A 244,861-nucleotide genomic window follows, 5' to 3' on the forward strand; every position below is an offset into this window, starting at 1 on the left:
TTCTGTCAATGGAAATAGTTTTAAGGGTGTTTATACATGCTAACACGACAAATTACAATAAAAATGATTGTCTGGATTGTTGATATAAACATTCAAACTCTCCCTCTTTGATCAAATCTGTCAAATCCTTACTCTTTTATTTTGCCAGAATATTGATGAAATGCTGTGGTAGGCCTGAACTTGTGTTCACAAAGTTGGATGTTATGCAAATGTGAATAAAGTAATCCAAGCACATATTGTGTTCCCAAATGCATTTTAACTGCCCTTGAATTGAAATAAAACTGAAATCATGATAAAGTTTATTAAACCAAAGGTTGTAGTTTAAATAAATTAGCATGCAGTCTGTTCATTTCAGAGTTATTAAAAAACATTTACATTCGATTTAATCAATTATTAACTTTTAATATACTCACAAACCCCCTTTTGGGAAACCCTTCTTTAACCCTTTTTTTTTTTTTTTTTTTTTTTACTTTTGTAAACTTTATGAGTGAAACTTATGAAGTTGAATTTGTTTCTGACTGGAAATGATTTTTTTTTTTTTTTTTTTTTTTTTTTTTTTTTTTTTTTTTTTTTTATTGCTATTGTGCTAGCTTGCATTAACTATGCCAGTATATTCAGTAACCATGCCAATGTACTCTGACCATCTGTAAAGGTTGTGCCCTATTCCAGGAAGTGGAAAGGATGTCAGACAGTGTTTCCTCTGTAGAGAAAAGTTTACTATTTTACTATAGTATTATTTTGCTTTGAGTAACAAGATGCTGTAATGAGATCAGCACAGTATTACTGTATATGGCTGTCCAAAAAATGTATTATGCTTTTCTTTTTTCTCTTTTTTTCTCCATAGTAACGTTCCTGCAATAATATAAGTAAAACTGAAAAGGTTAATATTTATATATCTGTTTTTCTTTAGTAATTTTTGTTCACCACTATTAATTTATGCCATTATTGTTCACTACTGGATATTTGTTTGCTTGTTCGATTCCTGTTAACTACTGAATATTTATTTATTACTTTTTTACATTTTATTCTAGTTATTCTTGTTCATTACGAACATTTATTTATTTAGTTTTAGTTTTAGTTTTGAGCGATTGTTGTTAACTACCTATATGCATCTGTCTTTACTTCTTGTCTATCGTTAGTCCTTTAAAAACAACTGCTAAAAATATAACCCACGGACAGATTGTGTATGATATTGGCTGTTTGCCTGGTGAGGCCTTGTACAATAAGGCCTTAATAGATTTTTCGAGAAAACAGAGGCTCATCTGCCTGTGAGCTTTGACACCGATAGGACATGTGCCAGCACTGAAGAGTTCAGCGCAGTACCTCACTCTCACCAGTAGAGGAGCTCTTGACTCTTGTGGAACTCTGGTCCACATGGCACACTTGTGCAGCAGGATGTGTGGAACTCTATGAGGCATTGCATGCAGCACTTTAATCATCTGCTTGCTAAATATCTCACAAATGGGTAAAACTGGTAAAAGGGGTTTCCTTCCTGCCTCCCTATCATTTCACATGCTCTTGCCAGATCAGCAGGTCTGCAGAGTAAAGCCTGACAAAGCAGGCCTTCACAGACAAGTTTGGTTAACACTACCATGTAGAGGTTATATAACGTGCCATTTAACATTTATCTCTCTAGATTGAGCTGTGCAATGAATCTGTATGTGACAGGTGCTGGTGCGTGCAGTGGCGTATGTCAATCATCAGTTAGCGCTGAAGTTCTGAAGTGTCTGCTTTAAGCACTTTCACATGTGCTAAACAAGGTTGTCAGTCGACCTCTGAAGGTTCATTGTGTCAAATATCATGAAGCCTTGGAATGTGGATTTATTAAAATGTGAATGTTAATTCTCTGTGAATCTATATTTGCATCCTCAAAAAAAATGCTGTATGGCTTTGTATCTCCATGAAACACAGCGTGAGTCATTTTGAAAACTGGTCGGTGGTCACTGTTTTCTGTGCAATTGCAATTAACGGGGACACTAAAGGTTCAGTGTCAGTGTTCAGATCATAGAGATAATTACCTTTCCCATAAAATATATGGGTAGATAAATATTCGAAATAACTTGGAAACATTGATTTTGTTTTTGACTTCATGAGATGTTTTTTGGCTAGATGATCAAACGATTGTTCCCTCAAGTTCTGTTGTTTTTGTATGTCTTTCCAGATACATACATTTAAATTGTTAATTAAAAAAGTAGAAGTATTTGTCTTAAAGGCAGTTTGTGCACTATAGTTCTGCGTGAAGAATAGACACACATTTAAGTCATTGTTCACTGATAATCTTCAGCCTGAGGTAGGCTGGATCATTGATTCAGTCATTTCAACTTGAGAAATTGATCAGTCTTATTCACAAAGATTTATGAGCAACACCAACCGATTCACTCAAAAGAATCAGAAATATCTAATGCTAGAACAGATATTTAGTGAATAACAATATAAAGGTCAGTCTGTTGTCCGCACAAAGCTAGAATTTAGAAATTATAAAACTATTGAATATAATGCATGGGTCATATGTAGACACTTTTTTGTCCCTTTAATTATTATTTTGCTGCTTTTTGTAGCTTTAAAGCCTTGGTCTAAATTCATCGTAATTACCTGTAAAAGAGCGACCAGAACTTTCCTTCCGTTACATGGAAGAAAGTCAGTCATACTGGTTTGGAGCTACTTGAGGGTGAGTAAATAACAATATAATTTTCATTTCTAGTTGAATTCAGAGAAATCAGCATTATGAGAATACCAAAATACTAACTGATACACATTCTTGTTTATTTACCTGACATGGCACAATTCCAACAGATTAAAACCCTTTGTTTTATTTCAGAGTCCAATATAGAAACCCTTGTTTTATTTGGGAACACCCCGATATATCTCTAGATATCGCTAGTGTTTTTTTATACATGTACACATACACACCTATATCAAAATATGCATAGCAACTACACACCAGCTGTCTTTCTAAACTCAGATATGACTACAGAAAAATAAAGACAGGAACCACCATCTCTCAAATCAGACAAGAAATCTCATTATGACTCATCATATTAGATGGCACTTGGGCAGTTATAGCATTGTCAGCATTGTGTCTGGTGAACTCTCACCTCAGAATCTCCATAAAAGGACACTGATGAGTTGTGTACAAGCGTGTTTTGAGTTTTCAGATTTGGCTACCGATCTTGTTTGTGTGCCTTGGCATTTTTCAGTTCGCACATAATGGGGCCTCACCTGCAGTGGCGTGACTTGAATGGAATGACTCAACAGTCCTCTTATTTTTTTTTTTTTAACAGTCAGAGCGAGATAGGAGCATGAGTCTTGGCACTCACAGCCGCCCCAGTCCAGGATCCCATTAGAGATCCAGGCATGATGCCAGAGAGCAAATTTCAAAACCCTGATTGCTGTACCCCGCCGTTTGTTACACCAATCGATCAAAACAAGTAAATACTCCTTTCTACGACATCAGGATGGGGCAAAATTGTTTGCAAGCACTTTTGTGATGGTGTCATGGAAAATGTCCTGGTCACTGTCCCAAACACACTCCCACATTTTACCAGAAGTGAATTCTGGACGTCATCCTCTATGTATCATGCCCATTAGATTAGGTTGATTCTGAGGTTGCAACGTCAGACTTCGCTGTGAGCTTGATAATGAGACGCTTTAGGCACTCATTAGCTGATTTGCTTGACAGTGTAATACCAGACAGCAGCTGTCTTGAGTTCTCCATTCCCAGACACTGTGCCCAGTCCCGTCTAAACATCGTGACCAGACAGCGACCCCCCAAAACCACCCGCTCCTTGCTTGTTTAAAGGGACAGTTAAATCTAATTTATTGAACACATTTTCTTTCTTCTGCCGAACACAAAAGCATAAGTTAGGCAAGATATTCACACTGTTCATTCCCTTATAAAAGTTAAGACTTGTTGAAAAAACTCAGTCCATTCTGAATTGATTTAAGCCAGTTTTTACTTATGGTGTGTTTAAGTGGTCTCTTGGCTCAACTTGCCCACTCTGAGGGGTAAGTTGAGCCACATGGAATTACACTGTGCCATTGATTATGCTGAAGGAAAACTGAACATGTTCATTTTAAAAAATTCAGAACAAAGTCAAGTTCAAAACTAAGAACAAATGAATGTCTCGAATGAAATATCAAGTAGAATTACTGTAAAATTATACTTTATAATCAAATGAAGGGATAAGCCACTTGCTCAAATTACCCCACTTCATCACTTTGAACGATCTCTCCATCAAAGGGTTAACTCTTCAGTTATGTGTGGTCATATCACCAACTGTTTAATGTTGTCTAAAAGAGGGCTGGCTCAACATCCTTAAAATATCTCCTTTTCTGTGGAAGTCATACAGAATGACATGAGGGTGAGTACACCTGACCAAAAAAAAAAAAATGATATAAAGGATAAATCTTTGCACAGGAATCACATTATGACTCATATCACTTTTTGATATAGATAGAAACAGATGCAGAGTGATATCTTTTGAAGCTAGTTCAGAGGCAGGGTGATTGTGCTGGAGCAGTGGTCCGGATGGAGAGGGTGGGACAGCACAGACTTTCAGGATGCTGTGATCAGCTCACAGGAAATAGAGATAAAGAAGCTAAAGGCTTTCACTGTTAGTTTGACTGAGTTAGAGTTTTAAAGTTATTTCTTAACTGGAATGACACTATTTATTAAATATTTTCAAGTCACTACTTTAGGTCTGAGAAGAGACTTCTCTTTCACTACTTTTATTTGTTCACAATAGTGTGTGTAATGCTCAGTATCAGTAAAATGAAATCCAAGGCATTGTCGCTGTGCTTTGAGACTGTGTATTGTGAAAAAGAAGATTGACTTGGCTTTACTTAACATGAAACACAGCTTTAAACATCCAGCTATTTTAGAAACCAACAATAACAACTTCAGTTCACATCATTTTGAAATTAGCAATGACATTTCCTTTTTAAATTTTCACAGCACAGGCATATGCCAATGACTGTACTTCGAACTTGCATCTGGCGGGAAGAGTAGCCAAAGAAACCAGAAGCGCTTCTTTTCTTTATGCCAAGTTTTTGGCCTCCTTTATGCCAAAAGTCTGTACTTCACTACTTGCCAAGCAAATTTCCCTGTCCTTCCATTTATATCCCAAATAACAATAACAGTGTATTTTATATTTAATAACAAAGTTCTTCATAAACACATATTCTTAATATTACAGGGAGTCACAGGATTTTTCCATATAAGCCTTCAGAGAAACTAAGCTTAAAGAAATCCAGAATACTCTAACTCAGAATAACTGTCACTTTAAGATGAATGGGATGGAGCATATTTAGAATAATTCATTTCATGCACTCATTTATGGGTGTTTTTTTTTTATTCCCTGATTTATTGGTTTGAGTTGTTGTCACAGTGTACATTCTGCTCAGTATTTCCTTGCTAAATATAGAGGTCTTTCTTAAAAGCAGCAAATAGTATACAGCTTCAACACAAGTCAAGTCTATGGCATTGCCAGGTCTTAATGCCATAACTAGGACAGTTAAATGGAAAAACACATCACATTAAATAGGTTATGAAGTGCCACCAGAGCTTAGATGAGGGGAAAGGAAAGTATGTTTTTCAACTAAATGTGCACTGATGCATTATATTTACACAAAAGTTTTACTAGAGTGACGTTGTCTTCATCCAAATGGATTGACATTCAACAGCCCGAGAGGCGTTTAAGTTAAAGTGTTATCAGCCTGTGAGCTTAGAGGTGGTTTCTGCTGGTTAAATGTGTGTCTGGAGGAGCAGGATGCCATTGGGTTAATGTTCCATCTCTTCACTGGCTTGAGTCATCGTTTCTTGAAAATATTTGTGTACTTCCTGTAAACCTGAGATTTGTTGTTGTTGTTGTTTGCACTTTTACTGATCCACTACCCTCATTCCCAGTAAAATATTCAAAAACAAATGCGAACCGAGATGAAAATACTCTTACGTGGTCGAGGTCCCCTGTGTGTTTTCATTTACTGCTCTATGTTTAGTTTAAGCTGTATTGCGGATCTGAAAGGCCTAATTTGAAGGAGGTAAAAGTGTTCATTCATGTAGGACTGGGTGTGTCCGGCTGGATGGCTGTTCCACTGGAGATGTAGGTCATGGAACGCCATAGGACTAGCAGTGTGTTTACACAGGAAAAGCCAGACGTCTGAAAATAGGTTACTGCTCAGATCAGGACATACATGCTCCTGAAAGGTTAATATGTCTGCAAGATGTGAGTTCTCTGACCTCTAGCTACTGAGTTTCTAAATAAAACCACACTGCCCCTGCAATCCACTGCTTTTCATTGAGGTCCTTAATTGGCTTACTGTGTACCAGTAATCTCCTGTTATCCTCTTTACTGAAGAGTAGTGTTCAGTGTCCAAACACAGGTCACAGTCAGGGTCAGCAGCTTCTGGAGAGAGCTACTCAGACAGCCTTGGCTAGATTTTGAACTTCTGACTCTGAGTGTTAGACAGTCTATTGTTCCAGAGCAGGCTATTGCACATATTGCAAATGTTTTCCTGACAGATTTATTTAGCTTACTATGATGCCTTACCTAATTTAATATGCAGAGTGCCCAGTCAGGTTTCTTGGAATGCCGAGTGTGACGTCAGTGACAACATTAATCATTAAAATTGTTTGTGTGACCGAAAACCCAAAAGACTTTTGCATTGAATCTGTAAACTCATTGGAAATCATGTTTTTGTACTTGCCGGTTAAGGGATTGACTAGTGCTTTCAATGAATGTGTAAACTCAGGTAACAAAATAATGCTCATTCATAAGCAGAAGGCTGCTCACAACTTTAGTTCCAGAAGTTTTGGTTTCAGTGCAGTTTTTCCCACCTCTTTCTAGAAAAGCATTTGTTAGGGGAAAACTTTACGTATTGCCTAATCATAGGCTGTGCTATTCTTACATTCTGCTGGATCTCATGGAAATTTCTACAGAGGTTAAGTGTTTTCTGTTTGTTTTGAGGTTCTTAAACAATCTTGTGGGATGATGGCCAAGCTTCAGCGGAAAGCAAAAAAAAAAAAAAAAAATGTGACGTGGCCCTTTCCACATTTAACGAGGGGTTCCCTGTCTACAAAAACAGGCTGTGCTGAGTTCTTCGCCCTGTATGTTTTTCTCTTTGGGAAACAAAGACCTTGGAAGCAGAGCTCTGACTCATCTCGACTTGATTTGCAGATTTTGGTTTCCTTTGAGAGTACTAGAGGGAACAGGGGAGAACCAGACACAACTGGTTTTCAGCTGTTTTGTTACTGTGAAAGGGGACTTGGAAGGAGTACAGTATATGATCTATACCAGCACAATAATCCCATATGATTATTAAACCATGTATTCACCATGTATTATGAATATTAAGTGGTATTTAGAAATACTTTCAAATACCATGCTAAGATTATTATTATTTATTTTATTATTATTGATGCCTTTATATCATGTATATAAATGTGTCGAGAATTGTATATTTAATTTGCAAATAAGTTATTTTTATCATTGTTGTTGTTTTTGTGTGTTTTATGTCTTTTCTTACCTTTTCTAATTACACTAATAATATTATTAATAATATATATATATTTTTTATAAATAAGGGGTGTATATAAAAATACTATATTATTAATAGTATTATCATTGTATTTAAATAATATATTGTTATAATAATAATAATAAAAAATAAAAATAATAGCAATATTATAAATTATGGATTTTCAAAAAAAAACTGATATTATTATTATTTTAAAAAAATATAAATATTATTATTATTATGGTTGTTGTTGTTGTTGTTGTTGTTGTTAAATGTCGGAAAAAGTTAAAATATATTTAAAAAGATAATTAGTTCCTACTGAAAAACACGCAGTCTTCCTTGTTGACAAACAGGTTTGTTTACATAGCCTCTTATCTAAATGTAAGGTTCATTAACTGTGAGGGCTAAGTTAAGAAATGTAGAAAAGTGACTCATGGGTAGAAGTGTAAAATAGATTGACCAAATTTAGTAATCATACGCCTCACTTGTTTATTTAGCCGGAATCTCTGGGAGCCCTTCCCAAGAAGGCCATTAAATGGGGCAGTGTGAGCGGCTGGTGTGAAAAAATGAATGAATTTGCTGTACAAGCATCCCACTGAAACACATCAGGCAATAACGACTAAAATATCTCACGCAGAAGTATGACATAATGTTTTACTTTTAGTTTGCCGTGGTAAGGTGGGTGTGGGGAGTGGTGGTATGACATCTTGGGCAGCCAATCATCTTTGCCGATCTTTGTGACTTGTGTTACCATAGCAGCCAATGACTGCAATAGTAACGGCTGATGCAAAAAGTGTCTTTCTGTGGTTTTGACAGAGGAAACTGAGCTGAGGGTGGAGTGGCCTATTTGAAACACATTACCATGCATGTGCTTTTGATATAGGGAAAATACAGATTTTGAGCACCATCTTTAATTTTATATTCAGTGTTAATGACTTTAACTTTAATACAACTACTAAAATAAAATGTGTTTTTCTAAAATCCAATGAAATACTTAATAATAGTGCCGTCTCACACTGTTTTGTGTTGTGTGCTTGTGAAATGTACATGCAGCATTGAAAAGCACATGGTGAAAACGTGTCAAATTTGCATGCCCGTCCTCTCGAAAGACAGCAACTGCGTCATCAGGGCCAGCCACTTCCTGCTTCACTTCCCCCATCTGTGTTTACAGCTACTTTGTATTACCATGGAAACTGTCCCCCTGCCTACAGAGATTACAAAGAAAAATCTGACATAATTGCACCATTTAGGAAACTCTTATTCACGTTAGTCTTCCCTGTCGAGCTGTACTGAATGCAGATCTGAATTCCTGCCGCTTTCAATGAAACCAGACCATGAAACGTTCCACAGACTTTGCACTCACTTTAAATGACAGATTTCGGTTGTCCGTTTTAAGATAATAAAAGCATCTTTATTGATGTCTAACGCTCTTCCTGGGCTAAGTGAGAATTTTCCACCCATGGTCAATATCCTTTTCAGATCTAAGACCATTGGACGCCCATAAAGGCTTGATGTCTCATCTGGGGGTGTGTTGTGTTGGCGAGGATGGGAGCTGTTGGCACATGACCGGCTAATTGTAGACAGCTTATCCCATACAATCTAATGTGAGCTATGAAACGCAGTGACGCAACACATCTTCATTCGTGTGGATGTTTATAGCCAGTGTCATTAGTGTTGTCCACCCACATCTTATGCTGTATATGGAAAGAAACTATTGCATGACAAACTCTGAGTTTAGAAATCGTAGTCCTGTTTACCCATCGCATCCTCAGGACTTTGATATACTGACATTAGAAACATCTGTTTGGTTAATTACAGCCTCAAACCAATGCTTGCTTTGTGTTTGGTGGGAATCTTACCAGACATGATAAAATATGCAGGCTAATGTTGCAATAAGGGATAGTAGATTAAAATAATTATAATAAAAAAAATAAAAAACAATTGTTATCAATTAGGCCTACTCACATTCATGATCAAACTCTATGACTGTTCAAACCTGTGTGGCTTTCTTTTTTAATATAGCATAAAAAGACTTGTTTAAAACAATGTCCAAGCTGTTTTCTTTGTTTTTAAACGGCATCCAAAACTGAAAGAGACATTGTGAAGACTTTTTCTTTCAGAAAACTACCCATTTTTCCTGTAAATGGTTTATATTTCCTCAATTTCACATGATGTGTGGAATTCACAGTACTGATTATTGCAATCATATTTTACGTGGTTAAAAAAAACCCAGTCATGTTACTTTTCCAAGCTGTTTGACCACATGTGGCTTACACAGGAAGTGGTAAATCATGAGCATTAATTATTCCAGGAATTCTGCCGGGCGATGTTGTCACATGACCTCACATGGGATCATTTGAGAATGGCATCCTCTTTACCTGAAGAGTATCTGTGTTCTCTGAGTGTAAGAAATGCTGGCATGTGTTCTTCAGGACTGCTTGATTAATTATTAATCTCTGCTCTCACACAGGAAGTCCACCAACCGTAGCTGGCATGTTTATTTTCTTTGTCATGTCCCTTGGTTGACAAATGGATGACTTTGCCCTTTCAAGGACGTGAGAATGTATCCTCGCTCTTTATTTGCAGTTTGCAGGCTTGTTAATGTTACATAGCTGCTGTGATAATGTGTAAAGTCCATTTCCGTATTTCAAAGGAATGAGATGAAACGTGCCAGATGTCTTTGCCCCCAATTTCCGATATTTTAAACTTTGCCTTTGGCAGTGTTAATGGATAAAAATAATAATAAAATATAATTAAAAACTTTTCAAGGCATTTTTAAGATTTAATGCACCAAATCTGAGTCACCTGTATTTATTTTAGCATAGATTATGCATTGATTATGAGGTTGTGAGCTGTGAGCTCAATGAGAATCAGTTGTTGATCAAAACAACCGAATACCCACAATTCTTTGGTCTTAACTTCATCTCATTTGCCCTGCTTTTTAAGGGAGTTTCAACTCACTAAACATGGTTTCCACCTTCAGAGTTTTGTCAAATTAAGTACTGAATTCCTCCAGAGCCAGTCAGCCTAAAAACATGAAGTACTGTACACAAGGAGACAATATTGTTTCACCACACCGCTGGTTGCCAGGGTGTAAACTACACCGCTGTGTGTATAAAGCACAGGTCACTGTTGTCTTCGGTTGCCTGGTAACACATCGCCATCTCATTTGCTAGTGTTGTGACTCAAAGTACATCACAATAGACACTATGCTTTGAGGAAATGATGCAAATCAACATGATGAAATCTGTTGAATGCACAAACAAGTTCATTCTCATGCTGATACAAGTTTGTATTTCTGTTTTATATTGTACTAATTGTTTTAAAAATAGCACTTCTGTCTATATTTGCGTTAAGAATGACGAACTGTATGCAGTGACTGGTTTAAATTGACTGTTATAAGACCTTTAACACAGCACTTGCACGGATGGCTGAACATGCCAAACTCCATTTGATCTAAACAACCCGCACATGTCTTTGAGTATCTGTGTGCGGCAGCATTTGCTACTGTGTGACTCGGAAACACAAGCCTCCTTTGACACAGATTACAATTAGCATTAAATACAACTTCCAGCTTGAAGTGCAAGGCCAAATGTTACAGGATTTTCTGGGGTGGCTCTCTGGCCCTGATACAATCAATCACATTACCCCAGTAAATAAATGTTATTTAATTAAAAGGGATGTTTTTTAGGAATAGCTAGCAAGGAAAAGTCAATATTTCCTGCAGATATCTTTAAAATAGGTATTCAGAGATATTGGTTCAGTCTGTGAGCTCTTGGCCAACAATAACAACAAATTTTGTTTAGTCAATCAGAATACTTTGAGGCTTTCACACTCTGGCTTTATTTAGACTTTGCAGACCTTCCTTCTAAAAAGAGAGATTTTAATACTATATACTTAATAATATTTATAACAAAATATAGAATATTCTTAAATGTCAGCTTAATGTAATGTTTTTGATTCAGCTAAACTTTAAAGTGCTTTTTTGACCTACTTAAGTAAAATATAAGTATATCTTTATATGTAATTGTCATAGTTGTATTGATTTGTTATTGTCTGAGATATTTTTCAGATGTACTGACAAGCATTTCTGGTAACTAAAATGACATAAACTATTATACTTTAATGGCTTCAAAAAAAAATTATCAGTATATTTAATGAATTTATTAGTAATTATACATTTGTAATTTATTTGCTTGTATGTTAGTCAAGTACATCAAAATGAGTGCACTTCTATTAACCACAAAATAACAAAATATCAAAACATGATTTCAAATGTACTACAAGTAAAACTTTTAATTTGACGTTATTGCAAAGTGCACTTTTAAGTCTTATTTCATTACTATTATGCTATCTGCAGGTATAACATAAAATTACTACAAGTGCGTATTCAATACACTTAAGCACACTTTCTTTTTCAAAAGAGATGGCTTTATTTCACTTATAAATTACAAATAATGGACATGTTTCAAACATTCCTATCTGCCTTCTTTAAAACCACACATGCTTGACCTACAGATATCATAGTATGTAGACAAAGACAGAATATGACTTTGTTTGTCAAAAAAGTGAATAAGCATTCCAGTGTAGTCAAATCCCTCTTCAAGAGAATTGCTGTGTCGAGGAACTTTCTTTCATTCCAGCAGGAGATCTCCACTGTTTTTACTGAAGAAACAGCATCAAAGTGATCAAATGAGTCACCCAAGACAATATAACCAAAACTCCCAGAATCAAGACATCGGCAGAGAAGATCTGAGGTTAATAAATTTGATTCTTGGAAGCATTGTATCATCTACCATGCATCTGTAAGTGACATCCAGGTGTACTGTACCTGTGTCTGTGAGTTTTATATAGTAAGTGTTCCACTCCCTGTCAGTTTGTATGTATTCTTTTGTTTGCATTGCACCAGATTGCAGATCACTGACATCACTCCTGTCTCGTCTGCCGCTTTGTTGTATAAAGCCTTGCAAAACAGTATTTTTTTCAAGTCATTACCCTTGACTTGCTGTTCTAAGCTGTCAAAATGAGGCAGAAACCTAAACCCTGAGACTAAAGACCTAAGGCGCATATGCAACAAGAAACCCCATACGTCTGTTCACGCTCTGTAACCAGACAAAATAGACAGGCTTTTCAAGATAGCACTGTCTCACTATAAGCTCATGGACTTGGTGGTGTCTAAGGCCTGTTTCACACCACATGTGAGTGCTGTCTTTATATTGTTGCCCATTTTAACAGGTTACAGCGTTCACAATATGCATGAGCGGAGAAATGCTGATCAGCTGGAGTGACAGCGTTCAATGCTGAGCCAGTTTTGCTGCATGAAGAGAGCTGCACTCGGCAGGAAAAGCATTATATTGTGCGATTTGGGCTTTAATGAAACAACTTAAAGTACTGGAGTGAATTACTCAGCCATTAAAGAAAGTTCCAAGCAGAGACAGGAAGAAAAATCACTTTCTATCAGATTCCTTTACGTGCTGCTTGGGCTCTCTCATACAACCGATGCAAGGCGCAACGCAAGTGTTTCTGCTAGTTTCAGCCCAACGCATGTTTTATTTTTCCATCCTGCGCTGTGTTGTTTAAATAGCAAATGGATTTGCGCCCAGTTGTGGGCAGCAGCACACACATTTATTTTAAATATGAAACAATAAAATATTAAAATAAGATCATTATGGTGTAGGCTACATGAATATAAAAATTCCTACATGTAATAATGGATAGCCATAGCTGTATCAGAATCAGGCAACCTATTTGCTCGCGCACGAGCAGCTCCATTTCATCTCTCGAGATGTGTTCTGTCTTTGTGCTTGCGCGTGTGTGTGTGTGTGTGTGTGTGTGTGTGCTTTATTCATTCATTCATTCATTCATTCATAAATAAATTCATTTGCATTTTCTACAATGAATGTATTTATGAATTCTAATTTATTTGTTGTTTAACACAGGTGCACAGCTCTAAACCAAATACAACAATATTTTTCCTCGTTGAAATACAGTGATCCGTTCTGTTCTTAGCATTGACACAATAGCCCACAATTTTCTTTCAGTAAGGATGCACTGTTATTGTTTCCAGCAATAATAGGTGAACTTCTGAAGGAGAAAGATATCAAAATAACAGCTATATAGCAACTTGCTAAGCAAACGTGCCTGATTCTCTGGCGTCATAATGGTGGCTCTCTTCATGGCCTTGGATCACTCTGTTAGCACTGGCAGCAAATTAGTACTTTCAGTTCCTCTAGACTCCATAGGGAGTTATGTATTCATGCCCATGCTAAGAAGCTGGGAGGCTGTTCTTCCCAACAGGAATTAATATCATCTGTCACTAGATGTTCCTTACTCTTGAGTACAAGTAGCATGCCAAGTTCTGGCCTAGCTATTTAAAGGTCTTCTTTTAGTTTCTGACTCAGACTGGTAAAAACTACTAGGAAAAAATCTCAAGGATATGAGTGGTCTCACAGCCTGTTGTAGTCTTTATTTAGACAAACCTAAAAAGCCTGTATATAGATACATTTACTGTATGTTGAATTTTAATAGTTATGGTTATAGTACAAAAGATAATTATTATGCATTCTCCCTTTAACATAACATTTATTGTAAACTATATTTGTATAATAAATTGAATTAAAAAATCTGTGTGTGTGCAGTGTGGTTTTGTTAACTAAGAAATGGCAATGCAAATAATGAATCAGAACTTTCTACTTTTTTTCAACAAATGTATGTCAGTCTTTAGTATTATATAAACACTCAGTACACAAATGCAACCTTTTATAGTGAAGAGGTTTCTGGGACGGCCAGCGTGACTCACTGTACTGATGACTTTTAATTTCCCTCTCTCTATGTCTCACCCTCAGTTATGGACTGTCACACTATTGTTGCCATGGTGACACTGCCTGCATTCAAATAAACAGACGGTCGATCTGTTGAAGTTGGAGAATGATGAAAATAGAGTTGAAGAGTGGTGCTGGCGAAGCTATAAAGTGCTAGTTGAGGCTGCTTGTATTTCGCCTCCAGCCAGGCTGAATGAGCTTTTCCCAGCCTCACTCCCAGAGCGAAGTGGGTCAGGTCCTGGCCACAAAGGCCATTCCTGCTAAGCACAGATGTGTGTCACAGGAGGTATACTGTCCCTGGGATTTAAAACCGAATTATAGATTGCCCCAGCAAGTCATGAGAAAATGCATGGTCAGTCTTTGTGCATAAACTTTACCTTTTGTGCATTACTTTATAGAATGTTTTTAAAGGGGTCATATGATTCTGCTAAAAATAACATTATTTGGTGTATTTGGTGTAATGGAATGTGTTTATGTGGTTTAAGGTTAAAAAACAAATTATTTTCCACATAGTGTACATTATTGTTTCTCCTCTATGCCCAGCCTTCTGAAACGCATCGATTTTTACAAAACTCATCGGTCTGAAAAAGTGAGGTGTGCTCTGATTGGCCATCTATCCATTGCATTGTGATTGGCCGAATACATCAAGTTTGTGCTGGAAATGTTACGCCTCTTAACATATTGTGATGCCCTGCCCTGAAACATGATTTCTAATTTTGTCCTCTTTTGGAAGGCAAAACAAAGTAATTTCGCTTTCTCAACAAACAGCATCAAACACCACAATCTTGAGTGAGCGGAGGCTGGCTTGAGAACCTCACGGCCGACCGATTCTATTAAGGAGCATCCACTGGGCTTGTGACAACCACATGTGATGACCCCAGACTGGACTCCGATTTGTGGCAATCCACAGTGTGAAGTTGATATCTTTGCTCAGCAACCAGAATGGATCAGCTCCAGGCATGACAAAGCAGATATCATCCTCATTTGGAAGGCCAAACAAAGTAGTTTCGCTTTCACAGTGAAACACACAGCGGCTGTACGACATGGCGGTGGCGGCAACAACAAAACTGCAACGAGAATAAAAGCTATACCTTCTTTCTTTGCATGAACATCTGGGTGGCGTTATGCAAATCCTCCCACATAGCGACGTAGCGATGTGGGGTGTGTTAGAATGAGCTGTTTTATATGGAAGAGCCTTAACTTTTCTAAGAATATCTCTTTAGATTTGAGACTTTAGTCTTTGCAACTTTACAGATCTTTTTTTATGCACCAAGAGCTTGTAACACTCAGAAAAGAAAGGAAAAATTGAAATTGCACCACATGACCCCTTTAAAAGACTGTAAATCCAAGTACAGATGGAACACCTACAGATGTGGGTTATGCAATAAAATATATTATTCCTTAATCCAATAGTAACCTGTAGTAAAGCTTTGAGCGGAGTCCTAAGCAGCTGAAATAATACACAACGGGCACCAAGGCAGTAGGAGACACCTCCTTCTGTGACAGCTCCAGGCAACACGGTGCGAACACCAATATCCAGATGCAATGAGGCCATTTGAAATAAAGTAAAACCGGTTCAGTAACCTCTCCCATGAACCTTTAGGGAGAAACATGATTGCTGGTGAGTTCCCACTGCCCTATCAAACTGATAAGAAAAACAAATGAAAACATCCCCCGCTGTCATGTACACATCTGTGCTTTCCAATAGTGTGAGATTGCTTATTTTCTGATGTCTATTTTGGAAAACAAGGCATATTTACGCAAAACTGTAATTACAGATAAACACAACTATGTGATTCTTATAGGAATGGACATGACAACAACTGTTATTCAGTTTTTCTTGCATATTCACTGATCAAAAGTTATAAATGATTAAATCGTACTTGTCATACTTTAGGATCGATCTTCAATATTAGCTAACTTTTAACTTTGACTTTCGACTAGAATATGGTCGTGCAGAACAATGCATTAATATGTGCTTTATAACTAATAATAAACAGCCAATATGCTAGTAATATGCGTGCTAACAATTAATGGTGAGAATTGGTCCCTACATTAAAGTGTTACCAAAAATAAAGTAACAAAAATTACAAATATTTAAAATATAATAATAATAACAATATGTACTGGTGTATTATGTGTGTTTCCAGTAGTGTGGCTTAGCTGGCTGGTATTCCTCATCTTATCGCTGTCTAGGTCAACGGTCAAGGTGTCACTCTGCAGCCTCTGTGAAGATCCGCAGCTAAATAATTATCCAGCTCAGTAATTAGGCTGCTAATTCATTATCTTGAACTATAACTCTGCTAATGTGAGATATAGCTGCTATATCTGTCTGTTATCTGCATGTGTTAGTGTAACCCAGGTGCACCAGTGGATTTTTGATTGCAGTGTTTCCGTGCTTCAGGGCACGACGGGTGAGTCAGAATTAGGGCATTCTTGGTCTTTTGATATACTCCATACGAGCAGGCCAAGCTTATGTAATAAAGCCATAACATGTGACTGTGCAAGTACGTCTAAAGTGTCTATCAGGCTTGCTACGACTGCCAACACAAATATGAATGTATGACAAACAGAACTTGTGCTGGGCTCAGAGGTCAGAATCCAATCCAGTAGGTTTTGCCCTTTTGAAGTCATTCTGGTCACACACACATAACTGTGTTTCTCATTCTGCACGTACCGCAGACTTTCATACGGAAGCAGTGTTTGCCAATATAACAGAAAACTCTGTTGTAAGGAACTAGATAGGTGGATGGATGGACTGATGGATGGGTGAATGGATATATAGAGGAACAGACAGGTAGATGATGGTGGGAGGGACGGATTACTGGATGGATAGTTCACAATATTTAATATTATGATCATTTTATAATAATCTATTTATGATGGATAGATGATTTTTATTTTGTTTCACAGCATGTGAAATCATTCTCTGTTTATTTTCCAGTGGGAAAATGCTAGTATTGTCCCGCCGTTCCGCATGGAAGGCATCTGCATGAGGTATAATTTGCAAGAGAAATGCTCCAAACATTTAGAGCCATTGGAAAAGTCACACACAAAGCTTGACCTTGTTGAACGATAGACCACACAGACAAGCAGTGCGTGCCAGTTATTGTGTTCACCTCCCACTCACAGGCTCCGGCTTGATGACTTCCCCCAGTCTGAGATGTTGATGAACGGAGTGATAGTACATTTTATTCCCTTAATTCCACACCATTGCAATGAATCCTGCATTTACATATGGTGACTGTTTCAAAGTTTTTTGATTTTGTATTTTGTTAAGTTGAATGTCAGTTTAATCATTTTCCATAATGGAATGTGTCTAGTTCTGATGCAGATAATGGAAATTGTTTGTACTCTTTTAGCTCTCATTAAATATATATATTTTTAAGAGAGTGCAGGACAGTGTAGGAATCACAAGGACAGGTGGTCTCAGGGACCACAGTGTGAAGGGTTTGTCGATTCGAGCTGGTCGAGTGTCTGCAGTCCCAGACAGCGCCCTCTTCTCATGTCTGCTTCAGCTGTTATGTAACTCACCACCTAACCCCGTTCTCTCTTCCTGTTGCTGATTGGCCCAGAAAAACCTTGAATTTACATATACTTTCCAAACTGGGTGTTTGAGAGTGAGCTCTTGAATGTTTTACTGATTTACTTCTGCTGTTGTCTTTCACTTGCATTAAGCTTTAGAAAGCTTAACCACATTATTACAGTCTACTTGATTGCATTATAGGAGGATAAACTGGATCACAGGGGCCCAGAATGCAGCTTGTTTTTGCCTGAAATACAGGCGAATGATCCTGTGAGAAGGACCTTGTGTCAATAAATCGAAGACTGCTCAGGTTTCTGTTTGTGGGTATCATATTATGTATTCATGCTGGCTTATGCAAAAGGGTTTCCACATCAAAATTGTCCTGTTATGCAATGTACGGGGCTCAAGATGCATTTAATCAAATCGTGGGAAAGGTATTTTACCCGTATATAGACCACAGTAAGTCTAAACGTGGAGAGGTTAGAGTTTGCAGCCTCTTGAATTTAGTTTGACTGTAAGTGCACTTGGTTTCAATAAATCCTATAGACCACCAAAGATGGATGGTAAACATTTTTAATCTCGCAAGGATAATGAGCTTTGAAATCAAATTAGCAACATTTAGATGCGCTTCTGGATAACCACATTATAGGTTTGTAGTTATAAAATCACATACTAAAAGAAATCAAATATCACACTAGCGCCGTTCTGCCAACTGTGCAGCTAACCCATGTGCTGATGTTTTAAAGGTTCTGATATCATACACTGCTTTTTTTCCAAGAGGAAATAATAATAATAAAAAAAATGATTATAAAGAGACATGGCTGAAATTAATCCCTTTCAGTTCTGTAGCCTGTCCTGTATCTTTCTCTTATCTTAAGTCTGACGTAGTCGTTGGTCAGGACATGCTCTATATTCTCACAGAGGCCTTGGTTAATGTCATTTCAGGTCAAATCAGCTTACCAGACAGAATCGCAATTACTGTAATTGTAAATACACACACACACACACAACGTACCGACAATAATTAGGATGATGTCATAGTCAAATGCATGAAAAGCCTCAGAGCGGGAAGAAGTGGGTCAGTTTTTGAAGTATTCGCGCCAAGACTGAACCATCAATGAAACTGAAATCAAAATTAGTTATGTGATATGCAATTAATTAACCAAATGAACTGCATCCCTAAGGTTGTGGGTTCGAATCTCGGGCATCTCAGAACCCCCAACTGATCCCCGGTCATTTAATAAATATAATAATATTAAAATTATAATGTGAAAAATAATATTGTATTTTATATTATAATTCATTTTGAAATAAAATGCTGTATGTGATTAACAATAGATTATTTCAAAAAGATCCCATATAGACATTTACATGAAAAAAAAACACTAAATAGCAATGAAATTGTTGTATTTCTGTGACCGTTACAGAATTCTGTTCAACTGTTGCCATTTTGTCTTGCCGAGCGCCAAACACACTATAAGCAGCTTAATCTGTATTTTAATGTACTCCAGTCCAGATTTTAAGTAAGATTAACCTTAGTTTTTTTTATGGTAATTTTAGCTAGGTGCAGTTTGATGCATTTCCACAACTACTCCAATCTTTGGAAACAAACCTCTCTTGGACGGTAGATGAAAGCTGCTTGTTACAGGGATGTGACCGGGTGCTCCAGCTCTGCCAGCAGCTCCACTGTAACAAATGTGTTTTACAGGGTAGGTTGATTCGTCTGGCCTGTTTTCTTTGTGGGCTCTTTGCCCTGCAGTCATTTTACTCAAAGGAAACCTTGCAATGTCCTTTCTGTTTCATTTCCGAGACTTAGAAGGCTGTCACACTTTTGTTCTGCTTTGATTATGGTTATTCTTTGTGCCGGTTTGTGTACATTACAAATGTCTCACTTAAGCTTTGGTTGGATCGTAAACCACTAAACATACAGCATAACAATAATTTTCTGCATTCGACACTGAAATCGAAGCCCTGAGGTAAAAGTAACAGGGAGACAAAGTCAGCTAAATGTTCTGCACTGCTCTTTAACAAAGTCAATATACATTTCCTCTCTCTAAGGGACGAGGAACAAGATAAACAAAATCTGCCCCTTTTGACAAATACTCCACCGACTGCCAATGGAAACAGTCCTTGGGATGGTGTTTAAAGAGTGATGGATTGAGGGACTTTTGTCCATGAGTTTCTGGGAAATTATTGATGCTATAAAGCTGATTTGGTTTGCTTAGTTTAGAAGTTGCTTGAACTTGACCACTCATTTAAAACAGTGGGAGTTCTCCGCACATGACCCGTGTGATAGAGTTCCTTGGACACAAAGCGGATTTGGAAAAGGAGCGCGGGCGTCTCTCCAACTAGGACAGAATGTACTGCACCATTTCGCTCGCATGCATTTATGTGCATGCAGCTGTCATTTCGCACTGCTCATGAATCAATGCAGCGTTTGAGTTTGTCATTGGCTTTGGTGTCAGCTGTGTGCAGTAGCTGTTGATGGCCAGACTTAATGTTTTGCACCTTCTCTTGGACAAACTAGGCTTTCAGTGCTGGGGAGAGAGAGGGAGGGCTGATACTCTAATCCTGTGCTGCATGCGTGTGTTTACACCTCCTCTCTAATATCATGTGCTCTCATGTGCACTGAGTGGCTCTTATGCAAAGAACTTTGAATGCACAAAGGAATGCACAAAGCACCACGTATCCGGTTCAATTTGGTAGAGTTAAAAGAGATTAACTGTAACTTCAAAAATGTTTTGAAATGTTTTTAGTAGAACTTCAAAGGAACAAACAAACATCTAAATGTCTTACTCAGCATTTTTTCCTAAACAAAACTATATACAGTATGTCATGTGTATTTAAACACTAATTTATGTAGACTCACGTTACAAGAATCTAGAGTATCAATAGCATCATAAAATAGTTTTTTGTGTACATGGAACAGGTCTCAGTTACCCACAACAAGTGGGAAAATTTTAGCATATGTGAATGTATAAAAAGTACACACACACACACACACACACCAAAATAGTAATATAGGGTATACATAAATAAACAGACTATTAAGAAAATTATTATTAATTATTAAAATGACTAATTGGCTATTAGCAATTGGACATGATTAATATGTGTTACTTTGAATAATAATAATAATACATTTAAAACAATTATCAAGTATAATATAAAATAATATTTAAATCAAGTTATAAATATTTTATACATTCATACATAAACATATTATATAATAATAATAATTATTATTATTGTTGTTGTTGTTGTTGTTGTTGTTGTTGCTGTTATTATTATTATTATTATTATTATTATTATTATTATTATTATTATTGCTGACAATAAAAAATAAAAATATAGCCTACAAAATATATTTCTAAAGAAAAAAAAAAACAGTAGAACTTTAAAAAACATACCCCCACCGTCTCCTTAAATCTTGTGGGGATCCGGGGGATCTCATGAAAGCGGAGGATTGAAAACTTTGAAAAGCATTTTAATGTGTTTCCCACCTGCAGTTTAGCAAGAGCACTTGTGCATCACTTGAACACTTGTGCACAGCTCTTTCTGAGTTGTGAATGGGTATAGACCCTCTATCTAAATGTCCTGTCTTCTCAGCATTCCACCCCTTTCCTTCGAGCTGGTGATTTACGCTAGAACATTATGCTCACATTTACACTGTCTTCTATCTTTTTAATAAGAACCAATTGTAAAGCTTCCTCTGCACCTCTAGCATGGTGAAAGCTGAAATGTATCTTCTTCTTAAAGGAGAGTGTGAATCCTCAGTGGGCCCGAGCCTTGTTTGTTTTCTAATTTTATCTGAATGCATTACTTCAGCATTGGCTGCCAAAATGCTGGTTTAAATTAGGAGTGTGCAGCATTTTCAATGCGCCAGCACTGGAACCCCTCCAACTAGAGTAGACGTGAATGATGAGCAAAAAAACAAAACCAATGTGGTTAATAATTAGACATCACTGCTGCATCCGGTCATTTTTTATTTGTGGACAGAGAGATAAATCTTTGATTGTATAAATAAAACTACCCCATTAAATCCAAGAGATCAGAATGTCTTAGCAGGCGAGAGTGCCAAGCAGAGCATCCGCTTGGAAACACATTAGAGTTGTTTGGGTTACACAGTGTCAGAAGTTCCTATTTAATGATTTAGACTGTGGATGGCATGGCAAAACACAGTGTTAATGCATGTGGGGTGGAGGATTGTACTTGGATCAGAAGCCTGTGCACTAATTTGTTCAAACAAAATGTCTACTTACTTAAATATAAAAACAAGTGTTCAATATATGATGAAATATGGGCTTTGTTCATTTTTTTCTGCATTGGTGTGTCTGCATCTTTCTTGAAGTAAATGACCAATCATTTGTTTTGAAAATATTTATTTATTTATGTAATTTTTTTTGGAGGTTTTTGGTTGATGAAATTCACTTATCCAACCCCTTTACCATCATGTCATGGTTTTTCATAGTTTTTAATTTGGTATTTTTAATATAATACACATTACCAATTTTTTATTTTATTTATTATTTTATTTTATTTGGTTAAAAAAACAAAAATCCTATTGCTAAATGTCATTTACGTCAGGCATGGTACTAATATTTATATAGTTTGTTTATTTTCGGCTTATATGTCATCACTCATGTTGTTGCTCAAGTGTGGAAAGTCTGGGAAGGAGTGAGGTTTTAATTTTATTATGTGCAGGTGTACTGCCAGCGGCTTCCTGAATTCAGTTGAAGTCCGTGTTTCAGTAAAATAAAGTAGCCTGTTAAATCCATCAAACATTAAACAGCGAGCTAAAGTGTGACTTAAATGTTTGGACATTTCTACCTGTCAAACATGCAGGCAACAGATGAATACTTCAGAAATGGTGTTTATTTCCTTCAACCACTGAGTTCATTTTAACGCTATTTTAGTTTGCATTTATTGCCGTTTTAGTCTTTTAATAAGAGTTTCATCCAGGTTAGCCAGAACGTTAAGTGAACCTGAAAGCTTCGTTCACTTGCTGTGTCAAAGCAGAGAAGAGTTGGCTATTATATAGTGCTTTCTTTAATACCACATATCTGCCCTGTGGCATTTCACATAAAACTGCCTCTCACACACATCTCTCATGCTTGGATTGTTTTTAAGTGTCTTCCTTGCAGTTTGAGTCTCGCACAGCTTGCAGTTTAACTGTTTTCATCTGTGTTTATGAGATATGGATATATTTATCATGCATATGAGAAAGGCGTGTGTTGAACTGGTTGTAAACTAGGACCTATCTCACCATAGACAGTCAGTAAACAAGGGGATGAATGCATTATATAAAAAAGTAAATAAGCCAACGTGCATGTCCTTTTCTATGCAAAGCCCAGGCCCAAGAGTGTTGCATCCTAAATATGAAGTGTGCATGTGTTTGTGTAGGATTGTAGTCTTGTGTGACCAAGGGTTGCAGCACACTAATAATGTCTAGCATGCTTGTGTGAAGCACTGCCTTTCCCAAACCACAGCAGTGTTGTAAAACTCTCTAGGGAACACTGCTCCGCCTCATTCGGTTGAAAAATGCTGTATGTTGAGCATATGGGACAGGGGGGTAATAATTACTGTGTCAAATTATATGAAGAAACAAATGTTCAGGGAGCCATAACGGCTCGACTTCATCCTGCATTGCACTGTAAGCACCATGCAGTTAGTCTTGCTCTTAGTTGTTCTTACACCACGACTTCAATTTTATCACTTCCCATATTTCATCTTTAACAGTGCTTGAGGCATCAAAACAAAAGCAAAACCTAGTTGGATATGTATGTGTTTGCATTGAAACACTTGAAAATCAGCTTATTTCATGGCTTTTAAAGACCCAGATGTAATACTCATAACCTTGTTTTCATGGTAAATCATCTGCATTGTCACGTTCATCTGAGATTACCCCACTTTGCTATAGTGATTTTAATGATTCGAATTGCAGAAGTTTGTCTTTGCTTGACATAAGGAATGCTGTAAATTTTCCACCGCTGGTCTTTTAGAGGCGTTTCTTCCCCTGAAGGTGTAAACAGGAAGAGAAACTGATAGGCTAGTATTTGGCAGAGCTCAGACTAGATAACTAAAGACGTTCATTAATAAAATTCACAAACACATTACTACACGTAAACTCACTCTCAATTGACCCTTCGTCAGGAGTTTGATTGACAAGTGATCTGACCAATCATAACACAAAATCTGCCATGTTGTCTGACAAACAAAACAGACACAAGAGAAGATGTATGTTGGTGGACTTGAACTTGAGAAACAGTGTCTATTGATGTATTTTTGCATTTGAAATAAGATACCTTCTGATGTACACTCATGTTTATTCTGTGCTATAACTAGTAAAGATGATAAGTGAAGATGATCAGTTTATGTGCCGCTTGAACTGAGGCACAACAGTAATCTGTCACGACCTTTGTCATGACAGTGTTCTAAATTTGAAAGCTGATGTCAAGGTAGGCTTAATTGTGTTCATTACACTAATCCCATCTTAACTACAGTAGACATTGGGCGAAAAAGAATCTGGGTTATATAACTGTCTGGAACATCAACATCTGATTAGCATGTTCATATGTCTCAGATCCCAAATGTCTTAGATGGATAAACAAGGTTGCATCTTTTTGTCTTTTATTGAATATTATAGAGCTTCTAATCCTCTCTTACATAATTATTATATATTTTTTTTCACTTTCCACACTAAGGCAAACAGATCCAAGAAGATTTATTTAGTCCTCTAGAAATGAGCGCAGACCTTGCCCTCAGGACTAACACATTAAAGGACTTACCCTCGTGTTGTTGGAAACCATATGACTTTCTTTTGTGTAACACACAAGAAGATTTTCTGAAGAATTTTGGTCTCTTTTTTCAATATAATTAAAAAAACAATTTAGGACTGGGGCTTAAATGTCAAAGAGGCTCATCATGTGTGTTTTTACCAAAATTAGGTGAAGTATGAGGGATCAGAATCAGAATCAAAAGGGGCTTTATTGCCAAGTATGCTTACGGATACAAGGAATTTGTTTTAGTGACATAAGCTTCCAGTACACAGAGACAACAACACACAGAAAAAAAAAGAGAGATTTACAAATTGACAAATAAATAAGTGTATAAACAATTGTGCTATAAATGATAATGGAATAGGATTGAGTGAGATGCGGGAATGTTCTAGGATGGAGGGTTAACAAATAAATATAAGGATATTGCACGTTTATAAGCATAAGTAGGCAACATTTAACTGTTCATGAGGTAGATTGCCTGGGGGAAGAAACTGTTCTTGTGCCTTGCTGTTCTGGTGTTTGCGGCTCTGAGGCACCGGCCAGATGGCAGAAGTTCAAAGATGGGGTGACTTGGATGTGAGGGATCCAGAGTGATTTTCTGAGCCCTTTTCCTCACTCTGGATGTATACAGTTCTTGAAGGGTGGGCAGGGGAGCACCAATAATCCTTTCAGCAGTCCGAACAGTTCTCTGTAGTCTTCTGATGTCTGATTTTGTTGCTGAACCAAACCAGACAGTTATTGAAGTACAGAGGACAGACTCAATGACGGCTGAGTAGAACTGTTTTAGCAGCTCCTGTGGCAGGTTAAACTTCCTCAGCTGGCGAAGGAAATACAACCTTTGCTGGGCCTTTTTAACAATGGAGTCAATGTGATTGTCCCACTTCAGGTCCTGAGAGATGGTGGTTCCCAGGAATCTGAATGACTCCACTGCAGTCACAGTGCTGTTCAAGATGGTGAGTGGGGAAAGTGCAGGTGGGTTTCTCCTAAAGTCCACGATCATCTCCACTGTTTTGAGCGTGTTCAGCTCCAGGTTGTTAAGACTGCACCAGACAGCCAGCTGCTCAACCTCTTGTCTGTAAGCAGACTCATCACCGTCCTGGATGAGGCCGATGACTGTAGTGTCGTCTGCAAACTTTAGGAGCTTGACAGAGTGGTCTTTAGAGGTGCAGTCGTTGGTGTACAGGGAGAAGAGCAGAGGGGAGAGAACACATCCCTGAGGGGCACCAGTGTTGGTGGAGCAGCTGTTTGATGTGAATTTCCCCAGTCTCACTAACTGTTGCCTGTCTGTCAGAAAGCTGGTGATCCACTGACAGATAGAGCTAGGAACAGAGAGCTGGGTCAGTTTGGTCTGAAGGGCTGTTGGGATGATGGTGTTGAATGCCGAACTAAAGTCCACAAATAGGATCTTCACATAAGTCCCTGTTTTGTCCAGATGTTGCAGGATGAAGTGCAATCCCATGTTGATTGCATCATCCACGGACCTGTAAGGGTCCAGTGATGTCCTTCAGATAAGCCAGAACCAGTTTTTCAAACGACTTCATGACGACAGACGTTAGAGCCACAGGTCTGTAGTCGTTAAGTTCTGCTATCTTGGGTTTCTTTGGGATGGGGATGATGGTGGAGCGTTTGAAGCAGGAAGGCACTTCACACAACTCCAGGGATCTGTTGAAGATCTGTGAAAAGATGGGGGCCAGCTGGTCAGCACAGATTTTCAGACAGGCTGGTGTAACACCATCTGGGCCTGGTGCTTTTCTTCTTTTGTTCTTCTTGAAGACCTGGCGCACATCATCTTCACAGATTTGAAGAGCAGAAGGTGTGGAGGGTGGGATTGCAGGAGGTGTTAATGGTTGTGTAGGGAGATGGTCAGAATGGGTGATGGGGGTTTCAAATCTGCAATAAAACTCATTCAGGTCGTTAGCAAGTCGTTGATTAGCCTCAGTGCAAGGGGATGGTGTCTTGTAGTTTGTGATGGCTCTTAGACCTCTCCACACTGAAGTTGAGTCGTTGGAAGTAAACTGGTCTTCCAACTTTTTAGCGTAGGTCTTTTTAGCCGCTCTGATCTCTTTGTTCAGTGTGTTCCTGGCCTGATTGTACAAGACCCTGTCCCCATTTCTGTAGGCATCCTCTTTGGCCTGACGAAGATGTCTGAGTTTTACTGTAAACCATGGCTTATCATTGTTGAATGTTAAATAAGTCATGGTGGGAATGCATATATCCTCACACAATAACACAAAAACACGATAACACAATACCCTTGTTACTGTATTGGTGGTTTAAGCCTTAATTTTCCCTTATGTCACACCATTGTTTAGAAGCATTTTTGTCAACTTCTTTCCACGTCACGGGGCAAAAGTTCCTTAAATAGTATCTAGCCTGGAAGCTTATGAATCCTGCGTTTCCTGGGGCAGGAAAATAGGAATGTTTTTTGTGGTCAAAAATAACTTGTACTTTCTCAATGCCTGCTAAATTAACATTCCCTCACTCATGGTGGGAATATCATGAGAGATTGGTGCGTACAGCACTCATTAGCCTCCACACAACCACACAACCAGATCAAAATATTTAATATAGGACACAAATTATAACACGCAAGCATTGACCAGGTGAAGTCATGATCCTACTGTAAATGCAAGTGTTGATGGACTAAAGAGCAACAACAACGGCCCAGCTGTCTTTCTTTTCTACTTTAGAAGCAATTATACAGACAATGGCGAGGATAGTTCACCTGTGCAGAGATCAGGCTAACTGCGCTCCAAGGCCTCTGTTATTGGATTGAACCGGCGTCGTAAGGAAGAGATGAACATCCGGGTTGTGTTTGAAAACACCCACTTTTAACAATACCCACCCTTGAGGTAATATGCAGTGTTGTTTACTGCATTTAGTTTCCTGTAGAACTAAGCATTGCCAAACCAAGCAGATCCACGGCTTTGATTTTTCCATAGTCGTGACAGGCTCCAAACATAATTCAGAAAAATACACAATTTTACAATTATGCTGCACGCATCATTAATGCAGTGTAAATAAGTGAGGTAAGCCCAGTTTCCAGATTTTTTTCCAGCATCTTCAAAGCTGCTATTCTGTCGTTTTGGAATGTAATCAAGCAGCTGCGTGTCTCAGAAACTAATCTTCCAAACCTGAATGTCTTCCAAGAAAAATGAGCCTCAAGGAACTCAAGGAATTTTTTTTTTCTTTCTTTCTTTCAGTTCTTCAACATCTGAGATCTGCAGAATTAGATTTTAGATGATGATTCCTGAAAAACTGCTGTTAACATGCAAGATTATGAAATGTTGAATCTTAAGGAGAGATATACTTCAGTGGCAGATGGCCATAAATTGTCTTAATTACAATTTATAAGATTGTTTTTGGGCCATTACATCAATGCAAACCAAACCAAACAATAGCTCATAGAAGAGACATGCTGATTGCTGAATTCACTCCCAGGGAATCCCAGTGCTGATTGGCTGAGAGTCACACTCATCTCAAACAGGCACACTGGTGTTCAGTCATGCTGCTGCATGTGAGTGCAAGGAAAGCACCTTACAGTTCTCAGCATGCAAGTTAAGTAAGAGTTTCAAATTCCGTAATTGAAATGTTGACATTCGGCATGCAATAAAAGGTATCCCTTTGTTTTTTATTGACTAGGTTAAAGGTTAAATGCCGCCTTGTCAACCATGAGGTGTCCTGTAGACAAATGTGTTCAGTTCCAAAAACTGACACGACTATGGTATTTGCTTGAGTTATCACTTCATAATTATTTTGAAGTGTTTTGCAGCTATTTTTTTTTTCTTTAATCTTTGTTTTTATCTTTATTTTTATTTATTTTTTGGTAATGAAAAACTAAATTCTATGCATTCCATTTAATGTAATACAAAGGTTTCTTTTGAAGTAAGTTTTATTTGATGGTCCCAGCAGCACTTGGCTATATGAGTTTCTTAAAAGAGAGACATTTATGAAAAGAATAATTTCACATCCAACAATAATTATCGAGTCTGTTTTTCTGACCTTTGCATATCTACTTAAACTGCTCCACTCACGTGAAATTAAAACAGTTTGAACTTTTGCTAGAGGACCAAACGAGGTCAAAGAGTTCAGTTCAACTGGTTTTACAACACATCCCAGGTGAGACATCTGACCCGGAGTCGACCTATCCCTGTACTTGCACGCATTCACCGCATATAAACTTATACAACAACAACAATACTCCAGCAGCTGTACTGTTCACAAAACCATGCTACTCAGAATACCATATCCTTTCAGTCATTAAATGCAGAAAAACACATTGATCTGTCTGGGACACGTCATTATAGGTATATTGTTTCAATGCAGTTTTACCAAAAAAAAATCTGATGTTAATGTTTATAATATTTAAATATCTTCAGTCCTTATAGTTGTATTCAGCAGATTAAATCTGTCCAATAATAATAATAAAAAAATTGCAATGATATAAGCAACCAACTGTTAAGATTTGCTATACAGTATACATCAGTATACTAGAGTACAATGTGTCACGCTGCCAGTCTTTGTTTTCCTGGGTGTACCCTATGTGTCTCATGCTCTCGTTCCCCGAGACTTCCTCTACCTTCTTGTTCTTCCGAGTTCCCCGTTTCATCCGGTTCCCTCTTTTGGTTTTGTTTGTCTCTCATGACTGTTTATTTTGTATTTACCCTTCTGTTTAAATAAAACCCTTACCTGCACTTGGATCCAACCCTCTCTTTGTGTTTCACCTAAACCCTACCGTGACAGAAGGACTCCATCAATCTAGGATCCAGCGGTATGTCTGCTGCCATGTCTTCATCAGCCAGCAAGCAAAATGGTTTTGAGGGCTCTCGCCTAGTGGTGTTCCGGGGGACCAGGGGAGGTCGCTCCGGAGCAAGCGGTCGAGAGGAGGTCCGGCAGCGATCGCCACGGTGGCCTCCCATCGAACCGAGATTCGGATGGGGGCTGCCATTTCCCCAGGATGTCCCGAGAGGAGAGGGGAGATGCAGATCGGCTGAGCCAGCGCCGTGGTACCAGATGGCCGCCAGTCCTGTGCAGCGGCACCAAATGGCCGCCAGCTCAGCGCCACAGCACAAGATGGCCGCCAGCTCAGTCCCACAGCACAAGATGGCTGCCAGCTCAGTCCCACAGCACAAGATGGCCACCAGCCTAGCGCCACAGCCTAAGATGGCCGCCAGCCTAGCGCCACAGCCCAGGATGGCCGCCAGCCTAGCGCCACAGCCCAGGATGGCTGCCAGCCCAGCACCACAGCACAAGATGGCTGCCAGCCCAGCACCACAGCACAAGATGGCCGACTCAACGCCACCGACTCTCCATCGTAGAGGGCGGAGGAGGAGACAGGCAGCTACTGTTCCTCAGGACCCGGAGAACGTTCCCGAGCGGGCCGCTGCCATCCATGAGGCCATTCCCGATGCGGTGCCCGCTGCTGTTTCGGAGGCGGTGGCTGAGGCTGTTCCCGATGCGGTGCCCGCTGCGGTTCCGGAGGCCGAGGCGGTGCCCGCTGCTGTTCCGGAGGCCGAGGCGGTGGCCGAGGCCGTTCCCGATGCGGTTCCCGTTGCTGTTCCGGAGGCCGAGGCGGTGGCCGAGGCCGTTCCCGATGCGATGCCCGCTGCTGTTCCGGAGGCCGAGGCGGTGCCCGCAACTGTTCCGGAGGCCGAGGCGGTGGCCGAGGCCGTTCCCGATGCAGTTCCCGAGGCGGTGCCCGATGCAGTTCCCGAGGCGGTGCCCGATGCAGTTCCCGAGGCGGTGCCCGATGCAGTTCCCAAGGCGGTGCTCGATGCAGTTCCCGAGGCAGTTCCCGAGGCGGTGCCCGATGCAGTTCCCGAGGCGGTGCCCGATGCAGTTCCCGAGGCGGTGCCCGATGCAGTTCCCGAGGCGGTGCTCGATGCAGTTCCCGAGGCGGTGCCCGATGTTGTTCCCGATGCAGTTCCCGAGGCGGTGCTCGAGGCTGTTCGAGAGGCCGAGGCGGTGCCCGATGCAGTTCCCGAGGCGGTGCCCGATGCAGTTCCCGAGGCGGTGCTCGATGCAGTTCCCGAGGCGCTGCCCGATGTTGTTCCCGATGCAGTTCCCGAGGCGGTGCTCGGGGCTGTTCGAGAGGCCGAGGCGGTGCCCGATGCAGTTCCCGAGGCGGTGCCCGATGCAGTTCCCGAGGCGGTGCTCGATGCTGTTCCCGAGGAGGTGCCCGATGCTGTTCCCGAGGCGGTGCCCGATGCAGTTCCCGAGGCGGTGCCCGATGCAGTTTCCGAGGCGGTGCCCGATGCAGTTCCCGAGGCGGTGCCCGATGCAGTTCCCGAGGCGGTGCTCGATGCAGTTCCCGAGGCTGTTCCCGAGGAGGTGCCGATGCTGTTCCCGAGGCGGTGCCCGATGCAGTTCCCGAGGCGGTGCCCGATGCAGTTCCCGAGGCGGTGCTCGATGCAGTTCCCGAGGCTGTTCCCGAGGAGGTGCCCGATGCAGTTCCCGAGGCGGTGCCCGAGGCTGTTCCCGAGGAGGTGCCCGATGCTGTTCCCGAGGCGGTGCCCGATGCTGTTCCCGAGGCGGTGCCCGATGCAGTTCCCGAGGAGGTGCCCGATGCTGTTCCCGAGGCGGTGCCCGATGCTGTTCCCGAGGCGGTGCCCGATGCAGTTCCCGAGGCGGTGCCCGATGCAGTTCCCGAGGCGGTGCTCGATGCAGTTCCCGAGGCTGTTCCCGAGGAGGTGCCCGATGCAGTTCCCGAGGCGGTGCCCGATGCAGTTCCCGAGGCGGTGCCCGATGCAGTTCCCGAGGCGGTGCCCGATGCTGTTCCCGAGGCTGTTCCCGAGGAGGTGCTCGATGCTGTTCGAGAGGCCGAGGCGGTGCCCGATGCAGTTCCCGAGGCGGTGCCCGATGCTGTTCCCGAGGCGGTGCCCGATGCAGTTCCCGAGGCGGTGCCCGATGCAGTTCCCGAGGCGGTGCCCGATGTTGTTCCCGATGCAGTTCCCGAGGCGGTGCTCGATACAGTTCCCGAGGCGGTGACCACAAGGCCGTGGCGGTCTTCTGCTCCGCCCTGGGGGACTCTGGCGGTGACCACGAGGACGTGGTGGTCGTCCGCTCCGCCCTGGGGGACTCTGGCGGTGACCACGAGGACGTGGTGGTCGTCCGCTCCGCCCTGGGGGACTCTGGCGGTGACCATGAGGACGTGGTGGTCTTCTGCTCCGCCCTGGTGGACTCCGGCCTCGACCACAAAGACGTGGTGGTCTTCCGCTCCGCCCTGGAGGGCTTTGACTTTGACCACAAGGCCGTGGTGGTCTTCCGCTCCGCCCTGGAGGGCTCTGGCCTTGACCACACGGCTGTGGTGGTCATCTGCTCCGTCCTGGTGGACGCCTCAACATGTCCTTCATGGATTTATGTTTTGTGTTTTTTGAGTTCTGTTTCTGTCTGTTCCTTTTAGTTTAGTCTGGCCCTCCTTCCCTCCCCCTGTACCTCCTCCGGTCCTCCTCCCTCCTGGTCTCCCTGTTTTATGTTTACATTTCTGGTGTTTGTTCCCCTTGTGTTCCTTTTCCGGCCCTCCGTCCCTCCCCCTGAGCCTCCACCTGTCCGCCTCCCTCCTGGACTCCTTGTTTTGTGTTGCACCTTTCCATTTCTCCTGGTTGCTCCTGTCCCTGTTTTCTGTCCCTCCGTCCCTCCCCCTGGTCCGCCGCCGTTCCACCTCCCTCCTGCCTCTTTTTCTGTTGGGGTTTTCCTGGGTTTAGGTGGAGCATCTGGTAGCTGCTCCGTAGGGGAGGGGGTAATGTCACGCTGCCAGTCTTTGTTTTCCTGGGTGTACCCTATGTGTCTCATGCTCTCGTTCCCCGAGACTTCCTCTACCTTCTTGTTCTTCCGAGTTCCCCGTTTCATCCGGTTCCCTCTTTTGGTTTTGTTTGTCTCTCATGACTGTTTATTTTGTATTTACCCTTCTGTTTAAATAAAACCCTTACCTGCACTTGGATCCAACCCTCTCTTTGTGTTTCACCTAAACCCTACCGTGACACAATGTATATATGCAGAAAAAGTTGGATATAATACAATGTTCAACTTAGAGTTTAATAATAGTTTACATTTAGATGCGATATAAGCGATCACACAGCTGGCATTTGTATAATTGTATACATTTCTTTATGCTGTAATTATGTTGGTAATTTGAAATAAACAATATAAGCAATCAATATTGTTTACATTTCCATACACAAGTATATATTATACTTCATATAAAGTACCAGATGATATATAGTTACATTTTGTGAAAATAAAACAAGTAGAGGTTTGCGACTTTTTAGCAATCAAACAGTTAATTTGCTATAGAGTATATTCTTAGTAATGTACTAAGTATTGCATTGTAAATGCATAGTAAAATACTTAAAGTGGTTGTATAATTCATTATCAATTTTTTAATTAGAGTCCATTATGTTGTAATATTTAAAATTGTGAAACCAGTGAGATTTTGTTAGCTTGGCTATTTAATGATGTGTATGACAGAAATGGTTAAGAGATCCATATGCATGACAGGGTCAAAACAAATTCTAAGCAGAGCAGTTATTTAAAAGTTTTCATGGCATAATACTTTTGCATATTACATAATATCTTCAATCACGTTTAGAAAAGGAAGTCTCAGAAACCCAGTACTCATGGGCTCATCACAAAAAATCAGGTTACGTAATAAGGGCACCTCACTTTCCCCCATGACACGTCAGTGCTAGAAAACAAGCTGTGCTTGTCCCGTGGGAGGACTCTGAATTCGAAGCTTTCTTCTCAAATCCGCAGCCTCATGCTGGTGGCCTTTGTTCTTCCCCACTTGGTTAGAATAAGATGTTCCAGGCACATTCCATGCGAGGCTGGTACCACAGAGGAGCAAACCTCTCACACAGGCAGCGATTCACGGTGTTTTCCAAACCCCTAGGGAAAGATGGACACCATTGTTTTCCGGTCTCATGCATGTAGGAAGAATTCCAGCACTGTTAAATAAGAGCACCTTCACTTTGGCCTCCTACAAAGAGTCTCTTTTTGAGGAGAGCTTAATAAAAGCAACTTAGATAAAATTGCACGGCGGCATCTTTCTTTACAACTTATCGAGCTGAGGAACTAACAAACATAAGTTCTCTGTGTGCAAGCAAATCACCCATTAAGGGTAAGAGTCATTGGGCAACTTCACCTTTGTATATCTGACCGATTGCAGTTCAGGGTGGAACCACATCCAGATATCTTTGTGAGGCAACATCCTTTTATGGTTGCTTTCCGAATCCTCTTTCTATAGGTGGAGTGCAGTAAATGTATCACATTCACCCACCCATCTAAAAACAAAATTGTAGTGGGTTACCTAAAATAAACTGACTACTGGCCTTGTGAATATAAATGCTCTGTCATAGATAGCTGTGTGTGTTTATGGGAATAAACAGAACTTTGTTGTAAAATATTCTTGGACACAAATTAAATTAATTAGTCTCCAACTATTCACTGTTCACTGCTTTTGTAAAACAGTTAGACCAATATTCAGTATGTCATATGTCAATATTAAATCACGAGACACTTAATTATTTTGGGTCAGGCTGGATAGAGTAGATACTGAGATAAAACACCACAAATAATTTGAGAGAGATTCAATAGGTGAGATTGACACATACATACTGACTGCAGCCAGTGCATACAGTAACTTGAGTTTGGCAAAACATGCTCTTACATAACAAAGAATCTGAAAATGTGGTTTGTAGAATGCAAATTTGTCTGTGGTTATGACTTACATGCAACTCTAATTGAACATTGGATAATGTATTGTTTGGCTCTATGACCATATGCCAATACTGCGCTAGAAACCTTATACAATTATTCTTATGTTCCAGGGGAGGATATAAATGATTTTCAAATGTATTTTTATAGCCTTACATATATTATATAATTTATATATTCTTATAAAGACTTGTGTATTTATACATGTTAAGTAACACATATGTATTCACCAGTCGATGCATTCCATTAAAAGTAAAAAACACTTTCAGCTCATTATGACTTTGTCTATTTATTCTATCAACTTTCTTCTAAAGAAGTGAAAAATCCCGAAGTAAACATCTGTCTCATTGGATTCTGTCTCTACAGGATGCACCTGGCAGCGAGAGGGAGGCTGTTTGTGTAACGTGAGAATGAGGTAACAACGTTTACACGGCGGATCACACTCAATAAGTTTCCACAACAGGGTATTAGATCTGAGGTTTAGGAAATAATGTCACTCTGCTGAAAAATAGCACAAACAGCCTACTATGAGCCTATATTTACATGAGAGGACAAACTAGTACAGTTCTCGCTCACATGCAAAGCCGGCCACACTTCACCAGGCCTTGACATATAGAAAGCCGCCCACTACACTGAACTGAAACAGATGTTTGGGAGTTGCATAACAGCAGAGGTCTTGCAGCTTTTTTTGGAAGCAGAGCAAATGCCAAATCACCAGCAAATTCAGTCTGAAGATTGAACCTTTGAACAGTTTACACCAGGCAACAATACAATGAAAAACACTTTAGCTTTAAACTTCATTATTGTTTTTTATTTATATTACAGCTATAATAGATAGATAGCAAAAAAAAAACTCTATATATATATATATATATATAAATCTGGTGACTTAGTTATTTACCAAAAGACAGTTTTGTTGTCTGTAACTGAATGAAATTACATCAGATGAATGTTTATATTAACATAAATGTCACAAATATCTATTAGTTTATTTATGCCACATAACCAGCAAGTTCACCATGAACATTGTCTATGGTTGTTTTGCCCAGTCAAAAAAAGAATTATATATATATATATATATATATATATATATATATATATATATATATATATATATATATATATATATATACACACACAGTATATAGAATGTTTTTTTTTTTTGCCATTATAGTTGTAGTGTAGTCAATGTGTTGCTTAATTATTTGCCAAAATAAAGATGTTACCTGACGAAGTAACAGTATTTAAGTATGAATCTTCATATTCACAAATATTTTTCATTAATTTTCAATGTATGGCTAGTCTGATCTGTTTGTAATCATATTACTGCTTGTTGAAATGCAGTTTTAATTTGTCTGCCTTTTTGGGTTATGGATGTTCAGCTCAGTTTAGTGGATTTTAGTTTAATTGCATATATAGCTGGCTGTTAATAGCGGTAATAAAACGTTAATGAAACCTTACTGTAGATCAGAGTGCGTTTGGATTCTGATATTTCTAGAAGTCATTTCCTTTAAGCCTCCACCCATTCGCTATAGGACCCAGTAGACGCAACTCGCTGGATCTGCATGACCTTTGAATCTACTTCATTTCAGTTTACCTTATCGGAACTACTGCAGAAATACTGAAATCTGGGTCTTACCCCAGGGACCTCTCAAGAGGCTCGAGTTACACTGAGCATGCCCTTCCTAAGAAGAGAAAGATGAGGATTTCACACGACAGCATGGTTTAGTTTTTTTTTTTCTCTATGCTTTGCCTCGTAAGCCATTATGAATTTACTTTTACCTCTTTTCCACATCTATAGTTTTTAAATAGCCATTTTTACAGTGGAAAGCTGAAACTATGTATAGTTTTTAATCACGTGATGATGCAGACACTGCGGTCAGTGACATTTACTGTATCTTTATATATATGTAATTACTGGAAAGAATTTGATTATTCCTATAAAGAGATTTCATTGCATGTAATAAAATGTGAGCAGTGAGAGATGCCTCTGTGCATCTGAATAGTAAATGTCAATCATAAACTACCATGTATGCAAAGGGGACAATATTGGCCTCAATAATTGCATTATGAAGCGCTTCGCTTCATGGACTTTACTCCTGGTATCAAACCAATTATCTCAATTCTGTATTAAAGCCAGTGAAGATTGTGCCAATGTTATGTCGACATATAAAGTTGGAATTTTTATGGATAATAATAATCTGAAGGCAACTTATCTAAAAATGTGATATGCATGGGGTTGCATTAACCATTTTTTCTATTCTAAAATGTCTTTTTCCTACATTAAGAAAAAAAAAAGGCCCAAGCGTAGTATTTAGTGTAAACAAGGTTTATTGCAGTGTGCATTTTGCATCCATAAATTGTTCAAAAATACCATGGACACAATAAAGCAACAATACCCATGTTTCAATAAGACTGCGGTCAAAAAAAAAAAACTTCTCCCTGTGAAAAGTTCCACATGGTCCTGTTGGCTTGTAAGTATCAGGCCAGTCTTTGGTAGTTAGAAAACAGTTAATCTGAAAACATGTGGCCCTTTTCAGACACCGTTGTGCCTGTTAGTTGGTTGGCATAGAAGGTCAACAGAACAAATGTTCGACATGTCAGCAGAACATCCACAGTAACAATATCCACCCCTCATCTCCGTCCATTTCAGGACATTGCTTTACATCAGTTGTTAATTTACAGAACTTTGCAAAATGTATACAGATTTTCATTCCCACAATAAAACAAAAAACACTTTTACACGTAGCCCATTTAAACAAGTTGATTTCGGTTCCATTTCAAAAACACAAACAAGCAATAATTCCCATAAGCAGCAGGCCCCATCTGCAAAGATACAAGCGATGCTATACATATCAAATGGCTGGAGTCACTGCTGTGGACCAGTGCTCCGTACGGGTCCGTCTAGAACATCCTTAACTACAGGAGCCACAAAATGCCCACAGTACTAGGCATCCGTGAACACGAGTCCCGTATAGCTTGCATCAGGTGGGGCTGTGGGGGCATCTTATAGGGACGTACATTTCCTTGGCTTGACTTGGATAGGCCGAAGATGCACTCTCGGCCAGCTCCATGAGGCAAATCTCTCTCTTTGTGAGAGGGACCAAGGGAAAGCAAGGCTGGTCCCCCTTCCTAGCAAGGGGAACGTCAGTCCCGTTGTACAGTAACCTCGGTCGGATGTCTACATCACTCTCTCTTTCACACGTTAGTCCGAAGAGATTGTCAGATATTACTGAACTAGGCCACTCGTAAGTCGCTTTCATTTCAGGTCAGGTTTTCAACTGTACAGCCAGCTTCATCTTGAAGTTGCATATCTGGAGGTCAATTTCTGGTGAGAGCTGTGGCTCTGCCCGCCCCATGGCAGAGCCACTTATACAGCAGATCCCGTGCTGTTGTACAGGTGCTCGCCGTCCTCAGGTGACCCCATCTCCTGAGGGTCCAGGGGGAGGCTGGAGTCTGAGGGCAGGCGTGACTGAAACTTCACCAGCTGCTCTGGGCTCGCCAGGTTCTTCAGCAGGCTGTTCTCACGCTCCAACTGGTTGTTCTTTTCTGCAAGTTCCTTGATCTGCTCTTTCAAGATCTCAACTTCCTCCCTGACTGCATACATTAAGTGATTCTTCACAAGATCCTATGAGAAAAGAACAAGGAATTGAGTTTTAATGATGGCACCAAAACACCTGACTATTAAGTACAATGCAACTGACCTATTTGCAATGTAATTCATGAATGGAGTAGAATGAGGCTCAGAACATAAATTCAAAATTTTCCCAGCTAATCAAGCATGTATTTTACTCCCTGGATAGCCCAATGATATAAACTACATGTTATTTATTAGGTGTCCTGATCTCACCATCAGGGTCGGTTTTGAAATATTGACCAGCTAACTGTACATTATATTGTACTTTTGGTTTTGTATGCTTTTTAAATGGGAATCAAGTAAATTATTCAAAGAGCTCTGGATAAACATTTATATCTATTGCAATAAAGAAATCTTAATACATTCATTAAAAAAAAAAAAAAAAAAGTAAGATTATTTCTACAAGATATGGTAGTTATGGATCTGCACTTGAAAAAAATGTTCTCAAAATTCTCAAAAATGAAATGCATGTTTTTCTTTATTTTAGTTAAATTTAGCAATACACTTATCTATAACCGCTTTCTTTAAACGTGTTTTAAGATTAACAAATCTTTACATCTAAAGACAGAACTCTTAAATACATTAATAAATTATCATTTAAAGATTATTTGTACCAAACGTGGTAGTTATTGATCTGGTTGTGTCACCTACAAAGTGATATATAATATATATTTTAGTAAATACAACATTAAGAACTTTAAACAAAAAGGTGCATGTGTTGTTGTATGGTGACCTTTGATTTGACTGCAATGAAGGTAGATGCAGCAGCTCTAGAGCATGCCACAGCTCTGCTTATACAACCTACACAGAAACTCGATACTTTCCGCTGGACTTCTACAGTCTGTACTTCTACAGTCGTGAGCTCATTCTAGTAACGTTAGGCAAAGACTTAAAAAATATACCCTAGTAGTGATCTGATCGTGGTGTTAAAAGAACTTACCATTGCCTGTTCGATCTTGTTGTCAATTGCCACAACGCTTGCGCCAGAGGCACTGCAAAAGACAAAGAAACAAAGTATTAGAAGGCTGTCCATGCGCCGCAGTAGTAAACAAGCTCTTTTAGTCGAAGCGCAGTGAACGAAGCGAAGGGAGATTCATGTCCGAGATGCAACCCCTAGACTGTCAAAAAATGTATATATATATATTATATCCCATAAAATCAGCATACCTGTTGTCTAGTTTGACCGATACTACATCATCCCCTCCTAGGAAGGATGAGAAGAAGGAGATGGAGAAATTGTGCAGCTGATAGACAGCGAGCTCCATTGGCGATTTGAACATCTCCGTGCTCATGTTGAGGACAAGACCCGTCTGAATAATACTTCTCGCCACGTTTGCGACTTGTTTGAACACGACGGTATGATCCTGGCTGATTTTGCTTTCGTTGCTCTTGCGATAGGCACAGAGAAGCCGGGCGCTACGAGTGAACTAGGAGCGGTTTCAGAGAAACACTGTCGGCTAGTGATGCTATTTCTGCCGCAGCGGGGCTTTTATAGTCGAGGCGCGTGACGGCGTGTGACGCATGCATATATTATTCAAATGAGGCTTGTGGCATAGACTTTCTATCTGCCCTCTCACTGAACTTGCTCAAAGAACACACAGCATGCATCAGCAGCAAGCCGCAGGATAACCCTCAAAACACATCAACACGAGCAACACACGCTATTACCAAGTGGCCGATACCTGTTGCAGCATTATGTTTTGATAATTGATTCGCTTTGTTGAGTTATGACAAGCCTCGCGAAATAGTTACTCCACGAGAATGCATTTGTCTTGACTGGGTGAGGAACAACATGTTCCTGTAAACCTCAGTAATTAGTTACATGGTGGAAATCAGTATCTGAAAAGTTTATTAGAGTAAATTTTGGTATTTCGGTCTATGCCTGCAGGTCTTCGGAAGTGTACAGTTTTGCACTTGACAGCTCTGACACAAGACGGGTTGGGAATAGGATGAAGTTTCTCACAGTACTTTCCAAAGTGTCTAACTTCAGCCTTTAGTGCCTCTAGTGGGCAAACTGTGTATAACAGACACAAACAACCACTGATCAACCACTGTCTGAAGGTTGAGGTCACTAAGATTAGTTCAGCCTAAAAACTGAACTAATGGACAATGGTACATAGTTTATTGACATACTGAGTGAGCAAAATTTTATATTTCAATTAACATGAAAGCTCATACCAAAAGCATTGCAACAGCAATTTTGTCCTCAACATAATTTAACTCACCTTTAACAATGTTCCATATATATATATATATATTCTACTAGCATATGACATTGATTAAATTCATAATTATTATGAAGAATTATAAAATGAAATCTGGAGTCTCAACTTTGTTTTCTATCCCTTTTTCTTTCTCTTGTTAATATTATTGCACATTATTGGTAAATATAAGGATGGGATGTGCAAGCAACATTGCAATGTTGAAAATGAAAATGCATTTATTAATTTACAAAATTACATCTTAAGCACATTATCAACTCTTTACTACAGTTTTCGCTCTATCGTCTATCTTTTCTGAGTGAAGCAAAAATGTGTCTAGATCCCAGTGAAGACCTTTGAAGGTTGACGGCTCAAAGCTGATCCTCCTAATGAGTTTTAAAGCACAAATTAGAGACCGTGCTGTCACTTTCCATTTCATGCAGAGTTAGCAATGCTGCCTTCTCTTTTGACAGATTCTGAACTCCCCGTGAGCAGAAGTCAGGATAATTGGCAAGCACTTGTACAGTTTGTACTGTATGAAATGATAATCATGTCTCATATGAAGGGGGAAAGACCATGAAGTGCCCTCTCAATTTAAAGAGTTATGCATCATACTGAAGGTCTGAGGTGTCAACAGAACCTTCCTGTTCTGCATATGAACAGGGGATCATTCAAATTCATTTAGAGAATATGTTGTAAATTCTCCTCAACAGGTCTTCCAAGCAAATAGAAGAAACCAGCGGAGTTGTGTGCAAGAACGATCATTATTGGACACTTCCTTAACTTTTGGACACTTTAAAAATAAATACGTACAAAAGACATACACAACACTTCTAAAAATACACAAATCACCAATATCCATGGCCAGTATCACATCATACCTTAGTCCATCAATATCAATAACAAAACAAAACAGAGAGAAATATAACAAAGAAAAAGGAAAATACAAAAGAAAGAAAACCCAAAACACTTAAGTTCAAACAAAAATCGCAAAATACACTGAATTATACCAAATAACCCAAACACAAAATAAACAACTCACTGTGTTCAGTGAACAAACAAAACAAATGCCATTTAATAAACAAACAAAATAATTAATGCAATCCCAACACATACACAACGACACTCTTGTGCGCTTGAGGGAAGCCCGTGGATCTCTCTGTAGCCCGGCACCAGGATACCCACTGACGAATCGCCACACAACAGCTAAACAGCAATGGACATATTTCTGCAGCACAACTGACTGGTGTTAATAGGGAACAATCCATAAATTCTGCCTGGATCACAACCAAGATCTGTTGATATAACCCCCTGAGGCACATGCACAAAATTAGGAAAATTAGGAAATTTCAGCCTTGTCCCGATCCACGCTGATTAATATGAGCTTGATGCTTAACACATGTAAGAGGAAAACTACAACCTGTCATCCATGACAGAGAGGAAAACGGGAGTAAAGAGATGTCCTCACGTTTTTAAAGGGGCATGAGCTCAACCTTCACCAAGCTCCATCCACCCACACAAAATCAACAACCCACCCAAAAGGGATCACCCCATTACATGCAGATTTAGTGTAAGGTAATAGTAGTCATTTCAGTGGCTTGATGTGTCAAAACCAGGGCAATCAGCCTCTCGAGCAAAGAGCAAACTGCTTACAATGGAACAAGGATGTAATGTACTCCAAACTTGTCTGGGATTGGATAAATAAAGCATTAATAATGGAATAATGCATTGTTGTGATGCAGCGAGATGAGCAAACAGACGCTTCATTCAGCTGCCACTCCAAAAAAAAAAAAAAACCTTGCACATCACAGTAAACACAGATGTGCCATGGTACAGTATGTCTCCATCTGTCACTATGGCCAGGGTGGTGATGTCCCAGCCTCGCTCCGGTAAACAAATCCTTTACACTGCTACTTAGCAGTTTAAAACAAGGTTTGAAACTTTAAGGCCGGACTTGTAGTGTATATATTATGTTCAATACAGAAAAACAAATTATTTACACTTATCCCTTATGCAACAAAACTTAATTTACTAACCAGACAACAAAAGTTTTCAAAACACACCTAACCATACTTGGTTAGCCTTTGCATACGTAGGGACACACCAATAATTACGACAAAGGAATGTGTGGAATGACATATTTTCAGTCTGTCAAGTTTGAATTCTTTGAATAGCTGCTGCTTATAAAGTCAAAAAATGTCATCTAGTTTTCTTGGGAGGACAGCTAGTGAGAGAGAGCCTCACTAAACTCATGAATCAATTGTGTAAATAACACCATCTACAGTGTAAACTTTTGACTTTTTCTCATGAGAAATGAAAAAACAAGATGTGCATAACCCATCTGTAATTACTTTCTAACATGATCCACAGCAGATAATGAACGCACGCTGTCACACACTTCACTGAAACGTAACAATTTTTGCATCTTGTAGAAAAAGACGTGCAGTATTAGCCGTTTAAATGGTTGGACGAGATGAACTTTCCTTGCTAACGTTCACACCTTTTACAACTAATCTGCCAGCTCTCAGTAGTAATGATACACTCACACGATCCAAAAGTCTTACACTTACCGCCTGTCCATCTTCTTAAATAGACTCGGTGAGTAGAGAGGTGGCAAACTCATGGTTGTTGCTCTATGAGAAAGTCACTTAACTGCAGATACAACCCGAGATGCAACTTTGCGACTCCAGCAGTGTGGATAAAGTAAAAATGTCCCATTCTCTCCGCTGGATGGGAGGGAGGTGGAAATACAATGATATTGTGTCTTTCCCCCACTCTGTTCTCTGTCTGACAGATCTCAAGAGAAAAATAACCCGAATTTCTGTTTTGCACTTGGCAAGATTGATTAGTGAATCTCATTGCAACATGATTGAGAGCAGAATAATCAGAGGATGCTAAATTATTAAAGTCAACTAAATAATAACGTTATACAAATGAAGTCTCACTGTTCCGATCTGGAATTTCCAGGAATATCTCAGATGACGTTAAATTTCCATCTAGAATTTTCCATATCTATTTACGGTGTGTGTTTTTATAGTTTAAAGGGACACTGAGTAGGAATTACTCCCATCTAGTGGTGAAATTGTATTTTGCATTCAAACTAATTTTGCTCTCCAGCGCCTCGCTTTTTCAAATGCGCGTTGCATCTACGGTAGGCGATATGTACCAAAAAGCTTTGACAGGATGTATTCTAATAGCACATCGTCGAGTTTTCCTTCAGGTGAACAGGTGTGTTATTTCAAACAAACTGCAACATGACAACTAACAAACGAATGTTACAGTATGAATTACTGACTGTGGAAAACATGAAATATTGTAATTAGTAGTTATGTTTAATTTATTCGTTATATTTTCTGAATTATATGCATTGTTAGATATAAAAAAAATATTATAGTATAGACTGTAACACTGACTTACCTGTCGAGAAGAAAACTGGCCACTTCAGCGTCTCTTTTGAAATCTTTATCAAGCATTAGCTCTTTCCACCTAGAAAAAGCTTCCCCGACATTAACTCTTGTTTTCTGTAATCTACGGTCACGTTTCCTTTTACGTTCTATTTTTGACTGTTTTGGCGACGATGTTTTCTTCTCCTGTGGCGCGGCATATGTATGGTCCATAATAAGAATGCAATCCAGACTTTTAAACTTGCCGGTGCAGTTTCAAGCGCCTCTCACTGCTCTGCACCTGCGTTTCTGGCTCTGACCGAAAACGCGCTGTGGAAACGCGTTGGCTTAGTACTTTTTGTCCCTCTCTGCTATTATAGTTTTGCAAGATGGCGGAACTACATGGAAGCCTCCGTCGACCTACCCGTCCCATGTATATAAAGATAATAAATTCTTCATTTACAAGGATTAGTTTAAACATTGGCATAGGTATTTGTACACCATTGAGGGCATATTTATGAATAAAAATATTGATTTTAGATAATAAAATACCTAAAAAGTTACTTATTGTCCCTTTAAGTTCCCTTTTGTTGGAAGAGAAAAGGCATGTCTCAGCTTTTATGTATGTAGCGTGCTCGTTTCTCAGCAGACAGCTTTGTTTTGTGTGTCTGAAAGGACTCATGCATGACTGCAGAAAAGCAGTTATGCTGTACGTTCAGTGTATGGCTGGGTGTTTGTTTGCCTGTATAAGACATGTTGGTACAGGAGATGTGGATTATATATGTTATGTAAAATGAGATTAGGCATCCATTACTTTAATTCCTTTTATTCATTAAATTGCCTGAGTCAAGAGCACATGAATAATTTTTACAGACATAATTCAGGTCAGCCTGTGGCTAAATAAGACGTTTGATTGTTGGCATCTATAAGCTAAATAATGTTCATGTTTCAGAAGTAAGCCCTTCCATTTTTTTAATGCTTGTTTTTTTCTCTCCTTAGGATGGCTTCCCATGTATTGCACTTTCACAGGAACCCTTGACTTGATTTACTTGAGTGTTAATACTGCCAGGTCCTGCCCTAAACAGCCAATAGGTTGGGAATTTAGGTCAGATAAATAAAGAACTTTTGTAGGACTTTAAGTGCTCAGAAGTTTGGGATTGTAAAATTTATTCTAATTCATTATTTTTTTTAATTATTATCTCTTTTTTTAAAGAAGGCTACTTTTGTTCACTAAGGCTGCATTTAATAAAAAAAAAATACTGTACAAAAACGTAAAATAACTAAAATATCTGTTTTCCTAATAATATTTGAATATTCTAAGTAATAATATACAGTCTTCAGTGTCACATGATTCTTCAGAAATCATTAAGGTTTGCTGCTCAAGAAACATTTCTTATTATTATCTCTTTTACTGCTTAAAATATTTGTGGAAATCATGATACTTTTTCCCCAAGATTCTTGGATGAATAAAAGTTAAAAAGACTTTTTTTTTTTATATAGAAACCGTTTGTAGAATTATACTTGTTTTAACTGACACTTTTAATTAATTTAATGCATCTTTGCTGAATAAAAGCACATATTTATTTAAAAATAATTATAATAATCTTAAATAATATGCTCATCAATGCACGCTCCCATTGACATTGTATGAAATTAGGTGTGAAACATGTTCAGGCACTCAGTCTCGTGTATTGGCTGACTGAGAAATTCTGAATGGTCAGAATGTCAATGGCACTATTATCATAGTGCATTGAGGAGCTGCTTATGTAAGACTACATTTGAAAAGTTATAAAACCCCCTCTACTCATATAGCAAGTATTATCATGTTTGTACCTTTACGGCCCAGGTGGGTCACATATCCAACCTTCTTTGTTGCTTTGTTATCTGTCTAGACAAGACTCAGTCTGGACACAGTGCCTATGGGTTATATTAACATCTCTGTGGTTACTCTGTTGGCTTCATGGAAATTCTGCACAGTCTCCACTAGAGACCCAGTTTGTTCATGACAGAAAGCCAGAGTCTGTTGTACATTGAGTCAGCCACTTGAGGCTGTTGCGGACATTCACAGTCTCTTTTCCAGCTAGATATTTACACCAGCTTCAGTTCTGTGTCATCTCAGCAAATGCACTAATCTGTCTTTACCCAATAACATCTCCTGTTATCTGGTCTTATACAAGTTTTTTTTTTTTTTTTTTTTATGTATTTATTTTCCAATTCACGAACAACAATTCTGGGATCATCCAGGATTGCTAAAATAAAATAAAATAGAGTTAAAAATGTGGGCTTTGTGATTTAGTATTTATTTATTTATTTCCTGTGGCGCAAAGCTGAATTTTCAGCATCATTACTCCAGTTTTCAGTGTCACATGATGCTCCAGAAATCATTCTAATATGCTGATTTATATATTTATTTGTTAATAGGATCAATTAAATATTATGTAACGTATCTTTTTTAGATACAAATATGTTTTGACTCTCTTCAATGCACATTGCAGTCTTATTAATGCGCATGCAAAATGTTCTGAAAATGATTTCTGTTCACTGTCTCTATTTTCAGTTACATAACCAGTTGCATCAGTCTGACTAATGCATATTAAAGTCTGAAATGCCAGAGTAACACATGAAGTAGGGTAGAGAAAGTTTCAGTTATGTCAGGCTTTCTCTAAATGGGAGTGTCAATGAGTTTAACACTTTAAGTGGTGTTAAAGGTAAAGTCACTAAATGGAATTCCTAAAATCCTGAACACTCCCCCATCTTTCGATGATCAGTCAAACAGATAGTCCTGCCCTAAAGTCATGCAATTGAATGAGCCAGTGATTTTGTGTCAGCCTGGGGTGTGTTTCCCCTACAACAAGGTAACTTGCTGTTTAGCTAGCATAGTATGATGCATCACTGGAGGAACAAACTGTTTCCAAAAAATGCTTCTTGGCGTAAATCTACGAATATTATTGTCTTGGCAATAAACTAGGTAGAAGAGAAAATTTAACACTGACTGACATAACATTAAAGAAGATTGTGTCCTTTTCAGAAAATGTGCTCCAAGATGTGAACTTAAATCAAAATAATGGGTTCCAGTGGGACAACCTACGCTCCAACAAAAAATGACCATTCTGCACAGTTATTACTAGTAATTAGTCTGCCATAGATATCCATAGAGATACAGCACTGGTGATGTAACTGTCATCATTATAATTATTAATATAAGCATAACCTCAGAAGATTGGTCATAAGGTTATGATGAATAAAACTTTTATTTATGCATTAACAAATTGGTATAGTGAGATGTATAAATATGACCAGTCTCCTGCTATAAAAGTGATTATCCTAATTTCTCACAAAATATGAGGGGTGAAAGTGAATGGTTCGGTCCTCGGCTCTGTATGGTGTGTACAGTACCAATGATCCGTGTGTTCAAGCAGCCACTGCTGTGCAGACATGAAAAGAGATCAATCCAGATGTGGCTGTACTGTTGCACACACCCTTAAATAATAATTTATTGTTTTTTGCAGAGAGGCATCAGAGCTCTTACTCGTGCATGTCTGCTCACGGGTCATATTATTCGATACCTCTCGCTGGCCCGGCTTGGCTAGGAAGAGCACCAGTAAGTTTGTGATCGGAAGGACTCTAAAATCTACTAGTGTGTGAGGCAAGCAATTACTTGTATTTTCAGCAATACAAGCAAAGCCCGAGTGTTCTGGCCTCAGAAGATAAGTGGACATGCCAGGAGGAAGGTGGAGCATAAGGTGCGTGTGTGTGTGTGTGTGTGTGTTTGTGTGTGTGTGTGTGTGTGTGTGTGTGTGTGTGTGTGTGTGTGTGTGTGTGTGTGTGTGTGTGCATAACAGTAAATAAGTGCACAATCACCTGTGTTCAGGAGCAGGTGGCGGTTATGGCTCAGGGTGAACAGGGTTGCCATATTTCTGGGAAATTCATTTCTAAGCTAGGATCCATTCATGATGAAGACAGAGGAATGAGTTTGGGGCTGTGAGTTTGAGGCAGCCCAGGTGTAGTAAATCTTCCCTGCCATGCTTTATTCAGACAGCCCCTACATGTCTGTTTGTATTCTTTGTGACCAATTAGGCTTGAAAACAAAAGTAAATCCATTTAAAACATAATTACATTAATCTGTGCAATAAAAGGGCATCACCCAAAGCATCTGTATTCATCCTGAGAACAATCATTCTTTATTTACTTTTTTGCACTGTATAATCTGCACTGAACTAATTTGTCCTCTAAATCATATGACGTTGTCATCAGACAGTTTCCAAAGACAACACAGACAAAATGCCTTTGACACAGTTAAACCGTAAACCTTAAGGCAAACAAAGATGTCTAAATAACTAAGGAGCAGGAGCAAAGGTCAAGAAATAGTGCTATCTCGCATGCATGTTGTCATCACAGCACACAATAATGTCCTCTCCCTCTCAGTCTACATCAGTCCGGGTGAGATTCATGTGTTGGCTGCAGTCTGAATAAAGCTGACAGCCTGGCAGGGAAGATTTACTACACCTGGGCTGCCTCAAACTCACAGCCCCAAACTCATTCCTCTGTCTTCATCATGAATGGATCCTAGCTTAGAAAGGAATTTCCCAGAAATATGGCAACCCTGTTCACCCTGAGCTATAACCGCCGCCTGCTCCTCAGCACAGGTGATTGTGCACATATTTACTGTTATGCATGTGCATTCAAGAAATTACCTCTGCAGAATGAAAATGCGTTATCTTGAGGCATGGTGCATTCTTAATCTCGTTAAAATCTTTAAAAGGGATGAACTGAAAGATGATACATGTGAAGGTAGCAGAGGCAGTGACGCAAACGCTTTGATCAAAGTCAACCAACCGGACAGAAATGCGTAGGTCAACTGAACGGTGCAGAGATGTTTTTTTATCTGATGTGCAGGCTTTTTTACACGTAGGCAGCATTTGAGCCAATTAGCTGTCAGCATATCTCCAGAACAATCTAGAAGCATAGTCAGACCTGAGAAAGTTGTCCAAAAATGGTGATATGCTGGCATGCAGCTACTTTTTCAGAAGCACGCAATGCTCAGAGCAGTCAGGGGGAGGTGGACACCATACACAACATGATACCAGGCTTTTCTGAACTCATATGAGGTCGCCTATTGGCCTCAGATGATCTTAGTTTATCTAACGTGCATCGTTGGGAATGAATTATGCAAATCAGGTAATGTCGCACGCCCACCCACCAATTAGTGCTGAATGTATTTTGCACGGTCGAATTTCTGATCTTACATGTAGCAGACCAACACAATCTGCTGACTGTACAGCACTGATGGAGGCAACCGAATTGGCTCTTTAAAATGCAGATAGTGTGCTTGACTAAACTGAATTGTGGAGTTATTGACTAACACTCTGATTTTTGCGATGAAATACTGTGGGCAAACGTGGCGCAACTGTTAATTTCCTCCGTAATGTGCCAATAGTGTGTGTTGAAAGACCATTTCTGCGTGCAACAGTTTGACTCTACCCAGCGAACTCCAAATACTGAGATTGAAACCGATCAATGCCGTCAAGAATGTTTTTCGAGACATTGTTTGCAGTTCTTAGTCACTGTAAAAACAAGGCATTTATTAGAAAGCCTGTTTCAGTTGAATGCAAATACAAAAGGCACAAGCAAGTTCAGTGTATTTGCACGCAAAGAGTTTTACTTTCTCTCTCTCTCTTAGCCACTATACTGATTATTTGATTTGATATAATATTATTAGATATTATTAAAAAGGCGACTGGATAGCAGTGATTAGATCTAATATATTGCAGAACGCTAAAGATCAGAATCAGTGAAGGACATCCTGTTCATACAGTATGTCACTACACTATCGAAGCTTTCCAAGTTTACAGAAGCTGATATCTCTGTATGGCCCTTACTCGTATTTAAAATACTACTTTCTTTTGTTATTTTCAGATATGCAGGCACACAGACATGGTTTTACATAACAGTGAACTGAGTCAACTGCCACACCCAGAGTAATGCAGAAGTGCAGAAGGCCGTTTTAAAACAGCAGCTGCGTCTAAATTTGTTCTGTTCTGAGTTCTTTTTAAAGGTATTACCACATAATGTATTTTAAAATTCGACTTATTTCCTCAGTGCATACTCAACAAATAATAAGATGTGTGCCATGTTTCTAGTGTTATTGTGAATGATTCATCCAGGCAAAGTATCCTTAATAAAAAGAGTCCTTGTAATCATTAACTACAATGGAATAACTACAGTTCTTTTGACAACACTACAGAGCCTCTCGAGGGACATGGTGATGGGAAAAAAAAGATAATTAAAGGGGGGGTGAAATGCTTGTTTTCACTCAATATCCTGTTAATCTTGAGTACATATAGAGTAGTACTGCATCCTTCATAACTCCAAAAAGTCTTTAGTTTTATTATATTTATAAGAGAAAGATAGTCTGTACCGATTTTTCCCGGAAAAACACGACCGGCTGGAGGCGTGACGTGTGGGCGGAGCTAAAGAATCACGAGCGCCAGTAGGCTTTTGCGTAGAGAGCGTTTGGAAGCTGTGACACCGTGAGGAAAAAAACATCATCCAAAATAAACCATGGCTAACAGTCAGATTCAGCGTATATTTATGACCCAGAATCAGATCCAGAGGCTGAAATTTAACAAGAGCAGCATCAGCAACGACGTCTCTATGTGGTATGTACTGAAACTGTATATATTTGCTTAGCGATTTTGGAAAATGAATAAGTTCCACTTTATGTCGTCTTTTTTTTTTTTTTTCTTTTTTTCGTTGGGACTGCATTATCCTTAAGAAATAAACGATGTGCAAATCCGCCGTCAAACTGGGCCTTGTTTGTAAAACAAGCATCTTCGAAATGCAGGGAACAAACACAAACACTTGCACAGCTCTGTTGATGCTCTGTAAAAAAAAACTCCGTCCACTGGTCCCTTAATGCTGGGTTTTTTTTTTCTTTGGTAATCTGTGCAGGGTTGTCTTGCCCTGGCAACCAAAAACACACTTCTTTTGTGACATTACGCTCTCGCTCTGATCAGTGAATGTCTGTGCTCAGCCTCTCAGTGCTCTGCTATACGGGAGCGCGCGCTCTTCCGGCAGAAGTGCCCTTAGGACCCATATAAGGAAATTCCGCTCCATCTAACGTCACACAGACCCATACTCGAAAAAACCTTTCCGAAACTTCAAACGTACAACTTAATTTTTGAAACTTTGTCCATGTTTAGCATGGGAATCCAACTCTTTAACAGTGTAAAAAACTCAGTATGCATGAAATAGCATTTCACCCCCCCCCCCTTAAATGTTTTATGTTCACTCACAAAACTTGCGTACCCCTGAGAAACTTTGCATTTGCTTACAAAACTTTTAAGTTCGCTTCGCTTCTTTATTCTTTTGCGTTCCCCAAAGAAGACTACTCACAAAAGCATTTAAATACAGTTGTTTCTCCTAACATCATATTATATCCATCACCATTTTCTCAAGGGACTTAATGCAAAGTTTCTGAGGGAGTGCATACAGTATGTTTTGCAAGTGAAAGCAAATGCATTGAAACATAATTCTTCCTTCTGTTTCATTTTCCCAATATTAAGGGCTCCATACTTACTCCATGTGGGCTATTAGATAATTTAGCCATTTCCAAAGGAGAAAAAAAAAGTCCCATCCCTTTTTTCTCACTGAATATTCTGTTTCACTTGGAAATCTGAGAAATGTATGTCGCTCCAGTGAAAGTCTACGCAACTACAACTTTGAGGCTTCAAAAAGTTCACAAAAAAATTTTGAAAATGGAATCCATATGAATTGAGTGGTTTAGTCCACATTTTCTGAAGACACTCGATCACTTTATATGAAGATCAGATTCAATTTAGGCTTTTATTAACATATTTACATTGATCAGAGAAACATAAACAGAAGCTCAACTGTACACACCAGAATGAACTGCATTGGTTCTCACACATCAAGCTAGCATGCTTGAGCTTCGGTTTGCCATAACTGATGTGTGCATTGATTAATGTTTATATGGACTTTGTTAATTATCTAAAGCATCTGAGTCTCTTCAGAAAATGTGGACTAAACCACTCAATTCAAATGGGTTAGTTTTATGATCTCTTTAGGAACTATGTGAGTCGTCATTGGTGGTTGCATAGACTGTCAAATGAGGGACAGAGATCTCTCAGGTTTTATTAAAAATATCTTCATTTGTGTTCCAAAGATGAACAAAAGTCTTACATGTTTGGAATATCATGAGGATGAGTAAATAATGACAGAATTTGCATTTTTTTGGTGAACTATACCTTAAAATTTTCATGGAATGATTTGGTAATCGTCTTGCAAAAGTGCACAATGACAGCCCAACCATGGGACAAAAACACATCTGGAGAGTTCAAGGACTGGAATTACAGCTGTAAAATTACAAGAGCAGAACCTCAGCTCAAACAACAGACTGCAATATAGCTGTCATTTCAGAATTGTGCTCCAACACCTTCAGTTGCTCTAAAAGCATTTCTTTATGTTCGGAGTTGCACATCTTTTCCAGATCGTGAAGGTCAAGCACTTCAGCAATTGTCTACATACTAAGCTCATCCCGTCTGCGCTTTTGCTTATGCCCCTCCCTGTTCCGTGCTTTGCATGTCTGTAAATGTTTGCCTGTGTCAGATGTTATTTCTGGCATGAGCGAATGTTTGATGTGACACTGCAGGGTTATAACAAGGTGAATCACTTCTACCTGGATACCTTCACCCTGTTTGTTGTTTATGAACCACTTTGCCGTTCTCCATTGCTAAACAGAATTCTCTTCACTGTCCTCACGGCACTCTAGACAGCATGCATCTGGCTGTGGGGGAGCCTCTAAGGCCAGGCTCTCTTCAAACGGCCCTGTGACCTAAACATGGTCACCAGCAGGTTCTCAGAAACTCTGCCTAAATAAACAGAGCACAGGAAGAGACTTTTCATGGACCTCAAATGAGGACAACAAGGAAGTTGGTGTACATGGGCCCTATTATTAGACACTTCGTGATAGACTCTGGCATGGAAGTTGTGGTTTTTGCAGTGAAAGACCCTAGCTACTCTTTCTGCTCTCATGAAAACAAAGTGGATAGTGTCCAACAAAATCAAGCAACTAAATTTGTTATCCTATACGTTCAGAGGCAACTTGAAATCGAAACTGAACCTGTTCACTTTTTATAATAGACACTCTGTTGTGAAAGATTCACTGGTGCATGTCCTTCTGTCAATCAAACAGTGCATATATTTTATCAAAATCTTCTAAAAGTTAGTAGCACTTGCATTCACCAAAATTTTGTTTTGTTTTATTCCTGTATTCTGAAGGATTCAGAATTATTTTGCCTATAACATCTTATTTCTAAAAATGTTTTTTTTTTTTTATATAACAAAAAAAATTCTAATTTATGAAGTACTGGGAACACAAGCATTTAATTGGATGTTAAATAAGATAATACTTAATTTCAATATTTAAACATAATATTATAAAAACATTGAAATACAAAACAACAGTCTTAATGTACTGTGATAAATTAACCAGCGAAGCATTTTTTTTTTTTTTTTTTGTATTAGTGATGGCACTATTTCTGATGTGTAATAGTAATTTTGAAAGAACTTATCAAATAAAAGTTGTTATTCTACAGTTGCCCCACACTAAATATCTTGTTTTGGTGGAGAATATCACATTCAGGAAGTAAAATTAGATAAAAATGGGAAAATTGTTCTTTATTTTGCTTTAGTTGTTGTTACTACTATTCTTTGAGAGCTGATAAAAGTGTATGAAATGAGAGTTTGAAGTATGGGTGACACAAATATAGTTCTCTTATCTGATTTGTGCAGTTATATCATTTGTTATATCATTTACATGTAAGATTACATGGACATGTGATGTAATCTTACATGTAGTCCTGTGTCTCTTTAAGGTCTGGATGACTGTGAGTGTGTGAGAGAAAGGAAGAAGCAGAGAGCGAGGGAGACGGTGAGTGCACATAGAAATAGGGAAATAAATAAAAATGAGGAAGAGAAAGAGGGCGGGCTTTCACAGCTGTTGTTCTGCTGTGTTTCCTCTGATAGTGGACTTGGCTGTACTCCCAGTTCTTTAGGTAAAAGATTCAAAACACAATTACTTTCAATGCTTTTTTTTTTATGAAAGACAAGGTGGAAGTATGCAAAGCAACCCATTCTGGATTTCCACCAATAAATATTATCATTTTTCTTTCAAATTTATATGCATAATTGAATTATTTTACTTATATATATATATATATTAGAGGATAAAGCATGCTGACTATTATTGTGGTTATACTTTAGATATACAAGAATTAATTCCACCTTCATCCTTATTAAGCTGTCTCCCATCACATGAGTGTAAATGCTGACAGTGCTGACATGAGCTTCTTATATCTATATCAGCTTATGGCACACACTTTAATTCTTTAATCTGTTCTTCACCACTGACCCTTTGCGAGCTGCACTTGGCCAGGATGTGAAAGGGAAGGAACTTATTCTAGAATACTAATTGAGGGGAACAAAAGCCCCCGATGGGCCTTCACCCGTGATTCTCCAGGTGACCATGGCAACACTTAAAACCTGAAAGATAACGTTGTCTAGAATGTCAATGTGCTAAGAATGTCTCTTGTAGACATTTGCCCATGGACTCTTAATATATATATATATATATCCTTTTGTGCCTATTGCCCACATGCTTACATAATGGATTCCTCTTCAGAGCAGATGTGCAAAGCACTGTTGAAGTTACTATCCATTTTTTTAACATGACAAGGCATTTTTCTCATACAAGTCCAGTCTTTTACCCTCAGGTACAGTCTGCTCTAGTAATGCAACTGTTAGTTAGCACGTAATAGAAAGGTGTGTCTCATCCACAGTACAAATTTCCATGAAAGCATATGCACGATAAAGCTTATTTAATACTTGTTTAAGCAACAAAGAGAAAAATGAACAGCTATGAATATGTCTGCCTTAAAAACCATCTCTCTCTCTTTTTTCTTTTTATCTTTGCGAGCATTACAATTAATTCCATGTGTCCGGGCTGTAGTGGACTGGCATATCACTTTGAAATAAATATTTGTTTTAGAGGAAAATATAAATGCCCTATAAGTCCAAACATCATCCAGAACATTGGACTGATGATAAGTACATTAACCTCTGATAATCCAATATAAAACATCTATCTCTAACTACTAAATGACAACTAATTATTATTTTGAATGTAACCTAAAGCAATGCAACTCTTTTGCTATATCACCAATGATAACGATAGGAAATGTTAAGAAATCAGAATATTAGAATGATTTCTAATATGTAATGACAGATTCAGCCTTACCAGGAATAAAATTCAATTTAAATTGTATTCAAATAGAGTATTAGTGTACAATTAAGTGAGAATCTAAACCATTGTTGCAGAGACTGTTAGAAATTATATACAATACTATAACAGTTTATAATAAGTATATATATATATATATATATATATATATATAAAGGACACCTCAAATCAGTTTCTGGATGCAATTCAGTTACAAGATGCCAAAATTAGCCCATAAGAGCATAATCCTTCAAATGACCTTGGTGTTGAGAAGACTATACTTGCTGAGATCCAGGAAATCAAAAACAGGAACCTCTCAAAGCATACATATATTTATATATGGTACAGCTATATGGAGTAACATACATTAGCTCAGTGTGGAGCTTACATAACCCCATGCTCTCTGGTTTTCTAAAAATATGAGCATCGAATATGGTTGTCACGTAAGTCATAAGGCACTCAAGTTCACTGCACCTTTCACAAGAGTATTTTTCTATGTATCCAGAATTGTTTGTCAGTTTAAAAAGCATAGGCCATATGAATATAAATTGAAACCACTGTTATCATAAATGCTACTTCTTAAGCTTAAATCATGCTTTGAAAAAACACAAATAATTAAATCAAATTGCAGTTTCTTGAAAAAAAAAAAGGCCAAAGTCTTGAAAAGCTGACTGCCTCTTGAGTTATGGGTAGTACTTTGATTCCTACTGTTGCCATATTGAGGTTTTATGATTTCCCCATTCATTTTTGTACAAGAGGCACATCTCCTCACCCTGTTCTGTCTCTGGATAAGTATGTTCTAGTCTATGAACACTAAAACATTCTTTGCGGTTATTGGACATAAGAGCTGCCCTTTTTCTTCACCAAATGACACATCATGAAATGCTGGCCCTGGGAGATTTCAAATTTGAACCACAGCTCTTTAGTTTAAATCCAACAAGAACCCAATTTCCCCTCTGGACAAGGCTAAGAGCAGCATGTTTCACATTCCAGATCCCAGTCTCTTTGATTTCTTGGCAGAGCTTTGCCTGTCCCAGAGTTCAATGTTCTGTTTACTCATTTGTCTATTTGCATTTGCTTGCATGACCAACCCATCATGATGATCCATTTCATGACATATCAGCAGAAAGAATGCTACCGCAAATGTAATAAATGAGACCGTAATTAGCACAACACAAGACGCAAAAGTGCAAAAATAAGCTACATGCTAACACTAGCCATGCATGTTTAACATTGCAGATGCTGTAAACAATGGCTTACAAAGTATGTCTTGTACATTTGATAAAGGTTATTAAGGAATTGGGCTGCCCAGCTTTAAAATGACTAAAAATTTATATTAACTTAAATTAAATTAAATTTAAAATGGGTGATAAATTTGAAACAAATTATTCAGACCAGTTTTGTGAAATGACCAATTCAGAAAACATTTGTTACTTTTGTAATAAACACTTATTAATAGAGGATAAACAATGTTTTCAATGAATAAAGTCTTACATTTCGGTCTATTCCTCTCACAAAACTATCAAAAAGTCTTATATAGAGCAAAACTCATATTAAGCAATTTTCCTATTCTTTTATGCAAACTTTCTACAGACCAGACTGTAAAAAAAATTACAAATAAAAAAGCTAAAGAGTAATTAATATCACCTATCCTTGTTGTTGCTGGATTGCGCAACCACTTCCAGTTTACAAGATACCCAAGACTGAACTTGAACTATCATTTATCACAGTGTCTGTTGGAGTCAATAAGAATTAAAGACAGTGCGGTCTACTGGCATGGGCATGTTACGGAGGATATTTAGCAAAAGAGGTTTACAAAGACTTTCCAGGAGGCCCGAACTTTTCCGATAAAAGCAGAGTGGGGTTTCTTAAGAACTACTTTAGGTTATTAAAGCAAACAAGTCGATTCAACTGAATGAATCCAGAGTGATGAATCCGTGTTGTTGTCGGCAACAAACCTTAAACCCACATAAATAAACATTGTAAGTAATATCTGCTTAGCATAAGCGATGTCTAACAATTAGTCAACATCCCTTCGGATAAGCATTCTGCGTTTATGGTAAGACACAGTGCCTTTCCTTCATCAAGCTTGACATTTGTAATGAATTGCGTGCTTATGGAAAGAAATGCTTTGGGGTTGTTGAAACAACCACTCCATGTATGTTTTAAGTTAATGTAGGTGGCATCCGTACCATTGAATACAACAAGGTAAATTCAGTTCTATTCATTTTTGAACACTGTATATGATATGCATTTGACAAGCTTTGTATATTGACTCAAAGTTCCCAACATTAAACTTTGGCAACTTTATGCACCACAAAACAATCTCAGCTTTCACTGCTTAAAATATAGTCTAAGTTCTGGTGCATTTGACTAGGGTTTTGAAAAACCAAGTTCCTTCAAACCTAAGTCATCCAAACCTAAGAAACCAAATCACGGAAAGTTGTTTTCTGTGAAAGGGCTGTTTTGGACTGGAAATTGTTCACTACGTAGCAATGTGCACACATATTTTACTGCAACCTGCTGTACACATGCTCAACACACCAGTGCAGAGACCACTTGGCTGGTTTGTAACATGTGACTGGTGACTACTGGACAAAGTCCATAAGTAGAGCTATGATCTCCTGGATGCTACACAACAACCCTGTGCAGAAGCTTTACGCAGCACTGCAGCCAAGCAGGATGAGCTGTAATTGCAGGCTGATTCATTCACTCTATAGGTGTTTCGGAGGACACCATGTTCCAGACCAGTCAAGACAAAACCATGATGACCCATGGCATGTCACGGTTAATCTTGCAGACTAACATAATGGAAAAACATAGAGGTTTCCATAGAGGCCTGCTCTGCCACAGCAGAACAGTACAGTGTTCTTCATTCAGTCATTGAATGATTGAAACAATCAGGATACATTAAATTACGCTGACAAAAAGTGCCAGTTAAAGTATAGACCCTTAAGGTTGCAAATTACTAATCCTTATCATTTATGTACATTCATTTGTAGTTCTATACAGAAACATAAGCAAGAAAGATGTCTTTTGACCCAACAATGGGTGAGTAATTCACGCTATTATTTTAGGTTCCTTCATAAATCCCCATTTTGCAAAAGATAATGTTGATGAATAGATATATAGTTCAGCTCACTATGTGTAGAAAAAAATAGACTTAGCACTGAAACTCAACTTGCACCTTTTGCTACATTCCTGATATGCAGAACTCTGCTAGGGCGGACATTGTGAATGCTATAATCTGTTAATATGGGTGATAAAATAATTACACGGAGCTTTGCATGCGGTGTGAGAAAGGCCTAAGTCATGCACAGATTCAGCTCGGCCCATATGGGCTGACGGGCACTGATATAACAAGGGCAAACGCTGCAGAGGGCAGACTACTGTTGACAGGTTCTGTCATTATCTCAATGGACGTCATTGGCAGGGTGTGAGAAGATAAGACAATAAAGGCCAAGCACATTTCACAGGGCTCACCTCTGTATCATCATATAAACAACTCCTGCTGGTGCTTTCCATGTCATTCCATTCTCATAAACAATGAAGGCAAAACTAAATTTACTGGGAAATATCAATAAATTTCTCTTTAATAAATGTCTCTAATTTTCATAAACGCACAGTTTAATATAATATAATATAATATATAACAACTGTCAGTTTGTGTATATAATTTTATTCAACAGTTCAGTAAATAAGAAGTTAATATTGTGTTATATTTTAAACACAAAATTGTCTGTTTTCGCTGTTTGGCTGGCATAAATATTACCTATTAAAGTCGAAGCAGAACTGTTATGCTTCTCCGAGCAACACACAGAATGCATCTCGCACAAGCCTAATTTCTGAATTAATCCGCGTTTTGAACAAATCCTTTGTATCAATGATTCAATGGCCCAATCATTAAAAGAGACAGTTACATAATTCCTGAATGGATCAGCTGCTTGAACAAATCAAATGAATGAATGCCTCAATTACAAGATATTTACCGACACCTACTGGTTTCTTATTTAGTCTAAATAAAAATTATTGAGTCTCATTTCATAAAAAAAGGTCATATTCACATTTTAATAAAAATCTATATTAATAAAAAATAATAATTTAGAAAATATTTGGTGTATCTTTAAAATAAAGGCAAAAGGACTAGGGATTGTTTGTTCTTTCTACTACATTACACAAGATTTGAAAGCACTGGAAGTGGTGAAAGTTATTTCACTTCAAGACAGTTACCAGCAGAGACTTTTGAGGTCATGAAAACAAATGCCTTGGATGAAATCAAACTCCGGCTGCAGATCTTTTGAGAGTTTGTGCGATCATCTATGTTCAGCCTATGCATGTCATTTTTTCATATTCAGTACAAACCTGTACAATAGAATAACTGTCATTTCACTTTTAACTGCAGCGAAGGTGTTGTGTAGAGTATAATCAATTAAAATGGCCTTGGGGGAAATAAGGATACAGTCCCTAATGTCTGCAATTAAAATGCTATTATGTCTGCCTTGGCAGCCACTTCAACATGATCAGACCTCACATTTGCCCTGAGGTAAACACAGCTGAAGCCATCCAAAGAGTGTTTTGTCAAATCAACAAACCATGACCCCGTGAGGCTGTTTCACAAGCTACCATGGCAGTTTTATTTCACAAGCAAATGATCTGACCTCTCTTCTAATACTTTGGACATACATTTTTGTTGAAGGCCTGCCAGAGTCAACAACATTTACCCCACAGCAGACGCCCTGAACACTGTTTAAAGGGACAGTTAACCCAAAACATGACAGTTATGTCATCATTTACTTACTCTTGTGTTATCCAAAACCTGGTACACAAAAGATGGTGCACTGCCATTCAAGGTTTGTGTTGGTAAAAGTCTCACATATGCTCATTATATATACTTTTTTTTTATTTTTATTTTATTTTTTGAGACATAGTAGAAATAAAAAAATTAAGCTGTGATCATGAAAAAACAAATATTATTATGCTAAAAGCTTTTTGAAATCTTGATAAAAAAAAAGTTTTGTGGAAACTGCAGTTTATTATTAACTGACAAATCCATCTTAGCTCTTCTTCGTGCTTATGAGAGAAATAAAAGTGTATGATTCATGCATGAGTTGATTATTTTGAGTGAGTTCCTAATTAGTTCACAGGAGACGAAGACCAAAAAATAATAAAGTAGCAAATTTTCTTATGAGACTTGCAATACAGCATATGAGTCAAATGAGCTACTTTTATGATACTTTTGCATCCTTTTTGAAGCTTGAAAGCCTTCATTGTTATTGCATTAAAAAGAGCAACAAGTATATTCTTCAAACTGTTTCCTTTTGTGTTTGACAGAAGTAATAAAGTCATTTTGGCTGTGTATATAAAATATTCATTGCTTATTTTCACCTGTTCTTTACAAATCCCACCAATTACTGATAAAGTAGCATTTTAGACAATATTTTAAGACTCCCTTTTCATTGGTGAATGAACCCCACCTGTTTCCATTTTAAAAAATGACAGCACATGATTGTCAGTGACATTAATTGGTCTCTTTTAGATTATATGACAGCACAATGTCTCTTTATTAGCCTATCTTAGCATTTAGTCCATCGTCCCAGATCATGAACTCTAAGGCACTCCAGTGTCCTCAATAAATATGTTTGTGTTATGGCTATAGCACGGCCGCTCTGGATCAGTGAATGCCAGTGCTGGGTGGGCTTGTAGACAGTGCCTGTCACTACCCTGAACCCTGATTCTGGGAACAGGAGCACCTTATACCAGACAACTAAGCCTGGACTGGCCCCTAGCCTCTGGCTCACTGTCAACTCTCCACCGGCCCAGTCTCAACAATGCTGCTATTCAGTTAGCCAATTAAATGGATATTATACACCTCTGTGCATGTTTATCTGACTATGACAAGTAAATTACTGAACAAGCCTCTGCCATGAAGACAGTTGACCTGTTAAGCCACTGAGAAACTTGATCCACCTGTTGCATTTTATTACAACACCTCATCTACTGTCTGCAAGTCATTTATTACAAACAGCTTGTGTTAAGGGTAGTGCTCGCTACATTGAGAAGCACATGTGGACTCATAATCCAAATAATCATGCAAATGACTTGTACTCACAGCACAAGCTCAGTGAAGGTTTCATTTTCAGACCAGCTGCATGACTGAATGCATTGAGTGTGTTACATCAAAAGGCCACACTCACTCAAGTAATTAGCGGAGACATTATCAATTCATTAGGCTTTATGTCTATGATTGACAAAATTGATAGCACATGATCTAAGGCAGACAGAATGTCTGTACTGCTATTCACTGACTAAAGCAGCTTTAATGATTCTTTTGAAATATAGCAAAGGCCGTAAGCAATATCACACAAGATGCAGTGCTGTTTGGGGGTTATAAATCACAACCATGTGGATATTCAGACAAAAGGCACAAAAAAAAAAAAAAAAAAAAATAATAATAATATATATATATATATATATATATATATATATATATATATATATATATATATATATATATATATATATATATGCACATTGAAAAATCCAGAAAGTTTATTAATAAAACAGTTCAGTTATTTTCGATTAGTCAGGTGTTTACCAGGCATAGGTTAAAAAGTTGGTCCTTTTTTTTCTTTTTCTTTTTTTGAGTGAGCCCAATTAGTGATTTGGATATGTACACCGACTCTTTTTCTTTTTCCCCTTTTGCTTTCATACAGTTAATCACACAACATTAATATTGAGTAATAACCATTACATTAGAACAATTCAATTAGAAAGGAAATTACAATAATTTATAGCTCACAAGGGTAACAATTAATTTTTGCATTTTTTTTTTTTAAATGAGACATGCTCATTGATGTATGCAGCTTGACAATATAATTTCCAAAATCAATTACAGCCAGTATATGTAGTGATGTTCATATATGAATCGGTGTTTTTGAACAAATTCGTTAAGTAAATTATTCAGTCATAAAGAGAATACATTTTGTTTCTGAATGAATGAATAAGTTAAGTGAATGGTGAATCATTCCTCAATAAATTAAAAATTGCTGAATTTGGAATACTATGTACTTTGGTTTTCTATTTACTTGCTAATAATTTTCTTTCTATGCCAAGAATTCAGCAAATGTATTCGGATGGATCAGTTTATTGAATGGGTCAGTGACTCTTGTCACTTGTACTGTTTGGACATTGTTGTCATAAAATCATAAAAACTGGGTCTGTTCCCCTGAATAGCAAGGTCAAAATATTAAAAAATAAATAAAATAAAAAAATATCGGACCCACTTTATATTAAGTGGCCTTAACTACTATGTACTTACATTTTAATTAATAATTTAGTACAATATACTTATTATGTACATACATGTTTTTACATTGTACTTATGTTTTAAAAAAAACCTACATGTAATTACATCTGTATTTAATTTCTGTAATAACATTTATAATTACACTGTTGACCCATACTTTACACCTTAACCCACCCTTAAACTTACCCATACCTCCAACCCTCTCCCTAACCTTTCCCCATCCCACCTCAATAGCAGCAAAAGTGTTTTACAATACAATATGAACACAATAAGTACATTGTACTTATTTTTTTATGTAAGTATATAGTAGTAAAGGCCACCTAATATAAAGTGGGACCAACATGGAATCTGATTGCGTTTAAACCAGAAACTGCAAAATAAATGAACAAAAACTAAAAGTTATGTCACAGCATTGCAGTCTGTGATTAATTTGTCACATTGTCGCTGATTGTTCCAAATCTGATCCAATCAGCATTTACAGTTTTGTTGTTCTTTTGAAACAGAAGTCTTACTGAAGTGCTCTGGCTTCTGTTGACACAGCTGGGAGTGCTAATCGTGTCTTCAGATTGTGGTTTAATGCATGTATAACTGATCTTCTTTGTAGTGATGATCGTGTCAAATAAATACGCCTGTGAGGCCACCGAGAGCCAGGGATGGATGGGAATAAGGCTCAGAAGTTCCAGGCCTGGGGTTTCTCAAAGCCTTGATTTCTTCACGCAAATAGTGAAGAAATCGCCTGACATTCTCAAAACAACATTGAAAGGAAGACCATTCAGCCAAAACCACCAGACCCTCATGACCCCTGGACTTTTATGTAACAGTCTGCTTCGTGTTCCTTTCCGGAAAATGTCCTGCAGGGTTTAGGAGGATCCCTTGGAAAATAGTTTCATCTTCTGATACGTTTTTGTCCTCTTCTGTAGACTTGGCGGTGTACAGAGGTTCATTGTTAGGATTTTTTGGCATATCAGTACTACTTAGGTATATTGATAGGGACTGCTCTAGTCTCTGCTTCAACAAGTCTTCAACGTTTTGAGAAAGAATAAAAAGCTATAGCTCTCATGTGGCGAACATTAGCTCTCTTTCCTCATGTGATATGCTGGATGCCTTTTATTAGTTGTGGCTCCCTATTTCATTCTGGCTGGACACAAAGTGTGCAGACAAACATGTGACTTTGTATGCGATAGATGAGTGAGCAGCTATCCATCCTTCCATCCATCCTTCCATCCATCTATCTATCTCTGTAGCACATATTCAGAATTCTTGTTAAAAAATTTTTAAAGAAGAAGCCAAAAGTTCTGGCTTGGATGGAGGTTTGAGAACGAGCAGTTCTGACTTGTGTTTGTTCATCTGTTTGGTCAGAGATACTGGGGTCAGTCTGGGCAAGGCTGAGGGTTCAGATGTTATCTCACATTAGCATAGACCTTGAAGAATCACACAGTGTTGTCTTTTCATGATGTTTTGCAAGATTTTGCACACCCTGCATTTGGACTTGGTTTTGGGTTGTGATGTAGAATGTTGCTCTCAAGAGTCTTGCCCAATAATGTGTCAGTTTCTTTGTGCAGAACAAAACTCGTTCGTTTTCTTCTTTGTTCATATGTTTTTCTCGGTCTTATATTTCTTGCATCAATATGAGCATAACATAACATAATTTTTTTTTTTTTTAATTGCACTATATTTAGAACTTAAATATGAGTTTGTTGGTGTTAAATGTTGATTTAAGCAGTTAGAACATATATATATTTTAAACTAATGCAATATATATATATATATATATATATATATATATATATATATATATATATATATAGTGCACTTAAATGTGTTATGCAATCACCAATTTCCATTCTGCGGGCACCAGAAACACACCTTTTTATTTAAATCCCCACGGATAATTTCCAGAAATGCTGGCTCTGACACTATAGTGTATCATGAGCTGTTCAGCTTGGCATGTCTGGATCCATGTCTCTGCGTGTCTGGAGACGTGGATTACATTTTTGCATATTAAGTATATAGACAGGCATTTTAGCAATATATCCGAGGGTTTAGTGGACAGGACGTATTGTTGGCAGGACCTCTGTTAGTCTGTGTTCTACGTAATATTAAACAGCCACACCTTTCTTATCGTTGTTCCATCAATAACACCATGTTCCTTTCTTAAGACATAAGGAACTTTTGTGTGAAACACAAACAAGTCAGTATTAAGTCTGCAAGGAGTGTGAAGTGTGAAATATTATACAGTGTAAGGAGGAGAGAAAGGAGTCCTCAGACACTACAGTGCCTATTTTAGAAAAAATGCTGGGATCACTGGGAAAGTATCCCTTGGCATAGAACGACCGTCCAACATGAAAAAAAAGAGCATTTCCTGTCATGGAATACAAGAATGAGTTGGTGTACAGACTAACAATGGCTATTTGATGATATTAGAACAGAGGGCTGTTGAACTCTGTGTGTTTAGTAACTGGGACTGTGAAGAGTCTTTTGGCCAGAGGTCCAATGCAGACTGCTCCTGTTTATATCCCCACACCAGGCTCATAAAGAAAAGCTAATTATGTAGACTGTAACCTTTCACTGCCACGTAAAAAACTGAGGACACCCCGATAAAGAAAACGAAACATTAACTGGCACACTGGACTCAAAACATCCTAGTAAGGTTAAGAGGTTTATTGTCCTGTCGTAAAACAGATGTGAGATTATATCCTAAGCAACAACTTTATTGCATTTTAAAAATCAGAACAACCATAAATAAGGTTCCATTTAAATTGCATATCATATTAAAGAGCCACACAGATGGGAAATCAAAAATGACCTCTATTACAGTGTATGATGTAGCTGTCCATCAGTGTAAACAATGTGCAAAGTAATTAAACCAAAAAGTACACGATTTATAAAGTTATTGGCTTCTAAAGTAAGGAGTCGACTCTGAATCACTGAAACGAGTCGTTATAGATTTCAAATCTTTTTCCCATCTCTATGTACGTCACTAGGAACACTTTGCGTAATAATCTCCGCCTACCGTCTTGGGAGAAACAAAACTCTGACCTGCCCCACCCCCACACACAGACGCTCTGTTTGGTGTGATAGCATCATGTCAAGGAGACAGTGTGTTTTTAATTGTAAAGGCAAGTTTGTTTTATTTTCACTGCCAAAGAATGAAAATCAGAAGAACCAATGGCTAAAATTCATTTTTACCACAATACCAGAGCAGTACAACAAATCCCTTTTTCTTGTGTTCACAAAATTTCACTGATGACTGTTTTTCTAATCTCGGTGAGTACAAGGCAGGATTTTCAAAGCGTTTGGCCATTAAAAAAGGGGTTCATTACAAACTTTATTTAGACCAACAAGCATCTCCGAATTACAACGCGAAGTATGATTATGAAGTTATGTGTCTGTTTTCTCCCGAGCGTCTTATCAGTATGTGTGCTGTCTGCAGCCTGTCTGCGCTGATCTTCATTTACAAACACGCACTTGAATACGCACACACAGAAGAAAAAGCAGCGAGACTGTACAAGTTTTTTTTATTTTACTGTTTGCTTCGCGGTGAGAGGAATAAGACAAAATTCACCCCAAAAAGATGCTAACGCATTGTTTACCATGAAGTTGTGTGCGGAACAACCAATCAAACCTATGTCAGTTGACCAATCAGAACACAGTATGCTACCGAAAGGTGGGGTTTAAGGAAACTGAATCTTTTGAACAGCTTCTCGCGAACCGTTTGGGGATCTCTGAGAATTGAGGTAATTTTAAAATGATATTTTGACAAAATGACAATGTTTTTTAACCTTGGATGGATTTAAACCTATTGTACAGGACTTATAAACAGTGATAGGAAGCTTAGAATTTTCATCTTACTGGCTCTTTAATATTTATTGCATCATATTTAGGACTCAACAAGGACATTTAAATATGCTTGTTTTAGATATTTATCTGGGCTGTTGGATTATTTATTTATTTCATGCATTTTTCTATCTATTCTTTTTAATTAATTTCATAATTATGCATTAACAAATAATTTCATGATCTGCATATCATGTCATTAAAGTATTATTTCACATTAAAGTGTGAAAAAAATTAAATTTACAGCTCTACTTTTCATATGTGTATTTGTTCTCTTAAATTCAATATCATGAGACAGATTTTTACAACAAGTGTTGCTATGGCAACTTTTTCCTTTTTCATATGAAACGTCTTATTACTATATCATGCCATGCTTCTTTTATTAGTCATTCAGATCTTTTCATTTACAATAGTTTCAAATATGAATTGTATATACCCAAGTAAAAAATGATTTGCTGACTCTTTTTACTCCATTTATCTACTGCTGTCAAAACTTAAGATAGCAATTTGAGCAGATATGCGGTGTCTTGCTGTCAAAGAAAAAAAAATATCAGCTACTAAGACAGTATGACAGGCTACCTATAAACATTTAACCCTTATCTCTGCTACGCTGACAGGGAATATTTCTAAAGTGAAATCCAAAGGTGTTGTTTTACAGTAACAACACATGGAATACGTTCTCATCATCTGGCTGCAAATGTCCATTAAATATAGTTCTGACTTTTTGTTTTAATACCTGGCTTTAGCTGTCTATTTCTCCACTAGGCCTTATCTCTAACTCTTCTGCAGACTAAACGTTTCAAACACTATCAGATTAGCAAACTATCCTGGTGTACTGTATGTTTCTTTAGTTTGGAGAGCATGGTTTTGTGGAAAATAATACACTTTGAGCTTGATCTCTATTAGCTAGTTTTGCCAAATACCTGCTGTGGATGGTTTGCATTCCATTTTTGACACTTTACATTTGCCATAAGATGGCAAAAAGCATGAGAAAAATGCTTTTGGTTTTGGTGATTGTTTAAAACAGTAAATGATAGAACAACAGGAAGGGATAAAGGAAAATAATAATGTTTTTTTAATTTTTTTTGTGAAGAGGCAGTTGGAAAAGAAGAAAAGATGATTGCTCATGGAAGAGATGAGTTTTCGGTTGTTTCTTGAGCATTGTTAGGGATTTGGCAATCCGGAGTTTAATATGTCAAACATCACATTGGCTTGTTCCAAAATTCAATATTATGCACACACACACTGTCAAACATGACACTGCAGCAAGTGTTAAAGGTTTATGGGATTTAAATGCATCCAGGGCTGTTTTGGAAACTCCTGTGACTATACAATTTTATAAACATGCATATTATCCGGAGTGGAATTTGTTTTGCTGCATACTTCAGCTATGAGGTGAAAGACTATGCCAGGATGGTATGTAAATTCCCCATAGTTTGTAAATGAATGGGTGTTTTGCAAATCGTACTGGCTGGGGCAAAACAAATCCGCATGCATTTTATGTGAAAAAAAAAAGAAAAAAAAAAGAGCTTGAATATTTGCACACAATCATTGCATGAACCTGGTGAGCAATGAATGGGGCGTATTTAAGAAGTGAGAACTGCTTTAAATGGGACTGACTCAAGATCCTCTTAAAGGCATGTTCTTCATACCAATCTACACATTCCTGGAACCCTACTGAGACTGCAAGCCACCCTGTTCTTAAATAACACAGTTGAGCGTGGTCCTTAATCATGTTTTTATCAAGAATTGGTAATAACTAGTATTGGCTGATGTTTATATTGAGATTGTGTAACATTAATTGGTGTTGGCTTAGTGGTTGGCAATTAATAAATGATGAATTACAACCCAAACCCATTAAAAGAGCTTGCTTCAAGTGAAATGGTAGTGTTAACACTTAAAAAAAGATACTTAAAGTCATTCATGAGCAGTCATCTAGGAGATGGTCAGAATTACATAAGTGGAACCACAGCATGTTGTTGTCATCAAACTCGAACATCCCAACGTTGACAATCACAGCTCTGGCAGAGATGTTTGTGGTTTTAGATGATTGTGCAGAAGCAGGTGTGTGACATACAAGAGAAGTTTCACATACCTGTGGAAGAACAGCAGTATGGACAGCATGGTTTGGTCAATGTTGCTGTTGCAGATGCCCTCGTTGAGCAGGTAACAGGGGTCCCGGACCACCGACTCCAGCGAGTCCTGTCTCATGATGTTGTTGATCTTGTCTGTGTTTAGGTTCTGAAAGTGAAGCTGGTCTCGGAGCTGTCTGAAGTGGTTGACGGATGTAGGGCTCCCCAGGCTGGTGTGACCCTCTCGGCCCGGCTCAGGCTCGCAGCCATTGGCCAGATCCAGACAGCAGCTGCAGCAGTCCAGGCCGATGGGCGAACGGCACTCCTCGTTTGACATCAGGTCAAGTTCCCCCTCATGGGAGTCAGACAACAGCCGTGACAGGTTCTCCTCCACCTGCTCCCAGGTGATCTTCAAGCACGCCTCCTTCCTACTCTCGTCCACCTTCTGCGAGCAAGTGTGACAGATGCCACGGGAAAAGAAGCAGTTGTGTTCTTCCTCAGTGTGAGAGTGTGTGTGAGCACACACGCAACGCAGGTTTTTATATGCCTGATGCAGCGGGAATGCGTTTGAAAGAAAAACCAGAAGCTGCTTGTTTTTTTTTTTCTTCTCGCTGTCTCCTGCCCCGGACTTTTTCCTGCCCCTGTGCGTGCATACAGTGCAGACAGCGAGAGAGGAGGTGGAGGGATGGAGAAGAGGGCTGGAGAGGAGGGAGGAGGAATCTCTCTGATTGGTGAAGAATGCTGAGCAGTTCACAAAAAGACCCCGCCTACTTTCCCCTCAACATCACAATCAGGGCGGAGCAAAGTTAGGAAGAGAGTAAAAGCATGCTCTTTAACGTGCACTTCAGAGCTGCCAGGGGCGGAACCCTGAGAGAAACATTTAGTACTTCCCCTGTTTATATCACTAAATCAAACACAAATGTCGTTTTTCCTTACTGGTTTGGTCTCACTTTCCACTTTCCTAGTGTGCAGTGTTCTGTGTCCAGTGATTCATTGCTAAAATGTTTTGTCGTGTTTGCCTTTTACCAATTATTATCATTATGGTAACACTTAAGAATAGGTAACACATATTAGTTGCTTATTAGCATGCATATTACTAGATTATTAGCCATGTATTAGCGCTAATTAAAAACATATTAATGCCTTATTCTGCTTGACCTTATTCTACATCCCTAATCTTAACCAATACCTAAACTACTACCTTACTACCTATTACTAACTATTAATAAGCAGCAAATGAAGAATTGAGAAAAATGTCATAGTTAATAGTTAACAAGTGTTACCTATTGTAAAGTGTTACCTATTATTTGATCGAGGTTAAAGGTCAGTGATCCCATTTATTTTGTCTATTAAATTCCTGTTGCAGGGAGAGGTTTTGACAGTTTGTTTACTGTAAGTGAATCAGATTTAGAACTTTGCGTAAATAGGATGCCTATCATATTGCTTAACATGATAAAGTAAAAATGTTGACATAACATTAACTCCACAAAGCATGCTCTAAAAATCATTCAGTGGTCAATAAATTCTCTGAACACCTTCCAATGTTCCACTGAGCAGGTCTGAAATGCGTTAAATGTGATTTCGTCACATCTTTAGCTGGACTTCTATTGAAATTCATTCAAAGGCCATTTACAAAGCAAATATTATTACTGTTAGGGCCAGTGAAAGGCCTGAGCCAGCTCTGAAATTTGATAATACAACATAGGATGATGTTTAAGTATTACATTTTATGTGTAGTGCAGAGTTCCTCAATTCAGTGCATTGTGCTCATTTAACAACGTGTTCAATTAATTTCTGGATCAGCTCTTGAAATGTAATTTACGGTGTAATAAGACTTATCAAAAGCCTGTTAATAGGAGTTCAAGAAATTACATTTAGCAGAGAATAGGCAAATTATGAGACACTTTGGGGCTTTTAAGGATTTTGCCAGCATGGGGTCATTTAGGTTTATTATTTGGCCCTCTGTTGGCAGAAACTGTGAAGTGCACAAATATCTGACTGTGGGAAATGAAATGATTGCATTATATGCTGAATAAGCTCTCTGAGTTCAAATGTTTTTAACACAGTCTGAGAATATAAAACATGAAGTGTGTCATACGAGAAATTGCTTTAATACAAACATGAAGAGTTTCTTATAAGCTTGATGAATTCAATCTGTCATGGATAGTTATAGATAACTAAATGTATGTTAGATAATTTAGCAAGAAATGGTTTTCACATAGAATACATATGGTGTTAAATTTTAATATGCATGTAAATATGATGGAAAATGTGTGTTTGTGCGTACACACACACACACACACTTTATGTATACAAATGTTCTACCATATATGATTATTTTATAGTTAAATGTTCCTGCAATTTATTTTGTGCTAATTTATATTGTTCTATGTTGTGCTTCCAATATGTGCTGTAATATAATACAGCAAGCAAAGGTTTGCCTTATATGCACACAGAATACTATGGTGGAACATTTTCACAGTGGGTGGTGTGTTGGGCCCAGGCAAAGCTCCAGGGCTTTGTTCCCATTTCCAAGAGTCCCCCTCCTTCCCTGCTGTACTGTTACAGTGAACCCGGGGTGAATAATGTGACACTGACAGGTTGCATATGCAGCAGGTTTGTGACTGAGGCTGGAGAAAGCGTAATATAAATGCTCACTTTGAATGTTACTTATTGTGCACACTAAAGCTTTGCACTGATTCTTTGATCTATACATGCTAAGGCAACAGAGACTGTTTTCCAGGCTAACATGCTGGGTTCTGATCGAAAAACATGCCTTTGCTTGTTATTATGGATTTATTGTCAATATCACTGCCTAGATAAAAATGTAATCAAATTAAACTGTGGTACTGTCTTGTCACAGCTTGTAGAGATGTAAACATGTTTGGGTAAAACCGTTTGCTTCATAGCAATCTAGCACTGATCAATCCAAACACAAGATTCAGGTCAGCAGTCAGCCACGCGTTATCACTTACATTTCTTCCATTATCACATTCACTCTTCTCACCCTATTCAAAATGAACAAATTATGTGTTTTTCATCAGGGGAATGGCACATGATAGCTGATAAATACTAAAGTGACTGATATCTTTTTGATCATTATCTGATCAAGGTGTTTTTTTTTTTTTTTTTAACAAAGTCAGTATCAAAACATATGGTGCATGTTCTGAATGCCAACTGGTCAATACTGTGTTCATGTGTGTGTGTGTGTGTGTGCGTGCGTGTGTGTGTGTAAATATACTTAAAACAAGATACATTTCCTTGAAAAGCAGTTGCTTGACATTTATTAGATAATATATGTTTGCTTTATGATAAAGCATATTGGAATAAAGGATTTTTGCTGTTTGTTTGTTTTGTTTTTATTTTTAGGTAGGTTCATGATTAATAATTGAATATATAATGAATACTGTTCAAAATATAGCACTGCCACTCACATAATATTGCTTAAATCTCCATAGCAGTCCTTTAATACATTAATAATTAATGAATTAACAATCAAAACTACTTCACTCTTTATCTGCAGGCGTAAAGCCAGAAGCTTTGCTGTACAAACTGAAGTTTTGCTGCCACCTTTTGGGGTGATAGTTTATTTAGGGATAATTTGCCGTTTTAAATAATAGTTTTGTGTGTTTATGAGTTGGGACATGGACAGAAAGAGATGGGACAGAGATGGCAAGGCTGCCAGGTACAAAATGTACTCATCACAAGCAACCAAAGTCCCTAAAATGTTTGATTTTAGATCTCCCTGTTCATAGTTCAGAGCTCTTACAACAGAGCCAAATGCTTAGCACAGCATTCCTTGGCCAAATAATAAATCACTGTAATTATATAATTTTATAATAATATAATATAATATAATATAATATAATATAATATAATATAATAAACTGATATAGAATATATCAGTTTGTATTATTATACATTAAGTAAAACTTGTTTGTAGAGGTGTTAAAAAATAATAAAATAAAGCGTATAAATATATATATAATTTACGCAGCATAATTTCATAGGTATACAAAAATAAGACTGTATTTTGACCATAAAGCTAGGTAATTGTTTTGTTTAATAGCAGCTTTGAATCTTCTGATTTCTGAGAAAAAGTCAAACATATTTGCTTTGTTTTATTCTGATGACAGATGTGCTTGGTGGAAGCACAACAGGAGTTTAACTCTGGTAATGGCTCCTCTAATTAGTGTTACAATCTGTGAGGCTGAGTGTAACACTATCTACTCAGATAAATGAGTCCATGCTGGTAGAGCCGCGTGTGATGGATAGCCCTGCTGCAGTATCTTGATTCTGGGTCAAGGTTTGCTGAAGTTTTTTTGTTTTGTTTTTTTCAGTCAAGATTTGCCACAAGTGGTTCACAATGCATTTTAGATTAGAAAATAAATAAATAAATAAATAAAAATTGGTCCTGCTGTAAGCCAGCTTCAGATGAGATGCAATCAATCACAAGGGGCATTTCATCTATGTGTGTTGCCAAATAAAGACTCTGTTTAATGAATAAATAAATTAATAAATGTTATGTAATTCCTGCTACAGAAAAAAATAATGCAGTACATTTAAGATGCAATTTACATCACAATTCTGACTTTTTCCTCATCTTTTTCTTTTGCAGTTCTAAGCTATTGAAATCAAAATTCTGAGAAGAAAAATCAATATTGTGAGATATAAACTACAAAAACAAAAAAGGCAAATTATGCGGGGAAAAAGTCGGAATTGTTGGAATTTACCAGATGATAATAATAATAATAATAATAATAATAATAAAGTAAGTGCGACTTTTTCTCACACAAAAAAAATATTTGGATAAAACTAAAAATGTAAATGAGAAGAAAAATCGTATCTCTACTTGTAAGATAAACTCAAAATTGTGCAGAAAATTATCCAAATTGTAAGATAAAAAGTAAACTTAAAGTTATAAAGTACTTTAAGTAACTTGCAATACAATTTTTCTTCTTGCAAGTTTATATCTCAATTACGTTTACATCTTGGAATTCAGACTTTTTTTTTCACGTTCTCTCTTTCTCAGAGTTGTACATTTATATCTTGCAGGAATGACATGCTTTTTTAAATAGTACATATAAAAATGGAGAAAGAAGACTTCACTGCGAGGAATGAAACAGAAGTGATATCAAGCCTGATTTTTATATCTCTTTTGCGGTATACTTATTTTAAGTGCCAAAAGTAATAATTTCCACGATTATAACTGAACACTAAGATTTCCGTTTATGAACAAATGACAGAAAAGCGAACAATTGACTGAGATTTTCATGCAGTTGTGTTCAGTTTGAAGAGGGTTTGCAGTGAATCATCTATCACATTGCTCCTGTTTGGCTGTGCTTCTGTCAAACGCTAGATGTCGCTCTCTCCCTTGATATTAATTCAAGAGGACGTGAGCCTGGCCAAATTCAGCATGTCATCCACAAATGTTTCCCAGCTGACAGAAGAATTGAAATTCAAGGTTAGTTTTCGGTGTCCTATATTTCAATGCATATTTTTTAAAGGCTAAATAGATATGAGCCTGCTCAGGAAAATAAAAAATACCTTCTAACAAAGAAACACCACAGTATTCCCATGCACTGATGGATCCGCCTCAGGCTAGAAGCAAGTGATTAATTCTCCATCAAATCTTGGTAGCAAATGTGGATTGAGTCCTTAGAGACACAAAGCATCTGTTAAATTTGCAGAATTATATAGTCCATCCATACAGACATATCACCAGTCATTTCTATTATTCCATTGTAAAAATGTTTGAATCTTCGTTATGATACCTCATCACCTAGACATCTAATCTGTTTCATCTTTAAATATGTCATTTTAAATAACTATTAAATGCTAGATGAACACATAGCTGTTTTGTAATGTATTGTAATTCAGAATGTATGTTAATACATACACTTTTTTTTTTAAATAAATCTTACCTCAGAATATGTTTTATTAAAATATAAAACAGTGATTTTCAAATGATTTGCTTTTTCATTGACACTCTGCCAACATATCTGTGCTTACTGGAACATTTGTGCTTCAAACTGTTCGATATTAAAAGGCTTTATAATATCTCAGTCATTACTCTTTCAATCCTGATAATACATCATATTCATGGGGCTTTATCCCATCTTTCATATCAAGTTCTTTGAAATAACTTAATTATGTGATATCACTTTTATATTGCTCAGGTTATTTTACTCTGAATTTCACTTTTACGTGTCATTAACGATTTGTTATATGAAGTGTCAGTCATAAGCAACATAACTCAAGCTAACATTATTCTCAATCTAGTGTGCAGATCTTCCTCTTTTCCAGTCAACAACTGATGGACAGAACCAAGTGCCCTCCTTACATTTTTTAATTTTTCAAAAAATCTGTTTCACTTGGAAACTTGGGTGTACATCACAGTATGGAAGAAAAGATCTGTCGCTACTTTCATTACATTGCGACTTAAAAAGATAGATAGGAAATAACCTCAGAGCCCAAACTGTACAACAAATATTAAATTTGCTGAAGTTTTCTTGAGATATGGTCAGAACATAAGATGAAATTCTGACTTCTGTTAATGTAAATCAGTGAGACCTTTAACAGCATAGCAGACTATTTAAATAAAATGCGTATAAATATTAGTCATCACACTATAGCTGCCAATAATATGTATTTTGTAAGATGATTTACCTAACTTAGTTTTTTATTCTGAGGTGCAAAATATATAATGCAATGAAATACATGATGTTTTGTTAAAAGCCTAAAGTAACATATTTGATATTGAACTTTTTTAATTTTTAATTCAGTATGGGTAATCAAGTAAACCTGGGTTGCAACGATCCTGTAACTGTACATCATGAAAAATTACTTGCAATATAAAATGTATTGTTATGTTTACTTTATAAAAGTCAGTAAAGATTTCCTAGCAGAAGGTCATGTGAACCAAAACCTGAAGGGGGAATATTTTTACAATTATACTAAAAGGCCTTTTACTTGCTAAAAATGTGAATTATCAATCAGACGACAGAAAGCACAGTAGAGTGTGTACAACTGGGGGTTAATCAGGAAGGTTTTACCCAATTGATAATTTAGAGACCTTAGAAATGTGTGTAGCAGTGCTTTAAGTGGCCCAGAAGAGGTGCTGGTACTCTATTATTGCCATAAAAAATATATATTTTGCTGTTTTTTAATTTTATTTATTTATTTATTTTTATTCCCCTCATCCCCTCAGGTAACAACAACTATATAGAAGGGCTTTTATATACAGCAGTCAACAGGCAACCTTAATAATAAATCCTTTTATTAGTTTGTGGATTTGCTTGAGCTAGAAAGAACTACTGAACATAAATAAAATGTGCAAAAGGATTTTGAAAAAAAATTCTTAGAAAGAGCTACTGTACTGCATTCAAACTTCCAAACTGACTCAAATGATTCGCGAACCAGCTCCGAACTCCCGAAGTGACTCAAATGAATCACGCTCCGAGCTCCCGAACTGATTCAAATAATTCGCGATCCCCAAACTGACTCAAATGATTCGCGAACCCGCTTTGATCTCCCGAACTGACTCAAATGATTCACGAACCCGCTACGAATTCCCGAACTGATTCAAATGATTCGCGATCCCACTCTGAACTCCCGAACTGATTCAAATGATTCGCGACCCCACTCTGAACTCCCGAACTGATTCAAATGATTCGCGATTCACAAACTGACTCAAATGATTCGCAAACCCGCTTTGAACTCCCGAACTGACTCAAATGATTCGCGAACCATCTTTGAACTCCCGAACTGACTCAAATTATTCGCGATCCCACTCTGAACTCCCGAACTGATTCAAATGATTCGCGATCCCACTCTGAACTCCCGAACCGATTCAAATGATTCGCGATCCACAAACTGACTCAAGTGATTCGCGAACCCGCTTTGAACTCCCGAACTGACTCAAATGATTCGCGATCCCACTCTGAACTCCCGAACTGATTCAAATTATTCGCGATCCCACTCTGAACTCCCGAACTGATTCAAATGATTCGCGATCCACAAACTGACTCAAATGATTCGCGAACCCGCTTTGAACTCCCGAACTGACTCAAATGATTCGCAAACCCGCTACGAACTCCCGAATTGATTCAAATGATTCGCGAACCCTATACGAACTCTCGAATTGATTCAAATGATCCGCGAAGCCGTTCCAAACTCCCAAATTGGTTCAAATGATTCACGCTCCATACTCCAAACTAGGAAGAATTAGGAAGCATGCATTGTGAAGGGCTCTCTGAAAAGCGGCAGTGAAGGCAAAGGATTAAAACCTCTATTAAAACAGATGAAAGTCCAAATGAACGTACCGGTACGCTAAAAGCACATTCTGGGCGCACGGAGAGGTGGTGGTACGCCCAAGAGCTATATTTGGAAGTGGCGGTACTGAGTACCGGTGCGTACCGGCCCACTTAAAGCACTGGTGTGTAGGCTATCAAATATGATGCACAGTTAACATTCATGCAAACTCAGTATCAGATTCCATCATCCAGATTTCTAATGGCTTTCATAGACCATATGCTCTAATTAGAGCATAGTATATGAATTCGCTCGTGCCCGCAGCTTGTTTTCAGGCCCGGTGAACACAGCTTGAGGATTGTCCAGGCTTTAGCACCTGAAGCTCAGAGTTCGAGTCAGACCTTAAAAGCAAGACAGAGGAGTGATTTTAGCGCAGTCAGCGGATATCCTCCAGGGAAAACCTGTAGTGTCCTCTCAAAGTCAAGCTGCTGTCAAGTGTCTGACCGAGGTCAAAGTTCCTGTCAGATCTGAGCATCACTGTGATCTGAGCCGTCAGACTCTATTTATTCTTGGACAGGTTTAAGGCCCTTTATTGATGGTTCTCAATGATACCCTGGAAAATAAAGCCCAAGCTACATAAGTCTGTCATCACACAACACGCACAGTTAAAAGGACAGTTCACTAAAATGGGAATATATACAAAAACAAGATACAAAAAAAAAAATGTGTGTGTGTGTGTGGCCATAGGCACTCAACAATTTCTCTCCTCTGCTACTTGTAAACCAGATCTAAGCTGGTGTGTTGAGGTCCCTTTGTTTTGTGCTCAGCTCAAGGTTCATGATGAATTCTTCTGGCAGCAGCACACTTTGAAGTGTTCACTTTTTCTTCTGCTCAGAATAGAAGTCATCTTCAATCATCTCCCCATGGGCCTCATTATAAATCCAGCTATCATTACTCTGGTGGTGGGAGGCAGCGTAACATGCTGCTCTTGTTACTGTATGGTACACGTGGTCAAATTAGAGCTGCGGTTTGATTTGTCCAAACCTCTACATCTCCATCTGTTCCAAGACTCCCTGCATCACAGAAAGGTTTTTGTGTTTCCCTTTCACTGCAAAAAAATAGGCTTAGCATTCCTGTGTAGGAAATCAGTAAAGTGCTGTTAGCAACTTTAAAATCCAATGTTTTCTCGAAGGAAATTCAGAGATAGTGAAGAATGTGTCTAAACACATGATGGTTGGGAACTGGATATTTACATTTCTGCTCTTCATTACGTTCTCATTGTTTAAATGATGTCTTATATTATATGGCAAAAAGTGGTTATGCAAACAGAGAGAGACTGAATTCTCAAGACTGCTTTGTTTATACTGGAAGACCTTATTATATGATTGAATTTTAATTGCATTTTGAGGTTACATTATTTGAAACAGGATGAATGGAAGAATGCAACCTCTTTTATTGTTGAGCCTTTGTCTGTGGATGTCAAGGGAAGAATGACTGCTGTCTAAAGACTCTTTCTCAAAGTAGAAGCGCAGTGCAGGGTTGCACAGTTTGAAAATAAAACCTACATTAAATTGCAATATGTGGAAATCATTCACGTTATATATGCATTGCAAATAATTTTTCTAATATAATATTACTTGTTCAGGGAGATTATAGCTCAATCCGAATTTGAATAAAGTCTGTGGACAAAATGGCATCTCTAGTGCAGCTAATAAATAGATAAATAAAACGGGGAGAGAAATTATAATTTAAAATCAAAAATTTATATTAAAAAAAAAACTATTTTGCAATCTGATTATATTATGTAGCACAAAATGGTTTTTTTCATGTGTACAAATGATCAAAATGTTGCAATCAGATCATAAATGGTGACATAAAACATTGAAACAAAGTTCTCATTATTGCATTTGATGTTTTTAATATCTGAACAGTGTTTTATATTTTAAAATCTGCTTGTTAATAAAAAAAATTGTACTGTTTTTTTTTTTTAAACCTATGAAGAACTGTTGTCCTATTTTTGTTCCTCATTTCCCCCTCATTTGGTTCCAGGCCATCTTCTCCGGCCCAGAGCACTATATGTTTACTTTCTTTTTCCTAAATTACTGGTTTCATTTTCCACAAAAACTGATGCTATTTTCAACCAAAGTATAGTATTAAAACAAAAAATAGTACAGAGACATAAACATGTGCTACTATAGAGCAATAGTATTAGCTTTGCTGTCAGTTTGTCACTGTAATGTGTAGTCAGTACATTGGTACATTCACTAAATTTATCAATAATGTTTAGAGGTTTTTCTACAGAAATCATTTGAGTTTCCTTTTTAAGCTGCATATTAACTAGAGAGCATCCAGGGGTCTGGACTGTTAGGGAGTATCAATTCTCTTGTCTCGCTGAAAAGGATAAAGTCTTAGCTGTTTTTGGGCTGAGCTACTGATTTTTGATTTTTGTATTCAGAGCCGGTTGCTAATAATAGCAAAACTAACACTACCAGCACAATGAATGTGCTGTTTATTTACCACTTTTCTTTATAGCTTTTACTTTACTATGTGTGAGAGTTTGTTTGGAAATGTGGGTATTCATAATTTTCATGGCTCTCATGAGTGTTGATAGATAAAAAGAGCAGAGCTGTAGGGGTCAGTATAAGTTGTTTAGTATTGGCAAAAAAAAAAATGTATATGATATGATGATGTGATGTGATATATGATATGATGTGTTGCGGAAAACAAACAAAAAGAAAATAGCAAAGCAATAGAGGTCAGAAGTATAATTTTATTTTAGTATTAACAGTTTATACATACAGTATATCTGCTGTGGCCCACGCGAACAGTGCAGACTTTCCAATAGGGACAAATCCATGTAACATGCAAAGAGTAGCCTAAGGTGAAGCCAAGTAAACATGAATCAAACTTAATTTGCTTTTATCAATGCTTTTAATCATAATTTTATTTAACCTACATACTTCTTTGTTTTGCCTCTGTTTCTTTTTTGCACTATAAAGTTATGCAAAGAAATGTGTGCTAGAGAAACACAGAGCCCTTCACTGAGGCCAGAGGGATGTGCGTCTCCTCCGAGAGCTCACTGGAGCTGAGTCTGTGTGGTGTGTTGGCACCGATCTGACCGGAGGTCAGTTCAAGACAATCTTCTTAGCTCCCTGCTAGGGTCTGCTCCTTTATTAGCATTGGTGACATTCTAGACACGAGACGAGAGTTTGAAGAGGGTCACAGCTACTGCTGCATGTGCTCTTCTGTCACATTATGAGAGGACGCTCGAATTAGGTCAGTGGTGAAACTGCTGATGGTGCTGCTAACTCAAGACAAATATAGTTATGACTACAATCCTCTGGAATGTGTGAATGAGCATATACAGGGCAAAGGTGTCCCAAAAACCATGTCAAAGGCTGTGTGAACTTACTGTGACCTAATGTTGTTACACTCCCAGTGTTGTAAATAAAGTTCATTCTGCATACCATGTCTGAGTAGATGCTTGTCGTTTGGAGGAAGATTATTTGCATAGAAATTTGCGGATTGTTAAAAGCATAATATGACATATCATACAAAATATGACAGTTTTGTGAAGTATTGCTCGCATTTAGTGCTTCTTAAAATATTAAAATGGACAAGTGTACTACACAAGATGTGTGAATGCAAGCTATTATACAAAAAAGTCCAAAAAGCTGTTTTTATATAAATCCATATCGCCAAATATTGCAAAAACACTGAAAACAATAGCCTTGTTTGAAAATATATTTGTTGGAAGGTTTCTTTCTTTCTTTATTTCTTTATTTATTTTTTTATTTTTTTTATTTTTTATTATTATTATTATTTTTATAGCCTACATACACACTGCCATAGTACAGATATTTTGTGCATTCCTAATAATCTGTTTAATGCTAAAAACAAATTGTCTTCATAGTGCCCCTCAAACTCTCCCAGTGTCTGCACTGTTAAGCTTCTCATGAGGCAAAAAACAACCAAACTTAAGCCCATAAATGGATGGATGAAAGAAGCAAGGCCAAATATACATAATTGTGCACTGTTTCCTGTGTAAATGCAAGCATTATATAGTCTGTGCAATATAATTTTGCAGTATAAATGTGGCTTTTGTTCAGTGTTATGACTCGGGAAAGCCAATTTTCAGCTTTCCTTTCATCTCTAGACTGCAAACGATTTGTAGAGGCTTTCATATCAAGCTCAAATAATATCTAAGACCTCCAAAAGTTAATCAAGACTCCACTACAAAGAGACTGTCAATTTCATACATCAGAAAGATAGCATCATATAATTGCTCCCTGTTTTAAACCAAAAAAGTCGTCTGACATTCCGTTGCTTCCTATTCACAGATGTGTCATAATCTATGAGAAATACTGTTCATGTATTGCCCTACCATCATCCTCTGTGTGCCACATTGTTCGTCTGTCACTGCCACACTCAAGCTACAGCTCAGAATCAGTTCTAGACTTGATACTAGATAGATTTAACAACACTGGTTTGTCAAAACACCACAGTTACTGCCAGTGATTATTCATGAGCTAATGAAGTATGGTTTCCACTTATACTGTAGACATCTGCTCTGCTCATAACTGCTGGCAGGACAATTCTTCCCTTCATTTATTCAGTGACTGAGCTTCAATTTATTTATGAAAGATGAGATTGGTTTTAAAGTTTCTAGACCGTTTGTGCCTGTAAGGCATTTTGGATGTAATGCCAGTTTGAGTTCTACAGGTAACTGCTGGACACGATGAGCTTCATACCAGAACATATGGTGCTGGGACACTAAAATATGTTACGATGACCACCAGAGATTAAATAAATGACCATCATTGATCATTAAACGCAACCAGCAAATCGAGGAAACAAATTAGTAAATCATGTGCACAATTTATAAATCGACAGAATGAAATAGTAAATCATGCACATGATTTAGTATACATTTTTTTTTCATGCATGTCGTGTTCGATGCTCCATAGTTTTATTTACCGATTAAAAAAAAAAAAATAATGTATAATGTCTTAATCCAACTAAACTACAGTATATTACGAAATTCTCTTATGTGCTACGTATTATCAGTGGCTAATTCATTTTCTTTTTTTTAACTTCCAAAATCCATAATTTAGGTAACATTTTTCACAGCATTTTACAGTCAACTTACATATAATGTTAAATCAGTTTTTCACCATATGGTAAGTTACAGTAACTTAGAGTTTATTGTTATAGAAGTTTTGCATTATTTTACTGCACAAATTCCATGAACCTTTACTCTGTTTTACTGGCCCCCATCAAAAGAGCCCAACTCTAGACAATAGAAATAGTGCTCAATTCTCTAAACCATTTTTCTGTCAGGTCAGATGCAGTTAGAGCAATTTCCAGCCACTCAAAAGGTGACCTTGAAAGCCAGCAGCCAATCAGTGAAATGACCAGTCACCATCTGTCTGCCTTAACTATGCCCAAATCTGCTACCTTCCTGACAGTAGCCCCCTTTTCTGATTCTGTCACTGTATTTGCAGGACTGCATGCCATTAGAACACAACCCAGTTGGATTTCTAAAATGTGACACTAGACCTGGCCAGATAATCAGTGACCTTTCCAGCGATTTTTATTCTGCCTCTTGGCCAAGACCGACAGCAGCTGCTTAGTTATGCTGTCAAGTCAGTCTGAATGTTGTCCATGCACACTGTCCTCTTACGTATATGAACTAAACCAATGCCTTTGGTGTCAAATTGTCTAGTACTGTACAATTAATCAAAATAGTTTCGACCTTAATTGGTTATGAAAATACAATCATTGAGAAAATACAATTATTACACCCATTCCGCCCCCTTTCCAGTGGTGCACCTTTGTTCCTCCATAAAAACCCAATTTCATGTGCAAATCAGTAAAATCATGTAAAGTGACTTTTGAGAAATGGAACATGTTTGATTTATTAAAGTTGTTTAGATTTATTCATATTTTTAAAAGTGTGAATATACTGTGGACTGCTTAATATTAATCAAACAAGGACCATTTTAGCTTTAATAAGAAACAAAGAAAGTTCAGTTCTTTCTGTGACAACTATGCTGTTTTATCATTAAATTGGATTAATCAGTTTCTGTAGTATTATATATTTTTTCTATTGGTTTTGTCCTTTTTTTAAATTGTTTTTTTATTGATTGACCAAAATAACTGTGATTGTGATTTTTGCCACAATCAATATCCCTAATATTGTCATCATACAGGAATAAAAATGCATATATCCCATCCAGCACTTTACATGGTTCATATTTCAAAAGACAGATTTCCCAGCGTGAGAAGCAATTCAGCAGCAGGCTCATAACTGCATGAATCTCACAAACTTGGCAACCAATAAATGCACCCATCTGAATCGCAGAGGCTGACAGTGTCATGGATATGGCTAATGATAGCTGGAGGGGGGCCGTTCCCAATACTAGCAAATGCATGGCTGAGAGAAGAACCCAAATGTGGTTCAAAACAACCAGCTTTTGTAGCTGTATGTGAGAAAGGTTAGGGATAGCGAGCTAAGCATTTGTACTTTGAACCTCAGACTCTGAAGGTCAAGATAAGAAGGATGCATTTCCTTGGAAGTTGCAATACAGCAGTTCTTGAACTTCCGTTTCCTGCTTTCTAAGTTCAAAGAGAATGAAGCTACCTTGGGTTAGGTAATAGTATTTAGAAAGACTGATAATGTTTTATTTGCCTAAATTAATCTTTCTATTAATTTGCCTCATCTGGGATTTTTCTGCAAAAAATGACCCATACGCTTCTATCCTGCTCTATGGAAGCTATACAGATCTGCTATCTTTAGCTATACAAAATGTGCTGTTCTCACTATTTAATTAGCAAAATTCAAAAAGCAGTAATCAACTTGTGCTCTCTGGAGGTTGTACTGAAACTGACTCTTTGATGATGAGTTGAGAGAAGCGTGACAGAAAGCGCTTCAATATCATTCATTGCTTTACAATCAAAGAAACAAAAGCCCAGGTGAAAACAGTTTGTCTGCCTTTTTCCAAAGGCCAGCCAAAAGTAGAAGTTGGACTCTGCAAAGGTGAACTGTAGAGAAACAATGAGACAATTAAAATCCCTTTTTGAGTAGCCAGAGTTACATTTGCATGCATCATGTCCTCTAATGTGACCACAGTTTCTAATTGTTTAAGTGGTCTTAAGTTTGCATAGTGCTCTAAAAAAGTTGTTGGGCCATTAATAAGGCACAGGGTTATCTGTTACAGAACTTAATTAGGCAGCATGGCCCAACTGTACCGTCTCTCATCAATTATTTCTCAGAACCTGCCTGAGTCCCCCATTATCCCATGAACCCTGAAAAAAAAGCCTTGACTATTTGAAATCCAAGCTTTTGTTCAGCTTGGATCAGACTGTGGTATATTTGCTTAGGAGCATTGAGGAAGAAAGCTTTATAGGATTGCTTTAGTAAACCAGCAAGGCGTACGGCCTGGAGTGCCAACTCACCAGAGTATTTCATCAACCCCAGTCTTATCTGAGATTACTATTATCCGCTTTTGGGGGATTTTTTTCTTTCTTTCAATGAAACATTATATTTGACATTTACTTGTCCTAAATTCACTTTGCTGGTCAATTTGTGATGACGAGGAGCAAAGAAATGGGAAGTTAGATCAATACCATCATCCACTTCCAGACTGAGGTTTGCAATCAATCTCTAAAGGTGTTTACAATGCATGACACATGATAAATGTGTTATTTACTTTGGCATCAGCTCAAGGGAGCATAGTCCGATAACTGGATCATTAGTTTTTCTCCACAGCTCCCTAAGACTCCTGAAAGTCCCCTAAAAAGTTTCTGTCCTTGTCTACAAGGGAAATGATTGTGAAGCTTGATATTAGTCATGATTTTACTGTCAATAGATCAATGATAATGAGTTCCCTGAGAAAACTCCACTCTATTGGCTCATCTGGAATAAAAGCTTTTATTGTAAAAGTCCAACTGGCAGTTATATGTGTTTACACAACATTATAACGCTAGGTACAGTAGTAAGCAGTTCACCCACAGCAGTCATTTGCAGATGCAGTTGCCATGAAACAACTGGACTTTCTGGTGTTTCGAGGGCCTGTGGCTCACCTGTTCAAAATTCAACATAAGCAATCAGAACAGGATGCTACATCCAATATTCAAGCTTTGTCTTGAGTTTTCTTCACTACGACTGCAAAGCTCTTGTTTACAGGTACTGCATAGAACAACTCTTGAAACTCATTGCAGGCTGAATCTCATGATGTGGAAGCACATATAAAGGTTTAAGATTTAATCGTGTGTCTTAAAGGAGTTCACCACCAAAGCTTAGACACAAAATGAAATGAAAGGGAAAAGTACTGTAAATGGACTCTCATTTAAAGGAGATTTAAAAGTCATGACAGCACCACAAAGATCCATCCGCTCCCCACAGCTGCTCTCCGTGAGGGCCCGAGCAAGTGAATGAACTGAGATTTTTCTACTCAGAAGTAGGCTCCCTTAAGGGATCTCATTTTGATTGTTGTCCAATCCCTTCTTAGTCACAATGTCATTTTATTGCAGGGTGTTTTTACAAAACGTGTGCAAATTCTAAGAACAGTTTGATAAAAAATTATGATGTGAGCACTAAGACATCTGAAGGAATACACTCATGCTTAGCAGAAATTGGTAACATTTTGTGAAGAGCTTTACAAAGCAATAACCTCTATGGGATAGTCAAATGGTGGTAATTGCAGTTCCATGTCTTGCTCTTGCTCTGTCATCATTAAAATGTATCAGGAGCAAATCTCAGGCTCCACAAATACTTCATCCACTTTTGAGTAGAAGTTTGGTCACTCCTGTATAGTTTATTTCACTTTAGTTGTTTGTTTGACTTCAGACAAGAATGGTTCACATTACAAACTAACATGTGCATATTTTTCTTCTCTGCTTTGTTATGTAATGGTGAATAGTCACTGAACTCTGGCAGAAACCTGTGTTCCAGTTAAAGATTTTCCACACGGAAATCCATGTGTGGAGGAGGCCCAATGTGATGAAGTGCCAGAAAAGGACTTGAGTTGTCTTCCTCAGCCCTCAAAGCTCAAAATCTGATCTTGTGCTGATATTATTATTATTATTATTATTATTATTATAAATAACAATAAAAACAGTAAAATCAGCACAAGGGTGCATATTATTATTATAAGTAGTAGTAGTAGTAGAAATAATAATAATAATAATACATTACATTTATAAAGCTGTTTTTTTTAGTCACTCAAAGTGCCTCTTCTGCCTCACCTCCTCTTTTTAAAAGACATCCTGGGATTTTTAATGACCACAGAGAGACAGGACCTCGGTTTAACTTCTCATCCGAAGGACGGTTCTTGTTATCAGTATAGTGTCCCCATATAGTTCTAGTAGTAGTAGTACATAATAGATCAAAGTTGTAAATAAAGATAATTGGAGTATGTTTAACAAGAAAAAAAAAAAAAAACTATTACAGTCATTCAAAAATTTCACATTTAATTCAGTGTTGTTGTTATTGTTTGTTTGTTTGTTTATGTAAAAAATAAAAAATAAAATAAAATGTGCATATTCAATAAAACCAGCAACACACACACACACACAAACTCTTTAAAATGTACCACGAAAACCACAGCTTCCAACAAACTAAGGTTATTGGTTATTGGTACTGTGATAAATTATAGTTACCCGGTTTTTAACTGCAGTAGGCTATATTTAATGACAGTTTTGTGCCATCCTAAAATGAACAAAAATGATAAAGCAGCCTACTGTTGCCATGGTTACTACCCCAGGCGAACGATTTTATTTATCAGGTGGAAATACAAGCTTTGACTTAACTTGTAATTTAACTTATGGTTACTGAACTATTTGAAAGGAATGTGTGCACTGTTGTTTAAGAGTTCACCTGATCTATTTTAAGACAACCAGCCCGTAAGCCTGAAGTATTGGGTCATAATTCTCCCGCCGAATGTATTTTTAGTCGATATAGCTCTGTTTGCATGACCAGGTCGATATATATATGAGGTCGGCTCAGACTGATTTGTCTGTCAATGCTTGTTAACTTGTTTCCATTGTCCAATACATTCTGCGCACAGGACATTAAGAAGGACGCAACGGAATCGACAGCTCCGGGCTCAAGGACGCGTCCTGCCGGTGTAACCGATACCAGCCTCCGGTGAGGGAGGGATGAGAGCTAATTCCCGTGGGATGGTCACGTGTCCGTGGGGAGTAGTTGTGTGTGGAGCCTGTGGAATAGGAGGCGTAGCGTCAAGCGCGTCTTTCAGACTTGATTGTTACAGTAAGAAAGCTATCAACACAGAGCCGACTGTATTCGCGCTGTTTACTGCTTTGCTCGGAGCGAATGAAAATGCACGCGAGGACTGAAGATCTGGAGATCGATTTCCATAAACTTCTGCGCGCATCTCAATCGCAACAAACACACACAGCGGACTGCGCGTGACATCAACGCTACTGTTTACTATTGAAACGAGATCCGCGAAATACACAGACTGTCACTGCAAATCAAGGCAAGTACACGGATTGATATATTTTTATAAGTTATAGAAACAACTAAAACCTATACAGATCGTTAGTAGTAGTTATGATTCCACCAAAACATGAAGATAAACAATTATTTATTCAAACGTTTTCTCTTAATATAACATTATATGTACATAATAGAAAGCTGTTTTGGTTTTTGTTGCTATAGCCTAGTCTCTCTCTCTCTCTCTCTCTCTCTCTCTCTCTCTCTCTCTCTCTCTCTCTCTCTCTATATATATATATATATATATATATATATATATATATTAGTCTTTACATCCTTATCGTGTGTTTTCTATTGCAAATTGAAAATACAGCAAGTACGGCAGGTACATGTGACCTCTCCAGTGATGAAAGCTTCTGGAAAACGAGCAAGAACATTATTTTATTTCTTCTATGCAGCTGAGGATATGATGGGTGGCTGAAGCTTTAATGCTCTGAATGCCAAAAAGAACTAAATAATAATAAAGTGGCCCATATGACTTCCAAGTCTTCAAACGAGGAACTTTAAATTCGTTATTCATCTATAATTTTCCATCAGTGAGTCTTTAAGCACTTCCACCAGATTAGTGTGCTGAACCCAAGAACAGTTGTAATGAAAAAAAAAAAATTGTAATTCACTTTACCCTGCATTACTAATCTAGTCCACTGAATGAGTGAATACAAACTATTTATCAAATTTTAACACTGCATGCACCGGATGCTACACTAATACACTGAATGTTAGCTTGCAAAAGAGTGGCCAGTCCTGTTATCATTTTTCTTTTGCATTTGACAGTAAATGTAAATGATGACAGGATTTCAATTTTTGGGTCAACTGTTGCTTCATATCATGTACAGCTCCAGTGCATTGCATGTTTGTCAGTATATTAAACAAAATTGATACCTCTGTTCCCATGAAAAAAAAATGAAAGAATCTGTATGGTGGTGTGACTGCCCTTAGCGACGAGGAAGCTTATCTCCTCCATGTTGAAAACGTCTGTTTTTCATTCAGCGTGGTTCATGTGGGGTATTTTGTTGGTAGCCAGTTGATTTTCCTATTGCATCTGAATACACAGACTAATTTAGGGTTACAATGGTTTGTTGTGCACTGTGAGTTATTTTGGTGGCATTTCTTCTTAAAAGTACTATCATCCCCATAGTAACACTGAGCTTATTGTATATCCGCAGGGGACCGACACCTGTGTCACCGGCTGCGCTGTCAGCACTGATATGACATTCGTGTGGTTAGATGCATTTCAGGAATAATGGTTTACAGTGCAGCTTTTCAGTTGCACCACTTGGAACCAGTCTTTAAATCTTGTTTAGAAAGAACAGGACTAGTTTGTGATGATTATAATTAGAACTGTTCATAGGATCATTTGTTTTTAAGGAAGTGGGAGGTACAGTATCTTGTTGGCATTCTGTCTAGCCTTAAGATGCGGTTAAAAAGTGCCCAGATCTGCAGTGAAAAGGACTCCTTCAGTGTTGTTTCAGCCTTTCTTTTGTTTATGCCGAGTAGCCCCAACTTCCTGCCAATATTGTAGGGCATTCTTAAACTAGCAATGAACATCCAATTTAGACCACCCTAGTGTTACGTGACACATGACAAAATCCGTTACCATGAATAACAGCTTCACTATCCAAAAGCCTGCTTGTATTTATGGAAAATCAACTCTGATGCCATCTTCTAATAGCCTTCTTTCCTTCTCTACTACTGTAGCTCCAAAGGGAAGAAAAGTTTCTTGATATTAAAAAGCACAGAAGGTAATTTTCCATGGCTGACCTGCTGTGCCAAATGTATTTCTTGAGGCTATGTGCTATTCTTATCTCGGGCAAGGCAGCCTGAGAAAGGTTGCTGAAGAGCTTGAGGATATATCTACTGAAAATATTGAGATATGATTCCATGATGCTAGGAACCTGGTGGAGATTAGGAAGGGGGTCTGTTAATGTTGTTAGCTTCTCGTCAGGGGTTTAATAGTCCTGCATTCATACCGGCACTTATGTAAATGTAGCCTTAAGGTTGATTAAACATTTTTTTTAAGTATTTCTGTAGTTTACTGTGTCAGTGAAGCTTAATCGCTTGGAGATTTGACAGTAAGGCCTGCTGTGATGATGGTGGCAGTAACAGCTTTGCACATTTTCCATCTATCTTTTGCTGTGTCCTTATTTTTCGCTGCATGACTTTTTTAGTCAGTCCAGCATTTGATCTCACATTGATTTACTGTTCATATTGTGGTTTTCTGTTGTGCTTAATGTGCTGATTTAAACTCTCCTTCTGTTTTCACCCTGCATATTGAGCTCTCACTGAATGATGACACAATGGAGCTGACTGAATGGCATGCCACGTTATAATGCACACAGCTTTTTCTAGGAGAGCCTTCAAATAATGCAGCCCTGTTGAAATGGGTATGACTAATTATGTTTTGAGCCAGAGTCAAGATGAGGTGACGTTGTGCTTCTGAGAGCAGTTCATCACAAATACCCAGTGTTGGCCAAGCTCCATACTGAGTTTAGGAGATGAAGCCTCTAATGGCAAATAAACTTATTCTGATTGTGACTTCCATTGCACTTTTTAGTGGATTCAGGAGTATCTGTTATCAAATGCCATTTAATAGATTTGTAGGGTCTTATGGTTCTATTTTAGGAAAAAATGAATTAAAGCTACTGTAAAAATGTAATTTAGAACCTGATAGGATTTTATAGCTTGGTTCCTGTGGCTCAGTGATAGAGCATTGCATTAACAATTCAAAAGGTTGTGGGTTCAATTCCCAGGGAACACACATAATGGTAAAAAATGTAATAAAATATAAATGTATAGCCTGAATGCCCTGTAAATCGCTAATTCTGCTAAATGCATAAATGTTAATGTCCCACTTGAACAACTTTTTAAATTCAAGGGGGAAAAAATAAACATTTTATTTCCTAGATTCTTAGAAAAGAGCTTTATGGAACCTAAAACAAAACAAAAATATCCAAAGAGTTTATATCAAAAGAATGTGAATCCCCAAACCAGCATATAACCAACTTGTGGTTGAGCTGCTGAATGCTGTAGGTGTTGCAAAGAACACGTGACCCTGGACCACAAAACCAGTCTTAAGTGTAATTTTTTTTTTTAAATTGAGATTTATACATCATCTGAAAGCTTAATAAATAAGCTTTCCATTGATGTATGGTTTATGGTTTACCAGACAATATTTGTCTGAGATACAACTATTTGAAAGTCTGGAATCTGAGGGTGCAAAAAAATCACCCTTAAAGTTTTCCAAATGAATGCTTAGCAATCCATATTACTAATCAAAATCAATTAAGTTTTGATATATTTACAGTAGGAAATTTTAATATTTTAAGAAAAGTGTCATATTGTCATTAGCTAAGAAGAGAAGTGTCATTTTGATGGCATTTATCAATACTTGTACCTCATAAAAGTGTCATCCTGTTTGGCTTCATACAATTTCCCTTTCCATTTGAGACACAGGACATCATACATTTCAATTGTTCAGTTTTCATTATGGTGGCAGTTTATCTCATTTTAAAGGATGTAGCACAGTGACAGCTGTTATTCAAGACACTTACAAGATTGTCTTTTTTCTCCTGCTGAAATAATTAACGCCGCTCTAAGCTCATTAGCTACAATGCACATTAGAGTCACTGAGATGGATGTTGAGACATTCACCAAACCAGAAAGAGTCTCATGTCTTTCAGCCTCAAAACCTAATGTCTGCTCAGCACACTCGAAAAACATGTTCATGAATCCCTGATGGTTGCTGTGGGAAAAAAATGACACGACAAGGTCATGAGACGACCTCAACAAATTCCTTCAAGGACTAGTCATAGCTTTTTCTGTCGTAAAATTTTTAAGTCAGTCACTGGCTATCCTTAGTTCATTTAAACAACTACTTAACCAGAGGCTTTCAGAAGGTTTTAATTTGTTTGTCTTTTAGGCTACTGTATGTCGGACGCACCTTTCCCTCCATTTAAAACAAACAGACAGTGTTTAACTTCATAGAATGTTTGGCATCAGTTTGAACAAGACAGATAGTCTTTCTTAAGTGTTTTACTCAAGGTCAAAGATATCACCTTCGGCTGATGGCGTAGCAAAGATATAGAATCTTGTAATCATCTTTGAGAATTTAAACACAACACTGTTCTAGTTTTGTTTGTTGGAAGCTGTATAATGCCAATCAGTGAGGTGGGGATGTCTAGACTCAAAGGGGTGCCATGTGTTTGTGTAATGACCAAAATAGTGGACCTAAAGAGACAGCAGACAAACCTTAAGAATCCCTTGGCCAGCCAACACCATTTAATGCAGAGTTCTCTTGTGTCCATTAGATGCCATTGAGGCCAGACTTCCATTGTTGTATTTTGTCACAAGATTTCTTTCTAAACAAGCGCCTACAGAATCTCTGTGTTTATCTGAAATACAGTAGTGTGAGTGTAAGGAAATGACTATTTGGCTATTTTTTACATTCACGGGATTCAATAAAAGTCAATAAAAAAATTGCGATGATGAAACTAACTTTGAATGATAATGTATATATTCTTTTATATAATGTAATTTCATTAAAGTTCTAAATTTACAGGTTTGGTGGAAAATTACGCATACAGCGCAGAACTTATGGTTTTTTTTTTCTTTCTCAATGTTTTTACACGTAATTTTTAACAAACCTATGTTGACTAGCTATAGAAAGATACTCTAAATTAGCAGCAACAAATAACTTTGAACCTTGCATTGATCTCAATGTGAAAAAGTTGACCAATTTACCTGAATTTACATAGTTTTTCTTGCTTATATCCTGCTATTAAAGATAATTTTGTATGCTGCTTGAAGCTAATATATAGCTTTATAACTAGTGTGTATTTTTAAGCTATGTCAGTTGATGTGTCATATTTTTTGCTAGACTTCTACCTGTTGTTTAAATGCATTAAGTTTATGTGAGCAAAACCAATAGGTTTCTGATATACTGAGTTCTAACAAGCAAGGGCCTCTTTCTGCTCATGCATATTAGATCATTCCGTTCTATTAAAGTACTGTAGCGATTTACATTTTTCTTATTTTGGTTCAGACTGCTGCTTGCACAAATATTAATTACATGGATGGAGGGTAGAGCAATTTATCATAAATACATTTCAGGAGATGTCAGGTCACCATTTTCATTACAGATTTGCATTCGGAAGAAAACATCCATAAGTTATATTTGCTACAGTCAGATCAGAGCAGTGTTACAAATTGAAAGCCTTGTTCAGAGAGAGAAAGAGAGAGAGAGAGAGAGAAAGATTAATTACTTTGATGCATCATCACAAATCTCTTCCTGTTTTTTTGGACCCTCTCTTCTAACTTTTCCACCCTAAAAATGAACAGGAAATGGACTATGTGTCCAGATTTCAGTTTGTGGGAAATGTTGAGGAGCATGCAAATGCATGTAATTCAATGCCAATGCAGCAATTAAAACCTACAAAGTTACTAGTTCCCTGACTTCCATGTCATCTAAATTCACGAATTTCTTCTTCCCACTGCATTACTAGATTGTAATTAAGTGATTTTCAAGCAGTCACACAGCAACATGAACTAGCGACAGTGAAAGACACCATTAAGAGTGACTTGTGTAGTGTCAGATTTTCCTGAGTGTCTCTGTGTGAACCCTGCAGTTTTGTCTTGTCTGTTTTAATTGCTGTCCTGCTCGGGCTGAAGGCCACAGCGTGTGGATCGTTGCACTCTTGCGCTCGCCATGTGTAGGCGTCTCTCGCTCTGCCTTAAGGAGCAAATAAAGCCTCACATTGTTGCCACCCAGTCAGCCTGCTGGATTCCAGAGCTTGGGAGAGGAAATCTATCCACAACACTAACAAAAGCAAACTTGCATACCTCTGAATGAATCAGCCAGGCATGCTAGGAAAGTTTGTACCCATCTTGCCCATCTTAAATGAAACATGATAACCCTTGATAATCTTGGATCCATCTACAACATTCCATTCTTATGTATGGGAAATGGTATTTCCAAACATGGTGGCTGCTGTCCAGTGCTTTCAGCTCCCACTGAGACTGTAATATAAAGACATTTGTGTATCTATAACTGAAGAAGTTTTGTTCATTAGCTTTGGAGAGTCTTAATTCATTTTAGTGAATTAATTTGTCCGGCTGGTTTATTTAAAGGGATAGTTCAGCTCAAAATTAAAATTGTGTCATTAATTACTGACCCTCAAGTTGTACCAAACCTGAAAGATCTTTGTTCATCTTCAAAACACAAATTAAGATCATTTGGATGAAATCTGAGTTTTCTGATCCTCCATAGACAGCAATGGAAGAACCACGTTCAAGGTTCAGAAACACAGTAAGAACATTGTTCAAATAGCCCATGTGACATCAGTGGTTCAACCGTAATTTTATGAAAATACATGAAATTCCTCTGCTTGTAAACAAGGCACAACCTGGTGTTTTCTTTATTGTTTTGAGTTTTATTGCAATAATTATAATTATATTTAAAATATGCTTTGACATGAATATTTTTTAATCAGTACATTTTAGTACTGATTTTAGTTTATACTGCTGTTTATTATACAGTAATACTTTTAAAATAACAATTTCTTGACAATTAAAAGTATCACTGGCATAATGCTGACTATGGATCCACATGAGAAAGTGGAACCACATGAGAAGGAACTGTCAGGTGATTAAATTCCTTGCACAAATGAGGACAATGAGGAATACCAAATTATGGTTTTAAGTGTGAAAATATAGCAAATGAATCAGAGAAATTGAAAAACAATGGATTATAATGATTATGAAATCATCCCCCCTTTATACATTTAGCTTTCATTTTGAAAAGAGCAGGAGAAATACCAAACAAGTGTCCCAGAGCCGGCAAAAGCTATGAAAAGAGTGAGTGTTGCATTTCACACAGTAAGATGCTGTGTGTATAAGTGAAAGCATGGTTGTTTTCCAGACCGGAGCTACCTACTGTAGCCAAAGCATAATAAACTCATTAAAGCGTTTCCAAGGCCCATATTTACAAAATATAGATTTCTAGGAATCCATACTCTAGTTTCATGAGGCCAAGTCAATCATTTTGTACCTAAAAGGTTATGGCGTTGTTAAGGGAGGAGAACAGTGAGAAATGCACTGAATTTATTCAAAGGTGTACTCACTTCTGCAATGCTTCATTTAAACAAAATTGGCTAATTTACCTATTTTATGGAAATAAATGACATAATTCTGTTTTAATTAGGTTTATGTTATAATGCATTTAAATTTTGCCATCTCTCCATGAATTGTATTAGTGATCATTGAGGAAAAAAAAAATATAAAATATATAAATATATGAAATATATATTTGTTCAGAAGGGATGTATATTCACTTATGCTGAGTGCTGTATGTGATAAACATTTTAATAATGCATCTCTTCAAATATAAAACTGTGATCACAATATAGTGGTTTGTTATTTAAGTTGTCTTCCCACAGATTCACTGGCAGGACATGTTTGAAAAGCCCACAACCTGCAATTAACAGGCAGAGAGGCAGAGCACACAGAGACCCTCTCTTCTAATTGGCAAGCATATTGTTCTTGAGCAGCCTGAGATCACGAAGACTTTGCTTAGGTAGAAAAGAACATCAAGGATGGCAGTGTCACTTCCTCCTGCTATAATGAATTCAGAAAGCAGTAATGACAGCTTTAGTTTCTCTTTCTGGGTCATCAGCCACAGCTGGTGGGCACAGCCTCTGTCATCTGACACAACATTGCTTTAGTTTTTCATCCATTATAACCTTGCACTTGATTTTAGCACTAGTGTCTGATCTGCATGCACATTGCCCTTTTGTCATTTTTGTAGTGGTTTTTATCTGGTCTTTGTGAGGCTATATTGCCTTGTGTGGAATTTGAAATGACATTTTAATGCATTTTCTGTGCACGACACCTTTTTCTTTCTTTCCTTTTCCCTCCTCCTAAAGAGGCTTTTGTGTTGTTAAAGTGCACTTCTTGAACTATAAATAATCTTCTGGTTGTTTTGGAGTGATAAAATAAGACATTTGTGATGTCTTGTGAACCCAGTTTAAATATTACTCTGGTTTGTATGTGTACAAGTGCAGTAGTGTCACAGTAGACTGTGTAAATAGATTTAACGCTTTTAAATTGACTAACCTCAAATATAAAAACAGTCATGCCCGGTGGCAAGCAAAACTATAGTAGCTTTAATGTAACAACTAATGACTTTATTAAATGCATTTTGACATCAATCAACAAATGCATCATCATGGATCAATAGTTCATGTTTATTAGATTATGATTGCATTAAGAATGATTCAAAATATTAACCATCTGCATTATTTCAGGCAATCTATCACCTCACAGTTTGTTAAAAATACACGCCGGACATGTATACACAACACATGGGAGCCTCAAGGAACACACTGAGTGTTTGCCAGAGGGCCTGGGGGGAGTCTGAACAAGAAGCTGAAGTGTGTACGACTGCTTGAGGTAAAGGGATAGCCTAGTGACAGGTGGCTGTCCCTCAGTTGAACCACACAGTTCAGTAGCAGTGCTGAGAAACCCCCCTCCACCTCATCTCCCTCTGATCTTCAGAGCTCAGTTTCCACCTCCACCCTGTGGCCAAGCCTGAACCTACGCCAGAGTTAATCTCACGGGATGGGGCTATTGAATTCTACCGCGATACAGAATAGCACCTGAGGCACCTACTGTGAGAGCAGCATTGCTGAGAAAATGAAGCGATAATGGCCCAAGTGCCAGTTTGTCCTCCAAACTGTTTTTATTTGGTGGTAAATGGTCTTCCACTGCAATTTTATGCTCATTAAATAGCATCAGTTTTATCAAGTATATTCAGAGCAGTGGAGATATGATTTTCAGAGTGAAAAAAAAAAGGATTTCTGGATAAGTGTTGTTTGCAGGCGATATTAACTTTCTAATTTGTAGAATAAAGGCTTTAGGGTAGCTTTATTTTACTTGTACAGACCGGGTCAGGTGATTAGGTGGTTTTAGTGTGAATATTTTGAAAATCGTCCCCATTTAGGGAATGCTGTTAGACAGATGGAGAGTAACAATTCACAATGAATTGTAGGGTGGAGAAATGTCTCACTTCATGAGCTCCCTTATTAGAAGGCATTTTCTCACAGCTGGAATGCATAAAGACTATTTAGATGTTTATGATCTCCTAGTGTCATGCAGAGGTTTCATCTTCATCAGAGTGAAGATTTAGTGTTTATTTTCTTATGTAAATATTACTACAAAACTAGATTTACGCTCACTCGTAACTGAAACAGGCTGTTAATGCAAGCATGAATGGTGCCATATAGCAAAGCCATAGCAACAGTATGAATACAAATATTGGACAATTGACCATAAAAATGTTAATGACCAATCGTCTTCTCAGAAAAGCTTTTGCACTTTTTGCTTTACAAGAAAAATACAGTAAAACAGTGGGTTATAATTAAGACAGACAGACAGACAGACAGACAGACAGATAGATAGATAGACAGATAGACAGATAGATAGATGAAGTTCAGTTATCTAATTACACACTTGCTCCAAAGGAACTGTGCATGTAATGACAATAATGCAAGTAATTCTGGGTCTGTAAATGTCTATTAAATGAAAATTAACTGCTCTAGAATTAAACAAGTATGCACAAGTATGCCCACATGCATTATGAGCCACTCAGATGCACTAGATGGCAGTGTGGATGCACACTCCAGCACCCACACTTACATCACTGTACTGAGAAAGCTTACACAAACCAGCATAAAAAAGCTATATGTCACTGATTTTGTATTAAAGAGATCGCTGTCCTGGCTGTAGACCAACAGTTTATCAAAAGAGCCTAATGAAATAAACCACAGCTGCATCAAGAAAGATGTTTTTGGTCATGACGTAACTCCTTCATAGAATAATTAGTCCCAGTCCTCCAATTTGATTGGCCAAACTGTTCCAATAGCATTGATATATGCAGTCCAACTGCACAATGTTTATGCTCACAAAACTCAGCTAATCAATCCATATAATGTGTGATTTATTCACTCACAGAACTTGTCTAAGTTAAGAACATGATGTGTCTCTGGCAGCTCTTGGCAGCTTCATCATTTGAGTTCTCCTGAGATACTTTTGATCCTTTTAAGCAGATTTTGCCTGAGACAAACTGCCTCAGAAACAGGGTTTTTACACGTTCCAGCTCATCTTTATTGAAGGGATTATTGTTCTCAGGACAGATGCATTTACCCTCTCCTCTCTGAGTGATCCAATTAATAAGATCAAGAGGAACCGCTCCTGTGAGGCGTATTTGACTCGACCGCTGCTTTATATCTTGGTAGTGACTCAGATATCACCAACTGTTTCTTTTTGGATTGTTTTATGTTTTTTGACAGCTTTTATAGAACTGAAATTCGACAGTTAGACATCAAATTTTGTAATTTATTATCACGTAATTGTCTCCAAGAATTGTGTTTTAAAGCTCAACAATGGATTTATCATGCTTTGCATGGCACTGCCTTGCATCTCTTTAACCTGTTACCATTTTTTTTAAGTCTAATCCAGATAGCTACTCTCTAAATTACATTTAAGCCATTGGTAATTCATTTTCAGTTCAGTATTCATATATTGTGTAATGCATGGGTCAGTGTCTTCTCGGGTACTAGGTACTTCTCGGACCTGAATACAGACTGTTAGCTTTATTTAGGCTGAAATTTCAGCATGGTTTTACTTAGTTATTTTCTCTGGTACTGCTTATACTTAATTATGGATGAAATTCTAATATTATGCTATTGTTAAAAGGAAATCCTGCATAGAATTGTATATGTGGATGATGAATAGATAAAGGTATCATGTAATTATGAAATTATGGCTCTTGATTTGTGAGTAACACGTCTCAACATTATGGTGCAGATTTGTAATTAGAATATTTTTAACAAAAGGGGGTTATACGTTGCAAAACAGCCTGGTTTTGTGCAATGCTATGGATTACATAAAAGACACTTCAGCCATTATGAGTAGCCACAGAACATTGCATTTTTTTCTTCTGTTATTTGGTTCACTGCAACCGGTGAGATCCAGATTTCAACAGAATTACATTTTCCAAAGCAATTGCATGCAAATTGAATTTACTGCTCTCCATTTTCACTGACCTTTCTCTCCTCGTGGAGCCATAAAGGTGGTGTATATGGGAAAAAGAGGTGTTTTTAGTTTTATTTAGTGTGTGGTGGGAGCTAGGCCTGGACGAAATGAGGGAGAGATGGCTACAGTCTCACACTGGGAGCCATTCATTCTGCTCAAACTTTTCTTTGCTTGTTCACAAGCTCCAACAAAGATGTTCTCTATGACTCAGAGTCTTCTAACGGGGTGGGAAAACACCCAGTATTTTGCAGTATGCTCTGACTTCATACTGCACAAAGAAGATATTATTTTGTGCTCTTTTGAGGGCCCCCAAAAGCGGAGCGGAGCTAACTGATAGATGTTCACCCGCTAGCTTTTGTCTTCTGTTTGGTGACAGAACATGAGCCGTATGCCATCGGGAGTCTCGCATCTCCGTTTACAGCTGTATTGTGTCTTTCACCTGAAAGACAGACCACAGACACTGAAGCAGACGGGTATCCATCTGATGCCACAGAGCGTTTATATTTGAGCAGGTGGTCTGCGTTTAATCATAGGGAGAACCACAAAACACCCATCATCCGCCACAGAGCCAAGGTCTTCAAAGAATTACATAATACAATTCTATTTATGGCGTATTGTGTGGGAACATGATGATACTGCTTTGAAAGGCATTGTTAATATACAGTATGGTTTCCAAAACTGTAGCATAACTCTTATGTAGTTTTGGGATGAGACAAGGAAAAAAGTAACTTTTTCAAACAGTGGGACTCAATCTTATCATGTGGTGAACACCCACTATGAAAACAAAAAAGAAAACTTTCTGATGCCACTGAAGCAATCCACATTTCCTGCTGGCACATCTGTAAATCCAGTTGATATGCATATACTGTTGTCATTTTGAATCTTTCTGTTTTTTGTTTTTTTTGTGTTTGTTGCTTTGGGCTTGTTTGTAACTGTAATATGGCAGAGATAAATGTTGGTTATAAAGATGAAGTGTATAATTTTGAGCCGCTAGTGTTACTGAATGAAAATAATGACTGTTTTGAAACAGGTCTCTGGTTTCTGGAACACTCCCCCTTTCTCCAATTGGTCAGACTGACAGATGGCCACGCCTCCAAACTTGTGCCATAGAGTGCATCAGTTGCCACCCTTTTTCAGCAATTTTTCCAAAAGGGGTTTTTCGTTCTTAAAGATATGCAAGCCATGAACCAAACCAACCAGCTGTGAGGTGAATCATAACATTACAATCTTTTGATTTTGAAGCAAAAAATAATTTACAAATCTGACAAAAAAGACACGAGTACAAGCCGGTTTTAGTAAAATAGAGAGCAACAATTCCATGATGACAGTTCTCTGATTGGTGGCTATTCTCTGCAGAATCATGGATAATGTAGTTTTTCACTAGCAAATTCTGCTGTTAAACATGATTATTAACAAATGATCGCTTGTTGATTGAGCACCACATTAAGTTATTCTTAAATATTAATGTGTTGATATAATACAATATGGTAAAAATGCTGAGAGTATAAAATTCTATGTAGAAGTGACTGTGGCGTACCGTAAGTAGGTTATCGCTAGATTAGCAGGATGATCATTTAGCTTGTTACCTGACAACACAAACAATACTTTACATAATTTTTTTAATAATATATTTTATCCTTATAACAGTACGATTATTTAGCTGTTTTCTCAATGAAACTTAACCTGTCACAAAATGTGAAGTCTCATTATGATTTTGTTACTCATATTTTTGTTTTGTTTTGAAAAAAAATGGTTACACTTTATTTTAAGGTGTCCTTGTTACAGTCTAATTATACATATAAGTACTGAGTAATACTAATTAACTACATGTACTTACTATATATTTAGGGTTAGGATTTGGGTTTGATTTAGGGTTACTTGCAGGTAATTATACATAATTAATTGTTATTATAATAGCAAGTACATGCAACGTGTAAAAAGACACCTTAAAAAAGCGTTACAGAAAAAGAGAAACTAGTTTGTGTGTGTGTGTGTGTGTGTGTGTGTGTATTCAGGGAGTGTTATGATTAATATAAATTATATTCAGTGTCTCTGATTTAATGCTGCGGCTCACCTGGGATGTTAAAGGCAATAATTGTGTCTTTATCTGCTGTCAGAGGATAGACTCAATGAAGAGGTCTATACTAACATTTTATTTGTATTAATGAATTACTTAATAGACATATCAAAGGCATCCGTGGCCCCCCCAGAGCTCAGTCTGATCATGAAATATTCACGTCCTGAATAATTTAGCTCTTGCTGTCAATGTTTGTGTTAACAGAGACCTCCACCAGACAGAGCATAACTGGCAGAGTAGAGTTCTTGTACTGTATGTGTGGAGCTACACAAGATTCATGAATAAAAACTATTGTTCATCGATTTTGGAATGGTTGCATCTGTATTGCAAAAAAATATTATATATATAATTTAAGCATTTCAAAAAGAACAGGGCAATTTAGTGTTTTTAATCTTTTCAACAAATAATAAACACATGCATACTGTACAGCTTCACAGCATTTCTGTTTTACCATCATTCTCATCAAATAAATACATCCTTGGTGAGCATAAGATACTCCTTCAACAACATTTGCAAATCTTACATCCAAATTATTTACAGTAATATATAATGATATGATAAAACATATTATATATATATATATATATATATATATATATATATATATATATATATATATATATATATATAATATGTTGTATATAAATAATTTAACCATGCACTGATGACCTATACAACAACTGAGATGATAGGAATTTATGCTAAGTTGACTTTGAAGAAAAGCTGCGTAATGCACAGTGAGTTGCTAGTTCAGATCAGGATGCTTGTTCATCTACTCCAAGTGCCCTGAGGCTTTCTGAACGGAAAAGTGTCTCCTCCTGGGTTTTGTAGCACCTCCGACTGAGGTGCATGTAATTAAAAGTGCACTGGACCCAGCCAGGAACTCTCTGAACCTTATTAAGGTGTAATACTCTGAGGTTTTAATGCTGTCATAGCCCAGCATCACAAAGTTCAATTAGCTTGCCCTTCACACACAATTACCCAGATGTAGTGACCACCTTGACAGGACACGTCAACCTTAATAGGAAGCTGGGTGCCTTAGAAGTTTTATGAGAATGTCCTAAAAGTCTAAAGACTTGCCCATGTCCTTATGGCCCAAAGTTTGTTTTTAAAGTTAGGTTAATAAAAAAAAATGTTTGCAACTTTCTAACAGCCTCCTTCATCAAGGTAAAGATAGAAACATCTGCAGGTAACTACTATCAGTTCTGAACAAATGATCAGTGAGGTCACAGCTGCAAAAGTTCCCACAAAAAGAGAAATACAGTGTGTGTTGTGTGGAGACCGGCAGATAATGCGTGGTGAGATCATTCCTGAGTTCTGATTGACTCTCACTCTCCTGCCATTTTCACAGTTTCTTTTTTCAGGGTAAAACACCTAAGTTGTATATGCAAGAAAAAAATATTTGTGTGAAAATAACTTTCATTTCTCAGTTTTATTTAAACAGATCAGTTGCAGCCTTGGATTGGCGAGAACAAAAAAAAATTTGTGTACTATATATAATAAAGTCAATTTGCATTAAACAGTCAACCAGATAAACTAGTTTGTTTACATTTCAATTAAAGTGATTTTCTATGATCTTATCACATATTTGCTGCATTTGATTAAGCACTTTGTATTGATCATTATTGATAATCGATTCCCCCATAAGACATGCATCACTTCTAGCAGTGGTCCTGAACAGACTTTTGAAATATTGGTATTGTTGCAATGCATTGACAAGTAATGTTCAAGTTTATTTGTATAGCGCTTTTTACAATACGAATCGTTACAAAGCAAGTATCTTATGCTCACCAAGGCTGTATAATGTCACCTTGATAATTAAGGGTGTAAAAAAATATTGATACACTTGCGTATAGTGATAGTTTGGCGATACAGAATTACAGTGTAAATTATTTAATAGGTAAATTATTTGTTTACATCCAAGATTTGTGACTGTGGCTTCGTCTTGGGTTTAATCCAGGTGTGACACACACATCCTGAAAGTGAAGCCAAAACGTTTCCATCGCCCCCTGGTGGCTGACTGAAGTATCATGTAAACCAGGGATACTCGAATCTGGCTCGCGAGATCCACTTCTCTGCAGAGTTTAGCTCTAACCCTCATCAAACACACCTGAGCATGCTAATCAAATTTTTGTCATGTTAGATAATTCTTATCGGGCTTTTGTTCAAGTGTTTGTTTTGCCTAATGAGTTTTTATTTAGTTATTTGTTTGTTGTTTTGTTTTTTTGAATGAATAAAAATAAGGTTTGATGTCATGATTGACAGCTGTTATCGACAGCTTCTCTAAATGAAGTAGTAACAGTTTGGGAGCTTTGGGGAAAAATTTAAGCTATAACTTTAATTTAAAATTTTCCATAATTGTGATTGTTTATTTCACACCGACAAAATTGGTAGTTCTGCAGTAAAATGTATTTTTCTGCAGTAAACTTTATTTATTTATTTATTTTTTTTGTGTTGTCCATCTCTTCTAGTCAATGATTTAAATCCAGACTACTAGATAGCAGTGTTTTTTTTTTTCTGAACTAAAACTGTGACAGGAAGTAGCTCAAGGGCATACGGCTAACTTTAGAATTGGCAAACCTAGCTCATAGTTACCACTAATAATATAATTGCCAGATTCTTGCCAAAGCGCAGCCTTACAAAATATTGTGATTAAGTTAAGATTGACTTTCCCAAACTCTTAAAATAGTTCAATTGACTTTTTTCTTAACTTTTTAAAACCGTTTAGAGTTCTTTGCAATAGTCTGAATGCTTTATTATGAAGGTAATTTTTTTTCAGACGATTCTGAAATAAATAAATAGCTTGACTTTCTGAAGCACTTTTCACTGAAATGGTAATTGCAAATGAAATGGAGCACTTGACTAAAGTCATAAACATGAAAATGAGCCTTCTGCCTAAAGTAGGGCCTGGATAATATTGAAGGCAGCATTTCATTTCATTTATTTGATGCAGGGATATGGTGACACTTCATTTCTTTCCTTTGCATCTGAGAAATACAGCTTGGCCTGCAGGAAGTCTGATGAGAGTTAAATCAAAGAGGGCAGTTTAATCGCATACAGGGGGTATTTACAGTACCTGTCTTGTGCCTTCATGTCCCCTACACGCAAACCAATGTCAGCAACATTCATAATTCATTAACTTACAACTGCCATTTATCTCTGTGCAACTTCCATTTGGCTGCCTCCTGGGCTAATGCTGAGCATTGTGTAGCAGCAGCCACAGTTTAGCTTTGTTATTCATCCCCCCTCAGAAATATCTTAGATTGACTGATGTAATATCATGTAAATACCTCCATTTCAGTGCATTAGCTAACAGATTAATCAAACTCAACTGAGTGTGTTGGAGTCTGTATGTTGATTTCACTATATAAACACCACCATTTGGGGTCAGTAATTTATTACATGTTTTCAACATTGGCATTAATAAGAAATGCTTTTGAGCAGAAAATCGGCATATTAGACTGATTTCTGAAGGATCATGTGACACTGAAGACTGGAGTTACGATGCTGAAAATTCAGCTTAGGATGACAGGAATAAATAAATTTTTAAAACATATGACAATATTGTTTTACTGTATTTTAGATCAAATAAATGGAGCCTTGTTGGGATATAAATGTTTTTTAAAAACATAAAAAATTCTTACTGACCCCAAACTTTTTAAACTTGTCATGTACTTCAGATAGACGCATATTTTGTTAAATTTGCCATGACTGAAGAATTTAAAAAACATTTCTTTATTATTTAATCACTGAGGATTTGCTGCATAAAGCCAACAACTACCACAAGTACTGTATGTGAGTTTAATGCTTCATGAATTGGACAACTGTTGTAAAAATTTGAAATCCTGAGTTTAATGTTTATTTTAGAACAAAATGTTTCTTCAAGTAATAGTATCCACACTTATTTTATTCATAAATAAAAAAAAGCCATATGAAAATCCTCAGAGAGAGCTCATGACTTAAAATGCTAAGTTTCCTCTGGGTTTTAGGACTACAACCTGAACAGCTCTATAACCTCCATTCCCCTTTGACTTTATTACATGTATACTGTACCACTGGAATATGGCAGGTACAGTATATGGGTATAACTTCATAGCTGCTGACAGATTCACTCTGATCATCACGCTTCACTTCCTCATCAGAAGAGAACCGTTGTGTCATGGGTTCCCTTAAGTGCTGACCGTTCACTTTACCACACCTGCCTGTATTTATAGCCTTCTGTTTCCATTCAAATGTATGGTCATCAGAGGATGGCCATACTAGATTAATCACATGACAGAGTTTTCCCTTGATATTTCTCTTTTGTCTGAGATGGAGAGAGTGTAGTATCAGGTCAGACCCATCCGTCATAGTCATAATCACATGAATCATAAATGCTAATGAAGACAAATGTCAGCGTGTGAACGAAGGTTCATTAACGTGATTAAGCGGGAGCGTACACAGACAAACGTGTGTGTTGTGTTTATTTGAACCAGCCGTTTGTCTTCAAGCCTTCGCTTTCATTCATGGCTGTTTACAGATATGTCTTTGTTGGTGTTTCCCATGATTTCATCATCAAAAAGGCAACACTTTCTTTGGTCTTTTTTTATCTGGCAACAAGAGGCAAAGATATTTTCTCAAGTCATTTGATACCTGGATTATGGAAACCATCATGCTTTGAAGTGGCTGTTGTGTGAATATGCCATTGAAAGCTAATGGGATATTCATGACTAGAAGTGGAAATTGTTTTGTGGTCGTGATATTAAAGCTTTTCTTGTGCTGATTTATCGTTTTGCCAAAAAAAAAAAAATTATGTTGTCGTATTTTTTGAATGCGGATAATACTTTTTTTTTTTTTTTTTTTTTTACAGCCACGACCTTGCACTATAAGGTTTACCAGCTCTGTTTATAATGGTGCATTTGAATACCCCATGAAAACTTGTATTCACCTTGAGAATCAAAGAATACCTGTTTGACGGCACGCAGGTGTGGGAAGTACCGCACAATAAATCGAAAATAAACCACACATGATTTGGCAGTTGGATGCGAATCCAGTAACCAGCCTCATCCAGGACGGTGATGTGTCTGTGTATAGAAGCAAGGTTGAGATGCTGGTTGTCTGGTGCAGTCATAACAGCTTGGAGCTGAACACACTCAAAAGAGTGGAATTGATCATGGACTTCAGGAGAAAAGGCCCAACAGCGAGTGTTCTTCATTCGCCAGCTGTGGAAGTTCAACCTGCCACAGGAGCTGCTCACACAGTCCTACTCAGCCGCCAGTGAGTCTGTCCTATGCACTTCAATAACTGTCAGGTTTGGCTCAGCTACAAAATCAGATATCAGAAAACTACAGAGGACTGCCCGAAGGATTATTGGTGCCCCCTACCCACCCTTCAAAAACTGCATGTATCTAGAGTGAGAGAAGGGGCTCCGAAAATCACTTTAAATCCCTCACATCCAAGCCATCTCCTTTTTGAAATTTTACGGTCTGGCTGGCACTACAGATCACCGAACACCAGGACTAGCAGGCACAAGAAAAGTTCCTTCCCCCAGGCAGTCATGAAATGTTCTCCCCTATTGTTCAATAAAAATAATACCAATACTAAAAAAATAATAATACTGTCCCACCCCCAATCTTCGGTATGTTTCTCTGCACAAAGTGTTGTGAACCCCTTTAATATTGCAAAGCCAAAACAAGTCCGGGCCCGGACAATATTGGCAGCCTTGTTCTTTCTTGTTGTGTGGAACAGCTAGGCCCTATTTTTTCTTATATTTTTAATCAATCTATGTGCGAACAGAAGGTCCCTGACTTATGGAAACAGTCAATTATAGCTCCTGTTGCAAAGAATAGCCGCCCTAAGACTTTAAATGATTACAGACCTATAGCCCTAAAGTCACTTGTAGTGAAATGTTTTGAAAAGCTGATCAAAAGAGAACTGTCATCTGTGACGAATTGACTCACTACAGTTTGCATATAGACTAAACAGAGGGGTCCAGGATGCAATTGTAACAGTACTCAACCTCATTCTTAATCGCCTTGAGGGCAATGGAAATATGTTAGCCAGACTACTGTTTGTGGATTTGATTTCTCGTTAGCCTTTAACACCATTCAGCCCCACCTGCTGGTTGAGAAGCTCTTACATTAGTTCAAACTGGAGGCCAACCTTGTGGGCTGGATATTAGATTTCCTCACAAATAGATCCCAACGAGTGAGAGTAAATGGCCATCTCTCTGACTTGGTCCTTACATCAACTATATGTACTTTTCTATATTCTGTACACTAACGACTGTCGCTCTGTGATTGAAGACCGATACTTTGTGAAGTTTGCGGATGATACAGTTATTGTCAGCTTATTGAACAATGAGGAAACTTCACACGGTTCGGTCATTGATCACTTTGCTACATGGTGTCGGGATGCCTTTCTTGAACTGAATGTCTCTAAGACCAAGGATATGCGTATTGATTTCAGGCGCAATGTCAATAACACTGAAAAAACTAGTATAAATTGTCAGGAAATAGAGGTTGTTACAGAGTATAAGTACATAGGATCCATTATTGATGATAAGTTGTGTTTTGACTCAAATACCTTTTTGCTTTGCAAGAAAGGCCAGCAGAGCCTGTATTGCTTGAGGAAGCTGGCAAAGTTTAATGTGGATAAGACCCTGTTGACCCTTTTTTATTGTTTTTTTTGTTGAGTCAGTTGTTACCTTCTCCTTAAGGGCTAGGGTTAGGGTTAGGGTTAGCTGGTATGGGTCCATCACTGTAAAACAAAAAAACTGTTGTCATCTCTGTGTCCTGTGAAGTTTGATTTGATTAACCATTCTTTTAGCACTCGAAGAATAACATGGTTACAGTTCTTATTTAAATGTAACACTGTCTTCACTGTACATGATGGTTGTCCATGTCGCAACAAATTGACCACAGCAAATCATTTGTACTTTGTGTCAGCACAACATAAATAAAATGATTCATTAGTTTGCTTCTCTTTTTTTTTACTGCTACAATGCTCAGCCATTTTAAAAGTAGGCCTTCAGTATCTGTTGCAAAGAGAATCCGAATCATTAATTCTCCATGGGGAAGGGATTTGAAACATCAGTAGACAGCGCTTTCTGCCTGTATGAAGTCATTATGGTGCTCAGACCGAATACCTGCTCCATCTGTCTTCCGTGTGATCTCGAAAGCAGGGAGAGATTGAGCAGATACAAATAGAGATAACTCGATTTCTCCTCTAATCTAGAACAGCGGGCGGACATCAGAATGTCCAAATGCGCCTGTTGTTTTCCTCAGGCATTGATCTTCCCCCTAAGAATTTTTTTTCCGGATGGAGCTTTAGAAAGGGAGGCGTGCTCGTAAACACAGAGCTGAATTCAAGCGATTCCCACCAGCTTTCCATCTGTAGATTGTTTGGTGATGTGCTGTTGGTTATGCGGGCCACGCTTCGAGAGCAGTCTCTGGTAATAAAAGTCCTATTGAAAGGCTGTGAAACCAGGGCGAAGCTGACCTCTCACCCAAAGTGATAAATGAAGGCTGGAGCACTCAGCATGCTGGCTGGACGATCCGTGTCCGCACAGCCTCAGACGCCACAGACGAGGCCATCTCTTGTCCTGTTGTTCTTCATTATATAAGCTCTACATCCTGAGCTCTGCTCTGCATCAATAAACAGCACACTGGACTTTATTAATCTTGCAACCGGATTCATTATCAGATGCCATTTAAGAGTCTAGACAGGGTGAATAAACATAAAAGATAAATGTTTTCTATTCACTATTGGCTCAGAAATGAAAATGCCTCCCATCATTTCCAGAAACAATATTATTTTACTTGTTTTTCTGATTTGTGTACGTATTACAAACCAATGCAAAACAAATGGAAAATAATTAAGGTTTAATGATACATCAATTAAATAATTTGTTCTCTCTACAGAAACTGTTTTTATAATTTCCTTTGAAATACTCATTATGAATCATCTGTAGCCGCAGTATATTATTTCTATCATACATTTCTCCCTATGGACATTTTGGACAATTGCAGCTTTCTCTAATGGTCAGCTAATATTCACTGCTTTTCTCATTACACAACACAAAACTCATGTAGAATCACCTGTGTGGACATAAAATACTCAGTGTAAGGGTGTTGTTGGCTTGATTCTTTTCTTGCTCTGACAAAAAGGTGTCCGGCTCTCTTTTTTTCTCTTCTGATAAAAGCTTAATTTGTTATCCTACACACACTGGCAGCTATTTGCAAATGGACATAATGCACAAAGCTGACCTCATTGCTGTTAGTTACAGCTGATTTAGACATTTTGTATTTTGTCTGTTAATAAGCCTGTGTAGATTGTAGATTTCACTGTGTTATGCAGTCTATATTAAAATGGTTTATTCTGCCAGGCCTTTATAGATTGTGTTTGAATACCTTGCTAGTGATTCAGTTTCCCAACAGAAAATATTTGATTAGGTAGCCAGTGTTGTCTGAAGCACCGCATAATCTGTTTTTTTATTTTTTATTTATTTTATTTTTTTTTTAGCTGTTTATATATGCACTTTTTAGTGCTTTGCAGACTCCAGCCACAGTAAATGTAATTTCCTTTAAAACAAATTTGCAATATATAAATATAAAAGAGTTATACAGTGCCTTTTTAGTATTATTAAGATTCTGGAGTATTTAATTTTCAATTAGATTTTATTTTTACCTTTTCAGTTTTAATTTTAATTCAAGTTTAGCTTTAGTAATTTTGTTTTATGCTTTCCTCAGACAGGACCACAGTCCACGATCTTTTCATGGTTCTTTTGCAACCCAAGCTATGTGGAAATATTAACTGACTGTGCCTACAATTTTGCAAAACTGCAAAAATCCAGGTGAAATTAACACTAGAGGAAGTAAACCAGCAACAAATGTTATTCCTTTTAACTAGGGCTTGCAATCAAATAAAAATGTTTATTCAAATTAATTAAACAATCTACAGTAGGTACGATACACAAAGTGCAAAGTAATTTATGTAATTGGTTGATAAATTACCTACAAAAGATAGCATTGAAAAATGCGGATTCATTCATTCAGTTGTGTGTTAAATTCATTCCAAATGCGACGATTAACCTTTTAGTGGCACTCACCGGACATTTCATTTCTGAACTGTCATGGTACATACTGTACCTAACAGCGAAACTAACAACAGTTGAATATACACTAATTCAAGTTCTTCAGTCATGAGCACTTATAAAAACTTACTTCTGAAAAGTGTGCAAGTACATTTTTTTGAAAGTTTAAAATGATCACTGAATTCACTTATTAGCATTTTAAATCCATTTTAGTTTTAACTGTTTTATTTATTCATACAAAATAGTTTAGATTTAAATTTAAAGGTTATCAACCATAACGTGACAACAATTGTCAGCCGGAATTTTAACGTTTGTGAGTCTGTTTTGCTTTAATATTAATGAGATGGAATTTTATACACTGTACCATGGTACGATGAGTATTATTTTCTTCCTTTTTCTCAGGCCCATCTGATTTGCCCAAGGCTGATGGGGATTTCTTCAGCTTTGGCAGCAACCATGCTGGAGCGTCCTCTAGCGCAGGTGTGAGACGATTGACGTGTATGGTCTGATTCGCTCTCTGAGACTCAGCGTGGCTCCCACTCTAATTAAACTCACTCGCTCTCTTCCTCTTTCATCCTGTCTTTTCCTCGAGCTCCAGCCCCTGCCCAGAGCTGCGTGTCCCGGCTCTGCTGATCAGTGCTAAGTAGGCTGGTACCCACAGGTGCAGGCTTGCTCTCTGTGTTATTTTTACCTGCTCTTTCATCCACAGTGGGAGCAGCAAACAGAGATGGCCGTGCAGATTTGGACAACACGTAAACGGGCCTCTTGCCTGTATAAGAATCTTACATCGTGCTTCTTATCTGCACAGGTCTGGTCAGGTCTCAGCGCACATTACTGCTGAATGTGTCTCTTTAGCTCTGTACCTTGAAAGGAAGTCAGACCTCCCAGATCTCTACCCCAGTGAGAGATAACACTGCTGGGCTCTCCAAGTGGGGCTTTCCCTCTGGCTCCTGACAGCCGCTTAGATCACTATTCGCAAGTATATGAGTGTGTTTGCGACAGGAGCTGCTTCATGTCTTTACAACACAACTGTTATGCTTCTCATTGTGCTTTAAGAGCCCCACGGATTATTGAAGTGTACATTCATGTATTACAAGATGTATAAATAGTCGATCGTTTCGTCGACTATTCAGGGTCACCCCAATATATATTTTTATTTTTTTAATTACTTTAAAAACAATTTTGTGTCATTATGGTTGTAGACAGACGTGGAGTTGCACTTTTAATTTAACAGAGCTGAGTGGTTGTTAAACATACTGATCATTCCGATTTGAATATAACCGCATACGTTTCTTTGTAATTTCCATGTAAAAAAGTTTGACCTATTGACCTATTGATTTTCAGACCACCTGCAAGCTTGATACACTTATGTTCAAAAGTTTGAGTTTGCTAATATTTATTAATGTTTTTGAAAGAAATCGCTTATGCTCACCAAGGATAGATTTATCTGATTTTTTCAGCATCATTACTCCATTCACATGAGTCTTAAGATATCAGTCTAATAAGCTGATTTGTTCCTCAAGACACATTTCTTTATTTTTTTACATTTTTTATCAGTGTTAAATCAGAATTCATAAATTAATAGAAAGTTATGAAGAACAGCATTTATTTGAAATAGAACAAAATTGTAATACAGATGTATTGTATGGTAACTTTTGATCAATTTAATGCATCCTTTCTGGATAAAATTGTTAATTACTTTGAACAGTAGTGTAGGTGAGCAGTAGCAGATGAACATTAGGGCGCAAAGGGTCACATTCAAACCTGTGCTTTCTGCTTGTACATTGTATCTGATGCAGATGCTTTAAAGGGGGGGTGAAATGCTATTTCATGCATACAGAGTTTTTTACACTGTTAAAGAGTTGGATTCCCGTGCTAAACATGGACAAAGTTTCATAAATTAAGTTGTACGTTTGAAAGAGTATTTTTGTTCCAAAAATACTCCTTCCGGTTTGTCACAAGTTTCGGAAAGTTTTTTTTCGAGTATGGCTTTGTGTGACGTTAGATGGAGCGGAATCTCCTTATATGGGTCCTAAGGGCACTTCTCCCGGAAGAGCACGCGCTCCTGTATAGCAGCGCACTGAGAGCACAACAGACTTCACTGATCAGAGCGATTCACTGATCAGAGCGAGAGCATCGCGAAATGTCACAAAATAAGTGTTTTTGGTTGCCAGGGCAAGACAACCCTGCACAGATTACCAAAAAAAAAAAAAAACAGCATTAAGGGACCAGTGGATGGAGTTTATTTTTACAGAGCATCAACGGAGTTGTGCAAGTGTTTGTGTTTGTTCCCTGCATTTCGAAGATGCTTGTTTTACAAACAAGGCCCAGTTTGACGCCGGATTTGCACATCGTTTATTTCTTAAGGATAATGCAGTCCCAACGAAAAAGGGTCACCATCGTGTGTTGGAACCGCAGGCGGTGAGTAAAACTGCTTCAAATATCTCTGTGTCGTTAACTTAGCTATCGGCGCGTAAGCGATGTTGTCATCAAACTGCACTTTCCTAATGTACAGCTTAAAAAAAAAAAAAAAAAAAAAAAAAGACGACATAAAGTAGAACTTAGTCATTTTCCAAAACCGCTAAGCAAATATATACAGTTTCAACACATACCACATAGAGACGTCGTTGCTGATGCTGCTCTTGTTAAATTTCAGCCTCTGGATCTGATTCTGGATCATAAATATACGCTGAATCTGACTGTTAGCCATCGTTTGTTTTGGATGTTATTTTCCTCACGGTAATGTCACAGCTTCCAAACGCTCTCAACGCAAAAGCCTACTGGCGCTCGTGATTCTTTAGCTCCGCCCACACGTCACTCCTCCAGCCACTCGTGTTTTTCCAGGAAAAATCGGTACACACTATCTTTCTCTTATAAATATAATAAAACTATAGACTTTTTGGAGTTATGAAGGATGCAGTACTACTCTATAGGTACTCAAGATTAACAGGATATTGAGTGAAAACGAGCATTTCACCCCCCCTTTAACTGCCCCAGCTGTCTGTTTTACACAGCTGTTTATTCCAGGATGTCACAATAAATGCATCAGGCTAAAACCAATATTAGCATTCAAAAGAGAGATCATTTAGGAAGTCCCTGTGCAGTCCCATTTAATCCCAATGAGCAGAGGAGACTCCATGTTTGCTACATTTGATAACCTACCATTGATCTCAGGCGTTCCTCTAAAAAAAATAAGAGTTGAGGATAATGGCTTTACATGAACCATCCTCTGTATTCCAATCCTGCAGTAAGCTTTGCTTGATGTCAGAAAGTAATGATTCTCGATCTGTTGCAAATTGCAGTTAAAAAGCAGTGATTTAAAAGTGCATTAAGGATTTATAGACTGACTCAACTGATAAACGCTATCTCCAATGGTTCCTTCTGCTCTCCCCTTACAGACATTTGTCATCTGGCTGTGCAGGTACCTTCCTCTCCTGCCTAATGATCCCTTTGCAGGAGCGTTTTTATCCGAACCTCTAGAGCTGTCAGGGATTCGGGGAAAGCACTCCTCCCGGTCCCATGTTCTGAGAGTACTCCGAGTAACCAAAAGCACCAGCTAATGCATTTTTCTACAGCACAATTGTGAGTGGCTGGGTGCTGTCAGGAAGTTCTTTGTGATGAATTGTGAATGTGAGCCTAGAATGTGTGCTCGTTTGTAGCTGTTGAGAGATTACCGCATGTCTTGTCCTCTCAGCATTTAGCTGATCATTGTAGTGAAGCTGCTTTTTTCATCCAGGCTCATCAGACACTGCGGTTTGCATTCAGGTTTCTCAGTTGGGAATAAAGCAAACCAACACTTCACAATGCCCTCAGTCTTATAGTGCAGTGATAAAAGTGTGGGAATATGCATGCACAAATAATATCAAATCAGAATGCTAACATTTACAATCTACTTCACTTTCCTGAGCCACACAATCTGTAAGATCCTCTGTTGGTTTACATAAGCGTTTACATCATACATTTGCAGGTTAGAATTCAACAAGAATTTATGATATGCTTTGAAAATGAATATGCTTGCATTGTAGCTCTCCAGAATTTGAATTCTGAAATTGAAATTCTAGCCAATACTATAAGCAAATTTCAATTTCAAAGTTACATAAAACATGCTTGTAAGATGGTGTGAGAGAACCAGCCTTCAAAGGGCTCCATGTGTAACTCTCAGGCCTCTTTGAAAAGCTGTCCCTAAAAGGGTGAGAGGAGCCCCGTCTCCTCCAAAGCAATTTTGCAGAAGTGGAACACTGTGTTAAATTTCATCAAAGTGCAATGTATGGCCCGGGGTATGCTCTTTCTGATCCAACGTTTGATAGCTTTGACACCCGCTCATGGAAAAGAGGGAAAAATAAACCCAACACAAATGATTTTGGTAACTTTCTGACCCAGTGACCATTGGGCCAAACTATCACTTTGTCACACTTTGTCACAGCGCCAGTGCTGAGTTTGGACTTCTGACATTTGTACCAACACAAGATGTCAAAAGAGTCACTCCAACCTTCATTAAACTTTTATACTTTGCTCCCAAAATGTCAAAGTGATGGATTGCTGCAGCCCATCCTAAGGGCTCGATTGCAATCAGCCTGATAGTAGCAGCCGTTAACACTGGAGCTTCAGAAATGAATGAATTGACACACTTATCCATAGTATTTGCTGTCTAATTGGCTCATTGTAAAACCTTACATATTTTCAGATGTCAGCAGCCATGTTTCTGAGTGTAAATTTTGAGCAGCGGCAGAATCGGTGGTCAAGAGTTGTATGTTTTTCAGAGCATGTAGTGCATATCAAATGGATATTCATCTGTCAATAGCATTATTTATTTTTATTATTTTTGGGGGGATGGGGTGGGGGGGTTGTTGTGTAGCAGCATTTAATGGTAACAACATTCCCAGTTTGGTCTGTTTTCTTCAATCAGCCAAAGCAATACTGTTGTATCTGTTCTTCCTCTTCTCTTCCTGCACAGAATGTCTGAAGCTTGGCAGTTTTAATTAGCTGAATAATAATACCATGAGGCAATGCAAATGCTTGTATGCCTTGACTGTGAGAGCGTGTTCTTTTTTCCAACACAAAATAAATAGAGAGACATCATTGCTTAAATGAATTGGAATGGAATTGGTTTTTTGCAGCACAAATACGGGCTTTCTGTGTCTAATGGCACTCCTCCAGACTATGAATATCATATCTGTTCAAACGAACAGGGCCAAGATATCTCCTACCTCACAGCTTGCAAACAGAGTATGCCTCGCAGACGTGAAGTAACATGAATTTCAGTGATGTTCATTTTTGTATACAATGAACATGTTTATCTGTTTGGGTTTTCCAGAAATAGGGGAGAGATAAGGAAGCACAACAACTCTCTAACCGAGCATCAGTTTTTGTGTTTACATGCACACCTAATAGAGTTTTAGTTTGTTGTTGTAGGACTTTGAGTTTGAACATACGAGTTTATGTATAATTTCAAGTGGGGTCAATGAGGTCCAGTATTGTTTTGGACACCACTGACTTTCATTGTATGGATAGAAACAGGTTTGTGTTACACAATGAAAAGAAAATGCTGAAACGTCATGATTAATACTAAAACAAATATAAAAGTACATTTTAATAAATCTGTGGTGTTTATGGTAAAAAATAAAAATAAAAAAAACAATTAAATAAACACCAGCTGTGGTTGCCTAGACCTTTTATCATAGCATTTTTCATTTAGTTTTAGTTAAAGTGTTAGTTTTAATTTTAATTTAGGTTTTAAGACCAAGCAAAGCATCCACAGTCAAACCAAAAACCCATTAACTAACCAGTAATCATATAAGGGCTTCCTTGTTTTTAGGTATTAAGTTGGGACTATTGGGCATTACATTGAGCTACTTAATATTCATGAGCCAGGTTGATAAGGTTTATAATGTGTCCCTCCACATTTTTCAGGTCATTCCTTCGCCCTTGGCTGTAAGAGAACGATTTAACAAGTTAGGATTTGTGCCAGGTTCTGTTGACTTTGGAAACAGACAGATGTAATGAGTCTTGATTCTTTCTTGTTAAAGCTCAAGAAAGATTCTCTTTGTGTACTCTGACTTTTACTTAATCATCTCTTGACTCATCCCCAGAGAACATGCCCACTGGCCACTGTTGCTTTACCTAGTTACAGAGGAGCTAAAGCAGTGAATTGCTCATTAGCATGAGCACCACTGGCTGTAATTAAATTTAGCCCTAGAACAATGCTCATTCTTCCATGCTGTATTATTTTATCATTGAGTAATCATTATGTAAGCTTAATAAAGTATCTTTTGTCTGGAGTTATGAGAGGAGATGGTCTTTGAGGCTAGGAATGGCTGGTTTCAGTCTGGGTTTCTGTTAACGGTCTGGAGGCACAGAATATCCAAAAAATTACTTTCTGCTTCTTTTGTCGTTTTGTCGTTGATTTGGATAAAAGCATCTGCTAATGACTAAATGTAACTGTAATTCAAATGGTTTTCTTTGCCCTCATACTATCGATAAAAAAATAAAAAAATTTAATTAATGTCGAATGTTACTTAAAAAAAATAAACTGTAATCATGGTATGGGACCATATACTTTTATTTTATTTGTATTATATTTTATTGATTTTAATGTAATTGGATGGAAAATATCTGAAAATTCTTCAATTATTCTTATTTAATAATGAATTTAAATCAGTACCAGTGTTTATTAATTTTTTTTATTACTTTTTTACTTTGATATAATAATTGAAATCAGAACCAATGACATGCCATTTTATTTACTTTTTTAATATATATTTTTTTATGTTGTATGGAAAACATCTGAAAATTCTCCAATTGTTCGAATTTAAGAATTAATTTAAATTAAAGGGGGGTGAAATGCTCGTTTTCACTCAATATCCTGTTAATCTTGAGTACCTATAGAGTAGTACTGCATCCTTCATAACTCCAAAAAGTATTTAGTTTTATTATATTCATAAGAGAAAGATAGTCTGTACCGATTTTTCCCAGAAAAACACGAGCGCCTGGAGGCGTGACGTGTGGGCGGAGCTAAAGAATCACGAGCGCCAGTTGCGTTGAGAGCGTTTGGAAGCTGTGACAGCTGTGAAGGCTGAAACTGAACGAGAGCAGCAGCAGCAAGGACTCGCTCCGAGCGTGGTTTGAACCCGGGTCTCCGATGGGAGGCGGACGCACTAACAAGGAGGCAGAGATATTTTAAGCAGTGTTACTCACCGCCTGTGGTTCCAACACACAATCGTGACCCTTTTTCATTGGGATTGCATCATCCTTAAGAAATAAACGATACGCAAATCCGTCGTCAAACTGGGCTTTGTTTGTAAAACAAGCATTTTAGAAATGCAGGGAACAAACACAAACACTTGCACAACTCCGTTGATGCTCTGTAAAAATAAACTCCATCCACTGCTCCCTTAATGCAGTTTTTTCTTTGGTAATCTGTGCAGGGTTGTCTTGCCCTGGCAACCAAAAACACACTCCTTTTGTGACATTTCGCGACGCTCTCGCTCTGATCAGTGAATCGCTCTGATCAGTGATTGTCTGTGCACAGCCTCTCTCTGCTCTGCTATACAGGAGCGCGCGCTCTTCCGGCAGAAGTGCCTCAGGACCCATATAAGGAAATTCCGCTCCATCTAACATCACACAGAGCCATACTCGAAAAAAACTTTCCGAAACTTGTGACAAACCGGAAGGAGTATTTTTGGAACAGAAATACTCCTTCAAACGTACAACTTAATTTTTGAAACTTTGTTCATGTTTAGCATGGGAATCCAACTCTTTAACAGTGTAAAAAACTCAGTATGCATGAAATAGCATTTCACCCCCCCTTTAAATATAATGAATATAATTTTAGATTAATATTTTTTTTCATGCAAATGAATGGAAATTATCTAAATATTCTTCAGTTCCTTCTTTTATGCTCCATGGAACAAGTACCTGCATGCTTGGAAACAACATGAGGGTTCAGTAAATAATGAATCATTTAAATTTTGGTTTGAATTATCCCTTTAATTGTTAAGTGTGAAGACAATTTAGGTGAGGCTGAATCACCGTATGACCAGCAGATGTAAAAGTGTTTTGGAGCTCAATCTGAAGCACTTGTATTTCACATAAGTGAGGTATCCGACCCAAACACCACTCATCCAGAAGAGTCTGAGCCAGACTTATGAATATCAAATGAGGCGGATTAATGCTGAAGTTAAATGGTGTGCAGTAGTGTCTGTTAATGTCATCGCCTGAAAGTGCAGCCTCATGAGTAATGATGTCACTGTACACCAGCAGTGGCTTTTTTGATTGACTCGAGTGTTTAGAGGACTTGTTCTTTCCATCGCTTCTGCTTTCACAGCACAAGGCCAGCACTCTTCCTCCGTCTGTTTATTCTGCTGTTTTATTCCAAGTACATGTGCTGCTTTCATGCTCCACTCACTCCGTTTTAGTTTCTTGTTTTCCCCCGGTGAAACAAATGCCTCCAGTTGTCTGCTGCATTTTTAGAATTGATAAAAAACCAAGTCATTGCGGTTTCCAATCTCATCAGCTTAGGAATGGGCGGGTTTTGCCGCTGGCCGGTGTGTCTATATGAAATGACATACACTGTTATGATATACACAAATCTGCGGGAGTTTCCAGTGCACTGAATTCATATATGTCCAAAATCAGTACTATAAAAAGCAGTAGGAGCCCAGGGTCCTGTCACACATTGCAGCTTATTCTGGCCATGAACCGCATGCTTAGACAGGAAGAAACCGCCTGACTGACATTTATAGCAAGCAGCCACTATGGAAACCTGTTTCTGCCACTGAATAAACAATGTCTAAAAGAAAATAAATATTAGGAATTGCGGAATATAAAATAGGAAGAATTGGAAGAAATCAGAACTGTGAGATATAAACTTGCAATTGCAAGAAATAACATTTAGGGCCCTATTTTAACGATCTGAAACGCAAGTGTCAAAGCGCGAAGCGCAAGTAAGTTTGTGGGCGGGTCTCGGCGCTGTTGCTATTTTCACGGCGGGATAAATGGCTCTTGCGCCCGGCGCAAATCTAAAATGGGTTGGCCTGAAGTAGCTTCATTATTCATAGGTGTGGTTTGGGCGTAACGTGAAATAAACCAATCAGAGCGTCATCCAACATTCCCTTTAAAAGCAGGTGCGCAAGTTCCATTATGGATTGCTATTATTATGGCGTATTTACCAGGCGCACGCCAGGAGCGGTTCACAGCCGAGGAGACTGATTTTCTTGTAAGAGCAGTGAAAGACAGAGAAGTTGTGTTGTATGGGGATGGGAGAAACCCACTCAAAATAGCGTTGGTTAAACAGGCGTGGGAGGAAATAACCACAATTGTTTCATCGATTTTTTTTTCCTGGTTCTTGACGGACAAACCAATTTGTCAGATGTCCTTATATACATATATATATATATATATATATATATATATATATATATATATATATATATATACAAACAGGTCTGATCCTTAATTACTACAATTAGCCTGAATAATTTGTAAGCTAGATTTATGCACATCTAGATTTATGACTATTTTTTCACATCTTCGTGGCACACCACAATGATTTCCGTCATCTCATGTGTTAATATTTTTTTAGTGTAACAATTTATGATTTGCAAAAATAACTGTTGCATCTGTGTAGATTACATGAGCAAAGTGTATGCGTGTTGTGCACGCTATACATTATGGTCAAGCATGCGCCCTTAAAATAGCATAATGAACAACGCGCAACGCGCCACTGACTTTAGACTAGGTTTTTTCTGGTCAGTGGCGCAATTGTTTAATGGAACAGCAAAATAGCACCAGGGATTGTTTGCGCCGGAACACGCCTCCTTTTTTGCGCTGAACCGCCCAGGGAGCGCAAGTTCATTCACTAGTTTAGCGACGTGCTTCTGTGGAGGGAAAAGCGCGCTTTGCGCCGGTGTAAAATAGGAATGACACATGCGTCGGTGTACAAAGTCAATTGCGCTGGGTGCAAGATAGGGCCCTTAGACCTTAAATGAAGTAAATAAAGTTGCAAAATAAGGTAAAAATTGCTTCTTTAAAAAATACAGTATATCTTCTTTTTTTTTTATTGATTGATTGATTGATGTACAAAATAATTTATATAATGAAGTAGCTGTCAGTACATAAATAGTCAGCAAACCCATTAGCTTTGATCACATAACTAAAAGCAATTGCTCGGTATTGATTGAGGTGATTCAACAGGAGAAGAAAGGTGAATTTAAAAACTTTGTTTATTCTTTTTGTGATTTGCTGTCCTTTAATGGATGAATAGAAACATTTACAAGCTCTAGGAAAAACGTAACCTCTGCTAGTTTTGCTCGTTCATACCCTCATTAGTTGTTTGTTTTTCTCCTGCTGGATCATTTCATATCTTGGGACACATAATGGAGGATTGTTTACCCTCCTTTTGGCACACTTTGTTGCTGTGGAAACAAGAAAACAAATATTGCACTGACATACTTAACATTTCTTTCTTTTTATATGTTTGCTCTGACTTGGTCCTTCTCACCCATGCACAGGTCAACATGACACCAGAATGGAAACATTTAATTATATATGTTTAGATAAAAATACATAATTATATTAGACAGATATGCTTGCATTTGTCCCTTGAAACATGCATTTAAAAAGTTTTAAATGTGTATGTGATTACATGTAATTTTTAATGTATTAATAATAATCAATAAATATGGATTCTCGAATGTTTGGCCTTCTGGGCTTAACATATTTGATGTGGTATTATCTGTACAGTAATACTAAATTAAACATGTCTAAACTTTCATGTTGATGGACTACATTATGATATATATTGTCACTATTCACTATCCATGATTTAGTCTTTATACATATAATAAAAACTATAAGCACTATAAGACTAAGGGCATTTTTTTCTTCTTTTTTTTTTACAGATTTGAATGTAAATTATGGTATCTAAAAATAATTAGCTTTACACTCTCTCTCTCTCTCTCTCTCTCTCTCTCTCTCTCTCTCTCAGCCCAACTGTCTGCAACATTGAAACTAATAAGAAAGGTTACGTGAGCACCAAATCAGTATATTAGGATGAATTCTGAAGGATCAACTTTGTCATCACATTTTTACGTTATAAAATATATTAAATAGAAAACTGACATTTTGAACTGTAATAATATTTCACAATAAAAAATTTGCATAGTTAGTATAAGAGACCTTCAAATTGTGTGTGGGTGTATAATACAGTATGTAGTTTAACTAAGTAAGTAACTAAGTAAGTAAATGAGTTTGACCATTGTCATGTGCTTATCTGTGATCTGCTTTGAAACACGGGAGGAGGGTACGTAATGAGATTAGTCTGTACCATGTTTACTAGTTCTGATTTATATCAGGCCCTGCTGTCTTGACTCAATTACAAACGCAAGTAAGTTCAAATAGCCTCTTACCATTAACCAATAAAACCAGAATTAGCATTTAACTCATCCAGACTGCTTCGGGTTGATTCATGTCTGGGAGGGATGCTGATTATTAGTGCGTCAAGGACATCAGTAGGCCAAGGCATTACTTTGAAGCTGCTCTGGTTTACTCTGTTAATGATCTGTCATTTTAAATGGTCCACGAGTGAGAATTCCTCTCACATGCCTCACCAACAGCAAATCCCACTGAATCTTCACTGGCTGTTTCCATTCACAGCATGGTGAGACTGCATCATGCCTCCTAATGTCTTGTGTGGGGTCTGGCAGTTTATAATGAGAGCAGAGGTGCATGAGATTAGTTTATAGATTTGGCTTTAAGAAGATAAGATAGACTAACATGTTTAAGGAGAATTCAATCTTAAATGACCTGGGGTCTCATTTATAAAAATCTCCGTAGATTTCATCCAAAAATTTTACATATGCACAAAAGCTAGATTTAGATTTTTAAAAGCTAGACACCCAAAAGTTTTCATGCACATGCACACACCAGAACCTCTTTATAAATCTCTTTATAAATCTCAGTAAGGGGAAGATTGTGCGTACAGTACGTGCATCTCCACTCAACTCCTCCCCGAAATCACCATATATGGAGCTTACAACGCCTTGTTTTACTATGCATAACCTCATCTGCATATCATTTACATGCGAATTCCCATGCACGTGACACCTTGTTTAACACAGAGACAGAAAATTATTTGTTGTTACTGAAATTATTCAATTATATTGTTGGTAAAATTATGTAATTTCAGTGTTAATCTCTTTTAATGCCAGTGGAATATTTCATGTAATTGTGTATATCGACAAGAAAACAGAGTTTAAAGTTGTTGTTTACTTCATTAATTTTCTCACTCCATGAAAAAAGTTTGTACGCATGGTTTATAATGTCGGCAAGTTTATTTGTTATAAATCCCGATATGTGTGTAAAAAATTAATCGCGTATGCAATTTCTATGCCTATTTTGTGCGCACGCAACATTTATAAATGAGACCCCAGAGCAGTGCTATTCTAAACCATGGTGCAATTTTAATGCTTTAAATAGTTACTCTGGAAGCATTCATTACCATTTAACCTAGTCTTGATGAACAGGACGATTTTAAAATTAAAAGAGGTGCTTGTTCATTATTGATTTGTGATTCATACACCAATTCAGATTAAGCGAAACCCTTCTAAGGTACATTGCAAACAGACTGTCCTCGGTGTTTGATCTGAATGTTGGTTATGCAGTCTGAAACATAAGATGCTGGGGAGCTTCTGTCTGAAGTCAAATTAATTCTCTACAGATATTATATAGTATGTATGAGTGGGCAGTTATACATTTTAGTTGTTATATAACTTGTTACAAAAACAGCTGAAATATTTTGCATAGCATAATAGAAGAATTGACAAACTAATTTTTGTATGAAATATATATATAAGAAATTAAAATTTTTGTTCAGCAAGGACCCACTAAATTAAAACAGTAAAGACAATTACAATGATACAAATAAATACTGTTCTTTTGAACTTTCTATTCATCAAATAAGAACAAAAAAAAGTAATGGTTTCCACAAAAATATTAAGCAGCTCAACAGTTTTGAAAATTAAACACCACAGGAATAAATTACATAAAATATATTAAAATTGTAGTACTTGATTAAATTAAACTGTAATAATATTTCATAATTTTAAAATTTTTATTGTATTGTATTTGATCAAATAAATGCAGTCTTTGTGAACATAAGATTTCTTTTAGAATCATAAAAAAAAAACATACCAACCTATATTGTATGTACAATATAAGCAATTGTTGCATAGCTAAAATTATGTGTACGGTTATGGTTACAGTTATTGCTTTCGGAGGTGGATGCTGCTGTTTGGGAACCCAGTCGTTTAACAGTTCTGGGAGGCAATTATACAGAAATACTTTGATGATAGAATTTGCTAATTTTCTAATTTCCATTTCTGAATGACCATATAACAACATTCAGTTGCTATGGAACAAGATCGGTCCGCTGGTTAGTCAGGATTTGCACATGACTTTTTTGATGCACTTGGAGAAATTTATTAGCAAAATGCATTTCCGTCTCGCATTATTCGCATTATCCCTTTTTCGCACAAGTCAAAAACCACCAAGCGAGTGTAAAAACTTTTTTCCATCACTAGATTCTGATGCGATACTTCAAAATGTGCATAAAAGCAGGGTGATGGAAACCCAGCTAATGTTTTGCTTACCTAAAACAGCCAATTCAAAATGCTATTTTTTTTTTTGAAACATATAATCAAGACTTGACGTCATTCCTGATTGGTCGTTAGCATTCGGATGTGTTTAGTCCTGCAGAGGCAGCATTTTTCTGCTTTCGGATACAGCCAAGATGACCGCAACGCAATGCCGTTATACACACGTTATGAGACATACTGCCAACTTGCTTTTATAGGTTCTGAGATCACCTGGATCTGTGTGAGTTGGAAATGTAATACATGTTTAAGTGCAGCGGGCCAGTCATTACTTATTTTACAACTTGAAATACACTCTGCCTTCCCCAGGCCGTGAAATCAAGCAAGCTTTTCCATCCCCATAAAACAAATCACTGCAATCCTTCTGCAATCATCTGCTCTCTAACAGCCAGCGCTGAGATAGCCCTTAGCATGACTTGTTGCACCATTTAAAGCCGCCTGTGATCCTATTCCTCCTGACAGCTAACAACAGACACAGTTCAAGGCCACATGTGAAGCTAGTCGCTCATGCAGAGCGTTTCCCTGGGGTTTAAACAACAGTCTTTTTCTGGTCCTGCATTTGTCTTTGGCTGTAATTTAGTTTTTTCTTGAATGAATTAATGGTGTAGGTTGCCAGTCTTCAGATCATTAAATGCCTTCAGCAATCGCTAATGAACGTGGTACTAGTGACAGACACAAGCTGTATATACCTAATTAATTTATTTGATAATCATTAGCGGTGTTCCTGCTGCTTTATTGGCTTTTTTATTTTTTATTGCTATCTGTAAATTACTTTTAAAGCAAAGGCAATATTGCAATTACCCACTTTTAATTAAGGTCCTTTTCCCATTCGTATGGCCGATTCTTAAAATGTAATGCCTCCAGTCTCATTCTACTGAGAGAACTTAATATGAGATTATACAGCCTAATAAAGAGGGTCCGTGAGGGTGCTGTGATGTATTGCATATTGAACTGAACGTTGTTCTCGAAATGGTTTTCATATGAATATATCACCTAGGTAAAGTTAGTCTTATATTAGATAGAGATACTTTGAAGTATCATTAGGAATGGGCTGAATATTATAAACAAATCACTGAATACCATTGTTTTCCACCAGCAGATGCTAATCATAACCATGAGTTTATGAACTTCATCAATTTTATATACAACATGTGTGTTCATTTTCCATCATAAATGATTTCACACACACACACACATACTGTATATTGCATTTATATTTATTTGATTACAAATACAGTAATACTATAAAATAGGTTTACAATTAAACTACATTGTTTATAAAAGTTGTACTGTTTTATTTTATTATTTTTATTTGTTTTTGTTTTTTTCAAGTGTTATTTGATGAATGGAAAATTTAAAAGAACAGCATTTATTTGAAATAAAAATATTTTGTAACCTTATAAATTGATCAAAAGTGACAGCCTTGCTGAATAAAAGTTTTTCGTTCAACAATGAGCAGATTTGTGTGTAAATTGTTTTCAATATTATTTCACAATATTACAGTTTTACATAAATGTGAATATGACTTGCTAGATTTTAAATATCTTTACAAAAATGTGTACACCCAGTTGCATCTCATTCACTGATCATTTGTTTTGTTTCATAAGAATATTTAATAAATACAGTGCAAATGTTAAAGTTAGGGTGCGAGTCAGAAGAATGTGAATGAGGTTAAGAAGGCTGAAAAATTCCTCTAGGGACGGGGGGAGGGTAGAACTGACATTTGTGGCAGTTTAATTTGGTTAGTCAGTGTGAAAGCATCTGTGTATGATAGTGATGGAGTCTAGAGCTCCACATTTCTGTCAGAAGCAATGTCTCTTTGTTCGACTGAAAGTAACAATAAAAATAACAGTGATAATATAGCCCGTCTTTTCTAGTTCTGCAGCCTGGCCAAGACATAAAATATGGAAAATAGAAAGATACGTTCCAGCCAAATATAATATTTGTTTTATGCTTTTAATGCTTAACTATTTGTTTATCAAAAACTTTTTTCCAGACTCTGAATTTCCGAAAAAAATTATATTGTGGTGAAATATTATTACAATGTGAAGTAATATTTTTCCGTTTTAATATACATTAACATCTGATTTATTCCAGTGATGCAAAGCTGAATTTTTAGTCTTCGGTGTCACATGATCCTTCAGAAATCATTCGAACATGGATCATGTGACACTTTATACTGGAGTAATGGCTGATGCAAATTCAGCTTTGCATCCTAGAAATACATTCTATTTTAAAAGATATTAAAAATAGAAACCATTATTTTATATTGTTAAAACATTTTGCAAGATTACTGTTTTTTTCTGTATTTTTGATCAAATAAATCCCAAACTTTTAAAAGGTAGTGTGTGTGTGTTTGTATTACACTGTACACTGTAAAAAGTTTAACTATTATTTACTCAATTTTTTTGGTGAAACATTTTTACACTCAAAAAAATTGAGTAAATTTTAAAGCTGTGAAATCAATGAAATATACTGTTTAAATTGAGTAATTGTAAGTAAAAAAATTAAGTAAATCTGAATAACTGAATAACTTTATATGAGAAATTAAATTAATTAGATATAATCAAAATTATAAAACACCACAACTGTAATTCTATGTAAAATAAACAAAAAATATTGAGTAGATATAATTGAAATATTGGATGAAATTTAACCAAACAAATTTGCTATGTTTACTACATGTAAAAGTGAATTTAACTTAATATTGGACTATAAATGATCAAAATGTTGCATTCACTTTTTTTTTTACACTATTTACCCTTTACAATTTATATAATAAAACCAAATAAAGACAGAAACACATTTTTTATTAAACATTTATTTGTCAATTAAACATTAGACAAAGTCTAAAATCAACCTTTGAAACATTTTATCCATTTTAATATTCCAGTAGATTGCAAAAATTAAAAACTGTAAAGTAGCCATAAGGGAAATGATTAAACCTTATGAAACATTTCATCCATCTTAGTATTCAAGTAGATTACATGTAAAATATGATAGCCGTAAGAGAAATTACATCTTACTTTGTTCCTGGTGCATACCAGCCATTTGCAGTCACACTCATTACCACTCATTAAACCATAAAAAAGCAACACTTACATCAATATTAAAGGGATAGTTCACCCAAAAAGATGATGTTGTCATAATGTAATCGCCCTCAAGTTGTCCCAAACCTGTACGAGTTTCTATCTTCTGTTGAACACAAAAGATATTTTAATGAATGTTGGTTAACAGACAGTTGAAAGTTGCCACTGACTTCCATGGTAGGAAAAAAAAAAAAGTATACTATGCAAAGTCAATGGCAACCTTTAAATGTGTTAACCAACACTCTTTAGTACTTGGCTGAATGTCACGTCACTTCACTTAAAATATCTTTTGTGTTCAACAGAAGAAAGAAACTCGTACAGGTTTGGGACAAATTGAGGGAGAGTAAATTATGACAACATCATCTTTTTGGGTGAACTATCCCTTCAACAGAATTAATCCGATAACAGAAACACTTCCATCAGGAAATTCCATCCCATTCTGTGGGATGATCATGAACCACTACTATGCAAGAAGATAATTTTTTAACCTCTGAACATTAACAGAGAGTTTTGGAGGATCCAGCTCAAGAAACAGTTTTTGGAACAACTCAAGTGAGTACAGGTCCTTCTCAAAAAATGTGCATATTGTGATAAAAGTTCATTATTTTCCATAATGTACTGATAAAAATTTAACTTTCATATATTTTTGATTCATTGCACACCAACTGAAATATTTCAGGTCTTTTATTGTTTTAATACTGATTATTTTGGCATACAGCTCATGAAAACCCAAAATACCTATCTCAAAAAATGTGCATATCATGAAAAGGTTCTCTAAACAAGCTATTAACCTAATCATCTGAATCAACTAATTAACTCTAAACATCTGCAACAGATTCCTGAGGCTTTTAAAAACTCCCACCCTGGTTCATTACTCAAAATCGCAATCATGGGTAAGACTGCCGACCTGACTGCTGTCCACAAGGTCATCATTGACACCCTCACGCGAGAGGGTAAGACACAGAAAGAAATTTCTGAATGAATAGGCTGTTCCCAGAGTGCCGTATCAAGGCACCTCAGTGGGAAGTCTGTGGGAAGGAAAAAGTGTGGCAAAAAACGCTGCACAACGAGAAGAGGTGACCGGACCCTGAGGAAGATTGTGGAGAAGGACCGATTCCAGACCTTGGGGACCTGCGGAAGCAGTGGACTGAGTCTGGAGTAGAAACATCCAGAGCCACCGTGCACAGGCGTGTGCAGGAAATGGGCTACAGAGAAGCAGCACTGGACTGTTGCTCAGTGGTCCAAAGTACTTTTTTCAGATGAAAGCAAGTTTTGCATGTCATTCGGAAATCAAGGTGCCAGGGTCTGGAGGAAGACTGGGGAGAAGGAAATGCCAAAATGCCTGAAGTCCAGTGTCAAGGACCCACAGTCAGTGAAGGTCTGGGGTGCCATGTCAGCTGCTGGTGTTGGTCCACTGTGTTTTATCAAAGGCAGGGTCAATGCAGCTAGTTATCGGGAGATTTTGGAGCACTTCATGCTTCCATCTGCTGAAAAGCTTTATGGAGATGAAGATTTCGTTTTTCAGCATGACCTGGCACCTGCTCACAGTGCCAAAACCACTGGTAAATGGTTTACTGACCATGGTATTACTGTGCTCTCCTGACCTGAACCCCATAGAGAATCTGTGGGATATTGTGAAGAGAAAGTTGAGAGACGCAAGACCCAACACTCTGGATGAGCTGAAGGCCGCTATCGAAGCATCCTGGGCCTCCATAACACCTCAGCAGTGCCACAGGCTGATTGCCTCCATGCCACGCCGCATTGAAGCAGTCATTTCTGCAAACGGATTCCCAAAGTATTGAGTGGATAACTGAACATAATTATTTAAAGGTTGATTTTTTTTTTTTTTGTATTAAAAACACTTTTCTTTTATTGGTCGGATGAAATATGCTAATTTTTTGAGATAGGAATTTGGGGTTTTCATGAGCTGTATGCCAAAATCATCAGTATTAAAACAATAAAAGACCTGAAATATTTCAGTTGGTGTGCAATGAATCTAAAATATATGAAAGTTTAATTTTTATCATTACATTATGGAAAATAATTAACTTTATCACAATATGCTAATTTTTTGAGAAGGACCTGTATTTGTGGGTCTTGGGATATCTCAAATCCAATGCATACGTGACTCCTAAAAGATAGCAGCAGGCTCTGCTGAGATTCCCAAGATTGCGGAGGACAGTGATGCCCTCAATCACAACTCTGCATCGCTGACTGCCCCATCATTGTCCCGAAGGATGTAGATTTTTATGACCTCCTCTGCCAACTCTGCTTGTACGAAGACGGGTAGATCAGATGAACCCTACAGGCAAATTTTAAAGATAACTGGTTAGAGCTAACATTCAAACCTGAATGTTACAAGAAAGCGACAAATACACAAAACAAATAGCACCTGAAGAAGCAAACATTCTGTTGGACCATATGATAGGTTAAATCTCAAACAAAGTTTACTAGGGGGAGGAGTTGCAAAAATTAACAGCATTCTTCTTAACAAGAGGACAGATTAATTTTCTACATAGGGACATTTATTTTTAACAATAAACCTAAAAGAAAAATGAAAAGAGATGAACTGCGAGCTTCTATGCTGTAAATCAATGCTATAGGCTTTTATTGAGGTCTAAGTAAAAATATTTAATATATAATTTATTATATAATTTAATATTTAAGTAAAATGACTAATGGTTTTGAAACAAAATAGCTTGTTTAATTGCACTACTTGGAAAAAAATATGCATTGCATTAACCCTCACACTCAACCCTTAACCCTCTAAATAATTCTGTGGCTTAGTAAATATTACAGTAATATTTAACTTTATTAACTTAATAAAATCTCTGAATATCGTTTACTTGATTATAAAAAAGATGGCTTTCCTGTAGCTCAAACAGTAGAGCGTCGGCGCTAGCAAAAATTGATAAGATTGTAAATGTGTACCTTGAAATGCAATGTAAGTTGCTTTGGATAAAAGCGTCTGCCAAATGCATAAATGTAAACATATAATAATTGACTAAAAATACAACAATTAATTGTATCTAAAATGTTATATTTTATCTTTTTTTTCCACTAAAACAATTTAGTATTTGACAAACAAATTGTTTATTTATAATACACATAATAAATTTGTGAAATTTCTATCAAACTATTTAAGGATGCAAAATTAAACTGATCTGTTTCAGGGAACAAAAATATTACTTTAATTAAAACTAAAACAATGTACCCCTGCCCCAGCCTCCTCTGTGCTTCAATACCCACCAGGTCTGGATTTGTTGTGAAACAGCTGCGGTGACTGGAGTAATGGAATGAAAATTTGGCTTTAATGTATATGTATGTATGTATGTATATATATATATATATATATATATATATATATATATATATATATATATATATATATATATATATATATATATATATATATATATATATATATATATATATGTGTGTATGTATGTATGTATGTATGTATATATATATATATATATAAATAAATATTATATCAGTCTGGCGAGTAACCCTAAAAAAATTATTAGCCAAATGGCCATAGAGGGTAGGGGGGGACAAACATTTATTTTTTAATAAATGCAAGCTTAATGAGCTTAAGAAACTTATTTCAAAAACATTAAAAAGCTTACTGTTTTCAAACTTTTGACCGATATTGTATGTGATCTAGGTTTCAGTGCACTAGAATGATTTTACAACGGAGCAGGCCTTAAACTGGCTGACTCCCTATAGTGGGAGCTGATTAAAACGCACCAGTCTATGTTATGTCCACGCCATTTTAAATACTTTTGCATGACGTATTTGTAGTGGTGATTTAAGAGCTCATACTTGAGTTCATGTAGTAATTATGATGTTTTACAAAAACGTGACAGCTTTTTACAAGACAGAATGTTGTCATTTGAAAGTTCATAAATGATGTTTTCCCTTTTGACAAGCCACTGACCCCAAAGGGGAACCTGTACAAAATCTTTTCCATTGGGCATGTATAGTTATAGTTGCTGGACCACGGTACACGTATCGTTAGACTTTCAAATGGCGGTTGAAATAAACGGTGATCCAAATAGTAACGTCGTTAACCCATTTCAAAAAAAAAAAAAAACCCTAACATACATATCGCTGCCCCACTAACTAACTTAGAAAACTACACTGTTATGTACACGTACACACGTTCAATATTTAATCAACTTTTGAATAATGTATTGCAAATATACATCGTTATAAAATGACTAACGTTACTTACAGGAAATTCGAGTAATGCTGTTCACGTCGTTGCAGAGAAAAGTAGTCCTTCAGTGACAGGTGCCTCTTGCTTGAGCCGCGAAACTTGTTAAACTTCTTAAGATGACGCAAAATACAAACACAATTGTTAGGAAATCCTTAATAATTAACTTCTGAATTAAACATCACAAACATATTTAGTTTTAGCTGGCTAAATTACATAACGTACCAGGATATGCGAGGAGTGCGGGTCTTGCCGTTGCTGAGGAAACTCAGGAAAGCCGTCCTTCAGGGGACTTCGATTAAGCTACGAAACTTGTTGAAGATGACGTAAAACACAAAGACAATTGTTAGGAAATGCTTAATAATTATTAACTTTATAATAAAGTGTTACAAACGTAAGTAGGATTTGCTGACTAACGTTACTTACCAGGAGTTGTGAGGAGCTAGTCGACGTCGCTGCTGAGGAAAGCAGATTTTTTTTTTTTCCTGCGGAGCTGCACACGTGATCACTTTAGCCGCGAAATTTACTCAATTTATTTAAACCGTCATTTATTAAGCTGGAACTTTATTTAGGAAAATTGGTAGGAAATACTTAATAATTTTAGTTTCTAAAACAGATCAGTACAAGTAAATAATTATCAAATATTTCTATTAGAATTCACCAGAAATATCGAGTAATTAATATTTAATATAATTAGTTAGTTAAATACTTATTTATTTTCATTACATAAACTTAAATAATATATGTAAATTTTAGAGAAATTATTTGTTGGATTTTTAATTATTATTTTTAACCTGACCCACTCAAAATATCACTTAAATGATTTCAAAAGATTATATTAAGTAAATATAGCTCTTTATTTTTGTGAAATTTACTAAGCCACTGAATTATTTTTTACAGTGTAATGAATTGCTGTAAAAATTACAGCATTATTTTACAGCCGCGGACTGTTTTTTAATAATACAGCATATTGCTGTAAACTGCAATGCATTCTGGGGTCACGTGTAGGTCTGACTCAAATTTACAGAATTTTGCTGTAAATTTCAAATCTTCGGAGCCGCATCGTCAACGGTCGAGGAGATTAACGTTAAAGACAAGAGGAGTGATTCACAACTGTGGTAAGTGACTTCAGTTTTTTATATTTCTTGTTTGGTAGTTTATAGTATATGAATGCATCTACATTCGCGGATTATATTGGTAACCCCAGATTCAAGCATCATCCGTCCGCGGGGCGCGAGGCAGAATTGCGCGGGGTTTCAGTAGCGCGGTCGCGGTAGGATTTCACACATCCCCCGGCGCTATAGCAGCCATGGACAGAAAATCTCTGGAATCCTTCGTTATGAATGTCATGTTTCAGTGCTAATAGTTTATATTCACTGTAACTTAGTGTTTATCAGCACACTTCGTCGTGATTATTTTATGATGTAAAACAACTTTGCACATGCAGTCATCTGTTAACACGGGCGCCGAAATAAAACGCGTTTCTAAAGCCTCGCGGTCAGTCAGGGTCGCTCACGGAGGATGTGTGTGTCATATAAATTCTCAGTGGTGCTTTTCTAAGAGGTTAACGTAACCAGTGAGATGTAGATTTTTTTTGAGCATTTGCTAACTTCAGGTAACGTTAATGTGAAAACTTTAACAAATCTGTTTGATATAAAGTCTGCTTTGTATAGTTAGCCTAATTTATTACCTTAGGGCGACCAAATACGTTTTCCTTGAAATTATTAAATATGCTATTTATATATATGTGTCTATATTTATGTCGGCCGGCAAATCTTGTGTGTATTTTGGCACAGGGTGCACAAAGGCACCTTATCAGTGCGGTGACACTTGAACAAATGAACTGATCATGCGCGACACTGACCAATAAACAAACGAGTTGTTTGCGTCTATGACTTGAATCTTATCATCAGTTGTAGTGATGGGAAGTTCGGATCATTTTACCGAATCGGACTTTTGAGTCTCGTTCAGCAAAATGAACGAATCTTTTTTCGAGTCATTTCAAATGAACGAACAACCAGAAGGTTCAGGAAGAAAAAAACAAAGTGCTTGCAGTCTGTTTCACATTAGGAGGCATTTTGCTGCATAATCGATCTACCACAAACCATATGCAACTATGGAAGCTCAACTTCCATTAAATAGACTGAAAACGCTCAAGTAACGTTATAGGTCTCAAAACGCTTGCTCTGCGCCAGTGGATACACACCATAGACAGTAAAAGAAATATGTGCATGTCACAGACTGTCTGGGCATGCACTTCCGCGTTTCAGAGATCCGCCTTTTACTTTCCGTCAACATTACATTAATTAACGTTTAGAAAATTTATTTTTGACATTTGTGAATCAGTTCAGAATCGTCTGCTTATGCATTGCGATACATTTAAGAATCACATTTTTATCCCACCCCTACTAAATATAGTATGTAATGTAAATGTAAAAATCTGAAATACAAAAAAAAAAAAAAAAAATGGTATAAGTATTAATTACTATTGTGATATTGATTGTTTTAGGAGACACTTTGACAAGTGGGCACTGGATGCTGAGTATTGAAGGCGAGGTGGTGTGTGAGGGCATTCAGCCCAGTTTCCTGTCCGGCCTTGCCACTCTGTTTGCTGCTTATTACTAGTTTAATCTTGAGTATCAGGAGGAAGCAGTGTGTACCTTGGAGTTCATTCAAAGGTAATGGTTGAATTCTAACAACTTCAGAACCAGCATTTTATAGATAAGTTATATCAGAACATTCCTTTTAATAATGTTATGTTATCAGTGTTATTTCTGTTGATGCCTTTAAAACAATGTGTCTTAACTCGAGAAGAGAATATATTTGTCTCCCTATTTAACACCAGCAAGCTATTGAGTTAAATATGTTTTTTTTTTTATTATTAGTGGACATCTCCAACTTTCTTGGAGGTCCTAAAACCGCTCTTAATTACATATTGTCTGTTTCATGACCCTTTAGGTGCTTTGTGGGCATAAATCCAGAGAGAGGACCCAAAGCCAAGGGAAAAGTGCCATCGAAATAAAAACAGGACAAGTGATACAGAAGAAAATGTGTGGCAGTCAACCCACATGTTGCCACTCTTCTGTGCAAATTCCAATGGAATTTCTGAAATGTAAGGATACACACACACCAAGATTGCGTCTTCCTTTTATTGTTCTCTATCTGCCTTTGACTGTACCTCTCATCCCTCTGTCTCTCTCTGACTGTACCTCTCATCCCTCTGTCTCTCTCTGACTGTACCTCTCATCCCTGTATCTGTCTCTGACTGTATCTGTCCTCCCCCTATTTGTTTCTGAAAGTATTATTATGTTTTGTAATATATCTAATGTATTGTCCTCTTTACTCTTTTCAATATTTCTAGTCACACTTTGAATCCTGGGATGGAACTTCATCTGGAGCATAATTGTTATTTGGTTGATTTTTATCTGTTTGATGGAAAGTTTGTATGACTTCTGCAAGTGCGCGGCTCCTTCCGGTCAGTCATGCATCACTTTTTTTTGTATGACTTGTTTGGCAATATTGGTCTATTCCTTAATGATGATAGCTATCTGAAAATGTCTTTGTGGTTTTTAAAGGATTAGTTCACCCAAAAATGAAAATTAAGTCAATAATTACTTATGTCGTTTCACACCCGTAAGATCTTCGTTCATCCTCACAACACATAATAAGATGTGGCTCAGTGAAGCGTGCATTTCTAGCAAGATCATTTCTTTTTTTCAATGCCCAGAAAGCCTCTAAAACATTTAAAACAATTCATGTAACTACAGTTGTTCAACCTAAATATTATAAAGCGACGAGAATACTTTTTTTGCCAACCCCCCCCCCACCCCCATCTCCCAAAACAACGATTTTATTCAACTATATCTAGTGATGGGCGATCTCAAAACACTGCTTCATGAAGCTTAGAAGCTTTACGAATCTTTTGTTTCAAATCATTTGCTCAGAACGTGTATCAAACTGCAAAAGTCACACGAACCATTGAAATTTCAAAACACTTATGACGTAACGAAGCCTCATTTACTGAAATCATGTGACTTTGGCAGTTTGATATGCTCTGATTTGAACTGAAAGATTAATAAAGCTTTGAAGCTTCATGAAGCAGTGTCATCCATCACAAGATACTGTTGAATAGCCATTATTTAGTTTTTTGGCACACAAAAAGTATTTTCATTGCTTCATTACACTAAGGTTGAACCACTGTAGTCACATAAACTGTTTTAAATATGTTTTTAGTACCTTTCTGGGCATTGGAAAGGGAAATGATCTTGCTAGCAATGTAGGCATCACTGGGCCATCAGGTTTTATAAAAAATATCTTAATGTGTTTTGTGAAGATGAACAAAGGTTTTAAGGGTGTGGAATGACATGAGGGTGAGAAATGACAGAATTTTCACTTTTGGGTGAACTGTTTTAATATGACCATGTTGGTCATGTTTCGGTTATAACGCAGTTTGAATATTTCTTTGTGTCAAGGTCCATGATGGCCATTATGTTCCAAGTAATAAAAAAGAAATCATGCCAAAATTTCATATCCATTTAAAAAAAAATGAAATAATTTTAAAATAAATAAAAATTAGTTCAAAATAATATACTTTTTATGTCATTTTTTTATGTAAATTTGAAAGTGATATATAACATTTTGACCTGTTTTTTTTTAGATTTTAAAAATGTTATTTTTTTATATTTTTTTGGTGAATTAAGTTATGCATTATATAACACTTTATGCAGTTAAAGTTAAGTCAGCAATAGGGAAAATATATTGTATGCTATCATTTTACATACTTTAAATATAGCAAATACACATATGCTTTTTTTCAAAGAATTGCTTTGCACAGTAAACTACTTGAAAGTGTGCATTTGCTATTTAAATAATTGTTAAATGCCATATACAATGTATTAAAAATGCAGTATATAATATATTTTTTTGTAAAAATGCAGTATACAAAATATAAAAAAATTACTGTAAATTTTACAGTAAAATACTGGCAGCAGGGTTGCCAGCCAGTTACTGTAAATTTTACAGTAGTCTTACTGTAATTTAATTTACAGAATTTTACTGTAATTGAGAATACAGGAAAAATCTGTAAATTAAATTACAGTACGACTACTGTAAAATTTACAGTACCTGGCTGGCAACCCTGCTGCCAGTATTTTACTGTAAAATTTACAGTAATTTTTTAACAGTGTATGTATACAGTACAGACCAAAAGTTTGGACACACCTTCTCATTCAAAGAGTTTTCTTTATTTTCATGACTATGAAAATTGTAGAGTCACACTGAAGGCATCAAAACTATGAATTATCACATGTGGAATTATATATGGAATTATATACATAACAAAAAAGTGTGAAACAACTGAAAATATGTCGTATTGTAGGTTCTTCAAAGTAGTCACCTTTTGCTTTGATTACTGCTTTGCACACTCTTGGCATTCTCTTGATGAGCTTCAAGAGGTAGTCACCTGAAATGGTCTTCCAACAGTCTTGAAGGAGTTCCCCGAGAGATGCTTAGCACTTGTTGGCCCTTTTGCCTTCAGTCTGCGGTCCAGCTCACCCCTAAACCATCTGGATTGGGTTCAGGTCCGGTGACTGTTGAGGCCAGGTCATCTGGCGCAGCACCCCATCACTCTCCTTCTTGCTCAAATAGCCCTTGATGCCTTCAGTGTGACTCTACAATTTTCAGAGTCATGAAAATAAAGAAAACTCTTTGAATGAGAAGGTGTGTGCAAACTTTTGGTCTGTACTGTATATATAATATTCAAATATCAACAGCATTTCTCAGAATTCACATACTGCATCTTTAAAGGTCAGGGGAGGTGATTTCTGAGAGTAAGCTAGCTTTGAAAACATAAGATCCCTCCCTCCCTGAAATAACTCTGCAAAGCCATGCCTCCTCCAAAACACATGAACGTGCACAACCAGAGGCTAACAGTTCTGTCAGATTGCCTCATGTCTCATTCACCGGTGGGAAAACATTACAGTACAAAGCGCAAATAGTAACAAATATTACAACACTTGGTGTGCAATGTCATAACAGAACATGCTGAAGACGTATCATGTCTGCATGAACAGGGAGTGCGGAGATATGCAAATACATATATTGACAGGCAGGTAACACAGTCTATCAAAGGCCTGGGAAAAAGAGACATGATTGGACAAACATTTTATAGTCCTATCATCCTCCTCAGATAATATAAATACATATGAATATATTTAAACCACTTAACTTAGTGATTGCTGTCGGGATGAAAAATGTTTCTGAACCATATCCCATACACTGCCTTTAATTCAATGTGCTTCTAGCAGTTCTTCTACAACTACTAGCAATTTATGAATTAAAATGGTAAGTAAATATATACACACTGTATATCAGTTTTTTAAGCATTATTATTAATTACTGGTAAACTGAGACATTGCATTATAATTTTACACACTGAACCTGTCTGAGCTTTCAAATGGTTCCAGTGATGTTGATGTTGCTTCTATAATGACTTTTATTCAGACAAGAAACAGAAAACAGACCAACGGAAATTGTGGGTGATCATGGCTTTCCCAACTGGTGGTTCAAGCTATACAGTGCTAATCAGAGACATGGTGAAACTATTCTAAAACAGGAACTCTCACGCTTTGGGAAGAGTGGGAAAGTTCTGTCGGTGGTTTTGCACACATGTTGTGGTTCAGTCCAGACTCAAATGAAAGTCAATGGAAGTTTATAAACCAATCAGAACTGTGTTTTTTTCCAGTGGATCACTTAATGTTTTTACTTTTTGTTGTTTCCTCTTAGAGGCTTGCTTTTGATTGGCTTATTGTCACCCAACCGTGCATCCAATTTAAATATTGTGGAGCATCCATCCATTGAATGTGTTTGAAAGTTTCATTAACATCTAACGTGAAAGCCATCTACTGTGTTTCCGACACGTGAGGGTGTGTGGAGGCAGCCTGTCACGCAGCGTGTCGCCCACCTCAGACAGTCAACAGATTGAGTAAAAAAGGTGCAGCGAGCGATGCGTTTCCCCTGGATCCTCACTCTGATGTGTTGATGATGATCTGTTATGTAAGCTGCCTTTATGTCATTGTGCTTCCTGTCAGCTAGAGTTTTACCCTCATTCTTTCACCCGGTCTTCTCAAACTGTTGATCAGCAGCTTGTAATGTCTCACCCTCTGACATAAAATTAAAAATAGAACGGCAGGAATGTCTCAGAAGCATTCAAGGCATGCAGGCGGCAATAGACTGTTTGAGTGGAATGAATGAATGCATCATAAAATGAGTGCATCCTCTCAGAAATAACCACACTCCTGAAAATACAAATTGATTTATTCTGCACATTATAATCATTTTTCCCTCATCCAAACCACTGAGGGTTTGGACTTGAAAGCCTCTGGAGGAAGCTCTTGCAGAAAGTGTCTTTGTGTTTCGTCAGATGGCCGCAGACACTACTTTTTTTGTAGCTGTAATGTCTTCGGACGTATCATGTCCCCTCAAAAGTGGAATAAGGTTTACAAGCCGGACAGGTTTTCATCTTGTGATGGGTGTGTCATGTGGCAGCAAGCGTTCAGGAAACACAGAGTTGTCTTTCTTCATCTACATGGCCACTAGAATTGTATATCAGGTCTCACTGGGCCTCTCAGTTTACTAAACCACAGTCAGTTTGCATATCGACTGGGTCTGCTTTAGTAAAGCATTCATCTTAGGGGGCAAGAACAAACAGTATTATCTCATTCTGTGATGCCATCAGCTGTTTGTTTTCATGGAATATGCAGTATACATGCATCAGCTTACAGAAAAATTTAAGTTCATTAAGCTCAAAAAATGGCTCTGGCAGAAGAGAAAAGAAATTATATAAAGTTTGAATATTAAGTTTGAATAATACGAATTATTCGTTTTCGTTGGCCAGAAAAGTGTTTGATATTTCTATATGCCACCTTTTATATGTTTGATGCTTCATGTTTGTTTTTTTCATAATTAATTTGTTGTTTCACTGCTTACATTTTGTTGAAAAAACATTTTGTTTAATCCCATTATGACAACTTAACCCACACAATATAAATGTGTCCAATGACATTTTAGACATATTACTGTAGACTCAAAAGTACAGTACATGCTTAAATAGAAAGGATATAATTATATAATTTACAATTTGCTTATAATTACAGCAACATTATATATAATATAATATAATATAATATAATATAATATAATATAATATAATATATGTTTCTTCGACAAATAGCAATGCATGCTGACTATTTCAGTTTATATATATATATATACATATATATTTATATATAAACTGAAATAGTCAGCATATATATATATATATATATATATATATATATATATATATATATATAAACTGAAATAGTCAGCATGCATGGCTATTTGTTGAAGAAACATGCTTTTTGCTCTCAGAATGGTGTAATTATGGCATTTACCAGCAGGAGATATCTGTATACTATAGTCAGCCAAACTATAACCTCTTGGGCGCAGGTGAAAAGTTCCAGAAAACAGTTGAAGCCTAAAGTTGCCCGATTCTGCTCTCGGAGACCTGCCTTTCTGAAGAATTCAGTTCCAGTTATGTTCCAACACACCTGCCTCTAACTATCAAGTGTTCGAGAAGATCTTAATTAGCTGGTTCAGGTTTATTTGATTACAGTAGGAGCTGAACTTTGCACAAATGCAGATCTCCAGCAACAGGAGCGGGCAGCCCTGGCATAAAGCCTTCCAAACAGAAATCACTGTGAAATGGTTCACTATGCTTCATGGCATATTTATTTACCTACAGCTTTTTCCAAATAATATCATTAAATGAGTTCACTGCAGTATTGTAAAGTGTTGTTTGTTTAGTTGACCATTGGACCTGCTGCACCTAAAGCTCTCACTGACCAGGGTCAATCATACTTGGCAGTCAATAGCAGGTCCCCTTGATTTCTGAACTCTGTCCACACAGTGTAAATAGTTTTATCAGCAGTGCCGTGAGACTGTAACTGCACTGTATTCTTGTACTAACAACCCAGGAAGCAATTAGTAATTAGTGTTTTGATATATTTTTTTTTATGTTTTGATTGTTTGTGCACAACACTCCAGACATGAGTTGAGAGGCCATGATAGGACAGAATGCTAGTCTTATCTCAGTGGGATCCTCTCGACAGGGGGTCTGCTCATACTTCAACAGCTAATACCATGTGACATTTCTGCGTCTACTGCTAATAATCTCCAACTGCTGGCAGTGTATTTAATACATTCTTGTGATGCATGCAGTTCATTTGTTGGGATTTATACGCTTTTCGAAATGTAATCAGGTAGTCCGTCTTGTACAGGCGAGCTTAGCTAGTCAGATTTAAGAACCAGAACTAATTGTTGCTCATGTATTATTCAGGTCAGGGGCAACTTGTCAATTGTGAAATGTGAAATAAAGATACATCATTTATATAAAGTTATGTAAGTATTAGTTTTGCGGGTCAAATAATGTTTAATATTTCTGTATGCTATCTTTTGTGTCTTTTAATGATTCATTGTTTTGTTTAAAAAAATGCAATACTTAAATGTAGCTGTTTGTTGTAAACCTCTAACTGAGAAATGCAAATCTATCTTGATTGTATTTGCTCTCATACAGCTGCGCATTGGTAATTCTGCACGCCATTCATCTGTATGTGATTCTCCTATATAATAAGCTGTATTATATCATCTCCTCCTGATTTTATACACCGTTATATGCCAGGTGTAATAAATGGGTCACGGTTGCTCCTCGCAGGACCACAGACGATAACATCCATAATTCCTATTATGGTTGATATTGCTGGCCGTAGAGACGCAGGAGTGCCGTCTGGTGATTAATGACGCTGCCAATAACGAGAACCTGACTGAAAGGAGACCATAGCCGCCTATAGCCATCATTCGGGAGGCTCTTTGCGCGTGTGTAGCCGGTGGGAGGAGCCGCTTTCCTGCGATTGTCTGTCTGCGCGCACACCGCGCGCATTCCTCTAAAGTTGCGTTCTCGAGACACACTGCGTCGCGGAGGATTGCGCGCTGAGACACTCTTGCCTGTTTCTAACATCGGCGTTTCTTTTGTTTCCCCTTTTGGTTTCTCTCAAGATGACAGAAGAAAAGAATGTCCGGCATTTAAAGCTGGTATGTGAGTATGTGGTCGTATGTATCTGTGCTGTGTTTTATTTAAAGTGAGGAACAGTTCGGCTGTCAGATTCAAGGTAGTTTAACACATCCTGAAGTAAACTAATAGCGGAGAAGTTTGAACAATTCTGTAAACCGGGGCTGTGCTGCAAAACCTCCTGAAGTGCTTAACTATACAGTGTTTTGGGGCACCGTACAAGCGCGCTTCAAAAGCTGTCTAGGTAGTGAGCACGCTAGATATTGAGAAACAGTGCTGTAGAGTCGGTGTGCCTGTTCTCTTCTGCACCGCGTTTCGAAGCTGTTATTGGGTATGTCTGGATAGAGATAAATGGATGATTAGTGTTATATAGCTTGCTCTCATACACTGAACATTTGCGCATATTGCTTCCATAGAGACAAAACATAGTATGTATTTTGAATATCCCTGAAACACTGAGTGTTTCATTTAGTATGCACTTCAGTACAATGGCTTTTAAATAATCTCGTCTTTCACTTGCAGAATAAGATCATATGGAAAAGTTTCTATTTTTATTCATTTAACTCTTTTGGAACTGTTTTTGAGATCAGATATGTGGTTCTTAACTTGAGGTCCAGGACCCACTAGGGGGCCTCAGCAAAACTTCAAGGGGCCACAAAATGTAAAGTATTTAAAAAAAAATGATACATAAAAATTCATTCAGAGAAAGAATAGTTCAACATGCAATAGCTAGTTCAAAAATAGTTTGCGGATTTAAAAATAGAAAAATGTTGTATTGTTGATGTTGTTTGTTTATCTTTTCAAATATATTTAAACATTGTTTTCTTTAAAAATAGGAAAAACGATAGGTCCTACCTGAGTTTAAAGAACGTATAGGAACACACTAATCGAGATTAGCCGCTATGCGTACATTTTAGTCATTTTAGTCTGTACTTGCCATCAATTTTAATAATTTCCGTCAAAAAAGCTCACCTGCTATTAACAAGTTTGAGAACATGTTTTCACTCTAAAGGAATGTTGGTGGCAGTTGTAGTTGTTTTTTAGTAGCATTAGTCACGTTTTTGATCATAGGAAACTCTGTTACTTCTTTTTCGAATGGGACCATAAATCCATCAGCAGCGGTTTTGATCTCAGGACTCCACTTGAATTGTTTTCATACGTCAGCTGGGTTTGATTTGTAAGTGGTTGTTTACACGTCGTTATACAATATAAAGTCTATTGTAAGTGTGATTCTTTGTCATGTTTTTATCAAAGGCTGTCAGAATCCCTTAACAGAAAGCAGGTATTCGGGGGTTAGTTTGTTACACTGGCATGCAGAGCACCCTTTAGGCAGACCCCCAGCTGAAGGTTATTAAAATGTCATTTAACAGCTGTCAATTTTAAAAGATTATGTGGCAGATTGATCTGATTTGTTGAAAGAGCACTACTGTTGGCTAAACCATTCAACATTTATGACTAGAATATAAGGGATCTTTAGTGGCATGTACACTACAATGTTCTTTCATGCGGGCTTAGATTACTGCCTGCTAAAATAGGGATGGATGACTTTTATTCCACTGCGACTCTAAGCAAAACAAACTGAAAGCATGAGAGTTCACTTGTTATGAAGGCACCTCTTTTTACTCTCCTGTGGCTCATGATATGATGACACATTCTCTCATGCGAAATTACACACGAATAAGAGCGTAATTAGATGGTAACAGAAGGCTAAAATGGGCTTTTTTGCCCTTGCCATAGTTTTTTGTATTTAGGACATGAACATAAGTATGATGGCTTTTGTGTGGTCTAAGGGCAAACACAAAATGGCATTTTGTCATTTAATTCCATAATAGTAATTGCACTTGCGGGAGGACAGAAAAAAAAAATTTAATAAAAAAAAATGTAATGATTCATCGTGCCTACATATGAGAAAATGGCTTATATATATAAATATTTTTATTTTTTTTTTCATATTTGTACCATAACTCAAGAGTAACCCCACAAACACTTTTGCAGTCCTTGGTGTGTGACATGGTGATTTGCTGCCCAAGAAACATTTATTATTATTATGAATGTTGAAAAAGGAAACTGTCATATGTCTTTGAAATTAATTTAATATAGAAATATTTGTCATAATGCGTCTTTACTGTCAGTTTATATTGCCCAACCCTATTCATAACTATAATGATACATGATGCTTTACACTTTGATGCAAAGTGCTTACAATGCATTGCAATTCCTAAATCAGAATTGTGGCAAGTGAACCTCTCATCACTGGAAGCTGGTGTGGCTGTATTTAAGAGTTTACATTGTTGTCAGCATTCCATGAGGAACTTTGTTATAGCCACAGTAAACAGAAATCGTAACTTTTTCAGAACGTTTAGAGCCTGCACCCTTCCTGTCGGCAATAGTTATATATTTTTTGTCTACTGTACATAAACCTTTTTGTCCAGTACTGTAGATGTCTATACTTGTTCATCTCTCCCCGAGTTATTTATCCCTGTTGGTGAAATTATCTTTTTTTATTCAATGTGGTCAGCTATACAGAGTTTCCTGTGCCGCTATTCATCCACTGCTGAAATCATATTTCACCTGCTTTGCCTGCAGTCAGAATTGAATGAGAGGAGGTAAAAAATGTGTTGCAAAAAACCTAGACAAAAAAAGTCTTATTTTGAATTGTCTTCACAAAATGCATTTTGCAAACAAACACAGGTCAAGCAGTGTTGTTTGATAGTACATTAACTATATTAACTGTATTGGTGGGAATTATCAAGGCAGGGGAAGAATACACTACAGCTACATCATATGGCCTCAAATTCAGCTCACATAGAGCTCTTCTGAGAGCCTCTAGAGGGGCCAGCTGGGGATTTGGTCTGGATTGGACTGGCTCTGAGTGTGAAGGGTACATTTTGCACAGTCCCTAATAGACACCGCGCAGTTCATGTCTGCTTATGGAGGTGATGCTTCAATCTCAGTGCGTTGTGGTTTAAGGTCACTGTGTACAGTACTTAATGAAGATGTTGCATATTGATCACATGCTCCCAGTCACATGTTTTATTCAGGTCGTGAAGATCCTGTTCAAATCCTTGGTTATTTCTCAGTGCCATACTGTGTGTTCATGAGACACGCGGGTATCTGGATGGTCCTGATGTTGACCTGTGCTTTATTTGTGTGATTCATAGTCAGCTCAAGCACACCGCATTAAGATTATGTCATATTTTATGAATGAGTATCAACACAACAATCTGCTTTTTCATTTGCGCTGTAGACAGCTGGTTTTGGACAGGTTTTGGTCTCCGATATTTTAGAAGTAGGGCTAGGCAATATAGATGCCTTCTGCTGATATGATTTTGCTCTAAAATGGCTTGAAAATGGTTGTTGATATTAAGTAGCTTCAAAAAAATGTATGCAACATATATAAAAGTACTACTTCAGTTTAGATAAATCATGTTTTCTACATTGTTTTGTTCTAAATGGACATCTTTAAAATTATATTTAATGTGAAATTATGCTTAATTAGTTTTATTTATATGCACCACCAATGTCACCGTACACAACAGTACAAAAGTTCCGGGACATTTATTTATTTATTTAGCTTTTGAACAGATATAATCAGATTTAATTTAAAAGGACACATTGAATTGATCAAATGGGACAGTAATGCCATTTACAATGTTTCAAGATTTACATTTCAAGTTGGTTAAATGATTCCCTTTTGAACTTTCTATACATCAGAGAATCTTTGAAATAAAATTACCACCGTTTCCACAAAAAATATCATTGCCATCCGCATGTTAGAATGATTTATGAAGGCTTATGTGACCCTGAAGACTGGAATAATGGTCCCTAAAAAATCAGCTTTGTCATCACAAGAATAAATTATGTTTTCAAATGTATTCAAATAGAAAACAGACCCCAAACTTTAACACGGTAGTTAAAGTTTACTTTTTTCTTCTTTTAATGCACAGATTGTCATATTATATACACAGTAATCACAATCAAGAGAAACAATGCATCGCCCGCCTGAAAGCTGATTGTTGATTCTCATGCACAACAAATAGAAAAATAAGACACTGATTTACATAAGAGCAGCAGATATCCAATCAGTTTTGTTTGTTTGTTTGTTTGTTTGTTTGTTTTTTCAGGCCCTTTTTTTTTGGACTTCATCTAATTGTACAGGCTGTTCCACTGCAGCTTTGCCACTTCCTCCAGCAAACAGCAGCTCAGCTGGAAAAGGGCTCTGGTCTGTTCAGTGCCAGACAACTCTCTGTTGAGACCCAAACCACTAGCACATCCATTTCAAATCATGAGATTGTAAACCCTCTGGGAAGGTTTAAACCATCTGAAAAGCTGTTCTAATTAGTAGTGACAGACTGAATTTGTGGACTTTATTACAATTCCGTTGCTCATTCTAAGGAAAACCTCTGAAATGCATTTAAACATGGCCTTTGAGACATAATCTGTTGTCAGATAGGAGCAAAAATGATTAGATCTTCGGTTAACCAGATGTTGTTCTCTGCCAAGGTTTCTGCAGGTCTTCAGCTCTTTGCCCTTCCACAAAATAAGGCCGTGAAAAGGAGCAGAAAGTCTTAAATTCATACTTAAGGCATAAAAAAAAAATCTTATTCGAAAAAAAGTTGTATCTTCCCGAATATTTTTGTCTTGTTTTCCAGTACTAATACATATCTAACTAATTATCCTTAAATCAAGGTATATTTACTTGAGATGCAAAAAAACTTCTGAGAAGTTGAAGTCAGTCAACTGTCAGTCAGCATTCTTCAAAATATTTTCTTTTGTATTCAACAGAAGAAAGAACTGAATTTGTGAATGTAATATATATATTTTTTGGGGTGAACTATTCCTTTAAAAACAAATCCTTCATTAATCCTGCAGAAACCCTGTCTATGTTGTATGACACCCTCATATATAGTGTATACACTATACAGCGCATCAAAATGAGCCACAGCTGCTCCGTCTCTGTGTTGGTGGAGGCAGAGGTGAGCATATGGGAATAATCAGCTGTGCTGCCGGAGAGGTGGAGGCAGGCGAGAGGTCAGGAGTTTCCTGCTGCAGCTGAGAGACGCTCCCGCAGTGGCTGTTAAGAGCCAGCTGCCACACGTGTACATATGCGTGTGTCTGCCTGGATCCTGTGATCTCACCTGGCATGAGGGTCAGGCAGTGGCGTCATCCACCCTCACCCCAGAACCTCGTGCTCCAGGGCCGGTGAAGCAGGGTGGAGCATGGCTTAGCATTATGATTATAGACACACAAAGTGCATAGTTTATACTGTATAAATATAAGCATTGTCACAGATAACTTGCAGTATTACGTTGATCCTGTAAGAAGGATATACGAGTTGTTTCCTATGCAGATTATGAAACTACAGTGCAGCAAAGATATATTTTGCTGTCTGGACAAAATGGGATAAACAATTTGTAAACAGTGATGTATATCCACTACCATTAAGTTTGTTTATTTACTTATTTTACTTAATACCTTTTTTCCTGAATAATGCATTCAACTGATGAAATGATATGAGATTTGCACTGTTACTGTATTTTCCATGAAAATATTGAGCAACACAATATTTTTTTAATTGATAATATTAATAAGAAATCTTTCTTGAGCAGGAAATAATATTATAATGATTTCTAAATGATCATGTGACACTGAAAATTGGCTGCTGGAAATTCTGCTTTGCATCACAAGAATAAATTACATTGTAAATATATTAAAATAGAGAAGAGTTATTTTCAGTTTTTACAATATTATATAATATAGTGTATTTACTTTTTTTTATCAAATAAATGCAGTCTTGGTAAGCATAATAGACTTATTTTCTAAAAGCATTAAGATAATTTTACCATGTTTTGAATGGAAGAGTATTTGTTATCACTTTCCAAACTTAAAGTTAACATGAATTGGCATTGGCTGTGCATTAATGTCTATAATGTGATGTTTTATTCAGATTTTTCAAAATATTTAGAAGAAAACCGTGAACGTTATTCGATCATGAAGAATGATTATGAAAACAAACTTTTTAAGAATATCGTATGCTTTTAGGAAAGACCAGAAACATGTATTAAGTACATTTTGATTCCATGTTGACTTTGAATTAGTAACGACACCCAAATGCTGTACAGACTCTGACACACACTCCAGAGACCTTACTAGCATCAGCAAATCATATTTCAGCGTACACGTCATCTGCTCTTGACTCATTTATGAGCGTATAAAACCGTCCTCGTGCATAACTCCTCCTCACCTTTCGCATGCTTACTTTGACTCTCAGCAGAAGGAGCTCTGCACATTTAAGCTGAGCTCCGTGGATTTACAGCCCTTTGTTAGGAATACAGGCAGAGGTTTGGAGAGCAGGTAGGAGGAAGAGAAGGGATGAAGAGTTAACGTCTCGGTTACGTATGGTAACCCTCGTTCCCTGAAGGAGGGAACGGAGACGCCACGTCAGATGACCGACGAATATGGGATATCGCTTCGATAGACCAATCTACTTCGAGTGTAAACTAAACGAGCCAATGCACATTGGCATGCAATTATTGCATCCAGCTGCCGCTGATCACTGCGTGAGTATAAGAGGGCAGCAGGTGCAATGCATACCAGTTTTTCGCTGAGGAGCCGAGCCGGGAACCCGGCAGCTCAGCGGCGGTACAGCAACCATGGCGACGGGACGTGGCGTCTCCGTTCCCTCCTTCAGGGAACGAGGGTTACCATACGTAACCGAGACGTTCCCTTTCAGTCGGTCACTCTCGACGCCACGTCGGATGACCGACGAATATGGGATCCCTATCAAAGCGCCATGGGTGCTGCCCCTTCCAGTGCCCTGTGCGAGCCGCCTGCGCCCCTATTAGGTGTAGGCCGGGGCTCAGAACAAGTAGCTCCACTCACCATTGTCAAAGCACTACCTCACTGGGTGAGATTGGATAACACTGGGAAAACGTACCCGGTCCGCTTGGAGCCGGGACGCTGCGGAAGCCCCATCCTTCCCGAAGGAGGTCTCGGAGGCAAATACACATATAGCATCCGTTTAGGAGTATACGGAGAAATTTGAGGTGATTAAAACCCTCTTGGGAAGGCAGAAGTCTGCCGGGGAACACGGGCTCTAAGGCTATACCGTGGACTATACACATACGAGTACCGCTTAGGTCTCAATATGGAGCCCAGCCTTCCATGGTTTTCACGGATTCATCATGAAGGCCTGGCGCCGGACGTTCCGCCGCGTCCAGCTGCCTAGGGTGATGGAGGAACTCAACAGGGTCTACAGTTCGGACACTCTGGAGCAGTTTTAGCAAGCCGACACTAACCGGGGCCTCTCAGTGCCACTACCCGTTTGAGGTGAGAACACAGGAGGATACCGGCTCTACACGAAGGCTATAGAACCTAGCGAACGTGTTAGGGGTCGCCCAGCCCGCCGCTCTACAAATATCTGTCAGCGAGGCGCCACGAGCCAGCGCCCAGGAGGATGCAACACTTCTAGTTGAGTGAGCTCGAAGCCTGAACGGGCAGGGCACATCCTGAGCCTGATAAGCCAGGGTTATGGCATCCACAATCCAGTGGGCCATCCTCTGCTTAGAGACGGCATTCCCCTTCTGCCGGCCTCCGTAACAGACAAAGAGCTGGTCTGAGGTCCTGAAGCTTTGCGTCCGGTCCACGTAGCACCTTAATGCTCGAACAGGACAAAGCAAAGCCAGGGCTGGGTCTGCCTCCTCCAGGGGCAGCGCTTGCAGGTTCACCACTTGGTCTTTGAAGGGTGTAGTGGGAACCTTGGGCACGTAGCCAGGCCGGGGCCTCAGGGTTACCTGGGAGTCAGCCGGCCCAAACTCTAGGCACGAATCGTTGACCGAAAATGCATGCAGGTCCCCTACCCTCTTGATGGAGGCCAGTGCAAGCAGGAGCACAGTTTTCAATGAAAGAAACTTTAGCTCAACTGAATGCAAAGGCTCGAATGGGCCCTGCTGTAGTGATTTAAGCACTAGAGACAGGTCCCAAGAGGGTATACAGGGGGGCCGGGATGGATTTAACCTCCTGGCCCCTCTAAGGAACCTGATGATGAGGTCATGCTTACCCAAAGACTTCCCATTCACAGGGTCATGGTACGCAGCAATAGCAGCAACCTGGACTTTGAGGGTGGAGGGAGACAGCCTTCGCTCCAACCCTTGCTGCAAAAAGGATAGCACGGCCGCAATCGGGCATCTTCGGGGGTCTTCTCGGCGAGAAGAACACCACTCAACGAACAGGTTCCACTTCAAGGCATAGGCGTGTCTCGTAGACGGTGCTCTTGCCGAAGTGATGGTGTTAACTACCTCTTGGGGTAGGTCACCTAGAACCTCCGCGTCCCGTCCAGGGACCAAACATGGAGTTTCCAAAGGTCTGGACGCGGGTGCCAAATGGTGCCCCGTCTCTGAGTCAGTAAATCCCTCCTCAGAGGAACCAGCCAAGGAGGGGCTGTCGAGAGGAATTCTAGTTCGGGGAACCAGGTCCGAGTAGGCCAATATGGCGCTACTAGTAAGACTTGCTCCTCGTCCTCCTGGACTTTGCACAACGTCTGTGCGAGAAGGCTCACTGGGGGAAACGCATACTTGCGTAGGTCCCGCGGCCAGCTGTGTGCCAGTGCGTCCGTGCCGAGAGTTCCCTCGGTCAGGGAGTAGAAAGCCTGGCAGTGAGAGGTCTCTGGAGCAGCAAACAGGTCTACCTGAGCGGCTCTGAACCGCCTCCAAATCAGCTGGACCGTCAGGGGATGGAGTCGCCATTCTCCCGGGAGCATTGCTCAAGACAGCTCGTCGGCTGTACGACTGAGCAGGCCTGGAATGTGAACAGCACGAAGTGACCTCAGAACCTTCTGACTCCAAAGGAGGAGGTGGCGGGCGAGTTGCAAGATGCGACGAGAGCGCAGACCACCTTGGTGGTTGATGTACGCAACAGTCGCAGTGTTGTCCAATCGGACCAGCACAGGCTTGCCTCGTAAGAGACCTTTGAGACGGTTCAAGGCAAGGTGCGTTGCTAACAACTCTAGGCAATTGATGTGCCACTGCAGCTGCGGGCCCGTCCAAACCCCTGAGACTGCATGCCCGTTGTACGTGGCCCCCCCGGCGGTGGTGGAGGCATGCGTGTAAACCACAGCATGCCTGGAGATCTGCTCTAGGGGCACCCCTGCCCATAGGAATGCCAGATCTGACCACGGAGTGAGGGTTTGGCGACAGGCCGGTGTAACTTGGACCCGGTGAGTGCCGCGCTTCCACGCCCACCTCGGGACTCGGCCATAAAGCCAGTGCCGGAGCGGTCTCATATGTGATAGGCTGAGCGGTGTAAGTGCCGCTGTGGCCACCATATGCCCCAGTAGCCTCTGAAAGAGTTTCAGTGGGACCGCCGTCCTGCTCTTGGACGTATTCAAGCAGGCTAGCACCGACCGCGCACGTTCCTCTGTGAGGCGTGCTGTCTGTTCGACCGAATCCAACTCCATACCGAGAAAAGAGATCCTCTGCAATGGTGAGAGTTTGCTCTTTTCCCAGCTGACCTGAAGGCCCAACAGGCTCAGGTGCCGGAGCACCACATCCCTGTGCTCGCACAACTGATCTCGAGACTGTGCTAGTATCAGCCAATTGAGAATGCGAACACTCTGCTCTCTGAGTTTCTTTGGAACGAGAGCTGCCTCCGTGACTTCCGTGAAGACACAGGGAGACTGGGACAGCCGGAAGGGCAGGACCTTGTACTGATATGCCAGTCCTTCGAACGCAAGCCGCAGAAAAGGTCTGTGGCGCGGAAGTATGGACACATGAAAGTACACGTCCTTCAGGTCGATCGCTGCAAACCAATCTTGGGGACGGACGCACCTGAAAATGCGTTTCTGTGTCAACATTTTGAACTGTAGCCGATAGAGGGCCCGATTCAAAACTCGCAGATCCAAGACCGGTCGTAACCCACCGCCTTTCTTGGGTACAATGAGGTACGGGCTGTAAAGCCCCTTCCTCATATCGGCTGGAGGGACCGGCTGTATCGCGGCCTTCGCCAGTAGGACTGCGATCTCTTTCCGCAAGACAGGGGCATCGGACGCTTCCACTGTAGTGAAGCGGACACCGCAGAGCTTGGGGGGAAGCCGGGCGATCTGAATCGCATAGCCGAGGCTGATGGTTCGCAGAAGCCAGCGAGACGGGCTGGGTAGCGCTGACCAGGCGCCTAAGAACCGTACAAGCGGGACCAGCAGAACCACAGCCGTACCCGCAGTGGGGCAGCGAGGTGGAACACAGGGGCCCAACTCGGGCGGCTTGTGAGCAGGCCGGAGTGTGGTGCGAGTGTGGGGTGCAGGGCTCACCTGGTTCCACGGGTTGGCAGAGGGTGCGTGAGTAGGGCCTTTGTTGACGCTCTCGAACCACCCGCAGCTGCCATCTGGCGAAGGAGGAGGATGAGTGAGGTCCGGTGCTTGGCCGTCCGCAACTCTCCGTGCCCTCCTGGGACCCAGAGAGGGAGGAAACTACTCTCCTGTCGAGATTTCCAAATTCTCCGCCTGGCCCTCCTCCAGGGGAGGGAGAGGTGCCTACACCATCCCCCAGAAAGCAGCTACCTCTCTCTGGGTCACCCGTCCCAGGGCCTCTTGCTCTTCTGCTTACCGTCAGGTTTGACGGGGGCCAGGACGGGAGGGGCAGCCTGCCTGTGCCCAGCTCAACGGCACCACTTGGAGGCTGCTGCAGATGCGACGCGTGAGCAGGGGCGGATGCAGGGGGCTGCCCTCGGCGACGAGCAGGCTGGGGCACTGCAGCCGGCGGGTGGGTGGAGATAGCAGCAGCTGCCCGCCGGGGCAGGATGTGTCGGATCGCCTCAGTCTGCTTCTGGGCAGCCGAGAATTGCTGGGCCAAAATCTCGACTGCGTCGCCGAAGAGGCCGGTCTGGGACACAGGGGCATTGAGAAACCGGACCTTGTCGGTGTCCCTCATGTCTGCCAGACCCAGCCACAGATGGCGCTCCTGGACCACTAATGTGGACATCGCACGACCCAGCGAACTCGCGGTGACCTTCGTCGCTCGAAGCGCAAGGTCAGTGGCGGTTTGGAGCTCTTCCAGAAGCGCTGGATCGTGACCACCCTCGTGCAGGTCTTTCAGTGCCTTAGCCTTGTGCACCTGCAGTAACGCCATAGCGTGTAAGGCGGAAGCAGCTTCCCCGCAAGCCACATAGGCACTGCCGGTCAGACCAGACGAGTGCCTACAGGCCCGGGAAGGGTGCACCGGGTCTCCACGCCAGGAGGCGGCGGACTTAGGACACAATTGCATCGCTACCGCCCGCTCCACCGACGGGATTCCTGAATACCCCTTCGCTGCACCGCCCTCGAGGGTGGTGAGGGAGGAGGAGCCCACCGGCTGGTTTCTGGCAGTAAAAGGTGCCATCCACGACTTGGTAAGCTCGTCATGCACTTCCGGAAAGAAAGGCACTGGGGTGGGGCGCTGAGAACCAGCGCGCACCACCCCGAGAAACCAATCATCCAGCCGTGAGGGCTCGGGACGCGGTGGGGAATTCCACTCGAGCCCTACCCTCTCGGCGGCCCGGGAAAGCATAGCTGCCACTTCGGGATCCGAATCAGGCTTTGTCACCATCCCAGAGGACGGTAGCGCAACCGAACCGTGATCCGACAGCTCTCCCTCTGATGCTGAGATCGACATCTGGTCGGGGGGAGTCCCACTGGATACCGCTGGTACGCTCCTTGAAGAGGGCCCAGCGCGTTCCGTGGGTTGCTCCACTGGATCGGAGGTGCTAGAGGAGTGATGGTCCCCAGAGGGTTGGTTCCCTGCGGGGTTTGCCACCACTGTGATCCTCAAACCACTCGCGCTACTGCCGGAAGTGGTTCTCGTCTGTCGGCCGCCAGAACGAGCCCCAGATCGCGGCCGCGGCAACGGGACTCCGCCCCCCTGAAGGTAGCGGAGCCTGGTTTGCAGCTCCGAGATGGTCATATTCCCGCAGTGAGAACATGACTCATCCACGAAAGCCACCTCAGCGTGCTCGACGCCCAGACACGTGAGGCAGCGATCGTGACCATCACCCGTTGCCAGGTAACGACCGCACCCAGAAACGCACGGGTGAAACGGCATCCTTATAAGGACGATCCGTCGTCTTTATAAAGACGCACCCGTGAAGCTCTTTTAGAGAAATTTGCTCTTTTAGGAAATGCTCTTTTAGTGCTGAGGCGCACAGGGGAATTGGCCGCTTGCAACACGACAGGGGTAGTGCAACCTGAAGTGTGCAATCCACTCGACACAGGAACGACCGCCGCTGAAGCGCCGTCTCGCCAACACACGAAGCTTCCGAGAGCGTGCTGAACTCGTAGTTCACAGCAGACACAGTTGAGCAGAGCGATACTAACGCTCGGCTCCGAAGCGAAAAAACTGGTATGCATTGCACCTGCTGCCCTCTTATACTCACGCAGTGATCAGCGGCAGCTGGATGCAATAATTGCATGCCAATGTGCATTGGCTCGTTTAGTTTACACTCGAAGTAGATTGGTCTATCGAAGCGATATCCCATATTCGTCGGTCATCCGACGTGGCGTCGAGAGTGACCGACTGAAAGGGAACTCACTCACACTTACTCACTTCACCATCATGTGAACACAGAGAACGGGGACTCCTACGCTCTCCATCGGCTCAGTAACAGCCCAACTTAAGGCAGAGCAGGATTGTGGTGCATGACTGAAAAACGCTCTGCAATTTATGTGATGCATAATCCATGAATTATGAATACAAACAAGCTACATGTTTGTGTTCCTAGTCGTGGAATGCTATCTATAGCTTATTATGTAAAAGCATATTTTTTACAAGCTGACTGTTTGATGTCTGATGATCTGATGTATTTGATGTACTGTGTTTCGGGTGGAAAACGCTTCACAACTAACACAGAAAGTTTTGTGTAAGATAAGCCATATGTTATACACTTTCATAATAGCATTAAAAATTTTTAAATCAAGTAATGTTCATGCTTCTTATATCAAAAACAACATAGTTGCTGAATTAAACATTAAACATTTTTCCAGCTGTAGCCTTAATGTTGTTTTGATGTTGGTGTAGACATTCAGAGTTATACTAAATAGGTGTTGATACATACAAATTTTTATCTGACATATGCTAATGTACTTACACCTTTGAACCTTGAACTGATCAAAAGTTTGGGGTCAGTGTGATTTTATTTTATTATTTAAAAAGAAGATGAGACATGTATTCAACAAGGATACATTTAAATTGATCAAAAGTGTCAATAAAGACTGCAGCAAAAGATTTCTGTTTCAAATAAATGCTGTTCTTTGTAACTTTCTATACATCAAAGAGTCCTGATAAAATGTTATCATGGTTTCCATAAAAATATAAAACGGCACAAATGTTTCTGAGATTGGTAATAATTATAATAAATGTTTCTAGAGCAGCAAATCAGCATACTATTGATTCTTCATGGATCATGTGACAGTGTAGACTGAAAATTCAACTTTGCCATCACAGAAATAAATCCAATTTTCAAATATATTAAAATAGAAAATAACATTTAAAATTGTAATATTTCACAATATTACTGTTTTTACTGTAATTTTAATCATTCCTACTGACCCTTACCATTTGACCAGTAGTGTGCTCACAACTTAAAGCAAAGAACATTATGTTTTTAGATAATGCAACAAAAGCGGTGAACCATCTCTAGAGTGTAAGGCTAAAAGTAGCCTAATGTTAGTGAAATCTGTTAACTGCACATCATAAACACGTCTTTTTAGACTAGTACCAGGTATGGGTGTCATGTCTTAAAATATTTTAATATGACTTAATTTATATTTAACATGATCACAGTAAAAACATTGCAATTTAATAATTATTTCACTATTTTGTTTAAATAGCAAATAAATCATATACCAAAAGCGAGCAAATTTACATGATCACATTATCACTGACTATTAGCATGAGTTTAAGCACTCTTAATTAAACCACTCACATTATTTTCACTGAAGCTTCCTACACTGTGAAATTAATCTTGTACTTACATTGCATGTACATCTGCAGTTTGTTGTTTGTGATGAGTAAATTCACGAGAGAGCAGAATTCAGTTAACAAATGCATGCAATGAACTAAACTCAGTTTCACCGATGACTCAGCTGAGCACTTCTGATTGGCCATTACATTCATGAGTTCAACAGAATCATGTGTGATTGGTTATAATGCGCAACACTGTAAAACACATAAAAAAGAAATATAATGCAATATGCTCAGATCTAAATGTAGTGCCACAATCAACACTTCTCATTTAATTTTCATTTTATTCGCAACAGACGTAATAGATTTAGTTTAATTGTGCCGTAATAGATTTAGAATTTAATTTGGTGATATTTTTGCCTCATTCCCTCGATAATTTCAGTCCAGATGCAAGGGGTAGGCTATTTGATTCCGTGTGAGAGCAGTCCAAATGCATTCGTCCAGTACACCAATTCACAAATGATTGGCATCGCTGGTTCATTTGAAAGAAATATGGGACGCAAATAGGTTATATTTCCATTCTGCTGAAATATTTTCGCAGGGGAAATGTTTCTCAGCCTTAGTAAGTCAGAAACATGATATGCACAGTACAGCCGTACAGATGCAGGTGCCACTGGTGCCTTTAAGTGTTTGGTTACTCAGAGTTAGACACTTTGGAGCGTCATAAAACCAATATCCTTGCAAACTTGCCAATATCCTTACACTGGCATTTGGTCTCTTTTTCATTGTCAATGTTAAGTCCATAGTGAATCCGCAGTGTTAAATGTGAGGACTACAGGGGGTTGAACAGATGTAAAATTTAATGTTTTTGACCATTGTGCTACAATCGAAAAGCCAGGGTTTATGGCAAAAAACATAGACAGCATTGGGGGATGGGTGGGGGGCTGGCTTTAAGTAATGGCCTTCTCAACCCAAATGGAAATGCATAAACAAAACAGCAAGACGTTGACATTTCAACAAAAAGAATCAGCAAAACAAAGTCAGCCAAGGAAAACAATGCCTTCTCCCTGCCCCATCCCCAGAGGAAATACCAAACATTTCAGCCGCTTATAAACAGTGTTTCCTACAGCCAAATACAAGAGGGGTACTACATCTCTGGGGGGTCTTTGGAAACACGCCAACATCTCAGACACATCTGTCTTGCACTTCCTTTGCACTTTTTTCCTCGCTATCTGATCCCATTCTGCATGGGTTAGCAACCTTGTAACACCTCCCAAACAGCCGTTTATGTATTAATAAGCAGCAGCACTTGTGCAGAGAGTGTTTTTTAGATGGGTGCTTCAGTGGGGAGGGGCACACATTGTACAACGTGATCTCATGAAAATTTGTATTTTACGTAAACAAACATAACAAAACATACATTTATTTACATTTGCACTGACACTGAAACTTAAAATACTGACTAATTTACTTGTCTATTGACACCACCATAAATGTAAATTATTACCGTATTAACAACTTTACAGTTACAAATGAATACTTATGAATATAGAAATTTCGGATTTAAAATGTTACAGTGTACTATTTTAATCAGTTGCAATATAAATGGCATCATGTTTTCAATTGCATTATTAAATTAAGTTTACTCATTTAATTGACTAGGCTGCATTGTAACATATGGCTTCTAGAGGTGCTACTATATAAAATAAGATATATAACCTACATTTTGTTAGTTAATTGGTGTTTCTTTAACTTATGGCACTTATGTTCCAGAGACCGACTATAATTAAAAAAAATGATTTATTTTTTTCTTTTTCAGTCTTGAGCTCCTATTACAACTGTCTTGGAAGTTTTGTTTTCTATGCATTCATCATTTTGCTATTATTTTTGCTCTCTTGTGCTCACCAAAACTGCATGTATTTGATATAAAATGCAGTGGTAATATTGTGAAATATTATTACAATTCAAAAAAACGATTTTCTATTTGAATATATTTTAAAATGTAATGTATTCCTGTGATGCATTACTCCAGCCTTCAGTGCCACATGGTCATTCAGAAATCATACTAATATGCTGAATGAAACATTTCTTATTTATTATCCGAGTTGAAAACTGTTGTGCTGCTTAATAGTTTATTGGTAACACTTTATTTTAGTGGCCAATTCTCACTGTTACCTAGTTGCTTATTAGCATGTCTATCATTAACATATAGGTTGTTTATTAGTATTTATAAAGCAGATATTCTGCATGACCATATTCTACAATCCTAATACTACTCCAAACCTAAATTTAACAACTACCTTACTAACTATTAATGAGCAGCAAATTGGGAGTTTATTGAAGCAAAATCATAGTTAATGGTTTGTTAATTGCGAGAATTGGACCATAAAATATTTTTTTTCTTCAATGAATAACAATTAAAAAAAGATAGCATTTATTTGAAATAGAAATTTCTTGTAACATAAATTGTTATATTAATATAATATATTGCTGTTTTTTCTATTAAAATAAATAGAAAATAAATAATGACTTTTTTAAATTTACATTTTGAACATTTGAACATGGGTGGGTTTGAAAGGTTACATAAGCATTCAGCCGCAAATATTTATAGAAACTGAGTGAAAGGCCAACAGCTAATCGGTCCATTTGATTGGTCGTGTAATACTGAATCAAAAACTGCACTTTCCAGACATATTTTTATGTATACTGAAAATAATCGGACTAAAAATTTACTGAAATTGGTTCAGAAAGACCATATTATTTCTGTTACTACAAAAAAAAAAAAAATAATATATATATATATATATATATATATATATATATATATATATATATATATTATTATTATTATTATTATTATTATTATTATTATTAAAGAGCACATGGGGTATCTTATAAATAAAATACAATAGTTAAAGATGAAAAAACATAATACCAATATGGATAACCATTATTAGCTCCAGATATGGTAAAATGTGGAAGCAGCTGTTTTGAATATCATAAGTGTTTGGATAGGATCAGAGATAGCTATGATACTGTAGCAGATTCTGCTGTTCATTATTGTCAGATTGGAATGCAGATTAGTACATTTGAGACTCAACGCAGCAACCCATCAGATTGCTATTTATGAACGGCACAGACTGAATTTCACTCAGGCTATGGGAAATTAGCATATTTATGGGAATTTTAGCAGAAAGGTACGGCATTAGTTTGGTCGTCAGTTCCTCTCACATTTTGTGTCACACGTTCTGCGCCCTTGTGTCAGCAAACTAGAAATCAAAGAAGACTGAAAATGAATTTTTGCGAGTGCAAGTGTGTTTATGGTGCCGCATAACGAAAGGATTTGCCGCAGCTTTTGCATGTTTACACTCCCATTGATCAAATTCTTAATGCATGTCAGCGGGGACCTGCAGTGCTGAACCAGACCTACTAATGTTTGGAGATTCAATGCATCTTGTTCTCCAAAATGCATGAAATAGATGAAGTATTAAAGGATATGACAGAAAATTTCACAGGTTAGAAACATCAGAGAAATTCGGCGTTATCTTTAGTGTTTACAAATCGATTTCTTCCTCCCTGAAGGTACTGGAAGTGAAGACATGGGCCAGTAGTTCACGTCAGGAACACTAGGGCAATGAATGTAACCAACTCTCAACATCTCTTTTTTATGTAGCCTGTTTCTCTATGATCTGGGCTTAATGTTTCATGAGGTTTTGTGCTGCATTTTTATCCCATTTTTGTTCTTACCAGAGCAAATGCACATCAATAATGGACATGCTTTGGTGAAGCAGAGAGAGAAAGCGTGAAGGTATTCAGTTAGTGTTAGACACCTCTCCAAGTCTTTCTAGAGTATTACCACTGCTGTGATTGGTCTATTTGGCATCAGCTCCATCAACAGGTGGTGAATAATTAATTTTACAAACAGAAACGTCGTTGTGAAACTGAGGTGTTGACCTCAATTCTGGGCAGAAGATTGTTCAGGGAAATAAGCTAGTCATAAGCTTCCTATGAACAAAAAAAAGAAAGAAAAAGATGTCACATTTTTCATGTCACATTGAGGGTTGCTGTATTTTAATCTCACTAACAAGAATAAACTACTGTTGGACTATATATTTTAATAATAAAATAATTATATTATTTGAATTTACATTTATGGTGTAACAATAATATTGTAAAATAATATTACAATATAAAATTTATATTTTCAATATATTGTAAAAAAAAAAAAAAATTATTAATTTATTGCAAAGCTGAATTTTCGGCACAGTCTCAGAAATCATTCTAATATGCAGATTTGATGTTCAAAAATATTTCTTATTATTATCAGCGTTGGAAACAGTTGTGCTGCTTCAAATTGTTTAAAACATTTTTTGCACTTTACACTTTGTCTAATATTTGTGCTAGTAGCAGCGCCAAACAGAAATACAAAAATATATATATATATATATTATTATTATTTCCTAAAAAAAAATTCTAAACACTTGAAATTGCCAGTTCAGCTCTGAACCATTGTTCCAGAAACTGACCACTAAAACATTGTTTTCAAAAGCAGCACAGAACCACAGTGTTCTAGGAAGACTGCATACAAATGGCTGACTTTCCTCAGAAAAAAAAATCATTTTTTTATTCTATGTACGACTGCAGAATGTTGTGAAACACAGACACACTTCCAATGGTGTTTGCCCCTCCCTCTCTTATCGAGATCCCACCACTTCCATATCTGGGACAAAGGAAGCCTTTTTCCATTATTTCACAAGCCTGTTATTCTCCAGTGGTAGGGCACCAGATGTGCTCTGACCTGGATCTGCGATCTTCGATCATGAAGGTTGGCCATCCGTGTTTGTGCAGATGCCAGAGTGTTGAATATCCAGTCAGTGGTCAATGCTCTGATCCCCACAAAACTAAGCCACCACGGCACTGTTTACATTCTATGAATAGAACCACATGTTTGATTAAGCCAGCCCAGTGTCAAGAGCGGATGTGGAGAACATGAACAGAGGCCAATGAAGCAGAAGCTGAACTCTTGGTGTGGAAAACTGCCACTACTTTTTATATGACACATTTGATGTTCAATTCAATTTCAATTCAAGTTTATTTGTATAGCGCTTTTTACAAAACAAATCGTTACAAAGCAACTTTACAGAAAATTATGTTTCTACAATATTTAGTAGTAGCTAGTAGTTTGTGCACATTTGACAGGATTTTAGAAAAACTAAAAAATAATAATAATACAAGACGTAGTCAGCTAGACGATGAACTATCAATATTATTAATTAAGTTATTATATGATTAAGTCACACATTTAGGAATAATTGTTAGTTCTGTTTGTTGATTCAGGGTTAGCATCATCTGGGGTCCTCTGAGGGTCAGCATCATCTCTTCTCAGGTGTTCTGGATCCAGACTGGAGCTTGTGTAAATCCTAGTTACCACGGGATGTGAATCCCGTGGCAAAACATAGAAACAAAAAACAGACATCATTAGCATAGCTGCTGATCCAACAAAGTAAAATTAGTTTAACCCAAGCTAATGAATAAAAATGCACCTTTGATCAGATGCAACTACACTCACAATTAAAAAGATACATTATTCGAATGCTTGGCGAAAGAGATGTGTTTTTAATCTAGATTTAAACAAAGAGAGTGTGTCTGAACCCCGAACATTATCAGGAAGGCTATTCCAGAGTTTGGGAGCCAAATGTGAGAAGGCTCTACCTCCTTTAGTGGACTTTGCTATCCTAGGAACTACCAAAAGTCCAGCGTTTTGTGACCTTAGGGTGCGTGATGGGTTGTAACGTGGTAGAAGGCTAGTTAGGTACGCTGGAGCTAAACCATTTAGGGCCTTATAGGTAAGTAATGATAATTTGTAACTGATGCGGAACTTAATAGGTAGCCAGTGCAGAGACTGTAAAATTGGGGTAATATGATCATATTTTCTTGACCTCGTAAGGACTCTAGCTGCTGCATTTTGGACGACCTGTAGCTTGTTTATTGAAGAAGCAGGACAACCACCTAGAAGTGCATTACAATAGTCCAGTCTAGAGGTCATGAATGCATGAACTAGCTTTTCTGCATCAGAAACAGATAACATGTTTCGTAGCTTGGCAATGTTTCTAAGATGGAAGAATGCAATTTTTGTAACATTGGAAATATGATTTTCAAAAGACAAATTGCTGTCTAATATAACACCCAGATTTCTGACTGTAGAGGAAGTAACAGTACATCCGTCTAGTTGCAGATTGTAATCTACAAGATTCTGTGTAGTGTTTTTTGGTCCAATAATTAATATCTCCGTCTTATCCGAATTTAATTGGAGAAAATTCTTTGTCATCCAATCTTTTACATTTTTAACACACTCTGTTAGCTTAGATAATTGGGAAGTTTCATCTGGTCTCGTTGATATATATAGCTGAGTATCATCAGCATAACAGTGGAAGCTAATTCCGTATTTTCTAATAATATTACCAAGGGGCAACATGTATATTGAAAATAGAAGGGGACCTAGGACGGATCCTTGTGGCACTCCATATTTTACTGATGATAAATGAGATGACTCCCCATTTAAGTAAACAAAATGGTAGCGATCGGACAGGTAGGATCTAAACCATCTTAGAGCCTGCCCTTGAATACCTGTATAGTTTTGTAATCGATCTATGAGTATGTCATGATCTATGGTGTCGAACGCAGCACTAAGATCAAGTAAGACTAGAAATGAGATGCAGCCTTGGTCTGACGCAAGGAGCAGGTCATTTGTAATTTTAACAAGTGCAGTTTCTGTGCCATGGTGGGGCCTAAAACCTGACTGAAATTCTTCATACAGATCATTTTTATGCAGGAAGGTGCTCAATTGAGCAGACACAACTTTTTCTAAAATTTTAGACATAAATGGAAGATTTGAAATAGGCCTATAATTTGCCAGTACACTAGGATCTAGTTTTGGTTTCTTAATAAGAGGCTTGATAACCGCCAGCTTGAATGGTTTTGGGACGTGTCCTAAAGATAACGACGAGTTAATGATATTGAGAAGCGGTTCTTCGGCTACAGGTAACAGCTCTTTCAGTAATTTAGTGGGTACAGGATCTAATAAACATGTTGTTGGTTTAGATACAGTGATAAGTTTATTTAGCTCCTCCTGTCCTATGGTTGTAAAGCACTGCAGTATATGTTTGGGTGCGATGGATGAAACTGAAGTGTTAGATGCTGTAGAATCTACATTCGCTATTGTATTTCTAATGTTATCTATTTTATCAGTGAAGAAATTCATAAAGTCATTACTATTTAACGTTGGTGGAATATTTGAATCAGGTGGCGTCTGGTAATTTGTTAACTTAGCCACTGTGCTAAATAAAAACCTTGGATTGTTTTGGTTATTTTCAATGAGTTTGTGTATATGCTTTGCCCTAGCAGTTTTTAGAGCCTGTCTATAGCTGGACATACTGTTTTTCCATGCAATTCTAAAAACTTCTAAGTTAGTTTTTCTCCATTTGCGTTCAAGACTACGAGTTTCTTTCTTGAGAGAGTGAGTATTACTGTTATACCATGGTACAGTATGTTTTTCTCTAACTTTTTTCAATTTGATTGGGGCAACAGCTTCTAATGTATTAGAGAAAATAGTGCCCATGTTGTCAGTAATTTTGTCTAATTCATGTGTATTTTTGGGTACAAATAGCAGTTGAGATAGATCAGGCAGGTTATTTGCGAATCTGTCTTTGGTGGCTGGAACAATAGTTCTGCCCAGACGGTATCGCTGCGACATATAGTTAATATCAGTTATACGCAGCATGCACGATACGAGGAAATGGTCTGTAATATCATCACTTTGAGGTACAATATCTATAGCAGTAAGATCGATGCCATGCGATATAATTAAATCTAGTGTATGATTAAAACGATGAGTGGGCCCGGTGACATTTTGCTTGACTCCAAAGGAGTTTATTAGGTCAGTAAACGCAAGTCCTAATGTATCATTTGTATTATCAACGTGAATATTAAAATCTCCCATGATTAGCGCCTTATCAACTGTAACTAGAAGGTCTGAGAGGAAATCTGCAAATTCTTTTAGGAATTCTGTATACGGCCCTGGTGGTCTATACACAGTAGCCAGAGCAAGAGATACATTAGATTTCTTTTGCATGTCTGACAGACTAACATTTAGCAGAAGTATTTCAAAAGAGTTAAACCTGTATCCTGTTTTCTGGGTAACATTGAGAATATCACTATATATTGTTGCAACACCCCCGCCACGACCAGTCTGACGGGGCTCATGTTTATAACAGTAGTTTGGTGGAGTAGACTCATTTAGACCAAAATAATCATTTGGTTTTAGCCAGGTTTCAGTCAAGCAGAGTAAATCAAAACTATTATCTGTGATCATTTCATTTACAATAACTGCTTTTGGTGTGAGTGATCTAATATTTATGAGCCCAAACTTTAAAAATTGTTTTTGTTCATTTACTTTACATTTTTCTGGTTTAATTACGATAAGATTTTTTCTAGATCCTACATTATATTTATATTTATATTTTGACCTCACTATTCGTGGAACAGACACAGTCTTAATAGGTTTTACAGCACAAGTACTTTTATCATTTAAGCGGGTGGAACAAAACTCATCATAATGGTTATTTGAGAATTGACTTACTAGTCACATGGAGCGAAGTGTCCTGGAGATGTTGTCAGAGAGAAGCTCCGCTCCGACTCGACTGGGGTGTAATCCATCAGCGCGAAACAGCCTGTGTGCAACATGATCTGCGGAAAATACAACAAAGCACACCTCTGGGAAATGTTTGTTTTGATGGAAAGAGTTAGTGAGTGGGATTGTAGAGAATCAAATAACTTTGTTTTAGATTCCTCTTAACAATTCTGTTTACTTAAAGGGATAAATACCTAAAAAAGGAAACATGATTTACACTAGGGGCCCTATCTTGCACCCAGCGCAATTGACTTTGTACACGACGCATGTGTCATTCCTATTTTGCACCCGCGCAAAGCGCGCTTTTCCCTCCACAGAAGCACGTCGCTAAACTAGTGAATGAACTTGCGCTCCCTGGGCGGTTCAGCGCAAAAAAGGAGGCGTGTTCCGGCGCAAACAATCCCTGGTGCTATTTTGCTGTTCCATTAAACAATTGCGCCACTGACCAGAAAAAACCTAGTCTAAAGTCAGTGGCGCGTTGGGCGTTGTTCATTATGCTATTTTAAGGGCGCATGCTTGACCATAATGTATAGCGTGCACAACGCGCATACACTTTGCTCATGTAATCTACACAGATGCAACAGTTATTTTTGCAAATCATAAATTGTTACACTAAAAGAATATTAACACATGAGATGACGGAAATCATTGTGGTGCGCCACGAAGATGTGAAAAAATAGGCATAAATCTAGCTTACAAATTATTCAGGCTAATTGTAGTAATTAAGGATCAGACCTGTTTGCCCAATAGTGGCAAGACATATATGTATATAAGGACATCTGACAAATTGGTTTGTCCGTCAAGAACCAGGAAAAAAAATCGATGAAACAATTGTGGCTATTTCCTCCCACGCCTGTTTAACCGACGCTATTTTGGGTGGGTTTCTCCCATCCCCATACAACACAACTTCTCTGTCTTTCACTGCTCTTACAAGAACATCAGTCTCCTCGGCTGTGAACCGCTCCTGGCGTGCGCCTGGTAAATCCGCCATAATAATAGCAATCCATAATGGAACTTGCGCACCTGCTTTTAAAGGGAATGTTGGATGACGCTCTGATTGGTTTATTTCACGTTACGCCCAAACCACACCTATGAATAATGAAGCTACTTCACACCAACCCATTTTAAATTTGCGCCGGGCGCAAGAGCCATTTATCCCGCCGGGAAAATAGCAACAGCGCCGAGACCCGCCCACAAACTTACTTGCGCTTCGCGCTTTGACACTTGCGTTTCAGATCGTTAAAATAGGGCCCTAGGTGTTTATAATTTTCATATTTTAAATTGTAATGATCGCCTTGGTGAGAAAAAGAGACTTCTTTAAAACCTATTAAAACATCTTACTGACCCCAAACTTATAAACAGTAGTGTACATCCCTCTCAAAAGTGGAGAAAACACATGAAGTAAATGACCATCTATGATCTTGGTGATAAGACAGCTATTGTGTGTCTTTATAAAAACAGATCCATAGCAAGTCTGCCCTCTATTTCAAGCTTTGGCATTAAAAATAAAATAAAGTAGCACTCGTGGTTTGAGAGACTGACCACTTTCTTTTGGGATCTAAGCAGCCTTGTGTTGACTCCCTGTGTGGCTACATGGTTCGGTTGTGTTGAAACCAGGCTGAAATCTCACTGCGGTGCAGCTAAAAACAGGCATTTATAATGCTGTCCCACAGGACATGGAACAAAGCGCCTGTTTAAGCAATACTTCAACCTGTTAAAGGCATATTCACCCTTTGGGCCCTGCTCTAGCATTGCTGTGTACTTCAGAACGCTTATTTAATTAGTGGCATGTCTCAGTTCCACATGAAGTCGTCGGTGAAATAATCCTGTAATTTGTATTTAACATCCACAACCTTCTGTTCTCATTTGATATTTGAGGAATGCTCACTGCATACTAACTCCTGCAGCTTGTTTCTGTCTCACTCATGCCTTTTGTTAATGCTAATCACTGCCGAAAAACAGCATGTCATTTATTACGTGGACAGCTTTACTGTACAGAAGACACATGTTCGGTGCCTGCACTCGCACAATGGCTCACCTGTTCGTCTCAGAGAGTTAGCTGTGGGTGAGCAGATTATTACTCAGTGTGGGCTCTCCAGAACGTGTGTCATATTTATACAGCTGCAAGATTTAGCAGCTGAAGGTGGATAGGATGATTGTGAATGTTCGCAGCCTGCAGTGTTGAAGAGCCATGGATTCTGTGCCAGACACTTCAGTTGAAACACACCTGCATGCTTTTATTCACTCCAGCTCTCTCGTGGGATTGAGTTATTCAGAAATGCATCCCACAGCTACGTAGCAATCGAGTGATGGTAAAATTCTGCATTGACAGATCTTAAAGAGTTTGTGTCATGTCAGCTGATCAGAGTCTTTTTTATTTTTATTTGTAATTATTCATGATACACTGTGTACATTTATTCTTCTTTTGTTCTTTCTAGTAAAGTGCTGGGTGCTTGGCCGTGCAAAACATACTGCCTTGATACTAGGTCGTTTTGGATGGTTATTAGGTGTACTGTTGTTTAAATGGTTTGAGTAGTTTTTGCCATATTTCTCTGATGTGCTTGATGTTATTTTATTGTAATTTGGATGGTTGTTAAGTGAGTGCTATGGAAGCCAGTTTCCACCACATAATCAGTATCGTGAGATATAAACTCAGATTTGTGCACGTAAATGGGTAAATAACAAAAGAGGCAAACACAGGTCTGCTCTGAAACCAAATGGTAAAGATGGCTCTGACAACACCAAGACGCTGTACAGTGCAAGTACGAGCAACAGTATTAGCTTCAGCAAGCACCCATATTTCAATGCCAAGTTTTTTCACAAAGAACTTTATGTACTGGTGCGTTTCAGAAATAATAAATCAATGTACGATACACTGATCTGGAGAACTAAGGAAGTAAAATCTAAAACTTTGAAACTCCCGAGGACCGTAAATCAACTTCAGATCCAGAACAAGAATGGTTCTTTTTAAGAATCCTCCAGTGTAGAACATGCTACCCTCGGGAATCCTGGCTTTCTTAAACACCCCTCCTGCTCACATCGGTTGCCGCTCGGCTTGTCAGCAGGTCAGTCGCAACAAATTCAAAGGTGATAAACTGTGAAAGGCTTCCCTGGCACCTGTCCTAACAGCAGAGCTGTGGGAATCCCCAGTCCAGTCACTCATTTTTAATCGATATGTCTTCAGCCGTCCGTGAGGTGTGGGGCTGCGATAGTGCTCCAGTGGTGTTGTGTCCGGTCTAGACTTCCTCTCTGCCCATGACTCCAGCTGTCTGGCTACTCAAGCGGCAGAGGAGGCAGTAGGGAACCGGTTGACAGGAGATAAATGGCTCCATTAGAGTGTCTGGGCCGCAGGGTGGAGTCTGACCCACTGGCCCACCCAGTGCCATAGTAAGCCACTTACAAACATCAAACAACATACTTCTTCATTCCAGAAAGGCCTGCCAGGGAACACTAGCACAGCGAGTTATCTTGTGTCCTGACTGGAATGGCCTATATAATACCATCTGGATGTTGGGTTAGGGTTATGACAGGTTTATGAAGGATTACGGTATCCTACCAGTTTTACCTCATATTGAAATCCAGTATTTTTGGCAAATTTTGAGGAAACATTTACTCTGAATAATTTGTTTAATGCTATATTGTGGTATATTGGAGAAGCATCTTATTGACCACTGTGCTCTCTAGTTATCAGACACTTAAAAATCCATGTCAGTCAACCACTAGATGAAATGTTGCTGGAATGGAAAAGTGTTTGAATGGAACGAATGTGATATGTTGAATTTCCTACTCGTCTGAATTTCTGACCTAGATGGAGTTTGCATTGTATGAACGTATTTTTCCTATGGCCTACCTGACAAGGACAGCTTTTTTTTTGTTTGTTTTTTTAATAAATAAATTACAAAAGACTGACTGTATATATGCATGTATTTACACTGGGTATAGAAAAGAATATCCCCCACCACCACCTTTAAAATAATCACATTTTGATGCTTTGCAGCCTGAAATTAAGACAGACACAATTTTTGTTCTCTCCAGCTGTATTTATTCAGTGCAACTTATAGCATCCAAATGAAAAATATATCACCAACATGTCAGAGAATCACTAAGTTGGAAAAAGCATTTAGGTCTTACCATCTAACCTTGCAGATTAGTCCATCTAGAATTAGCAGGAAAGTTTCATTTTAAGTGACCCTATATATGTGGGAAGTAATCATTGTCTCATTATCGTTGTATGCATATAATTCAAGGAAGAGCTGTATTCTTAGAGCCTTTATAAAAGTGAACTGTCCCTATTGTTTAGTCAAGGCTAACTGTCATTGTTCCAGAAATGCCATACCTCTCAGTGACGCACGAGTGTTGGTTTTCCTTTTTTCCTTCTGTCCTAACAGGCACAGAAAAGTAGAGTCCCAGGAGACCAGATATAGGACTATTAAATGCCACCGCCATCTAGTATTTGTATTCTAGAGTTGGTTGTCTTAAGATTGTTTAAGAGAGATGTATTACATTTGGGTTTTATTAGCAAGTATATTAGCATCAAGGCGGCTAGGTTTGTGTTTTGGCGAACGCGTATGCACACTTGTGTCTGCTATTAAGCACTAAGTGACTATGTTAGAGTGCCTCTATTATGCCATTTCCAATATTGCCTTTCATGCAGTGTGTGATGTAGCTGTATGTGAATGTAAACAATCTGCAAAGTTGTAAAGCTGAAAGCACATGATTAAGTTATTGTCTCCCAAAATAAAGAATTGACTCTGTACAGCCTAGACGAGTCATTAGTAATTCAAATCCCACTTCATCATGGGGTAACACATTTGCCTAATGCGCGCCTATTTTCTATGTTGGTCGGCCGCAAACAACCTGACCCCGCTCACAAACACATCATTCTACAGACGACTGCCTTTCTAATCTCAAGGATTCACAAAATGCTTGCTGTTGAAAGATGAATCAGTATCCTGTTTATTTGGACCAGCTGCTTCACTGAATCACAACATATAAGTATGATAAATAATAGATGCTTGTATTTTCTATAGAGCGTTCAAAATACAGAACTATTGAAATAGACAAATCGTTATGACACCGCTGTACGCCGTAGACCAATCAAAACAGACAAGGCCATCCATGATAGATCAGATTAGAGCAGGCACATGGAAAGGAGGGGTTAGAGAGACTGAATCTTTGAACTGCTTCAAACGAATCATTTGAGAATCACTGGAAAATGAAGCGATATTAAATGCATATTTTGAGAAAATGAAAGAGGTTTTTGACATTTCATGCATTTAATCCTATGGTAAGAGACTCCCAAAACAATATTAGGAACCGTAAAAAATGGCATAATAGGGGCACTTTAAATCATTTCCATATGAGTCATCTCTTATGGAGACTGCTTTTTGTCTTTTTCTGATTCCGAGTCCACACCAAAGGGGACAATAATGCCTTAATCAAGCCAAGAACAGATCAAATAAACCAGATTCAGCTCTGAGAACGTGTGCATGCGTGTTGTGTATGAGAGGGGCTGTTCGTGAGCAAAATCAGACTCCGATCAGCCTCCATATGGAGCACTTCATCATAATCAGATTATATGTGGTGTCTTTCTTTGAAAGGAGTAAACTGTTTGCTTCTCCACTTCCCCAATATATCACATCCTTCTTCTGCCTGTTACACTTAAAGTAGACTTTTACGTGCTAAACCTTCTGGCTTACTCTCCTGAAGCTCTCTGTATGTTTTAAAAAACATCATACCATCGCTGACCTCATTGCGACCTTCACTAAGTCTCACCATTTCTGTTTGTGGTATTTAGACAATATAATATCAGCTGTAAATGCTCAGCATGCCTAAGCCATTTGAGAGAATGAGTTCGGGGACTTACTGTACTATATTCCTTTTGTTATTTAAGATTTCATATTAAAATCTTGACAATACCTGTTATTTATTGGCCAACCGATGGTAGTTCTCTGCAGATCTGTGCCAAGAGGGTTTCAGGTGAACAGATGCACAACAGCTTCTGTGTCTGCACTCTATTGCAATGAATCGTCATTATTCTTGTATTAGCTGTCATTAGCCGAAAATTCGATTACCAAAAGTCACATTTTGAAAGACCACTTAAAACCAATCTTCTCATGTTTTTTTGGCATAGACAAAACATGTTGAAGGTACATGTTATTTTGGGACTTTTTAAGCAAACTATTCTAAGTGAAAAATTCTGAGGATTTATATTGTTCTATGCACAACTTTTTGTGTGCAACATGCCTATATTACATTTCTTGAGAAGGCAATGCCCTATCAATTCCTACCAACAGTCCTACTTTCAAACTGATGTCTGTCATGGTCACTTATTTGACCACTCACCCTCTGTGTCTACTTTAGCAGAAATGTCAGATTGCCTGGCAAGCTTTTGCTCTTTTCTAATGTAAGTCCTATCTGTTTGGATAGTTGTGAATGGAGCTAGCTGTGCTTTAAAAGGAACCAATTCTAAGATGGTTAGTTGTAGAACAGTTCTGTTCACTCATTCTAATGTTTTTAGTTGTAATTGCCATGAAATTAGTCTTCTTTATTTGATTTCTTTTCATTTGACTGGGTTGGAGCATTTGCAGTTTTTAACAATTTATGAGCACAAATCATACCATTCACGTAAATCTCTCAATTAATTTCTGAGAGATTTACGTGAGTGGTATGTTATGTCCAAAATTTCACACTTCATTTTTTTTCAGTTATTTAAAAGGGATAGCTCAACCAAAAATTACAATTCTGTCATCATTTACTCACCCTCATGTCGTCCCAAACCTGTATGAGCTCCTTTCTTATGTTGAACATAAAAGAAGATATTCTGAAGATTGCTGGTAATCAAACAGTTGGTGGTTCCCATTGACTTCCATATTATTTATTTTCCTATTATGGAACTCAATGGAAAAAAACTAACTGTTCAATTACCAGAAATCTTCAAAATATCGTCTTTTATGTTCAACATAAGAAAGGAGCTCATACAGGTTTGGAATAACATGAGGGTGAGTATATGATGACAACATTTCCATTTTTGTGTGAAGTATTTCTTTAAGTGCATCATCTGTATCCATATTCATGCATATCATCCATATTTAAGGACTTTCCTTTTTGGACTTTTCCGTGTGAACGCACTACTCGCACCTTAGGAATATATATATAAAGGTAAAGAGAGGGCATGGTTAATGAACAGTCATGACAAGTAGTGAGTGTAACTATGGCAGCTAACAAGGGCAAGACACATAGGGACTAGACATGGGGAGTGAACACACACATACATCCAACACAAGGATGATGATATAATCACAATATCTATAGAAATGTTGAAAAATAATTGTTGTAATTTAAATTCAATTGTAACTTTATTTTGTGTTTTTAATTCATTGGCCAATAAATCTCACTCAACATACAGATGTAAGGAGGCACAGAGAGAGTTCATAACTTAACCAATGTGTACAAAAATTGCCTCGCTGTTGATCGCCACTTCTTCCAGAGTGGTGTGTCAAACAGCCCATATTATTTTTTTATTTTTACGGAATCCATAAACTCCCAATCTGGCAAACTTGATCCAGGAGAGGGTAGTATCACTTTCATCTGTCGTCTCCTTTGAATTGTGGACTGTGTTGTCTTTTTTGTCTTCTTTTTTTCTGTTTTATGAAGGATGGCAACCAGCATTGGTGCAGTGCAGCCACCTTCTATGCTGGAGGGTCAAACAAGTGGTGCTGGATTATATACAACATCATCAAAAATGTAGTATAAACTAAATCTCAGTATGTATATATATATATCATGGTTGTTTTATATACTAGAATATAGCACAAACTTTCAAGGATTATCCTAGAAAGACTACTACACCATCAAACAAGCTTTTATTATTATTATTTAATTTGTTCAGGATTGACTCCTTCCGGTTTCCACCTGGTCCACTGCTGCTGTAATCACATGCCTTTCTTGGCTTGCTGTCGTAAGTGCCTGTGGAGTTTAAGGTTTTAAGGTTTAGTACAAAATTTTAGGATGTCTGCAGACTTTGAGAGCTTTTGGCTCCTCACAGGAGCTGTCAGATCATTTTAAGCAGCAGTCAGGTGCTTCAGGTTCCTTGTCAGAAATGGCAGTTTCCAGTAAAGCAGAGTGTCTAGAAGATTCTGACACAGTCAATAGCCATTTAACAGGATGGAGCTGAAGCCTAATGTGGGAATGATAGGACAGAGATGCATCATGTCACTGTTAGATCAAAATGTGATAGACTGAGGCAGTGTGATCATAGCCTTTTACTTGCACTTGGAGTTCTGCATTGATCTGTATGTAACATCAGAGATGAAATCATTAAAAGCCACCGAGCGGTTTAGCACAATCAATATGAAGTCACATGGCTGCGCACAGACCCTAGAAGGAGAGATCTGATTAGACAAGAGTAAGAAATAAAAAATTGAAGCATAAATAAATAATAAACAAAGTCGGCAATAATAATATTAATTGCATCTTATTAATAATACTTGTTTTGTTATTATTATTATTATTATTATTATTATTATTAAAAAACAATTTATTTATTAATACTAGTTATTTTGTGTTATTTTATTTTTTATATATTTATTATAAATAATGAATACATTTTCAATAAAATAATAATGAATAATAATAAAATAGTGCTGAAAGTCTCACATGAACCTACTCCAGGAAATTGCTTTAAATCCCCCCACTTTAATCCTGCAATCATCAGATCTAAGATTGCTTACTGTTAGTTTTGTGCTGTACAGTTATAGATACCGTATTTAGCTTGTTCATATGTTGAGTGTATATTCCCTGCAGATTCTTGCATTGTCTTTCTTTCTTTATCTTTCTTTTTTTTTTAAGTTTGTCTGAACACATGCATGTCTATTTACATCAAAGCTGAAGGTCGTTCCAGTGTATACAGCTTCATTGATTACACTGGGAGTGATTGATGTTTGACTGCAATGCTCTGCTCACATCTGGTCTGGTGTACACATGGTGTCAGAAACATGCCTGACATGAGTATATTTTAGAATTATATATAATTATACAGGGCTTTTTTATGACTGACTAGTTATTCAGACAACCCAAATTCTAATCAGTGTTATAAATATTTAATTTTGCACATCCCTACTTCAAAGGTAGTAATAAAATGTAATTATATAGTGTGATTTCCTTGTTTATATGACTATTAACCAAACAGGCGATGTATCATCACACCATGTGAAGTACAGTTCATTAGCTGACAAGACAAACACATTTTAGCATGCAAGCTGGAGGCACAGGTGCCGTGTTCAGTGATGTGCAATGCTGATTTGGGCCCATTCATATTCATCAAAGCAGAAACATTGTAATCTGTTAAAGCCCCTCCATTAAAACAGAAGCAATATGGCACAAATTTATGATTTCAAATGAATGTGCAGGAGTGGTTTTACTTCAGGGGGTTTAGGTTTTGTAAGTGAAGTGATGCATCATATTGGGTCTTAGTTCATGGGCAGAGGAGATGTTGCTTGACGACATTGACAGCTCAACAGGTTTGTGTGTGTGTGTGTGTGTGTGTGTGTGTGTGTTCATCTAGCCCAGAGCATATGTGTATGAATGGAAGTGAATGGAACGTGAAGTCTTCTTTAATCCCCATCTGTCACTTTGACAATTCAACTTAAAGGCAATCCTTGATCATGTTTTGACATTTATGTTCTCCTTGTAAAACTATTAGCTTACACACTCTGCCACTATTGAGCCAAAGATAATGCTTTGAATGTATGTGCTGTCATTAACCAAATTGCTTACAACTCTAGTGATTTTCCGCTCAAAAATGTATATTTCCTCTTTTTTTTCCAGTTGTTATCAAGGTTATTTTAGTTTGATTTATTTGGTAGTTTAGTTTTTGTCATCACAAATTTAGCTTAGTTCAGTATTCAATTTCACTTTCTTGGCATAATTTTTATGCATGCAGTATTACCCAAGCATCAAAACACAGCCAAACAGTGATGAAAAAGAAAAAGATAATAATGATATAATATAATGTAACATAAAAATGTTCTGCTCAGTTTAGGATTTAGGTAAAAAAATTTTTTTTTTTTTTATGGCTATATTATAACGTGTGTGTTTTTTTTTTTTTTTTTACATTTCATGATAAAAGTTTATTTTCTCTAATTTCAGCTTTTTCTGTTTCAGTGTATTTATTTATTTCAGAATTTAAGGTTAGTATTTATTATGGCTATAATATAATATATGAAAATATATGAATTTAAATAAAAATAACTAATTAATAACAAAAAAATCTGTAGTTTTTTCTTCAGTTTATCAAGTTTCAATTTTAGTGTTTTTTATTTTTATTTTTATGACTAACATATCTTTAAAAAAATGAAATTCATGATAAAAGTTTATTTTCAGTTTAGTTTTTCAGTATAAATGTAGTTTTGAATTTATTTTTAAGCAGTGTGCTGATTTAAATGATTTCAAGTGATTTAAATACTTTGATAACTGAATTTTTATTAATTTTTTTGAGCGGAATTTCTCTTTCTGCTGCTTTTGCAATACTAAAGTTGCTTGCCGCTAACCCATAGCTATCCGCCGCACAGGTGACTGACCAGCTTCTGTGGGATTTGATGTCACCTTTAGATCGGTTCAATTGAAGATGGAAACACTGGAGTCCGAGCTGACGTGTCCGATCTGCCTGGAATTGTTTGAGGACCCCCTCCTGCTGCCCTGCGCCCACAGCCTGTGCTTCAACTGCGCCCACCGCATCCTGGTCTCGCACTGCTCCAGCACCAAGCCTCTCGAGTCCATCTCCGCCTTCCAGTGCCCCACCTGCCGCTACGTCATCACGCTGAATCAGCGCGGCCTTGAGGGTCTGAAGCGCAATGTGACGCTGCAGAACATCATCGACCGCTTCCAGAAGGCCTCCGTCAGCGGGCCCAACTCACCCAACGAGAGTCGCCGGCCGCGACCCTACAGCGCCACGCTCGGCGGGAGCACGAGGGGCAGCCCCGCCAGTAGCGCCATGTCCCTCGAGCGTGTCGGCTGCCAGTTCTGCGATCAGGAGCCCCCGCGGGAGGCGGTCAAGACGTGTGTGACGTGCGAGGTGTCGTACTGCGACCGCTGCCTGCGGGCCACGCACCCCAATAAGAAGCCCTTCACCAGCCATCGTCTGGTGGAGCCGGTGGCGGACGCTCATCTGCGTGGGCTGGCCTGCCTGGAGCATGAGAACGAGAAGGTGAACATGTATTGCGTGGTGGACGACCAGCTGATCTGCGCTCTCTGCAAGCTGGTGGGACGGCACCGTGAGCATCAGGTCACCTCACTTAGCGAACGCTTCGACAAGCTCAAGGTAAGTCCCAAACTTGGTTCTTAAGGCAAGACAGCACAGGTTAAAAACTAATAGAAATAACCATGCTTTCCCAGATGATTGATTACATGAAGAATTGCAATCTTTTTAGTGTTACAAGTTTTCTGTAATGTAATGTTTAAATATGCAATGCATTGTTTAATTAAAGGAATAGTTGACACACAAAAAAAAATAACATTTGCTCTATCCATAGTATTGCTTTCTCCAGTGAAAAAAGTCATCTCATCTAAATCAAGAGAGAAATACGCACAGATCAAGGAACATTTATGAGCGAAATCCGTCTGAAACTATTTTAGGCAAACATGGGGCTGGATTCTGATGTTAGAGGACAACAGGGGATGAAATTTTCACTGAAGGAAGTGTTATTTTGGGATTTTTGGCCAGAAATGTTTAAAGTTAAAACACTTTTGTTTATTATTTGCTTTTTAAAAACATGCAGCTTTTCACTTCATACGATGCTAATTTATGGATTGGAGTCACGTGGATTTCCTGTGCATTATTGTGATAAGCTGTTTGGACTCTTATTCCGTTTTCTTTCCATTAATCAGAAACAACAAATTATAAAAAGTCAAATTGTCCAAAATCTCAAAATTGACCAGTGCTTAAAAAAAGTGTTTTTGGCTGCAAGGTCTTGCCTTACACAGTGGTTTTCACTGTTATAAACACTTTTATTATAGAAACACCTCTGATTCCTCTAGGTGAGCAATAGAAAGGTTTTATTTGACCGATTTTGAGTGAAATAGTTCAAGGTTATCTCTTTGGTAAAAATCTTTGTTTTCATGCATCACGTATTGTAACCATCATTTATGCAAATGTGTTTTGTTTTCTTTCTCTGCAAGCTAATTTCATTTCATTAGCATCAACTTAACTCATTCTGTGCAATATGTGTTGGCTTTCATGGTGGAGCGCTTCATGCATAGTAGCAGCCAGAACTGCCCAGCTGTTCCTTTGAGCAGAACTCATTATCATATTAGATGAGTCTGCAGTCCCTAAAGCCGTTCTCTGTTCGGCACTGAAACGCAGTGCTGACCTACTACAAAGACCTTGATTGCTGAATAAGTGCTAAAATACAGAAGCTCACACAGAGCTCCCAACCTGTGAATACACTTGCGCACGTCAGTAGTCATTCGCAGCTCCAGAAGGCCAGAATTACATCCGTGCCTTGTTGTTATAATGGCATCATAACTTCAGAGCAAGTTTCCTCCAGATCAGCCTTTCATTACCTCAATTATCCCTGTGAAGGTGAAGAAAAGGGGAAGACCACAAGCGTTATGTGCTTGTTAAGTTTTCATGGGGTGGATTTGTAAATATGAGGCCTTTACACTGTCATAATCTCGCTCCCATGAATAGGCCACCATTGACTTATGCATCAGCTTTATAATAGCAAGCACATAGGGGGCACATGTGATCTCCTATTCCGTTTGACCTCTTTGTTCACACCAGCTTGCACAAAAGAAATTCCATCATTGATCATTGACGCTTGCCCCATCAGGTTTTGAAGAAAACGAATGCAGCTCTGCTGAAATTGCCTCGATTGTGCTTGACGACGTTCATTGTGTGTTTCTGAAAGTCGATACCTGAGAAAGTTGCTCCTCTTTTGTCACAAGGTCTTCTTGCAGGGAAACAGAAAAGAGGCTGGCAGTATGCAGAGGTTACAGCATCCAGATCGACATTTAATTTCCTCTAGGATCCCGACGGACTGTGAGGATTACCTCGGCTTTGAATTACTCACTGGAATGTTCTATCCATAATTACCTCTTGTGCCGTAGATGCTTATTGTACACATTCCTCACAGAACCTGTGACAGTCCTGACTCAACCCGTTCAGAAAAACACCTCAAATAAGATGCCAGGTCTAAAAGGCAATATAATGCACTTTTATTGCAAAACGTCTGGATTGGGGTTTGTATCTACGTTGCAGAGGGTTATTTGAATGTTCCCCTGCTGAAGCTTTGAACCTGTCTAACTTTGAACTCTCAATCCACAACCTGAAGAGAGAGAGAGAGAGAAAGCAAAGACACAATCAGGGCTCAGGGCTTCAACATTTTAATCTTCTTCCGGCTCAAGTAAAATGAGAAATCCTTGTTTGTTCGTAAGCGTCATGGTGGAAGATGATGATTCAAACTGTTCCTCATGTTTAGATGAGCTTTGCTGTTTCCTAGTCAACAATCACAGAATTGCATATTACAGTTATTTTAAAGCCAAACCACAGACTCTCCTGCAAAAAAGTTGTAGTAAGGTATAGGTTTGCACATGATCATGATTCATTTTTTTCTGGTAAATAATAATAATAATACATTTAATGTAATTTTAAATGAAGAGGGACACATGAAATGGGGGAAATGGCTATTAGATATTTAAATTAATTAAGTATTTAATCATGTAGGTCTTACAATGGGGTTTGTTATACCTGTAAGTAGTTGTCATTGGAAAGTAATAGAAATTATAGTTGTGTTTACAGTTATGCTTAGTTTTACCTAAAAAAAAAAACATAATGGAGATTAATGTTGCTTTCAACTAAGCAGAACCTTACTTTTCCAAACACTTAACCACATTAAGCTACATTAAGCTAACCACATTTTCATTCAAGTCTGTGACTTTTTTTTGTTCTTTAGAAAGATTATTATTCATTATTACTATTATAGCAAGGATGCATTACACAGAACAAATGTGAAAATTAAGACTTTTACAACCTATTTCAAATAATTGTTCAAAACAAAACCAAATCAGTATATTAGAATGATCTCTGAAGGATCATGTGACACTGAAGACTGGATTAAAAAAATATATATATGTTTTTACTACACAATTTTAAGGATGTTCAAAGCAGCCATGCATTATAATTTTTTTCCTTCTTGTTTTCTCGTTATCACATAAATGCAGCCCTGACAAGCATAGGTGACTTCTTTCAAAAAGATAAATAAATAAATATGACCTCTAACTTTTGAACAGTAGTGTATGAAAATCTTTTTGAAAATTGGGCTTTCAGTAGCCAGGTTTCCATCCAAAGTTGCAAATTTAACTTATGGGCAAAATTGGAATATTGCACAAAACATTTGCGAACAAGCACCGTTTCCATCCAACAAGTCAAAGAGAACAAAACCATATACTATACATTATTAAGAAAAGTAGGAGAAGCCACTGAATATAATAATTTTCCTATATGATAAATGACTTCAAAATGAGCAGGCAAAACTAAATTAATGCGGTTATTGCTTTTTTCGGAGGTGGATGCTAATGTTTGGGAACACAGTTGTTTAACAGTTATGGGAGGCAATTATACAGAAATACTTTGATGACAGACTTTGCTTTGGCATTTCTCAATGACCATATAACTAAATTTCAGATGCTGTGGAACAAGATCAGTCAGCTGGTTAGTCAGGATTTGCCATACCAAAGCTTTTTTGATGCACTTTGAGTAATTTATTTGCAAAATGCATTTCTATCTCCCATTATTCACATTAACCCTTTCTCCTTAACCTCCAATACTTTCAAATGCTTTTTGGAAACCCAGCTAGTGTTGACGCTCTCAGATGCTTTGTTACAGGCAGCTAATTGATTGAAGAGCAGGTCATGCCGTTCAACTTTGTGTGCTATACTTCAAGAAGCTAATGAGTTGCCATTCTTTTAAAACCTCATCAACACTTCTTCACGCACTCTTCACTTCTAAACAGCTGCAGAAAGGAGCCAAGAGAAATGTTATGTTTAGGCAGTCACTGTCCATTGCACTCAGCTTGCCTCTTCCATCTGCCTATTGATCACACCCCATGTTTGAACGTGACTTACATGAGTAATGTCGGACAGCGAGGCTTTCAAAGCATGACAGCACTCTCGCAAACGCTCAGGGATTAGGGTTTACAGGGACAAAACACAAAATATGAAAAAAGTGGCGATTAAAGGCTTAATTTCTATTTCGGAAAAGTTGCAAGTCACAGCAGGCAGCTTTGATTAAAGTTCCACCCCGTTTGGCGGTTGGGCCTCTTACTCTAAGCTCCTTAGGGAAGCCGTCTATCTTCTCACAGATATATGAGCCCAGCTCAGGAGACACCAACTCACCCAATTCTGCTGCATTCAATGAGCTGTCAATGGGATGCTGGGGTCGTTTTCAAAGTGCTCCTAAAAGACGTTTTTAAAGCCAAATGGACAATTCAGCTGAAAAGGTGCTTGATATGAACTGGGCTTTCCTTGCACCTCAGCCTCAGCCAGATTTCCCTACTGCTGCCACATTGGCCTGGTTTTGCCTGTCGTTCAGCCCAAGGTGTTCAGAGGAGATAGTGCATGAGGCAATATGTCATGCTTATAAATTTAAGCACTATGGAAATACTACTCATTTAGGGTGATGAAAGTTACAGATATTGTATGCTTACAACTGACTTTCACCCGTATTCAGAGGACAGTGACTGTGACCCTCAGTAACAAAAATATTTTATTGTAATAGTCAATGTTGGGGTACATAACTACTAAAAGCCAGTTACTTAATCAAAGCTGAGTTTTCATATTTTGCATATATAATATTTGTAACTGTTTACAAACTAATTTGAAATAACTACCCAAAAATGGTAGAGTGGAGTGATTAGCAGTAACATTTGATATAATAATAAAAAAATGATTTATTTAAAATAACCACAAAAAAAAAACTTTAAAAACAGTAGCATTTGATTTAAATAGTATATGATTTCAGCAAACATATTGCAATACATATTAGAAAACTATTCTGAAATATATATTATTGTATATATTTGCTACAAAAAATAATATATATATATATATATATATAATTTTTTGTAGCAAATATATACAATAATATATATTTCAGAATAGTATATATTCTGCCATATATATATATATATATATATATATATATATATATATATATATAAATTAAAAATAATATAGAATCTGAATATAAAAAGAATTGGTGAATACTTTAGCCCAGATAGCGTGACTGTAAAGCTGAATGTTCAATTTATAAAAAACAAATAGTAATGTAGCGTTTTTGTCGTACTGCACTTTTACATGTTTTAAAAAGAAGCTTGTTACTAGAAAAGCTATTCTGTTTTAAAAGCTGCTGAGCTACTGTCATGCTACTGAAAAATACAGTTAAATTAGACACTTTTCTCCTTTTAGTCAGTTACTCCCAGACTTAATGTATTATAATAAAGTGTGTTTTAATGGTTTTGCTGCTATTATTGCCTTTTGGAACATGTCTCTTTTCTTTTTCTCTCCCATCTGTATGGAGGTGTGCCAGACCGAGTGCAGCTGCGTGAGAACCGAGTGAAGCAAGAGAGATAGTTGTTTCTGTATGGAGGCATTCAGAGACATTCTTAGGGGCTTTTTTTCTCTTTCCTGTACAGGCGTACACATACCTGGCACATGGATGCATGCAAAAATTGCCACATGTGCGTAATGCATGGGGCATGCTGTGAAGAGATATAGTGACAAGTTATCAGATATGAATATAGAGGCTTGTTATTGAACTGCTTTGAACCCTGCTCTCCCCATACACAATTAATGCAGACTGGAGCTGAAAAGCTTTTAAAAGCAGTGAAGTGGAGTCATCAGCCTTACAATGTGAACCACATTCTCCTTCTCTCTCCACTTTGGTCTCCAGGTTCAGGAGTTTCTTGAATGCGGGAAGCTAATGTAGTGGTTCTCTGCTTTGTGCTGTGGTGTGAAGTGCAAAGCACCACATACAGTATATCATCTTCCATCAGTAATGCTCAGAGAGTGGGATTAAAAACTGTACTGGCTCTGGTTTTAGGAGATTATTCCATTCAGTCTTGTCCCTCTTTGAAATGGGATTTATGTATTAGTAATTCATGTAGTCTCTTGCACTCATGTTCTACCTTCATTTGGCCTACTGTGGTGCTGTACTCCAAAGTCCTGTGAAGTTATTTGCGCTAGATGTTTTGCTTTGGAATGTCATCTTTAAAGAATTAGTTCACCCCAAAATGAACTCATCCACATGTCTTTCTAAACCCATATGACTCACAGTCTTCTGTTCAACAAAAAGAGGGGTTTTAATGCATCTCCTGGTTCCTCTTATACATTAAATGACACTGAATTGTAACTGAGGCTACACTTAAAAAATGTAAGATTACAAAGAAAATACTGTTAAAATATCAATAACTCAATAACACTTGTTTATTTGTAATTTTTTGTAAAATATATTGGCAATTTCTGAATTAAACTTGGCTGTACACAAGTTTTTCTTCTTTTCAAACTTGAAAAAGGATGAAAAAGTATCATAAAATAAATTTAAATGATTAAAAAAATACTGATAATAATAACAAACATAATGATAAAACAAAAGTAAAACAAATCTTTCTTTTCATTCATTCACAAATCAGACTGTGATTCAGTCTCTCTCACAAGGCTGTCAGAATACTGCATTTATTTTTTGACATAATGCAATTGATTAATTTGTATTTATTTTCTCAAATGAATGAAAATTATCTAAATGAATCGATTTAATAAAATGAACTGAACAGAGTCAATATTTTGGGCCAGTACATTGGCTTTTTCCCTCAGATGGTTTGGCTGTAAAAAAAATTAAAAATGTCAGTGTAGCATGTTGTCTCACTACATGTTAAATTATTAGCTTGTTACTGGAAAAGCTATTGTTAAAAGTAGCTACTGAAAAATACAAAAACACATTCTACTTTCAGTGCTCGAGTTATATGGACCATGTTCATGATCTGTTTTTGAAAGACCTGAAACATGTTTTTGAGAAGCTTTAGAGCCATAATCCCCATTCATTTTAATTGTATATAGAAAGTCTGACCTGTTTATTATTCAGGACTTCTCCTTTAGTGTAAAAGAAAGTGATACGAATTAGAATTTGTTTTTTTAATTTTGCCATTTTTATTTTTTTTCTCCCTGATTCTGTACTGCAGACCTTACTGTGGTTTTCCTCACTTAGAGTTGGTTTTGTTCCGACTTTGATGTGGTGACATTTATCTGGATTCCTCCATCTTTGTCAGTCATCAGTTCTCAGGATCTAGTCCGGTTTCTAATACATTCTTTACTCTGTTCTGCTTGGATCTGTTGTAAACAAAAATGCTTTGTCTTTATCTTTTCCGGCCATGTTTTCAAAGATCCAAAATCATTTATTGCTCCACATCCACTTCCATCTGAGCTATTCTGATCCCAGCAGTTGAAAGCTGTGTTGACCTGGGTCATCCGTTATCTCTGCTAGGGATGCTTGGTGCTTTTCCGCCAAGAGTTGAAATGTCAGAAAACAGTCCAAGGTAGGGATTTCCTGCAGCCATTCTCCATCAGGACAGGCCGTGGACATTCCAGCTCATCCTGTGTGACTGAAGCATGTTGTCCAGCTGCCAGGAATGCTGCCTGTCCTAGAAAAGAAGAAGAGCAGGGAGTGTGAGAACATGAGCACATTTACAGTGTTTCTGAGACCTCTCTCCTCATTTCTCGGCCCCTGAGGAATCCCAAACCTCCTTCTTCTTCTGGCCTGGAACACTCATTGACTATGAAAAGATCCCTCTCTAGCTATTCTTCCCCTTCAGTTTATATCTACTTCTGCCAGTGAGTCAGGATGAGGACAGACAGCCTGGATCTTATCACAGAGCAATCAGGGTCACTGTGAACATCGGACAAAATGGAATGTACTTAATGACCCCACAAAATCCCTGCTTTATCGTTCTTTAACAGTATGTTGTGCATATTGAAGGGATAATCCTTTTTTAATATATATATATATATATACAAAATAATGATAAAAGACTACTGTTTTTATATTAGTAAAAATATAAAATAAAACAAAAAAGACATTTTGGGATCAGTAAAATTATTTACAAGTTTTTAAAACAAGTTTGAAATGCTAAGTGAATGAAAAGATGTGTAAAATATTAATACGATTACATTTTTTTCTATTTTAATATATTTTAGAGAGAGAAAGCGAGAGAGAGAGAGAGATTCAATCAACTGTGATACGTTTTTCAGGATTCTTGATGAATAGAAAACAGCTTTTCTAAGCTTTTATTTCAACAAAATGTATTTATTTAGTTAAAGGACAAAAATCAGCGTAGTGCAGGATGTGCCATCTGTTTTTATTTTAATTTTTTTAATTATTGTCCATTTTGGTCCACACTTCTGTTGTTTAAACATAGAGAAGGGACTATTCAATTTCAGATATGTGCTTAAATATCCCATTCTATTATGCAATGGACTGCTATAAATAAACTTAAATAAGACTTTCTATCTTCAGTGAGGAAATATTAAGTTAGCACTGTTTGTCTGTGGAGCATGCCTGGCTCTCAAGTCTTACTCATTTCATGCTTTTGAAAGAGTCTGGAAAATGAGAAATATCGTGGGTCCCAGACCGAATTCTCATTCTCAGGTTTTCTGAGATTTTTTTCTTTGCCTATTCAACCCACTCTAAAGAGCAGACACCTCATGCATGCTTTATTCCCAGTGCCATCCTTAATGGACTGTTAAAAATGTCACCTATCAGCTGTCCATGGTGCCAGTGTCAAAGAGCCCGGGGTCCAACAAATCTGCCATGCTGCCACACAGAGGAGAATCCCAGCAGTGAGCTTATTTCCCATCATACAGTCTGTTTATCTTGACTTGAGCATTAAGCCTCGTGCCATGCATGCTAATTATTCTAGAAGATTAGAGCCAGAGGAGGTAAAAATAGTTTGCGCTGTCTACGTAATTATGTATTCTGCATCAAAATGTGATCCAAAAATGCTTTCCCTATCAGTACGGAAAAGCAAGGTACACGGTGACATTTTCAGCACAAGTAAATCAGAATTGGGATTTTGTATTTACCCCCCGTCAGGCACTAACCACTGATTTATTAGTATAAAAGGTGAAACTATGAAAAAATAAAAAAATGAAATGTGAAACCTTATTGGAGATTATGATTTAAACAGTCCTGTAAATTTAGATCAAACATTGTGTGATAATAAAAATAAACAAATAGAAAAATAGAAAAAATGTGTTCATATCTATCTATCTATATACACATACATAAACAATTTTCTAAATTCTTAAGCAACTATTTGTGGAATATACAAAGATGAATATGTTGTTTTATGAAAATGTCTTTGGATCGTAATCCCAAATAAAAAATATCTTGAACCATACTAGAACATGATTAGTTTTGAGGACTTATCTCCACAAAGTAATTGTTTCTTTGGACAGATGTTATGTTTAATATCAGTTTGCACAAGATAAGAGATCTATGTAGAAATCACTAAAATGGGTTTGTGTACTGCATGAATACATATACGGTGTAATTTCTTATACATAAAATACTAAACATGAAGCATAACCCATATATTTGGTATTAAACGTTCAGTAAAATATGGGTCTTGCTTGTATTAAGTCCAAAAAATATTTTCTGAAAAACATTTCACAACACTCTTTGAACAACATACAGTCACTTGTAACTTTGTCTGGTCTCCCTGCTCCAATCACAAAATGGGACGCTTAGTTTGAAACTGTTGCACGGTGGGTAGTTTACATGCTTGTGTGTCGTGACACATTAAAGCTGCTGCGCTCAGGGGAGTGTGGATGTGAGTCTGGTCTGTGCTGTCTCATGCTCTGTCCTGTAAAATTAGATGTAAAAAGCTAAAATTAAACTGAAAACATTTCTGCTTTAAATAAGTCATAAATACAATGCATTAAAGTACTATTTAAAATGTATTTAAAGTTATTTATCATAAATAAAATGCAATTTGTTCATTTAGCATCTTTTTAAATTAAAGAGCACTCATATAAAAAAGCGTATAACAATTAATAATAATAATAATGTTAAAATGTATTTTTCAAAGGCCAGTGTCCACTTGAGACACTTGGAGTGCGTGATGTACAGCAGTAGTTTAATGAAATGTGGGCTGAACATGGGCTGCAGAGAGCAGATTTGACCAGTATATTCATTCTCACAACATTGCTTTGTGAAAATCAGACAAAATGGCATAAGTGAAAGTGACCATAATCAGACATAAATCAGACATAAATGGCTGCCCACTGCTCCGGGTGTGTGCTCACAGTGTGTGTGTGTGTGTTCACTGCTCTGTGTGTGTGCATTTCGGATGGGTTAAATGCAGAGCAAAAATTCTGAGTATGGGTCACCATACTTGGCTGAATGTCACTTCACTTCACTTCATTAGCATGCCTATTATTAACATATTAAAAATGTGTATGGCCCGCGTGGAGCAGTACTGGACTGAAGCGATATCTTGACACAAAGACATTGTGTTTGTATACATGCTAGTTTGTTTCAAGTAGCCGCCTTTCTGCTGCGGCAGAGCAGCACTGATAGCATTATCCACACGTTTTTGCTCTTGCTGCCTTTCTTGATTATAATGAGAGTAATCCAGTTTTTCTGCACTGCCTCATAGACAAGATGTAAGAAGTTCCATTAATATTTGTTTTGTACCATTTGTTGTTAAATGTACATACCCATACATTTAGCAGATTGAACAGCTCATTGTTTACTTTAAGCTACACTGTAAAAAAAAAAAATTAAGATTGCTGCGATTAGTTATTACAATTTAAAATTCAAGATTAGAAGTAATAAAGTGTTGTTTCAACCTAAACAAAAATATTGTTCATGCTTAACTTAAAATGATACGTTTATTTAATTTTAGTTAAGTTGTTGTCTCAAAAAAAAAAAAAAAAAACTAATTGCAGCATTTTTTTTCAGTGTAGTTTGCAGCTGATGTTGAGAAGCGTTTTTCTTTATTGATGCAATGCAAGTCTGATTATTTTTGAAACTGAAATGTATAGTTCACCCAAAAATTTAAATGTACTCGTTGTTACAAACCGAAATGATTTCTTTCAGCTGTTGAACACAAAAGAAGATATTCTGAAGAATGTTGGTAGCCAAAAAATTTATGGTAGTCATTGACTGCCACAGTATTTTTTTTTATTATTATTTTAGTAATTTAAAATATCCTATTTTATATTACATATGAAACTCATTCATGTTTGGAACAATTTGAGGGCGAGTAAATAATGGCAGACTTTTCAATTTTGAGTGAATCTCTTTAATCAAAATGAAAAGTAAAATGTTTGCCTTTGCTAAGAACTATAATGAATTAAGTTCAAATTGAAGTACTAAAACTGAAATAAAAATTAAAGCAAAATAAAAATGTAAAAAATGAAAATATAAAATAAAAGTTTAAAAATAAGAATACATACTAAATCTTATAATGGTATATAAAAATAGTAAAATAAATAGTTATAAATACTATAATAGTAAATAAATAATATTAAAACTACAGTGCTTTCAAGACCTGTTGAAATTGTGTACAGTACCCATAATCAACAAAATTTCAAGCTTCGACTGATGCAACATTTTGAAAGCAGAACAGAGCCATGGTTCATATGATTTTCACAAAGTCAACCTACAGATTGTTGGAACTGAGATTGTTACTCAGTAGTATTTATTATAGACAAACAGCTATTGGTTTGGATGTTCTGCAGAGGCTTTCATGACTCGGCATCTGTCGTCATTGCGTTTTTAAAACCCAGATCACACACTTCTGACAGAATATCTCATGAAGCGCTGCGTGGCATAGAGACTGAGTGTTTAGAGTCATCGAGGCATCCAGAGTGTTTCAAAGGCCCATCAAAGGGATTCTTCACTCTTATGTAGCCAATTAGACACTGAGAACTGTAGTTTGGAGCGGTGATGCAGTAGTTTCTGTGTCTGTTGCTGCTGTGAGACTGCAGTCGTCCCTGTTGTGCAACTCAAATGCCCATCTCGGTCTCCTGTGGTTTGAGAACTAGGTTGTGTCTTTGCTGTGAACCCTTAAAGAAAGCAGCACTTGCCACTCTTGGCATCAACACACTTTTTATCTGCCTTTGAAAACATGTTTACACTTCAGAGAAACTGTGTCTGTGTGAAGTTGTTCTGTATTCTACAGGCCACTGAGTACAGCTCACAACTGCAATGACCGGCAGTGTTTCAAGTCACCTTCCAGTTCAGCTAAAGATTATATTGTTGCTGAGGTCAGAGATTTAGTGTGTTAGAGGATAGCTGCTTCTTAAATCTTTTTGTCAAGATCGCTGTGATGAATCAAGAGATGTCCGTGCAATTTTTAGTGAAGCTCTTTATTCATCTGCTAGTGTGCCTTTAGAAATGATGTATTTATTCCTTGTGGGAGGCAGCAGCAAACAGACTGCCAGAAGCAGATGTAGATATATGGATGGTCATGCACAGAACTGTCTTGATTTACTGTGGTAATTTTGCTATGTTTATTTATATTAAGAAGAACACTAGACTGTAATTGGAAAGGTTGCAATTTTAAGACTCACATGCATGTGAAATGCTTGCAAGATGTTGTGCGATAAAGAACAGTTGTAATTTATTATATGTCATCAACATTAGTAGATATTCAGTGTCAAAGATCCTAATAAATGCCTGTTTTGGAAAGCAGATAAAAGTACTCATACAGTACATCACAATTTTGTGAAAGAATGAAAAATGTTATCTGATAGTGAGATTGAAATTGAATATATTGACGTTGTCCAAATAAAGTTCTTAGCAATGCATATTACTAATCAAAATGTGAGTTTTTAAATACTTATGGTAGGAAATGTACAAAATATCTTCAGGAAACATGATTTTTACTTAATATCCTAATGATTTTTGGCATAAAAGAAAAATCTATAATTTTGACCCATACAGCGTATTTTTGGCTATATAAGTTAATATTTATTTATAAAATATATGGTTTCTTCAATTGAGAAATAATCATTGTATTTCGAAATCTACTTTTTGTTTTTATGTATGTTTTTATTGTATAAATATATTTGAGGGACTGAAAGTATGTATTATAATGTATTTATACATTTCCAGTTTATTGAGTCAATTATCATTTAATGTCCTATTAGAAATAAGCATTGTAGTCACTAAATATTATTTTTGCTGTGTTATTATTAATGTTGTTATTATTATTATTTTTTTTTATAATTTGTATTATTATTTTAATATTATTATTTTATCACTTTATTTTAAATATTGTAATTGCTATATTTGCTTACTTATTTGTAAAGCTTATTGCCTAAATAATATAAAGTACATGAAGTTATAAATTAAAAAATTTTATGTATGCATTTAGCAGACACTTTTATCCAAAGCGACTTACAGTGCATTCAGGCTATCAATTTTTACCTATCATAATCATAAGATAAAACATAAACATAGTTATAAACATTATAAAAATAAATAAACACCAAAAATTAGCTGAAATGGACTTCAAAATATTTGAGCGGAGTCTTAATGCTATGCAAATTAATTTTAAAGAAGACGTAGAAGAAATGTTAGGGATTTCAGTACAGTTGGATCCAGTGTAAAAATGCTGCTACTCAGTTTGCCAACATTTGACACAATCTTGCTCTGGTCGTTGGCATCCTTGCTCTTTCTCAGCACTCATAGGACAGTGAGAGAGATGTAGAAGAACATGTAGGAGAAGGACAGAAGGTCTTTTGATGAAGGGCGACAGCGTGACTCACCATTCATCCACAATTGACTGTTTCAAATGGCAAGTCCCCTGCACACGCCTCCCCATGTGCTCTGCCTGAACAGAGGGAAATCATCTTTTCTTTCGCTTTGCGTTCGAGTTATTTATCCGGGTATTGCTAATCTATGGGTTTATGGATTTCCAGTTGAGAAGGACATGTTTGTTTTGAGAGTTCCCCTTGGCATATCCTGCTCTGCAGAACTTACAAACATGAAGGTCTCAAAGGGAGGTGGATTATGGGAAGTGTCTGAAAAAAAGACAAATTAATATCGACCAATTCATGTCCAAGAAGTGCTAAATGACTATCTCAAACTTGCCTGAACCAAACAAGTTCTAAGCTTCCCACAGCCATCATTCAGATAGGTGCCAAACAAATTTCAACACATTTTTATTTTTTTGTCCGAATATGGTGCAAAACTATTACAAGCCCAATTTACATAGAAAGGATGTGTGTTTTATTCTGCAGAGAATGACAGTGAATGGATATATTCAAGGCACAGCACTGTTTCAGCTCGTTTTTCAGCTGCTTTTCAGGCGTTTAGTGAATGCTTTGCTGTTTCAAGAGAGGGAATATACAGTATTGTTCAAAATAATAGCAGTACAATGTGACTAACCAGAATAATCAAGGTTTTTCGTATATTTTTTTATTGCTACGTGGCAAACAAGTTACCAGTAGGTTCAGTAGATTCTCAGAAAACAAATGAGACCCAGCATTCATGATATGCACGCTCTTAAGGCCTGGTTCACACGGGACGATTTTAAAATTGTCGGCCGATTTTCCAAACCTGAGAGACCCCACACACGGCGATAAAAAATCACGGGTCTAACAGTTTTGGTCGTTCAGTGTGTGGTGTGCAGCCACACGGCAATATCAACACATCACACACGAACCGATTTGACTCCCGAGCATTCCCAGGTCAGGCGGGAAATCTCGCAAAATCCCTCGAGATCAAACGTGATTTCAGAGTAAACAATCATGGCGGACGAAGAGGATGCAGTGGCCATAGTTTGTGCTTTGTTTTTAACGGAAAAAAAAACATAAGAAAAACAAGAAAAGGTGATGGACAAAGAGGTGGAAACAACGCGAGCATGGACTATACTTGCTACAACATGATATGGAAGTTGTTGTTGTTTTATCTCATAGAAATGTTGTTACGTACTACACAGATTAATTACCGTTGAAATTAATTAATTAATTATTTTTTTGGTGTGTTCAAAAAAATAGCAGTGTGGCATTCAATCACTGAGGTCATCAATTTTGTGAAGAAACAGGTGTGAATCAGGTGGCCCCTATTTAAGGATGAAGCCAACACTTGTTGAACATGCATTTGAAAGCTGAGGAAAATGGGTCGTTCAAGACATTGTTCAGAAGAACAGCGTACTTTGATTAAAAAGTTGATTAGAGAGGGGAAAACCTATAAAGAGGTGCAAAAAATGATAGGCTGTTCAGCTAAAATGATCTCCAATGCCTTAAAATGGAGAGCAAAACCAGGGAGACGTGGAAGAAAACGTAAGACAACCATCAAAATGGATAGAAGAATAACCAGAATGGCAAAGGCTCAGCCAATGATCACCTCCAGGATGATCAAAGACAGTCTGGAGTTACCTGTAAGTACTGTGACAGTTAGAAGACGTCTGTGTGAAGCTAATCTATTTTCAAGAATCCCCCGCAAAGTCCCTCTGTTAAAAAACAGGCATGTGCAGAAGAGGTTACAATTTGCCAAAGAACACATCAACTGGCCTAAAGAGAAATGGAGGAACATGTTGTGGACTGATGAGAGTAAAATTGTTCTTTTTGGGTCCAAGGGCCACAGGCAGTTTGTGAGACGACCCCCAAACTCTGAATTCAAGCCACAGTACACAGTGAAGACAGTGAAGCATGGAGGTGCAAGCATCATGATATGGGCATGTTTCTCCTACTATGGTGTTGGGCCTATTTATCGCATACCAGGGATCATGGATCAGTTTGCATATGTTAAAATACTTGAAGAGGTCATGTTGCCCTATGCTGAAGAGGACATGCACTTGAAATGGTTGTTTCAACAAGACAATGACCCAAAACACACTAGTAAACGGGCAAAGTCTTGGTTCCAAACCAACAAAATTAATGTTATGGAGTGGCCAGCCCAATCTCCAGACCTTAATCCAATTGAGAACTTGTGGGGTGATATCAAAAATGCTGTTTCTGAAGCAAAACCAAGAAATGTGAATGAATTGTGGAATGTTGTTAAAGAATCATGGAGTGGAATAACAGCTGAGAGGTGCCACAAGTTGGTTGACTCCATGCCACACAGATGTCAAGCAGTTTTAAAAAACTGTGGTCATACAACTAAATATTAGTTTAGTGATTCACAGGATTGCTAAATCCCAGAAAAAAAAAATGTTTGTACAAAATAGTTTTGAGTTTGTACAGTCAAAGGTAGACACTGCTATTTTTTTTGAACACACCCCTTTCAACTAATTGCCCAATTGCACAGCCTTAAGAGCGTGCATATCATGAATGCTGGGTCTTGTTTGTTTTCTGACAATCTACTGAACCTACTGGTAACTTGTTTGCCACGTAGCAATAAAAAATATACAAAAAACCTTGATTATTCTGGTTAGTCACATTGTACTGCTATTATTTTGAACAATACTGTATATGACAGATATGCCAGAAAACATCACTCTCCATGAGTTGAGGAGTACTCAAACCTTTTACCTTAGAAAAGAAAGAACTGTCCTGAATTGATGTGAGTTTCAATGAGAACTTAAATGAGAACAATTCATTTAGTTCATTCGAGGCCCCGTCAAATGATTTACAGCATCCACGATATCTCCAGGGTGTACGCCATCAGCTAAAACAACAAAACGCACAATAGCACCAGTTGTAGATTTGTTTTTGTTCTCCAAGCACAGGCATAATTTATGGGGTTGGATAAACAACAGTGCTGTCTTTCTCTCCACCTCTGCTCTGTACCCACCCTCTTTCACCTTGACTTCATAACACCACTTTTCAAAGTCTAATGAGAGTCTGGAGGCTGTGTACAGCATTCCTGGGTGGTGATATAAGTTGGGCACCTGTGCACGCTTGTGTACACTTTACCAATCTACAGCCAAATGTTTTGGGCTTCAGGAGGCATGTGATATTTTAAACTGAAGAATGAGACCAGTCTGAACCCCAAGGCCAATCAAAACACTCAATTCGACATTAGCAAGCACATTATTTCAGATCAGTTGAATCGCTGAAAGTGATTTCACCAAGGACAACATGTTCCTGGATCAACATCTTTGTTGATCCTGGAACAACATTCCTATCAACCAATCAGATTTGAGGGATAACTTTTCAGGAAATATCTGTTTTATGCTTACGATCAGGGTTAGGCGCTTCTACACCCTTGTGAATCAGATATCATTTCACACTGATTTTAGGAATAAATTATGGGTAGAGTTCAGTTTAAAGGTAGGGATTGGGTTTAGTCTATATTTTTGGACTACAAAAGATGTTGATCAGGGAACATGTCTTACTTGGCAAAGTGGATCACCATGTCATTCATATCCCGTGTAAATCTACAGCAGTTAATTGTGTTCAACAAGTGAAATGTAAAGCCATTTAGCAGACCGGCCACGTGAGTCAGTCTTCAGCGTTCCCTTGCTTGTCCAAATTGATAGCACTTAACTCATTGGAAGATGAGCCAAGGCTTGTTTCTGCAAATTAATTTTCTGAATAAACCATTTGTTACACTGCCTGTCAAACACAGATGTCAGGCTGAAAGTTGTCTTCGGCTTATGATTACAGGGAGCATGCAGGGTCGGGTTCGGGTAGGGTTCAAAGTCAAATGGAGGAGACCGTATCTTTCCAAAACAGTCTCAGAAGTTTTGCAGCTATAAATAATCCGCAAGCTCCGTTTTGCATCTGAAACCTCTAGAGCCTCTCAAGGGCTCAGGCTTTTTTGTGTAACAGCCTCTGCCATGCATTGTTTTCATGTAGTTTCATCAGCTTTGCATGTCTTTTTTTTCGCTGTGACCTCTACTGTGGTGACCCAGAGTTTGCTCCTGCCCCACATCGGCCATTAACTGTGACATCCATGCTCCTCTTTCAAGCAGATGCCAATATCGGCCTTCCAGGCACGCATTAAGAGGAGATAATGGATTTACTAAAAAAACCATAAGCTTCTCTTTCTGGCAGTTTTCTGGCAAGTGTAGCTATTTAAAAAAAAAACGTGACATTTTACGTAAATGGTCTTTACCTAAAAAAGCATACAAAGCTAAGTCTAGTGTAAACTGTGCGAAAATTCTAAACCGAATTTTAAACACTAGGTATCATACACTTACTGCTTTTTTTGTTTTGTTTTATGGTTACACAGAAAACCTGGGTATTGTGTACTAAGCAACTGAGGATCACACGCTACCAGACGTTTAAGTCTTTTCAAAACAGATGCATGGCAAATGAAAACATTATGTGTTCTAAAATGTGTTCTCAAAATAACAAACCTGTCTGATATCCTCTGACTGATGGATTTATAGTCTGTCCCCATCATACACATCCATCAGCTCAGGACTGCCCAAAATCTTTTTTACAAGGGAAGTTCAATATTTCCCACCTTTCCATAGATACTAGTAAACACAAAAAAGAAAACTGCCCTTTTTTGCGGAGCCTTGTTTGTCATGTTTAATGAATATTTTTTAATCCTGCTCAACCTTGATATTGTTTATAAATTAAATATAATTAATTAACCTCACTAATGTCTGGTTAGAAGCTGAAGTGTCCCTGTTCCTGCAGACTCTGACAAGCGGAGGTTCCTCTGTGTTCCTTTTAATGTCCTCCGTGGCTGTAATTAACTCAAACACATTCCTATTAAGTTGTTTTGCATGAAGCACATTTTCCCTCAAGGGATTTGTCTTTCCCATGAGATCGAGCAAATTCCTCTGACACTCGTCCTTTTACCTTCAAGCTGGTTAGTCAGTGGAGTTTCATGTCTTCCTGTCTGTGGCCTTCAGGCTGATGATCTGTTCCCGGTGAAATACGTAGACGGATAGATAATGTGAGGTTAGGGAAGTATGGAAGTTTATTTCAGACAGCCATGAAATAAAAATTAGAAAGGTAATTGCAACTTATCTCACAATTTTGAGTTTATATCTCACAATTCAGACTTTTTGCTGATAAAAGCTGAATTGCAAGATGTAAACTCAGAATTGCATGGAAAAAAGTGTGAATTAAACTCACAATTACTAGTTGAAAACCCTGCATTTGTGAGATATGAACTTGTATTTCTGAGAAAAACAAGTAATAATTGCAAAATGTGAACTTCAAATTACAATAAAAAAGTCAGAATTGTTAGATGCTACTCAGGATTACAAGAGAAAAAGCCGAAGTTGCAAGATGTTCACTCAGAATTATGAAAAAAAAAGTCAGAACTGCGAGATGTTAACTCAGGATTACAAGAAAAAATAATAATTGAAAGATGATAACTCGGAATTATGAAAAAGTCAGAATTGCGAGATGAAAGCCGTAAGATGTCGAGGTTAAACAAGGATGCTGAACGCAGTAGAGCTTTTATTATGCCACAGTCGTGCATACAGTATGTCGTGCATATGTGGGGAAAAAGCAGCGCTGTTTTATCATACTAGATACATTTGAAAGTTCTGTTATAATGCTACTCTGTGCGGTTGACACCAATCCATTGAAACACACAACATATTAAAAGGTCTTTGGCGTTTCCATATGTTTTCTACAAAACAAAACCAGAATTTGATGGGTTATGATGTCATTGGCAGGCGACACAATGATACTATCGACACCGGTCCATGTCACTAGTTAAAATTGCTTATTTATCTGTATTTAAACATTTGGGATAATGAAAGTACACAAGTCAGCAAAATATTTTACAATGTTAAGTGGTTTTTGGAAATGTAAAAAAAAAAAAAGTCAGAATTGCGAGATTTTAATTTAGGATTTCGAGAAAAAAAGTCTGAATTGTGTGATTTTTTTTTTTTTTAACTCAGAATTATGAAAACAGTCAGAATTGTGAGATATAAACTCAGGATTAGAAAGATCAGAAAAAAAAACACCTACCCCTTCTAACCTCAACAGTACATTTTCATGTGTATTAGAAGTATAGGCATGACTGAGTCAAAGCTTTAAACACAGCATTGTGGGATTTATTTATTTTTCTTTTTGATGGAGAGAAGGGGGTGCATTCCACTGTGTTAAAAGCTTAATGTCACTCCCCAGACAAGCTTCAAACAAGGGTAATGTAGACAGAATTAAATGACTGTCTAATTAATTAGAAGAACAGAGGCTGGTAAGAAACAGCAGTGGCTTCTCATTAGACCGAGTTTGCGAGTCTCTGGAGAGTGCTGGTTTGGAATATTATCTGGTGCAAGCGACATTTCCCAGCAGGCTCTGGTTGCTGACACATGCACGCACTCAACCGCCCGTTGTTAGCGTGGTTGCTGTGTTTCCGCATCGTGTTCCCTGAAAAAACACAAGTGGAGAGGATCACAGAATAATTAAACACACCCACTTTGAAGTCTGTTTTCTCGCCTCGGGATGAAATTCTTTTTCAGGATTTGTTGTTGTTGTAGCTCTGACCCAGAACTAATGGATGCGGCGCACGCCTGTTAAAGCGTGTAACGCCTACTTTGTGAGCATCAAACTCAACTCAACAAATATCTTGTACATCTCGCCTTCCCCCTGTATCTGGGCTAATCTCTTATCTGATAACAAGGTCTCGTCAAACTGTGAATCATTTGGACAAGAGCTTTCCAACCAAGTTTGATTCTTTTGCTACATCCAAGCTGTTATTTGATTTATTTTTGTGAAGCGTTTGCTAATATAAGTAGTATATGCAGATGTAATTCAACTGTAATAAATTCACCCGAAACACAGCCTAGATTGTTAGTCCTTCATATCATTCACTCTCACTCACTCTTTGCTTTATTCCTTTGTCATGCCACAGTGTCACTTTGTGTACTGCAGCACTCTGTTTGTTTCATATTAGATAGAGCAGAGTTTTTATGTGTGTTTCTCTCTCTCTCTCTCTCTCTCTCTCTCTCTCTCTCTCTCTTTCTCTCTCTCTCTGCTCTTCCTCTTGCATGGCTGTGTCTTTGTCTTTGAAGTCTAGTGTCTGCTTTAATGAGTGTGTACTTCAGACTTGTTCAGCCCAAACCGCACCAGGTCCGCTGTTCTGAGGCCACTCCACTCTCTCTCTCTCTCTCTCTCTCTCTCTCTCTCTCTCTCTCTCTCAGCATCCCTCCTTCCCTTTCTTTTCCTTTCCTTTCCTTTTTCCTCTTTGTTTGTTCTTTTGTCGGTTCCTTTGTTTGTCTGTTATTATTTTTTCCCTTTCTTCCTTATACCTTTCTTTTTCTTTCCCTTCCTTCTGTTTGTTTTTTTCCTTTTCTTTCTTTCTTTCTTCTTTCATTACCATTTTTTTCACCGTTCCTTCCTGCCGTCCATACTTTTCTTTTTATTTCTCAATTATTCCTTCCTTCTCTTTCTTTCTTTCATTTACTTCTATTTCCTTCCTTGTTCCTTCATTCCTTCCTTCCTTCATTCCTTCCTTATTTCTGACTTTTATTCCTTCCTTTCTTTCCTTCCTTCTGTCATTCATTGCCTTCCTTCCTTCCTTCCTCTCATTATCAGTCTCTCTCTCTCTCTCTCTCTCTCTCTCTCTCTCTCTCTCTCTCTCTCTCTCTCACTCAATTGGGCTCAAAGCTCGTTCACCCCCGGCAGCTTGTCTTCTGTCTCCTGGGAGGTGATACTTGGTTTTGATCTATAAATCATCCTTGACTGTTCAGTCTTTAATTAATGACCCCCATCTGTCCTTGCTGGGTGAGCTTGAATTTTAAAATGCTGACAACCCAAACAAGCGTGCCTGATGCAAGAAGCCCCCGAGTAAAGCAAGCTATCAGGGCACTGAGAGTAAGCAGTCTGTCATAGACACCCTCACCTGTTCGGAGGTGCTTCCAGCCCATTTACCCAGCAGAGCAGGAGGGATAAAGCATGCAAGAGGCTGAAAACCAGTCGCCGGACAGAGCAGGGGCAATAATACTTGCGTCCATCAGTGGGCCAGACCAGTAAGGCTGTGTGTATGTGTGTGTGTTCATAGGCTTTTCAAGTGAGCCCTGCCAGAGTTTCTGAAGCGGTAATGGAGGCATCAAAGACAAGCGTCGCGGTGAGTCACCGGCTCCCTTTTACAATCTACGTACTGGATGTGTGTAAGACAGCATTTCAGGCCATAGACGGGGGGTGCGGGACGTGCAGGTGGACAGGGTCAGGCTGCATCACATATGCATGAATAGCCAACAACACAAAACAAGAGAACATAAAGGCTCTGTTCTCGCTTTTGTATGCTGATGTTGTTGTTCCCATCGTTTCTGCATGCTTTTCGGTCCGCTCGGGCTTCTTTTTTGTTTCCTCTCATGTCATTAAAATCAGCTGTTCATCTCAGCACCATGTTCATATCTTTCTCTCCTGTCTCCCGCTGTGCGGGTCATCACTTCGTACAGCTGCTCATGTAGCATGATGGGACGGCTCTCTTTACGTTGTCGCTACGATTTCCCTCTTTATCTTTCAAACTTGTATTTTAGTGAAGCATGTCGACTCTTTTAACTAATTACGCATTTCTCTGGCTCTCCCAATTGTGATCCAGTGAAATGCAACACCCTCATATATATTTTGTATGTAGTGTTAAACTCCCTTGCTCAATAAAATAGGACAGTACATCATCCCTTTTACATGAGCTACAAAATGTAAGCGGTTTGTCTCACAGTGACCTAAACTAACAATTTCTGACCTTAAACCATTTATTAAACTTTAATTTAGTTTGTGCAAAGTGTACACTAGAGCTCATGAATTAGGACACCCTCCCCCCAGTGTGAAAGTCTCAGCCCAGCGCACACAGTTTCTCGTTAGTGACGATTAGTGGTTGTGATGTGGAACTAATTTGCTGTTAGTTGCTTGTTTTAAATCGAATCCGTCTTTGTGGGATCTCTGTGGACTCTGTATCATTTATCCATGCGCACCTACACTAACATTATCATCCGCAGTGTTTTTCTTTAATTCATGAAAAAAAAAACAGATCAGGATCAGTGGGAAAAATATTCTGCTGCCCTAAAATAAGTCAATAAGTTAAAATAAGTTTTAGTCCCTTGAAAGCAGATGTATTATGTGATAGTTTTAAATTCCAAATGTAGCCGTCTGTTTTTTTGGAGTGTATTTATATTGAAGGGGGAAGTTCAACCAAAAATAATTGTTCCAAACCTATATGCTGTTGTTTTTAATCAATTTAATGGCACAAAATTCATATATTATAATTGGGTTGTACACTTCCATTGATTTATTTGATCAAAATAAATATATAATTACAGTTGAAAACAGCTGTTTTGTATTTTAGTTTATTTTCGAATGTAATCGTGATGCCATTCATTACTTAAGACTTCATTGTTACATTATCCTTCATAAATCATTCTAATATGCTGATTTGGTGTCCCCCGAAAAATAAAATTTGATAAATAAAAGTATTGATTTCTTAAAAATATATATATATATAATATATTTATAATATCTTGATGGGATGAATGGAAAAAAGCTTGTCTATGTCAGGCAGAATAAGAGTGATTCATTCTGTCTAAATGCCATGTCTCTGCCATTCCAACAGCAGACCTTGGAGAATAACTTAACCAATCTGGTGAAGAGGAACAGTGAGCTAGAGAACCAGATGGCCAAACTCATCCAGATTTGTCAACAGGTGGAGGTAAGTCCGAGCAAATGTATCATTATATTCTTCATCATCAAACTTCCTCATAATATACTTTCAAATCCATGTTCAGATGTTTTCCTCAAACAAATTAGGTTGCATTCAATATCTGTTGCACTTTTGAGCTACAAATATTTGTTAGAGTTTCAAGGTTGTTCCAGGGATGCAATTACAAAGTATAAAGAATAATGTATATTTTATATTTCTCGTTTGCATATAATTGGTGCAGTTATTTTGATATGTGCATGAATGTTTTAAGACCTTTGTGCCTTCCTCAAGTGCCAATGAAGGTTTTTTTTTTTCTTCACAGTCTAGTGTGCCTGTATAGGAAGTTTTTGCATGGCTTGTATTGGCTTGAGTTCTACATTGACATGCATTTTCTGCTGAACCAAAGGCTAGAAAAGCCTCCACGGGTGTATCAATAAGAATTCAGATTGGTAAATGCTGTTCTTGTGAATAAAAGAGACTAGCACAGCTTGGTAGTGATGTGACATATTTATGCACACACGGTAAACAGTCCTTTTGAAAGTCCGTTAGTAGCCTTTTATCTTTAAATCAGAGCTTATTAAAGGCACGACAAACAAGTCTCCAGGGATATATTTAGGCCTTTGCATAATGTCACCTTGAACATCGGCTGAGCGAGTTGTGGTTACTCCAAATATGACTCAAGATCAGCACTAAGACATCAGGCACAAGGGAAATTCATATGCGAGCATCTTTTTTAATGACTCTGTCAGGATGGTTGTCCTTGCTGTTTGAGGGAAAAAAGCAGGTGACAAGGCATTGTTACTTCATTAGCTGAATCCGTCTTGTTGAACCCTGAGGGGATTACATGCGTAGCACGTCTTTAACCTCAGCTGAACTGCACATAGAAAACTTCTGCATACCACCAGCTGCTCTGAGCACTCTATGAATGTAGCTCACTCCTCAGCTGAGAGAGTCAGTGTGGTGAAGGCCATTCATTTTAAAGCATTTAAAAACAGCTTTCTGCAGTAAATCCCCAGCTACATATATTATATTGAGTTGAACACCCTCAAGGTGATTTAAAATGGTTAAACCAATCCAAAATAAATAAATACATTTTTAACTGCATTCCATTCCATTTTCTCCTTCATTATTAAAATCTAGATCAATTATTCAAATCGGAAATGTGTAAGAATGTTCACTGAACAGCTTGTCAGTTACCGAACGTCTCTTTACGGCCAGGCCCTCTATGTCATGTTTATTTGAAAGCCACAGTAAATTATTGAAGACCAGATGCATGAGGTGTGATAATGATAAGTAAGCCAGATTTCAGGGACACTGCATGTCGGAAAGTCTTTTATTTCCTGTCATTTTATTTTGAAACTATAATGATGTCATATCCTTTCCGAGCGCATCACATCCTCATTCCCGACTCCGCATTCTGTGGGATGGTGGCTCGCGTGTGCGTAACCTAATCGAAAGTAAGTTTCATCTTGCACTAAGATGCAAGTATTGCCATCTGACTTGTTTAGATGTTGTATACTTTAACCTGTTTTCATGTTAAGTATATTATATGTATGGTTTGATACTTTCGTGTGTATTTCTTTAGTTAATAGGTATCACGTGAACAAGCCTTGTTAGACTGGAGATTATTTCCTTTACATTATCTCAGCCTTAAGCTGTATTCTCGAGTGCTATATTTCAGTTCTTATGCCCTGTAGTCCCACTGCTAAATCGTGTTTAGCCTCTGTGTCGCTGTCAGACGCACCTAGAGTGAAATTCAGCGCTCCCTGGCCATGCGCCCCTCAGGTGCTGAGCGCATGGGGTGCAGTTGCGCCCCCTTCCACTAGAGGGAAGCGAAGACCACCAAATCCATTTAGTATTCCTACGTTGCCTCATTAACCTTTCGTATGCCTGTATATTAGTTGTTTATGACTCTTTTCAGGTTATTTGACCAAATTATTATATTTCAGAATTCTGATTCCATGTTTATTATTGCATTGGATATTACTGTATACCTTTGTACATGTTTTTTATACTTTTGTACATTGTGATTATTATTTTATTCTTTGTTTCCTTTATAGACCACACACACAGACACCCACACATATGCCTATTTGTACACCAATGATTGTACCCAAACTACAATATTAAAGTTTGCTGGAACAATTTCTCCGTGCCCTTCTCTCTGACCGGAGCCCTGTCAAAGGAAACTGCCAGACCAGTATTATCCCATTCAGAGTGTCCCACTCTATCACATGGTCCTTCGAGCCGGATCTGACAGCTTTCTGGAGACAATATGGAGCCAGGACAACCATCTGCAGATCCAGCAGTGCGTTCTCGACCCCAGCGGGAGATACAGTTACCAGCATCCCTTGCAAACTTTGAAGTTGGGTACACACCGAGAGTCACCGTACTCCCTTCCACTGAAGCTGAGGAACTCGGAGCAGCAGCCCCAGCTCAAGACATCCCAATCCCTGATCCACTTTCATTGCCATCTGTGAGAGCAGAGTCATGTCGATCCTGGGTATCTTCTCGTCGTAGCAGACCAAGATCTCGAGCCAGTGCTGCCTCATCAACTAAGAGGTCCATTGCAGACGGGCTATCCGAACTACAAAGTGCCATGTTGGAGGAACAGGTCAAGCGGATGGAATTAGCAGAAGTGCAGCGGCAGATCATGGAGCAGACGCTAGTGGATGAGCAGTGTACTCTTCTAGACAAAGAAGCCAGAGACGCCCTCTATGAGAAGGAGGAACTTCTCAGAGAACAAGAACGGCAGAGACGTCGACTGGAGGAGAAAGCAGAGATGGCATACAAGAGTAAAGAGGCTATCACCAGGCATCAGATGTTGCGACGGCGACAGAAAGAGAAAGAGATGGAATTGGCGCAAGCAGCTCTTATCACGTCTTTCCTGAAGGAAGAAGGAATTGAGAGTCCCCGTTCCTGCAGGCCCCTCAGTGAATGTGAGTACAATCTAAGGTCCTCATCAGAAGTACAGCCTCTCCTACTCCACTCACAAGATGGACATGGACTGCTCCATTCTACTCCATCTATGCATGTAATGCCACCAGTCTCCAGTATAGTCAGAAGTCCACCTGTCTCGACCAGTCTTACATCAGTCCTGCCCGCTCCACAAGTGAGTGCTTATACTACTACTAGTGTACTCTCTCAGCCACAGCCTACGTATCTTACTATGATTCCTCCTCCAGCAATCATCAACCCAGCTTCGCAGTCGGCTCCCAGATCAGCCGTGAGTGCCGTTACCTCATGTTCTCCGCCACTGTCAGTAGGACAGTATATGGCCCCACTTCGCCAGCCACACATGGTCTATAGTCAAGCCCAGGTCCAATATGTGCCTCCACCTGGTACACCTCTACAGCCAGTGCTATCAGCTGCTAACACGCTGTCCTATCCTTACAGCGCCATGCCACCTTCTCCACGACAGGGCACAGCGCCTTTAGATTACAGGACAACGCCGGGTACAGACCTCATGGAGCTCCTAGTTGCCACATCTTATGGCCTTCCTAGACCTACTCTACCTCACTTCACCTCAGGTAAAGAGTCAGACTTTGCCCTGCTTAAGATGGCTTTGGATAATCTGCTCAACACACATGCTCACCTCACAGAGCAGTTTAAATATCAAGTCCTCCTCGATCACTTGAAACTGCCAAGCGCCTACAAGCTAGCCCAAGCTTACATGTACCATCCAAAGCCATACACCTCGGCCCTCCAGGCTCTCCAAGATAAATATGGGCAACCGCGTCAGCTCGTGCAGAGTGAACTGGGTGCCATCTTAAACTCACCTCACGTAAGATCTGGAGATCCAGAGGCATTTGACAACTTTGCCCTTTCAGTACAAGGTCTAGTTGGCATGCTCCGCTCCCTCGAGGGTGAGAATGGCTATGAACTGCGATGTGGCTCCCACGTCGACAGGCTGCTAAGCAAACTGCCTACTAGCTATCGAGATGCGTTTGTGGAGTACAGCATAAACCGAGGCATCCTGAGGACCGGCACAGATCAGACCTACACGCTTGAAGACTTCTCAGTTTGGCTTCAGTTAAAGTCACAAGCAAAGCGCATTTCATCTCGAGCAGCTCTGATGTTCCAAGACCAGCCTAAGCCAGTTAAGGGCAAAAAGAAATCCCAGGGTCCTTCATCCAACGTGTTTTACAGCACTGAGAGTCAAGCTAAGGTAGCCCCTCCAGATCCTGCTCGCAGCACAAAGTCACCCAAAGGTAAACCCAGTGTGAAGCCTTACTGCCCGTACTGCGACGCCCGTGAACATTACCTCAGCTTATGTCCCAAATTCAAAATGCTCACTCCATCAGAGATTTCCGCCTGGATCAAAGACAGAGGCTGTTGGAGGTGTGGCAGGAACCATAAACCTGAGGCATGTACTCTCAAGAAGCCTTGTCAAGTGTGCAAACAGCAACACCTGACCGTGCTCCACGAAGTGTGTTCCCAAGAGGCTAAGAAAGTGTTAATGGTCAGTGCTGCTCCCGACACCATATACGTTGACCGTCCTAGTCGTCCGCAGAGAGTCATGTTGAAGCTAGTTAAGGTGCGCCTGTACAATGCCGAGCACACTCTGGAAGGTTTCGCTATTCTGGACGATGGATCGGAGAGAACCCTCATCCTTCCCTCAGCAGCCCAGCATCTCCATTTAGCTAAAGAGCCTGAAAGCTTGCCTTTACGTACTGTCCGCCATGAGGTGATCCGTCTACAAGGAGCCGCTGTCTCGTTCGACATCTCCCCAGCTCATTCTCCCAAACAAAGATACCACATCTTTCATGCCTTCACCGCTAGTGAGCTGAGTCTGTCTGAGCATAGCTATCCTGTCAAGTCACTCATGCGCAGATACTCCCACCTGCAAGGTCTTCCCCTGCCGAAGGTTGACAAGGTCCAGCCGCTTCTGTTGATAGGCTCTGACTTTCCACATCTGCTGCTTCCCAAACAACCGGTCCGAGCAGGTCCTCCTGGGAGTCCTGTAGCTGTGCGTACTGCTCTTGGTTGGACATTGCAAGGCCCCGCCAACCTTAACCTCATTGGTGAGCGCACTCACTGCTACTTCACCATGTCTACTAACTCAGAGCTGCAACGGCACGTCGAACGACTGTGGGAAGTTGACATAACCCCGTATGCCAAAGCCAAGACTGTGATCCGCTCCAAAGAAGATCAGCAGGCCCTAGAACTGCTGGAACAGCGCACAGTCAAGGCAGAGGTGGATGGAGTAACAAGGTATGCTACTCCACTACTGAGGCGCAAAGCAAGCCTCACGCTCTGGGCTCCAAAGCACACATTGCTCTCACAGCTACGGAGCACAGAACGCCGTCTAGCCAAAGACACTGCTCTAGCTAACACCTACTGTAAAGAAATACAGAAACTTGAACAGTTGGGCTACGCCAAACCTCTACCTCCTGACACAGTAGACAGCTCCACAGAGTCCTGGTATCTGCCGCACCACGTTGTCCACCACAACGGTAAGGCGAGGATTGTTTACAACTGTTCTTACCAGCACAACGGTCAAAGTCTCAACAGCCAACTGTTGCCCGGTCCGACCTTAGGTCCTACTCTCCTCGGTGTACTTCTTCGTTTTCGAGAACACAGTGTGGCTATCAGTGGTGACATCAAAGCGATGTTTCATCAAGTTCGCCTGCTACCAGAAGACAAGCCCCTTCTCCGTTTCCTCTGGAGAGGTATGAAGAGGGAGGATGAACCAACGGTGTATGAGTGGCAGGTTTTGCCATTCGGGACGACATGTAGTCCCTGCTGTGCCACATACGCCCTGCAGCGGCATGTGAAGGATAACAGCAGCGGTTATGAGGACATCCTACACCTTGTGGAGACTGCCTTCTACGTCGACAACTGTTTGACCAGTGTCACGAACGCTGATGAAGCCAAGACCATTATCAACCGGATGCGTAAACTGCTCTCAGCTGGAGGCTTTGACATCAGGCAGTGGGCCAGTAACATCCCCACCGTTGTTGAGCATCTTCCATTGGAAGCGAAAGCAGCAAGCACCGAGTTGTGGCTCTCTCAGTCTCGACAAGATCCCGAAGAGCCAGCCTTAGGCCTTCGCTGGAACTGCCTTACCGATCGCCTTGGGTACCGCCACAGACCAGTAGAATATTCACAGCCAACTCTGAGGAACGTCTACAAGGTGATGGCAACACAATATGATCCCCTCGGATACCTAATTCCATTCACCACACGAGCGAAGATCCTGATTCAAGACCTGTGGAGAGTGGGAGTTGGCTGGGATGAACTGATCAGACCAGAGGCTCTGCTGGATATCTGGACACAATGGGAGAGTGAACTAATCCATCTTCCTCAAGTGGAAATCCCCCGATGCTATGTCCCATCAGTAGCAGACACTGGGGCACCCAGACGAGAGGCACACATCTTCTGCGACGCCTCTGAAAGAGCCTACGGGGCCGTTGCTTACCTCCGCACCCAAGAGAATCAAGGTGAAGTCCACATTGCATTTGTGATGGCTCGGTCACGAGTGAGCCCTCGCAAACAACTATCCATGCCACGCCTCGAACTGTGTGCTGCTTTAGCCGGAGCCCAGCTGGCTAAAGTCATTATGACAGAACTGTCACTCCCTTCCCAGCAAGTCACTCTCTGGACTGACGCGATGACAGTTTTAACGTGGCTCAATTCCGACTCGTGTCGCTACAAGGTCTTTGTAGGAACTAGAGTCGCAGAAATTCAAGAGCTCACTGAAAACTCGACCTGGCGGTATGTCCGCACCACTGACAATCCAGCCGATGACCTTACTCGCGGCAAACCCCTGCTCGAACTCAGCCAGCCGAACCGGTGGAGCCAAGGTCCACCATTCCTCCTACAACATCCAGACTCCTGGCCAGTGCTTCCGTTAATAGAAGCCCAAGAAGCTGACGAGGAAGAACTTCGGAAAACATTGTTCTGTGGAGCCACCACTTGCTTTCCGACCACGACACTCCAGTCTGATATAGACAACTGGGACAGTCTTCTCAAGGCTACCCATGAGAGCCTTCATGGGGCGGCTGATGACCAGAGCAGCCCCACCATGACAGCAGCTGATGTCCAAACAGCAGAGCTACATGTCCTCAGACAAGCCCAGAGAGAGTCCTTCCCTGAAGAAGTGGAAGCTCTTACTGCTGGTAAGTCCATCTCGAGACTGAGTCGCCTGCTCATGCTTGCTCCAGAGTATGATGAAGCTGTGGGCCTGGTGAGAGTGGGAGGTAGACTACGCAGAGCAGAAGATCTTGACCCAGATGCGATGCATCCTATCATCCTCGATCCCAAATCTTATGTCACGAAGCTGCTCATTAAGAAATATGATAGTGAACTGCTACATCCAGGTCCCGAGCGGGTTTTCGCCGAGATGAGGAGAAGATATTGGATCCTCCGGGGAAGAGAGTCCATCAAGCATCATCAGCACGCCTGTGTTGAATGTCAGAAATGGCGCGCTACTCCAGTGGTCCCTCGGATGGCAGACTTACCCCCTGCCAGACTCCGCTTATACAAGCCACCTTTCTGGTCGACTGGAGTCGATTGTTTCGGTCCCTACAATGTCAAGGTGGGCCGGCGTACAGAAAAGCGGTGGGGTCTGATTTTCAAGTGCATGACGACGAGCTGTGTACATCTTGACCTACTGGAGAGTATAGACACTGATGCTTTCCTGATGTCCCTCCGCCGCTTCATCGCCCGCCGCGGAAAGCCATTTGAGATCCTGGCTGACAGAGGAACCAACTTCCGAGGTGGAGCTGCAGAGCTGCAAGCCAGTTTTGCTGCTTTAGAAGTTCCTCTTCAAGAACAGCTGGCCAGACAGCAAATCGAGTTCCGTTTCAACCCTCCTGGCTCTCCACACTTTGGGGGAACGTGGGAACGAGAGATCAAGTCGATTAAGTCAGCTCTCCAAGTCATCCTTCAGGACCACACCGTCGCTGAACCTGTGCTGCAAACTGTGCTGATTGAAGTGGAAGGAATACTCAATGCTAAACCGCTTGGGTACCTCTCCTCTGATGCTGCGGATCCGGATCCCGTCACACCAAATCTACTGTTGATGGGACGCCGCGATGCATCACTTCCACAAGCTGTCTATGCATCTAGTGACCTTCTCAGCAGAAGAAGATGGCGCCACAGCCAGATCCTGGCGGACCATTTCTGGTCCAACTTTATCCGTCGCCATCTCCCGGACCTACAGAAGCGGTCGAAGTGGCACAAGGACACTGACAATCTGGTTGCTGGCCAGGTGGTGATGGTGGTTGATTCGCAGCTACCCAGAGCTCAGTGGCCCATTGGGAGAGTGGTGAAGACCTGTTCCGGTTCGGATGGACGAGTCAGGGCAGCTGAAGTTAAGATCAAGGGACAGACCTACCTACGGCCAGTCGTGCGCCTTGTGCGGCTGTCAGCCTGGGAGGATGAAGATGACGCCAACTAAGTAGACTTTCTTTGGGATTCAAATTTATTGCTAAATTTGGGGGCGGCTATGTCGGAAAGTCTTTTATTTCCTGTCATTTTATTTTGAAACTATAATGATGTCATATCCTTTCCGAGCGCATCACATCCTCATTCCCGACTCCGCATTCTGTGGGATGGTGGCTCGCGTGTGCGTAACCTAATCGAAAGTAAGTTTCATCTTGCACTAAGATGCAAGTATTGCCATCTGACTTGTTTAGATGTTGTATACTTTAACCTGTTTTCATGTTAAGTATATTATATGTATGGTTTGATACTTTCGTGTGTATTTCTTTAGTTAATAGGTATCACGTGAACAAGCCTTGTTAGACTGGAGATTATTTCCTTTACATTATCTCAGCCTTAAGCTGTATTCTCGAGTGCTATATTTCAGTTCTTATGCCCTGTAGTCCCACTGCTAAATCGTGTTTAGCCTCTGTGTCGCTGTCAGACGCACCTAGAGTGAAATTCAGCGCTCCCTGGCCATGCGCCCCTCAGGTGCTGAGCGCATGGGGTGCAGTTGCGCCCCCTTCCACTAGAGGGAAGCGAAGACCACCAAATCCATTTAGTATTCCTACGTTGCCTCATTAACCTTTCGTATGCCTGTATATTAGTTGTTTATGACTCTTTTCAGGTTATTTGACCAAATTATTATATTTCAGAATTCTGATTCCATGTTTATTATTGCATTGGATATTACTGTATACCTTTGTACATGTTTTTTATACTTTTGTACATTGTGATTATTATTTTATTCTTTGTTTCCTTTATAGACCACACACACAGACACCCACACATATGCCTATTTGTACACCAATGATTGTACCCAAACTACAATATTAAAGTTTGCTGGAACAATTTCTCCGTGCCCTTCTCTCTGACCGGAGCCCTGTCAAAGGAAACTGCCAGACCAGTATTATCCCATTCAGAGTGTCCCACTCTATCACACTGCAAATTAATTGTCTTCGAGATTAAATGCTGAAGGTTTGACCCACTGTAAGCACAAAACTGTCAAGAACGAAAAATGTGCATCAGGTTTTATCCTCAAGCAGCCAGTTAGATGACAGTATTTTGATTTTCATACTTGTAATTATGATAAAGTGCATTTATGTGCTTGAAGTAAGGTGGGAGGGTCAGTAGAAGTTCAGACCTGTCATCCCTGTTAAAAGAGTGAATCAAACAAACAAACAAAATAATAGAATGGTTTAAGTAAATAAAACAAAAATACAGATTTCACATTTCTGATTTGGAGATTAGAACAAAAATTAGGAATTTAACCAAACAAAAAATGTTATTTATTAACCGTTGTTTCAGTCCAGTGTAATGACATTTTATTGTATTTGTATTTTATTTGTTCTGTTCTGTTCTGTTTTGTTTTGTTTTGTTTTTTCACCATCGACTTATATTAAATGAAAAATAAAAAACAATAATTAAACATTATTCAAAATATCTTCTTTTGTGTTTACTGGAGAAAGAAGTCAGGCAAGTGAGGAATTGTTAATGGCTCTCTTTAAACCCTCTGTATTGTTGGTCTTTTTGGTCTTGGTCTGGTATTGTGTCCATTGTATGTTCATTTATGTGGCCCAATTTAGACTCAAAAAGGGGAATAATCTAAATTTTCTTCTGTGGTACTTACTATTATGCCTCGGATGTTATCGCTAGAACATAAATGTGCTCTAAAGACCAGTTTACAGAGAACTTTGGGGTGCTTTCAGCCTGTCAATCATTTTTCAGGCCAGCACATATATGGGAGTAAGGCTGGATTAGTCTGGGATTTGATGTGGTTCATTCAAGTTAAGCAGCGGTTATTAGTTGTTAGTGTGTCTTTACCTCCATACTATATAGCAGGGTATGAGCCATTAACATGTTTGTCAACGATTGCATCATCTGGAATGCATCACTTTCTATTTTAAGGGTCCCATTTGCAAATATTTGATGTCTAAAAGCAGATTCACACCCTCTATTGTGAAATATCTGCTTGAATATCATGCTAACATTCGACAATGAATGAATGCAATGTATTGCAGATGCAAACTCTTCACAAATGGCATCTTCCAGATGAAAATACACATCAAAAAGATCCTTAGGCATTCGTGTAGCTTCAGAAGAACATCTGCAGCAATGTTTACAGGGGTCTTTGTAAGCGTTATGTGAAAAATAGTGTCCATAGCAAAGTTTTCACTAGATTCAATTAGACAAAAGTGTCACTACTAACAGTGGAGGAAATGTCCTGAGAGAACCCATGTATAAATAACTCACAAGTGCATGAACTTTGCACTTTCAGTTGGGAATTTCCATTTTTACCTTTGGTGATTTGAGGCCTGGAGTCCATCACTCCCTTCTTTGACATTCCAGGTTCGCTCTCTGGGCCACTGTGGGTTATTAGCCCTGCGTGCAAAGGGCTGCTTTGTTGTGTTGCTGTTCCACCGAGTGGACATGTGTGCCGCAATGTGGTGAGGGCTGCCATGCTGTGATGCATATGCCTCTCCCTCATCCATTTTTAACAGGGCCACTTGGACTCTTCAGCAATGAGGCAGGCCCCATAGGAGCGTCTTGTACAGCCGTGCTCTTAGAGCACTCAGACCTGCCCCATCTGTCAGCATACGGGCAAGATACACAGTAATCAGAGCTGCCACAAAAAACAGACTTCTGTTCAGTGGCATCTGTTCAACAGCACTTAGATTGTTTATGTACCCAAAGCGAACCGCTGGAGCTCATTAACAACCTTTTTATAGCTTCCAGTGTCTTTCCCGCCCTGTGGATTAGCAGATTAAAGATGTGGCAATATGAAGAGCTAAAGGTCAGGAACTGATGAGCCTTGTCAATAATGAGTCTCTCGCAGTCATTACATGCAGCGCACACTAGCATATGGGCTTAATCTGAAAAATAAATTGCTAAATTTTTGAGTCTGTTTCTATTAAATGTGCAATATATAAATAGATTTTTTATTTATTTATTTTTTTTTCAGAACTAGTTCTGGTAGAATTATACAAGGTAAAAACAGTCGTCTTAGTATTTAATCTTCTAACTATCACAATTCACTTTCATTGGTTCACTCAACACTGCATAGCACATTGCGTGGGGTGGAGTTTAGGCATTTGAGGCCAGCACGCCCTGTTAGTGTTCCTTCCTGGGACTTGTCTATCATTATTTTTTTCAAACTTACAATTTATATTATATAATATAATTCTTTAATATATTTTAAAATATATACTATAATAATACTAAGTTTATACAGTATTATATACTTGAATACAATATAATGCTATATATATATATATATATATATATATATATATATATATATATATATATATATATATATATATATATATATATATATATATATATTAGGGCCAGGACTTGATTAAAAAATTAATCTAATTAATTAGAGGCTTTGTAATTAATTAATCGAAATTAATCGCATTTTAATCGCATATTTAATCGCATATTTGAATTTTTTTCACATGGATTTATAGTATACCATTGAATAATGACTGAATACATAAGCTTAAGCAACAAAATATTGTTTATTTTTGTTCAACCAAGTCTAGCAGACCAGTGCAATTTTTGCCATGAAGTGTAGCAATAGCATATTTAGAAACAATTTAGAAATAGTACATTTCAGAAATTCAGGAAGCTTATAGGTGCTGGAAACTTCTGTAAAGTGTTTTTTTTTTTTTTTTTTTTTTTTTTTTTAAGTAAAACACAATACTGTCAATTACATTCAGAACATTGGAAACACTGACTATTAGAAAACATCTCTCTGTTGCTTCAGAGGCCATAACATACTAAGTCCAACTCTCAATAACCTTGGCCAAAACAATAATGAGTTCAACATAAACTGTTGCACCAACAAAATAATACATAGTTCAACATAAAGTGTAAAGTCCACGCTAGCTGCTATATGTTTTGCATTTAGGTGATACTTGAGGCTCGATGTGCTGCGGTGATATGCGAACGCTAGTTGGTGCTTCTGTATAATCGGTCCGCCGAAACTCATCCAGTGAGAAACGTTCCGCGGTGCAAAAATAAGTTATTAAAAATGCGGGAATTTTTTTTCTGTAATTAATTAATCTTAGTTAACGTGTTATTTTTTGTGTAATTAATTAATCTCAATTAACGCGTTAAAGTCCCGGCCCTTATATATATATATAAAATTTCAATTTAATGCCATTCAACATTACAGTATAACTGAGAGCTATCAATTTTTACATTTAGTAGACTTTAAAAGTTAACAGTTTAACTTCAAAAATCTTCACTTAAACCCATTACAATAAATGTAATATTTAATGTGACTATAGTTGAATATAGTATAATTGAATATCATTATTGATTTCCTCTTTTTTCTTTGATTACCAGACATCACCGGAGTTGGGTTATTAAGTTATTTTGGTTGTTTTAAGAGCTGCTGCTGCTGAAGATGATGCGGATCTGACACGCATAGTATTTTCTCACAAATCTTTAACTTTTCTGACCTTAACTTAAAGTCTGTACTAATGAGCTGACGAATTAAATCAGATATTAGATGACGGAGTTTGAGGACAGCTTTAATCGACTTTTTGGAAATTTCATGACTTAATTGATGATAAATAACTACGACATTTCATAGTTGTAGTTTCATTTGCACTTTAATATGAAATTATACTGCACGCACCACTGCATTTGTGCTTGCAATTTAAGAGCTCGCGCTATGAGAAGAGTATAACGGCTGACAAGACAGGAAAATTAATTTTTACTGACACATGACCTGACATCATCTCATCTGACCGCAGTTCACTGTGGTTCTTCTACTGAAGGTCCCTCCTCACCTGTAACTTTTCTGACTAGCACCTGGTGCTGAGGTGAAGTTGGAGTGCATGTCTGAAAAGTATCCCATTTGATGTGGTCGTAAAGACGGTCTGCATCTATTTTTGTAAATGCAATTCTGGGGGTGGTCAAACCTAGCTCTGCCCCTGCGTCAGTTGCATTAAATATATATATATATATATATATATATATATATATATATATATATATATATATATAATTTGATATAAAATTTTCTAAATTTTACTGGACAGTGGCCCTCCAGAAGCCAGATTGTTTACCTCTGATCTAGAATGTTCAATATCCATCTAAGGAGATAAATTTAAATTAATGCATTTAGCAGCGACTTACATTGCATTCAAGCTAACAATATTCTCCTAACATGTGTTCCCTGGGATTCAAACCCCAAACCTTGCGCTTGCTAATGAAATGCTGTACCACTTGAGCTACAGGAACATTATTGTAATATTTGTATACTGAAATTGTAACTGGTCTTCTTTCTTATATCTATTTTTCCTTTAGTATAGTATATTACTATCCGTTTTATCATATTAAGCTTTCTTTGTCCATATTTATGACTTTTTGAACCATCATAATACTTCAATACTATTTCTTTCTTTTTCTTATTTCAATCACTGGTTATTCCTTCGGGAAATGCAAGTCTAGTTTATTATATGCCCTGCGTCGCAAAGGCACTAAGTTTCATTGAAAATTGTCCCTATGGAGCAAGCTAGAAACTGCATAAACATTTCATTACTTTTATTTATTGTAAATGTAGTTTTGAATACCCTGACTTGCTCCTTTGAAACTATTTTGCAAACTTAGATTTTGGCACCTAAAAACTACAACATTTCAGTTACCAGCTTTAACTATAAAAAGTTTTTTATATAAAATCCATGTTTAACTCTTTTAAAGATTCAGCTGAGTGTTTGTAAGGGAGTGCAGACTAAATCACCTGTTCATGTTTTAAGTGTCCAATAAACATTAATCCAATCCAAACGGCCTATTGTGTGGACAAAACGTCTGTGCACAGCACCACATTTTAAAGGTGTCAGCATGAATCTGCCAAAGTGCCAAGTGAGTCAGCCTTCAGGGTCATTGCTGACTTAGGTTAGACCGGTAGGGTGTGGGCGCTACAGTAAAATAGGGTCACACATCACATTCATACCAACCCCAGAAGAGTTCTTTATAGTCCCTAGGAAAGCTATGGGAATGTATTTAATCCCTGGAAGGATGATGTGTTAAGAGGTGTAATTAGGAACAGATTAACAGCAGGGGTCATCCATCATTGCACTCGTCCACTGAGCCAAAGTGCTCTGAGATGGTGGTAGATAGTGAGAGAGAAGTTTGCTTTCCTAAAGACTTACCATTTATCAGTCCCTCCAGAAAAACGCGATTATGCGATCGCCTGATTCAATGCATAATCAGCCAAAAGCCGCACATTTATGCGGGGGTCGCATTTTTTCAAATACGCCGCACTTTGGACGCATAAATTGTCGATTTCAGGAAGCAAAATATGCGGGGGTAGCATGATTTCATACTCCCTGTATTTTAGTTGCAAAAAAAGTCACATATATCTTAGCAGAAAGTTGAAAAATGTTGCGTTTACTTCACACAAGTAAATCGCCATTATTTCCCAATGTGAACCTTATGAAGTGACGTAATTACGTGATGTGAACATCATCTGTGAAGCCCGCGGTGAAACCAGGGTGAAGCACGCAAATCATTCTCATCTGCCAACAAAAATAAGCGCAAAAGACCGCGCGAAGCAGTTACCCGGTGTGTTAAATGCCATGGGGGCAAATTATTTTGAGAGAGGGATGAGGATGAGGATGGCGAATGATAGGCCAGTATTAGAGGCTACGAAGTTAGTTTTCATTTTACAGTGGACTGTTGTAGTTTCATTCAGAAGTTGATGCACCTCTACAGTTGTAAGATTGCACTTTTTTGTCACAGAATAGTACCAAAACCTTACAGTTGTAAGTATATTAGTAGTATGTAAAATATTTTACGTTGCAGTAAGATGTTGCACTTTGCAATTCCTGTAAAACAGCATTTTTTTTAAATATTTCATTTATTCATTTTTACAGAAGTTGTTGGATATTCCTTTTGTAAAGCTAGAGAAGTTGTTTGACTCAATGTTTTGTAAGTTTGAGCCATGTGTTAATTAAGGTCTGAATTGAAATAAAACCGAATGAGAACTTAAATATTATGTGATTTAGTATGCTTGCTTATCATAGTAAGTCATAAGTAATGACTCTTTACAGTAAGGTAGTAGCCTAGTGAGAACAGGGTGTTGGGGGGATCACCTTTTTTTCTTTTTTTCATCAAACCGCAGTTTTTGTAAATTCCCGCAATTTCATTGCATAAAATTGCAAAAATATGCTGCATATTCCATCGCATATTTTAAGAAAACCTGCCGCAAAATCAAGGATTTTTTCCCGCAACGATCACAACAAAAATCCTCGTTTTTCTAGAGGGACTGATTTATGTCTGCTGGCTCAATTTATCCTACTCTCTATGGTAGAAGTGGTAGAAGTGGTAGGAGTGGTAGGATTGTGCTGAGCATTATGGGATTGACAGCAAATCATCAAAAAGATAATACATTTTCAACTTTGTGTAAAATGCCTGGTTAAACAAGTTTGCATTATTCAGATTATAATGATGCCTAAACCATAGAAATTGTTGTAATTTTAACTGTAAAAGACTGTGAAAATGCTACTTTAAAAACAGTTGATTGGTTAACAGTACGTTCTTTTATTCTTTATGGAATGAAAAATGGAAATAGATCTAAAATCACAGCTGTCCGTCTCAATTTTACAGTAAAATACTTCTCTGTAATTATCATACATTTATTGACTTTGCATTGAAAGCAATTATAGACCATGCTAAAGCCATATGGATTCACTGTTTATTTTATAGGCATTCACAAAAAAGGTTTAATCCTTAGGGTTTGTCTGATATTGAGCAGGTTTCTTCTGTGTGAGTGGATACCGCTTGACAACAAAAGTTGCTTAGCCTGAAATTGAATTAAATATTGGGTTTGTGCTGTCCTTGGCTTCTATGCTTTCTTAATGAGATTTAACCCTATTAAAGCAAGATGTACATTAATTGTCTATTTAAATTCATGAGTGTTAATGTGTGTGTGTGCTTGATTAACAGCTTAAGTGGATCAATGAGTGTGGTACAGGAATACAGAGGGTGATCTAAGGAACAAATGGACTTACAGTCTGAAATGTCTCTCCTTTCTGTAATGATATGGTCCACATCACTCCAGACAGGACACAATGTTGATATTCTCATGGATTTTGCATGAACTGAAGCAGAGAGGCTGGACTAACTTATTTATCCCAGCAGACTGCTTAAGTGCCATTGTATTTTTTTTTTTTTTATGAAACTCTTTGCTCTTATCTGCAGGTGAACACAGCCATGCATGAAGCCAAGCTGGTAGAGGAGTGTGATGAATTGGTGGAGATAATTCGCCAGAGGAAACAGGTCATTGCTGTCAAGATCAAAGAGTCCAAGGTACAGTTTCTCTCTATTTTCACCACCGAGACGGATTAGGCGGCCCGAATTGTAATTTTAAATCAGACTTGTATCAAGCACTTGATACACATTTAGGAAAGTTTTCGATTTGCTTTTCAATTTTATAAACTATTTAAAGTTCAGAGTATAATATCAAGGTGGAAGTTAAAACTTTTTCGCTTCTTTCATTGTCACCTAAAAAGAATTTAATTTAATAATTGACTTACATTTACTTACCCCCATGTCGTCCAAGAAGGTGTGTGTGTGTGTGTGTGTGTGTCCATACAATTATTTTATATTCTACAGAAGAACAAAAGCTATAAAGGTTTGGAACAACATGGGAGTCAGTAAATACTGTATTGATTACAAACTTTTCATTTTTGGAGAACTGTTCCTTTAAGACACACAGATGGGAGAGAAATAGATTTTTAGAGCTCAGTCCTTCACTTATTTAGAGAAAGCTTTTTGAAGTTGATTCTTGACAATATGTCACATGACACACAAATACGGAGTTGGCATTTCTAACACATCTTTCAGATCATGTCGCTACCCCAGTTATGGCAACAGAGAGACTGTCGGGGTCTGTTGGACCCTAGGCTGAGCAGAGAGATTGGTGATGTGTCGCCTGATGACAGAATGGAGCAAAAGCTGGGCAATCAAAGTGTATTTTCCCTTTGTGAGATAAAAATTTCCCTATTTAATCTGTTCTGAGCTAACTTAGGTTAAGCTGGTGCAGATGAGTAATAATGTGGCTGTGAGGATGTCAAATGTGGCTTTAGAGATTTCGTCAGGTCAAAGGGTTTGTAAGTGAGGGTGCAGTGAAGTGAACATATATCACTTGAACAAGATTGTTGAAAGCATAACAGGAAGCTTGGCTGGTTGAACTGAACTTTGGCCATGTAGCTTCGCCAAACACGGTACCAACTTGGTTATCTGAAGGAGACGTGGAAACAGGCAAGCCCTAGGCATGAAGAGGGCACGCAGCATCTTGCTCTGTCATACAGAAATAAAATTATTTTGCAAACCCATTACCTATAAGTAGCGGACCCCAATTTGAAAACCCCTACACTAGAGGATGCAGTGCGAGTTTCCTTGAGAGGAAACTGATCAGATCGCGTAATAGTGAATTTATTGTGGATAAGGGGTGTTTTTGTTCTGTACTCTACTGCCAATAATGATAAAATATACCTATATTTAATATTTAATTAAATTAAATTATTTACATATATCTAATAAACTTTTTATTGCAGTACCATTCAGAAGTACTGTTTCAGTATATTTCTTAAGCAGCAAATCAGCATATTATAAGGATTTCTGAAGGATCAAGAAGTGACACAGCTTTGCCATCACAGAAATAGAAAACACGTCATTTAAATAATGCAGTTTTTACTGTGTTCTTATTCAAATAAGTGTAGCCTAATTGAGCATAATAGATTTCTATCAAAAACAAAAAAAAATCATATTGATGCCAAAATTTTGAATGGCAGCATATGTATTAAAAATGTTATTTATTTTTAATGAGTAAAAAATGTAACAACTTTGAATGTGACTTCAAATGTAAGCAGTTTACAGCAGTCAAGTAATGCAGCGACTTTTGCTTTGAACATGGACGATCCAGTCAGATTGTAGGATCCGAGCTGTCAGTTGTACAAAGAAAGATCATACATTGTTCCATGTTTTATATTTTGACACTCCTCAAACATTACCAGAACTGAAGAGTCAGATTTTCTGCTCCAGTTCATCTGTCGGAGCATTTTGTGTTTGAGAGTGAGTGTTCAGCGCACAGGCTCTTTAACTTTGACAGCCTGAACTCACACTCTTATCAAGTGGGGATTGGAGCCCCGAGACAAGCCTGTGGTTCTCTGTTGTTGGGTGATGTGATGTGAAAGACTGAGACAAATGCAGTAATGTCCATCAGAAGTGTCTACATAAGGCCTTCAGTGATGTACTCTAACACAGCAGCCCCGAGTCGACATGCACAGCCTGCAACGTGAGATGATGTCTGGCCTTTTGCAAACATCAGTAATGCAGCTCCAGCACAAAGTGCCTGTATCTCTAGCATTAAGGAAGCTTTTGGGATCATAAACCCAGGCGCAAAGTGTCTGCAAGATTTGATCTGAGGCTTTGGCTGTTCAGGCTGATCTGGAATGATTTTCTGTTTATTTTTCTGAGGCGGTCTAATTTCTTTAATGCCATCCTGAAATTCTGAAACCTTTAAGCAGTAAACCGTCTGATCAAAGCAAATCATTTGAAGCTGTCTTTAAGAAATGGTGTCAGATTTAAATTTGATCTAATGCAATCCTCTACAAAACCAAGCAACATTTTTGTCTCCTTTCTTGTTTTATCTGAATGCTTCCAATCATTCCTTCCAGTCAGATGTCCCATTTCTCTATTGAACTACACTATGGCATAGGCTAGATCCTGCTTAAATGACTTACTGGCTTATTGAAGAAGCATAGCAAATGTCTCATTCCCTCGCAAAAGAAAAATAATGTGTACGCACATGAAACATGGGGTTATTTGAAGGAAAGCTCAATTCATAGAAAATCTGTGTTGAGGTATTGTGGGTGGTATGAGCAAAATCTTATTTCATGCTGTGAGTATTTTATATTAAGGTAACAGTATTTAAGATTGCTATTTTTTTTTCTTCTGTAAATTCAAACCAATATGTCTGATATTTAAGCAGAAATGTAGTAATGCTTATTTTTGTATAATCTCATTTGAATATAAATTTTTAATGTATTTAGGACACAAAGCCATTACATTTTATATATATATATATATATATATATATATATATATATATATATATGTGTGTATATGATTTAAAAAATTCTACTTTTATTTAGCAAGGAAGTATTAAATCAAAAGTGACAGCAAAGACGTTAGATTTTATTTATATTTAAAAAAAAAAAAAAAAAAAAAAAAATGTGATACTTTTTAACTTTCTATTCATCAGAAAAATATTTAAAAAAAAATACATCAGTTTTCACAAAATATTAAACTGCACGGCTGTTTTCAACATTGCTAATATAGGAAAATGTTTTCTGTGCATCAAACATCTCTGAGACTGTGTAATTGATTTGGCTCACAACTTATTTACTGACATCAAATTTAAAAGGCAAAGTTTTAATGGCTCATGCTAATCCAGCATCTACAGTATATGAGTCTTTAAATGTGCTTTTTAACTTAACTGAAAATCTAAATCCGACACTTTGTTTCTCTGCTGTAATTACACAGAAAGCAAACAAAGCAAAGGGCTCATTTGGCTGTGATGAAGAGCCAAGGGGTGATTCATTTTTGAGAAAATGCTCCATTAGGGCGCATTGTTTTTCTTAACATCTTGAAGCATGTAAACATTTATCATATTAATAGCACAGAAAGTTTTTATAACAGTTCCATGCATACATCTCTCGTATAAAAATGTGAATATATTATAAAAGCCATGTATGTGGGTTAAGGTGATGAAGTTGAGGAAGCTGGCCCAGCAGATTGCAAACTGCAGACAGTGTCTGGAGCGCTCGAGTGCCCTCATCACACAGGCTGAGCACAGCCTGAAGGAGAACGACCACGCCCGCTTCCTCCAGACGGCCAGGAATGTGGCAGAGAGGTGAGATCACACACACACACACACACACACACACACACACACCGTCACTGCCTCTGCCTGCACTTCTTGCCGCTGCCAGCGTGAATTCAACTTTAAGCAACTCTCCACACCGCCACAGTAGTATTGTATATTGTTATTGAAACTTCATAATGTTTCACTTGAATATACATTTAGTCAGGAATTATAGTTTGGAAAAAGTCTAACAAGTAAAATGTTTACATGTTATGTGAAATCTAGTACAAGTATATAAATAAATAAAAAGAGACTTGCTAAAAAGAGAGTCATGCTAATGATCTCTGCTGAATAAAGCGCTTCATTCTTTTTTTCTGAGGTAATCCAAATCTCAAAGCCTGAGGTAATCCACATCACATCGTTTTTAGGTGAATTATGTCTTATTCCTCTCATCGCGAAGCAAACAGTAAAATAAAAAAAACGTAAAGAACAGTCTGGCTGCATTGTCTTCTGTTGTGTGGGCATACTCAAGCTGCGCGCTTCAGTTTGAAATATTAAAATCTGAATAGAGCGTTCAGTGCGGGGGCGTGGTCACATTAGAAGATAATGAAGGGAGACGTGAAAAACCGACATCACGTTGTTTTCATATGGATTACTTTATCACAGAATATTTGTTTTCGGCAGAACTTGTTTAGTTTAAAAGTAGACATGTTAAGCATTCCATATATATCTCTCTAATGTCTCTTCGTTGAGTATTCACTGAGTTACAGTTCATTTTAATGACATATTTGTAAATGAAGATCTGCGCAGACAAAGGCTGCAGACAGCACACCTTGTTTGTTATCTTTATTTTATAAATGCACAAAGCTTTGTTGTTATTATGTCTGTACACAAAAAAGTAGACGCTTTCCAGATTCGATTGATGTATTACTCTTATCTGTACGATCTAAACTGAAAGTGTTATTTAAGTTTTTTTCGGGGTTATCAGGAGAAAATGCCTCATAACGTGTACTGTATATGAGTTAATCGTCTACAAAGGGTTAATGTGCATCGCTGGCAAATATTTTTGCATTGGTGACACAATGACCAAGCTGTGACTTTTCTGGTGCTATTATAAGCCTGTATTGGCAAGCAATTAATGTAAACACAGTCAGTTTGTCTTATGTAAATGTAAACTGAATGGATCTGTGTGTTTGCTTGAAAACGTTTATATAAAAACAATGTTTTAAATAAAATAATTTTATCATTTTATATAAATATTTTATATATTTTTATTTAAAAAAAATCTACTCACTGCTTTAATTGTATTTCTTTCTTTATTATTGATTTTTTTACCTAAAAACTTCTACCTAAAATTGTTTTATGAATTAAATAACAATTTAATAAATAATTATATGTAAAACTATTTTATATTTTTATTTTTAAAAAAACTGACTGTTTATTTAAAAACTTCTAAATTCTAAAAACAATGTTTACTTAATTAAATAACAATTTAATAAATAATTATATATAATATTATATGTTTAAATGCTTTATATATTTGTATAAATATAATACTAAATACACAAAAAAATAAGAATTTTTAAAGTTTTACATAATTTAATTAAAAGTTGAATTTAATAATCCTTATGTATTTTAACTGAGTAATTGATTAAGGATAATTCAATTAAAATAAGTTAGGATTATTATATTTAATTCACTTTGATGGAATTGTACTTTTAATTAAATTGCATAAATCTTTAAAAAATGCTCAAATTATTTTGAGTGTAATAGAGCAATAATTAAGGACTGCGTGTTATAATTCTAAAATATAATGAATATTTAATTGTATATTAATCTGTAAATTTTTTATTAATAAATTAATTTGTAATTTAATATATTATTGTTTAAGTGTATTTATAATTACTTAAAGTATTCTGATCAGTAGCATTTTTGTTTTGAGTTTTGCTGTGGCATCAGAATTTTTATTAAGAACCGACATTTCCGTGGTTTTGGTAGAAACTACTGAAATTCTGCTCTCATGGCATCCTTACTGACTGTACATTCTTCAATATTATTTGAAATTCATGTGCCACACACATTTCTCTGGGTTTGAGCGCTGCCAGATGCAGTTTATCTTTTCTGTCACTGTGGGGGAAATCACATACAGTCTTGTATTCTGTAAATAGACTCTTGTAAATAGAAACATTTATAAATTAATTGCCAGTGCCCCTCTTTCCACCCAGAGTTGCCATGGCCACCGCCTCCTCCCAGGTCCTCATCCCAGATGTCAATCTGAACGAGGCTTTTGACAATTTTGCACTTGATTTCTCCAGAGAAAAGAAAATTCTAGAAGGACTGGATTATTTGACAGGTAAAACCAGTGAGAAAACTGAAACCATCTTTCTGCGAATGTAGTGCAAAGTTAAAGAATACATGGTGTATCTGGCAAATGGACAGAATAACATCAAACATCCCTTTTTCAGAATTGAATCAATATATCCTGTCTTGACGATTGTCTTCTTTTCCAGCACCCAACCCTCCGTCTATACGTGAAGAGCTGTGCACAGCGTCTCATGACACCATAACAGTGCACTGGACCTCTGAAGATGAATTCAGCGTCACCTCCTATGAGCTTCAGTACACCATCTACACTGGCCAGACCAACTTCATCAGTGAGTCTAAATACACAACTTACACAGCTTGCTATCGCACTCTAGGCTGTACATAGGAACGATTTGTAACTTTTATCGAAAATAAAGCAAATAGGATGCGTGGATGTTAATGTGACTTTTTACTGTTTATTTTAATTTAATTAATTGTATTTGCATTTGCATTTATTTTTACTTGTATTATTATTTTATTCATATTTATATAATATAATACACATATAATATAATTTTTTTTAATCTCTTATGTTCACCTAGACTGCATTTATGTATTCAGAAATACAATAAAAACAGTAATATTGTGAAATATTATAGCAGTTTGCATGTTTTTATTTTTATTTTAATATATTATGTAAAGAATCTTACAAAGCCAAATTTTTAGCAACCATTACTATTATCATTGTTGAAAACAGCTGTCCTGTTTAAATTTCTCCTTTTTTACATTGTCAATTGAATGTATTCTTTTAATTTTTTTTTCATACTGACCCCAAACTTTTGAACAGTTGCATATATCATTTTATTTTCAATTTAATATTTTCATTTAGCATTTTGTTTAATAATTTTGCATTATTTTGTAGCACCCTAACTACTGCCAAACCCCCATAAACATTTTCCAAAGGAATCATAGCATTTTTTAGCCCTTACTATAGCTTTTGTTTTGTAGGTGCACTTAAGTCTGGCTTTTATGGAGCTGTGGAGTGAAAGCGCTCTTAAGGCTTAATTGCTTAAAGGCCAGTAAAACACTCTGACATACATAACTTGTTTGGGCTGGGACAGTACAGAAACTGAATTTTTCTCTCACTCTCTCTCTCACAGACCTGCTCCTCAGTTTCCTTTGAGCCTGCTTTGTTAACAAACACGGTATATTCATTTCAACCGCTGATAGTTTAGATGCCCCGAAACATCTACAGAGCTACCGCAGGCTCCTTAGAGGATACAAACAAACCGACACAGAAATGGAGAGCAATGCTTTCTTCCCAGACCTTTTTACAGCATTGCTCTGTGAATGCGGATGCCTAAACGCTGCAATTCTTAGATGCGTATGCTTCACTCCCATGAGATGAAATGTGAGTCTTTGCTGGTGCATTGGCCAATGCAGAGAAAGTGGCTCCAAAAAAATACACCGGCCCACAGTCAGGATCTATCAGCTGTAGATGGATTTCCTTCTATGAGAAAGCTCAATTACTTTTAGTTTCAAGGCATTTTTAATGGAATAATGTCTGTGTATTGTTTTTGTTTTTCTTGCATTTTATCATTTATCATATTTTCTGGCCAGTGAAATTGATGGCTTGTTTTATGTTCCCTTTAGCAAAAGTGTATTACATTTTGCAAGCCTCTCATAGCAAAAGCATAGTTACGAGGGCTCAGGCTGGATAACACGCAGGATCTTTTTCATGATGGTCATTTATTGCGATCCGTCAGATTGCATGCCAATACCAAGCTTTTGACATATAAAATAACAGTCATATTCTATGTGAAAATCTATACATTTCCCCTGCAGTGCTCTCAAGTCCAATATGTGTAATTGCACAGCTGCCATGACTGGAAAACCCACCTTTTGTATCAATTAATCATGCCCAGAATTCATATGCACCAACCAAAACTCAAGCTAATAGAATAAATTAGCTGTGAAATGGAATTTAAAGCAGGAAACTTCTTTAGTCTGTAGTTTGTGGGCAGAGTCTTTCGAGGTTCTGTTGAAAGAGTAGATCCAGTTTGTCTGCAGACTTTATCATCGTCTCTGTGTAAGTGAGGGCACTGGCCTGGCATCAGCCCTGATTAGATCTGACACGAGCTAATGCTCTTTGCTCTGCTCTCATTGTGACATTGATTGATAGTGATACAAGCCTCCAGACTGGCATGCTAACCTGCAGCAAACAGTATGCAAATGCTGCTGTACTTGCAGAGGAAACGGGCCACATCACCTAATCTGACGTGTGCACCTCTCGCTCAGGGACATGTGCTGTGACTCATGGGCAGTTTATGGAAAACGGGAGAGCCCTGGATTTTACAGGGGCCAGCAAACACGTTCGAACACAACTGTATAGCTGACAGTTGTGCAAACATGAGTGAGGTCAGACCATTCTAACAAAAGACCCTATTGTGATCATCTGACTCTGTGTGTCTGTTTTCCAACATAACTCTTGTTCATTTGATAATGTGTGTCCAAACAAAACACTAGCTCAATGTGCTGTGCAACCTTGAAAACGCCAACAAATCTTATATGTAGACAAACCCACGCTGAGAATGGTGAAATTGTGTTTGTGTCAGCTATTGTATGTAATATCATTTATTCAGAATTAAAGGGATATTCTCTTTTTTTTTTTCTGTGGAACGCAAAAGATATTTTGAGAAAAGTTTTTTTTCCTCCAAAATTGCTTGGTCCTGTAACTCCTGTCCTTATGTTCTGTTTATATTTAGTCTTTTTCTGTGTTCATTTTATATTATTTATTTGATCTCATTTATTTTCAGTGATACGTGTTAATAATTTTGAAGCTCATGTGAATTGGTTTTAATGAAGAAACTGCACTCCAGACACATAAAAAAATTATCTAAAAAAATATTGTAAGGACAAATGTTGATTTACAAAAATATCTTAAACCTCTATATTTGAGGTCAAACTACTATGTTAAGAAGGCAGACTCAAACTGTTTTAGTTTCTACATAGTTTGTTCGTTCTACTGTTATACAAAACTAAATCTTCCCTGTCCAATGTTGGAATGACATTCAGCTGTTTTCTTAAGGTTTATGATTTAGAATGGATGTAAATCTACTCTTAAGGTTTATCAGTTTTTACCCAGATATTGAACAAATTCCTGGATGTGTTCTAGCTGTGCATGATATAACAGTAGCAATAATACTAATGAAATAATACCTTTTTATCTTTTTCTATATTAGTATTATATTACCATTTTTATTGTCTAGTAACTTTTTGGGGTAAAAAAAAAAAACTGTAAGAACACGAGGAAGTGCTATATTTTGAATATAGTCATAGCTGAAGGGAATGTAGACACTAGCAACTATTTCTAGCCCTCTCAAATAGAAGCGGGGGGAAAAAGAAAAGCTGGCCCTCTGGTGGAGCACAGCCTTGTGCAATGGTTTCCTGTCAAAAGGTACTGATGACCTGCCTGGTGCTCAGAGCAGTTCACCTGTCTCTTAAATGTTTCTTCACTTGAAGTCTGTCACAAGCATGTTCTCATTCGCATGGACAACATGACAGCCATGGCGTTCATAATTCATCGAGGTGGTCCCCACTCTCGCCCTCTTCTCATGCTCTCGATGACCCTGTAGACGTGTCTGTTGAGCTGTCCTTCAATCGCAGGGCGGACATATGTCGAGGAACAGGGCAAACGCAGCATTCTGACATTGATAGGTTGAAAGTGGAGAGAAATTATTTATTGATTAGATTTTTGTTGGACATGAGGTTATTAAACACATAGAGCAGAATGTGTCTGCTTATTAATCAAAATCAACTATAGATCGGAAGGTATTACAAGCATTCAATGATTGTTTTAAGTGAATAAGTAAAAACATTAATAGTTAAATATATTTTCAAGTGTAGATTTATGCTAATTGTACTTCTAATTATATTTTAGAATGTAGCCTATTTTTGTAAGCATTATATATGGTTTGTTTTTAGCGTAGAACCTTGTTTATCCTAATTTAATGCTTTATATTGAGCAGAGGATGACGTTAAATCCATTTACGAGATACATATCTGAGGAAAAATGTACTGTTGGTCGGCACCACCTAGTGTGAGGTGTGAATTAGCAGAAGACAAACAATCGTTTCACGTTTGGTGTGAAACCACCGTTTTGCCTCACTTTTTCATATCGCGCTCAGTGTGGAAATGCCTTAAGGCTTCAGTATTTGAGGTGTATGCTGTCCACAGCGTCTCGTTCCCTTCTCAGGTGCTGCATGCTTAGTTGCTCGCTGACGTTGATAATATTTACCCCTTAATTACTGAAAATTGGAACCATTTTTTGATACTCTATGGTATCGAGGCAATTCCATCAGTGCCTAAAAAGTATCAAACTCGATACCCAGCCCTTTTGCTTTCTATTGTTTTATATTCCTTCAAAAACATTTTTAACATTTTCAAACTTTTGAGCAATAATAGTGTATATACAATATAGCACAGCCTCTCGTGCCATATTTCTTAAATACCATGCTTAAAGTTGGACTACAACATTGAAAGTAGTTTTCTAGATGATGCACCCTCTCACAGACATCTGCGACATGCTTACTAGGTCAGTGTTCCTTTCCTGCTTCTATGATTTATCCTCAGCCTTGATAGTAGATATTTCTCATCCTGTATCTGAAGTAAGAAGGTGGATCATGATGCAGCATTTTGCTTTTTAGTGGTTACTGCCAAAGCCAAGGTACCTTAAGATATTCATAAGCTGGGCTTTGGAGAGCTGCCCAAGAATCTGAACGTGAAATGAAGACACAGTCCACAGTGGCCACTTATCAGAAGTGAGACATTATTTCAGTGAATGTAACCGTATGTTTTTGCCGCTGTAGGAAAATTAATTTATGTGGAATCATAACACATGCACATATTTTCCATACTCTTAACATACCAGGATTAATTATTCTTGCTATGTGTCCTATTGGTATTGATGACATCTAAACACATGCACAGTCCTTGAAACATACACACTCAGACACACACAATAGAAGCATCAAAGGATAGTTTGGATTTGCCAACAGTATTGGGAGCAGCCCCGTTCCGGTTGTGTGTTTTAGCTCCCTTTCATCTGCCAACACACACACACTCACTTATGCACCATCCAGGATCCCTATTCACCCTGCCTTCTTTTTAGCCAGTGACACTTAACTTCATCTGCCTCTCTTTGAAGTCGCTCTGTTCTGAATGTCAGGCAACAGCAGAGAATCTACAATGTAAGCAACATGTTGTAGTCTGCTATGCTAATTCCATTCATCAAACAACATCAAATGCCTTTTTTGATATGGACGTGGATCAAATGACTTTCTTACTCATGAAAATATATTAGAGACATGCAGATGTTGGATGAGAATAGTTAATTCTTTATAAGCTTTGTTTTTTCATCCAGTCATCAGATATGATATGGAATTACATTTACTGTATAAGAAGTGTTTTGTGCTCATCTGAATGATGCAGATGTCCATGAGAAAGGGATGTTTTGTGCAGTCTGAAAATGGTTGAATGATAGGGGGTTATTATTATTTTTATTATTATTATTTATTTATTTATTTTTCTTTACATGGCTATTACCAATCTAGAGAGCAGGATGGCAGTTGGCCAAAATTGGTATCAATATAACTGATATAAACGATATTTACTCAAAATTATTTTTAAGCACACTTTGTACACTTTATTATTATTATTATTAATATCATAGGCCCTGGCAGTCATTACATAGAACAAACCGTTTGGATGATGGATGGATGGATGGATGGATGGATTGATTGATTGATTTTCAATTGGTTATTTTATTTTATTTATTTGGTTGTTTTTCAACATCATATCTTTTGGAAATTTTAATAATAAATGTATTATTTATATGTAGAGATGAGGAATAGCCAGTGGATGATATCATTTCCTATTAATATAACTGATATCAAATATATGAATAACATGAATACTCAAAAAAGTATGATATTATCATCATCATCAACATCATCTCTATTGATTATTTTACTATTTAACAGATCTTTTGGAAGTTGTAAATATATTGGCATTAATTATATCTGGAGATCGAGATGGCCAATAGCTGATATAATAATATTATAATTAAGATATAATATGTGGCAATGCCTGTGGCAATGCCTGTGGTTTTAATGGCAGTGCTGATGTTTCCTAAGGACATTCTGGGCAAATGGTGCAACATGAGAATCTGGATTGGGGGGCATCTGTTTGCCTAAGGCAAACACCCGAGTCTCTCTACGAACGTGTGCTATATGTGTTTTCACATCAAACAGAAATAGACATGCCTTGAATAATGAACTTCATTCTTTTTTAAATCACACTGTGTTTATTGCACTGTTAATGTGTACTGTCACAGTCCTGCCTAAGAATGATTGAAACTACGCTGAATCTGTGATTAATGTTGTGCTCTGTCTCTCTTACCTTGCAGGTCTGTATAACTCTGTAGATAGCTGGATGATCGTGCCCAATATCAAGCAGAATCACTACACAGTCCACGGCCTGCAGAGCGGCACCCGTTACATTTTCTTCGTCAAGGCTATCAACCAGGCAGGCAGCAGAAACAGCGAACCTGCTCGCCTCAAAACCAACAGTAAGTCCAGTCCTCATGAGCTGTGCTATGGATCTATAAACCTTATGGTAGTCATCAATCGATATGGTTTTTCCAATAGCTGATGCCAGCATCTTGACAGCAGTATGCAGTATATTCCCAAAATGAACATTTATTTTACACAACATTTACTCAACATTCCCTTCAATGATATAGAGTGCTGCAGAGATGATATATTCCAGAAGTTTGCATCACCCTGGCTCCCACAAGTAGAAGCCAGTAGGATTTTTCCACTAGCCTTTGAATTCTTTCTTCACATTTTGTTCATCAAGATAATGTTGTGAGTTTTGAAGCCTAAATGCATTTGCCATTTGAATTGTTTGAATTCTGAGTACAATTTTTATGTTGCAGGTCAAATTGACCCTGTTTTTTTTATATATACAATTTACTAAAATCCACACTTGAAAACAAACAAAATAGTAAACTTTTACATATTGCAAATATTAGAAAATAGCGTATTTCAAATGTGCTTTCATGAAGATCAAGCAGTACAGAAGTTAGATTCCCAGTGGAATTACTGTGCTTAATTCAACTGACAAATGCATTAATGTAAATACCTTCAGAGGCTAATTTAGAAAAAAAATTTCCTTGTCACCATCATAAATGTAATAAAAATTTTGCACACATATATGCACATTAAGTTTTTTTTTAATTAAGTCACTTGTTAGCAGTTATCTTTTTCAAGACATGTACAGTAAAAGCTTAAACAAAATCACCAATGTGGTATTACTAGTGTTTTTTTTTATGTTGCAAAACAAAACTGAACATATCTTGAGCTTGTTTTAACCACAGACCATGTTTCAGGCACTTAACCAAATTTAAAAAAAATACTGACTTCAGGACAGCAGAATTAAAAGTACAAAATTGCTAACTGTTTCCAGGTTTAAGGACCGGTCCTGGCTGCAGCACTCTATTTACTCCCAAAATGAAGATTTGTTTTACACTAATTCACTCAGAAATATTTGTAAACGGAAAATATGCCATGAACCCCAACTATTATTGGATATTGGTAGGGAAATGTAGGGCTTGGTGTGAATAATCTCAAATTATCATCAGGTTATCCGAATGATAAATCAAGCCAAACGCACCAGTCTGCACCTCTTAGGTCTAATATCCAGAGTCCTAGTAGATATGGTGCTCATACATCAGTGTAAATGCAGCAGCTCTGTCATACTCTACTGCTCAATAACTTCTGCGTTCCATCTGTGACAGGCATCTGAGCATGCAAATAATGAGAACCATCAGTTGGTTTGGTGTCAAATCGCTGTGTGTGTGGGAGAGAGAGAGATAGAGAGGTCTGGGGAAGCCCGGGTCCCTCACCTAAGCTGTCTCAATCAAGATAAAGCGCACCAGCTGACAGCATTCAAATGGGTTATTGCATCAGAGTCTCTCTGCGGCCTTGTGGAGGAGTTTGAGAGAGAAATACAGGGATCTCTGGAGGAAACGGCAAGCGTTCCTCTCTCGCTCATTTGTCTGTCACAGTCTGTTTCCTGTGCTTTCCCATGCTTCCTCGAGCTTCTGTGAGAATACGGCAGTAGTATCTCTCTCACTTTCCATCACTCGCCCCCACCTGTCTTTTTTGTTACGGTAATAATGCTGTTTTTGGACAGCAGTGCCATTAAATGCAATTTTCTCCCAGACACACAGAGCTCCAGTGTTTTAGCTGTATTGTGCTGTGAAAGCCTGTCCTACAAAAATTTATTGAGTGTAAATACAGTATGTTGCTGTAAGTTTACTTATATGTAGACTCAATTTGTAAACTCTTTCAAAAGTTTTTGTGTTGTTTTTTAAGACACCAAGAAAGAAGGACTAGTAATTACCTCTAATGTTGCATATAAGATTGTAATATTATCTAAACATCTAATATTGTGAACTATTATTTTAATTTAAAATAACTGTTTCTGTTTTCTATTCTAATGTATTTTATTCCTGTGGTGATAAAGCTGATTTTTTTTTTTTGTGGCGTTACTCATGATCCTTCAGAAATCATTCAAATATGATGATTTGCTGCTCAAATAATATTTATTTTCATTATTTGAAACAGTTGTGCTGCTTCACTGTTTTGTGAAAATCGTTTTTTTTTTTCTCAGGATTCTTTGGATTGAAAAGATTTTAAATAGAAATATTTTGCTACATTCTCAATGTCTTTAATGTCACTTCTGGTCAATTTAATGTGTCCTTGATGAATAATAGAATTAATTAATACTTTTTTTTATTATTTCAGAAAGTACTAAATCCAAACCTTTGAACAGTAGTGTATGTGTTGCAATGCTGCTATTGGGAAAAAGTATGTAGAGATTAAACACTACTGTTTTTCTTAGTGCTTTGGGAAACATAGCTATAGGAATAAAAGATCTATAACTTTCTCTCTTTGAGCAACAGTAGCATCAGCATTCAGTGTAGGGAATCTAAGGCTGCTTTATATAGTATTCATCAGAGAGGACATTTTAACCCTTGCATAGTCAAACAATGCACTGTCATTTGCCACAGCTGTGGTTTCTGCCCATCTGAGCATATAAAACAGGAAGCTGGTTTTGGGCCAATTCTCTGTTTTACTTTTTCTCCAGCAAACACATATTTGCCATGTCTACTCGACCGTGAAAGTCCAGACACTTCCCCCGTCTCAAGAGAAATGCTATTTAGAGACTTTTACATAATCACTTCTTGTTTGATTCAGGAATCCAGAGTGAGAGCGTGCTCTACCCCCGGTCGAATCCTAGAGCTCTCGCTTTATCATCTACGATTAATTTCTCATTAACCTTTGAGTGGTGACTATATATTTACATTTACATTTATCCATTTAGCAAATGCTTTTATCCAAAGCGACTTACAGTTGAGGAATACAATAAGCAATGTATCATTAGATGGAAATAAACACGTGCCAGTTGTACAAGGTTTCAGTTATCATTCAAAATAGTAAAAAGCTAGGACAGGAGGATAATAAGAAAAGAGACAAAGTTAAGGCATATCATTTTTTTTATTTTCTATTTATTTTTATTTTTTGATTGGAGGAAAATAGATGCTCAGATTGATAAACCTACAGTACCTATAATCTGCAAAGGCAGAGAAGATGTAGAAGCGATTGTGTCACAGGCCCTCTCTTTGGCTCTTTGGCCCCCATACATTTCACTTTTAGCCTCAAATGCCACATCCTTCATGTTTGATGTAATTACCTAAAATTAATGAGACAAATGAGCTGTGGGGTTTGGGGTATGTCTTGAATCTTATATAAGAAATATCAAGTAGCACATCTCACCAAACACATTGTTTCAAAGCAGCTTTACAGAAAATAATTATGTTAATGTTTATAATATCTTAATATCTTCATGAGTTTAAGTCACATTAAGAAGATTTAAGCTAGCTGATGATAGTGTACATTTTGTATGTATATATATATATATATATATATATATATATATATATATATATATATATATATATATATATATATATATATATATATATATATATATACATATCAAAGAAGAAGACATCAAATGGCTCTTTGTAGGTTGTGCTGAAATCAAAGTTTGGTTTCTCCAGCTGAACTTTAGATGATATAATACGTTCAAAAGGCATTGCTGAGATCCACAATAGAGACGGCAGCAGGGGTCTGAGCATAAACTCAAGTCTAGACAGTCATCCGTACACATCAAGCCAAATCACTGCCTTTCATTCCCACTGATCTATCTTTTATTCCTCAAATGGATCATCTTTCTTCTTGTGTTCTCTCTTCTGCTTTGGCTGCATTGTTAATCATAGTATATCATTAATCAACATTGATTGATCTTTATTTGAGCATTCGCCTCCTTTGGTCTCCAGCCATTCTGATGATTTTTTATTATTTTTTTTTGTAGTGTTCATCATTCGTCTTTAAATATGGTATCACCCAGCTGAAACAGAATAAATATCTTTATTGATTATAAAGTGGCCCAAAATAGTATTGGGACAATTAAGCTACAGTTTCTTTGGTTATTTTAAAGATGGGTATCAAAGCACAATTTTTTTAGATTCTACAGCATAAATAGAAATAGTTTTCAAAAAAAAAGACAAAGAGTATTTGCAACTCTCTACTGCCTGACAAACTTTAGTTCAACATGTTCATAGTTAATGTGAGGAATTACAAGTCAGAACTGACTTCACCCTAAAATCTAAAAATAATTCAATGCATGTCCAAATGTATGAATTCGGTGCCATTCTTCCATTTGTGTTGTTTAAATGAAATGGCCAGATAACTTCTGAGGCCTCTGTATTAAGCAGCTTGACATTGATGGATAATTGCTCCATTTTGACTGTCATTCCATTCAGTGTTCAAATGTCTTGTGACCTTCTAAGCATAAAAGATTGTATTTTCCGTGGGAATCCATGCAATTGTGAATTTCATGTGAGGGCAAAGTATTTTCACACAGAATTTGCAACAATTCTAGCTGGTCAAAAATTCACCACATTGACCAGCAGAGAGCTTGGTTTGAAAATCCCTTCTTTGTGAGCTGTGCTTCATACATTGCTACACTACTGAAAATAAATTATTTTGCCCACAAAAATTTTACCATAATTCTAGAGCTCCAAAAGGTAGATTAAACTTAGACTAAAGGTGTATAAATACCTACAGTTTACAGCCAAAGGTTTGTAGTTCACAGCATATAGAACTGTAATTATTTTGTGATGTAGGTTTGAGCCTCATTTGCTGGATCTTTTAAGAAAAATTTTAAATTTTTATAATTGCTTTATTCATAATGAGACATAATATGTGACAGCTCAAGTTTTTCTGGCTTACTAGGTTTAATGTCGCATTTACTTTGCCCTGTGAAGGTAGAATTTTGAATGACAGCAGCACTAAATAAGCCTGTCTGTTTGTGTATGTGTAGAGTCACACTGTGTTCCTATAGGAGGTCTCTCCTGTTTAATCAGCACTGTCATGGCTGGTGACCGCACATAAAGCCAATATGAGCAAAATCACATGACAAGCAGCCCCAAGGGCAGCCATGTTTACTTGTTGTTAAAAGATCTCAGAATAATATTTACTCATCCTGCACAGTGTAGACATCACTCAAGCTGTCAGCGGTCGGCACTCTCCTGCAGAATGAACACTAAAGCAACCCAATCCAAGAACAGTTCCAAGCAATCCGTGTGACCTCACTGCACATCTTAAAGAAAAAAATACCCTAGATTGTGTGTGTGTGTTCAGAGATATATATATACAGATGCTGGTCATATAATTAGAATATCATCAAAAAGGTGAAATAAATCAACTTTTTGATGGTATTCTAATTATATGACTATAATTTAGATATTCTAAATTATTCTTGAAGCACTGACTCCAGCTGCAGTCCACTCTTTGTGAATCTCCCCCACATTTTTGTATGGGTTTTGTGAAACAAAAAACATCTGACCAACTTTCATTTTCCAACAGGGCTTGGCACCTGCACACAGTGCCAAAGCTACCAGTACCTGGTTTAAGTACCATGGTTCCCTGTTCTTAATTTGCCAGCAAACTCGCCTGACCTTAACCCCATAGAAAATCTATGGTGTATTGTGAAGAGGAAGATGCGATATGTCAGACCCAACAATGCAGAAGAGCTGAGAGCCACTATCAGAGCAACCTGGGCTCTCATAACACCTGAGCAGTGCAACAGACTGATCGACTCCATGCCACGCTGCATTGCTGCAGTAATTCAGGCAAAAGGAGCCCCAACTAAGTATTGAGTGTTTTACATGCTCAATACTGTTCATGTTCATAATTTTCAGTTGGCCAAGATTTCTAAAAACCCTTTCTTTGTATTGGTCTTGAGTAATATTCAAATTTTCTGAGATACTGAATTTGGGATTTTCCTTAGTTGTCAGTTATAATCATCAAAATGAAAAGAAATAAACATTTGAAATATATCAGTCTGTGTGTAATGAATGAATATAATGTACAAGTTTCACTTTTTGAATGGAATTAGTGAAATAAATAAACTTTTTGATGATATTCTAATTATATGACCAGCACCTGTGTATATATATATATATATATTTCTTGTAGTTAAGTGTATAAATGTATGGATTTTAAGTTCCTTTTTTTTATGAAAATGGCACAATAAAGACCTTTATTCTGACACCTGCACTGCACAGACATGCCATTTTACTCCTTTTTGTCTTAAACGGTTCATCAGATTTATACCAGCGGGCAATAAGCATTTCATGGGATTCTCGCTTTTAGCCTGGTGTGTGTGTGTGTGTACATCTGCATCGCTTTTCCCAGTGCCCTCAAAACACATGCTTGTAAAATGGCATGACTGCACGAGTGTTGAGAACGGCTGTGCTCGCAGCGATAAGCAGTTCAAAGACAAGAGCGTGTTAATGGAATTGGTTTCCAGCAGTACATTGCCAGAACCTTTCATATCTGGGCACAGTAAACCTCACTCTGGATTGAGATGATTGGTTTGTGGGCAGGGACGGAGCGCAGCTGATTGTTTTCCTGTATTGTCAGTCATTAAGCTGGGGATGGAAAGATTTAGACGTGCCAGAGTTAAATGTCAGGTCTGTGGGGTCACTTCTGCTTTTCAAGAAATCTTCACCTTGGAATTATAAGGTTCTATCTGCAATTTTTGTCAAAATTGAGTTATTCACATATTCTTATTCTGCGACAACTTATCTACATTATGTGAAGTTTTTTTTTTTACATTTTGGGACTGATATATGAAAGAGACTTGTTCCCCATATCACTATATTGAATGCAACAACTTTGAAGCTCAATATCTCAAAACTGCTCAGAATGCAGACAGACCCTTGTAATTCCAAGGTGGCAAAATGTAACTCAAATCATAAATGTAGCAGACTTCTCTCTGTCTTTAACTATTACACAAATACACACTGTGCCTTTTATCACAACCACTCATCTCCTAATTAACCAGATGTGCACAATCTGACATTTAACAAATTGCACAAATTCCAACAGACCAGTGAGGGTTACCAAACTCATTCCCCACCGGCTCTTATTACATGTCCCTGATGTATCTCACCCATCTCTGTCCTCTTTGCTCCTCAGGTCAGCCTTTCAAACTGGACCCCAAAACAGCCCACAAGAAGCTGCGCCTCTCCAATGATTGTCTGACCATGGAGAAGGATGAAAGTTCCCTGAAGAAGAGTCATACTCCAGAACGCTTCAGCGGAACCGGATCATACGGTGCCGCTGGCAACGTCTTCATTGACAGTGGCTGCCATTATTGGGAGGTTTTACTGGGAGCCTCCACATGGTAAGAGATTTCAGATTTTCAGACTTGGATCTGTTATGTTAATAGGCAATTGTCAGAAGTGTATAATAGTTAAAAGAGAACAGTGTGTGTGTGTGTTTTACATCATGCTTGTTTTATTATAAATTTAACAATTTTTTTGTTGTTGTTATTATTTGGTAATATTCGTGACTTGTCATTATTTGGGGTCATTTTGGTTTGAGATATTGCTACTGATCACTAACTGCCAACTTCAATTGAGTTTTTAACTAAAACGTTTTATATAATGAACTAATAAGTTGTTAAAACAGTTTTTTAGTCCTTTGGTCATGTCTTATCTCACCTGCTTTCCAATGGCGACATTTCTAATCTATTTCAGGTACGCTCTTGGTGTGGCTTACAAGTCAGCACCCAAAAACGAATGGAGCGGTAAAAACTCCTCATCTTGGGTTTTCACACGGTGCAACAACAACTTCCTGGTGCGGTACAACAACAAGGAGTCGATCGTGGAGGCGTCGCTACAGCTGCGCAGGGTCGGGGTGCTGCTGGACTACGACAACAACGCCCTGTCCTTCTACGACGCCATGAACTCGCAGCACATTTACACTTTTGACGTTTCCTTCCTGCTTCCAGTGGCTCCCACCTTCATGATCTGGAACAAGTCATTGATGATCATGTCAGGGCTGCCCGTGCCTGACTTCGTGGACTGTAGCGAGCAGCAAGAAGGCATCTGCCGCCAACAGGATTCGCCCTATGTGTCCGGAGTGAAAAGCTGCCACTGAGGCTTCATAGGAGTTGTTCCCTTACCCTTCTTATTTTCCTGGTTTTATAACTGGGGTGAAGTTTAATCTTTAGTTGTTTCTGATAGTTCTGCGTGTTTAGCGAGTGGATTAAGAGCTCTCAGATTTAAACAGCTGAAATGGGGGAAATTGTAAATTATTTATGACTAAACATTTGCTTTTTTGTCAGTTTTAATGTATCCCTAAAAGCACTTTTAGAGTTGAATTTGTTGCCCCTGTGTGTAAAAAAAAAAAAAGACTTGCTAACTTGGGACAGGGTTGGACTTCTTTTTGGACCGAATATAATGGATTATGTTAGGATGACAATTTGGTGTTTCTAATAAGGGTTACATTTATTATCTGATGGGTCTATAACACAGTTTTCATATTCAGGGAGAAAAGATGATTCTTTGGATTAAAATAAGTCTGAAGATGATGGCATGATATGTATTTCCTCTGTGATTTGTTCTCACTATCTCAGTTTCTGGTTTAGTTTTTTTGTGAACAGCATGAGGCACAAGTTCTCCAGGTGTTTTTAACATGTATCTTTAATAGTTGATATATAATGTATCACAAAATCCCATGGAGGTGTTCGTCCAATGAAACTCCATCGATGACTGTAATTCAAGACTATAGTCCATATTTATCAGTTCCATCCATTGAAAATTATTTGAAATATGGACAAAACATCAGTTTATAATTCAAATGTGCTTCCAAAGCAAATACAGTGTAGTAGTTTTATTTTCTTAACGGCTGTATTGAAACTTACATGATCTTCTGCAGTGTGACGTTCAGGGCTAAAATAAGGACACCCAGTCTTGGGATGAAGACAATCACTTGTACTAATGCAGGCAAAAAAAATAAAAATAAATCAAGTGTGTAGCAAGAGATCTTTGCAATAGCATGCTGAACCTGAGATACTTCTCCAAAGCGTGGTTTGTATCCATTCGGTTCAATGTAAATATCCAGATTGGGAAGTATTCGTACTACTGACGCCACTGGTTTTACTTTGTATCGGTGGGGTTTCCTCTTTGCTCTGCTGAATGTACATGATTTGCTTTGGTTCCTTTTATATCTTTCTGATTGAAAGCACAGAGCATTTGACCATTATATTCTCTTTTCAAGCACAGCAAGTATGTGAATCCTCCTGTTACATCTTGAGAGGTTAGGACCTTTACACTTATCTCCAGCTCGTAAAATAGTTATGTTTTCTGAGAAGATCAGGTTGGGTTTACCTCCCTTCTGACTGTTTTTCCTGCATCCTTCATTTCACCATCGGTCAATGTAATTGAAGCTAGTGTCAAGCCACATGCTATCACAGATGTCAGACTGTTTTTCCACCATGAACCTTTACTCATGACTGAAGGATACATTGATCATGTAGTACTGTAGAGCAATAATGAACTTAGTTTGTTAGCATTTATAATGATTTCTGGCCAATTGCACAAAGTTCTTGAGTCTCAATACTATTTCCACTTGATCATTTTGGTCTTTGATCCAATTTGTCTTGGTCTTGGGCAATAAATACTTATATGAATGCCATAATGAGACACTTTTTAGACTGATGGAGCTTTTTTTAATGAGTTCTACTCTGCTAAAAGTGCAATAGTATGGGTGAAGTGTGACACAGCAATGTCAAATCATTGTCGGTGTGTTTCCTGTATGAACAAACCCTGAGATGTCCACTATTGCACTGTCTTTCTGTTTCAGTTCATTCAGTCACACTGTTGTCAGTTCTGTTGTAGCTGGCATGTGTCTTGGTCTCACATTCGGACAGTCTTGAGTGCAACTTTGCATGCTAAAAAGAGTAAGATGTATTGCAGAAAGTATTCAACATTTCCATTAAACAATAGTAATATCCATAGGCAAATCTCGAGGAATTGTTTTGAGGTTTTCTTTTTTCAGGTCACTATATTCATGCTCATTTTCAGGCTTTTAAGAAGTAAGAGTGAGAAGCTTGAAAGCAGAACTCATGAGTCAATCTCTGATCTAGTTTGATCGACATGATCTATTTGTTCAAGTGCATGACGATCGGCCCAGCTTGAAGTATTTCATGTGATATTCTCTGCTGTTTTATATAAACATTTTTTAAGAGAAATCTCCAGGAAATATATAATGGCATATCAGGTTTCCAGTTAGCTGTGCTTTTCTTTACATTTATGACTGATGAAGTAATTACATTTCTGTTTGAATGAAAGAACCGAATCCTCTTCTTTGATATTTCTGTCTTTATTATGTGCTCAAGCAGCCGTGTGTTCATCAACATAATGCTCCTGTTTCAATAGATATAACTTAGCAAAAAAGAATGTAAATCATAGGAGGAAATATATATTATATAAAAATTGTATAATATACAAAAAAGTATATATATGAACTATTGTTATTTATGTGAGTCCAAATAAAAGTCTGATCCGAAATGTTTGTTTTGTTCCATCATTGTCCTGTTTTCCAGAACATTGTGTTGTAGGAGGAGGTTAGTAATGCCAACTGAATATACCCATAAGGTTTTGAGCAAAAGCGCTTAGGAGGAGCCCTGCTGCACTGGCAGGGCACTCAGTGCCCACAGTCATGAAATAGGGCATTGCTTATGTTCCTCAGCTGCTATATCTGGCACAAGGGAGGGTTCCACACTCAGGATGTATGACAAAAAGGTCAGCGTAACAAGCTTTTGCAGTTATAAGCAGTAAGGATGTTTACATACCATTGCAAAAAGCAACAAATTAATAATAATAAACTTGCTTTCAAAAAGGTATTTCATTAGTATTTTAAGTTTCAAAATACTATATATGCATTGTGGAAGATGGACTTTCGTCTTACTGTCAGCAGGTCTTGGTTACCATGGAAACCATGGAATTAACCATGGATATTCCTCAAAACATCAGATATATCTGCTTAAGTAAATTCAATTGTAGTCTTGTGTTTTAACCTCAGAAGGCAATAGAAAGACCACAAATCCATTGTACAATTTCAAGATTAAAGGTTTGTCCCATTACCCACACGTTTACGGTCTTGTCGAGAGTGCATGTATGCAACTGGAAGTAGTTTAAGACTGTCTAAGGTCAGAAAATAAAAACAGTTCCTTTAATGCACCCATACTCTATAACTGCTTAGGAACAGTACTTGAGGCTAAGCATATCCCATCATTAATTATGTTAAGGAATCATGTGCCCCAAAAGAGAAAGACATTAAGGAAAACTTTATAAAATGTATCAGTTAATTAGAAGCACCACAGTTACTAAATCGTGTCCTCTATTACGTTCATAACAGAGGTTATTTTTGTCTATATTTTTATTTTTATTTTTTTTTTGATGTGCAAAGAATTAAACATCAAAAAGTGTAAATAAAGCTCTGTTAAAACCTTTCTGTCCACTTGAATACTTGAGACAAATACGAGGAATACATCATGTATGTAGACAAGTGGTAAAAAGACATTAAGTGACTTTGAGTACTTTTTATTTTTTAATTGTTACATTTATTCAAATCAAAAGCTTAAATATGTGACATCATATATTGTTCCCCGTATTTTACGTAATTTAAGTGTGAATTTAAGGAGAACTAACTTCATAAATCTGAGGCTACTATATTATTTCAGATACATTTGGAATGTGAACAAGCATTATTCCAGAAACATTTGAAAAAGCATTTTCATTTCAAAACACTCTCCGTCCTCATTAACGTTTTCAAAGTTTCTTGTCCACACTGACACATTTTACTGCGCATGCATAAAATGTCATAAATACTCAATGAGGTGATAACGAGTGACCAGACTTGATAAACTCCTCATGCTATTCCTCTGAAACTAGCAAAATATCACTCCTGGTGTGTCCTAGTTGCATTCAAAATCAACGTACCATTTATATACACATACAAGGTAAATCTTTAACAATGCTGTCGAAGTGAACAGCACATAACAGGCAATCATCATTTTGAAATATCTCTATTTTCACAGTCAACGCTACGATGCAAAAAACACTGTTTGCGAATGTATCCACTTGTGAGAGCCTCTTCAAAAACTTCAGTTTCACCACTGTGAAGGGACGTCGAAAATGTATTGACATTGCCTGAAGTTCGTCTTGAAACAAAGCTCGATGCCAAGCTTTACAGTAAATGTCAAATTATTGAAGTTTGCTGTGAGAACATTTCTAGCATCATTTGTTTATGCTTTTTGATTCCGGTACTTTGTAATTGAATGCAATGTAATCCATGCAGTAAGAGAGACTTTAGTTAACAAATACGTTTTTGGGCAATACAAGGTCATATGATGTGGGCAATAAAGCAGGATAACATAAGGCTATATGTTTATGAATGATTTTATATTCAGAAGAGAGTACTTTGAAATGGCTTGTTCTGGTATCATGAATATGACAGTTACTCTAAAGGTTTCAGAGAAGTGAAACTTACCTTTTAACTAAAGCTGCTGCTTGAGGTCATGTGACTGTGCCTCAGTATCTCATCACTGCTCTCAGTTCAGTCCCACACAGTGGAGGCAGTGATTACAGCTCTCTGCGGTAATGACTCTTATCACAGACTCCATGTGTGAGCGTGGAAATCAGACCCAACTTGAAGAGCTCATCCCACTGCCTGCTCTTCTCCACAACACAAGACCTTAAATTGCTTAAAAAGACTACAGATTGAAATATTCAGTATCTTCGACAGTGAATGCATCAGTACGTCAGCAGAAAAGATTCAGATGTGGGAATGAAAGCTTGTGGCATGTGCCAGATCGTGGTGATGAATATGTGATTTGTTAAGCTGGCTGTAAGCAGCGCAGGCTTAGCTTCACATTGATCGAGGGATAGATCTCAGGTTAATCTTGCACTGTGTTCATTGAGGCATTACTTTTTTTGTGTGTGTAGGCTTTATTCCTTTTCTTTGAATAGTCAAAGATGTCTTGTTTAGTCTGGAAGTAAAATTATGTTTTCTGAGAGATGCAAAACCTGGCTAACCCTTGCAGCATAGAGTATGCAGAGGTGTATAAAGTGTTTATAAAATGATCTTCAGAGATGGCGATGAATAAAATGCATTGATTTTTTGTGTTGACTGATGAGAAATCTCATCAAAAGGACAAATGACCACTGTTGTGTCCAAATGCAATGAATATCACTGAATCCACGAAGTGGATGTCGTTGATTACAAACGTTCAGCTAGGACACTAATTTGATTGATTAGTACAATAAAGAAAGATTTGTCATGATGACCACCTTGCACATCTTCTTGAAAAACGTAATGAACATTTACCTTTGAAATGTAAGTGAGTAAAAGTATTAATTTCTAGTAGATCCTACCTGATGTAAATGTAAAATTCCGAATTTTTTCCTAATGTATGGTTTCCAAACTGCTGTAAGAATGCAACCCCAGTGTATTTTTTATAACAATATTAAAAGTATATTTGGAGGAGATGGGGGGCATTTTAAAGTTTGCTAATTATTTTTTGGTCATCAAAATTAACACGTTATTTGTCAGGGGTGAATGCAGGAAGAAAGATGAAAGATGAATAACGTTCCAAGACAAAGTTTAATAAGTGCTATTCCAACAAGCAGGCAGACAGGCAGAAGCAAAATGTTATAGTTGGGGGTCGTTTGCATCAAAAAGTTAGAAAAACTTGCTTCACACACTGCTAATCAGACGTTCTGTCAGGCTCAGACTCCATACATAATGTATTCTACAGTGATGCTGTTCTCTATGTCTGTATAGAGAGATGTAGAAGCAGACATGGACTAATGGAAAATGTAGAGAGCACTTTGAACCAGATAATAATTTCATGAGAGTTGTAAATCTGAGGTTCCTCTTACATCTAAATCTCTGCGATACTTGTCAATCAAGCCCTTCAATGAGTCTTGTACCAGATTGGCCAGTAGCTAAATATAACATTAATTCCCACTTAGCTTCATCACCTAATCTGCAGTTAAACACCCTCTAATTGCCATCTTAATTACACAAGTAATTAGAGGACCCAGAAAAACTTGTTTTACATTTGTCACCTTGTCTCTTAATATGATGTAAAACAGCTGATTAAGTTCTGCCTGAAAGTGTTTAAGCATCACTCTTATATGTCACAGTGGCACTTTGTCATGATAAATTAATATCACACTTAAGCATTCTAATTACATCAAAAGATCTTTCTGTGACCCTGAAATGATATTTAAATACCTCAGATAAAGAAAAGCACTCCAGTACAGTGTTAGCATGTTGCACAATCCAGCTCACCTGGCCCTGCACTCTCTAAAGTCTCTGTTGAAATCGGGCAGCATTATTCACAGTGTTGTGCTAGTTACTAAGAAATAGTAACTAGTTACAGTTACTAGTTACTTAATTCAAAAAGTAACTCAATTACTTTTATGATTACTTACACCAAAAAGTAATGAATTACTGTTAAAAGTAACTTTTTAGTTACTTTTTTAAAGAACTTTCTTTAATGTTCCCATTAATGCACTTTTAATGCGTTATGGTCTATACAAACAGAAAGTAAACAGAAAGTAGTTTTTAAACTCTATTTTGATTAAGTCAGACCAGCACAAACTGAATATTGTATATCACAAGGATTTCCGAAATAAATAACAAAATACCTGATATTCAGAATCAAAAACTAAAGTGGCTCCTGCATCATAAAGCTGTTGTGTTGAGCCCTTAAAATGTTCCTTTCACAGCTTAAGTATGAAAACTATCAACAATGGACAACATAACACAAAACATTTTGAAATAAATAAATGAAAGCAATCTGAATTATTCAGAATCAATTTCGAGAAACATACATAGATACATACATACATCCCATGATTCAGCTCCGAACTCCCGAACTGACTCAAATGATTCACGCTCTGAACTCCGAACTGACTCAAATAATTCTCGAACCCACTTTGAACTCCAGAACTGATTCAAATGATTTGCGAACCGCTACGATCTCCTGAACTGACTTAAATGTTTCGCCAACCTGGTCCAAACTTCCAAACTGACTCAAATGATTCTCGAACCAGCTAACGAACTCCCAAACTGATTGAAATGATTCGCGAACCCGCTCCGAATTGATTCAAATGATTTGCCAACCTGCTCCGAACTCCCGAACTGGTTAAAATGATTCGCGATCCCCAAACTGACTCAAATGATTCGCGATCCCGCTCCGAACTCCCGAACTGACTCAAATGATTCGCGAACCCGCTGCGAACTCCCGAACTGACTAAAATGATTCGCGATCCCGCTCCAAACTCCGAACTGATTCAAATGATTCGCGATCCCCAAACTGACTCAAATGATTCACGAACCCGCTCCGAAATCCCGAATTGACTCAAATGATTCGCGATCCCGCTCCGAATTCCCGAACTGACACAAATGATTCGCGATCCCGCTCCGAACACACGAGAACTCTTTGACCACAGCTGCTGTGCTTCAAAAGCTCTTGCAGCAGCTCAATACTGGTTTTCTCTGAGGTGGTCGGATCACATCAGGATCAGATTGTGGTTATTCTTGCAGATCATGACTTATATCTACTCTTCCTCTCCCTGCAGTTTGGTAATATAAAGATTCCTCCTTCCCACCTGTGGGTTTTATTGTTCTGGGTATGAATTTGGGGTATGAATTTTGCTCCTTGGGTCTCAAAAAAGAAAAAATGTCAATCTCCAAGGTGAACGTTATGACAACACCAGTGTTGTGCTAGTAACTAAGAAATATGCATTACCGTTAAAAGTAACTTTTTAGTTATTTCTTTAATGTTCCCATTAATGTGCTTTTATGTGTTATGGTCTATACAAACACAAAGTAAAACAGAAAGTAATTTTTAAACTCTATTTTGATTAAGCCAGACCAGCACAAACTGAACATTGTATATCACAAGGATTTCTGAAATAAATAACAAAACACCTGAATAATATATTCAGAATAAAAAAAAAAGTGGCTTCTGCATCATAAAAGCTGTTGTGTTGAGCCCTTCCTTTCACTGCTTAAGTATGAAAACTATCCACAATGGACAACATAACACAAAACATTTTGAAATAAATAAATGAAAGCAATCTAAATTAATCAGAATCAATTTTGAGAAACATACATACATTCATATATTACTAATAACGCGTTACTGCCCAACACTGATTATTCATTACATAAAGGTGTTATGCTTGTAGCATTATTCAGAGGTGTGGTGGACTTTACAGGCTGAATGTAATGAGCAGTAAAACCCATCAGGCTCTGGCTGATGGCTCATGAACACCTGTCCTGCGGCAGCTGCATCTACCTGATGACTCTCTGACATCTTCATAACATCCCCAAAACAGCCCACTTTAGTCCCATCTGCTCCACTGATAACTGTAGCACCTTCAACAACTCCCACACCCTCCATATTACCAGCTGCTACACAATATGAGAGAACTTTAAGGAAAGAATTAAATCAGATATGCAAAAAATGTGCTTAAAGGAGCAGTTCACCTAAGAATGAAACTTCTGTCATCATTTATTATTGTCAATACAATGAAAGATAAAACAGCAGAATGAGCAACATCAGTGTTAATATTGATGGCAAGATTAATAGCCAAATTAAAATCCAGAAAATAATGTAATTCTAGTTTGAAATGTTTGAAAATCTATTGCTGAGTATATACTTGAATAAAGTCATTTATTTATCCATCCATCCGTCATCTATTAATTAATAAAAACACTGGATGCATGCTGGTCATTTGTAGCTAACCCCACAAAAAAATAAAAAAAACTTCTGAGATTGAAATTACAAACTGTATGTGAAGATATAATGTTCTTTTTAGCGATAGCATATGGCAGGATGTTTTGAATACACAGTAAAAAGTGAAGACATTTGCAAGAACGTCTCCAGCTGGAGACAGACCACTGAAAATGGGGACCATCTCTAGAAAAAAAGGGACAACTGGTCACCCTATTAAATAGTCATTAGCATTAGCATGCATCACTGTTCACATGAAATCAAGACAAAGCTATTTTTTGCTTGCGCATTCAAGCTTTACTGCAGTGAATATTAAAAATGGACAGCCTTTTTTAATACAGTTGCCAGATGACCTATTTTTTTCAATTTATATATTATTGATCACACTTTCTCAGAATATATTAATGTTATATTTTTCCAATCAGCATGCACAAGAAAATGTTTGTTATTTGGAGGTAAGGAGGAGCATCAGAGGAGTACCACCTGTCTTTTAGAAATAGCACACTGGGCTGGAGGCATGGCACCCAGCCTACTGACTGATGTAGCGGCATGCTAAAATCTGCACAGTGGGGATCTAACAGGCAGTAGATCATTACTTTCCTGGACTCAATCAAGATTAATCTCACAAGGAGCCATCAATCACACAGCCGTCCATGTATCCCTGAGCCTCAGGGCTTTATGTTAGTGTCTGACAGAGAGTGATGGCCCAGCGTTTCTGCAAGATCTCAGCACACCTCTGGAGGTACAGGACCTATGCGCTAGGAACTGGTCAACGGCTCAAGTGTGTGGTCATAGATCTCTTGACTGATTGATACTGGAATTGGATTACAGTTGATATCAGCTAAGGGTGAGTGATTGCTTTCTCTGGCCTCTCTCAGTGTGAGACCCTCTGTGCCCATTCAGTTTAGGCAGCATCGGCTGTACTTATATGTGACTCTGCAACATTCTGTTTGTATCGATCTGTTAGATCCAGCTGAGAAGAAACAATACTTCCTGTCTTGTTATTCATACCCAAAATACTTTAACCTGAAACAAAAAGAGATTGTAACAGTCATGTCCTAAATTCTAATCCCCCTGGGATTCTACACATTCAAAATAATTCTGAGGTCTTCTGTCCAATAACTGCGGGATCTCCATCACAAGGACGAGTAGCAAAATAAGCTAAACCCTAATAAGCTAATTGAAATTGAAGAGTATAACTGAAAAACAAAAATCTGTTGTATCAAACCATCTCTCATATTATGAACTAGGCATGCACTTTTGGAAATGGTATTAATACAACATTGTTTAGAGTATACTTTTTTGACCAAATTGTAGAAAAAAAACCTAAACATATTTATGTTTTACTGTATTTTTGGAGACTCTGAGACATCAGACATCAAGCAACGTAACATTTTGCATGGTGAACATTTCAAACATGATTTCAAGTTAAAATGTATATATGAATTTCTCATAAGCTTAAGAAAAGTCTTTTAGTATTAACTTGATTCTTCACTATTATGTAGGTTTTTTAGAGTTATTAAAATGATCTTGGGGTTTCTTAGACCCCGAACAGAACTTGAGGATTAAGCAAAAAAGGAAAATGTATAATAAGGCATGCAG

At 38.0% G+C, this 244,861-nt stretch overlaps 2 protein-coding genes and 1 long non-coding RNA gene across 7 annotated transcripts; 2 read left to right on the plus strand and 1 right to left on the minus strand.

The window, feature by feature from the left end:
• Nucleotides 1-36,665: 36,665 nt before the first annotated feature.
• On the minus strand, nucleotides 36,666-68,564 carry LOC113057712 (TSC22 domain family protein 3-like). 2 transcript variants are annotated; one of them, XM_026225205.1, is made up of 3 exons: nucleotides 68,111-68,564; nucleotides 38,930-38,981; nucleotides 36,666-37,980 (listed from the first exon to the last, which is right to left on the minus strand). In XM_026225205.1, exons 1-3 carry the CDS (start codon nucleotides 68,422-68,424, stop codon nucleotides 37,723-37,725), a joined length of 624 nt encoding a protein of 207 aa, XP_026080990.1. In that variant the 5' UTR covers nucleotides 68,425-68,564; the 3' UTR covers nucleotides 36,666-37,722. The 2 variants fall into 2 exon arrangements, with proteins under 2 accessions (XP_026080990.1, XP_026080991.1); XM_026225206.1 differs by lacking the exon at nucleotides 68,111-68,564 and adding an exon at nucleotides 39,157-39,515.
• A 17,895-nt stretch (nucleotides 68,565-86,459) lies between these two features.
• On the plus strand, nucleotides 86,460-237,029 carry LOC113057713 (probable E3 ubiquitin-protein ligase MID2). 4 transcript variants are annotated; one of them, XM_026225208.1, is made up of 11 exons: nucleotides 86,460-86,842; nucleotides 173,385-174,093; nucleotides 195,700-195,765; nucleotides 197,251-197,346; nucleotides 213,985-214,092; nucleotides 217,554-217,702; nucleotides 219,880-220,007; nucleotides 220,165-220,308; nucleotides 226,425-226,586; nucleotides 233,635-233,842; nucleotides 234,198-237,029. In XM_026225208.1, exons 2-11 carry the CDS (start codon nucleotides 173,401-173,403, stop codon nucleotides 234,598-234,600), a joined length of 2,157 nt encoding a protein of 718 aa, XP_026080993.1. In that variant the 5' UTR covers nucleotides 86,460-86,842; nucleotides 173,385-173,400; the 3' UTR covers nucleotides 234,601-237,029. The 4 variants fall into 4 exon arrangements, with proteins under 4 accessions (XP_026080993.1, XP_026080995.1, XP_026080994.1 ...); XM_026225210.1 differs by lacking the exon at nucleotides 195,700-195,765 and having other exon boundaries at nucleotides 86,726-86,842; XM_026225209.1 differs by lacking the exon at nucleotides 86,460-86,842 and having other exon boundaries at nucleotides 173,303-174,093; nucleotides 197,254-197,346.
• On the plus strand, nucleotides 198,663-199,572 carry LOC113057714 (uncharacterized). The gene is made up of 2 exons (XR_003277868.1): nucleotides 198,663-198,794; nucleotides 199,398-199,572. It is a non-coding gene; the product is annotated as an uncharacterized LOC113057714 (long non-coding RNA).
• Nucleotides 237,030-244,861: the final 7,832 nt, after the last annotated feature.

This window comes from Carassius auratus, chromosome 39 (genome assembly GCF_003368295.1).
Source record: "Carassius auratus strain Wakin chromosome 39, ASM336829v1, whole genome shotgun sequence".
NCBI lineage: Eukaryota > Metazoa > Chordata > Actinopteri > Cypriniformes > Cyprinidae > Carassius > Carassius auratus.

Coding starts and splice junctions, on each gene's coding strand:
- LOC113057712 (XM_026225205.1), bottom strand. CDS start 68,424: ATGTCAAACGAGGAGTGCCGTTCGCCCATCGGCCTGGACTGCTGCAGC. Junction 38,982..68,110: donor ATACTGCTGTTCTTCCACAG/GTATGTGAAACT, acceptor TGTCTTTTGCAG/TGCCTCTGGCGCAAGCGTTG. Junction 37,981..38,929: donor ACAAGATCGAACAGGCAATG/GTAAGTTCTTTT, acceptor CTTTTCTCATAG/GATCTTGTGAAGAATCACTT.
- LOC113057713 (XM_026225208.1), top strand. CDS start 173,401: ATGGAAACACTGGAGTCCGAGCTGACGTGTCCGATCTGCCTGGAATTG. Junction 174,094..195,699: donor AACGCTTCGACAAGCTCAAG/GTAAGTCCCAAA, acceptor GTGTGTTCATAG/GCTTTTCAAGTGAGCCCTGC. Junction 217,703..219,879: donor GCCAGGAATGTGGCAGAGAG/GTGAGATCACAC, acceptor CTTTCCACCCAG/AGTTGCCATGGCCACCGCCT.